Raw genomic sequence first — 233,983 nt, 5'->3', positions numbered from 1 at the left:
TTTCATAAGAAAAAAGTGATTACATTTTTTTTTCAGGATAATTTTTTCATGAGTGAAACTGAGTAAAAACTTGTTTTTTTATTTTCAGGAAAAAATATTTTTACCGGAGAATTTTTTTTTTCATGAGTGAAACCAACTTTTTTTTTTCCAGGAGTGAAAAATCTAAATGTTCGAGTCAACGTTCGTCGTTCATCTGTGAAACCCGAGTGATAAAAAAAAAATTCAAGAGAATTTTCAAGAGAGTGAATTTTTTTTCAGGTGAAATTTTTTTTTTTTTTTTTTCAGGTCAAAAAATAAAAGTCAAAAATTCATTTTTCAGGAGATTATTTTTTATGAGAGAAACTGACTTATTTTTCAGGAGAAAAAAGTGATTAAAAGAGATTTTTCAAGAGAATTTTTTGATGAATGAAACAGAGTCACTGACAGTGATAAAAAAAAAAAAATTTCAGGAGAATTTTGTGTAAAAATGAATAAAAGAAAAAATAATTGATTAAAACAAGTGATTAAAAATTTTAAAAATTCAGCCAAATTTTTTTTTTAAAAATTTCAGGATAAATTTTTTTCAAGACTGAAACCGAATCTCTTTTTTTTTTCAGGAGAAAACAAATGTTCATGTGTGAAACAGAGTGATTAAACATAACATTTTCAAGATAGTGAAACTTTTTCAGGCAAAAAAAAGTAAAAAATGTATTTTTTGTCCAGGTGAAATTGTTTTCATGAGTGGAACTGAGTAAAAACCTTTTTTATTTCAGCAGTGATAAAATTCATTTTCAGGAGAATTTCTTTTCCACGAGATGAATGAAACTGAGTAATCTTTTTTTTCAGGAGAAATCTGTGAATCCGTGTCATTAAAAACATTTTTGAAAGAGAATTTTTTTCTCCGACCGAAATCTTTTTTTTCCAGGCAGTTTGTGTGAAACCGAGCAAAGAGGAGAGTGAAAATAAATTATTTCAATTAAATTTTTTCTGCATGTTGCGTGTGTTTGTTTTTGTAATACTTATTTTGACCACAAGAGGCTGACGTGCACCACTACCTCATGTTCTAATGACTAAAAGCGTTCATGTTTTCTTCCAGGGGAGTTTAAATTTCTCTGTGCACACTAAACACAAGACACACCTATTGCTTATCACACATGCGAAAATATTTTTTTATTCAGTCAGTTTCACACATAAAAAAAAAAAAAAATTCCCCTGAATATTTTCTTTACGTTTTCACACATAGAAACAAAATAACTTCAGGATTGCTCTGGCAAAACCTTTTTTCCCTTCAGTTGGCAAGTCATAAAGAGTCACTTGCTCCTCAGGCATTTCAATAAAATGGTGCAATAAAACATTGCGTCAATTTGCTCTGCAGCTGCACGTCTCCCAATTTATATTAATATACTGTATCTGTCATATCTCCACGTCAGCTAATAAAATTTGCCTACCTATCTACCTTTAGTACAAAGTACAGAGTAATGCTTTGGCTGTTACTATGAGCCACTGACTGAGAATAGTAGATATTATTTCTGTGAGCATTGCCGAATCATCAATTTTTTTATTAAATGTGACAGAACTGGAAACAAATTACGTATTACATCCACTGACGAGAAGGTTAAAATCTCAGGATATCAGGGATCAGGATATGAAGTTAAACTTATTTGTATTTACAGTATATTTGTCCTCCTGATGACACCCACCTGTTGGAAGTGTCATGGTGGACTGTGTCTCAGCAGGAATGGTTTTCCCTGAAAGACATCACGTCCCCGTCCCAACCACCTCAGCTGAGACTTTGCTCTGCTGCACGCCTATTTACAGATTCTCCCCGCAAGACCTGCCAGTTATGACACGAGATGCACAAGAAAGAAAGACTGCAAGTGTGAATTTTTTTCCAACCAAGTAAAATTTAATGTTTACAGAGTCCTGAACACAACAGAAAACATGTGAGAGAAACTACGTTCAGTCTAGGAGACAAAAACACTCCATGGCAGCACATTTTGTCAGTAACAAGACTCCAATATTTGGCTTTGTACTGGAGATTATTTCATTTTTTTCTCTTTGTTGATCTTCATTTTCTAGCTAAAAAGCATCTCCACGCTTAATATAATACGAAATATTTAACAAATCACATATTTTTGCACATATTTCAGTGTGCGGATGCTTTTTGCTCATTCAGTTTGCTCGTTTATAGCTCCACAACCTCCTTTAAATCAGGTGAGCAGTGTTTTATTCTCTATTTTGTCTACCTGCAACAATTACAAAATCAGAAATCTGGAAAATAGAAATTCAAAAACTCATCTTTCTTTCCCCTGCAAAAAACTGAAACGATGCAATGAATAAATCAATATTTTTAAGTCTGCCTGCACTTTTCTTTTTTAGCCAGCAGGGGGCAGACGGTACATAATCCAGCCAGGCTGCCAAATCCATAATGTACAAACTACCTTCAACATTTCACCAGCAGAAGAAAAAAAACCTCAGAGTGATGCCGGTTATCTGCTAATGTGTCTCAAAAGGGACACAAACCATAAACCAATGTTTACCAACGTCTGGCAGCTACTTGGTGTGACCCTCCCTCCCCTTCCCCCTGCTTTACATGCATAATCTACATATATTACTACATCTTCAAGACCTTCAGAGCCACAATAGACACATCTATTCATATACACAGCCTCAGGAGGAATACAGATAATAGAGGCCGTTCTCCGTCACTCTGGGACTGTGAGTTACGCGGGGTTATTTTTGTTTCCATATGGTCAAAATAAATATTTCAGGGATTAAATCAAATTATGTTTGAATATCTTACAACTGTGACAAGTGGTTCACGTATGTTTTTTCTCCATGTCTCGAAGGCTAACAACTCATTTTAACTCTTTGTATGTAAACGTAGCACTTGTGAGCGCAAATCAGAGAGAACCAGTTGAAGTTCAGTTGTAAGATATCAAATATTTTAAAGTTTTATATTATTTATATGTTTTCTACAACAACAACAACAAAAAAAAAGTCCCATTTTCTCACTATACAATGTATGTGATTCTAACGGGTTTTTTTATGATACAGCTCTATGAATTTAATGGCCAATGATAAAAATGGATTTGAATACAAACTTCGGATGGTTTACAAAATTCATAGATTTCCAATATTGTTAGTTACCACTGAAGATTCTCAATGCCCTCTCTGCTAAAAAGATATCAGTATACGCTAATATAGTAACAAATGCTCCCAACAGATAAAAACTTAGTCGTTAGTGAAGCGTTCAGGATGACAAACTGCTGCTCACCGGGGAATGTTCAACAAAATGTGAGGAGTGCTTGCGGTGACTATCTATTGGGGTAAATTCAAAAAGCAAATAACGCGACTGTGCTGTTTTAATTGATTCATAACTCTATTAGGAAACTCAGAGTGGCCAAGGTTTGCTTTCTAGCGTTACTTAAGATCACAACTTGATTTTTGTGTCATTTTGTTTAAGAGCAACAATTTAATCATAATCACACGATACTTTTCCAGGATAAATGATACTGATCCGTTCGTCTTCAGGTTGAGAGGAATGACTTAATGAGTGCAGACACCCGTTATCCTGAGATGAATATCAAAAAAAAAAAAAAGTTTGATATCAAGAAACAATCTTCTAATTTAATCACTCTTGAAATAATGGGCTCACATTCTTGCTGCTACACTTGTGACTCATTATGCTTCAAACCAAGTGCTCGTCAGATCGTTTAACAGCGTCCGAAACACCGTTTTTAATTGATTGCGTCGGACATCTTTTGTAACATTCTGTAACAGACGCAGAGATAAGCCAGATGTTTTTAAGGCGTGCTGTGTTTGAACGTCTCCGTTTATGACCACGTTTGTTTGAAGCATACTTTGTCGTTAGGGAACTGAACATTCCTGAAATAGCAGGAAAAAAAGGGCAGAAATCGCTCAATAAAGGCAATTTAAAATAAACCCACCACTCGTTGTCTCAAAGTAACGACACAATCAAGTTGTGATCTGAAGAAATGGACCTAAAAAATGACAAGCAACCTCGGCCGAACTGAACAGTCACTCTGTCGCTGACCCATCCTGAAATGTAATCTTTTACAAAACATATTTCAAAAAGACAGAAAATCTGAAATACACCTGACACACTTTCTAAAAAAAACATCTAATGTTGAATAAAACAGAAAAAAAAAAGAAGACCATATTAGACAATACTTCTCTGGTATATTGTTACTGTGAAAGTTGTTATAATAAAGTCAAAAAGCTGCTATGATTGGTGCAAGTGCTAAGCATTACAACAGGAAATCTATTCATTGTGCAAAAACACCTGACATCGGACTAAAGTAACTGACTGACATGGTGTGCATCTGTGTGACCCGATAAAGGCAACAAACAAAAAAAAGAAAAAGAAAACAAGACGAATAAAAGAAAGCATGCAGCTGAAGGACTAGCGTCACACATTAAGGCCACTGAACATCTCGGTCGGCTTCCCTGCCTGAAAGCTCCGCAAAAATACTGCTAAACAAAGACGTTCATCACGGCGTGTGACAGAAATCTGTTAATGAGCTTTTGGTGTTTTGGCAGTTTCCTCTGCTTTTATCAGCAGCAGCTGATTTAGTGAAGGCTTTGTAGAATATTGATAAGGGTCGTCAAGGGTTGAGGTTTACAGCTCGAGACGCTGAAGCTTTCCCTCGCAGACCTTAGCTTTTAAAACAAACAACTGACGACGTACAGGAAGGGTCTGGCTATTCAAACTACGGTCGTATTGATCGTTATGAAACATGCGAGCAGCTTTGTGCACTTTGAGGAGATTTTGACAGGGTTGCTGGAGTGTCTCGGAAGTTTCATTTGAAACTTTTTATCTTCAAAATGTCTATTTTGAGGCTATGCGTCTAGTAACTTCAGAGTGAACTTCTTTAAAACTGAAGCTCTTTTTCCTTTCCTTCCTTCCACAGTAACATCAACGTCCACTTTCATGCACAGTTTGTCCCGATAACCTAAACATTCAAAAGTTCATACACCCCTTGAAACTTCCAGACGACATGTCACAGGGTAGAAAACACAAAGGAAAAACGACGGAAATCATCAACTTGAGAGCTAACATAGCTTATAATCAGTCTAAGGCAAAAACAAAAAAGGAACAAGTAGTGGGTTGGTGAATTTGGGAGCTTTCTGACAACATACTGTGTAGGCTATCATTTTGTGGACCAAAGTCCTGTAAGTCCATGCCAGCCTTCTTCCTGATGGGAAACCCTCTGTCCTCCTGCGTGGCCTGATTCCTGCGTTCGGATCTTCAAGGTTGACCATCGGGGAGCTTCACACTCTGAAGCTCTCTCCTTTGCCGTCGATGTGGCGCAGACGCAGGTAGACGTCTGTGCCGATGCCCTGCATAGACTGTATGGACAGAGAGCCGCCCAGGTACTCAGCGTAGGCCCTGGAGGTGGGCAAGCCGAAGCCAAACCTGCAGAACACAAAGACACAGTCAGCGAAAGTGACGCCTGGTTGAATGAAGTGACGATCTGTTGTCGGTACAACATGAACTTGAGTGGAAATGAAGTGTGAAATGCCACCTGCAGGTAAATACGGGACACCAGTGAACCGGATTGACCAGTGAACGGGATTGTTGATTTTTTCTCCTTCATGACTTTAAGATTAGGCCACGTAGCTCAAACTCCTGCGTCAACCGTCACTGCATGTCGGTCTCGAATGTTAGCTGATGTCACTCACGTTTCTCGGTCTACACTTCACTTCAGATTTATCCGTGTTAGTGTGGACAAAGTCGGAAACATCTGTAAATACTGAAGACGGATTTTAACTTCGTACCCATGCATCGGGCTGGAGTGGTTCCCACTGTTGGTAATGTTGTTGAAGAAGTTGCTCATGCGGGGGTCCTGTGCGCTCTCCTCAGCCGTGCTGAAGTGGTAGTCCATCACCTTGTCCACGATGTTGTGAGGGATGCCGCCGCCACGGTCTGAAATCCTTAAAAAAAGGAAAAAAACAAAAAAAAAAATTAAGCTCTGAGGAACAAAATACTTGACTACTGTAATGTATTTTCTTTAGCTTAAACACTCCAACTTGTTAAAAACAGCTGACAGGGCCTCAAAGTTGAAATTTGTACTTGAGATGAGCAGTCAACACTCGTTTCTCCAGAGCAAACCAAACACAACTGCGGAACTTCATTAAATATTGTTTTGAAAGCAGCAGCAAACTAAAAAACACATGTAGTCACTCACCTGATGACAAAATCAATGTCATTATTGGCGATGGTGACGACCACATCGGGCACATTGTAGGGGGTGTCCAGATGGCTTTCCATGGTGGCCCTGAAGGGACAAAACAGATGGATGTCATGGGGAGTTTTGTTGTTTTAGGTGCTGTTGTTTTTTGTTGTTTTTTTTGTGCTACACACACACAGAAGATTACAGACAATGTTGCTCTTAAAATCTGCTTTTTCTCAGTTACCAGCTGATAAATTAACCTTCAGTCAGGCTTTTCTAAATGTTGGCCGGACAGACTCGGTTTTAAAAAAGCTTGAAGGACCTGCGTGTACGCTGACATGAAGTCTACTCAAGCAACAACAGCTTTCTAAATCCCTCCCCTGCTTCTGTCCTCCTAACTAGTAATCAAGATCTATGAGTGGAATGTAGCCAGCAACACACAGCAGAGCCAGAAACTCCAGCCAGAAAATGTTCTTCCAGCTCTGACCACAGTAACTCCCAACAATACAGAATGAAGTCGTTATTGCTCGTCCTCTCTCACAGTCAAAAACAGAAAAAGATCATCTGTTGTTATTACACCGATGTTTACAATGAGGATAACACTTTACTATTGATGCTTCTAGAGGTGTTAGTGAGGGGCAGAAGAAGGAAAAAGAAAGTTTGTCGTAGTTGTTTTTTCTTTCTCCTTCTCCCACTCTGTTTATTGTTATGCACCAAAAGACAAAGACAAATTCCTTTTTTTGTGAAAACCTACTGATTTTTCTTATAATTTTGCATGTTTCTTAACTTGTAGGAGTGATGGTTAAAATATAGACCGCACAAGTTAATACACTTTCTCTGAATGCCAGAAAAAAAAGGCAAAATTAGAGCTACTTTCATAAATAATTCATTCACCAAAGGTTATAAATGGGCTTAAATTACGGCAAATTTTGTCAGTAAATGAAACAATGCACGTACTGAGACAAAATGAATGCATCTGAAATGAATATATATGTCTCAGTAAATGAATGAATGAATGAATGAAGGGACAAAATTTAGACTTACTGTCTTACTATCAAGCTCATTGTAAATTCAGCTGTTGCGTGTTAATATTTTTTTTAATTTGATTTAGCCAATACTGACCTAAACAAACCTGTGATTATAATAATCTGTTTATGCATGAGCTATACTTGATTGCGTCAATTCTTCATCCAGATTTTCACCGAACAAAGTTCCTCAAAGCACAGTCTGGAACGGACCGTCCGGACTGCGTGTTTTGTCTTTTATCTGGAGACTGTTCAGATCATAGGACATCGAGTGCCTCTCATCAGGATTCCAGCGAAGGTTATTTTAATTCAGCGCTCTCGATGGGAGCATGTAGTCAATGGCAGTGCAGTCCTGCATGTGCAGGAGCATCTGTTCTCAAGCTGAGTGCCTAATAAGGATCGATCAGGAGCACTGTGAGAGCTCTCATTTCCGTTTTCTCTCTTTCCTGTTTGGCTATTTGTTATTTTATTCTTAACTTAAACTCCTTTCTGTGTGAAGACGTTTGAATCGGGCTTTGTTGTCAGATGGAGAATGTTCTTCATCTTCATGTCGATGTTCTCATCAGGACACTTCTTTATTATTTTGCTATGTTTCATGCAGAAAAAAGTTGTCCTTTAAGAGATCCTATTATTAGAAACTGTCACTGAGACCTAAGACTAAAGCTTTTATTACATCAACGTTAGATACAGAGTTAGAGTTAGAAAAGTCACCTCATGGCATTCTTGAGGAGCTCGGGCAGGATGTAATCCAGAGGCAGCGGGATGAAGGGGAAGCGAGCTGCCACATGTCCATTGATCCTCACTCGGGGAGAGTTCCCGTACTGGTGCTCACACAGACGCCTGAGAACACACGAGGAGCATTTACAGCAACGTGTAGGATGTGATCTACCAGATACTCGGCGAGATAATGTAAAAGCTTTGCTTAACAGGGTTAGAGCAGTGCTCCTCAAACTTTCATATGCGTCATAAACAGTCTTTGCTGCCAAGATGGGGTTAATAACCAATTAACAATAAAGCAACTTATAAAATGAGCCAGAGTTTAATCATCTCTCAGGTAGTATATAGTGAATCCTTTTTTGCCCTCTTATTGTTGTATACTACCTCTGTTCATTTAACCATCTTTGCTATGTTTTCTTTTCGTTTTTAAATCAAGAGTCACACGTTTTCTTTGAAAAGCTACTTTTTATAAAGCACCGTACTGAGGTAACAATTTGAGTCTTTTCTTTTCATTCCTCTTTCTCCTCCACAACATTTCAGAGAGAAACACTGACCTTTCTTGGACACATTTTTGCAAGTACAGCTGAAACGTTCAGTTGATTAATCAATTTGCTATGTTAGGCTACTGTATTGACCGTTTCAGCAGGTGCCTGATTTCCAGCTTGGTCACAGCTTTTAAAAGTCAGCGTTGAGCCCTATTTTTCTCTTTAAGTCATGGTGTACATGGCTGTATACTGAGATCAATTTGTATTGATGAGCATGCAAACAGGACAGCCTTAGCGAATGACATTTCATGGAGCAAATTCTCTCTACAAACAAGATGTTGAAGGTTAAACACAACAAAAGCATGTTATTGTGTTGCAGTCTTACTGTGCGTGGCTAGACTGAAATGCAACTTTGGATTATTTTAGACTTTTAGGCTCTTGTTTTTTCCCCAATTGGTAATCTAGTTTAGTGTTTTGCACGATAACATAATTACCACTAAACCGCTGAGGCTAAAGGGAATGTTGTTGTACCAAACTGACCGACACTGTAATCCTTAAAGTCATGCTGCTAGTGTCGCCGAAATACAACTTTTGTTAAGCTTCCTTTGCTATTGTAACTATAATTAACATGTGCTGATTTCTCTGTGTTCACAAGCTGTTTACTGTCCCAACAAAAACACAACAAATAAACAGATCATTTACAATCAGATTTTACTAATTTACAGCCCACAATCTGTGTGAACTTTCCTTTGAACTCAGTGAAAGTGTCTGACTCCAAAAAGGTCATTCAATAAGATAACAAAAGGTAAACAGGAATGATAGCTCGTATCTCGTTCACAGCTGGAGGTGCTCAAACATGAACGGTTCTGAGGGTTTTATCAGCTGACCTCTGACTTCTCTCAGTCAACAGAGCGCTCAAACAGAAGCAGAAAGTCATCTAAAGGTGATAAATAAACAAGCAGTGTGGCTACGCAATTACCTGGCAAAGTCAACCCACTTCTCGATGATCTTTTTGGGAGAGAGACGTCTGCATATGATCCCGACAAAATCAGGCTGAAACAAGAACAGAAATAGTTAATTAATAAACTTTATTTAATTTAAATGTGACCTTTAAAAATGTGCGTACAATAAATATCAATGAAAAGGATTTTTCTTTCTCCTGCACACTGTGGATCCTACTATTGAATTAATGATTTCAGCTGCTGTTACACGTTAACGTATTCAAACTGCCAAAACAAACTTTGCAACTTATTTGATGCTCTCTTCCAGCTGAAAATATTCCCAAACAAAAGCACTCGTTCTTCTCGTTGGAGTAATGTTCACTTAAAACTTAAATGAGCATTTTTAAAGATGAAGACTTCAGTAGGAACTAATGTGCTTGCGGCTGAGAGCCACAGATCTGGTGGGAAAGTCAGAGACGCCCTGACAAATATTGTGAGCCGTCATAGATGTGTTAAGGAAATGTGATGTAGCAACCCTGACTCAGATATCCTAAAATTTATCCTGCTCGAAGAAAACAACACAGGCTTAAAAGTCATTTGAATCACAGCGATGGTCAGACGTACATTGTCTTCGTGGAGGGCGAGATGGTGCGTGGCCAACATTCGGATCCCCAGACGAGAGCACAGCGTCGTATCCAGGAAGCTGCGGAGGATTGTCTCATCCTGCAACGGTAGGAAAGGAAATGCTTTAAACTCTCTGAACATCTCCAACAGTGGCACCAAAAACAAACCGCTGATGAAACCTGATCAATCTTGGGATCTTAAAATCAGATTAGCAGAAAGAATGAGACATCCAGGAATTGGAGTTAGTTATTATTGAAACTCTCTCTCATTTTGGAGGTGCAGTTATTACCGGGATGTGTCTGCGACACTCCCTGAAGCCCTGTGCCAGCATGGTTACCACATCTTTATGGTCGTCCAGCAGCTGCTGCACCAGCTTACAGAAACGAGCCTCCACGTCCTGATCCTTGATCTGTCAACAGAAGAAAACACTTCATATTAACATTTAAAAAGCCATGTTGAAAAGACAGGCCTTTCGTTAACTTTTGAATGAAAGGCCTCCTTGTTTTCGATCGGTCGCAGCTCTAAATTGGGACAACAACAACAGAGGCATGTCATATTAACCACTGTTGGTCTGAGTCTTTCTTACTTGCTTTAACAGAAACGCTTTTCAATTATCCATCTTTTCCAGCCGTCTCTACTTTCAGTTTTTTTGTTCACTTTATTTCACTGTACCATCAGTAAGTTACCATCAGTGAAACTCTACACCTTCTGCAAAGATGTTTCCCAACAAAGGCATTCCAGTGGATTAAAGAGCATAATCCCTTTTGTGAATGTAAGAAGTCTGCAGAAAGTGTCAGATTTCACTGATGGACCCTTAACAGTGATAGTGAAGGATTAGGGCTGTGGAAATGTACAATATTAATACATTATCGTGTATCATGTGAACTACTATAGCACAGGTAACTGCAGCACATCTCATTATGGTTTAGTTTATCCTTTATTTGCAAGACAGAAAAGCTCAATGACATCCATCATGATCATGATGATTCAGTGCAGTGAAAGTCCTGCAGGGTGCATACCTGCACACACACCTTATGATTGTGTGATTGATAATGCTTCATTGTCAGATCAAATCTAAAATGTGTTTAGCATTTCAGCAGCTTAAATTGCAACATTTCAGAAAAGATGCGTACATTTTACATCACATTACAATCGCAGCAGACGGTATTCAAGGAACGTGCATTTGAGCTGGGATTAAGCTCCGTATTTAATTCTAGGATTAACTGATGTACAAAAGAGTGCTACAGTCTAAAGGTGCTAATTTGTGAAATCCTGTATCTCCAGTTTGATGATAGCAATTCGCATTCACTGTTCAGGACATGTCTGAGGTCAGAGGCAATGTTAGTGGCCAGCCATGGTAGACTGCTTCATGGAGTTTCTCAAGCGGTGGGCCTTCAACCTTCAGTTTTTACTTTACTTTAAAAAAACAGTTGTACCAGGTAGTACTACAATACTGAACATAAAACCTGTTCAGTGAGTCTGACGTCGCCTGCAGCCTCAAATGTACTGACGCAGGACTGAATCGGCACATTTGTCTTATTCGCCAAGAAGTTAAGGGCGGAAAAAGAGCTAAATAAAGAGTCACAGTCTGCTCCCCCTCACTGCTATTCAAGAAATATCTGAAGAGGACCGACCCACATTCCACACTGTGCATGTTTAAAAACAGAGTTAGAAGAACCCTGAATATACTGTCGGGTCATGTTTTATTCTGTATCAACAGAATCTAAGCAGTACAATAAATCATATCCTGTTCAGGTCTGTTCAAGCAGTTTGAATCATCTTTTCAGAAATGATTCCCCGCAGCTTAAATGTAAATATATTTGGGTTTCTTTACTCCTCTATGACAGTAGACAGTGTCTTTGGGTTGTGGACAAAACAAGACATTTGAGGAGGCACTGTTTTTTTTCCTATTTTCTGACATTTTATAGCCAAAAAAATGAATCTATTAATCAAGAAAAAAATCAATAATGAAAATAAATTTTAGTTGCAGACCTAAAGCAAAGACATGGTTCAGAATTGGTCATTAAAGTAACTTAAAAATAATGCAAAATATAAAGTGGTTTCAGCCCGTCAAACACGAGGGTTTGCATGTTTATTTGCACGTTTATTTAAAGCTGTAGAAAGTATTTGGTTTAATTACAAACCAAATATCCTTTGTGGGATTTGCGTCAGATACAGATTTTACGATGTGGCTTTTAACTCAATAAATTTAATGAAAAACATCTTTGACAGAAGCCGTAGGGGTTGTGGTTTAGGGTTACATGCGGATTGGCTGAGTTCTGAACAGATCGACCAATCCTGGAGCTGCTACATGCAGGCAGAACAAAAGCCTTGACACCAAGTGTTCACACTTCCTGTTTATGACCACAAGTGAAGCTGCTCCCTGAGACATGAAGAACTTGAACCTATGACCTTATGTGTGTGTGTGTGTGTGTGTCACTCACCAGGGGAAAGTCACTGAGCATGTGGTAGGCTCTGATGTATAGTTCATGCTGTAAGAAAAACGAGAGGCTGTAGTTAGACCAATTCTCTGGGATCGTCCACCCACCCAACCATAAAACATCCCACCACCAGCACCGGCCCCTGACCGGGCCCCACAACACTACTGACAAGTCCACATGTGGTTTACATTTCATGATGCCCTCTATGTGATGAATTCTCTGTGTTACCAACAATGTCCTCCCCAGAAAGCAAGCTTTGTTTAAATTCAACTTTAAATGATTTAACTGTGTATCTTCTTCAATCACTGTCTTCTTTTTGAAAGACGATCTGACAGACTGAGTGAAGCCACCCTGACCTACATTACAACTGGTGGCAGACAAAAGGAACTGCTCTTTATGTAATCGGCACAGAGGAGGGAATTTAGGTGAAAGTTCATCAGCATTGAGACGTGCAGAGCCGGTGAATCGGTTATGAAAAGGACTGCAGGGAACACAGAAAGTGGGAGAGCTCTGTTCCCACATGGAGGGCCAGGGAGCAAATTAAACTCAAAATGAAAAACATGATACTCTGATATCAATTAACTGCGTGGGCTAGTCTCTGCAAGAGGGGGTTTAGAGGAATCTTGTTTGTTCAAAATGGCATTTGAACAACTCAACAGCAATGTGTGTTTCCAGGAAGTGTCCCATGTTGCACATACTTCACACTGAAAGGACCACCCAGTGAAGAAACCGTCTATATACATGTTTCCTGGAAAAGTCACTGGGAAAATGTGAAATACAATTATGGGTGATACTTCCGGTGTTAGCGTAAATGTGTCTGGACGTGCCGGAAGTCACGCCCATAATACGCTCAAGGCATCATGAGGGCTTGGAATAAGGTGGATTAAAATACCAATTATGCCTTTAAATTTTTTTCTTGTCCCTCAGTGTGTCTTATAGGTTCTTCTACATGTAAAAAGACTTGAAAGTTAACAAGCCCAAAGTCTGTGCCAACGGGAGCTCCACTCTCCCACGGGAAACACTGCTCCTGAAGTACCTGGAAGGCCTCGTCAGTAGTCCCGCCTTTAATTCTGTCACTTCTTGACATCACATTTGTGTCATTTAAGATGAAAACATAACAGAGGCGACTGGAGATTCGGTGAGCGGTGCTGGCTCAGGCGTGTGTCAGATGACCAATCAGAGCAAACTAGGTATTCAGGAGGAAGGGGACCTTAAAGAGACAGGAGCTAAAACAGAGTGTCTCAGGGGAATACAGTGCTGTAAGTATCACTAGTTGATACAAGAGGACAGGACTCTGTTTCAGGCTAAGAGAAACTTCTGATTATAACAAAACTGGTGAATCCAACAAATTATCTCTACTTACTTGAACTTGCTATTTAGTACTCATCTGTTCATGAGATGTTCCATGGTGAACAAAATCAGGTTTTTGTGCATCTTGTGCATTGACACCACTGAGATTTACCAATAATGGCAAGTAAAACAAAAAGGAAAAGAAAGAAAAAGAAGCAAACAAGCTGACGGTGCACTTTCCGCTCCGACATTCCCTGCTGTTATAGAAACAAAGCTTCCGCTATCGCTAATGGGTCATGTCACGCTGACCTAAATACTGAATGCTGAAGGTTACGTCTGCTGCCAGATAAATTATACTGTATTATACAAGCAGAGTGGGAATTCCTGGCACAGGTTCAACTACTTCAAAGAAGGACAGGAAAAAATCTGAAGCCTCCAGCAACACTCGTAGTTTTTTGTACAGAACTAAACTGCCACACCAACATGTTTCTCCTTGTGGCCTTGATGAGCCTGTTGAAGGCCACAAGCCAAAACACGTTTTTCTGTATACGACACATGTTGCTGAAGTTTGACCTCTTAATACAGGATCATAGAAACGGGGCAGTAAAATATAAAATATGTATAATCTATGCAAATCAGACACTGAGCTGCTGTCACTGACGATGTTCTGTCAGCGACAAGACCAGTGTTTCTAAAGCTTTTCAAGCATTTTCAAGCAGGCGTGGGACAGTAGGGAAATTTCATGTCATGATTATCCTGTCCAACATAACTGTGATTCATCATATCATAATTGATAATCCTCAAAATATTCTTAAAACCAAAATTGCGCTAAAACATACTGGAATCACTTTAACCTTACATTTGGTTCAGAAACAAATATTTTTATTGCATTACAGGTACGACACATATCTTTTATTAATGAAAAACAAAACTTCAAAGAATCATAAATAAGTAGTCATAAATCATAAGGCCCTCCTGCACAAATAAAGGATAAATAATGGTGTTAATCTCATCACCCTGTCATTTCTAGTTTGAAATCCATAGCATTTACAGACATAGTATTAAACTTGTTTTTGTGGGTGCGCGTCTGCTAAATTTGACAGCAGGAGACAAACAAATATGATGACGGGATTGTTTCATTTCATATTTTGAAAGATTTTTGGTTTACATGAGTAACTGTGTCGACAAAACGCCAGATAATGTTGAAAATCAAGCATTTTTCAAGGAGCACATTAAGCATTTCCATGCAACTCTACCATTTATGGGGTCAACGCCTTGCCCAAGGACACGTCAACATGTGGAGCTGGGGATCGGGCCGCCAACCCTGTGATCAGTCGACAACCAGCTCTACCTTGTGAGCCACATCCACCCCTTCACACTGAGTTCAGCCACAGTGGCCCAGTTGTCACTTTCTTATTATAGAATCGGCTGAAGAGCCGCTGCCTCCACGCTTCATGTACGGCTCCATACTGTAGCTGAGGGCAGTGCTGTATGTGGTTTGCGGGCCGTGTTCTTACCACTTGCAGAATGGTGGGGTTGCAGCCAATGATGAAGGGCAAACTGCGGAAGCCCTTGATGCGATGGGCGATTCGTACAGGTAGCTCCTTGTGTAGATACTTGGCACTGCTCTGAGATCACACACACACACACAGAAAACAGTGGAAAGCAAGTGAGTGAAGAGCGACAGAGATTGAGGAGTTTCTCATTAAACATACACTCGACAGTTCTCTCAATGTGGCTGAAATATTTACCAAGATGTGGTGTCCATCAGGAGACTTCCCAGAATACAGCAGGGTCGCTAGGGTCAGTCGCACAGAGGCCTGGGGACACAGTAACACGTTTAATCATACACACGGTCCAATTCAGAACAGCAGGTCACACAATCATTCACCAGAACACAACTCAGCTGTATTCACTACACTTTTTCAGCTAGCTTGCCTTAATCCAGGTGGTGCTGGTAGTTGTGTCTGGTCATGTCCTGAATAACAACACACTCACCACAAAACTTTGACGTCTTTCTCTTTCAGAAATACTATTTACATAATCTCATTGTGGTTAGTTAAGTCCATCTACATCTGAATTTAACACATGTATTCAAGGACTACACTTTGTTCTGAAAAAAGTATCTTGTTAATAGAAATAAAATTAACAAATATAATGAATAAAAGTAATCCCGTAGACTCCACAGAAATGGTTTCAAGTCAAATACTTCCTTTAATCCTGTTGGGCTTCAGGTACCCAGTTTCTAAAGAGTTTCCTCTGGAGAAAAATCTCCAAATCTACCCTTCTCTTTGACAACGTATCTTCTCAATTCCCAGATATTTCCAAGTTTCAGTCCTGGTACCAGAAACATATTTTTTTTTATACTTTACTTTTAGGGTAGGGACACTTTTTTAAAAGAAATTTGGAATAGAAGATAAAGCCTTTAATGTAAATGTACAGAATACAACAAAATTAGGAATTAACAAAGAAGCCAAAGTTTCCAAATCTTATATGTAGTCCAAACACAAGCAGCTGTATAAAAATGTGTATAAAAATATATATTTGTGTGCAGGGAGTCGCCCAGGCTCTGTCAGAAACAGTCACTAATTCTCATGTATTATGGGAGTGTGTGGCAGGTAATGAATCACTGTGCACTGTACTGTGATTACATCACTGACTCAGTAAAGACTGCTGCGGCTATAAGACAACGAATACAAAGCAGCTCATGATAATCACATCGGCAAAATCTCCCCCGAGCTTAGATACTCAGTAGCAGGCCTGTTCAGGTACTTTTATTGAAGGGCCAGATTTGGAAAATAATCCGTGCTAGGTGTTAATGTGTAGCTGCTGCTTGTGTAGAAAGCCTTGAAAATCCAGCAACAGGTGATAACGTCAGGTAAACTAGCATTGGCGTCACTGTCGATACCTGCTAAGACCTCCATTTACACCTTGCATTAATGTGCAATCAGTAACTGGACATCTAATCTGGATAAGGACAAATTAATACAAGGGTGCTAATGCACTGTGATCAGATCTCATGTGTATACCAGGTGTAAATGGGCACTGGCGCACCTAAGTCAAACAGTTAACCCAGTTATGATGCGGAGAAAGGGTTTGCTCAAGTGCAGAGAGACAGGAATGCACTAGTTCACAATGTACAAATGTAAAATCTGACCTGAATGTGTCACCGGAGAAAATGTCAGAACGTCATAAAAAAGATTAAGATTCATTCTCCGTGTCCATCCACTGCAATTTTTTTTTTTTTTCCTCGCAAAATCAGTCACTTCTTAAAACACATTATAGACCTGCTTTCATATGAAGACGTCTCTCTTTACTCCTTTAAGTCTGTTCACTGTTCTTTTTTTATGCGTTTCTAATTCCTCTTACGTGATCTCATCTTTTTTATCGCCCTTTTAGTGCCTTTATTCTTTATATTTGTATTTATTCATAGTGACATTTCGTGTTTTGCATTTTGTCTTCTTGTTTTTAAAAAGGACCTATTTGTAAGATTTGTCTCATTCCCAACTTGTGAAAAACTGACGCCTTGCGAATGAGACTCAAAAATCTGCTTTTCTTACAAATAGGTTCTGTAACTTCTTCTTAGTCTTAGCTTCTTTGTGTTTGTCTCGACTGTTCAGCGTTTATAGTTACGTCGTCTGCCTGAGTTTCCTGCTTTTGCCTTGTCTGTCAAAACACTTTGCAGACACTGTTAAAGATTCTCGAAAAAAAATGTGATTATTTTTTCCTCCTCTAATTATCTTGAGAGTGACTCCCCCCTGGCCTGAGCCCCAGGTCGGGGACCACTGCGGCAGGCTAATGTGTGACTATAAGTCACGGGATATAAACTGCAGCTGACTGCCATCAGCCAGACTTGTGGTCTTTGTGATCGGAGGCTACGTGCTCTTTTAAGCAGTTTCACTCGGCAGCAGCTCGGTCTTTGTGAAATAAGTTCACTACTTTCCTGGTACTTTTTTGCCAACATTGTCATTTGTGGCTGACAAAGCTCTGGTGGGGTGGAGTTTTTCTCTCAGTGTCTGCAGCTAACGTGCAGCTGCAAATTCCTTCCTCATTTTGTTGTGAAGAAAAAAAAAAAAACTGATGGTTTGTTTTGCTGAGTGAGAAGTTGATGACAAACTACTGACGCATCCATTTTCTTTAAATGGTCTTTGGGAAAAGTTGGGAAGTATTTGTGACCAAAAGAGTCAGAGGGAGAGGAGTGTGTTGGGTAAAAATCTATATATGTTAGACAACAAATTACCTTGAATACAACACAAATACTGGTTCTTTTGTTTTGATTCGACCTTTGATTAATAATCCTACATATTTGCTTTACCCTTGTATGACAGTCAAACACAACTACAGTCAAAGTCACCCAAGCAAAAACTGACTGATGGATTCAAGAATCAACGCACATTTAGACTACATTTCCTAAAAATACATTAACGATGGATAAAATGTCATAAAAGCTGCCTCATCGCACGCTGGCTTCAAGTTCACAGGAATTGGGTCAACCGACCTCCATCGCTGAAACTTCACACCATCAACGCTCTTTATGTCAATCCTCAGATATACGTTGCGTACTTTAATCCTAATGACAGCTTTTAATGGGCAAGTTTTCTCAGTAGGTCAACCACAAAGACAACAAAGCGTTGGACTGGCAGTATAAGCGATATTACCGTGCTATTTTGCTCTAAATGAACGTATGTCAGCTAGCAAAACATAATGTTCCGATGAAAAACCGTGACGCTGCATTCACGCCCCCAGGAGAAAATCGGTCAAATAGCGGTCCGGGCTAACGGACATGCTGGGCTAGTAAATATATATTTCATAAATCGTACTCATCATCTTAAACACCGTTGATATCCTTAAAACAAATCAAAGGGTAGTTTATTGTGCTTTCACCTGATATACAAGTATCATCCATTTTATATTTTTTGACATGGCGATTACATAAAAGGCAATAACCACAGCTAATTCCTTCTTGGTGACAGCTTTATCCATGCTATCCGACTTATCTCGGGTCACGAGTAGTAACGTAATGTAGCTACCATTAGCTAGCTCACTTTAACCGTTAAGGTGAACCTGTCATCGAAGTGAGGGACACTCATATTTACGCTCTTCTGAGTGTCCGTGAACTCAGCACAAGCCCTGCTAACAGCTAGCGTTACTACCAAGCTAGAGCTAGCTTACGCCCTCGTTGCTCCGGTAGAAGGAGCACGATTTCCGAGGAGCGCACGGGCAGATCGTCACATTCTCACCTTTTCTGCAGAAACGTCAATAGCAGACTGGTTGTAAAACGACGTGACAGTCTTCGACCGCTCCCTTGCCAACTCCGAGTACCCCATCGAGGATGTGGACCGAAATCTGTTGCTCCCCGTGCTTGACATCGGTGGTACTGTTTTGGTGAGGGGGGCGAGCAAGAGGCTGCCGAGCCTCGGCCTGGCCCTGCAGGTAGCACCGCTCAGCATCTCCACGATACCCGCCAGTCCCGGACGCATTTGGAGACGAGCTGTGTGTGTGAACAGGGTGGCCCTGTTCCTGTACAAGCACTGAAATCTAGTGTCGCTACGAGGCCATTGGGGTCGCGTCGTAATGGTGCACAAAGGCACGTATCTCAATACAGTAGAGAAAGGGTACAGAAAGGGCTTTGTGCGCATTGGCCAGTAGGGGGGAAAGCTGGAGCGACGACATGACAGCTGAGCCAATCAGTCGGCCAGAGGCGGAGCGAAACCGCACCAACAGCGCCCCCTACACTACTGTACGGTACCGCAGGGAACAGGACCAGTCAGTAAACACTTTCTGAGTATTTTAGACTGGGGATTGCTCAAGGGGTCAGGGTCAACATGCTTCAAGATGTATGTTTTCAAGTCATGTATGTTTTCTGCCAGGCCAAATTCCTCTCTCTATCCCCCCCACACAAGAATAAATAAGTGCTGCAACTTTAACTTCATTTGGTCCGTACTTTCTCTGTAGTTACATTTCTGACAGGGCCAGATTAACCTGTGACAGGGCCCCAAGGGTAAGAATGTGTTGTTGGGCACCTGGGGAACCACCCCTTCCCTTTCCTCACTGTATGTTTACTGTTGCCATTAAGTTTCCACTAACTACACACTAAAAAAAATGTGTTTCAGGTAGTGCATTTCTAGTTATCACTCATCTGAAATAAAGTAAAACATCTTACTTGCACATTTTGTGAGCAAGTAAGAACATATGTGAAAGTAAAAGTATTTACCTTCACATAACAATAAGCTAAAACTGTAAAAAATCAAATGCAGACATGTTCAGAGTAATGAGCATCACACTTTTCACTTTTTTTTATGTCATTGTTAATTGAAGCTCTTTGGCTTTTAGTCTGTTGGTCAGATAAAACAAGATATTTGAATATGCTACCTTGAGCATTGGGAAGTTGTGATGGCCATTAATGATATTTATTGTACAGATTAATCAAAAAAAAAAAAAGGAAAAATATTTAGTGGTAGAAGGAAATAAATGCCATTAAAAGACAATTGTAAGTTGTATCAAGGGCTGAAACATATCAACTTCTTGGCTTCTGGTTCTGTCAGTGTTGTTTTTTATTCACACATTATGAAAATTATGAAAATTCATTTTTTAAATTGCTGTTATGAAAATTAATTCAAATAAAACAAAATAAAGTCATCTTGAAATATCACTTTATATGTTTTTATGTCACAAATTATGGATGAAGACAGATTCTGAGTTATACGTATGATTATTCATTTCTTAATATATTTATTGGTGTAGTTTTGGCCACAACAGCACTCTTAAGAATGAAATATGTTCACTACTGTACAGTTTATTTTCAGAGTCAGAAAAATTGATGGGAAGAATATAAAAATATTAGTTTGTAATAAAAAAAAAAAAAATCATACGCATTACCGGCATTAATCACTCATTGCCTCAATTAACAGGCAATGAAACTATTTCACAGGGTGCGTGTAATGACTCTGTGTTGGGTTATCCACGGTGAAACTGGTGCAGTGGAGCTGAAATCAACAGCCTCATCACACGCAGACATTTTATGTTTTATTAAAACAACATAAATAACTCCAAATACAGCTGAAAAAAAGGACATGGAGATGCAGATGTCAGCTCAGAGGAGAATGTCACTGTCACTCCATTATTTGGCTTTCTCATCCTGTAGAGAGAAACAAAAATCAGTGTGTTTGACAGCAAACAGTAATTCAAGTATTTTATTAATACATCACAGCTGTCAGGTGAAAGATGATTTTTTGGGTGTGGAATTTGGAGCACAAAAATGTCCAAAACTGGAGATATTTAACAGTTATTTAGTAAAGAGTTGGTTTCATTTAGTCATACTTTGAGTGATGCACAGAAAGCTGTACACACTGAGGTTAAACTGAGGTTATTGAGTATAGGTCAATATTTACTGAATGTGTTTGAGATTGTACCTTGATGACGTTAGCCAGCTCCTGCAGAGTTTGTTCGTATCGGGCCTCCATACCCTTCAGGTTCTCTGGTTTGACGATCTGCTTTTGAATCCCGGGGCTTCCTGCCTCCGCCACCATCTGGAGGAAGTTTTTCTCCTGAGGGTGAAAAAGCAACATTTTATACCGTCTTTACTTTACTGTTTATTCTGATCATATGACTGTCTGCCTCTCTCACCTACATGTTGTTATGTAGAAGTGTTTTACCTGAACTCCCAGCAAAAAGGTGAAGGCCAGGCCTGCTTTTCCTGCTCTTGCTGTTCTTCCAATCCTGAACAAACACAGAGAAGCCAGGACACGACGTAAATGAATGTAAATATCCGTTGTAAACCTTATATGGACAGCAGAACCTTTGACGGACAGCTCACCTGTGAATGTACGTCCTGATGTACTGCGGTGCATCATAATTCACAACACATTTGACCCCGTTGATGTCGATGCCTCGTGCAGCTGCGTCGGTGCTGATCAACCTTCAGGGTGACATGTTAGTTAAATGTATTGCTCATTAAGGCTCACTCTGCATAATCTGTGACTGACTCAGCAAATAAATAAATATACATTTTTAGATTGTTACAGACACAGATACACTCTCTCACACACTCTGCATTTGCTTTATTAGGTCCAGCAGAGTATGGATAAACTGCTCGACTCTCACATTACCTGTAGAGTTTATAGTAACAATCTCACCTGTATATACTGTAGTTGTCCAGCTCTTGTTTGTATATAATAGCTATAGTTGCTTTATGTTTTGACTCATCTTTGTTCAGCTTTCTGTCTGAATCTGTATTATCCTGTGACTTTGTTCTCTACACAATGCTGTGTAAGCACAATCAAAGTTACGGAGCCACATACTTTATATGCCAATTAAGTTGATTCTGATCACGTCACTGTTTTGCTGGTTATAGATTATATAGATCAGCATCAGAAGTGATCCTCATGCTGATACCAATATTGATATAAGGGAGTTGAACAAATCCAGTGGTTATATATCAGCTGATCAATCACAGTCGTCTATTGAACCTTCAAATATCTTGCAAATATATCAAAGTATATCTTTCTTAATGATACATGAGCAACATTATCACTCAGAGGAAGCAGCTGCACTGTGACAAACATTTTGGTAAAGAAACTTACATACTTTTTATTAACTACTTCTTTCCATTTATATATGTTTGGACACTGACACAATTTTTCTTATTTTATACATTATTTTGTTAAATCTCTTGATTTAAAGCCAAAAGTCTGCACACCTCACCCCCACTGTGGTGACGTACAGAGCCAAAATTCCGAAAATTGTCCATATATTTCTGGAAGTTGCAGTATGTACAGTATACAGGTGGACTCGGTGCACCTTGGTGCATGAAATTAAATGCCTGATCAAGTTTGCTGTACAGAAACTTCTACAGTGTGCAGAAGGAGCTTTTGTTACTTTGAGCTGCTTATTCTTCAACACTGTCCGTATGCAGGTATACATAGATCCCTTTTCTTTTACTGTACTGCTCACATGTGCACAGAGACACTCACAGTTGGATCTTTCCTTGTTCGAATTCCTTCAGCGTCCTCTTTCTCTCACCAGGAGAGAGTCTGGAGGAGAACTCAGCAGCCTGAACTCCACCGAAGAGCTTCACCAACAGGTACAGTCTGAGGAGGAAAACACAGTAAAACCAGACTGGACAGCTGAAAATGCGTGCAAGAAATTGGTGTAATGGATGTTGTGTTCTCCGACCTGTGTGCAGTCTCTCTGGAGTTGGTGAAGCAGAGGATGGGGCTGAGCTTCATTCGCAGGATGAAGTGGAGGATGAGGAGGGGCTTTTTACTTAACGTACAGGGCACATAATACTCCTAAAAACATAAAGATGGATTCATTAACAAAGTTACGCCAGACTGTGACAGTTTCTAATCATCACTGTCTGTGCTCCTTCATGAAGGTCAAAGGTCATCCCTTACCGTCAGACTTTGAGGGAAGTCAAAGCGGTCTTGTGTCTGGGAGGGAGCTGCTGTTGAGGTGCTATTGGCCTGACTGTGGATGGAGCTGAAGAGTCTGGGCTGGTGGAGGCCCAACTGCTGCAGCTTCTCTGGGTTCTGTGTAAGTGTGGCAGAAAACAGCAGCTTCTGCAGCGGCATCTGAGGCGGAGACAGACTGAGAGGACAAACAGGTGTCAAATTTAAAGCTCTATCCAGCTCATATTCTACTGCTACATGGATGTACAAGTAGTTTACACAGTTGTCATGTAAACTCACATATCCAGATCTAAGCTCATGGAGGTTTGTGTTTCATCTTTATCCATTAAAAAGTGACTTTGCAGCTTCAGGTGTAAACACAGACTCACCTGGCTGCTGTTACATGCGCTGGCTCAGTCCTCCTGAAGATGGACATGGCTTCTGGTCCACTTCCTGATCTGTACACCGCCTTCACCACCTGACTGAGCCAAGACTGGTGCATGCTGTCGATCATCCTGTCAGCCTCGTCAATTATCTGAGATGGATGACAGAATGGAAGCATCAATTTAAAAAAAAAATTATACAAATATATATAAATTGTTAGATGGCAGACATCAATGTAATTTATGGTTATTCAGCTTTTATGAACTCACAAGAAACCTGAGGTGCTCCAGACTAAAGCCTGAGTTCTTGTTGATGTGATCAACCAGTCGACCTGGAGTGGCCACGACAATGTCTGCTAAACTGCGTCTCATTCCCCCTCTGGAAGAAGAAAACAGAACAAATACCATGTATTGTAAATGCCAAGTCGTCATCTGATATTTGTATTTTATTCTCCTAAAAAAAGCTGCAACTGTAAAGCTCCTACTGTATGTGTATAATTTCATGATTTCTCATTGCCTATGGTGCCCCCTGGTGGTAGGATAGAAAAAGACACCCTCTGCAGTTAGGTTTAATTTGCCAAATCAAAAAAGGAAGCACAATCCAATAATATTTCGACAAAATTTTTCACATGTAACTGATAATAATTGATTAATGTTCTTTTCTGCTGCATTTAAAAAAACAATGCATGGCAATAAAAAATGTGCATCTTAAAAACGTGAAAATAAAAAAAATAAAATCATGTGCAATTGTCCTTGTGGTCATATATAGTCTGTATTATTAATATTTTCAACTTCAATTTATTTTATTATTCTATTATATCTTGTTTTCTGTCTTGTTTTCATTTCTATCTGTCACTGAATCACTGTTTTCCCTCCGGGTATAATTCTTGAGCTGCTGTAACAAGAGAATTCTGAGTCTCACCCAATTTTCTAATGAACAATCTCAAAACATCTTAACAATTTAACATAATTAACATGTACTTTTTCTCTTTCTTTTTTTACTGAAATGTGGTTGAGTTGAATTACAAAATTGCATAAAATGGAAAGTCCAGCAAAGAACAAATACCTCAAAATTGTGCAAAAGGTACAGTGCTTCAGTAGATGTACTTTGTGACATTTCAACACTGAAGCAAACACCTTATAAAGATGTACATTCAAACATCCAGACCCTGAAAGTAAAATGTCAAATGTCTCCTGAAGAGCTTCTGAAGCTCTCCCATTATTCCGACGCTGAACTCACCTGTGTTCTGAGAGTGACGCCTCCTCTGCAGCGAAGCTCTTCTGGCCAGCCATCATCACCACTTTCAGATTGGTTCCCTCAGCGTATGATGTGAACACTTTGCAAACCTGAACAGAAGAACATATCATCTGATCTCTGAAGTAAACATTACTGGATTATGTGATCCTGACTTTGTTTTTTAAGACTCTGACCTGCTGGGCGAGCTCTTTGGTGGGCAACACTGCCAAAGCCCGGACTTCACACACCACCCGCTCCATCAGCACCTGATAGTAGAGAGCATCTTTATTTCATCTTTTCATCATCTTTTTACATGTTCACCTTAACACAAACTGTAGAGCCTGTACATGTTGTATGCATGTCTTAAAAGAGATGGTGGGCAGCTCACCTGTATGACAGGTATGACAAATGCAAGAGTCTTGCCACTTCCTGTTGGTGCAGACACACAAATATCTCTGGGCTTGTAGCCACCTCGTCCAATCAGCAGCCCTTGCTGTGCGCTCTCCAGGATGGCTGGGATGACCTCTGCTTGTACTGTGAAGGGTCACAAAGGGTAACAATATCTCTTAAGTGTATATGTACCAATAGTTCCAAAACAGTTTGAGACACGTGCAAACAGCAGAACTAAAATAAATGTTAAGTTTAAAAAATGACTTAAATTTCTATTCTTGCACAAAACAAGGACCTGATTTCTTTGCCTTAAATTCAAAAACTTCCAATTAGTCAAGGAGCCATGGGAACCCTGCAGATTATGTTGAAAATTGTTATTTTTCAGGGAGTGTATTAGGAAGTATACTTCTAACATTGAAAACACAATGGTTAAAATTAAGCATTTTCCAGAACTCTTAAGACTTTGAACAAACACTGTAACTACATCCGGTGTCATTACCTGGAAAAAGATGCTGAATTCCATTATTTTGTAACTTCTTCACGAGCTGAGAGGAAAGTCCTGGCATATCAGAGAAGGGGACCAGGTTGCTTTTAATATCTCTGTGAATCATATCAGGCTGAGCGAGCCACTGAGGCAGGACTCTGTGGACCTGCGAACAGAAGAGTACACACACTGTGGATGAATACTAATGGTACTGGTGACCCCTGACCCTTCACCCTCCATCATTGACAAACCACTGTACCTTTTGGACTGGTTTGTTCTCAAATCCTCCTAGAACTGTGAATCCAGTTGGTGCAGGAGTTTTCTCTGTGGTTTGTGTTGGTGTGTCGTTTTCTGTTTCTGCCTTCTCTTCTTCTCCCCGTGTGTCCTCCTGTCCAACTCTTCCAGTCACAGGAGTTTCTGCAAGACCTTTAACTGAATTCCAAAGACAGACAAACGTTGTTTTGTTATGCAGGTAGGCATTACATTACTGAAGCTACATCACAGGTCGTTACCTCGAGCACATCTCTGGTTATTCTGTGCCACAATTTCTTGTTAATTATCAGCCGACATATATGCAGGTACCCAATTGGTCATGCCAGTGTGTATAGCCTGCCAGTTATATAATATGAATATAATGTCAACGTGTGTGTATACAGGAGAAGCACATACCTGACTGATCCTTCTTCTTCTTTTTCTCATTAGCACCTTTCTTGCCCTTCTTTTTCTCTTTGATGGGCTCATCATTGTTATCAGAGTCCGACGCAAATGAAGGCTCTACTTCTGATTTCCTCTTCTTATGTGGTTGAGGCTCTTGACTGGTTTCCTTCTCAGCTTTTCTTTTCTTTTTGACATCCTGCTGTTCCGTCTTTTCTTCTGGTGGGTGTTGTCTCTGTTCTGTCAAACTCTGTTTCTGCTTCTCCTTTGCCTTCTGCTGCAGTTTAGCCAGCAACGCCTCAGACCGAGACTTTTTCGAGGTGCTCCCATCTTCCTCCTCTCCAAGATATCTGTGAGAAACATTATAGAATGAACATTTTACAGTCCACTTCCTACATACAAGCACAGCACAGCAGCAAATAATTGTATGGTTATATCTACATTTTTGTCCAAAATGATAGTTAATAAACAAATATTTTGTATATAAGTATGTACATGAATGAATTGCCCTCATCTAATAAACCCCATTATAAAATGGAACAGCTTTTTTGTCCATATTAATCTCTGTTATTGCAAACAATTAAAGACAACAAGAGGAGACCAACTATGTAAGCAAGTAAGGAAAAATAAGCCTACCTGTTCACAAGAAACAGAGACATTTCAACTGAAAGCTTTCGTATACTGTTTAGCTATCCGTCATCAGAAAGATATTAACGCTGGGTTTCAATTCCTCCCGTCCAAATTGGAAAATAAACTATCATAAACGCTCAACTTCTACTTGTGGTGCAAAAACCACCACTATCTCATGTGTTTTCCATACCGTGTAAGACGCGGAGTGATGACGTCACTAAAGCCAGTCGCATTTTTTCCGTCACCAGTCGGGCGCGACCACATCAACTTGAATTTTCAGCGTTAAATTTAAGCAAAAACATACTCATTTTGTTTTCGGATGCATTTTTTTGTATAAAAAGTATTAAATATTTTGTTTGAATGTATTTTAAAAGCAAAATCGGAACTTAAACGGACTCAAACCGACGTTTTTCACCGTCGCCCCGAATGGATCTGCCCACCCGATGACGTTCACCAATCAAAACAAAGTGGAAGAAATTTGAAATTTACAAACGGAGTCGCTTGTAGGGCGCTCGCTGTGGATGTTTAGGCGTGATTATCGTTATCATTATCAAAAGATGTATTAATTTACGTTTTAATTTTAGGTGTGTTGGTTGACTGTCAAGGAGAAAAATGACAGAAGAGTCGGCTGTCAAGGTCTGCGTTCGTGTCCGTCCGCTCATAGAGAGGTAAGTTTTGAGACAACAGTTAACTTACGTTAACTAGCAAACCTGAGTTACAAGTTATGCGCTAGCTAGCTAACTCTTAACCGTTAGCGTTGACGTTACTGAAAGTTGTGTTGTTAATTTGTCATTAGCCAAATTTCTAAGCTTAAAGTCTTTGTTTCAGTAAGTATTAAACGTTTATGTGACGCTGATGGCTGATGCTCGACTTGTAAAAATGTACCTAACGCCATTGTTTTGGAGCCATTGACAATCAGTTAGTCCTGCATTTGAATGACTACATGGCTGCAAAAATAAGAATACTTTACACATAAAGTAATAGTTTACACTTTCTAACTAATCTTATATTATCGTATTGAAACAATACACTGCTTAGTTATGTCTCTACAAATCTAAACTCTCTAAGTAAACTTTGAGATGTAAATATTTATGTGTGTATTGTGCGATTGTTTTGTACTTGTTCTCTTGTTTTAACTATTCCAACAGCCCTGTCTAGAAGATTAAGTGAAACTTTAGCTTATCAATGGCTAAAAGTCAGGGGACCAACCATGTTATTACAGTTAGTCCCGAGGGGAATCGTCTGTACCAAATCTAACTTATAGTTGTCCAGACTTTACAGTCTGGACCAAAGTGGCGAGCAGTCTAACCAATAGATATTACCATCCCTCACTAATTTGACTCTTGAAGTTGTCTTTTGTCGTTAATAAGATGTGGTCCAATTACCACTGACTTTTCACAAAGTGTGTAAAGCAACATTATGTAGGAATTGGCATTTTGTCTCACTTGGCGCCCCCTACGGTTTCTGAGTGCAACACCACTGTCAAAAATACTAAAATGATCGGGCACTGATCATTATTGGCTGATATACATTATAAAAAGTTTAATCGGTGGTCTATATATAACCTGATCAGGAGAGCCGTTTGATGAACACAGGAGACAGTTTCTGTATTCGCGGCTTAAATGTCACAGCCACACATGCCACAGGGCTTTGCTTTTCACTCGCTGCTAACAGTAAAAAAAACTTTCCTTCTGCCAATATCAATACAGATTTTTTATTACAATGTTATGCATTGAACACTTGTATCTTGAAGTAAACATGTATGTAACGCTGTGATCCTACCCTCTCACTGAAGTTACACAGTGCAGAAACAAGTGATAGGGGCGCAGAGTAGCTGAGACTGAGACAGAGACACCATTCATTCTATTACAAGACACTGTACCATCAAAATGGGTTAGGTCAAAAAGTTACATAATGTTGCATTAAGAATCGAGACCTTCATCCCTGATATTGACTTTTCAGTACATGCTAATTGTGGATGTTTTTGCGAATGAAAGGGATTTTGAATTACTCCTCTAAATATTATATTTAGTTTTTGCTGATCCTCCTGAACATTGATTCATAAAGTCGTTAGAGACGTTTTTCAGCCACAAATTAATTCACATAGAGCAACACTAACCTTTGTCTCTTGAACATGTTTTTGTTGAGAAAGTCGTATATCTTGAATGTGTGTCCTTGTTACAGGGAAGAAAGTGAGGAGAGTACAGAGCCCGTCCAGCTGTTTTGGAAATCTGATTCAAAATCAATTCATCTGATCGATGATGGGAATTCCAACAGGAGCTTTAGTTTTGGTAGGTTTTGCAGCATGTCAAGGGTTAAAAAAATGTGTTTTCAATTTTCTTTGTGGTTCCTTTGAGACATTTACTTTCAAGTTTTATAGCAATATACATCTACTGTACATTAATTTTCCTCTTCTCCCGTTCACAGATCGAGTGTTTGCTGCTGAAGAAACAACCAATCAGCTGTACCAGGGCATTGCAAAGCCTCTGGTTGTTTCCTCTGTTGAAGGATACAATGGTATGTAATGGAAACTGAACGCAGTGAGACCTGTCTTGTTGTAAAGTTTTGTTTTATTATGTTTATATATCTATTCTGTGTTTGATCCACAGGAACCATATTTGCTTATGGTCAGACTTCCTCTGGAAAGACTTTCACCATGATGGGGAGTGATCGTATTCCTGGAGTGATTCCTCTGGCTGTGGAAGATGTCTTCCAAACCATTAAAAGTGTAAGGATGGTATCACATGTTTGAAACATGCTGTAGTTTGTTGTGAAATCACTGTTTATTTTAACCAAATTACTTCTCTTTTGCCTAAAGTGTCCAAAGAAGGAGTTCCTTCTCCGGGTTTCTTACATGGAAATCTACAATGAGACTGTGACTGATCTGCTTGTTGACAGCTGGAAGAGAAAACCACTTGAAGTCCGAGAGACAATCAATGTGAGTGGGCTATTTAGATGTTTTGGATTTGATGGTGTTTTTGCAAATCTTTTTAGGTTTGTACTGATGTACTTTCCTGCCTGTTTTGATTGTGTCTTGACAACAACTGTGTGCAGAAAAACATTTATGTGGCCGACCTGACTGAGGAACTGGTAACAAATCCTGCACAAGCCCTGGCCTGGATTCGGAAAGGAGAAAGTAAGATCTAATGTTATTACTGAACAGTCGTCCCGTTCACATTATGCGCTACTACTACAACCAATATGCTTTCTGCACTGTCTTCCTCTTTAGAGAACCGTCACTATGGAAAGACTAAAATGAACCAGCGGAGCAGCCGCTCACACACCATTTTCCGAATGGTAAGCAAGACCACAACATGCAGTAACGTGTAGGATTCTGGGGAAGTGTCGATTTTTCTCATGGTTTAATTTTACTTAGATCTTGGAAAGCAGAGAAAGGAGTGACCCAGCATCGGGTGAAAATGCTGATGGAGCCATTATTGTGTCTCATTTGGTAAGCTATCTTTTTTTTCCAGTAATTACTTGTTTTCAATCTTTCTATTAACTTTGCTTTCTGTCTGTATCATTGTTTGTGTTGTAATATTAATTTGGTCAATTTTGCTTTGTCCTCTAGAATTTAGTCGATCTAGCTGGATCTGAGAGAGCAAGTCAAACAGGAGCTGAAGGTAAGGTGGAGTTAAATGCATTGATGGAGTTAGTGTATAATATAGTATATGATTTTACGGTAATTTATTCCTTTTGATGTCGTAGGCGCACGCTTCAAAGAAGGTTGCAATATCAATCGCAGCCTGTTCACACTTGGACAAGTGATCAAGAAACTGACCGATGAAAGCCAAAAGTGAGTAAACAGTGAACACGCAGTGCACTTATTGCACCGTTTTCCACTTGTGTTAACACCACTCTGAATTATACAATTCATATGTCCTATAACTGTTTGGGTTGTACCTCTAGGATAATCCTTACTATCAGCCAGTGTTTCTTACTCTTACTGCTCCCTTAGCTTGAAGTAATAGTTCTCTCAAATGTTCTTATTTGCTTTCTTTCCAAGAGTGAAATGAGAAGCTGGAACTATTCCATGAAATACAACATTGCATCTATCCATCAAGTACCTCTGGTAGCTGCGGTAACAAACTCAATTCAAGAGATTCGTACAGTCAAAAGACCAATAAAACCCAGAACATGTGGCATTTACAATAATAACATTGGAAGTTATCATTTGAACACTACATTCAGATTCAGTGCAGAACTCACTTTGTTGAATTTCTGAAACTGTGTGCAAAGTATCTAATTAAAATGAGAATTAACAAGTTTATTTTACACATCTAACTCTCAGGGAAAATATCCTTCAGTTTACTCCTTTTGAGGTTAAAAGGATGAAGTTGAAGGAGTAGTCTTCTTCATTGATTTAAAATGGCTCCAGAGTTGTACAGGATCACAGACAGAGTATTTGGTTCTCCAGTTCCATCATTTAGGAGGAAACAGTCCATGTTTATATAAAGGTAAATGATGGAAAGGAAGAAGAAACAGATTTTAAAAATAGCTAATGAATAGGCCTGTTTGTATGTTTTGAACATTGGCTCAATGTCATTCTGTGTCTTCAGGGGTTTCACCAACTACAGAGACAGTAAGCTAACCCGCATCCTACAGAACTCATTGGGCGGGAATGCTAAAACTGTCATCATCTGTACCATCACTCCTGTCGCTCTGGATGAGACCCTCAGCACTCTGCAGGTTGGTGAAATATGCAGATTTAATACTCAGGACTGGGCAATATATTGATATTATACTGTTATTGTGATATGACACTAGATATCGTCTTAGATTGAGACTGAGACTGAGAACAACAGATGTTGTTTCATGAAAACTTTTTTTTTTCTTATAGTTTGCCAGCACAGCAAAGAAAATGAAGAACGACCCTCATGTGACAGAGGTGTCTGATGACGGGGCTCTGCTCAAAAGGTACCGAAATGAAATCGTCGACCTCAAGCGACGACTTCACGAGGCAAGTGTCATCTGTCTTTTTCTCTCTTCGTTCATGTTCTGTTTGGCCTGCAAGCTGCATGACTGCAGCACTTTCTACCCACTGACGTGTGGATGACCTCCCTACAGGTTTCTTCAGTCACACAGACGACAGCGACAGAGAAGGAGTTTCTCTCCCAGCTGCTCCAAGAAAAGGATCAGCTCCAGAGAGAACAAGAGGACAGGATCAAAAACCTTACAAAACTGATCATCACCAGCTCGACCCTGGTTCCTGTTCACAAGGTAAATAATGACACAAAGCTGGAGTTAGAGAGCAGCCTTGTCAACATTATCTTTGTATTTATGATGATGAATGTTTTGTCTTTAAGATGCCAAAACGCAGAGTTACATGGGGAGGAAAAATGATCAGACTGGCCCGCCCGTCTGTCTGTGGTGCTGGCTCATCTGACCTCAGCTTTGCAGACCCTGTAACTCGGAAGAGGAAAGCAGACCGCTCCTGTTTAATGGAGCTGGGTGAAGGTAAAGGAACACAGTGTATACTGCAAATCAAAATTCATCTAATATTTCCCATCAGACAATCACTTAATGCATACATGGTATACTTTAACAGAGGATGAGAGCTTTGACTCTCACTGGGAGATTCCTGATGAGCCGTCAGATGAAATGGAGATTAATCAGAGCTCTGTGACTGTTCGAAGCTTCGGAGACAGGTGAATGTCCTTTAATAATCTATGATATTATGAGCTTATTTTTCCTTCTTTGTTTTAGGTGAAACACATGGCATTTATATTTTATCTTTTTTTTTAGTCCCAAAGACTTTGTGTCTCCAGACCGGATGCATGACATTTCAGGGAAAGTGTCCGACCTTGAGGTGCAGCTGGAAATGGAGACCCAACACAAAAAGGAGGCCTTGGAAAAGGTACAAACATTAGATGGCAAAGTGGCAGAGCTGGAGCTGCAGCTTCAGACAGAGGCCCAGCAGAAACAAGAGTTCCTGGAGAAAATACAGACAGCAGAACAGAAGGCAGCCGAGCTGCAGCTGCAGCTGCAACTGCAAACGGAGGTGCTGGAGAAGCACGAAACCCTGGAGAAAATACCAATAGCAGAAGAGAGGATGGCTGAGCTGGAGCTGCAGCTGCAAACAGATGCCCAGCAGAAAAATGAGACTCTGGAGAAAATACAGCTAGCAGAAGAGAGGGTGGCAGAGCTGGAGCTGCAGCTGCAAGTGCAAACAGAAGCCCAGCAGAAACACGAGACCCTGGAGAAAATACAGATAGCAGAAGAGAGGGTGGCAGAGCTGGAGCTGCAGCTGCAAACAGAAGCCCAGCAGAAACATGAGGCTACAGAAAAGGTGGAGATGTTGGAATTCAGAGTGGCAGACCTGGAGAGACAGCTGGAAGAGCAGAGCCACATTCCGAGTGAAACTGAACAGGTGTGCTGGAGAAATCCTCAATTACTCAAATGACATGATTACATCTGATTACTCAATCTGACACTATCCTTAAAGGATGTTTGGAGGACTGACCTGCTTTCATCTAATTATCCCCCCTATAATAATAATACATGAGAACAGCGCTTTTTTAAGTAATTGTTTCGGTCTGGCTCGGTTGTGCTTGCTGATATTCGTACTAATCTTAATTGACTTGTGTTCCAGATGAGAAGAGAGTTTGCAGAGACCATCCAGCTGTGTGAAACTCTAGCTTCAGAAAAGGTACTCTCACAATTTGATAACTTGTTTGGGATCTATTTCAACAACAAAAGGGTTTATTCAAGTTACATAAGGGAAATGCTTACTTGCTTAAATTGATGAAACTGTTGAAATGTTTACAGGACATGTTGGTTGGTGAGCGAGACTACCTGAAAGAGGAGCTGGGGATGTTCATAGAGCAGATTCAGAGTCTGGAGAAAGCGAACGCTGCCATGTCACAGGAGCTGCAGGAGAAGAGAGAGACGGACGAGTTCGAGTCTCTGGAGGAAGAGTTCAGGAAGGAGCACGAGGTAAAGTTACTGATTTGTCTCCATTAGATTCCACTTAAAGTATTTCTATCAATGGATGGTAGAGAGATCGGTTTGGATTTGTTTGTTGTTGTTATTTATTAATTTTATTAATTTACACTGTTTATTTTGTTTTGATCTTCCAGAACAAGTTGAAAAATGAAATCTCTAGCTTGAAGACGGCAGTCGAGTCATCTGAACTCCAGTGCCTGGAGCTTCAGGTAAGATGACATGCTGAGGATTTCCTCCACGGGTTAATTAGAAAAAATAAATAAATAGATTTTTTTTTTTTTAAACAACAGATGTTCATTGATTCTGTGACTATTACAAACAGGACCATTGACGTGTGGCAGGTTCCTTGAATGTTCTTTATTTTTGTTTTCTCTAGAACAAACTTGAAACTCTGTCCGAGGAGCTAAAGAAGAAAAGTGACTTTGCAGAGGAACTTCAGTGTATGGTACGCATGTTTTTAACTGTTCATAGAAGGTACAACATGGAGCCAGTCAACAAAATGATTATTTAAGTAGAGATAGGCAGATTGTGTTTGTAATGGTTGTTATTAAGCGTGCTAATTCTGTCTTGTTGCCTCCACGCAGAGCGGTAAGGACTTGGTGCAGGAGGTGGCGAAGCTTCGCCGCTCTCTGGATGATGCTGAGGGGGTCAGCAGAGACACAAAGAAGGAATGGGCTTTCCTGCGCAGTGAAAACATCGCACTGGAGGAGAGAGCTGTAAGTGGGATTAACACACAGTCTGACCATAAACTCCAACTTCCTTGGTTCAGATCTCTCATCTAGTGAAAATTGAAAAGCCATAAAATACTTAAATGATAATTCGAGTACTTCTTCCAAAATAAAATGAACTAAAGCTATATAAAAAGTTATACCGCAAGAAAGATTTCAGTATGCAAAATTTTACTACCTGTACTGCTGGCATCAAGACCAATATCTTTGTGGTGTTTCTTGTCATGGTCTCCTTTGCAGGTCACTCTATCCGTCAACCATGATAAGCTGGACAATGAGGTGAACAGCCTGCGCTTTCAACTTGAGACGGAGAAGTCACGCTTCAGAAAGATGCAGACAGATCTCCAAAAAGAGCTGAACGTTGTGTTCGACGAGAACACCAAGCTCACCACTCTGCTGGATGGAAAAGTCCCAAAGAGTAGGTTTTAAATTGAAGTGTTTCTATAATGAACCTCTGTTTAATTACTCTATAATGCAATGTAACTTCTGCATACATTCATTGTGTAAAATCAGATGGGAGTGATGAGATGTTCTCTATCTCCAGATCTGATAGACAGCGTGGAACTTGAGAGAACAGTGTCTAATCTTAACAAAGAGCTGACGGCGTCTCGTGAAGCAGAGGGAGCCCTCAGAGCTCAGCTGGAGGAACTGTCTTCATTCCAGGCTCTCCCAGAGAAGGTGGACAGTTTGACAAAGCAGGTCAGTCCTCCAAAACTCCTCTTAAGGACTGTGTCATTTGAGATAGAGAGCACGTTGCAAGTAGTCATGTGATTTCATCCTGTGTTGCCTCAGGTGTGTGAGCTTACCGAGGAGCTGTGTGCTGTTCAAACTCAGAGAGACGGTCTGCTCTCAGCTCAAGCTCAGTGTCAGGAGGAGGCTCAGCAGCTCAGAGACTTCCTGCAGACATCCCAGGATGAGATTCTGAAAATCCAAGCAGACTTTAGTGCTGCTGCGCTGAGGGAGAAGGAGCTGAGTGAGCAGTGTGCTGATGTGACACAGCAGCTGGATTCACTTCGCTCAGACCTGGAGCGATCTGATGCTGAGAAGAGTCAGCTCATGGCTACTATGGAGGAGATGGTCTATAAAGTAAGTTATGGAACTTAAATATGGGTGCTGTTTGGTCATGATTTAACCTTTATCAGCTTTGAAGTCCTTAAATGTTTCAGGTTTTTATTGATAATCGTTTGTCGGTAGAAAAACCGAATCACTGCGAGGAAGCAAGCGTGCATCTACTCAGTGCTAGTGATTGAGGCCAAAAAACTTCTACCACAAAATCATGGTAATGTTATTTTCTTATTTCAGCTGCAGGAGAGTGAAGAACACAGAGCGTCACTGGAAGAAAAACTGAAAGAGACGCAGCAGCTGATGAAGGATTTGGAGGAGAAGCTTGCTGACAGTGAAAACTCCAGAAGCACAGAGGAGGAGATCAGTAAAGAACTTCAAGAACAAGTATGATACGACATTTCTTATCAAGTCAGAGCTTTACTGGATGTTAACGTTCCTCCAGTTAGTTTTTGGATTGAGAACTGTAGACCAGTTAAGTAGTAATACCATAAATGTAGCTCAGTGTTTTTATTTGGTTAATTGCAGGTGAATCAGCTGACTGAAGAGCTTCAGTCTGTGCGAGCTGAGAAGGAGGAGAATGCTGGCGCTCAGTCGTCTGCAGAGGAGCTGGAGAAGCTGCTCGCTACAGTTGCATCTGTCACTGCAGAGAGAGACCAGCTCAGGATGGACCTGCAGGAAAATGTGCAGATGGTGAGTGACCCGATTGCTTTTTTAAACCTTAAAATTACAAAACAAATCCGATTATATCTCTTTAACATTTCTCTCTCTCTCCTGTTCTCCTGACACTTTGTGTTTTTCTAGTTAAACCAGCTGTTTCCTGTCCCTGTTCTAAGTGAGCCCATGTGTTGTTTTTTGATTTACATTGCGCCGTCTGTATCTTATTTTTAGGCTGCAGAGACACAAGCTCTTCTACAATCTCTTCAAGACGACCTCCAAGAGCAGAAGCAGAAGATCTCTGACCTGATGAACCTCAATGAGCAGAAGGAATCTGATGTGAGTTTAAATTGTAGCGAGGCAGTTTTTTTCTTAACTAAGACTTCATTGTTGATGATCTGACTGATAGTTGGAAATCTGCCCAACAGACACTGAGTCTGACACAGGAGCTTCAGAGTATGCGAGATGAGAAAGCGAATCTCCTGACGGCCGGTGTTCAGAGCTCTGCAGAGGAGGTGGAGAAGCTCCAATCTACTGTGGCTTCTCTCACTGAAGAAAGAGACCAGCTCAAGATGGACATGCAGGAGAATGTGGAGATGGTGAGTTACCACGCGGCTACTTTGCCCGTCCAGATATTAAAAATGCATTCATTTCCATCAGCTCTGTTGGACCTATGCTGTTTGTTTTTGTCTCTACATGTCAAATGAAAGTATTTTTATTTTTACCAAACAGATGATCGAGAATCAGGAGGAGCTGAGGGCAGCCCTGGAGAGGAATCGTCAACAGAAGGAGCTGATCAAACAGCTGGAGACCGCACAAACATCTAAACACGATGGTCCTCCCAGTGAGATGAGTGCACAGCAAGAGGAGCTGCAAACACATGTAAGGGCTTCTTGATTCATCAGGAAAATTTTAAAATCTTACACTATACCATGACATTACTTACTTCAGCTTTAAAGGTATTCATTGTAAAATATGATTTTTTTCCCCCCCTATAATAGTTGACGACTCTGACTGCAGAGCTTGAGAGTGTGAGGGCAGAGAGAGACGGTCTGCTGTCTGAGAGGACGGTCGGGACTCAAAGTGCAGAAATGGAGGAGCTGCTGTGCAGAGTGACGTCTCTCAGTGAGGAGAGAGATCAGCTGCAAGAGACACTGGAGGGTCTGAGACAGGAGAAGCAGCAGCTCAAAGCAGAGCTGGAGGACAGGATGGAGATGGTATGTTGACACTATTTCTTCATAAGGGCAATTATTTCATTTTTATTTAATCCCAGTTGGCCCAGAGGAGACAATTAAAAGTGATGTGCTTTTTGTCGCAGGTTGCACTGGCCCATGGTGGGTTCAACCAGCCAGAAATGCTGTCGTCAGAGCTGCAAGCACAGGATGTGACAGTAACCCAACTTCAGCAAGAGGTAACTGCAGCTGTTATTGTCAAGAAATCCCATGAAAAGACCCAAATCCGCAATAAACATGTGTGTATTAGGGCTGCAACATATTGCGTATTGCATATTACCTTTTTTTTCTATAAAATGTCAAACAATTGCAAAAAAGTCCAAAGTGACGTCTCAAAAATAAAATAAAAAAACAGTTTAAAACCGCAAAGCTCTTCATTTACTGTCATAAATGACAAAGAAAGGCAGCAAATCCTGACACATAAGAAGCTGAAACCAGCAAATGTTCCACATTTTTGCCTTTTTGCCCTGCTGCCTCAAATACTCTTGACACTTGACAATGAGAAAAATATTATATTAACACTCACCTTATCCTTTAAAACTCTGGTGTTTAGTTTAAAATACTTAAACTATGGAATGTTGCTATTTTCCTCCTCAGATAGAACAACTACAGGCTGCTCTACAGGCCGTCACTGAGCAGAAGAGCCAGTTGGAAGGTGATCTGCAGCGAAATATGGAGATGGTGAGGGTGAAGTTGTTTTTGGTCAAACTGATGTCTTTGGGGTTTAAGTAAAATCTGAATGTCACTGATATTAAATGGCTAACACACATTTCTTCATATCTTCTAAATTTTTTCCCCAAAAACTTTAGGCTACAGAGACTCAAAGCCTTCTACATTCACTTCAGCAGCAGCTCCAGGAGCAGAATCAAAGAAACATTGACCTGGAAAGAGTAAACCAAGAGAGGCAAGCTCAGCTAGAACAACAGGTCTGTCCCTTGCAGCATATTTTACTAAAGCTGTATGTTGAGTTGTATTTTAGCCCTTTTGATGTTCTTTTGAATTATAAATTGTTTTCTTATTTTAGGTTGCAGAGACTCAGAGTGTCCTTCATTCTCTTCAAGAGGAGCTCGAAGAGCAGAAGCAAAGGAGCTCAGATCATATGAAACTCTGTGAGCAGAAGGAATCTGACTTAGAGCAGCAGGTGAGTTGAAATGCTACCGAAGGACAATCAGAAAGTCTGATCTTTATTGTCGGTGTTCTGACCCCTAGTTGGAAATATCCCCTCTTTAACAGATGAAGACTTTGACTGAGCAGCTTGAGAGTGCACGAGCAGAGAGGGACGCCCTGTTGTTTGAGAAGGAAGCCGGCTCTCAGACCTCCACAGAGGAGATGGAGAAGCTGCTGAGCAGAGTGACATCGCTCAGCGAGGAGCGAGATCAGCTGCAGGAGACACTGGAGGGACTGAGACAGGAGAAGCAGCAGCTCAAAGCAGAGCTGGAGGACAGGATGGAGATGGTATGTTGATACACTTTTTTTGTAGATTAACGTTTTGGTGTATCCGGTCCTTTTCACAAGAATCTGGTTGCGGTTTCCGGGAAAAATACCAATGATTGTTAGCATGTATGTCTATGTACATACAGAAGACTAGCATATATACTGAAACAAAAATGATTCCTCTTAACCACAATGCAACTGTTGTAGTTAAATACTGAAGCCCATCCTAGAAACTTCAGTTGTTATGATAATACGACTGGATTCTATTCAAATATGAAAGAAGTTGATATCACAACATTTGATGAAACACTTCTAAGATGAATTGTTTGCAGAAAATCGTTAGGGTGTGTGAAAGGTTTGAATGCCTTTAAACTTTGTGCAAACTGAGGTCACATTGTTCTCCCTCTGTGTTTCAGATGCAGTGTGAGTTTCAGCAGCAGCTCAGCTCTGAGCCACAGTCACTGAAAGAAGAACATGAGGAACAGCGACTTCTGCAGGTTAGATCATCGCGCTCACCTTCACCTCATCGTTGTGACATTTTACATTGTCGCATTTACATTTGACCTATACTGAAAAGCGTCCCTGTGTGGTGTTTCAGATCCAACAGCTGGAGGAACAACTGGAGAAAACAAAGGAAGAGACGACCCAGATGAAGTCTGACCTTCAGGAAAATGTAGAACTGGTGAGTTTTTATCTTTCTTCTTCTTCTTTATCACAATTACTAAACATTGGGCGCTTTTATTTAGAGATCAGAGAAAAACATTGAACGTCATTAATAGTTCAGATTTTAGATTTTTGTTGTATTACTCAGCATATCGTTGCAGCTGTAGTAACGAGGCGGCTGAAAAATTGTTGATGGTAGACTGTTGACCTTATGTTGTGCACTCATTTTTAGTGACTTTGTAAAGAAAAGATCTTTACTTGCATCCTTTTGTGGTGTTAATATCTTTCAGATGATCGAGAACCAGGAGGAGCTGAGGGTGTCCCAGGAGAAGATCAAAGTCCTACAAGATGAGATCAGCATGCTGAGGAGTCAGAAGGCAGAGCTGGAGAGCAATGGAGAGAGTGCCCTCCAGTCACAGGAGCTCCAAAACCAGGCAGGACTACATTTTTAGTAAAGAAGTAAAGAAGACACAGAAAGAACCTGCTGTCTAAAGCACTTGATTTTTAACAATTATTTCTCCACTCTGTCCTGACAGATCCAAATCCTGACTGAGCAGCTTGAGAGTGTGCGAGCAGAGAGAGACGGTCTGCTGTCTGAGAGGACAGCCGGCGCTCAGACTCACAGCGAGGAGATGGAGAAGCTGCTGAGCAGAGTGACGTCTCTCAGTGAGGAGAGAGATCAGCTGCAGGAGACACTGGAGGGACGGAGACAGGAGAAGAAGCAACTGGAAGCAGAGCTGGAGGGCAGGATGGAAACACTACAGTCTGAGGTTTGGAACAGTTTTGTCGTATGTAGCTCTGTGTACAGTAGCAAAGCTATCAAAAATGTCTTCTGTGTTTGGCGCATTTTGTTTGGAGAATACAAATGACTAAAGGGCCATTTTCTACTTCCACAGATTGCCCAGCTGAGTGTGTCTCTACAGACAATCACTGAGCAGAAGAAGCAGCTGGAAGATGATCTGCAGCACAACATGAATGAGGTGAGGCCACTGCTCATCACATGCTCCTACTTAGCTGTAATTAAACAGCTTTTTGCAGTTTTGTACTGTTTTTTTTTCCCACGCCTAATTACGTATTTATTTGTTTGACAAAAGGTTTCCACAACACAAGAGCTTCTGAAGTCAGTCCAAGAGGAGCTGTGTGAACAGAAGCAGATGAACTCTGATCTGGAGAAACTGAGTCAGGAGAAGGAATGCTCTTTAGATCAACAGGTTAGCGTCGAACACCTTGCTTTGTTATAATGAAACACTTTTTCATAGCAGGTTGATCCTTTTAACTATTCCCTTCTTCACAGATAAGGACTTTGACTGAGAAACTGGAGAGTGTTGAAGCCGAGAGAGACGGCCTGCTCTCTGAGAAGGAAGCCAGCTGTCAGACCTCCACAGAGGAGATGGAGAAGCTGCTGTGCAGAGTGACGTCTCTCAGTGAGGAGCGAGATCAGCTGCAGGAGACACTGGAGGGACTGAGACAGGAGAAGCAGCAGCTCAAAGCAGAGCTGGAGGACAGGATGGAAACACTGCAGTCTGAGGTTTGTGTCAGATAGAAAGAGGAACTTTATTGTCGCTTAAACGTCAGCTGCATAATAAACAGTTTGTAATCCAAATGTGTACAGCCCTACAATTAGACGTAAACCTAACTGCTCCTTACCTCACAGATTTGGACTCTATCTGAGAAACTTGTAAGCGTTGAAACCGAGAGAGACGGTCTGCTCACTGAGAAGGAAGGCGGCCGTCAGACGTCCACAGAGGAAATGGAGAAGCTGCTGAGCAGAGTGACGTCTCTCAGTGAGGAGAGAGATCAGCTGCAGGAGACACTGGAGTCACTGAGACAGGAGAAGAAGCAGGAGATAGCAGAGCTGGAGGACAGGATGGAAACACTGCAGACTGAGGTTGGTTCTGGTTTGTGTTTATCTTCATTACACAGCTGGAGCAGCAGTGAGGCATCATGTGTGTTGTGTGATGTGATGTGTTTTATCTCAACAATTATTATCAAGGAGACGCTTCTTGTATGGATGCCTCTTTTAACACCTGTCATCTGTGATGCCTGCTCTTAACGACCCATCACTGTCTCTGTTGTTACTGTCAGATGCAGCAGCTCAACCAGCAGCTTCAAATGTTCACAGAGAAGCAAACTCGTACTGAAGCTGAAGCCCATGACTCACAGCAGGTTTGTCAGCAGTCCTAAATACATATTTAGTTTTTTCCTGGTCTTTCTGTTTTAGTTTTTTTAACAACCCTTATGTAATCAGGCATCAGATGTCTCTGATGTCAGAAACGGTTATCCTCACATTATGTGCCAGTTGTTCCACATGAGGTTTAGTCCCAGATGTTTAGATGATTGAACAACCTCAATTTTAGTACTATCATGTGTATGGATGGCAGGATGATGAAAATGGGTTCTTGAGAATAAAACTCATCAGCATTTTCTATAAAGGGTCTGGTAAGCTGGAGAAGAACCATTAACACACTTGATTATTTAGGGATATTTTCAGTTGAGGATATTTTTTTTCCTTTCAGTTGCTCAGTGAAGCGAACTCGACCATCTCAGCACTCCAAGAACAGCTGAGCACCAGTGGAGTCAAGGAGACCATTTCATCACGGCTGCAGGAATCTACTGGGCAACTTCAGGTAGTTCCATTGATACATTTTTATTAATCAGCAACTGAATGGCAAAAATATTCAAACATTTTTAACAGTTCTGTAAAACGCTAACACCACTGAACTGTGATTGCAGGAGTCCTTTAGAAGATTCCAGCACTTCATAGACACTTGTTCAAAGTTGAACTCAGTTATGGACAAGACCCTGAGAGGAGAGAAGCACCCTTCTCTAATCCCTCTGCCAAAAGCCACCATGAACACCCACAGCGCTGTCTGTAATCTGGGACAGCAGAGTCTTCAAAGTCTGGGCCACATACTGGTAAATATTAACATTTTTTCCAACTGAAACTTCATCAATGTCTTTATTCTTTTAATCGTGTAATAACTTGAAAACTTGTGCTCTCTGCTTCCCCAGGCGCACCTACAGTCGCAGGCACAAATCTACAGGAATCTAATTGAGGAGCTGGTGAAGAAAGATTTGGCTGTTTTTGATGAGAGGCGTCAGCACGACGTGCTGCTGTGCAGAGTGCAGGCTACCAGCTGCTCTGTCAAAGACGAGGGCTTCAGTACACTGTTGGAACACAGACTGACTGAGCTGCTGGACAAGAGGCAGCGCTACCTGCAGGTGAGTTTATAGGTGATATGGATTTTTTTCAGCGGATACAGATAATGGTAATTTTAAATTTTTCAATTCAAGTTCCTATGCTGTTGTTTATGCGAACCTGAATGTATTTAACAGCTCTAATAAGATTTGTTGTGTTCAAATTGCAAATGCCTTGTCTTCCTCTGAAACTGTAAAAACAATCCAATCCCTCGTCTTCTACTTCTTCTCCTTCTTTAAAAGGTGCATACCATCACCTGCTGTTTTGGCTTCAGATTATCGACTCTATTTAATTTCAGCATCGATCAATATCTGAAAAAAGTCTTTGACCTGCGGAAACCCTTTGGAAAATAAAGATGTCCTCCTTCCTAATTGAACACATTGTTGCAGACAAATTTTCAACCATTGTGACATAACGATATGTTGTACTGGATGCGTGTCCTCTTCCTCAATATGTTTCCATTTCTACAACATAACTGTACTAAACCTTTATGGCCATTCTGTTGATTTTTGTAGAAAATATGCAGCATTTTGGAGAAGCTCCGGTCCAACATGGCTTGCCTCCCCAGTGAGCTGTCATCTGAGGCCCGAGAGAGGAAGGGGTTCAAGGAGCAGCTGCAGACTGCAATGGCCAAGGAGCCAAAAAACTACAGTGGACTCGACAGCATCCTGAGCTGCGAGCTGGAGCGCAGATCTGCAGTGGTGCGCAGCAGGAAGATGACTCTACAGGTAGAGTTTAGCTGCCTTAAAGGGGTCAAGTACGTATTGCAATGATATTTTCCTGTCTTCCTAATGTCATATCATTTGCCTTACTCCTGCAGAGCATCATCAATGACCACGATGGTCTGTGTAGGGAGCTGAAGTCACTGGAGGCTCAGGCTGATTCTGAACTCAGAGAGGAGAAAAGCAAGAGTTCGACTCTGCTGCAGGCGTCACAGGGAGCTCCTCTGAAGGACAACCAGCAACTTGTTCTTCAGCTCCAGCAAACTGAAGAAAAAGTCAAAGTATGTCTGCCACATTTTTTTCCTTATTGAACATACACTGTAGTATATATTAACTTAATCCCACATTAACTGTCCTGAAACATGTCAATCTGCAGATGGTAACATACATTTTTCTGATTCTCAGGCTCTGTCTGTACAAAACGATCAGCTGCGTGACGCTCAGATCAAAGCCAACAATAGGGTGTCAACCCACAAAGAGGCTACGCAGCTCCTGCAGACGGAGCTGCAGGACAGCCGTGCACAGGTGGAGGAGAAAGAGAACACAATCCAAACTCTCAGGAACAAACTGCGAGAGTCTGAGGTTCGTCTAAAGATCTCATTTTCAGGCCCATCGTAACAGACGATTCTGAGGCTTGTGACATACTAATTATACTCTGAGTTAGTACTACATTTTGCTTTGACTTACGCTGAGTGGCCTTTTTGAATATTTGTCTGGTTCAGAAAAATGCCCCACCCACTGCTGTTGAGATGGAAAAACTCCGGAAAAAAATGTTCAAAATGGAGGTGGAGCTGACTTCAGCTTCTGATAAACATCAACTAGAGTAAGAGTCCTTTTATGCATTTTGACCCTTTTTTGTTTTGTTTTATTTATTAACTATGCCTAACAGGAATTCTTTGGTTACCTTCTCTTGAGCTGTTATAATGTGTCTGCAGATGGTTAAAGAGACTTCTCCATCATGTTAGAAATCGTTGATTGAGGTCTTGTTGATCAGTTGATTGATATTTTGTTCCGCCTAACACGCTACAAGATTGGTAGCTGACTTTCTCACCTCTGCCTAAAATCCTAAAGGGTTTATTCTGTTTGTTTCATGTCTGACTGTTCTGACTAAGGTTTTTTTTCCCTTCTCAGGATCCAGAGGATGACAACACTACTGAATGAAAAGGAAGATTCACTGAGGAAGCTGAAGGAGGCCTTGAGGAAATCACAGCAGCAAGGCGAGGAGTCATGTAAGTCACCGGTCTTTGTTGTTTTTATTTTATGTAACGTGACACGTACATAATTTAAAACACCTGCCAGGCTGTTTAATGAAGCTGATGATAGGTTGTGACTTTCAGCTTGTTTTTCTTTATGGTCAGAAGTCAAGCTTGGAAGTTTGTTACCTACTTAAAGAGGAAAATAACAGTGTGGTCGTGCTGAATTCAGTCCTGCAGGGTGAAGACCTTCATGCCCGACTGACCAACCCCAGAGGTGTGGTGATCAAGAGCAGTGTCATGCTGGAGAAAACCAAACTGGAGGAGGAAATCAAACAGCTTCGTCTGAAAATAACCGAGTTGGAAAGGTAACCAGTTTGAAGATTAATTTTCATGTGATCTATTATATCCTCTAGTATCGCTCTGACATCTGTCCTCCTGTCCCATCAGCTTGGTGTCCACTCAGCATGCAGAGATCAGCAAGTGGAAGAGCAGAGCCATCAAGCTGAAGGTGAAGACCAAGGTGGACAAGCCTTCACCACCCTGCACTCCCACCAAGAGGGGCCTCCCCATGACCTCAGACTCCTCCAACTTCCTCAGCTCACCCAAGAAGTTTCTGGTTACTCCCAAGAAGGTCCTGGACTCTCCCAGGAGGGTTTTGGAGTCTCCCAGGAAGCTGCTGGACTCTCCAAAGGCCAGTCTGCTCGACTCGCCCAAAAGCAGATTCTTTGATGTGGGTGGAAGCTCGGAGCTGCTGTCCAGAACCTGTCCCAAGCAGTTCTTTGATAACTCCAGCCTGGGAACCATTCCAGGTAAGCTGCACGTAAACTTCACCGCGCCGTTCTGCTGCTTGTCTGGTCGCCTTAACGTCATAAAGACCTGAGCTGTTTGTTTTGCCAGAGGTTTCCGATGTTCCTGACACATCAGATGCAGAGACGGGTAACTGCTGTAATATCACTGTGTGTTTGGGTCACTGAGGGGTCACTAACTAAGCACGAGGTGTTGGGACTTCACATGTCTTCACTGAACCTTTTAAACCTGAATCAGGATTTGATGGATGAATTTACTTTTTCTTTTAACCTAAACAGGCAACAAGAAAACCCCCAACAGGGAAGCTCATTTACCACATTAGGTCATTAAAAAAACAGGATTCATAATGATTAAAAAATACACCTAGTGAGCCAGAGGAGATACCGAGTCATAATTACAAGATAAGCGAAACATTTTGAGATCCTACACACAAGTTTCAAGTACGACTGCTTATTAAAAACAGGGTTTCCAAATGTCCTTGAATCACCCAAGTTTATATTCGAGTATGTACAAGAAGGGTGGTACTTTATCATGTGATGGCGTGACATGGACTGATTTGATAACACTGATTTAACACAATTGTTTCTTATTAACTGAATGTCAAAAGTCACACAAAATGCCAATTTCTACATAATGTTGCTTTGAACAAAAATCATGGAAACCTAATTTGACTCACATGTTCAACATGGCTACTGACAGATGGAGACCAGTAAGATTATTCTATTATGTTGACATGTTATTTGACCCATGATCGTCTCGTGTGTTGCAGATGCAGCTGTGGGTGCAGACAGAAAGGAGGAGTGGTGGCCTCAGTCTCCAAAGCAAGAGGACATGTGTAAAACCCAGTAAAATGTCCCACATGTGCAATATTTGTATGTCTTAATGTGTTTCTTTTCAATGTTTTATGTCTAGTGCGTGACTAATAAAGCTCTCTTGAACAAGGAGATATCCCTTTTATAATTCAGTCCAGTGACTTTATTTCCATGAGGTGACATTTTAAACTAGAATCACTGCTGTATGCCTCCCTGCACCAGTCATGTTGCTGTTCCTGAGCTATGGCATTGAATAATGACCAGAACATTTTTTGCAGTGAAGTTTGTGGCGGTACTGGCCAGCCCAACCTACAGAAAAAATATAAACTAAAAACATGTAAATCTAGGGGGAATGCCCACTGTCAGCTACTTGGAAAATAAACAAATGCCTCTTCAGGGTATGATAAACAAATGTGCTCCTAAAAGCCCCAGGGAAATAAAATGTCAAACTGAAAGTGTATAGGGGCTTGGGTTTCAAGGGGAGCCAAAAAAAACAGTTTCCTCACTAGAATGATGTGGGCAGCCAAGAAAATGCAATAGGTCCTAAACAGACCAGAGTTTCTGTCTGGTAATCTAAAGGGAATGAGGCTCTCAGTGAGTCAGGGACTGATTCAGAATGAGGGTGGGAGCCACCTGGGTGCCGTTCCCCACCTCTTTAAGCCTTCACAAAAAGGGCGTCGTCACACTATGACTGGCTGGGAGGGAAATGCCCAAAGCTGCTTCCACTCCTCAATCAGGAGTCAGTCTCCCCACCCTGCGCACAGGTGATCTGAATCCCCTGCAATTAGTCCTTAGGGATTTGGGAAAATCAGGCCGAAACCAAGGACAGCAAGTCTCAAACAATAGGACTGCTACATATTTACCTTTTGGATATAAATTGTCATAACTTCATTATTTTATCCTATTAGACATTTGAAGACATACCGACAGCCTGAAAAAATAATGCCTCTAAACTAAGCGATTGATACCCGTTCTTTCACTCCACCACTGCAATCACACAAGAATAAATAAGTCAGAAAATGCTGTCATTTGTTTTATTTAAATCAAGATATTTGAGCAACTTCACAACATATGAAAACATGTTGGACTGCACACAGGAACATAGATCCAGTAAAAAATACTGTAAAGTTAGACAGTAAGGAGGAATCGACACACTACAGTACTGAAAATATTTTCTCAGCCTCAGTTACTAGGCTGCATTCTTACTTTTGCCTCTTCAGTCATCACAGCAGTATTGAGGAGCATTATCGGAGCATTAATAAGCAAGGTCCAAAAACTGGTCTTCACGTAACCAAAGGCTCTTTCACATAGTTATTCACATTTAATATGTACATTTGAAAGGACAAATACAGCACAAAAAACAGTCCTATTCATAGGGCCACTGGGTTAGTGACTGATTGAAAATGAAGAAGAAAAAAACTGACATGAAACTCTACTAAGGACAAAATTAAAACTGGACAACAGACTGTAAAATATCTAAAATGAACTACCTGAGTCCAAATACAGCATTACTGTAATTATGTTGCATAAACATAGGTTTTAAGGATGCGTTTTAAACATTCACACATTTCTTTTTTTAAGTCATTGACATCATGGTTTATGTTTGGACTGAACATATTTACGTGCTTTATCTTTTAAGATTCATGACTACAAACAAAAACATTGGTCACATAGTGACAACCTGCAGTTTTCTTCATCTGTCTATGCTGCTATTATCAACAGCAGCAACTTTAAGTTTATCAGTATATTTATATAAAAAGGTTTCGACTTCATGCCATACATTTTCATATAAAAATAAAGAATAGTGTGAATATATTCTTTGAATATGTCAGATCTTACTGCAGCATCAGCATAAACGTCACTTTCCTCAAATTATGAAGAAAACAAGTTTGAAAAAAAATCCCAGACTGGAGGAAATCTCCTTTGTTTGTCTGTTACCTCACAAATACCAACATTTGGTAAATCCTTATCAGTTTCCCCCCAGAACAAAATACGAATGATTTGTATCAGATACCAGATACAAATCACTGATTGACACTGACTTGCAGTCACACAGTTCGTGCTCCTCAGGACGACTCCTCTCTCTTCCACACTATCACCATATTCTTGTCACTAAGGGCCACCAGGAACTGGAGCTCGGGGTCCATTGCTACACTGTTGATGGATGGGCCCTCCAACTGGCCGAAGCCCTTCCTCACAGGAGTCGGCCACTCCAACACCTACCAAAACAAAGAAGACGTCAGCCGCTGAGTGACAGTGTGCTGCAGTTTTTCCATTTTATTGCCTAATGACAGAATCATTAAAAGTTAAAACTTCAGAATAAGCAGAAGAGCTCTGTACATGAAAGATATTATCACTTAGGTTTGTTACATAGCTGCCAACTCTCACGCTTTCGCCGTGTGAAAACAGGCAAAACCTTGTGTCACACAGCGAAAGTGTGAGAGTTGGCAGCTATGTTGTTATTGCTGCAACATCACTACAACATATTCTGACTAGACAGAAAGCAGAGTTGTGAAGTAGCAGGACATTTGGGACAGATTATTACCTCAGTGGGCTGTACGGGTTTCCCACTCTGGAAGCTGTTTTTCTGCAGGTTGCTGACGTGATATGTCCACAGTCTGCCTTTATCGTCACCGCACACTATGTAGGCTTGGCCTGAAAAGAGGAATTTTTGACAGAATTTTTCTCAGTTAAGCAAACACAAAGCTCAGGAAATAGTCTACGGAGTCCAGCCTCAAACTGAAACATTGGTTTGACGCTTGACTGAAGTCAAACATTAAAACAAAGGAGATAAACTGAAATGCAACTTAAGGAGCATTTGAGAAAACTGTTAAACCATCTGAATTAACAGAAAATGCAGCTCAATGACATTGCACTCTCCAGGTTTTCATTACATGACTTGTTCTTACCAGGACAGGTGTTGAGAGCCAGGTAAGGTATCTCAGTGTTAGTCCACTGCAGCTCAGCCAGAACCACAGCACACACTGCCCTGCTCTTCTTGTCAGGCCTCTGAGCTTTTGTCCGGCTCCAGCTCCACAAATAAATGCAACCATGCATGTAGTTCTTGGAGGCTGAGGGAGATGAAGACCCATACGTGAAAAACAGGAGGAAAAAAGAAGAATTTAGGACCATAAATGTAGTTTCATGGCAATCCATACAATAATCCCTGAGATTTTGGATACTGGAGCAAAGTGACTGAAGGGGCACAGTTTTATAAGCATATAGACTACTGTGGTTATGTGGTTTAGATACTGTTAGAGCTTCACTTACCTACGATGTCATCCGTAAGAAAACTCAGGCCATCGATGGTGTGATAGTCATGGTCTTTGTCTTCCTTCTTATATATGGGGAAAGTTATCTCCATGTCCTTCGACCTACTGAGAAAAAAAAACACTGTTACTGGTGTAAATGTTATCAGCCAAAGGGCTCTTCAAAGCAGACTGACACTCATGGATATAAGAATACAAATAAATACACACACACTGTGGATGTATTTACCTCTTTGCGGTGTTGTTGGTGCCGAGTTGTGTGTTGTAGAAGTGCAGGCCGTCTTCACAGGCCGTCAGCAGGTGTGAGCTGGGTGAAGTCGGTGGGAGGCAGATGTGCAGCGGGGTGGCACTGATCTCCAACACCAGCAGCTGACTGGAGGCACAAACATGGCAGGAAATACTGTCATCATTACAGCCCGAACCTCTACACTAACCTGCTGCACCTGTCACATCGCCATTAGTGAGGAAAATGTACAGCTCGAAGTTGTTCTCGATCTCTTTTAGGCCTTTGTTAGTGCTAAAGTGGTGTTCAGGCTAAAGTATGATTTGTCGTGAGGTATAAAAGCAGAAATACTCACATAACTTTGTAGTTGTACTGGATGTCCACTCCACCGATGTCCCACATCATTATCTTGTTATCATATGATCCCGCTGCAGGAGAAAAGAAACTGGTGAGACCTGATTTGAAGTTAACAGGATTTAAAAATATTCATTTAATTAAAGACCAAATGAGCACAGTGAAGTTACATTCAAGAAAACCCCAGATTTGAGATAGAGATTTGTGGGTTTGGTCCTACACTGACACCACCTACAATACAAAAATATGTATTTGCAAGTACAAGCTCAAGCTCGGATACCATGTAATTTATTAGCCCCTAAAAATCCTGCAGCATCCAGCAAACGTTTATGCAGCTTAGCAGATCTTTTAATGCACGGCAAGCAACTTGTGCAACTTCAAGCGCATTCATAACAGAACAGGTATTGGAATCAGTATCAGGAAGGAGAAAAAAAAGGTATGAGAACATCTTTAGAGATTTGTTTCCAACATCTCAACAATAACAGGTGAGGATGTGGTTATTGTACAGCAGTGGTTGGCAAACTGGATCAAAAAGGAGCTGTTTATCTGTTCCACGACTCACTGAAGAGGAAGTTCCCCTGCTGGTGGTTGAAGCGGAGGACAGACAGCGCCTTGCGGCTCGCTCTGAACTCCCCGTAGGCCACGTTGTTTCTGGGGTGGATCAGTTTGACCAGTCCTCTTTTCCCACCAGCTGCCAGAATACTGCAGTGCTGAGCCGAAGCTTTACCTCCTCTGGACATCAACACTGTGGACCAGGCCAACGAGAAGAACTCCTGTCGTGAAGAACAACAGACGAGCAACATTAAACACCTCAAACTTATATCATGATAGGAAATATTCAATTTAAACTGTGACTATTTTAAACATTAGGCACTTTTGTCCTGTCTGGTGTAAGGTGTTTCCATAGTGAGAACATGGAGTTTTTCTGTGCATGCAAATACAGAAGCCTACCCTTTAGAATTACTGTAGCCATAGAGAAAAAAAATAAGCAAACCTCTCCAGGAACTTTGTACTTCTTCATCACCATCCCTGTTTCACAGTCGATCACACACAGAGAGTCTCCACCACAGGTAGCAACCAAACGGCTTCCTCCACCTGCACCTGTTCACACATAGGAGACTCGATGAGCACAGTTAAATGAAGATTTTACATCTACATACAAATGTAAGGCCTTTTATTTTGATAATTTAAAAGCTTTGGGGGATGTTTTTCTAAATGTTGTTTCGTACCGGTGGAATCTGGCAGCGGCTGGAAGGCGCAGGCCCACAGCTGGGTGGAGAAGTCCTCCGAGCTGTCCTGTTTACTGTGGCACTGGAGGACGTGGAGAGGCTTCAGATGCACCGGCTGCAGGAGGAAGGACACGTGGACAAAGAAGAAAAAGAAATGGGGAGATGTCAGAGTGATGAAGAAGAAGGGATTTTATTGATAGGACTACTGACACCAAACATAGCCACAAACACTGAACAGCTGGGATCTTTCCATTTTTGCCATCTTAGTTTTAGCGTGTCATCATGCTAAAATGTCCCAATTAGAAGTAAACACAAGCACAGCCAAGGCTTAGAGAAAGTCATTAGTTTTACTGATATTTTGTAATGAACCCAAGTATCAGACAAATTGAAATTTTAGCCTGATGATAGCTGTAGATGAGAATTTAAGGGATCACAAAAGTTATCAGAATTCATCCTAATGAGGACGTGAATGTGTATCAAATTTCACTCAAAACCACAAATGTCAACCTAATGGTGACACTAGAGGAAAAGTCAGGGGATCACCAAAGTCATGAGATGTATAGAGGATATGGCTGTGAATTGCTGTACAAAAGGTTCATAGCAATGGATTCAGTAGATGTTGAGACATTCAGTCTGGCCCGAATGGTGCAATGACCGACTGATATTACCATCCATGGAGCCACAATCCTAGTATGACACTTATGAAAAGTGCCAATTTTGGATTTTTCACTAAAATCATTGGGATTTATCATCATGAGAATATGGCCAATAATTGTTGAGTTATCTTGGTTTGCTCTGAGCCGAAGTGATCAGACGATGTGTAACCAGTTCCAGATCCCTCACAGCCTGCAAACAATTATTTAGTTCTTGTATCTCCACAAACAGAAGAAAGAAGGAGTCTTACAATCTGTAATGGCATCACAAACAGCTGTTTTTACATTACCTGTGTCCTGCTACAGCTCTTTAGTGTGGCCAGCATGTCAGCATCTCTCTGCAGCTCCTTCTTGCCGACACTTTCTTTCTGTTTAATCTGAGCTCCATCTTCCTGTAACTGTCTCACTTTAGAGCCTCTCTTGGGTGTCTCTGCCCTCGTCTGTCCTCTGGTGGGGGTGGAAGGTGGCTGAACTGTCTTGCGGGGGCTCATCCTGACAGGGTCATCCTGGGTTGGCATCTGAGGTCTGAGGCGGAGACTGGTTTTGCGGGGACTGTCTTGAACTGGGGAGGCTGGGAGATCCGCACGTAATTTCTTGTGAGGTGTCAGGCTAATGCTGGAGTCCATTGCTGATGCAGTTTGTTTCCTCTTTGTAGGCGTTGAAACATCCTGAAAAAAGCAAAAACAAAGTATGAGCTTTAAACCAACTCCAGGACAAATCATTTACACAACATCCTGAATTTCTTTTGCCATCCTTAAGAATCTTACACAGTTCTCTTCAGTTTCATCAGCCTCCTTGCTCTCCGGTTCTTCCTTTGGTTCTGTCAGAGAGCGCAAAAACTCCTTAGCTAAAATCTCCACCTGAGAGCCAAAGGAGACAAAGAGACGGTTACTAAGAGTGACAAAAAGCAACACAAAAAAGCCAGAGCGCCTTGATCATCGTGAACTCACCCTCCATTTAGTGAAGTCACTGACTGAACTGGGTCCAAATTTAACCTGATTACGGGCAGTGTCGACAAAGCTCGTCTCCAAGGCAGACATTTTCTCTGTGGTGATGGGATCAGGGAGGGAGAAGCTCTTCTCCCAAACTGCAGTTATCTATATTCAACAAAGACAGTGTTACCAGAAACAGCAGAGTTTAAAACTGGATTACTGACACTCTTCATATCATGACATTAAGTGAAATAAGTGAACAGTTTCGTACCCTGATCATCAGGTTCTCAGTGTAGACGAAGCGTAAGTGGTTGGCACTCGTACTGATGTCTTTACCGTTGTACATCCTCAGTTTGGGCAACAGCACCATCAGCTTATGATTATCACTCACCTGAGGAAGAAAAGATACAATCAAGCCTAGGACTCATTGAGGTGTCATTTTATTTTGAAAGGACTCCTAACAAATACATACTAAAAAGGTAAGGCCAAGTTATATTTCCATCAAATTTCCTGGCACTTGACCCTGAAAGAAGACACGCTATTACATTTTTGATGCAGGTTACCGAGCAAATTGTTAGAGTTACATCATAGGACCTGCAGTATTCAGTGTTTTGAGAGCTTGACCCAAAATTTAGGGACTAAAACTCAGGTTTGTTTTTGATAGGACTGTCCTGAATACCATTTTTGGGTCTATACTTTATGGGAATATTCAAAGCTTTAACATTTCTGGCTTCTATCGGTCTTTCGCTTCCTTTTCAGTCAAACACTTAGTTGTAAGAGTACTCTTTAAATAATCAGATTACAGTAAAACTGGTGTGAATTTGGGGGGAAATTTGGGGATATAAGCTCATGATATGTGCTTACAGTGATATAAAGGTTGTCATCCATCTTGAGCTCTTCCAGACCGCTCAGAGACTCCAGAGTTGTAACGTCCTCCATCTCGTTGTTGCTGAGATCCAGGTAGCGAAGTGCAGGCAGCTCCAGGTTCTTGGGCATCTCCTGCAGTCTGTTTCCAGACAGATCCCAACGCTCCAGGGACTGGAGACGGGACAGCAGCTTGACAGGCAGGTCCTGGTGCTTCAGGCACAGTTTGGATAGACTGAAGAGCAGAGACATGTACGTCATTGTTTACACGAATAGGAAAACAAACTAAATGTGTGGATATTTAATGATCTCCCCAACAACTCTGCTTTCCGGCTCAGCAGTAATGTATTTTAAAAGAAATCACATACGCAAATAAAAACACACAAGAATGTATCAATATTCCCATGTATCTGTATCTCATTATCTTGACTCTTTAAAAGACAATAAGAGCATAGAGAAAATCTTTTAAAATGCACTGCACTGTGATTCAGAGGAACCACAATTGTATGTGGAATAAATCAAGTAACAAAACCATTCTTACTTCAGTGTCTTGATTTGCTCCAGTTTGTTGGTTTTTGGAGAGCCTTTCTCCAGTAAAAGCTTCTCAGTTATCTTCTCCATTGTTTATCTGTAAAAAGGAACAAAATTCAACGTATAACATTAACATCCGTGTCGCAAGGATGGAGTTATAAAGGAGTTCACAGTTTCAGTGCTGTCTCTGTTGAAAGATTCAAGCCTGTTACATCTCTAATCACACTCAGCATCTAAGATGGGTGTGTCCAGAGGTGTGCTCTCATGCACCTTTGTGTACTGGCCACACCCTAATTACTCAACTACATCTCTGCAGCAAGGTGAGAATCCTAGAAGTAACAAAAGCCACTATAGGAGGCATTTGACCAAAAGTGGCTCTCTGGAGCAAGGTTTTGATGTGTAGGTCCTGTTTTAACTGCTGTATCTTATGATCTACCAGTGCACATCTGAGAAACATGTGTAAGAACACAAGCAAACCGGTGAGGCAATACAAATTCTTGTCAGCAGTTATAAATCGTTTCAGCTGGTGGCTATAACATTATTTTAGGAACACACCAAAAAAAGGCATCGAAGATGAAGATTGTTAGCTTGCAAACATGGATGTAATTAGTGCAGATCTTCTTTGTGACCATTGAATAAAGACAGAAATGTTTATAACCAGATTGTTTAGGCTCAGAAATAATAATACTGGTGGTTTCCCTACCTTTTTTTATTTTCAAAATGTGCTCATGTTAATCAATTGATACTATACTATTCAATCGATGACATGGTGATCCTGGAATTGTGGATGATTAGGCTCTTTGTTTCAGTGGTTTCAGTTGAATTTGCATTCCTGATCTTTGACTGCTCTGTTCCAGCATACTCAATCACAGCATGTGGTGTTAAGGCACTGTATTCAGGCTCATAGGGTGTGTGTCTGGTGAAAAATGCTTATTGTGGGAGGTAGTTTTGAGGGTTTTGTGATGGTATAGAAATACTTCAGATCATTCTCACAACACATTGTTATCCTATCTGTGTGTCTACGAACTTAATAACTACAAACATGAGGATATACGCATAATTTCTACTTTTTCAAATTAGCTGAGCGTCTCTATTCGTGTTTTTATAAGTAAACCTTAGTTTTTCTTCTGTGTCAAAAGGTCTTTCTTCTTTGCAAAATCTCCTACACCTAAAACCATATCAGGGTTACCTGTGTTGTTGTTTCTGTTATGTTTACAAACTGAAAACAAATCACTTCTACAGAGGGCAATAAAGACTGAATCTGTATCAGACTCAATAGGATGTGTTTGTCCTCCTTTGTACTGGTGTGTGTGGTTCATTGTATGAGATCATCTGCTTTGTTGTTGAACCCCATTTCATTGTTTACCTAGAAAATAATTCAAGATAAAGAAACAAGCATTTCCTACTATTTTATGCTACTGAATGTATTCTGAAAACGAGGTTTCCTGCAGTAAAAACACACGTTCACTGTGTAAATCAGAAAGTTGGCACAAAGAAGAGGGTCGTTTACCTGAGAATGGGCAGAGACAACAACAACAACAACACAAAACTCACAAGTTTACAGCCACTAAAGAAGGGTGTACACCGAGAACATTCGCTTTTTAAATATGCCCTATTAGCTTTTACTGTTTTTAGGCTACATCACGACACATATGTCGAGGAAGTGTATCTTGCTCAAGAGATGTTTTATTTCTTAGCAACAACAGAGGTTAGCTAGCTAACCACGTTGGAACCATTATAGCGTTATTTCTTTGCTACGAAGTTACATTATAAACAATAAACCACTAATTCTTGAGTTTTACTGCACACAACTGTCGTTTAACTTCCAAAACAAAGTATTATAATCATGAATTTGTAAATAATCGTGGTTACTTACCGACACTTGAACAACTTCAGTGAACTCACGACCAACAAACCGAGCTTTCCCGGGGAAACTCTACGTACATCCGGTGGGCGTGGTTTAAATCGACAACGTTTAGAGGAGTTTGTTACCCCGAGTACAGCCTGCCAGGCAGTAATGTCCTGTCAGTCTGTCCAGCGGGGAAAATACACATGGTTGGCCACCAAAGATGTATTTTCTGATTTTCAAGATACTGATATAAAATCTGAAGATTCATGCAGATTAATTAACTAATTACATAGGCCGAATTGTAGGCAGTCAAAAGATACTTTGTTTAAGACCTCTACTAAAAATATAGTCTATATTTTGAAAGGCTTTTTAGGTGTATTTATTTGTTGTTGCTTTTTTCTTATGTGTTTTATAAATAACAGATGCTTGGATTATTTCCTATATATCTATACGGATTTTTTGCGTTGAAAAAATACTGCTAGTAGAGAAAAATGTTAAAGATCCCACCCACACATGTATTAATGCCTACATAAAAATATCTAATGTGTTTCTGACATGGTTTTTGCAGGTAAAAAAGTATAACCACCACATTAAAATCCTTAAAATGGCATGCATGAGAGAGTAACATAAATATGGAAAAAGCCTACTAGTGTTAAACTCTGCTAGAAAAATCATTAAATAATCCTATAAAACCTAAATATTATTCATACAGTGTGTGGTGGATGCATCAGTGAGAGGTGAATAGGACCAAACGGTTCAGTAGGTGGCGCTGTGTTTCTGTTTTAACAGCTTCGTCACCTACAACACACGAAGAAGAAGATGCAGGATGATGGCTCCTGACAGCAGTGACGGTGTCTCTTCTTGTGCTTGTAAAGGCATTCGGCGGTGTCTCGTATGTGAAAAGCTAAAGGGAGACGGACACTTGGAGGCACATGAACCAAAGGTAAACACGTCTGACTAAAATGTACATTTAATTAAGTTTAATCAGCCAGAAACGGACGTAACTGCTGTTGCTAGCGCCGCTCACACACAGCTACGGATGCCCTCACAGGACATTCCAACCTCTTTCAAAAAGTTATAACTGAACTAAAGTGTGTTATGTTGTCGACTTCTCGTCAGTGTTTTGACAGTACTACGACACAATAACATGATAATTACCTTTTTTCCGTTAAAACAAGATCCTTCGTCATTTCTTACTTAAAGGAAGACATTGCAGCCTGTGGTTAATTCGCCCATATGTGTACAGAGGCACCACATACCCTACAGTGGGCTTGATGAATCAATGTCCACTACATCCACTAGATATAATCTTTGTTTGTGTGTGTGTCTCTTCTGTACACTGATCTCTGCTTGACTGTTTGCACTTCCTGGGCTGGAGGTGACTAATGTAATGCACCTCTTAGGAGGACGTGAATGTCATACTGTCAAATGAAAACATCAGGAAAGCCATGTCTTACTAATGTACAATAGAGCCAACATTATTGTGTTGTTTTTTGCCTGTGAAGATTGCGCATCACTTCCTCTACGACCCCGAGAAAAGGCTTGCCATTTGTAAAGATGCCACAGCTGCATCCTTCCCCTTTCCCGGTGTCTTCCTGTGGGAGAACTTCATATCAGAGGAGGAGGAGGTGGAGCTGATAAGCACGATGGACGAGGATGCGTGGACCGAGTCCCAGTCTGGTCGAAGGAAACAGGTTATGTGGATCATGTGTTGTTTTGTTTGCTTTAGTTGAGTTTATATTTGGTTTTCCAGGGCCATGCTTTCTAATTATAAGAAAACATTTCAAGAGAGTAAGGGCGTAGGTCATTATTGGACACAGTGTTGCAAACCTGTCATACTGGCTTGAGACAGTCATGCCCATTATACCTGTAAATTTGTTCTTTACCCAGCTCACTACACACCAACTGAGGTCAAAACTCAAAAATAATATATTATTAAAGATAAATGTATAATATCTAAATTCTCTCCAAATTATTAGTAGTTTGTTACAAATTATTTGATCATTATTTGCGAGTGATAATAATTCAAGGTTGTTTGATTCGGTCAGAGACACTCCCTGCACACCCATGCATGTGTTTGTAAATATGGAGAGTAATCATAAAGGTGTAATTTGACACAGGTTTCATTAATGTTTGACACACCCGCACAGCCCAAACAAAGTATATGATTAGAACTATTAGAAGAAAAGTAAAATTGTAAAAAATGTGGAAATTAAACAATCAGCACTTCCCTGTGAATTTCTCATTAATGTGACATTATCATCATTGTTATTATCATTATATTCTGATGAAGTTAACAAATATCTTTCTCCATATTTTTTGCAGGACTTTGGCCCAAAAGTAAACTTCAAGAAAAGGAAAGTGCGTTTTGGTGGCTTCAGTGGACTCCCTCCTTTGAGCCAAAAACTAGTGCTCCGAATGCAACAAGAGCCAAGTCTAGCAGGCTTTCAACCAGTGGAGCAGTGCAATCTGGATTACCATCCTCAGCGAGGCTCTGCCATCGATCCACACCTGGATGACTCCTGGCTGTGGGGGGAGCGTCTTGTCACCATCAACATGTTATCAAACACCACACTCACTATGTCTCTTGAACAGGGTCTGCCAGAGCTGGGACTAGAAGAGGAAGTCCACGTAGCTGTGCATCTGCCTCGCAGGTCTTTAGTCGTGTTATACGGCGAGGCGCGGCATAGGTGGAAACATGCCATTCATAGGGAGGATGTTCAAGCACGCAGAGTGTGCAGCACCTACAGAGAGCTGTCTGCAGAGTTCCTACCTGGAGGGCAGCAGGTGGAGCTGGGAGCTCAGCTGTTGAACATTTCTTTGAGCTTCCAAGGAACTCCAATATAGACTAAACCAACGATGCAGAGGACGGCTGAGCGTCCAGACACCTTTGACATGTCTTGAGGTTTCCATTTGTGACATGTTTTGTCTTATTCATGGACTAAAAAAGACGTGGACTCTGAAAATGGAACTCACATTTGGGTTTTGTGGCTGTTTCACTCAGTTGGTCCCAGTACTGTCTTTCAAAAACGTGTTCGAGGTATTTTAAAGGACTACAAGCTTTACTGGTTGTTCTTCAGGGCTCCTGAGACTCGAAGCACTGATTATCTCTGCACCATGAATATTTGAATGTACCAGCGAGGAGAACTGTTGTCCAAAATTAGATATAGGTGATCAAGAAAAATAATGGGTGACAAATGAAAGAAAAAAGCAACATAAACTGTCTTCGTAAGGTGTTGTTCACCCACGATCCTTAAGATCACCTTCATTGCTCCTTCACAGTTTAGTTTTGTTTCTTCAAGTCTTTGGATCTCTCGAAGAGGGACGACAAATTTTTCCAAAACATATTCCCTCATTGGTGTTCTGATGATGGAGAGGATGGTCTAACACTTCAAAATCTCCTGATAGGTGTTCAATTAGGTTGAGAGAAGATGACTGTTATGGCCGTAACGTGTGATTCATATCTTTTTTATTCTCATCATTCAGTGAGCCTTATAGCAGTTATGCCATCAGACTTATTTGAAAGATGGGATGATTTCTTGAAACTTGTACTCACTGTGACTTGTGCTTTGCTGTCTCCCATTATGTCATTTCTGCTTTAATGACATGTTTTAATTAATTTGAGCAAGACTCTCTACATCCTTTATAAAAAGCTAATGTGATGACAATTCTAGGTGACTTGATGAATTCGAATTCAAACACAAATGTCTATAAAGTAGAGTTTGTATGAATGTATTTATTACATGATGTGTTTTTTGATTTCAGACCTACTGTCCTTCAGATATACAGTTGTTATTGTTGTAAATAGCATGAATGTGCAGTTGATACCACAGAATGATACAAAAATATTATTGGTTACATTAAAATGATGCCACCACATATATTGGTTACCGGTCATGTAAACGTACTATAATCCATAAGAGGGAAAATACAACAAACTGTCATTGCCACAAAAGTGAATCAGCAGATTTGTCACCTGAAACAATCCTGTATAGCAGTTGTCCTTGAGTATGTTAAACTAGTTTTATTTAATCATGGATGGTTGCTGGTCAGGGGTCTGGAGTTGTATTTGTCCAATTCCTCAGGTTGTTTTTTTTTACAGCTATGGGAAAGAAACTCAGCAGTGTCTTTTAATAAAAATTAAAAACATTGTCCTCCATGCAAACTTTGCCTCGACTTGTTTGTTTTTGGAGGTTTTTTTTAAATGTTTGATGTGTATTTACGTCCCCTGAGTTGTGTCTTCCACCAGCGAATCAAAGCCTGGCTGTACCTTTGGTGTGGCTGTTCAGCTGTAATGTGATGACACGGCCACACAGGAGCACTGCTGGCTGCAGCTGATCTGAGGTGGAGCTGCTCTGCTGCTGCAGTACTGAGAAGCATCAAGATAAAAGAAGTAGCTGTTGATGCGAGGTCGTCATTCCCCCGCTGTGCTGCAGCTCACATGTTGTCATATACACCTTTAAAGGACCATGTCGGTGTTTTGTTTTATGATTATCTCATTTACTACTAATAATGTATTTACTTTTCAGGTCATGTTGTGGTGTTTTAGATCTCTGAGTGTGTTTCCCAACCTTCAAGGCTGCCATTGCTCTTCATTGACCACATTGGTCGTAGACAACCATTTTCATACCCACAAGTAATTCGTAGTGCAAAAATAAATATGTGATCAAAGATGAACTAACAGGCTTCAGGATTTATTTTTGCAAGGATTTAATTTCTTGCAGGGTGGACAACGTAAACACCTTTTTTATTGATATTTTATATCCCTACTTTCTTACTCTTGGTGAAGTGAAGTTCTTATTTTATTTAGACCTTGATGTTTTGAAAAAATATCCAATATAATAGTCCACATAATAAACAATGAAAGAAAATTTTATTTAAGGAACGATTTGGAGAAACTTGTACTTCACTTGAGTATTTCCATTTTCTGCTCCTCAATACTTCCACTTCACTACATTATCGAGGAAAATATTGTACTTTTCACTCACTACTTTTCTTTGATAACTTAAGTTACTTTTAAGACAGCATGCTGCATCAGAGCCAGTAGCATTAGAGTAGCACATTTTTAAAGTTATTAATTGTATCCACAATTGGATAAAAAAAAACTGACATTTTCCTCTGAGAACAGTTTGTTTATTCAGTTATGGAAAACATTTTTATTTCTGAGTTTGTATTTTTTTCCTCCTTTAATATTGTAAATATTAAAATTCAGAGTTTGAATTTCTTCTACAAAACTACATAGTGCGCCTTTAGGTACATTTAATATCAGATACTTTAAGGTGCACTTAAAAGAAAAGAAAGATCTTAATTTACTGATTTCCTTATGCCTAAACAAACTAAATAAACAAACTTAATTTTCATGACTAAATAAATAAACTGAATAAACAAACTGACCTCAAAAGACAACTCAAATTCATAACGTTTTATTTTGTTTATATTTGGCGGACCCTGCCACCTTTCGAGCTTCAAACAGTTATTTTCCTCTGAGAACAGCTTGTTTATTCAGTTATGTAAAAAAATAAATATTTCTGAGTTTGTCTTGTTAAATGCAGAGTTTGAATCTCTTCTACAAACCTACATAACGCCCCTTTAAGTACATTTAATATCGACACTTATTTTGCCGCATTTTCCACGTTCCCCGACAATGCTTTTATTTTGAAGGTCGCAGCCGGACATCCTTGTTTACTCTAACTGCTGGCTCGTCGTTGGCTGGAGCTGCTTCACAACCTGTTTGTTGATCGCTCTATGTGGCTTATTAACACCCCGAGTTTATTATAAGCCGGGTTTATATCCCGGGGGGACTTAACTTGCCGTCGCTGGGAAGGGATAGCTAGTTCTCTGACGGCAGATATAACAACACAACGAGTATGTCCTGAGCTTTTTATTTGGCGACGGGATGAAACAGAGAGAGGCTTTTCAGATGTAGCTTGTTAGCTAGTTAGCTGCGTCGCGTACAGTGTACACACAGCTTTTTTTGTTCTGCCGTTGAACTGGCTCTGCATGACAAATCAGCACCAGTGTTAAGTAAAGACCGGGCGCTTAAAACAGCGGTTGTTTTGAGGGGGAAAAACGCGTCAAGAGTGATCCCTGGTTGTCGACCTCAGCCCCGGGGCTAACCCCCGGTCGCCGACCGAATTAATGGCCGGAAATCCGAGGAGGGGCGCCGGTCTCATCGGCTTGATGAAGGACGCCTTTCAGCCCCACCAGCAGCCTCCCCAGCCTCACCAACCTGCAGTGGTCGATAAGAAAATGGTGGAGAAATGCTGGAAACTCATGGATAAGGTATTGACAGTGTGTTTTAGGGTCACACAATCGCAAAAAAAGACGGAACTGAAAATGAGTCAGTTTTTTTTTTTTATTCCAAAAAGAAAAATATTAAGTTCCACTTCCCCCTTTTTTTTTGTCAGTATGTGCAAAAGAAATGTCTTGACATGACCTTCTTACACCTGAACATTTATGTTACATACACACACACATACTTTGCCACAGTGTGAAACAGGATTTCTCACATTGAATAGATATTAGTCCCACTTAACCCCACAGGATTAGATTTAATCTCAGAGATCCAAATGGGAAAAAGTTTTTAAACCTTGTGGCATTTCTTTCAGCATTGACTTGTGGAGCTGTCTACATAGTCTGTTTGACAAAAAATGTATAACTAAGCCTCCAAAATTGGAGTACAGTCCCTGGTGCATTATTTAATTAGGACAACTTGTACTAAATTGGGTCACAGTGAGGGTAATCTGTTGAACATTTTGCTGTGGACTGTTTGGAAACACCTCAGCAGCCCGTGGACGTCCTTATGGTTTATATTTGATCAAAATAGATACGTGTGTGTGTGTTGGTTTGGGTTTGTGTGTGCCTTGTTGACTGTCACTCCAGTCTATCTTAAGTGAACTAGACAGAAGAGAAGAAAGAAGAGAGGGACGAGGAGACAAGAATTCACAAGAGATCACTTCAGGAGGGCTGTTGTAAGAAGAGAGACAGATATCAGAGAAGACAGAAGACAACATAGCAATGTCTGTTTGTGCAGTGTGCCGTGCAAAGCGGTGGCTGTGCTGTCTCATTCACAGCTACAGCGTGAGGTGTCTTTATGTCAGAGGTCAGAGGTTTTAAAACGTTCACACCTGGTTCATAGGCTTCAACATGTCGAGATTATATATCCAGGGATGCACAATGATAGCGGCAGGTCATGAGGCCAATAAGATGAAGCTTTATTAATGCAAACTTTTGCCAGAGTAGTTGTCATATGTTTTGCTCAGTGTGTGTGTGTGTGTGTGTGTGTGTGTGTGTAAGTAGCAGGCATGTGACGATATGAACATTTCATGTCAAGATTATCCTGTCCAACGTAATTTACAATATTATCCCGTTAATCATCAAAATGCTCTCAAAACTTTAAGACAAAATTAAAATTGCACTGAAACATACTGAAATCACTTTAGTCACACATATTTTTATTCCACCTCAGACAGGATGCACATCTTTTCGGGTGAAAGAAACAGTAGTAACGCAGTAACAGTAAATGAGGTGGAAAATATATGTGTATTGGAAACAGCCCAATACCCTAATCCCTAAATGTATTTTTTTATATATATGTTTTAAAAAGTCAGGTTTTTTTGTGATTGAAAAATTGTTGATCATTATTGACAATGAATACCTGATGATTACCATCTTGATATTTCAACCTTGTCTCCCTCAGCTCTGAAGTTTCCAATCGTTTTCTTATTGTCATGTTGTAAAGCAACAAACCGACACAATGACAACGGTCTGTCGCTTTCACAGTTTACTTAACAACCTTTAGTACAGTTCTGTTCAACAACATCCGCCCTCATCCTTCCTATTTTTACTACCAAAACTCAAAGTAAAAAAAAAAATCCTCAAACAGCCACTCTTCATTTACTGAACTTAACACTGTAAGTGTGAAAGCTTTTGTTAAGTTGTTAATGTGATGTTTGCAGAATATTGACGTGTCCAAGACTGAAACCTCACTAACTTCACATAAACTAAATACATTCTTGTGCTGAAGACCTGTAGATTTTGTCCTTCATCAGTTACACTAGGTGCATGTTAGAAAGGGATCTCATACTAGCCAGTATTGGCAGCATGATTGATTCCAGCAAGCACAAAACTCTTACAGTCTTTGGGCGTTTGTGTGTCCGATCCAGGTTGTGCGTTTGTGCCAGAACCCCAAGGTGGCATTGAAGAACAGCCCGCCCTACATCCTAGACCTACTGCCGGATACCTACCAGCACCTGCGCACCATTCTGTCACGATATGAGGGCAAGATTGAGATCCTCGGGGAGAACGAGTATTTCCGCGTGGTCATGGAGAACCTGACCAACAAGACTAAGCAGACCATGAGCCTTTTTAAGGAGGCCAAGGAGAGGATGTATGAGGAGAACTCCCAGCCCAGGTAAGGCTTATATCCTGATGAAATGTCAGTCATCCTTGTGGGCAGATGCAGCAGGGGGAAAAAAAGAGTTGTGGATCAGGGAAAGTCATCAGGCTTATCATTGTTTGAGTTGGCTCCATATCCTTGAAATGAGCCCTTAAGATCATAATTGTATTAAACTGCCTAATTGGCAAGACTGCTGCTGAATAAAGCTGCCTTTGTGTTCTAACCCATGTGGTCTTAAGGTTAATTCACCACAGATTAAATGGCTTTACAGTACAGAATTACACTTAGTATCGGTTGATTTGGAATAGATGCTGTCATCTGAGGTGAAAACCTCTTTAGATGTCCAGGCTTTTATACTTGAAAGGAAGAAACAAACCTTTCCCAGGCTTAGAAAAAAGTCTTCTGTCCAATCAAGAAACGTATAAATGTAACTAATTTAAATTTCATTGGCCTCGTTTTTGAACGGAGCACGTCTGACTAACTAGGACAGTGTGCTCCAAATTATTCCGCACAAGTTGAATTAGTTTGTTTTCCCCAAACAGTGAAAACGTAAAAAGCAAAACTACTGAAAACAGAAATTTTGAATTTGTTGCACAACCAGATAATTTCTCTGTAGCAATAAATCGATTAGTTGTTGACTATTAAATTAATATCCAACTATTTTGATAAAGATGAATCCGTTTGAGTAAAGAAAAAAAAAGTACAAATTCTCCGATTACTTCTCTCCAGTTTTGATGCCAGTTATCTAAAAAAGATAAGACAGGTAAATAAAACAAGCAAAAACTTCAAAGATCATAAACTGAGCTGTAACCTGGAAAAGATTGCATATCTAAAGGAAATGACTGGTTCTTTTTTGGGGTTAAGAAAAACACCTTATAATGAAAATACGTATTTTCTACCACAATCTATTTTTAAACTTTCCATCACTGTGATCAAATGCAACCTCTGACATTTGACAAATTGACAGCCTTGTGATAGGAAGTAAAATCACTCAGATGAATCATTGATAAAGGCATGATAAACCTTGTCTGCCTGTCGTCGCAGCCACTTCCTCTGTCTCTTGAAAAGCTCTTAGTAAGCGAAAGTTCCTTCCTCTGACACTCTGATTTTTATCAAGCAGTTCCTCTTACTAACTTAGAGACTTTGCGTCAACAACTATTGTGATGGATAGCAAATCTATCAGTCAAGGAGGCTTTACTAAGTACAGTCCTGGTAACTGGAACTCCCTTTCAGACCTTCGGGTTACAGCTGTCATCATTTGTAAAGATTATGTTAACGACGTTAATGATAATTAAAATTGTCTTTGACTAGGTTTATGTAAGATAGACCATGTACCATACCAAACCAAAAGTCCAATGGTAAAGGATGTGGTGTGGTGTACAGTATGTGCTGTTATTCTCTCTGCTCAGCAGGTGTAATCCCTTAATGCGGCTCCATCCTGCCGATTTTATTTTCAGTCTAAAAAAAGAGTAGGCTCGCTTTAGCTAAATCAATTGTGGTTCAGCACATAAGAGAATGTAGCAGTCTCAAATCGGCCAGCTCCATATCAAAGGCCACAGATCTGGTAAAGGTCAGTAGGCAAATAGGCTGCGACTACCAATTACATTAATTTCTGATTCAATTTATTGATTCATCGTTTTTATGGCTGAACCAGTTATTTGCCTGGCTGATTATTGGGGCTGAAATTCAGTGATTTTTCTGAGTATCGGAGGGTCTGTGTTTTTTGTGTCCGATTGACAATAAAATACATTTATTTCAAAATACTTTGTCTCTGTCTGAATAGAGACGCTGTCTGATGACTATCTGATTGGTTACACGCCACAAGTAAAATAATAATGAAATATCTGAATCTGCAAACTAACTAGTAACTACAGTTATCAAATAAATGTAGTGGAGTGGAAGTTTAAAGTAGAAGAAAATGAAAATACTGCAGTAAAGTACCATAAAATTGTACTTAAAACAGGACTCGAGGAGACTGTACTAAGTTACATTGGTTATTCTACATTTTGACACAAAGATGTGAATTTATACTACAAACATACATCAGTTCCAAACATCAGTTATAGGTCTCCTTGATTACTAATTATTTTGTCTACAAACATTAGAAAATAGTGAAAAATATTGACCCAAGTCTCCCAGATACATCCAGATACATCCAGCAGAAAGTGCTCACAGTTAAGAAGGTGTTGAGAACTTGTTTAGCTTTTACTTGAAAAGTAACAAAAATGATTATTATGATCATCATATAATTGTGTCAGCCTTAAATAGCACATCTTTATGAATCCCAAAAACCATGCATGTTACTAAAAAACTGTAAGGAAGTCTGAAGTTTGATTCGGGTTGCAGAAAGGTTCAAGCATCAACTCCTTTTACTCCAATACTATTATTATTCATCGTTGTGTATAAAAGTTTTTAATCATGCATGCCCTTTTTACGTGGAAGTTCAGCATGACTGAAAAGGGTTCAGAAGAACTGGGAACTTGACAGAATAATAAAGATTTATTGATAGAGTGACTTGTTCCTTATATGTACCATAAAAGTATCAGTGAGAGTGCCATCTGTTTTTATAAACTGTGGAACTGCCACTGGGTTCAGAATGGAAAGCTCTCGCGATATCTTTCAAAAGATGTTAATTTTTTTTAATCTGGCTTTTAATTTTGAGGAATGTTGTCGCCTTAGTTTGTAGGTTTTAATAATTTTTCGTTAATTTAGTTTTATTGACTTCTTTTTTATTTATCTTTGACATTTTATTCTTTTATTGTCCTGAATAGTTTTATCTATTGTTGTTAATTTGGTCTGTGTTGTCACAACTTTGTTGTAGGTGCTGTACGAATAACGTTGAGTTGTTTAATAATGGAAAAACATACGTACATGTTTGTTTAATGGCTGTAATCTTTCTGGTCAAATATTAGAGTAGTCTGATTATATCCTTTACTAACCTGTATTTGTTTCTGTCGCTCTCTCTCTCTTCCTCTCCTCTTACTCAGGCGAAACCTTACCAAGCTGTCTCTGATCTTCAGTCACATGCTAGCAGAGCTAAAAGCCATCTTCCCCAATGGCTTATTTCAGGGCGACAACTTCAGGATCACCAAAGCGGATGCTGCCGAATTTTGGAGACGGTCATTTGGGGACAAGTGAGTTTTTTACTATCAAATATCAAATATAAAAAATGGCAAAAGAGGAACTTTAAACTATGTAAATTAAGGTGTTTTCTATATGTAATTTCATGACTAGAACTTTTATTGCAATTTTTTTATAAGCAATTTATTGAGTTAGATATTATGTTTCGTTGTTGTCTGAGTTTTATGTTTCAAGATTGTGAGCACAATGCATGGTGTTGAAAACTCTGTAACTTTGCACCCCCCTTCCTCCCATGTACTGTAGGACCATAGTGCCATGGAGGACATTTCGTCAGGCCCTCCACGAGTTTCATCCCATCAGCTTGGGCTTGGAGGCCATGGCTCTCAAGTCCACCATCGACCTCACCTGCAATGACTACATCTCTGTGTTTGAGTTCGACATCTTCACCAGGCTCTTCCAGGTGAGGCTCTTCACTACAGAGTGTACTAGGGATTGGAACATAATTGTCATGTTATCCTCGTAGAAATTCAATGATGCATTCAATAGTAATCTGAATTCTGAATCATATTTTAATGAAGGGCAATAACATTAAGATGCCTTCAGGCTAAGTCCACACATACACAGATATTTTTCGAAAAAGGGTTTTAAAAAAAAACCATACCAGCACTCAGAGTTCACACTTGCCAGTGATCTTAAAAACAACTGCGTCATCGTTTCCAAAAAGTCTCCAGTCTCTGCCCATCCAGCCAGTCAACCAAAATGTAGTTCCTGAGTATCTTCACCCTGGAAGGAGACTTTCAAAAGCCTTTTATGCATGTATGGAAGGCCAAAATGTATAGAAAAAGCTTTCTTAAGAAATACCTGTTCAGTGTGGACAAGGCCTCAGTCATGAATTAGTTCAGAAATAAAAAATGATGCTGTGTGGAGTGGGAAAGTATTTGTCATTTGAGTAGACTGCAAAGGTGGCACATTTCAGCATTAGTCACCAGTTTTTACGTAAGTCAAGCTGAAAACTCTGTTGTGTAGATGCAGAAGTAGACGAGACAAACGCCACAAACTGAACTGAAACTTCAGTCAAGAATATATCAACAGACATTATGCATCATTCGTGAAACAGTGTCCTGAATTCCCAGCTTTACATACAGTAAGCTTGTGATTCGGCTTTGATTTCACACAGAGTGAAGGAAGTTCATTTTGCCCGCAAGTCTGATCCAGCAGGCTCAGTTGTGGCTGTAAAGGTGTAATATGGAACATTTCCGCATTAAAAAATCAGATGAGGGTAATAAAGCTGAACAAAGTTTATAGTGTTTTTAACTCCATCATTTTTGTGTCTCTGTGCATGTGTGTTGTGTGTAGCCATGGTCGTCTCTTTTAAGAAACTGGAACAGTCTGGCAGTCACACATCCTGGTTACATGGCCTTCTTAACCTACGACGAGGTCAAGGCTCGACTGCACAGGTTCATCCACAAACCTGGCAGGTGAGAAACAGACGAGCTCTTACAATGACAGATTTCTAAACTATTTCATTATCATCCCGTTTGGACCAGAAATTCTAAATAAAAATGTTACTTCCTCATGGTGACCTATGTACGAGTCAGATTCCCAACTGCACTTCACATCATATTGTTGCAATCGAACGCTGCCAGTGTGTATTGTTTGGTTGACACTGTTGTCTTCCTTTCAGCTACATTTTCAGGCTGAGCTGCACTCGGCTGGGCCAGTGGGCGATCGGCTACGTGACAGCTGACGGGAACATCCTGCAGACCATCCCCCATAACAAACCACTCTTCCAAGCCCTCATTGATGGATACAGAGAGGGATTGTAAGTCCCACTACAACACAGTATCAATGCACCAATTTATACATTTAGACTATGTTATGTTATAGTTTATACGTGCCTTTAGGGATTGATTAAAAACAAAAGGATTAGTAAACCAAAGGCTTTTTTAAACAATATTTTCACTCAGCAAGTCAGCACATAGCACTTTCATGAGTTTTTTTCTTGTAGGCATGCATCTTGTTGCAGCATGCAAGGAATATCTTTAAAGTATTAAACACTCCCCCACTGAAAGGTGGCTGTAAAAAGTCTGCAGCTTCCTGCTTGGTGGAGATCAGCAGCTGAAGTAATTTTGGATTCAGTTAACTGTTAAAGTTATTTACAGTCACAAAATTTTTTTAAATGTGCACAAAAACATCTCAAACACCTCCTGCAGCATGATCGTCGTTTATGCTTTCATTCCACATCTTCAGTATGTTACAATACAACATCCCTTCAGCGATAAATAATTAAATATAAAGTATTGTGACACAGCATTTAAGCCATCATCCAGTGGACACAAAGCTTTAAGCTGCTGTAATATTTTTTTGTGTGTGTCTGTGTTTGTGTGTGTTTACGCATGTCCTGCTTCTCTAGCTATCTGTTCCCAGATGGTCGTGCACAGAATCCAGACCTAACAGGGCTGTGTGAACCTTCTCCACAGGACCACATCAAAGTGACTCAGGTATGGTCTTGTTTGTTTCTCATCTGCGAACCAGTCAACCTTATCTTTGTGCCTCAGGGAAAACGGTCACACTGCAAAAGATGCACATGCATAAACTAGACATGGATGCATATTAGACAAAATATTACGCTGATCTTGAATAAAAACAACCTGTCTCCTCTTCCTCCTTCCCCCCTGTAGGAGCAGTATGAGCTGTACTGTGAAATGGGCTCCACTTTCCAGCTTTGTAAGATCTGCGCAGAGAACGACAAGGATGTGAAGATCGAGCCCTGCAGGCACCTGATGTGCACCTCCTGTCTGACTGCCTGGCAGGTGAGGCTGCTTCCACACTATAAAGTTTAATTACATTGGTTTCTAGTAGCTCTTTAAATCCTGACGGTCAGAATTGAAGTTGAACTTTCATTCGCTTGCTGAGGTAAACATTTCTTAATCAAGCTATGTGTTTGATATAGTCCAACAGTAAAATTCAACAATAAAATACTCAACATTTGCCTGCCTTTTATGATGACCATTCAAATACGTCTTAAACTTATAGGTCTCCAGTGTTCGGCTGCTTTTAGTGAAAATTAAATGTTCTACACTGTTATTATTTGTTTTAATCATCACTTTTATTGCTTCATCATGTCTAACTGATGCTCATTGGTCATGTGTCAAGTGTCTCATTTTGCTCTCTGTATGTGGATCAGGAGTCGGAGGGTCAAGGCTGCCCGTTTTGCCGCTGTGAGATTAAAGGCACAGAGCCCATCGTAGTAGATCCCTTCCATCCGAAGGCCAGCGGGGCCTCCTTTGCTGGGTTCCAGGGGTCCAGCAGAGCAGAAGCCGCAGGCAATGACGAGGAAGAGGATGATCGGCTGGAGGAGCACCTTGTCATGAGCAGGCTGGCCTGCAGCAAGGTTAGAGGACCACACACAAACATCAGACTTAATCGGCCATTGTAGGACTTTATTGTATTTGTTTATTGTAGGGAAATTTAAATCTCAGTCCCTTGTGCCATGCATCATCTCTAAATGTATATCTGTTGTTTGTCTGTTTGCAGGTCGAGCGCCCTCCATCTCCAGTGTCTCAGCTGCCTCCAGTGCCCCCCCGACTGGACCTCCTACAGCAGAGACCCTCCAGCTCCCACAGTGCACAGGGTCAGGGAGCCACAGCTAAGGTGAGTGAGTGTAGATGAGGACTTGGAAGTTTGAATTTAGGAAGCGGTTCCCATTTTTTCAAGTCAGTCTTGACAATACTCCAACGCACGTACATGTAGGTACATTTCAAGAGTTATTGGTTGTTGTAAGTGCTCTCTCTTTTCATAATGGCTATAAAAAGATCCCTTTCTAACGAGATTCCAGTGGAAGAGATTGTGGACAAAATGTAGATTGCAAAACACGACTGAAGAGTATGGAACAGCAGGACATTGAGCGGCTTCAGGTGCTGTCAAATACGTAGATCCTGAGCTATACAACCTCCTCTCAACCGTGGAGAACTGGAAGAGGACAGGCTACGAAAACACAGAAGAGGCAGCACAGCATTCATAGGAGAGACAGAAAAAGAGAGAGGCATGATAATATGCAAAAGTAGGGAGAGAAGCGAAAAGAATATCCAAATATCCATTTTACTATCAAAACACTTGTACAAGCATGCATTAATGTGGAAGTCAAGTTCCTATAAACAATGTAAATAACTTAACTTTGGTATTAACGGTAGTTTATTGTGTGCGTGTAATGGGGAGCCCACTCAGCAAACCTAATCCACTACAGTACAAAGTACAAGGATGTGTGTGTATGTGTATGTGTGTCTTCTCATCTCTGCTGGTTACTAACACCACCATCCCCTCCTATCTTCACCCCAGATGGCAGCCACGCACAGAGACAAGCCTTTACCTCTGCCTCCAGCCCTGAGAGAGCTGCCCCCTCCTCCCCCTCCAGAGCGCCCCTCCCTGGTTGGCCAGGACTCCAGACTCCAGAGGAGACCCCTGCCCTCCACCCCTGACCAGTCCGCCTGGGCTTCCAACTACATGGTCCCACGCCCGGCAACCAAGGCCCTGTCAGCACTGTCCTCCAGCCCGCAGAGCAACGGAACAAGTGGAGAGGGAAGCAAACCCCAGGCAGCTACTAATGCTGTCTACTGCCTGGCCCAAAGGTACTGAGCTCTGCTTTAAAGCTTATGTCTTAGACTTTTACTGTGAAATATTTGAGGAATGTGTAACAAATATAGCGACTTGCGCTGGTTCATTATAGTATGTCAAATACTGCCATCTTGTGGCACTTGTATGTGACTACAAAATACAGTTTGGCCGAGACACACGCACACACGCACACACAGACACACAGACACACAGCAACTGAAGCATGACAATAATATTTAAGATTTGTAATCCATAACAACAAAGTGTTGAAAATAACATGACCTGAATGAACCTCTGTGATCAGATGTCTGTTTTCTATCTATGGTCAGATCTGTGGCAGCGGCAGCAGTTTCAAGCGGGGAGAAGCCGTCGTCTGACTGTGAGGAGAATGAGTACATGAGTCCCACCTCTCTGCCAGCTTCTGGTGCCCCCTGGGTCATAACAGGCTCCTTGGTGCCCCCGCCACCGAGCCAGGCAAACCACCATAATGACGTCAGGTAAACAGATTAACTCCAATCAATCAATTGACTTGATTTATTACGTCTCAGGAAAATGTTGATTTGGATAATATCAGGTTACCAGAATAAAAGAGCATCTTTAAATCAAAGGAAACTGAATACTCAAAAATAATTATAATTAGACTATGTATACAATTTTGAGGGATTCACTGAGCACTGATAAAAGTATCCCACATACAGCAATCCAGGAATAACTGCTGCAGTAATGTATCTGTAGATGTATTTTTATGTCCACCAGGGGGCTGTATAGCCCTAGTTTTGTTCCTTCACATCTACAATCGCTTCCCTTAACTTAACTTCTCTTTCTTGAGTAAAAGGTTCAAAGAAGATGAAGCAAATCCAATGTTTGACAAGAAGGCAACACAGTTTCTCAGCTTGTTGTTTTAATGAAATAATGTCAAAGTAATTAAATACAGGAATTCACTCACAATGGAAGAATGAATTCAATGATTGACACATTTCAGAAGTCTGGAACAATATTTTCACTTTTCTTTTTTAGAGGATTAGATGTCGTGTAAAGGCTGGATATAAAGAATTGCCAAATAAAAGCACTCCAAATAATTATTCTCTCTCTTTCTTTCCTTTTGTTAGCAATGAGGTGATTGACAGCGACTCTGAGGACCCTCAAGTCTACGAGTCCATGTGTAACATCCAGGCTCAGGCTGGTTCCTCTGAGACTGCACAGGCCTCCGACCACGGTAACATTCACACCTCAGTATTACTGTTCTAACAGACAATAAAGGGGAATATTTTTTTTTCTATTTTAGTCTTAAACTCAAGTCTTCTTATTCTTGTACCAGTATTACCCCGAATACAAGGACATCATGAGCTATATTTTGTATTATTGCGGTCACTAATTTCCTACGGTTTCTGTTTTCTTGATTTCTGCTCTCTTAGTGTGTAAACTGTGTGTTGTACATTGACCACAATACCAATGTGATGTTGTGATCTTTCAGACCTCCCTCAACATTCAGCTGTGGTTTCCCAGGACAAGAAGGAGGAGACTGTTGAGGAGGACATTTACGAGTACGACTGTCCCAGACCGGTGGTCCCTCCCGCCCCAACCAGAAGGACCCTGTCAGAAATCAGCGGCCCCTCAGCTGCCTTTAGCACCCTCAGCATAGACGGGGCTGTGGAAGCCAGTACGTATCTCTGCAAATTATTATGTATTTTAAGGTGAAATGCCACTGGGCCCAGATTTATAGATGAACTTTGCAGTGACTCAGACCCCTAACTTACGTTGTGTACCTAGTTGTAAACCTTTACAGGCCCACAGCATGTATGTGTGAAGTCTAGTATTAATACTAGTACATTTACTTATAACTGTGTTCAATTTTCTGAAAGCTAAATTGACAAACAACAATCAAAAACCTCTGTATTCCCTTCTGTATTTGAATGCAACGCGTTTCCCACGTTTACTGACTATAAACCTGTATGTTTCCAGGTATGTTTGCAGCAGGTGTCGACCCTGAACGTCCCCCCAAACCTCTCCCACGGCGAGCCAACTCCGACCGACGGCCTCGACCTGTAAACCGTGAATTTCACACTCCATTGCCTGATCTCCCCGGTCCTTCCACCTCCTCCGCTTCTGCCTCCCCTCCTCCTCCTCCTCATCATCCTCATCCTCATCCTCCTCCTCCTCCTGCAGGCCCAGGAAGCCTGGCCCTAAACGGGGAGATCGAATGCCTGATGTCCCAAGGCTACTCCATCCAGGACATCCAGAAAGCCCTGATGATCGCCCAGAACAACCTTGAGACGGCCAAGAACATCCTGCGGGAGTTCGTCTCCATCCCCTCTACGGCGCACATCGCAACATAGTCGCTCCAGGCACGCCCATCCTCTTTGTCTCGTCTCTGTCTCCACTCTGTGCCATTATCATGGATAGCATTTACCAAGCACTTTCCTGCAGGGCCACAAGTACTTGACGAAAGGCTTTACTCTGAGGAGTAATGCTGCGTTCACGTCATATCAGAAGTTGCAGATGAACAGGATGATTATCTGCAAGTTCTAGTCATTGAAATATCCTCCAAAGTCATTCGTAACAAACTGGAACATGTTTTAGTTTTTGTGAATACATATTATTTTGATTATGTTGGACTGCTGTTACGGGAATGCAGAGTGTTGAAAAGTGAAAATGCCTCAAAATGTCTTGTTTCTTGAGGCTTTTGTCCCAGAAGCAGTGTGAGGCTCCTAGGACAGGAAGCATCTGTTGGTCAGTTGGTTATTTTTTGGTCCAGTTGTGTTTAAGAGCAGCTCAGAAGAGGCAGGAAGTCCGATATGACTTGAACGCAGCATACGCGGAGCATGGAAGCCTTTTAAATGTGAGCTCTCTGTAGCCAAGCTTTGACCCTGTTGTACTTTGCTGAGGCTCACTCGTGCCGTGACAGTGTCCCCCCTCAGTCTGAGTATTTTTTCTCTCATTAAGCTAAATGTTGAAGCTACAGTGACTTTGATCAGTAGAGGGACCCAGCGGATCTTTGTTTTTGACTCCCCGCTGCTGGCAGATGTTCAGTTTGGTGCTTTACGGGCTTCTTGGCAAATTGTGGCGTACGAATATGTAGCGACACGAGTTCAGTCTGAACACTTAGTGATTAACTCTGTGGTGTGTGTGCTCATGCTGATGAATGTGAATGTTCAGTCGCAGTGCAGTATTGCAGGGCTTCACGTCGTACGCGTCACTGTGGCTCGCTCTGTTTTCGATGGTATTTGAAAATTCGACTCCGTATTTCCTCTCAGCTCCAAGTTCAATGATGGTTCTCTAATGAAATAACAAGTTTAATGTGTAAGTACACTCATAAGGTGTCTTGCTGTGTGTAGTACTAACAATGGCTGAATTTTCTGAAGTTTATTTTTGTCATTTAATTCCATGATTGCCTGCCGCCATTTCAGGTGGTCTGACACTGAAGGCTGGTTTATTTACTCAAAAGCTTCTTTCATAGTTTCTGACTAAACTAAAAAAAGGACTTTAACATGTGCTGTTAGATTTCTTCTCACATGTTGATGTGATTTCGCTCTGCATCACCGGAACAGCTTCGGGAGGTTCTGAGAAATCAGACTGAAGGGATTTAGATTGAGCTCTAAAGCAAAAAAACTGAAGGCTGTCATGTGGACTCAGGTACTCAGTAATAAGTCAGGGTAGAATGTAATAACTGAACAGATGCTAAAGGAAACATAAAGACGATGATGTAAAGTTGGAAACGTTTGTGGAAAAGCACAGACTCACTCCTCCAAGGACTGGATTTTCTTTCTTATTCTATTCTATTTAATTTACCATAAAACCACTATATATAATATTTTAAAATCAGGTTTTTAATGCCTTCCCAGGCCAAGTCACTTCCTATAGTTTCAAACCCCTGAGATGTTTAATTTGGTTACGATAATCCACCCATCGTACTACATATCACAGCCCTGGGTGGTTATCTCGCGGATGCAACTGACATATTTCAGTCACTCAGCAGCTCATAAAATCAGATGCGGGGTGAATGTCGAAAATACCAATTCACTACCAATCCAACCTTCTAAGCAACTTTAAAGATATTTGAGCTGAAAGTATTGATTGATTAGTCGATCGCCTCAAAAATTAATGTGCAGCTATTTTGATATTTGATTAATAGTTTAAACACAGTCTTTCAATCGAAACAAAACACAAGAACCGTGGGATTATTAGAGTTGCTGTTATTGTTAAACAGCCATTATTGCAAATGAAGATCGATCTGTGAGCCTCAGAAGAAATGTTCGTGAACGAGGTTACATATTACATCTTTGAGTCGGTTTCTTTCAAGCAACATCGACTTAGATTTTGTACTCCCAGCTTCTTGATTGTACAAAATGATCTTTTTGCAGACATCGACCTGGGCTTATAGGAATTGTAACGTCATTTTTCAAAACTTGTATTCCCGTAAATGATTTTATGAACTGAGTGACTGAAATGAGTTTGAGCTGTAACGTGTAATGAAAGCCTGTCCTGAATCAAGTCAGTTATAAGTCTTTGATACAAAGTCATCAGCTGGACTTCATTCACATTCATTCCCAAACAAAATATTCAAATTAACACATAACATTGAAACAGATTTAAGAAGATATTCCTCTAAAGTTGGGTATTTTACTCAGGTTTTTTAGATTTCTTTCCAGTGGACCAATAATAAGCAGCTTACACTCCCCTCTCTTTTTATATTATCTCCACCCATCAGTGGTGTTTTGAAGTGAGGGCCTGTATATTAACCCAACCACAGGATCATGGGCTCATTTAGAGCAAAGATGAAAAGATATCTGACTCATCAAAGCGGGGAGTCTGATCTAAGTCCAGCACAACATCAGTGCAGAATACAAATATGTTGTGAGAGAGGCTCCATCCTCGGTAAGATGGCTGTTCCATATTAATATGCATATTTGGGAACACTGCCAGAAGCAAGACGGGACTGGACTCAGCGTCTCATTTCCATTTTCACGTAAGAACACGTAAATATGTCTGAAGTATCCCCTTTAAGGAACAGTGCAATTTCTTCTTTTTTTCTTTCCAAAGTCGCTCCTCAATAGTCACTTTTGATTTCCACAGTAACATGTAAATGTGCCTTCTGTCCATCACAAGCTGCACATGACAGCAGACAAACCAAAACAAAACAGTTCCTCCACATGTACTGCTTAAATGAAATGGAAATCTGCACATTTAATCGGAGCCCATTCCTGACAGTGTTTGTCAGATATTCAACAGTTTATCAGGAGTTTGGAGTTGGTTCTCCACGTTGTTTTCTTCTAGGCAGAAACGGACAATTACAACCCAACCAATGTTAGATTTCTTTTTTGTCGGAAGCTGATTTTGACAATTAAAGCGCCCATAAGTTTAACTGATACATTTGTTACCAATATATGTCTAAACTGGACATTTTACAACTGGAAAAATAAACTTATTATTGCTTCCTGGTGGACAAAATATGTAATGACGACACGGTTTCTAAACAGAATATTCAAAAACCTAAAATAAAAGAAATGCTGTTCTTGCAGGTATTACTTGTAAGTATGAGACACTAGTTACTTATTTTTAATATAGTCCATTTCATTATAAAAGTTTTTTAAGAAAAATGTAAGTTTCCTGTTGCTTACTGGTCGACATATACGTTTATACAAGGGGTAGGCGGATTGATCCCTAAAGTATCGATACTATCAGTGCAAAGTCTTGTTTTGAGTGTCAATGCTGGTGTTAATAAGATTGATACAAAAACAAAATATGAATCCATAACGTCGGAGCACATCCTGAACACATGAACACTCCTGATGATGCAGTATTTGCATCTCTGCTGCTGTTATGTGCGTGTGAGAATTCACATAATGAACATTTGTTGTTTTATTTGTTGCGTGTGATTAAAGGTCCAGTGTGTAGAGTTTAGAAGGGTTTTTGGCAGAAATTAAATTGAATTTTCATAATTATGTTTTCCTTTACCTCTATCAAAATGATTGGGGAGAGAGACAGAACTTTTGATAGTCACCGAAACATAAATGTATAGAATCGCAAGTCAAACCCAAAATGAGGTTTAAAATGCCTTTTCCCCACAGGTTATACTTCTGAGCATACGGTATCATGACACCAAGTTCATTTACGGCTCAATACAGATCGCCGTGACGTGACACAGTCAGCTCTCCCACCAGGCGGCTGTGAATCACTTAACCTTACGTGGTAATTGGCGTGAAATCCTTCTCCTCCGTGCTTATTAGAAGTCCACCTGCAGCCGCACCGAATCGGTTGAAACTAACGTGCGTCTCCCACACTCTGGTGTTACGGACTTTTCTATTCAAAATGCTTTAAGTAGTCCGTCTCTCTCTATGATGTCTCTGGCTTTTTATATCTACAGAGGGAGCAGGTGTTTGTTTTTCTTTGCTAGCCCATAACGGACAAACCAAGAGAAGGCCTTTTTGTGTTTTTTGTAGGTTCTCCTACATGCTTGATAGGGGAGGGTGGGGTGAGGGATGTTCACTTGGTTGCAAACCTACAACCTCGCCACTAGATGCCACTAAATCCTACACACTGGACTTAAATAATAAACAGGAATAGTGAAATGAAACTCCTCATTTTTTGTGTGGTAACTAAAGTGTATTCAGAAGAAGCTTATTAATAATGCACCCACCTCATAGATCATGACACATTTCTCTCCTTACGTGAAAGCACATTAGCTGCTTTTTACTATAAAAAGTACGATAAAAGGGTTAGGGTTAGCGTATCGCCCACCCCTTCTTTGATGTGATATTACAGATTTTAATTTGATGTTTCTTTCCTAAAAAAAAAAAAAGGTTCGAAATATGTTAACATAGAATCTGCTCAGGAGTGTCTCCATGCTTTTAGAAATGGAAAACAAACAAACGTTTTGCCTGATGTGATCCAAGTAGTAAGGAAAACACACCGTAAAAGCTCAGACGATGCTGGATTTGTCCTCGGGTAGATGGCTGAGGTTGCTGAATCTGCTGTGGTTCTGCAGAAATCTTGCAGCTTTAACTCCCTCGAACCAAACTCCTTTTAAAGCAGCACGCCGCCACGTGTCGGCCCTTCAGCTCGTGTTGATTTCCAGAGAATGTGTCGTCAGTCCCTCGGCTTTGTGTTCACTCGCTGTAATAGGGACTAACTCCTGACCATGAAAGTGCCGCTGTGTGAGGATCCACTCGAGGCTGACAGTCACGTTGATTCACTGCCAGACGCTCCGCTCGCTGTCTCACACACACTTTCCCCTCAGAGTCACTGGTAAACTGGTGCGTTGGTTCAGATCCACTGGTTAATGATGATGTGTGGTGTAATCATGGTTACTAGCCTTTTCAACAAGAACTTGCCTACTAAAAAGTTGTCATTGCTTTGTTGTTGCTCGTGTAAATATGATTTTATTTATTGTCTTTTTAATATCCTCAGCATTCATTTTGTTGCCATGTTTTCATGCCTAAGCCATTAAGATTTTTAATTAAACAGTATTTTCTTTAACATCTGACCTGTGTGGTTTGTTTATAATGACTATACGCTGTTCTATAGTGACAGTGAAATGCTCTTAATTGTCTCAAAATGAAACAATACTGCAAGTCTGACTTTTTTTTTAACCTTTAAAGGTATTTCAGTATTAGCTTCATTTATATTGGTTATCAACATTAACATTAAAAAGTGTGAGTTAAGGCTGAGTTTTTCTGCTAAATCTTGATTTATGTAGATATAATGAAATATCTGAGCTTCATCAGTGTTTTATAAAAATACATTTTATGACAAAAATAAAAGATGCAGCTTCTAAAATCATGCACTACAATAAAAACAAACCAAAACTACTAATAAAGGTGCTCTAAGGCCATTCTGTGGCTTTCTACTACCTGCTAAAGCTTAAAATGAGGATAATTCTACAGATTTTACATGTTTAAACTAGAACAGCACTCAGTAGAGCGCATACCTCTGCCAACTCCTGACAGTCCCCTTTAGTACTCACTCAGATGTCAGTCACCTTAATACGCCTGATTCTCTTCATCGGGATCCATGCACTAGTCTGTGATAAATAAATGAAAATGCTTTTTCACAATGTTAAAGAAAGTGAGAAAAATAGTCCTGACTCGGTCGACGTTAATGGGGTCTATTCTGGGCCAAGTTTCGTGGAAATCAGTTCAGTAGCTCTTATGTAATCCTGCTGACAAACCAACCAACAAACAAATGGACACAGGTGAACAACAGCCTGCTTGGGGAAGGTAATAAGCTCACAGGTCTTTGGGAGCATTACTGCAAAAGTACTCTGAGTTTAACGGCCAGAGGCTACATTAGCATCTATAAGCATAACACACCTGGTTCTATGATTAAACTGTCAGCAGTTGAGTTGCATCCATGCAGGTAGTTTTGATTATATTTGTCCAGATTTTCAGGTATCTGTCTCTGAGATTTCTGGAGTCTAAACGGAAAAAATGTCTTCCCACAAACTGCTTCAGTCACTGTGGATAATGTACAGAACAGTTTTTGTTGTCATAAAAAAAAATTACTTCAGTAAGTCAAAGCCAACTTTAGCTCATTGAGTTTGAGTGGGGCGAATGCAAATGAAAAAAGGTGTGGAACATGCTTTTATCACTTTCACTTTGAAGTATTTTGAAGTATCTTTATCTCAGGGACAAACGTGTCGTCGTCACTAAATCCCAAGGGAATAACTGGTTTCTGTAGCAGCTATGAGCAGCTTGAATTCGTTGCAGATGTGAGCTGTTTTCTGTCCTTCCTCCTCCCAGACTCCAGCTAGAAATCTGAGCTACTGTTGGAGTCATTTCCAGCTCGCGCTGACAGCGGTTTGGAGGCAGCGCTCCTTCCTGTCTCCTCACTATGGGACTGCTAACAGAAAGCACACTGACCTCACCGCTGCTCTGGCTCATATTGAGCCCTCGAGCCAAAGAAAAGTCCACCAGTGATCCAACACTAAGTGCTCCTTCATACCTCTGCAAAAAATAAAGCATGAAAGAAAAAAAAAAAACAGCCTCTCTTTAAATGACACGTTTTTATTTGGCATTATTTTCTTGCAAAAAATATAAAAAAACGCAAGCATCAAAGAATCACATGTACAGTACTTTAATTTACACACATTTAGAAAAAAAGAACATAATTGCAATGTTTCAAACTTGTTTTCCCACTGGTGAAAAATCCAGAACTATAAACTGAAAAATGTCTTTTTAAAGTTGAACTGAAAAGACTTAGTGATCAAATCAGAAATCTGTCTGCACAACGGAGACGGTTGGGTGCTATGGCTTTGTGCAGCTTTTCTAAACCACAACGACGGCGTCACATCGCACACGAGGACACTTGTTGCCTGAGGACGTCCTGTACCTGGATATTTCTACAACTTCGACACTTCGACTCAGTGGAAAACAAAGGAAAACATGTCACTACGTTTGTTAATGATGCAAGTCATCTGGGCAATGTAGCGCTCGCAGCAACAACAACAACAAAAAAGGTCTCTTTTCACAATAACCTACACAGTGAGCAATCAGTACATAATATTCACAACACGGGCCTTAAGAAGGAGCGAACCAGTGTCGCTGCATGTTTTAGCGGATTTACGGTTTCTGTCTATTATCACTAGATCCAGATATAAAACCCAGGATGTAATTAAAAAACACTTGCTGCTAAGAATCTTTGAAGATTTTTTTTTTACTCTTCTGGATAAGAGAAAAGATTTTTAACCCTTTTTATCTAAGACAAAGCCCATTACTTAACAACTCTGTGGAAGTTAATTGAATCCAAATCAAGAATTTGGGTAAAACTTCTGGCAGGACGACAGATGATGTCATTTCCAGCTACCGTTACAGTTTCATCTTAAAAATACAGTGGAGTGAATATTTTGTTGATCATTAAAGATTTTTATAGATGGACATGGATTTCTTTTTTTTCAAAGAAAATGTCCAGACGCTTAGCGCCGCATGTGAATGTAGTGATAATACACAGAGACACAGCCATTGCTTTACATTAATTTCCCATATTTTAAAAGAATAATACCTTGAAGCTTGAGACTTGCTTTAGTTCAGTAATCCATCACAGAGACGAACATCCACGTCTGCTTTTATTGTTGTTGAAGATTCATGGTAATGCAGATCAAACCTGAATTATTCCTTCATTAATATTGTATCTTTAAACAGAAAGTTTTCCCTGTGATGGATTATCCAAGTAAAGCAAGTTTTAATGGTCTTGCCAGTTAATTCTCAAACTGTGCAGAAACATATGGCTGCTTAAAAGGTTAAAAATCAGTCAGTAAACACGCTAAACATGCAGGAACACTTGTTCAGGCCCGACTAGCTCTCAGTGGAAACAAAGAAAACACACAGAGCAAACCCAAGAATCAAACAAAATAAAACAAATTCAGTGTATGATGCATTCTCAAAAACAGGCACAGCAGATCACTAAACTTTGACCTTTTCCACCTTCAGTAACAGTCCAAGGCCACCACTAGCAGGTCTGTACACTACACGTATTTACAAACAGTACAAGGGCTTATCAGCAGTTTGCAGAAGAAGGCTGCCAGTGTGTGTGATTGATAGGAGATTATTATGATTATCCTGCGTTTGATCAGATCAAAGATTCTGGAGGAAACGCCTCGGTATTCATCGCTTCTTTTTTTTGGTAAATTTCAACATCAATTTCTACAAATATTGAATCAAAAGTCAAACAGAGGCAAACACACCGACGAGCCTTCTCTCAGTGTGACTGTAATGAGCTGCCACAAGACGAGCAGCAGCTAGCGTTTGGTCTCTGACATCATATCCTGTCCTGAAACTCACCCGGACCCATGAACACGGATCAACATGCACATGACCCAGACGCTACCATGAAATGAAAAATCTGAGTGCCAAAATATCTTAAATAACAAAATATATATAATATATACACTTTCATAAAAAAAAAGAAAAAAAAAGAAAGGTGATGATGCACGTGAGACACAATCGAACGCACACCGAACAACAGCCGAGAGCTGAACACAGTTTGAGGAAACGGTACAAAAACAAACCGAGAAAACTGAACGTCGAGGAAGCAAAAAAAACACTTGTTCAAAAAGGAAATACACATCTGTACACACATACCTGTGTGTGTGTGTGTGTGTGTGTGTGTGTGTGTTTGTGTGTGTGTGTGAGTAAATCTAGTGAATACTGCCAAAAATGAAGCATGATGGAGGAAAGTCCGGACTGTTAGGTGGTGTCACTCTGCAGGTCTCAGATCAGTGCTGCACAGACACACACATACACACACACACTGACTGCTGGCTTCATGTGTCCTCCTGCTGCAGGACGTCACTGCTGGACCATCAGGGGGACTTTACTGGAGAGACAGAGGAGGACATCAGTGTAAATACATCTACACACACACACTTTTCGGACACACACACTCATTATAAACAACTTGTGATTTTAGCTACACCTGACAAATGAGCTGCTGCTAAAGGGAAATTAATTTATAACCACTTTGGAATTATTGTTGAAGTTTTGGCCATCATGTCTGTTTTAAGTTGTCATGATTTAAAACCATCAACTTTTTCATTTTAATTCTCTAATTCTCTACTAATGGCAGCCATTTTAGCCAAATTTAACAGCCAAGAAAACTGCACTGAAAAACATGGGACTATCCCTTTAACTCACAAACATTTGGATTTGAATTCAGCTCCTGTCTGTGTCAAGTCCAGACATCCTCACATCATCAGAATTTTTTTTTTTTTCTGCACGCTGGCAGTTGGTGCAGATTTATTTATAACCATTAAATAATTTATAGAAAAGCTGCCGCTATCACCCTTAAATACATATCCACATATCCACGTTTAAAAACAGATCCTGTGTTGAAAATGTAAGTGCGACGTGACGTGACTGCGTCTGTGAATAAACACTTTATGGGTTTTTCTCCTGCAGCTCCCTCAGAACAAACTGCACAAGCCTAAGAAGAACAAACCTGTGTTGGTATGTAGTGAAAACTGCCCGTCTAAAAGGCTTTGAGTCCTTTTCTTATTATATTGTGAAATAATGACGTCCAGCACAATAGTTACCTGCTCACTGGGGCCCTTTTTGTCTCCGTTGACAGCCTTTAGGAGGACGGCTTCCTCATTCTTTGTGTTGGTTTTCATCTCCACGACGATGTCATCTTTGGTGGTCTTCTCTTTGGTGCTGCGGACAGAAATGAGCGTTGGCGAGCGTGGAAACTGACAAAAACTCAGGTGACTGCGGCGGGACTGAGTATCACCACAAACGACATCCTTCTTTTAAACTGAAGTTCAAGATCATTGTGCTTCTGTATTCAGAGTGAAGCTTTTCTTAAACACACATGTAATTTCTGCTCGAGGTCTCCCCATCAAAAGGAAACAAACAATGTGTGGCATCATGGGAGTTGTTGTCCTAATTGTTAAAACATTGCCAATGACTGTCTATCTGATGGTTGAAAATCTGTCAACTTTCAGAAAGGTGCTGGTGACGTCACCGTGGCTTTTTTCCTTTTTCCTGGCCTAGGCGATAATATTTACTGTATTTTTGTCTCCTACAGGTCATGCCATGCACCCTCATCCTCCTTGCTTTGATGTCACAATTTTAATTTTTAAAAAAAAAGTATAATAAACCACAGAGGGGCAGTGTCGGCCGTTGTAAAGATATCGTTAATATGCAGCATTTTTTCTCTCAGCGCACAACCGCTTCATCCCAGCCCTCCCGAGCGCACAGCCAGCGCTTTTCTGCCCGAAAAAAATGCTATGTGGCCCATTTCTGCATCAACATCCTGTGAGTACCAGAAATAATACAGTGAAATGTTACTTAAAGGGCAACTAAACCCCAGAGGTTTGGCTCAAGTGCCTCCTCTAAACTGCCTCAACAGTAGCAGGGTACTAGGTCATGCTGCCTCCTCATGCTGCCTCCTGCAGCTGCAGATGTCCCCCCCCCACAGCCCCTCACTACCACCACATGTACACAAACACACCAACAAACTATTAGCTAGCTTATAAGCAAGGGTTTGTCACCACAAAAGCTGGCTTCTGATACATTATTCATTTATTTCACATATTTTTCAACAACTCCCGCAAAAAGAACAAAACTTTCAATGTTTTAGTCAGTTTCTAATTACTTTCAATCTAACCCCAATCTGTCTGTTCTGCTCTGAAATCTTTAAAAACAAAACTTTAAACAGACTTTCCGTTTTTAAAAAGCTTAAGAGTTGTCGTTTCAGCAAACATTACTCGTGAATAATTAGTGTGTCGGGGACTATTTTCAGATGCAAGTGATTATATAAAGCAGCAGAACAGTGTATGTGGGAATGAGTCAAAATAAAAAACTAACAATAAACAAAATGTTGTTTAATAGTTTTTGGACAACAACAAGCTCTATGCTAGAGAAGAAGACGATGTCAGGCTTTGGATACACAGACAAACTCTTAATTACGATAAATGCATTATTGGTTTTGGTTCTTTTCATGGGATTTGTTGACAATAAGAAGAATATCCCTGGACATATCCTTTAAAAGAAATGTTGTTGCGTCCCTCTGTGGACTTCATTAAGCAGACGTGTACTCACATCTCCTGTTTCCCCGAGCGTCCACAGGGAATCTTCCCCTTCTTGTGCAGGAAGTAGAGAACGCTGCCGAGGATGGCGAGCAGCAGCAGACACAGTATGATCACCACGATGATCACCCCGCTGCCCTCAGCTGCACAAACACACAAACACACAGAGAAAACAATCACATGCTAGTGTCAGTCCTCTGCTTCTGTCGATCATCTTCCTGTACAAACTGATCCTCAGATATGGTGTCGTCTTTGCGTGTACAGATTTATAACAGGAACTGGGAATGTGATGTTTTGGGAGATTTTTCAGGTCGTGAACGTTTAATAATAAAGATGCTTGTTGTTGCATTATTGGAAGTTTTTTGTAATCCGTCTCTTGCAAACCCTTTAACTTTATGGTAGTTAAAAAATAAGGATAAGGAACAGCTGCTCTACAGGAGTGCATTATTTAAACTACTGTGTTTCTTAAGTGGCTTATTTCACAAAGTCCATTTCTTCATGCATACTAAATAATTAGCTGAGCGTGAAATTATGTCCATTATTTTCAAGTGTCATTAAAGAAAATAGCATCGACTTTGTGCAGCATCTGTGAACCACAACCTTAATAAATGACTTTATTCAGATAACGTCATCCATCAAGAATGAAAAGAGGCTTTAACTTTTCAGTCTCCTGGTTGAGTTTGTGTTAGAGACCAGCTAGTGAGAAACAATATTAACAAGTAACATTTGAAAAGAAAAACAGTACTAAACTACAGTTTGTGTGCTCAATAAATCATCTTTATCAGGACTGAGAATATATCTGGGTGACTTTGAAGCATCTTTAACTTAGTTTTAATTAATCTTTTCAGTTAATCATTCACTTTAATATTTTAATATATTCCTTCTCTTCTTTCCTCCTCATTTTTTAAATATATGGTAAATATCCAACTTTATCTTATTAAATGCATCGTATCACATGTCACAGAGTCACCATCACCAGAGGAACCTCACGTCATATCAATATAATTAAGACTATTAAACAAGAGGGTAGAATCAGTAGGATTTGTCCGAGATGTTCCTAAACGCACCACAAAAGATAGATGATTGACATTTTGGGCTGGTAAAGCGTCCCGAGCAGCAGCAAAGTGAGAGAATAAGAAGATCCAGGCAGAGTGCTGCAGGCTCTCTGCAGAGACGAGACACTAACACGCCTTTTCTCTCTCCAGTCGCCCTCTCTGTGTGTTTTCATCTCGTTACTTCATCTCACTGCGTCTGCCGTCAGTCTTGTGATGTTGGGAAGGCAGCGTGCAATGACGCAAAATAAAAAGACTCAATAATTCCCATCAAATGCGTTCAGACTAAAATAACAAAGCATAGTGAGTATTTGTACTTCGTTACCTCCCACCTCTGACGACCACTAACAATAAAACTCAAACACAGCTTTAGTTTTTAATTCTGCTGCATTGAATTATACACATCAGCCCTCTGAATGTGCTGAATCCATAAAAACACAGAAACAGACTGAGACGTCGTCATTCATTTTATGGTTCTGTGTTATAAAACAGTGATGCAATTCATTCTTAAAGCAGATCTTCCACTCCGTGTTAAGTGTGTGTAGGAAGCTTCTACTCTCAGAGGACTAAGTGTTTAAAACGGGCCCCTAATAACGGCAGTAAACAATCAGGAGAGCGGACAAATATTTACACACTCTACTCCAGATATTTTTGACAGTTTCTTTTCTGTTATTGTTGTTTTTTAATGGATGTAGCTGAGGTGAAATGCTCTTTATTTGCCCGTTGTACTCCCCACGGGCCAGTGAAGACTTAACGGTATGAAGTGACTGCTCAGTAATAATGCCCCTCTTCATACTTCACTGTGCAATTTCACCTGGTATTTAAAAAAACCACCATAAAAACACGAGACCGTCTGGAAAAGTCAATAAAAGTGAGACAGTTGTCTCACTTATTTATGTTTGTTTAAATAATTCTGGTATACAAATAATGTTTTTTACTCGTGCAAGGCGCTTTTGGGTCCGAGAATCATTATACTGTAACTGTGCTTGAATTTGCTGCTGTTATGATTTTTCTCTCTTTATCAAACAGAATATTTAATAAGCCCTCAGGCCATCCCAAAGATCTGCCGGCGAACCAGAGACACTCCTGGTATCGAGTCCTTGGATAAAAATCATAAATAATGTATACAGTCCTCCAACCCTTCATTGTCACAGACTGAACTTGGTGGTTAGCGTGAACACGGAGACAGAAAAGAGTTGGAAAAAAAACTGAGCGAGGAGGGAAAAAGAGGCGTTTTTTAACAAGGAGGGACTGATCTTACCAGGAGAGAAGGGAGCAGTTGAAGTGAGCCGGGGAACTGTGAAGAAGAAGAGCAACACTTAGGAGTGGGATCCCAACATACACACACACGCTGTGGCAGTACTGGCTGTAAATCCCTTACAGGCCAGCCCGACCTACATAAAAATATGAACAAAAAACATGCAAAACTAGGGGAATGCCCAATGTCCGCTACTTGGACCTCTTTTGGATATAATGAACAAATGCCTCTTCCCGCTATAATAAATAAATGTGCTCCTACAAGCCCCAGGGAAATAAAACGGTAAACTGAAGGTGTAAAGGGGCTTGGGTTTTAAGGGGTTCCCAAATAAACAAAGGTCCCTCAAGAAAGGTGTGGACAGCCAAGAAAACAAAATAGGGCCTAAATAGACCAGAGTGTCTGGCTGACAACCTAATGGGGAATGAGGTTCTCAGTAATTCAGGGAGCGATTCAGACTGGGTCCGGGGCAGATTCAGTATGAGGGTGAGAGCAACCGGTGTGCCATTTCCCACCTCTTTTAAGCCTTTCAAACAGGGTGTCGTCACACCCTGATTGGCTGGGAGGGAAATGCCCAAAGCTGCTTCCACTCCTCAAATCAGGAGTCAGTCTGCCCCACCTGTGCACAGGTGATCTGAATCCCCTGCGATTAGTCATGAGGAAAAATCAGCCCAAACAAAGAAAGATAGCAAGTCAAACAATTGGACTGCTACACGCTTCTCAGGTTTAATTTGGAGGGGGCGGGACCCTAAGAGGAGTCACAAGATTTGAGCTGCAATGATTAACTGATTAATCAACTATTCAATTATTTGTCAACTATTTTGATAATCAATCCGAGTTCATTTTAAAGAAACATTTTCTGGTTTCTTTCCTCCTCTATGACAGTAAACTGAATATCTTCCCAAAAAACATTTGAGGACGACGTTGAGTGTGGTCAAAACCTGTGATGAGTCACAAGTAGACACTGCTGCATTAAAGAGACGGCTTTTTGCCATTCAGACAGGCGTCTATGTCATGAGTTGTAAAGTGATGATCTGGCCTCTCACGGGCTGCATCGGTGATAGATTTCTTCAGCCGAAGCCTACGCTATGTGAGAAGCGGGGCAAGCAACGCTCATAATCATGATGGTCATTAATTAAGACTTCAAAAGCGAACTAATTTTAAAAGCTCCGGCACTGATGAAGCCTGTGAGAGAGAGGTAAACACTCTTCTTCCTTCGTATCATCACTTCTCAACTCACTGCAGCTCCTTCAATGAACCAGAAGTCAAATATTGTACTGGAATTGTGGATAAACAGTCGAGTAACGTTGGTATAAAGGCTGGAATTAAATGGGCTAAAATATGACAAGACCCTGGTGGGGCCCTTTAATATAATGGGAGAATATGTACAAACTAGCACTGTTTGAAAGCAAGTCTAACTCCATGTTTCTGAACACTAAATATTCTTCCTCCACCCTGTGAATGTCCAGCCATGATCCACTCATACACATGCTCCAGTGTGTGAGAGAGAGAGAGACTCTTACTGGCTTTGATGCTGAAGACCTTGACTTCGGTGCCCATGTCATTGGAAGCGTTGCACAGAGCGCTGACGTCCGAGTTGACTTTCACCGACACCACGCTGTGAGCCACCAGCTCGCTTGCTTTGCTCACCACCTCTTGCCAGTTCTGTGAGGAAAAACGCACAATGCACATCTTTACATCAGAAGAGTGGAAACTATTTCCAGAATGAAGCTCATGGAAAATAAAACTCACGAAATACAAACTGATCCTCACAACTACCAAACCTATAAAGGCTATAATCTCAGATGTAGCAGGTGAATGTGAACAAGCCGCCTCACCTTTCAAGCAGCATTTTACTTTTTAACTGAAATATATAATAATATAATAATAATATATATAATATCAATTAGTTTTCCACTTTTAAAGTAATCGCCAACTATTTGGATAATCAGTTAATGGGCTTGAGTCATTTTTAAAGCAGAAAAACTCCAAATCCTCTGATTCCAGCTTCTTAAATGTGAAGATTTTCTGGTTTCTCTACTTCTCTATGACTGTAAACCAAATATCTTTGGGGTTGTGGACAAAACAAGACATTTTAGGACGTCGTCTTGGGCACTGATCGTCATTTTTCTCAATTTTCTGACATTTTAAAGACCAAACAACCAATCGATTAATAGAGACAATATCAGAACGATTAAGCAACAATGTAAGTAATCGTTAGTTGCACCCCTAATACTTTTACAAAACGATGTAATTTATTTGACTACAATGCAAAAGATGCACGTTTGTTCATTTAAAATAATAACCCTCAACAGTCCAGGTTCATTTTGGTTATATTTACCATCTTTACACATACAAAGTATATTAGTGTATTTGTCGCACCACATTGGCACCGTCACATCTGTGATCCTAAATCCAAAATTGATTGAAATGAGCTTTTAATTTCGAACATCGAAATCAAACATTTCTCGACCTCCAAAGGAAACATTTCCAAAACGACACAACTAGCTCGCCGGCAGCCTGCAGCTGCTCTACCAGACACTTAAACTGTGAGCACGATCGACAGCGTCACAGATGTTGGATTTATCCTTTATTGATTTGTATGGGAGGAGGGTTTACTCAGGACGGATTTGAGAAGGCGAATTTTGTAACAAACTCTTTTTCTATCTTTTGTTGTTTATTGTTGAATCTCTGAAGGGTGAATATTATTTTATCTTGCCTAACCCTAACCTGCAAAAAGACACCAGGACAAAGTCAAGCTGTCATGATGTGGTAGCTAAACAATGGCACGGTCGTCAGCACTGGAAAAAAAGTTGAAACCCCTTTTTTTCAGCACAAACTCAGCCACAAATGTTGCTCTCATCAGTCACAGTAGCATCAAACTAAACCGGCCTCTGCTGTACGTGAACGCTGCATGAACACCGCTGTGAGTTAAGTTAGTGCTGTGGGTACCTGGCTGCCGATGACATTCCAGGTGATGCTGGGCAGTGGATGACCCCGAGCCTCGCAGCTCAGGTTCACCATCCTGCCGGCTGCCTCCTCCAGCTGCACCTCCTGCTCCACGCCCAGCAGCTGGGGACCACCTAGACACACACACACACGTTTATAAGAGTAGCGCATTATATTTTAGAGACGAGCCTGCTTTATGATTGGCTCCTGTTCTATTTCGCTTGCTGTCACATGTTGTCTTGATAAATTAGGAATAATGCACATTTCCACAGTGCAGAAATGCTGCCTTCATTCACCAATAATCCCCAGTCAGTCATACTTTTCGCTGGATGTTAAGCTATTGAACTTGATACTTCCTGTACAGACGTTTCACATTATAAGCCCTCCAGTGGCTCAGAAAAACACAATCCTCCTCGCTGCTGCAAGGTTTCAAAAGGGAACCGAAGCCACACGTTCATGACTCTGTAGCTCGAGTTCTGAAGAGCGACGTTTCGAGGTTGAGAGTTTGAAATCCAGACTTCGACTGAATGACAGTGCAGTGACAGAAGCAGGTGTTTCAAATCAAGAGCTCTCAGGCTAATCAGATTGGAGGACATAGAAATAGAGTCACTGGAGAGGCCTACAACAAAAACAAGGCCACATAGCTGAGAATCAGAAACCTCAGATAAAAGAACCAAAATCAACACGGGGAGACATTTGACATTCAAATGTTAAACATCTGCAGAACAGAGGAAGAAGAAGAAGAAGAAGAAGAAGAAGAAGAAGAAGAAGCAGGAACGATAACATCAAGATAGATTTGTTAACTTTTCAACACAGCCAAGCGTAGAAAACTTTCCCACTCACTCTTTATTTTTGTGCACAGACAAGTGGAAAAGTGCAGAGACGTTGATGGAAACTAAACTAATAACACAAATTTAATTTAGGCCTCAGCTGTGTGTTTAACGCTGAAGACTTTAAACAGTCCATTATCTGGAAGCAGCTCTTGGCCTCACAAGTAAAACAAAAGCTGCTGACGTGGTGTAGGGGATGACTGACCTTGGACGATGATGTGAACGGAGCCGCTGGTGTGCAGGGCGGGCAGGGAGGGAACGGTCACCTCACATACGTACTCTCCTGTTGTTTCATAGGTGGCGTCCCTCAGGTGTAATGTGTTTCCCTTACCCACCTGCTGCCCATCCTACGACAAACACACACGTTCTCATTTCAGAAAACATTGATCAGAAGCTCGACTCTGAGGCTGCTCTGTAAATAGCTTTTGAATAAATTGTGAATGTAGCAACTTCTGATGAACCCATACCAATTTCATTTTAATTAACAACTTCAGTTTAACTCCGCCCACTTCCTGTTTAATCACCGCCTGTCAATTTAAGCCCCATCCATTCCAAGTATGGATGTTGGTTGAACCTCGTTAGCATGCTACAGTGCTAAACTAACAAGGCAAAGACGGTAAACTTTACATCTGCTAAACATCAGCATGTTAGAGTTGTCATTGTGAACATGTTAGCATGCTGTAAACTTAGTCCTCCGCCTGCTGCTTGCAAGACTTTAAACCTAATCTAAAGTAAACTAATACGTACGTACCTTGTACCAGACGGTGGACGTCTTCAGGGAGGACAGAGCGTTGCAGGTCGCAGTCAGATCTTCTCCTTTGAGCATGACTTCTGACTCTTTAGGCACCACCACAGCTGGGTCCAAGTCTGAACACAATAAACACAGCAGGCAAAACAAGACACAGGAAACACAATGAGTCAGTGGTTGAAGGAATAGTTCTTGAGTCAGAGTGTGGTTAGCCTAGCTTAGCATAAAGACTGGAAGCGGGGGGAAACAGCTAGCCTGGCTCCATGTCATTTCGGTCAGTGTGTTTGCATCGTGTTTTTCTGTGTGTGTGTGTGATGGTTCCTCACAGTGCACAGTGAGCTGCATCTCTCCTTTGACCTCGGTGTAGCCGTCGGCGTCCAGGGGGCGACACTGGTAGATGCCGCTGTCTTTGCGTGACACTGGTGACAGGATCAACACGTCACCGCGGCTCTCCAAGTCCACATCCAGCTCCTGCAACAGATACTCTCATTTGTAATCTAAATCCATGTTGAGATCACGTGAAAGACATTTAGGCTGATATCATGGGGACACATCTACAAGTACAGCCACAATTTACACTAGAGTCCATTAGGACAACAAAACAAGCTGTGAGACGCAGAGAGAAGTTAAACAAATCCTGAATGTTTAACCGTGACGATCCAAACCCACTTACTTAAAAGTAAAAACATTTTTTCTGTGATTTTCTTCTCTGGGTACAGAGTGAAACATCTGGGCAACTACGGGATGGATTTCTATGAAACTGGCTCCAGTCATGCGTCATCTCCAGAGGATGAACGGCGGTAAGATATACAATATCTGAAAATATCATTTCACCATGTCAATAACACCCTCTTGGACCACCCTCGGGTCGAATGATAATGTAAAGTAAAGTAAAGTAGCTCTCCGAACTTCTTTCTCTTGACTCTGTCTTTACCCACATCCATTTCAACATGGCCTGCTAAGAAATTGTTCTCATTTTACAGCTAAACGCTAAGATATATTTCTGAAGGCATTTCAAGTGAAAAATAGGAATTAATACAATCTCGATCCATATTTATTCAGTTTGACAGTTTGATCTGAGTTTGTGTTTGTGTGTTGCATTTGTTTTGGTCTGAGATGCTGGTTCGATATCTCGTGGCGGTGAAGGTCGTATATTTAACCTTTAAATCAAAGAGGACGGTGCAACAGAGCTTCCTCCGCTTTAAACTCTTTGGCTTCATGTGCTCTCGAGGTCAGCACCGTCAACAGAGCAAATTCAAGTTGAACTTGAAGCAGTTTTTCAATCATCCAACACTTGTGTTTTCTCGCGTGCTTGTGTCTCTAAAACATAGAACGATGGCCAAAAGTAGACAAGTCATGGCTGCAACACCCACTACCCAGTCGTCCCTGACTGCCTAGTTAGTAAAAGTTAAAATGGCAGTCAGCTGAGTTTTTGTATTGTTGTCACACACAATGGTTGTGTGTCTGACATGTGAATGAGTCGAGCCAATGAGCCCTGTCAGCGTTGGCCTCCGGTCTGAGACCCCAGCGTGGATCTGCGGGGTCAGAGCTGACAGAGCCTTCACAGACCTTGCACACTCATGTCTACATGGGGCCCTGTCTGCGAGCTCTGCATATCAAAAACATTCCCTACATGTCTCCTGTGTGTCACCCATTCTCTCTTGGGGACTTTAAGGGTGAGAAAATGCCGTCCATTCTTACTTGTTCTCTGTTGAAAGTGAAGGGCGGCGGGGGGTTGCCATCGCCCTGGCAACGCAGCTCCACCATATCCCCCTCTTTGACCAAACCCTGGGGCGACTCCTTCCACAGCTCCACCATGGTGGTGGGGTCTGGACACACACACAGACACACACACACACACACACACACACACACATACAAAATCAAATTAAGCAGGCTTATTCCGCTATAGTCACTTTACAAGGCCATTTCCATACTGCTGACAGCACAGACTGTGTTTGGCTCGGCCTGCCACAGTAGCACCAACTGTTTCCAACAATGGACCAACAGACAAATAATGTGTCTGTTAAATTTGAAATAACATGGCGTTATTGACAACAACAAGGTTTAAAGGGGTGTTCAGGCAATTTAATATCGAGACAATTAAAGAAAGAGTCATCAAAATTAAAGCAGCCCTTCAGACTTTACCATCAATAAGCAGCTCACTTTGAAAAACTAGCGGCTTTTAAAAAAAGTAAACGGCTGACAAGATCAATAAAGAAGAAAGTAACATTCGTTTGTAACTAACACCAGAGTGGCAGCTGTAACTGTATGTGGTCCACTTGGCCTCACAGCAGGTTGATGTCATACAGTACAAACAGAGGTTGATTAGGTCTCTCCATCAGCCAGGCCTACATGACAGAAGCACAAAAAGGCTCAACTTACAGTGGACAGTGATGTTGACGCTGCTGGACTCGACTGTCCTGATGGCTGCTGGGACAAAGAAGCTGACCTCACAGGAGAACTGGGCATCCTTGTCCTCTTTCACCACCTTGTACTCCAGCGTGCTCTGGACAGAGTAGAAGCCGCTGGACTCCCGGGTCGACAGGATCAACACGTTGACGTCTGGAGACAAAACAATATAGATACTGTATGTGACAATGGACCACAGCCAATATCAGTGACTTATAATAAAGTGCTGTTTCTTGACAAAGTAAATGGTAAAATTGGTGGTTTTGCAGACATTTAGTCATTAACCAAAAGTCAAATTTTGTGGAGTGGTCACCAAGTTTTTACAGTTCCTCCTTTAGGAAACGTGACTGCCTTTACTGAATTTAATGGCAATCTATGCGATATTAGTCGAGATGTGAAGAGTCAACTGACTGACCAACTAACCGTAACAGTTAACGGATTAATCAATTTGTTGTAAACTGTGAAATTAATAGCCAACAATTTAAAACATCGATTAACTGGTCTGAGTAACTTTTAAGGAAAAAACTTCACAGCTCTCTGATTCGATTTCTCTTCTTTCTCATAATTATCTACGACAGTAAACTGAGTTTCTTTGGGTTGTGGACAAAACAAGACATTTGGGGACGTCATCTTGGGCACTGATAGACATTTGTCACCATTTTCTGACATGTTATAGACAAAACAACTATTCTAACTGATAAAATAACCAACAGATGAATCAGAAATGGAAATAATCTTTAGTTGCAGCCATAGAGCCGATCCTCTCAAGTATATCTCAGACTCTGTAGACAGGACAATTTCCTGCTCCTGTTTCAGAGATACTGTACAGTGTGATTGTTTGCTGATCAGAGAGATTTCCCTGTCTGAGCGCAGAAACAGTCGGGTTTTTAGTGGCAGACCGTCAGAGACAGACCCATCTACTGTTTTCACTTACATCCTGGTGTGGACATCAGTGGCATGCTGTTCCTGTACCAGGTGATGTTGGGTTTAGGGAAGCCGTTCCGAGCCTCACACGATGCAACCTGGATGAATCACATAACATTTTTATTATCTTAAGTTTGCCATTGTAGTAGTGAATGAGAATTGTTAAACTGGTTGATCTTAGTGTCTTAGATTAAGTGTTCCCACCTTAGACGGCACCTCGTTGGTCACAGATATTCCGGTCAGGACACCCTCGATCACTGGAGCCTCTGGAGGAGCTGAATTGAGAAAATAATCGCTTTTTAATAAACAACTACAAGATGAAATAAATATAAATCTCAAAGGTTGATTTAGTGTTTTGCGCGCGCCCTTACCAAACACTCTGAGGTGAGTCTTGCCCTCGGCGCTCCCGGCAGCCAGCCCGTTGACCTGGCAGAAGAATTCCCTCTCGTCGGAGAGCAGCACATCCTGGATGTTGAGTTTAGTTCCCAGCTGGTCTGAAGTCACCTCGATGCGACCGCTGTAGTCAGTGTTGTTGTCCACCATCTGCTGATTGTTGTTGTCGCCGTAGAAGATCCGTATCCGTGAGCTGCTACCGACGGCTCTCTGCAGGAGGACACACAGTCGGGAATCACATCTTAGATTTACAGTCACTTAGGAATCAGCGGGAATGTTTGGTTAAGGTTTGCTCGCAGTAATGAGGTTTAAAACATGAGTCCAGCAGGAAATGATCAAATGGGTAAAGCAGTGGTTAGATTTTCCTCTCATATGCCGCAAGACTAAGATTAATTGGGCAATTTATTTTCAATTTCTCCCAACTTTATTTTTTTTTTACAATCACTTCTGGTGTATTGAGATGGCTGGTATTAATGAGTGAGTACAATTTGATGCGGATCCAAATAAAAATCCACGTCTAGCAGATTTAAATATGTTTTATGTGATATTGGATTAGGCTTGATTGAATTTAAGGAGACTGTTGGGCCCTGGCAGAGGTATGCACTCTTTTCTATGGACAGTAAAGGCCTGTCCACACCAAGAATGATAACTATAACAACTTTCAGAGCGATTTGATGAGCCATAGAAACACTGACAGCCAATCAGAATACATCTGAATACTTAGCTACACTTAGCTTGACATCTTCCCACAACATAATGTCACAGGAGTGTTTATAATATTGGTTTCTAGCTGCAGCCAACCTTTTTGATGTAAGCTAATTAAAACACTTTTTAGATGTACTCTAATGACTCAATCTTGGATATTTATCCAACCTATTAAACGCTTATATAACATGATATTAGGCTGCAAATTACACATAAAAAAACATCATTTTACCTGAGACAAACTGAAGTCTGAGGTTTGTTTTGATGTATTTTAAATTGATTGCCAGGATAATTGATGTTGACTCAACCAAAAGTCTGAATAAATTGTGAGTATCTGTCTTCAAAAGATGACAACTCTCCAAACAGACTAAAATCATATCCTTCTGGTGGTTTCTTTTTTGTTTCTGTGTGTTTCTCTGTACAATAAACAGCAGTTACAGCTCATCAATATCCACTTTCCTAAGCAGCCGACGCAGCTGGAGCGCTCAGTGCGTGCTTGATGCTGCTGTTTACAGAAACGTTATCGTTTATCAGTGTGGATGCTCACATCGTTATCTTTATAGTTATGGCTATAGTTATAGATCTTGGTGTGGGCGGACCTTACGGCAGGAAACGAAAGAGACTGATGCCACGACTCTAAACTAAGCTCAGGGCTCCCTGGCTGCGATTCAAATGACTGTCTTTAAGAGGGCAGCCCTGCTCCGTCCGTGTTCGGTTGGATAGTCCCAGACAGGCGGTGTCAGTTTTCACAGCGGGTCCAGCAGTACTCACCACAAACCACTGGATCATGACAAAGCTGGGCTCGTTGTTGGCATCGGTGAAGCTGTACTGGCAGGGGATCTGAGCCGAGTCACCCAGGTACACCTCGACACTCTCATGCATAGTCAGCTCCACCTTGGCCCACGCTGTAAAACACACAGACATGCACATAAATCAACTCCATGCTCTCTGTAGGTCTCAGATAATTCACCAACTGTTCAGACATAAAACAGTATTAAAAGTCAGCATAAAAATGTTATTTCATGAGACCTGAATCTAATTCGAATGCTGACCCTCGACCATAATCTAATTCTAATTTAATTCTGAACGGCGTTGTGTTTGGCACATGACTGACTCGTCTAACCAGGCCAACCTGGAGCCAGTCTGTCATGTTCGGAGAACAAAGAAGAAAAGGCTTCTTGTCCACATGGCATAATTTTCATCTCCCTTCTGCCTGGCTGACTGTAACCACAAAACCACGTCTTGGCCAGAAAACCAGTTCCCTAGACATCATCGGGGGAATGCAGGCACGGGAAGGCTAGCCAGTTTGACACTGGGCTGTTGATTCAGAGAGCCAAGAGCTTTTTCAGCCATGTTGGACTTGGCTGCTGTAATAGAGGGGCCAGCTCACACAGTGACAAAGAACAACAAGATGGCACAAAAAGTCCATTTTCTCAGTTTAATCTGGTGTGGAGTTGTTATGCATGACAGTAAAGGATACTTCCCCTCCCCTCCTCTCCCCCGTCACTGTCAGGTGTCACTGTGTGATGATCAGTGGATTTACTCTGTCGTGTGTTGTCATCGACTATTTCTACCTGTACTAGTTGGCTCGTAATTTGTCTGCAGGACTTCAGCTGAGAAGAACAGACACTTTTGCCTCCTTTTTCATTAATATCCACAAGCCAAAAGGTCAATGTACTGTCCATTGATACAGGATTATCATCACCTGAGTCTGAAGAGAGAGAAGATACATTCAATACTGTTTTAATGAGTTTTGACATGCTAGAGGTGTTCGTGTATGTTCTGATATGCTTTGATGATATTATGGAGAAGTACATTACTAAAATGCTCGTACATGTGGTTGTTAATAATAATGACAAACATACTCGTCTATAATAATAAAATAATGAAAAAGGAGTGATTCTGCATAATGAGTACATTTACTGTTGATACTACAGTAGTAGTACATTTGTACAATATTACTTCTGTACTTTCTTCTGTAAGTAGCATTTTGAATTCAGGACTTTTACATGTAATTGAATACTTTTAGATTACATGGTGTTTACATGTCTTATGGAGTCCCACTGCATATGTGGAAAAAAGTAGTATGAAGCCTTTTGTGGCTCAAAATGCCACATCTACTGCCCTCCCCTCAGTCCGCACTATACAAAACATTACAAAATATTTTTTTAAAAAGCAAGCTTTATTGTCACAAGGCAAAACTAGTAGTATGACTGCTTCTGGGAGATACAAAAAAAACCAAAAACAAGCCTAAGGACATCCCAGTTATTGTTATTGACAATCAATGTTTTTTTTTAAAATAAAGGAAACACAATCAGACTGGTTGGATTTCAGTGTCCTCATGTGTGTTTTCAGCGTTGGTTGAAACAGACCAAGCATGAAAAGAGCTTTAAGAGTCCAGTTGCCACCCTGCTGCCCCCATTCAGCCGGCTGCCCCCCCCCCGTCACCACCCTGTCCCTGCCCCGCCGCAGCACCAATCATTTTCACAACTCATTTTTTTTTCCTTCTGTCCCTCCCTCCCTCCTCAGCCTGGGCCTACGCGCAGCCAACCATTTCTTTCAAGACAACGCTCACGCCATTGTTCCCCCACCTGGGTGGACCAGATCCCCTCCCTCTCTCTCTCTCTCTCACACACACACACACACACACACACACACACACACACACTGCACCCACCGGTGAACTAAAAGATGCTTTTCCGTCCCTGAACTAAAGGTTAAAAGCAGTTCATCGTGTACTGGAGTTGTTGTTTACTGTGACAAAGACGATGTGAGACAGCTTTGAGACAAGAAGCAGATTATAGAGGCTGGAGAGCAAAAATATGTCACAGAAGTCAGTGTAAAAAATGTTGTGTCTCTTTGGGGCCGTGCTGCTAACTTTTCAGCTAATCCGATTAGCACTGGGGGGCTGCTGGGGATTTGGCTCCCAAAGCCAACCTGGGACCGGTCTTATCTGTTCCTGTTGTGACTTTATGCTGCACGGACTAAAGCACATACACACATGACCCATGATCTGTGGACCCTGACAACCAGAACTGCTGCTTGTGTGTGTGCGTGCATGTATTTGTGGCTGTCTGCTGTCTGTGTCTGGATGATACAGAGCTAATTAATTCAGGGGGAAAAAATGCAGAATATTTGGACGTGTTGACAGGATCAGGCTTGTGACTGGACAACAAGACCCCAAATGACCCGGCTGACAGAGAGATGAACAACAGAGAGGGGGAGCAGGGAGGGAGGGAGGGAGACTTTCCAAGTTCAACAACAAACACAATTAGGTTTCAAATGGCTGATTAACTTCTACACTACACTGCAACGTTATCCTTTATTTAAATATCATTATGTCATTGTCAAAGGGGCGCTATGTGGCTTTGGAGAAGACGTTCACACTCAGAATTTTAATATTCAGAATATTAACGAGGTGATAACAGAAACCTTTTCCATAAGTGAATAAACAAGCTGTTCTCAGAGGGAAATAAGGTCCCCAGAACACTGTTTGAAGCTAGGAGGGTGGCAGGGTCCGCCAAATATAAACAAAGTAAAACAGTATGAAATTGAGTTGTCCTTTAAAGTCAGTTTGTTTATTCAGTTTATTCAGTCGTGAAAACAAAGAGTTTGTTTATTTAGTTTGTTTACGCGTAGAAAAATCAGTCAATGAAGATCTTTCTCTCCAAAATTAAAATGTCTCCCTGTTCTTGTCCTTCATTTCCTGGAAAATACTGCAGAATGTTTTAATGTCCACAATGTGATTTCTTGGTTATTGGTTTTGTATCGGTTTAGAATTTCTTGTTTTTATCTACTTCGGCTGCCTGTCTTGGCCAGGACTTCCTTGAAAAATCTCCATGGGACTTAACCTGGATAAATAAAGGTTGAACTAAAAATAAAATAAAGAAACATCCTTATCTGCTTTGTGATCCAGAGACTGATTTCAATGCTTCCATCTTGCCAGCAGGGCTGGCTATCCTTGGAAACGTTTTCAAAACTAGTGCCAATATAACACCGTCTGGTTCCAACACCAAAATGTCTCCCCGTACATCAAGGAAGATTTGAAGCCAAAACATCTCAAATGTTAAATATCTGAACAGAATCAGAAATACAAGAACTTCATGACAAAAATCATGAAACTGATTAAAAGCTCAGTCCACTGTTTTGCTCCATCCCAAATGTAAACCCACCAATGAAGTGACCCATGACTGTTTTGAAGCCTCAAGTTTGGCGTTACAGGTTGTGTGAAACCAGAAGTGCCCACGTCTGGACAAGAGGGTGGAGCTGGAGAGGATATCCTGATTGTATCCAACTGATAAGCCGAGGACATGCAGTGACACACCCTGCTCTATCGTCTATTTTACTCTAAATGGGATCATAATTTGCCAAATGAACTTCATGCTGTATTGAAGAATACTTGAAACTAAGAAACTGTTTACTGAGGTAATAAATCAAGTGAGGACGAGGTTAATTTTCCCATAAGCTTATATACAACCAGACTTCTTCTTGAAACTAGTGGAGTTGCAGGTATAAGACACTTCTTACTCAACTTTATACAACACTGCATTCTACACTATCTATCAGCAATCAGCAAATGTTAGCATGCTAACACAGTAAGTTAAGATGGTAAACATCACTAGCAAATCATCAGCATGTTAGCATTGTCATTTCTGTTCACCTTTGTCTCCTTCTCTTTCAGTTTCCTCTCTTCCTTTCCTTACATCCTACCGTTTCTGGGTAAGAGGGATGAAGGAAACAACCTTCCTCAAAATTAGGACCACATTCCCATTAAATCCCCGTGCTTCCACAGAGTTAGCACAGAGGATGTTGACACTTGCTCTACTTGCACAGAAAAGCGTGGCGACTCTACTTTTTGCATGCATTGCACGTTAGAGAGTAATTCTGCTAATACCTGGCGCCACAAATCCAGTCTTGGGAATGATCTCATTTGTTTAGAGTGGTTTCCTGTAAAGCCTTAAAACGAATTGTGTAATGATCTCGGGCTGTTATGTACTTTTAACCCCTGTAAAACATTTATAGAGGAGGCAGAGCATGTTGCAGGGGATACCGACAGAATTAAGAACAAAAAGAGAAAACAACAAACGAGGTTTCTGTCCCTCCATTCAAGCCAAACAGAGACAGACTCACACAATGCTCTCACAACACAAATGAGACAATAACAGACATAATGAGGGGCATGCTTCCAGGACGGCCTCCGCATACAGTCGCTCATTATGCGCCTAACACACAGACAATACCCCCAGACGCTAACTAAAGTGGTCACCATTATTGGCTTTCCCATTCGATTAAGGTTGTCAGCTTAGGCAGCTCCAGTAGATCTGCAGCTCCACCACTGATAAGAGTCCAAATCACCTCTGACATAACAAACCAACCTCATCTACTCACCCTAATCCCTCACGTGCCCGGCGAGCCATGAAATGGGACTGAAGGCCTCTGAGAACGTAAAAACGTCCCCCTAATAAATGATCTATTAACCCTGGACACGTAAGGCTGATTATTAGGGCAGATGAATATAAAATAATAGAAAGATCTTGGTGGTGTCTGGGGTTTGAATATTATAAATAAGAGGATTTTTGGATGCAGGTAGAGCATATTCTGCATATTTAATGTCATACATTTTCTCCCACATATACATTTTAGCAGAGAAAATCACCTTTTTTGAAGCTACAGATCAGCGTTTCAGACTTTCTCAGGACCTGGAGGCTCCCTGGATGAAAGTTATTTGTGGACACTGTGGGTCCCTCGGAGAGTGGAGGGTGTAAAAAGCTAGCATGTAAGTGTGGATGACAGGGAGGAGGATTTCTCAGAACGCAACCCTGGTGTGGTGTCGAACACCTGGGGGACACTGTGTACCGCCCTGACATCAAAGAGGCCTGACACACAGGCAGCCCTACAGTGGAGATGAGAGCTCCTTGTCCTATAGTGATGCGACTGCGCTTTCAGACGCAGCATCTGGCACAAATCTCCCAGCAGCCTGTTCCCTGGGTGACAGTCGGTGGCAGTGAAGGGTCCAGGCTTTATTCTTTCACATAGAGAGATAAGGAAGTGCTGCAAATCTCCTCAAAGGCACCTCTTTATGCTTCAATGATCCCCCCCTTTCATGCCGCAGAGCATATCACAGCTCCAGCTCGGGACCTCGCACATCACCTGCCATGATCGCTGTGCGGAGGTGGACTCACTCAAGTTAAGACCGTTGGAAATGTGTGAGGATGATACTGACTTTTGATTCAGGAGACTGTGCATTGTGCAAACTTAGTTGGCAAACCGAGCAAAGAAGTGAATTTCTTTATCGCTTGCTCCTGTTTTGTAATTTCCTGACTCCAAACAATCCCACATGCACCAAGTAGGGCTGCATTTTTTAAATGTTGATCAATCTGTTGGTTATTTCCTTGATTAATTGATTACTTGTTTGGTCTATAAAATCTCAGTTTATGGTGAGAAATGTCTTGATTTGTCCACAACCCAAAGATATTCATTTTCCTGTCATAGAGGAGTAAAGAAACCAGAGAATATTCCCATTTAAGAAGCTAAAATTAGAGAATTTTGACCTTTTTTTCCCAAATTATCAAATGGTTAGCAATGACTAATCACTCTAGCTCTGAGGTAGGTTGCATGGTGCAACTAATGTGTTTATGTAGATCAGGTTGCACAATGCAATGTCAGTACTTATTTGACAGGATTATACTTGAGTTTTCTGCCTACGCGGTACACCTCTTTTGGGAAATGAGATTGCAAAGTTTCTGTGGTTTTCACTGCAGAGCGTATGCACACGATAAGCTCTTTCCAGATGATTCAAATACATCTGGGGCTGAGCTAATTGATGCCTGTTTCTACTGAAGGAACAATTAACCAATAAAAGCTTTGTTGGCAGAACAAACTACAGAAAATCACAGTAAATATACGCTTTTCTGTGTTTGATGACAGCAACACATTTCTAGCAAGTTGGGACAGAAGCAACAAAAGACAGGGAAAGTTGTGGAACAGACCACAAGGAAACAGGTTAACGGTCATGATCGGGTATGAAAGGCGCATCCTCGAAAGGCTCAGTTGTTCACAAGCAAGGACGGGGCGAGGTTCACCACTTTGTGAAACACATGACTGTGTTAAGGATATTACTACAGGGGCTCAGGAACACTTGTTGAAAACACAGTTCGATCCTAAACGATTGCGTTCTGTTTTTATTTACTCAGGTCTCAACTCTTTTGGTCACCAGCTTGCTACCTCGCGAGCCAGTGACGAGAAGAAACGTATGAAGCGTTTCTGGCATTTTTTATAGTCCTTGTTGTGGCCTGGTGGTGGGGTAGACGACATTTTATAGTGTCTCTAAAAACATTACAAACAGTACAAAGCTGTCCGCGCACATCTAGAAACCATTTAAGGCAGGTGCTGGACCAATAGGAGATAAAAAAAAACACAAAGTCTACACTCTGTAGCTCCCTTAAGTGCAAGTTATTAGCACATCCACAAGTGGTCTTCGAGTCTGAAGAAGAGCATTCGCTTGTAACATCAGTTGTGGATGAGCTCAAACATTTTACTTCAGGGAGCTACAGTGTGCTGATGTATTTTAAAAAACATTATACACCAAAAAAGACAGAAATAATGCATTTTGTTCCCGTGTACTTAAAACATAGTTGCGGCTGCACGGACACTTCTTCGAATTAATGGACTTGGCTTGCTTACACAAACCTCAGCCCTCTTTTTCTCAGTGAAAAAATGGAATTTGTGTTTATTGATTAATGCTTATTTTTAAGAAATGAGTTGAGACGGTCCTGGCATCTTCCCGCTGCCTTCATCCCTGCACATGACTTTACAAACATGTAATCATTATGGTGTTTTGCTTCATCTTCCAGTCTCTTACAAACACTCCAGCAACACTGGCTTTTAAGGAATTGCTAATCATTCCCGCTGGTAAGCAACTTCTTCAGCAGCTGCATTAATTTTTCATCTTCACACCCGATGGGTGAGACTTCATTAAAGGAGTAACGCAAATGTTTTATTTATGCTTGTATCTGATGTTCAGTCGTGAATGTGGCTTGTTCCGCTGCATCCACTACCCCATCAGTGGACCCCCCTCGGAGCTGCTGGGCTCCGGCATGCAGGTTGCTCCACAGCCACAGGATGGATAATTAAAGGTCAACAGGCTAAACGCTGTATCTACAACGAGGGGGGTCTCCTGTGGCTGATCAGCAGAACAAAAACACATTTGGAGAATAAGCCTACGGAGAGTAATTTTCCTAAAAACTCATTTAGCAGTTTGTGTGTGCCTCATTGCTAGAAACTTGGAGATATCTAGAACCTGAATGCTGCTGCCTGAACACAGTAACACTATCACTGAAGCTAATGTTTGAACTGGTAAACAACTCCAGTTCCACAATCCAGAAATAGCTCTGACCACAATGCTGCATTTCTGCGAGGAACACTGAGTATAATTCTGTTTGGTTTCCATTTCAAACATGAATATCAATTTAAGCATCCGTCATGATTGGATTTACTTCCCCTAAATGGGTCGGTATGTTTGGACAAAACACAAACCACAAGTATGGAGCACGTCCTGACCCTTAAAGAAACGCAGGGCATTAAAGCAACCAAATATATGAAGCCTTGGAAGCATTTCCAATGATTAATCTAACATTCAGCAACATGTCGAGTGATCCCGCTTCGCCGTAGGGAGACAAAATGACATTTCAGGGGTAATCTAGAAACAGCAGTGATTCCTCCTTCGTCTCATATTAAAGTGTGTGAGAGACGAGACATTAAGGTAAGAGAGGCCAGGTATGAGTTGTTATTCTAACACTATAAATAGGAGACCTTTTTTCCAATCAAAGCTCAGACGACAGCACGCTGACTGACTGACTGACTGGCTGCCGTACTTTAACAAAGGCCTTCTTATCCCAGCCCCTGTGGTCATCATCACAGTGCTGCATATCCTTGAAAGCTACGAACTAGGTGCCAACTAAATCAGCTTTCCCTCCGCCATCCAGCAGAAATTGGCTGGGCTGGAGTAATCACTTCCATTTCATTTCTCCAGAAACCAAGAGCTTTTCTAACATTGTATAAAAAATGTCAGTGTTATAAGAGCATCAGACATTTTCAGTGCTGTTTCTTTGGCACGTTTGCTGCCTGAACTGGAGAGCTGACAGTTTAGATACAGACACAAAATATGCAGTCAGTCAGTAGTGTCTTTCACATAGCCATCAAATCACCGTGATGTACTGAACCTGCAGCGTTTTTGATCACGCAGAAGAATAAAATGATCACAGCTGAGTAAAATGCACTGAGGAGAGTTGAAGTGTTACAAAGAGAACTTGTTTAATGAAGGAGGAAGTCTCGCAGAGGTATGATCTGTTTCATTTGGCAGAAATGCCGAGGTCAATGTTCCTGACACAACAGACGCATTGTTAAAAGTGGGTCAAAAATCAGTGCTTTTATCGTTCAAGTCGTGCCGCTATTCCACCTTACAGCTCTGTAAATGAGGTACGAAGACAGAGTGGGAGGTCCTGTGTGCTTCAAGAAAACCAGCGCCGTGATTGTTTCATGCATTTTGTCTGTTTTTTGTATTTTGTGTTGGATTATCTGTGTCATGCCCTCATGTCTTCTGTCCTGGTCTTCTGTCTCCTGGTTTCATCTCCCTGTTGTGTCTTTCTGTCTTATATTCTCTGTGTCATTCCTGGTTTCTTACCCTTGCTACTTTGCTTTTCTTTGTTTAGCTTTTGTGGTTCTTCTTTGTATTTTGTATTATATTGTATAATATTTTTGGGTGTAAATTAGCATTCTTGCTAAATCCGGCATGTTTACATTGTGTACTTTATACTGATGTTTGCTCTCTCCCTGTCACATGAAAAAACTTTTGAATACATTTGACGATGTGTTATGTGTTCACCCACAACCAGGAGACATAAAAAGCAGCTAGCAGCTGTTAGCAGCTCACTCCAAAAAGAAGAACAGTGTCCGAAAAGTCTGGAAACCGGGGAGACGACACAAGGCCCTGAAGCACTTTACTGTCCAACCAGAGGAGATCAACCGCAATACAACATGTTTTCTCCATCACTTAAAAGTGCTGCCCCACTCGTATGTAGATAAGATATGCAAGACTTTACTGATCCATCACCGGGGGAATTCACTTCTCACAACAGCTGATGTGTTTCAAGTCACGACTGTCAAGCCTCTTTGACTTCCAGAATGCTGGCATGCTATCTAAAATCACAAAAACAAAGCCAGCTTCGGATTGCTCTTCGTTGTGGCAGTGCTGCATGATCTGTGTATAAAAAAGGCAACAGACAGCCGGGCTCCTGATCTCACGTCAGGGTTAACTTCTGTTGCACTAGCCTCTGCAGCTCGACACAATCTCTCTCTGAGGGTATCTTTCATCTGTATTTCTGAAAGAGGGAAAGGTGGTGTTTAACGGCTCAGAAACCCTTAACATTTAGTTCACACGCTGCCATGCTGGGAAAAAAATATTAAGAAGTGTATTTCTTTCAGAGAATAGAACAATTTCCTTTTCACATTTGGAGATTATTCCTCTTTCAGTCGATTCCTTACTGTATATTTCTTTCTCCTTCTCCGACACATCAACTTTTCCAAACTGGATAGCACTCCATACCTTGAGCCAATCAGTCCTCAGCTTCTGTTGTTTAAATATCATAGCAACTGTGTCATTTTGTCTGTCAGACCTACTGCTGCTGATCCACCATCATCACCATTACCTCCGGGATGTTCCAGGAGGTTTAACTGAGACTTTCCATCATTCAGCTGCTGGCTGTAGTCACTCTGAGGAATCCTGTGCCATCTCCGTTCTCCATATTGGCCTACACTTAACGAATATGCTTCACATCGATGGAGTTTAACCTTCAAAGTCTGTCTTTGTGCCTAACCTCAGTAAATGTTGTTTTCCCGAAAAAAATTGTTGCAAAAAAATATGGAGCTGTGGCAGAAAGGAAGCAAGCAAGTCTACAAAAAAACAATAGGATGGATGATTAATTCCTCTGGTCTTCATACACAACCACATAATTATAATTTATGCAAACGGGCTGAATCTATTTAGTGGGATGTTCTCTGATACAGCCTCACGTTGTGCTTGATGAGTTCGCTCGGTTTTTACATAAAAATCGTACACAATTAGCTTTAGCAGTGATTGCGAGCTACGCCTCTATGTCACACACACGCACGCACGCTCAGAGATATCGCTCCTATTGCTGTTGAACGTGTGTGTCAGTGTGCCTTCGCATTTGTTTGAACTTTGTTGCGTTGTTTTGTGTGTCTGTTTGTGTCTGACTGTATTAGCATTCGAGCTGCGCCTGTCCCACAACAAAGGGCCTGTTTGTGCACTCCCTCTGCTTTTATCCCGTCTACCAGACACGAGGCGAGCTGTCGGGCGAGCATGCCACACCTAATTCACCGGGATCAAAATGGCGAACCCCCGCTCCCCCCTCAGATCCCCCACTGAGAACCTTAATGCTCTCAAAGAGAATATCAGAGTGATCACAGGTGCACTGCTGTGTTAATGAGGAGGAGAGGCTACTCCCTGCGCCCAGGCCAGTCCGACTACACCTCCCCCTCCATCACACACACACACACACACACACACACACACACACACACACACACACACACACACACACACACACACACACACACACACACACACACGACCATGCACACACACTACGTGATGCAAAGCAGTGCTGTTTGGACGTAATTAAATAATAATCTCAATTCCAGAGTCCAGACGAGCGCCCATCCAAAACGTGCAGTCAGATAACCACACCTGGTTTCCACAGCGACCGGCCAGGTGTGAAAATAAGATCACAAACTGTTGTCTCCACATTCCTGAACGACAATGATCCGCATCATGTTGGCTGTGACAAGAGAAGAGTGTGACGGAGACCTCGATCAGATACAGCTGGATGTCGGATACTGGAGAATCAAATCTCAGGGGCTGTTTACACAACAAGGGTTTTTGCTTTCGTTTACCGTCGGGTGTAAACTGGCATTGCACAAAACCTTGACAACTCCGCCACGCTTCACACATGTGTGTTACATTTGTGGTGTGTGACATTGAGATGTAGGCATTTAGAAACATCTTCCCCAAACACTTGCGTCTTTCCAACGTAACTTCTGCAAGACGTATGTGAGCTTTTGGGGCAACTACTGGTTATTTTCATTTTTAGTTACTCTGCTGTTTATTTTCTTGTTTAATCGCTTAATCGTTTTTAATTCTTTTTTTTTTTTGCATTTTTGCTTGAAAAATTGCTTAAACCATCATCGATTATCAAAATAGTTGATCGATTTCTTGTTCGACTATTAACTGGACTGAGGACTAATCAGCACAAGACCCTAGCGGCAAATACGGACTTAACTTAAGTTTTAAGGAGTTGGAATACTGAGAGTAATTTGGATACTTGAATACATGTAAACACAATACATTTTACACTTGATTATACAGTAAAATGTCAACAACTATGAGTAAAATTGTACTATTACGCTTTTCGGCTACTGCCATTAATGCCAAAGTTCTGTCTAAAAAGACGGAGAGTGTTTTCCCGTCTCAATTGCTTTTTCATATTTGGAGCACAGACATGCACGCAGCTGCTCTGAGAGCAGAGAAAGATGTAAAGCGCTGATAAGATGTCTGCATATGTATGTGTGGGTCTGTGAATGTTGAATCTTATCAACCCAAGAATCACTCAAATTGAGCTCTCCAGCTGCTGGACTGCAGCGGGGCGGAAGATTTACAGAACACAAAAGAATAAGAAAAAAGATTTAAAGATCAGATGAGACTTTCTGATGTGAGTGTTTTGTCTACTTAATCAGTAAATCATTTGTTTAGGGGGCTTTGTAGATGTTCTGTAGCTGTGTGAAGGTGAATGACTCGCAGGTTGAGGAGAGTGCAGCCCAGACAGTGGCAGGCATCACAGGGTGGGGGGAGGGACGCTTGTGAAGGAGGGAGAGGACGGGGAGCAAACAAAGCACATGTGGGCTTTAGCTTGACGAGATTTTACTACTCTGGAAAGTTATCACAGCAGCAATCATTTCATCCTCTGTGTCCACGATCGCTACGATTACTCATACTGACACAGAGCGTACTGCTGGATGACTTTGCATTGCGATGGTTGGAAGTTTTTGCTGTAACGCTCTGGGGACGGCACCCCTGCTGGGTCAATCAGAGCTGCAACGATCAGTCGATAAATCAACAAGTCAATCTAAACAAAGTCTGTTAATTGTTTCAGTCACTATTCAAGAATAAAAGTCAAACATTTGCTGCTTCCGGTTTCTTAAATGTGAGGAGTTGCTTCTTTTCTGTGTCATTTGTGACAGTAAATAAAGAGTCTTTGGGTTTTTGGATGGTTGGTAGGACAATTTGAAGACGTCACTTTGCATTCTGGGAAAATAGGGTGAGCTTTTTAACAGTTAAAGTTTCAACGTTTTTTAGGGCCAAAGACCGCTTAGCTGCAAGATTAGATTATTTTCTTGATTAATCTGTTAGTTGTTTGGCCTATAAACTTCGTAAAATGGTGAAAACTGTTGATCAGTGTGTTTGAAAGCCCAAGATGACATTTATATAATATTCATATTTAAGAAGCTGGAATCAGAGAATTAAAAAACTCTTTAAAAACTACTCAAACTGGTTAATCGATCATCAAAATAGCTGAAGATTAATTTCAATAGCTGACTAACTAATTGATTGAGGGCAAAGGACAACATGTACAGTGCATCATGTCCCTCCAATAACCTGTGTGGTTGTGTTCATGTAAACATAGCCTGGGCGAGTCAAAGACGACGTGATCCTCTTCGCATGCAGCCATATTGACAGGTCTCACACATCTAAACCTCGTGTATTTTCACAACAAACTTGCCCTGTATTTCACTTCAAAACACAGCGCTCACCTCCAGGAAGTTGTAAACACTTTCTCCTTTTTACTCTAACCGGAGGCACATGCCTGCAGTCGGTCAGACACAATGTCAAACACAATGATATATCTGTGTTTAGAGCTCATAACCAGTGGCATTGTTTGATATGAGAGCAGTTCAACGCCTACTTTATCTTGATCTCTAGACTGGGAGACTCCAGTTCTCAGGGGACGGCAGACAATATCCACCGCTTGTTTCATTCACTCGGGCTGCGGCGTGCCAAGACCTTGAGCCAGGGCTGTGGTTATGACTGGATTCCCAGTCGTCGGGTGGCACTTTGTCCTGCTGGGCCGGGGAGCACGGAGAAGGAGGTGGGGTTCGCACAAGCAGCTGTGAACAATAGTAACGTCGCCCCCATTCCCATGCTGTGGAGGACAGGGGCAGCTGGGGAGGGGAGGGGAGTTCCTCCAACAACACCTGTGGGCAGCTCATCCGTCAAGTGATTTGTGGGAGTAGTGAGAAGAGAGGAAGGAGGGCGAATAGGGGTGTGTGTCTGTGTGTGTGTGGAGGAGGGTGGAGGGTATTATCACAGGACCACACACAAAGAAATGCCTGTTGACTTCCTTCTCTCTCACACCTGTGCATCTATAAAAAATCTTTCCCTTCCTCTAACCCTCTCTTAACTCATGCCATGTTCAAGGACTGTCAAAAAAAAAGAAGAAATGTCTGTATTTTTTAGGTTTACTTGTCAATGAAGTTATCTTTCACACTCACAACTGACCATAGAAGCTGCTTAAAGGAGGCTGAAGCTTCCAACAAATTGTTCCTTTCATACCGATCATACCTCCTCTATACGTACGTACACACTAATATAAACTCAATAACGTACAGCATTTGATTGCTTCTAGATTCCTTGATCTTTTTCCATTCAGTCAGAGTAAACTGTTCTCAAAGTTCAACATGAGTTTAATGGAAAATGCGGGTTATCACAAATTGGGTCTTGGATGTGCACTAATCAATATTTCTTTATTAACAATGGACCAAATGACTATGTGAAGTGTAAAAGGGGTCATTCGTTGAGATGAACCCACAGAGATTTATCACCTGACTCTGCAGCTCCTCTTTGCTCTACAGAGCGGTTTAGCGTCTTTCAGCTCATTATTTTGATTTACTGATACTGGCCGATGTGGATGTCGACCGATATGAAAACTTTTTGGTTTTAAAGAACACAGTGCAGAAAACGACGGTTGGGGTGATTCAGAATTATTAAATTTAGAGAGCGAACTTTACTGTTTCAGTTCACTGATGTCATTTGAGACAACAGCTGTAAACTGTGAAGCATCCTTCCTCCATTATATATTTTTGTCCGATGGCTGCATTTGAGGGATCACTGCAAAAAATCTGTTAATATTGGGCGATATATCCATATCAGAATTTTTTACACGTCTTCAAAAGATGATCAATGTCAGCATTGTATTTGCCATTAAGTGGTAATTTGTTGCTAATAATCCCCTATTGCAAAAGAAAACTGTGTGTGGAAGTTGATATGTAAACTATGATGGTTGACGATGACTGAATGCTTGTGTTATTTGCCCCGTCTGACTTCTTTCTGTCTAAGAATGTGCTCCCAGATTTTAAGAATGAACTTGTTGAGTACAATACCACCACTGAGAGGAATGATATAACACTACAAAAATGTGAAATGCAACGTGACCATTATAGAGTTGGAAAGTACTGATCAGAGGGACCGACCCTGAAGCCCCTGATGGAGTACTTGTAACAATACTACTCAAGTATTCTCATTAAACATCTACCGAACAGATTAACATGAATATTAGTCAACAACAGGAGACAAAGACAGCAGTGGTAAGGATCCATACGCAGAAGTGCTCAAGAGACAAAAGTTAGATATCCCAAATTTATGCTGAACCATGTATAAATTGACTTTCACAGGCAGGCACACGGGGAAAATCCTCCGCTCAGATCACTCCTCTTTGATTAGGCGGTTGATCTTTTAACAGCGTCCAATATCAGGGCTGAGGGAGTGGGGGAGGATTTGATATTTAAGCATCTCTTTATCCTCTCCCTTTTGAAATGTCAAGTTCAAAGATCCAGACCAGCAGCCTTGATCTGTGAGCTAAGACGACCTAGAGAATTACCCGACAACTCCTAACCGTCATCGCACGGCAGAGACGACCGCGGCTTAGAGTCGCAAGACGGTACACATGGAGTGTTATTAACTGTGATTATATTAAAGTCTGTAAACAGGCTTTTGATGTTTGCTCCTCGTGCTTACGATCCGACCTGCTAAATCGAATCAAAGCCGCGTTTTCTCTGCAGGGAAATGCTCATTGTGTGTTTGAGCCTTTTTGAATTGAATAAAAACTTATTCAATTAGGACACTTTCCCAAGCAGTCTCTCTGCTGAAACGCTCACATCGCACTGTGTGTCAAGTCCTTTAAAGTTTGTCTAATTTTTAAAAGACAAATATGAAAGGGGTTTTGGTGTCTATAATGAGGAGAAATGATGGATATGCAGCTCTACATTTTTGTGTCGGGTGCCAGTGTCAGTGAATGAAGCACTGCCAGTTCATTTAGAGCCAAACAGAGCCTGATGTCCCGTTGAACAGGAGCCAAGACAGGCAATGCACTGAAAATAACACTAATATGCCAAACATAGAGCGGGGCCAATATTACGTTTTTCACCTGTGAACCCCATCATAGTGATTTAGTCCTCTTTTTATCATTTGCAAGCAGTGTAGAAACTAAACAAATGAATAAAGTCGTTTCCAACATAATTATTCAGCACAAATCACAATAAAATATGTCTCTATCACATTAATTAACATACATTAATAAACATTTACCTTTAGATAGCTTAGTTGGTTATAAACTGTCTATGATATGTAGTTGTCCAGGGAACAATAGAAAATGTGTTGGGGATGAACAGAGATCTTTTGTTCAGTTACCTGCCTGTTTGTCTTGCGTTCGGGTCCACCTTGTCTAACACTAACAGCTGAGTGCAATGGAGTGCATCTTCTCATGCTGTTACTATAGAGAGGTGAAGACCCGCCCATTCCAGCGAGCCGCATGGTGTCTTGTTCCAGGAAAGATTTGCTCAGTAGTCAATGGCAAGATACATTTTTCTGATCCCGTCTCATATATTTGTCAATTTAAAAGATCATTTTGCCATGAAGATAGTAAAATACCATTTAGTTTTGTTTAAAACCGCTCTGTGAACTGCGTCACCAACACCAACACGGCCGTCACCTCGGCACAAACAAAATATTAAAAAAGGTGGAAAATCGCACTAAATCTCGTCATAAAGACAACTGCAGCTATGTGAAAGTAGAGTTAGATCTGCAAGCACCAAAAAGATTTTGGTGAGCTTTAATTAGTCTTTCTTATTACTTATTCTATTTATACGTCACTATCACTATTCACTGTCATACACATCTTTCCTGAAATAAGGTCCCATGGTGGTCAACTGGAAGGGACGTGATGTCGCCTCTATAGTTACTATCACTGGCAAAACAACTTAATGTTAACTTGTTTTGTATAAATTTAAGCTACTTCACTACTTCAGCTGAGTACAGTTTGGAGGTAAAAGTACTTTGAATACTTCTAATACTTTTACTGTAAGATGGTAAAGATGGTAATAACTCCAGGGGAATAAAGTTGAGAATGTGATGTGGTGAAAAAATTAGTCTGGAGCCCTGATATAGTGTTTAAAATCTTAAAGTGTTAAAATTGTTATAAAGGCATTTATTTTGTGTGTGGTATGTTGTACTGAAGTCATATTCAGTCTTTGGCTTTGACAATTCCTGAGTTGATACAAAACAACTTCCTGATTTTTACAGATTACATTTTATTTACCGAACACAGTTTGTATCAGCACAAGATGCTGCTGCTCTGCCCTCAACAGCCAGACAACTTACGTATGTAAGCCCAGTTTTGTTTTTTTTTTACAAGATTTCAGTCTTAAGCACTTGAGAATCGATTCTGCTCCGTCAAGCTAACATGTAGATGATAAGGTGATCAAATGCTTTGAGAAAATGCTTATGACAGATTGAGTTCACTGAAGCTCAGCAGCTGCCTGCATATGAAAACAGGAGAGCATGGAGGCGATACAACTCTGAAAAAATGCTGAATCAGAGCTGAATAAAGTTGAATTCAGTGAAGTTTATAAAGTTTAAAGTAGGTTAAAGTTAAATTACTTTATGTTCCGGCTCATTTCTGGTCACTTCAGAGTTTTCTGAGGACAAGCTACATCCATCACGACAAACACGTCAGCACCTTTGACAGCATGACTGCCTCTTATTAAAGGGGCACTCCACTGATTTTACACACGAGGATCAGTTTTCTCACTGTGGACAGAACTACTCAGCCTGTGGAAACACTTTTATAGCATTTTCTGAGGCTCTTGAGGAGCCGAGAAAACCACGGACAATGTCACCGGGGTTATCTCAGCTTTGGCTTGGAGACTCCAATTTGGGAATTGTGGGAAGTGTAGGATCCAGGGTTTTTGAAGCTTGACCGTCCTCTGCTGCTTCGACTTTTAGCATGCCTTTTTAATCTGTTTCTCGCAAGTCCCCGAACTTCGTGTTCAGTACAAGTTCAGCACTAAATCACTGCAGTGCCAGAAGAGACCAAATATACAAGAGAAAGATACAGACGAGCATTAAAGGATAAGTCTGGTGATATTCGATATTTTCCTTATTGTGAACTTGTCTCATTAACAGACCAAACTCAACAATGAAATGATGATACAAACAAGTACCGTCTGTGTATTATAGACTGATATATCTTATACCATTGTCTAAAAACTATTACAAACACGTCAGGGAGCCACACCCCTGCAACTAAGCACTGTGGTTTATCTTGTGAGCTTATCAGCCCTGAAAAAATATATTGGTCAATCCCGAGTCTACTCCGCTGATTCAGGAAATCCTCCTTTTTAAAAATAAAACTTTAAACATTTGACTCGTTTCTCATGTTTTACTTGTTCAGTAGGAACAAGTGAACTTGGAGCTGACTGCCACAGACAGGCTCAAGAAGTCTTTTCATGAGATTTACAGACAATAACAAAAATATATAGAGAGGATTTCCAGCCTTAACCTTTGAGTACTCAGGTCCTGAGAAATGTGAGGCGGTTTCTATGCAACTAATCTGTAGGATTAATGTAGGAGGCGACACACTGTAACGTGAAACCTGATTTTGTTCTTTTATCTGACTGCTGATCGCTCTCAGCTTGTGTCAGTCACTCTTCTACAGCTGCGGGTGAGAATCTATGACACCACACATACTCAACATCATTTATGTCATACATCATCTACCCAGACTGCGAGCAGAAGGGGGTGGAGAGGAGAGGTGAGGTGGGAGATTTATGCTGTTGTCATAATATCACTGCCGCAGGGTAACAAGCACTGTATGGTCGTTAGGAATCACTGATCTAAATGACACTCGCAGTGGGTGCTGAGATATGAAGAACTGATGGTTAGAAATGGCTCTAAACTCCAAGAATACGACAAGATCACAGTCTGAGTGAACTATCTACAGCCATCTCACAGTATTTCACATCTGAAGTGGCTCTCGCTTCTCCAATATTGTGTCCCGTGTGTTATGTAGCCTTTAACAAGCACAAGTGTGTTTTTTTCAGGGCCAGTCAATATCTGTGTTCCTGGTCTCTGCTGGGCAGCAGATGCCAAGCTAGCTGGAGGTGGAGGAAGCCCATGGTGTCATGACTTCTCCGGCCCTGCAGGGGACTTTGCAGAATAAGAGATCTCTTCACCAGGTTTGCTGCTCGTCAAACATACTTCAGTGTTTTTGGACAATAGTGTCCAAAAAAATAATCATAATTTAGTTTACTTCACTTTTTTTTTGGACTAAATATACGCAGCTAGCTGACAAACAGTTCAGTAGCTATACATTAAGGCATCTTATAGATTAGCTGTTGACTGTGCGGCACTTCAGGAGACATCACTTATTAAATGGGACTCTGGATGGGGTCTGTTATATCAATATGACTGCATATTAGATAAGTATGACATATGCTTCAACTTAAACAAGGGGCTAATCCCTCCTCTGCTGGGGTCTTAAAGGTGAACAAACACACTTTATGTTGAGTTACTTGCATCTTTGAGACGGCTTGCGTGTACTTTCTGGAAGAATAGGCTGAAAAGAAAGTAATATGGCAATGAATGCTATTTTATAATATCGCCAATAAAACCTCTAAAGGCACTTTGTGCAACCACGAGACCATATAACTAGGGTTCAGTGATATGATTTTAGCATCTAACTATGAAAAATGCTGTGGTGAAAGAACGATAAAGTGATAACAGATGTAGGACTAAGTATTTCAACAATAAAAAATAAGAAAAAAAATAGAAACTATCCCATTTTAAACAACCTCCGTGGCCATTCGCGAATAGATGTCTGAGTTAATGGGGTGCACATGAATGCATCATAAAGTCCCTGTGTCTCTCTGTGTCAAACTGACTCTCAGAATAACTTTTTATTACATGACTATTTTGGTAAAATATTTTACCAGCCCGAGATTTACTCGCCAAGCTCTCGCTCTCTCTCTCTCTCTTTATCTCTATATTATTAAAATACTCTCTCTCTCTCTCTGAGATGCTTTCCAAAATTGGATCCGACTGATTTAACTTAAATCATCAGCACCCAACCCTAACTAAATACAAAAAGGCAACAAAAGATGGGATAAAACAGAAAATAATGTGGCTTCCAGCAAAAATGTTGGTTTACAGCAAAACGTAATTTGTGAAACCACGCATTCTCAGACCACTGTCTTCAAAACTAACAATTCCTTTTGTGCTTTTTTCTTTTGTTTACGTTAGCGGACTCCATTTCTAAACTAACGTAAGCTACTGTTGCTCTCTGTCAGCGGGAGCAGAGAGTCACTGAGACACAGAGACAATGAGACACTCGAGCAGAAGAAGAGTACGTGCATAAAGTCACATCCTTTGGACTTTCATGTTATAGAAAACTGTCTATTCTGTCCTTTTTCAGTCACTTATCCAGGTCAGGGTCACTTTCACCACAGGGCAAGCAGTTCAGCCCAGACGTCTGGCAACCTCAACCAGGTCCTTCAGTCTCCGCGGGGGGTTTCCCTGCCAGATGCCCACACCACCTCGGATGACTCCTCTCAGTGTGGCGAGGCTGCAGTCAGTCTGGCGCAAGGGTCTGCTTCTGTCACCCACTGATGAAGTCAGAAGAACTACAGGGAGACGCTGGCTAAGATAAGATTCATGTTTTCGTCTCCACCTCGAGGGATGCTGAGAGGTTTTTATGCTTTTCTGCTGTCACAGCTGAGAAGTGCATTTAGGTTGTTCTGCTTCCCAGAACACAGCCAGGAGTCACAATGGGAAACCTGCAGAGAAAACCTCACTTTGACCATTAGGTTGTTGTATTCTTACAAAAAGGTCCTTTCACTTGCTTTGTGAGAGGCGTCATTCGATATTATGACATAAAAGTGGCACAAAAGGTATCCACAGCGAACTACAGGTTTATCTGTCAAGACCAAAGTGAGAAGAAGATTAAAATCATTGAAACTCATCACATATTTTGCACTCGGGGGCAAAAATGTTCACAGCATGGACAGACAAACAGACGGACTGAAAGCTTGTACTGATATGTCACTGCAGATATTTGAAGGAAATCAGCCAGCCTGCACAGACCGCACCGTCCAAACCCAAATGCGTTGGGGGTTTATTTTGGTCACGTACCATTCTGCCTGATATAACACACCAGTTTTAATTTGTTTGGAACATAATGCTGGCTGCCACAGAGCTAGTTAATCCACCACGGTATGCACGATGTCTTCATTTGGTTTTGATTCAAGTTTTTTATTATGTTGACCGTTTTCCAGCGACAAAATTTCTCATAAACGTGGTTTCGGTCCAGCTTTATCACATTTAAATTGCGGGCAGAGAACTTCCACACAGCTTTGACACTGTCTCTTTTTGTATTCTTGAAAGAATTACAGAAAAGAAGAACAGCTAAAAAAAAAAAACTAATTACATGCAGGAAAATACACTTTGATGCTCAACTCTGCATTTCACATCAACCATGAAGGTGTTTGCCAACAGCTAACCACAGCCTTTATCTTTGTCTTCCTCAACCAATCCCAGATGGCAATTCAGAGAGTCTTCAATCCAGCGCATGGGACAGTGTTTGTCTGGAGGCTTGACAAGTCTTTATTCTAAAATTGCAGTTGTAGAAGAAGCCCCACGGGGCAGATTCCAGACCCTAAACTTGAGCCGCCGAGGTAGATCACGTTACAGCTTTCATCAGACACATCTTCAAAAGACACAGGCAGTGTCTGGCAGCAACTAAACTGCCCCAAAAGTCAACTCTGCGCCAAGGCTCCTTAATAAATCCTGTCTGTGTGACTTCACTCTTCAGTGTCTGATTCTTATCTGTGAACAAAGCCTTTTGTCACATCTTATGTTGGTTGGCATTTCACAACAAAGCCCACCACAAGTCACCACATAAGCTCTAAACATCTACTACGAACGCTCGTGTTTTTCTGTCTACATGCGGTTGAATCCGTAATAGAGACTTTCACAGCTGGAAAAGGACGTGTGTTGGATCTTTCTCCATTCAAATTCAGCTCATCTTTTCAAACTGCTGGCATCTGTAGAAAGTTCCTCCCACGCGTCTGCTCTATGACTTCTGGAAGATGGGAGGAGAGCGACAAAATGCAAAAAGACTATGAAAATAAAAGGTTTACATTCTTATTTATCATATCAAACTCAATAAATTCATGTTTTGCTCAAACTCCAGATAATCTGTCACGAGTTTCATACACAGCACAGAAAAAAATGTGCTGAAAAAGCTGTCAGCTGCATCAGGTCAAGTCTGTGATCTTGTTTTTCTTGCATTTTGATTCGATTGATTCAAATGTAAGTCAAAATGTTGCCAGTTCGAGTATGTTTAATTTAGTAAAAGTTGGTGTATGCTGCACACATGTAGATATTTAACATTTGGCTTCTGGAATGAAAAAAGAGTGAGAGTAAAAGTTACTTCTTGACCTTGGAAACATTTTGATGAAAAATGATTGGATAAAGCTAGTAAGAAAAGAAAAGCATGTACAGTATATCTAATTTTTTTTAATCAGAAAAAAAGTATTGTACAAGAATTTAGACCAAAATCCAGTCATCATATTGCTATTTTTTCAGAAGAACTAAGTTAATTGGACAAAAGAGGTGACAATTACAAACTGCTGCAGGCTGCAGCGGGGCCAGCAGCAGGGTTGCAGCAAAGAGTAGCAGGAGAGACACTACAGATTTAAATCATTGATACTTGTGTTTGGCGCTGAAAGTATTAGAAAATTAACCAGTTTATTGATGGACAACAATTTAGATTACAGTTTCATCTCTTTAAGATTAAGTCATTTTTAAGGAGAAATGCATAAAAGTCACTGTTTTTAGGTTCTGAAATGTGAGTATTTCCTGGTTACCTCCGCCAAGGAAGTTGTGTTTTCACCTGTGTCTGTTTGTTTGTTGGTTGGTTGGTTAGTGTGTTTGTTTGGTTGTTGGATGGTTGGTTGGTCATTTGGTTGGTTGGTTTGTCAGCAGGATTACACAAAAACTACAGAACGGATTTTGACTTGGATGGAGGATTATTATGGAGGATTGGATGAGTCCCAGTCCCAGAGGATTGTCGGGCCTGGGAAGAGGTATGTGCTTTACTGAGTGCCATTCTTGTTTTGTCTTATATGATAATTTTCTTTTCATATATCTTTGGGTTTAGAACTGCTCGGTAAAATTGGGATGGATATTTGGAAACAATAAACAGCAACCGATCCTAGTCTGAGAGAAACTGAGACGCTGGAAATATTCTACACAAATTCCTCTGTCCGATCAACAGTTGCTGCTGCTTCTCCTCCATCAGCTCATTTTCTGCCTCTCTTGGTTCTCCTGAGGGACACTTGAACAAAGAGATGAGCCCTCTGGGGAATCTGCCAAACAAATGCCCCACAACCACAGAACAGAAAAAGAAAAAAATAATTACGCCTGCACTATGAATCAGCTGTGGGCAAGCGTCCCACACAAAGCATGAAATGTGAGTTAATTCTTTTAACTCTTACTCCTTTACCACTGCACTCACCACTGAGCCTCAGGGGTGGGGATAACATTTACAGCACTGACACAAGACTCTGTAATCCTGCTCTGTGCATAATACCAAACACAGCCTCCCTCGTCCAAACTTAAATTTAAAAAGCACATAATGTTGAGGGTGTTTTCTTAACTCTGCTGGTTTCAAATCTATAGCCGGTAGTTTATAGTAATGAACAGACTAATCAGAAAAAAGAAAAAAAACGATGCCAGATGTATGCCAGATTCATGGCATGGCACAGCCCATTAGCGCAAGAGGCAAACACTATGAAAGACGCTCTCGTTAGCCCCGAGGTCCTCATGAATATTCACACACACATGTACACGGCGAACACAGAGATGTCTTCACCATCAAAGTCAGCCTGGATTTAAAAGTGACTTCATTTTAATTTGACAACAGATGTGAATGCAAGCTGATGTGACAGGAAACTGACTGGCAAGGTGCCAGACATCATGAGCTCCAACGTTCAAGCTGGACTGACTTGAAAAAATAATATAATAATATATTTCCATAATGTGATGTGACGTGTTTGTTTTTAGTAGACAAGTTAGCAGGTCCAGACTGAAATAACTCAACAACTATTGGATGGATTGCCATGAAATTGATATCCACGGTTCCCAGATGACGTACTTTACTAACTCCAGTTTCTCGACTGTTATTAGATGGATTAAGAGGACATTTGGGTTAGGGGTTCGATTTATGACAAAATGAAAAAAAAATGAATATTTCATTAGCACTAATTAGGATATGTTAGCATGCCAACATGCTAAACTAAGATGGTGAACATGGTAAACATTATATCAGGTAAACATCAGCATGTTATTGGACAATAAGACAAGTACAGAATATTGCCAATTTTATCATTTAATGGAGGTTAATGAATTATGAATATATATTTAAATGTATATTTTGTTTGGTCTTGTCTAAATGTTCATCTTTAATTGGTCAAAAGATTAAATAAGTGGACTATCCACCCATTTATTTGGCTGTTGACCCCAAAACTGGTCTTTGGTTGACAATAATATAAACATTTAGAAACTATTTTTGGTGGCTGTCACAATAATTAACTTCACCCTCAGGTGTCAACGAAGCTGACCCTTAAATGTCTGGAAAAAAACTGACACTACCTGTTGTATTTACTATTTTGTTACTTTCGTCATATGCGCTCATGTTATCACTTTGCAACTTAATCCGGGTGATGAGCCGAGTGCTGCTCTAAATATATCTCTGCAGGCTCCAGGTGACACTGACACACTGGTTGGTTTGGCAGCTTGACATAAACCCACAGAGCAAAAGAAATCAGAGGACCTGACATTCCTCAGGACAATGATACGGTCTTATGGGGAAGCCTCGAGCAAATGCTGAAAACAAGTCGGTGGCACCTGCATTGTTGCAAAAAGAAACATCGCTCATATCCATTACAACACAACTGACATGAAGTAACAAGTGAAACGTATAACCAATGACATACTGCTGTGGTCACATTTCATACACACCTAAACCCCTCAAGATTTAAAGGGGAATCTGTGCTTTACACCCACCAAGAGAAGTATAAGTTCACTATGGACCCTTTTAATTTTGGACAGTCTCCCTGATTAACTTTGCTCTCATGATGCTGCAGAGTTACACCACCTTGGAGCTTGACATTTTTAATGATGTCTGGTTGACAACAATAGAAAACTAATTTCCAAAAAGCTTGATAATTACTTCAATTTCTATATAATCCAGCTTCAGTTAGAAAGTTAGAAATTCAAGTATTGTGACAACTGTGGTATCGATCTTCTCATGTAGCTCTCAGCAGAGTATTTCCCTGAATAATGAACTATTCCCTTCAAAACAAAATCAAGGAGATCATGATCAAAAACCAGCCTCCAACATCCAGTCTCTTAATTAATGCACCATCTTTTCAAACATTCAATTTCAGTTTCCGATTTAAAAATGTGTTGCTCTCTGCAGTGATCCGGGTTGCATCAGCTTTTATAATGCCAGGTCGAAGAAAAACACCTTTAGAGCCAAAATTCAACTGATCTGAAATCAAAATGGTTTTGTCTGGCACCAGGACCTCCAGTCATTGCTGGTTTGGGCATTTTGGAAGTCCAGTTGTCCAGTTTCTAAGAAATGGTCTGGCTCTCCTTGCAGGTTGTATGTTATGTCGTGCCAGCTTTATGTGCAACGCGTCAAAGCTTGATCAAGCTAACATGACTTTACGTACATTTTACACAAAGATTCTTACTCTTAATATCAAACAGATTAAGGATGCTGAGCTCTTTTCACTCGAGCATCATAACACACATTTATCAAGTAAATCCCACGCTTTAATTGCATACAACTCTTTCATGTGTGTTCCTGCTGTTTCAGTCAGAACTTGTTGACAACAACAAGAGCAAAGTAAATATTCCCAGGCTCCGTCCGCTGCACTCAAAAGGAAAAAAAAAAAGGCAAAGGAGGGGGCATGAGAGAGGTGTGTGAGGAGACACAGGATGGGGGGGACACGGCTCAGAAAAGGCGGGAATGAGGCGAAGACCATTGTGGTGTACGATTTCTCTGTAACGTGAGCCCCGGCTTGTTGCCCCCACAGCAGAATGTGCCTTGTCCGATGGATTGGGCGTCAGGTGTGTGCAGCTGCTGCTTAAGCTCTGTTTGCACACCAAAGAGGGAGAGAAGTGGGAAAAGAAGGAAGGAAAAGCTCCTCAATGGAGGCGACACTGGAGGTTTTTTTGTCTCTCCCTCTGGCACTGATGGGACCGCAGCCAAGACTTGGATCATGGCCCAAGAGAGTGCCATGTGTCCCACAGATGGGCCTTCTAAATATGAAGAAACGTCATGTACAGATGGCCAATTTTGCCTGTGCAGAGTTTAGAGACAAATGGCCGAATCTGCCAAAGACTGAAATGCTCCTAATGAATGTCTTATTTTGAAAGAAAACAGGTCTGTCTTCAATATACATGCACATATGTATGCATGTGGTATTTTTAGCCTAAATAATGAGTGACAATATAGAAAGCATGTTCACGTGGTGATACTGCAACAACAATGGAAACAAACTAAATATGAAAAGACTGAAATGCATGATCACTTGGCCTCCAGATTGCTTTTTTCTTTCCCTTTTTTCATTGTATTGCTTTCATTTGAAGCAGCATGATGTGCAAATGTGTCATATCATATCACTGACAATATTGTGACACACTGACTGATATATTTAATGACTAAATACAGCAGGAACACACATGGCTGAAAGCAAAAGTATGTCCGTAGCAGAGGAAAAGAACAGAGGAGCTTCATCGCACAACAAAGACCACATACATGCGCTGACGTCTCATCACTAAATTGACCAGGAGACGACACACACATCATGATCCGTCTGATTCTGCTGAGGTGACAGTGACTGATTGATCACATCGTACACTCGCCTTCTGGTAATTAATTAGTTGCATGCTTTTAGTGTAGATAACGTTAACTCAAACTGCCGTGTGTGTTTCTGTGTGTCTGTTCCCGTCTTTGGCTGATTTAGATTCCACATGGTGACTGTGGCAAAACTCCAGATGCACTGCCTGGTGATGCAAAGTAACAAAGTACAATTACTTAAGTACTTAACCAGCTTTTTTTAACCAGATTTGTGTCACTACAATTTTGGTAGTGTGTGCAAATCAACAATGTTAAAACTTCTTGCCATTTTGCCTGTAACTCAGAGCTCTCCTAAAATCTGCCAGAACGTGTCATCTAGCAGCTGTAAGGCTTTTGGGTTAGGGTCCAGCGAACAGCTGTAGTTACGAAACTGAGGAATTCCTGCGATAATTACATAATCACGCACGACCGTAGTTATATGTATGTGTTATAAACACAACAACACGAAGTGTTCCCGACCGAAGGATTAGAAGAAGAGCACGTATTTGTCTCTTTTTTTGAGGTTTTTGTGCTGGTATCAACACAGAGTGTTTTATTTTGAAAATTAACCGGATGTCATGTTGTTGTTTCGTGTCTGACTTCCTGTCTGCTCCAGCATCCGCCAGATATAGAAGTCCAGTCGTATAATCAATGATGTTGTACTGTTACACTGACTGAGCACATTTAGCCCCTGAAGGAATAACCCACTGATATATTAAGCTAAAGTTCGTTCTACATTTTGCCGATAACATTCACATACTTTTACTTCAATAAAATGTTAAATCTTGGACTTCTACTTGAAATCAGAGCATTTTCAAATTGCATTGCTACTTTTACTGAAGCTAACGCCTATCAAATGCTGGGCAACATAACATCTGGGTAAATCCACTGTGCATACTGGTACATGTAAACACTGATGGAGTGGCCATCTGCACAGGAAATCACTGATTTCCCCGTCAGAATTAAGTTTAAGGGACGACTGGTTGACCACATTACAAGCTGTGAAATGCCCATTTAAGTATAGACAGATGTTACAGGTGCACTCTCGAGGTAAATAATCATGTAGATGACTGTGTTGGCTGTGTAGCAAAAATGCACTATCCAACTGCTAAAAACACACGTCTACATTCATCACACTGCTCTTACAATACTGTATACAAATAATCAATCCGGTGCAAGCAGTGCAGCCAAATCCAATACGTGGGATTCAAAGAGGCTTTCAAGAAATGACCCTCTCAGCACTCTCCCAGCACGACGGGGAAAAAACTCAGATGTGGAACCCTGCAGCCCTTTTTTACACGTTTTTAAAAATAAATACAAAAAAAAACCCCTCAGTGTGGTGCTGGAGAAATTGTTCCTGTTTCTGATCCAGTGTGTGATGAAAGTTAGCGCTCTTCTTCATCCCCTGAGTGCACACGGATGTTCCCCCCCTCTCATGAGTAATTTCCTACATTCCTCTTCTTGATTGAGTTTGCTTAAACAACCGTCACAAGCTCCGAAACAGCTACTGTCTTCTCCAGGGTGGATTGTTCACCGTATAGATTTTTCACTGTTGAATGACGGGCTTTGAATAACACACAAGTCAGGGATGTTTTGCAGAGCTCTTCAGCACCAGAAAGGTAGTCAATACAGGAGAAATTCCCTCCCAGAAGGCCAGGGATCAAACTACAGAGGCAGCTGTTGGATATGAAATCCCACTCAGACATCCAGCATCCACTGACTGCAGAGACACACCAGGCGTGCAAGACAAGGCTCCTGAAAAAACCCCTTCAGTTTAGGCTTAAGGCTGGATGTCAGCTCGGCTCCTGCTAGCTGAACAGCTCCAGCTTTGATTTTCTAAAACACGCCCTGGATCTTCAAAGCATGCAGAGGCTTTAAACTGAAGACTGAGACAACAAACGCCAAAAAACAAGACTAAACTCAAACAAAATGAGTTTCAGTCAATTTGCAGCAGCTCGGCAGACAAGTTTGAACAGATTTAAGGACGTAATCTTCAGTTTTTTCTTAGAAATCAATTTTTGATGTTTTATAACAAAAGCAATCAGGCCTGTTGTGTTGTTGCACCCTTCAATCTACCCTCTCTCTGTCTGCCTGCTATGAAGGAAATACAATGTCACCTAATTTACTTTTTTCAACAAAGTGGGAAACATTCATCCTGAACAAATCTGCTTCAATATCCGCTCCTGGTACCCCGAGCACGAACATTTTACAGTTATTTTAAGGGAAAGCAAGCGAGTAAGAAGGAAGATGGTCGTCTTATAGTGCAACTCATTTACCTCAGAACGACCTTAGTTGACTGTACAACAAGTGCTCTAGTGAGTTTGTCAGCTATTGTTTACAATACCAGTTGCTTAATGATGCATAACAGGGTATTTTGTGCATAAAAACACTGAAGCAACATGACCACTGACAGAAGTTGGACAGAACTGTTTGTACGACTGATTTAATGAGACATAAATAAGACAGACGCGCTAATAAACTGTATATTCTGCAGCTTTCATAGCTGTTGATTTGTGAAGCAGACATCTTCATCTGGATTTTGAGTTTGAAGTGTCGACCTGAAATTTCGCCTTCCGACTTCAACTGGATCACATCATTATTCAACAGAAAATTTAAAGCTAGGGTTGCAACTAACGTTTATTTTCATTGTGGATTATTCGCAATTACTGTACTAATCATTTAATCAATTAGCAGTTTTTTCTACTGTATAAAATGTCAGAAAATGGTAAAACATGTTGATCAGTGTTTTCCAAAGCCCAAGATGGCGTCATCAAATGTCGATATTTGCTCACAACCCAAAAACATCCAGTTTAATGTCATAGAGGAGTAAAGAGACCAGAAAATATTCACATTAAAGAAGTTACAACCAAAGAATTTTGACTTTTTTCTCTTAAAAAATTACTCAAACTGATTAATGGACAATAAAAACAGTTGACAATACATTTTAGTTGGCCACTAATTGAATAGTTGCAGTACATACTTTTAATAACCACATATTTCCTTTAAATTAACTAAGTGTCAACATCCATATATTGTTCAATGACTGTACAGAAAAGCTCACAACCTTAAATAATCAGTGAAAGAGTTAACTCAACGGGACGTGAGGTATTTGATTGTTCACCAAGCTGACATTCATGTTAGCTGAATTAACTTACATATGCTTAAAACCATACAGCCACGCACTATTATAATACCACGGGGATCAAACAGCGCACTCTCTTTAATGAAAACAATGAGCCGATACATTAGATTATATGGCTGTCATGCCTGGCTATCACTCAGGCAAATGCACTAATCCCACATGAACAACTGCAGCCAACAGCTGCACACTTCCTGCTGCATTCAGACAAGCCCAGCAGCAGCAGCAGCAGCAGCAGCGGACTGGAGGCATTCTCAGGCACTCAGCCACAGAGACGGATCAAGAAGAGGTCAGGGAGACCAGCCATTATTTACACGAGGAGACTGACTCACCGGGATACCTTATGAGTTGGTTTTTGGTGCTTCTTTACTCGCTACTGACTCACATTTTCTTATTTGGCTGGTAATGAATGATTAATGAAGGCTCATAAATCGTCCAGACAAGAAGTAAGATAATCTGACAAATAATCAGACCAAACATTGATAGATTGACAGGTTTTAGATGGTGTTAACAACTGTGTACAACAACGTATTGTTGCGGTTTCATATCCAGCACTATTTACATTGAAATGAGATGGTTTTCTTCTTTATGCAGTCTGACCTTGTGGTCAAAAACAATTTGAATATCCCAATTATAAGAGTGGCTGTTTGAGTAATTTAATTTAATTTAATTTAATGTATCATTCTTAATTGTATTTGAGAATGTCAATAAATCTATATAAATCACAATAAATAATAATAAACTGAATTGCTTCCAATAACATTTAGGTTGAATATTAACCACACAGCCATAGCACACTGTAAGACTTCAAATATGACATTTAAAAAGAGTTATCTGTCGCAGAAGTAACAAAAGTTTTCCTTAACAATAAATAATTTACATTTAAGACACATATATAAACACTGTGTTAGCTGATAAACCATATTTTATCGCCATCGCAATATGAACATGTGCAATAAACAAATAAACGCAATCAAGAAAAGCAAATAATTTCATTTACACGTGATTAATTGGTATCAATTTGGGGGAGACTGTGAGGTTAGCTAGCATGATGGAGCTCGGAGCTTTCCCAAAACCAGGTCGTTCAGACGGAGCATTGGTGCCAGTCAGGAGGACAACACTGTGTCATCTGCGTACTTTTAACATGTCGTTCCTTTACTGCTGCAGGAGATGTTGTCGTGTAAACAGAGAAGACAATAGGGGATAAGACAGTCTGTGTTTAAAATCAACTCACTGGGTTTAAAACCATTTACAAGCACCTGTTGTGGCCTCGCCTGTGAAAAGCTCTTGATCCATTGAACCAGTTTCGGGTTCACCTGAAGCTCCACTTGGCAGCGTGGTCACGTGTTTATGTGACTCCTGCATCCAAAGTTTATTCTCTTAGTTGATTAATTTGATCATTATTTCCACTAATCAAATACTCGAATGTCAAAAAAACAGCAAAAGATGTCTCTAAAATTCAATCCAGAGTCCAAGCACACATCTTCAAATTGCTTGCTTTATTTCACTAGCCGTGCAAAGATTCTCAACTGATGATGTTATATGATGAAATAAATCAGAAAAACAGGAAATTCTCACATCTGAGAGGCTGAAACAAGAGGTGATTTGGTCTTATTAGTCCTCATTTTCTGTCTATCAATCATTAAATAACTTGACTAATCACCTTCAATACATTCTGCAGTAATTAACAATGTCATAGGACAACTTCCAGGCCAGGACAACTCAAAGTTAAAGCCCTCCGACTGTGTTTTACTTCTATGAAAAGGAAGACTTCCTGCACAGCCCTGACAAGATTACCCTAAAATGACTTTAGAAAGCTCTCCATCAAGGAAGAACTGAGTTGTTTCTTTGTAGCTTCACTGAACAAAGTGGTAAAAACATCCCTTCACTCAAAAGTCAGAAAGCTTACTTTGATTCATGAACGAGTTAGGTTTGAACCGCAGTGTTTCCTGCCATTTCAAATTTATCTGTATCCTTCTCGTATCGGATCGCGACTGATGTATCCAGATATTAACTGAATCATTCGTGTGAGTTATGTCAACTGTCATCCTATACATCTAATTAAAGAAGGGGAGCCTGTCTTCCATCTTCAGTTGCTTTTACACAACAAAAAGCCTGGCTTCCCTCAGAGCCTCCAAATTCACTGAAGGATAAAACCTTGTTTGGTTAAAAATAACACATAATAGCATGAAAGAAAGTAAGCATGGTTCTCGTCTCTACTTTCTCTTCTCTAAATGTCATCGTAAAAGCCCCGCCGCTGCTCTGATTTACTGCCCGGACCACTTGCTCATTCTTGTAACACAACATGACCATCATACTGATGAACACTGGTCTGTGAAATCAATAGAGGTCCCATCAACTGAGCTACATGTTTGGATTTCTTTTCTCATAGTCAGGATGGCTTTATTTCCATGCAGGAGAAATGCTTTTAGCCACAAATTGTATTTGAGTAAGTGCTCTTCAGGGCCCATTAGGGAGAAGGTCAGTTTTGACAGAAACTTGGTTTAGAGGCTCTTTAGAGGGACGGGGTCTCTATCGCTAACCAACGACCTAATCCAAAAACAGACAGCTTTACTCCCGTCTCCAGAGGAGGTAAGGGGAGATGAGGATTAAATAGAGGTAACCCAATTAAGACAAGGCTGATGGACTAAAAAAACAGGGATTTAAGGGAAAAAGAGGTTTAAGGTCAAGACGGAGTGAGTGTTGTCCTGTTGTGAGATGCAACATGGAGAAGGAGGAAGGTTTAAGTCTGTACAGTAAGGCTCGAGTTAGGTAATCCACCAGGGAACATGACGGCCGCCTTTTGGGAGGGGTGGGGCAACGAAAAGATTCACATTGGAAGCGCCATTCTCATCTTTTACTCTTCTTGATCAACTAGTTGAATTGAATCAAGAGTAGGGTTGGGTACTGAATCGGCGACTGAATTAAGTTACTACTACCAGGTATTTCGGTACCTGTGAACTGAAATTACATTTTTGGTTTTAAAGAGAGAGTAAAGTATTGGAAAAGGTACTTTTGGGTACCCCTACCGGCATCTGTGTCAGTTCAAATGTGAAATGTACACAACCCTAATCATGAGGTGTCTGGAGATTCCCAACCCTATACTTAAGTGTTGCAGCAGAGGGAGTACAAAGCTGTACAGTCAATTTATCTGCCTAATATCGGCCATACGGTGTATCAGTTGGACTCTTCTTCCGATTTTGGTCGATTAATTCCATCAAACTGTTGCAAGGAAGCTGAGACAAGGTCAGCACCGTCTGAAAGGCAGTTTTTTCTCACCCCTTATCAAACATTAACTGTGGGGCAGAAACTTACAATTATACGCATGAATTGTTGGCCACATAAAAAGGTCAGAAAAAAGAGAAATTTGCTCGTTACAAGTTCCTGTAGTCCAGGGTGAATTCCTCAAATGTTTTTGTTTGCCCAACCAAGAGTCAAGAACCCAAAGGTATTCAGTTTAATAGGATATAACAAAATAGCAATTATTCACAACTGCTTGTCTGGAGCCAATGAATGTTACCTCAACCATTTAAACTACTGTTTATATCAAAGTAATTGCAACTGACTCTGTTATTTGACTATTAGTTGGCTGTCAGTGTTACATGGTAGCCTGAACTTCTAATCTTACAGTCCTGCACCTGCTTTTTAGGGCTAATACTAAATATAGAGCTGATAAATGATGGTAAACGAACTGTATTTACTGTGTATCGCACTTAAAGTCTTAGCAACCACTTAAAGCACTTAACAGCACGGGTGAGCATTCACCCATTGACAGACGCTGGCGGCCACCTGCACATCAGGAGCGACAACCACTCATGAAAGAGCCACCGGGAGCAGAATCGGGTTCAGTTGGGGTATCTTGCCCGAGGACACGTCACAACATGTAGACTGTAGGAGCTGGGAACAGAACCACTGACCCGTCCATTTGGGGACGACCGCTCTACCTCCTGAGCCACAGCCACCACAGTTAGCACACTAACAGGAAATCAATCAAGATGTACAGTTTTTCTCTGTTTTAGGTCATTGAAAACAGAGAAACTTAACTGCTATCTTGCCAGAGGACACTGCATGACATGTAGACTGCAGGGACTGGGAATTGAACCACCGACCCCTCCGATTGGTCATCAACCGCTCATCCTTATGAACCACAGCCGGCCCAATTAGTTCACCAACAGCAGATCAATCATGATTTACAGTTTTTCTTCGTTTTAAAGTCATTGAAAACAGACAATCATAACTGCTGCCCAAGAAGACGTCACAGCATGTCTACTGCAGGAGCTGGGAATCAAACCACCGTCCCTCCCATTCCTGGATGACCGCTCTACCGCCTCAATTAGTTCACCAACAGGAAATCAATCGAGATTTACAGCTTTTCTCTGTTTTACATCACCGTAAAGTGAATACCTTTGGATTTTGGGCTCTAGATCTGACAAAACAAGACATTTGAGGATGTGACCTCGCACTCTGGGAAACTAAACTGGACATATTTCATAATTAACAAGTTAAAAAAAGGAATTTATCGTAGCTGCAGCCTCTTAAGATGAACTCTGGTAGTCATAATGATAAAGAAGAGAAAGGGACACACACACACACACATTGGTCATGCAGTATCCCACAGCTCTGCCCTGCCTCCTCCATCACACTGCTTTAACAGTCTGCTTTTAAAACAACATAACCTAAACTCACACACTAACCATGTCCTGCTCTGGGACTGCCTCTAACCACTGTGGTTCTTTAGATGTTCACCCTTAAAACCTTTTAATAACTTACCCAGACTGTGTCACACAACAGTTTATGACACAAGCCTGTAAAACGAAACACACAAAAAAAAAACACCCTTACACGCCATGTGTGTGTCCGTGCTTTTACGCGCTGCACTGCTGCGTGTTGGTGGGTTTAATTGCTCCGTTAATTACGCGGTAATTAATTACAGCTTTAAATAATTTAACGACGACGCCACCGAAAAAAAAAAGATGCTGAAAATGTGCGACCCATTCAACATGTGCTCATCACAGCGACCAAAAAACACACTTTTATTCGAGAAAAACTGTATTTAAGTGAACTAAGGAATAAAAAAAAAACCTTGCTCATGTCAGAGAGGTTTGGTTGGAGCATCCGACAGACGCACACACGTTGTGTTCTCGGTCTCCTCTTTCTCCTTAAACTTGGAAACAAAAAGGCACAAAAGAAGCGGATTAAACATTTTTAGTTTTACTCACCGCTCCAGTTGAGGAGACACGCGTAAAGAAAGAGCGGTAGAAATGCTCTGTGCAGGAAAGCCATGTCTTTCTGGGCTGCTTGTCGTATCCAGTCCAAAATAATGTGACTTGAAGTGGTGTGTCGACGAGAAGTTGTCCAGGAGGAGACTGAGGAGAGGAGAGGGGAGGAGAGGAGAGGGGAGGAGGAGAGGGGAGGGAGCTCAATTAACGTCTCAGGCTGGCGGGGTCCTCCTCCTCCTATTGTGGGGCTTTATGTGTGTGTGTGTGTGTGTGTGTGTGTGTGTGTGCGGTAGAAGCAGCTTATCAGTGTTTTCTGCTGCTACAAACTGCGTCTCCTCATTCACACGCAGGGTAGAAAAAAGTCCTCAAGGTCACAATAATAAGCCCACCTTATCACGCCTGCACACCTTTTAGCCTGAGTCACACGGCCTGTCGGCTGGATTTGAGCTTAACTGCAACACTTTATTTGCATTAAGTCTAATAAATGCATCCACACACACACAAAAAAAAATGCATGAGCTTGAAATTTAATTTGGAAGCACTGAAACTTGAGTTTATCTGCTTTGCGGTGTCGAGGAGCAATGTTAGAAGGAATGGATCGCTCCCTCTGCTGCCCCCGAGTTAAAAAAACAGCCGCAAAACTGCCTCTTGGGTACGTAAAGCTTGATAAAATGATGTCTATGGTGGCCCAATGTACAAGAAAAATGTGAGTAAGTGCCCTTCAAGTGAAGAAAATGTGATAACGTGCCCTTTCCAGTGCATCTCTGCTGGAGATTATACCACAAAGTGACCTCTAGGGTGACTTTCCAGCAGAGAAAACATGGTAAAGTATCCCGTAACGTGCCCTTCCAGTGCTGACAACATGATACAGTGCCCTCTGGGGTGCCCTTCTAGTGGAGAAAACGTTATAAAGTGTCCGCTAGGGCAACTTTCCAGCAGAGAAAACATGATAAAGTGGAGAAAACATGATGTTAAGGTACCTTTTTAGTGGAGAAATCGTAATAAACTGACCTCAAGGGGGACTTTCCAGCAGAGAAAACACGGTAAAGTGGAGAAAACATGGCAAAGTGTCCTCTAACGTGCCCTTCCAGTGCTGACAACATGTTACAGTGCCCTCTAGGGTGCCCTTCCAGCGGAGAAAATATGATGCAGTGCCTTCTAGGTTGACTCTCCAGTGGAGAAAACATGGTGTTATGCCCTCTAAGGTGCCTTTCCAGTGGAGAAAATGTGTGATACGTGTTGCAGTGGCTTCTGGGGTTCCCTTTCAGTGCAGAAAACATGATAAATTACCTGCTAAGCTGTCCTTTGTGAAGAAAATGTGACTTTTTTGCACCAGAGGTGACAATACTTGGACTAGATGGCGGAGCTCGAGAGGATATCCTCACACGCTATGGTAGCTACTTGTCAGTCACAATGCAGCCTCGCCCTAACACCCTGCTTTATTATCTATTTGACTCTAAATGGGACCATAATGTACAAAATGAACATCAAGAACACTAGTGATTGAGACTACAAGCTCATCAGGAAACTCTTTACCGAGTAGTATAGTCTTTTTCTCATAGGCTTCCATACAACTGGACTCCTCTTTGAAACCAGGGGAGTCGCCCCCTGCTGGCCGTTAAAAGGATGCAGGTTTAAGGCATTTCCGCATCGGCTTCACACAAATCAAGTCTTGCAATCTTCGCTTCATTGCAGCATAAATTAATAACAATTTTAATTATATTCTTGGAACGACATGAGGATCATCTACACACGTTCTGATGGCTTTTTGACTGACTTTATGAGCTCTGGATGGTTTGTCAGGCACCTGCTCGGGGAGCTACTGCAGCACTACATCACCAGTCAGCCTCTAATCTTCAACCGAGGGATTTTTGGTTGTTCCTCCCCCCGGCTTAAAACTAAAGGAGACTGTGCCTTTGAAGTTGTGGCCTCTGCTCTGTGGAGCTATCTCCCTTTGGACCTGAGATCTGTGGACATGGCAGGCAAGTAAAAAGCAGCTCAAGACTCACTGGTAAATAAACTTTACTTAAAGTTCACCATTCAAACATACCATAGCAACCAATTTTGATCATCTAGCAGTGATAAACACCTTCCAGCTGTTTCTAGCTCGCCCCCGCAATTTCTCCAGTAATTATGTGTTTTAACTAATATTCTCCTTTTTTAAAAGCTAACCAGGTCAATAGTTATATTAGCATATCTTTCAAGACAAGAATACTTTAGGACTAAAATAGATTGAAATAAACACCCATGATGCGCGCGATGCAGCTTTCAGGACAAGGATTAAGCAGAGGTTACTTACACTGGACTTCCTCCGGTAAAGTGAGCCGACTTCTGGTGTTTCCATCACCGACTCTACAATCACCTTGTCTGACAGCTGCAGCAGAAAAGCTTCCTGAAGTCGGTCACCCAGCTGTCCATCCCCCGTCATACACGAGCCCCACAGCTGTGTGGACACAGCACAGGTATTAGACATGGAGACGGAAACCTCGTGGTTACAGAACATTTTAACCTACGATAGGTTTACCAGAGAGAGCTATCAAACATGCTCATCTTTAACAAAAGATGAGCTGGATTTACCTTCAGATAAGCGTAATTTAATGTTAAGTTACACTGAAGACAGCAGCGATTGATGAGTTTAAAAACATTCCTATGTTGAATGTAATAGACTTGATGTGGATTTATACAGTATATCAGATCAGAGTCACTGGAAAATGCTCAGTGAAGAAGTTTTTTCGCCAGGTGTGGTCGTGTTGGAGTAGCGTAGGGATAAAGAAGCTCTCTCGGATTTATTTAAACCCGGTGGTTTCTCACGTTTGTGGCTTGTGACCCTGTAAAATGAAGCAATCTCTACTTGTGATCCCTAATCACAGGTAAACATGGCCTTAAAGGAACCGTTCATCCAGAAATAAGAATTAAATCATTAACTACTCAACTTCATGCCAACGAAAAAAGCCTGGTGAAGTTTCAGAGTGTACTTATCATTTCTGAAGCTTCACAGCATTCCCCTAAAGAGCTGAAGTAAATTTGGACTTGTTTTTAAAATGTTATGAAAAGAAAAACCAAAAACCAAAAATTGGTTCCATACAGCTCCTGTGGCGTATTCCACGTCTCCAGAAGCCCCAGAGAGTCCAAACTGGTTTGAGAAGACGTCTTTTTTAGCCTCAATCCACAGTTTCAGACGGGGTGTGCACTTACAAGAGGGTGTAAATGAGGTCAGGTACATTTTGGATCTCAGGGTCTCCAGAGCCTTGGATTAGATATCCCCAACTACTTCAGATGTTTAGGAGAATGCTGTGACTCTGTTTTGCTGTGAAGCTCCAGAAAATGAATGAATAATTTTTTAGTATCTGGGTGATTTGTTCCTTTATTCCTTTAAAACCTTGGCCTTCTCAAATGTTTTTCATTTGAAGGATTTTTTTTGCAGCCTGAAGTGCAGAAGGCTTCTGTTATTTCACAATGAAACGGCAAGTACTCAGAGAAAGGTTTAAAAACATCGTCGGTCCCTTATGAGAACTTCAGGGTGTTGAGAGCTTCGCAAAACCACCTGTATGAATCACACCTCAACGAGCCATTCTGGACTCAAGATCAACCTGAGCTTCATACTGAGCAGAGGACAGCAGCAGCTGCACACATGTGTAAAAGTGTATCTCGCACCTCGTATCAGGGAGTATTTGCTTTGGATTTGAGCCAACTTCTCTCTCAACTCTGAAGGAAACCATCTCTCACATGAAATCTATCTGCCCCTTTTCTCATGAGACCTGATTCTATCCAGGCTTCTTCTAAAACCGGGTTTTTCCAACTTTTCGCCCACACATTGTCTCCTTTGTTAATACCAGTAGCTCTCTATCCACTGGCTTTTTCCATGTCAGCCGGAAGTATTCTCTGCAGCTGGTAATATCTGATGAGCAAAACCTGGCACAGATTAAATTTTTTTATTTTAACAGTCTGTTGAGCAGATTTTGTTTAGTTCGTTTTAAAATAAACTTCATTATTTTAGGGAACTTTGGTCAAAAAAGGAACCACTTGGTAAAAGCTTGGGAACACTTTTGGTCAGCGGTCTCCTCCCTCTGCCGTACCGCTGCCGCACTAAAGCTGTCTTTACATCAACATCTCTCTGAAGGAGGATTTGCTGCTCCTAAATCTTGGCTCATTGCTCAGCTTCTGTTTTGTTTCTTTTGCTTCTCCCTGCACTCAGAGGCCTTCCCAGTTATTCCTCTGCTAACTCTGCTGTTGTCCCGGGTGTAGGGTGTGGACAGGCATGTGCAACATCCGTGACAGATGGCACGGTCAGCCACTTCTCTTCTTCTTCACCTGCCATTAGCGAGGAGCTTCAAGAGCGTAGCATGCCGGAGGTTCATGCTACACCCTCGAGATCACACCCCCGCTCTGTGCAGACGCCCTGACAAACCATGCGATCTCATACCTCAACTTTGACCGCACTTTTTCAGTCGGATAAAAAAACATTTTTCATGCTCTTTAGAATAATTTGGCAAGGACGGTAAATAGTGTTCATTCCATACTCGGTAATGGAAGTAAATACTCCTCACACAGGGTTTTGAAAACGCTACATGTAGCACTAAAGTTAGAAACATTATTGGAGTTAAAGTGTCCGGGGGTGCTGCGATATTGCAGTAAAAATCTATATTTGTCTCTTTAATTCTTGGCTCGCAGACATGAAGGGGCCACACAAATATCACCGGCCTCTGGAAACGAGCTCTGTTTTCTGCCAGAGTGGAAATAAAAGTCAGAAGCTCGTGTGAAAAAGTCTTTGAAGTGGGCAGCAATCCCAAACCCCATCTGAAATCCTTCTTTTCCCCCGTAATGGAGAGGAGGAGAGGAAGAAATAAAAGATGATTCCCCTCTGACAAATCCTACTGTATTTTTAATTCAGCTGTGCCTCTTTGTCAAAACCCCACACACCCCTCTTGCTTCTTCTTTCTCTTTATTCCAGCCATCTCTGGTGCTGTCATGGCTTGAAAGCAAAAAGGCGTCACAGTGAAGATTTAATGGTCAGACTGAATTAAAACACGCACATGTAATCAGACATGAGAGGAGACGGGTCAGTGGAGATGATGTTCACTTTCCTCACAGTTTACTTGAAGGAAAATTTCCCAAAACAAGATGAAATCTACATTTGAAGTTATTTAAATATATTTTTACTTTATATAACTCTCAGGGATGGTAGAGTGTGCCCTCCATGTACAGAGGCTGTATGACCTGTGGTCCTTTACTGCATGTCACCTCATTCCTTCATGCTTCAAGCTGTCCTATCCAATAAAGCCATGAAAAGGCCAAAAAAAGAAGAAGAAAGAAATGCAGAGATTCAGCTGTATTCACCTGTTAGGGGGGATTTTCCAAAATGCAGTTACAGTATATAAAGTGCAGTAATTGTAAGTTAAAAGTGTAGAAGTCAATCAATCAAAGGCGCAGGAGAAGAAGCGGCTGTGGTTCAAGTATTTGAGATCATCAGGACGGTGTTTCCATCAGTGCACAGCATCGTATGTAGATTCATTATGACTCCATTTGTTCTTCCAGCCGACTGCCTCCTTAAAATCTGCGGGCCCCTTAATTCTTCAATAAGATCATCAAAAAAAAAGTTTGGCCCAAGAATGTTGAATGATTTATGAAGCAGCTGAAGCGTTTTAATTTTTAAAAGGCAACTGGTTCTCGTAAGATCTCTGGCAGCAGCTTTCTGAATGAGCAGAAGTTGTCTGACAGTCTTTTTGTTGTACATCAGAACAATATTACCACCGTGTTGGAGACGAAGGCTCGAATGAGTTTCTCCAAATCCTCCTTGAACACGAGCGCTCTCATTCTTGCTATTTGTTCGAGATGATAAAATGTAGTTGCATGAGACACAAACAAGATGAGCGTCGGCCTCATGTCACTGTGATGTAATGTGACTCTCCTGACCACATGTCATGTACATGTACGAGCCACGGTCCGCTAATCAGCTTTGAAGTCCATTACATTCTTGTTATAACTGCATCATCTCATCACTGAAAGAAAAGCAAATGGTGCTTATATTCATTTTGCTTCCAGCTCGTACACACAAGGTAAGAACTGAATCACGTCATTAGGAATCTTTTAAAACAAGAAGAACTTGAAAGACTTTTATTATTCAATTATTATTTAGATTAAAATCAAACTGTCATTGACACTAATCACAGTAAAAGTATTTCCATTCAGTGATTACCTCACTGTAAAGTCGTTTTCATTGTTGTTTTTATGTTTCATTGTGTCCTGGAACCTCAATGAATTTGCCACCAACCTCAGAGCTGACAGCGATCGTTCATCAAAAAAATCCATCTACAAAGCAAGACGAGCTCGTTTCCGGCATTTCCTGACAGCAGATCAGTTAAAAAGTCCTGCAGGGAGTAATGGAGCAAGACGGCACAGTGAGCTGCTCACTGATGAGCTGCAGGCGACGCACACCTCTACACTTCAAACTCCCCAGCGAGGAAATCAACTCCTTTTTACTGCCGGTGAATGATAGAAAAAGGCCAGATACTGACACATTTTATTAAGATACTTTGAGTTTGTTTGGCTGACTAGTTGCGATTTCTGACAAAGCAGCTGCTCAAGGAGTGTTTGTATTATTGTAACTTTAAATATTGCATACCAAGATAACAAGTTTAGTATTTAATCACTGAAATGCTTTAAGAAAAGGCCTCAGTGTACTTTTTTCATATTTCCAGTTTTACTAATATATTGGTAAGACATGAAAGATTCTGTAGTATACTTTTTTTATTTGCAAAATTGTACTTCTGTGAGTGTATTTTAACACTAGTGTGCTATTTTTGTGCTAAAGTACCCAAAGATACGGATAAAATATGCTTTTAAAGTGTACTTACCTTAACTTAAGTGTATTTACTATAACTTATAACTGTCAGATGTTTTCAGATAGAGAAATTTAAAATGTTTGTGTTAATGTTTATGCTGTTTTATTTTTTGTGAGGTTAAATTGCAATTATTCAGTTATTTTGGTCTTAATATGAGCACGGCAGGAGTGACAGTTGAAGTGCAGGGAGTCTGTAAAACTTGAGAATTTGTGATCCAGGTACCATTTTTGCATCTTAACCATAAAACAGTACAATATGTATTTGCCTTTGGCTCGTGGCTCACCATTAAGTTTTCTAGTGTTTGGCCGTGCGAGGGTAAAAGTAGGGACACCCCTGGTTTAACAGATCGAGCTGTAAAACCAGTGGATCCTGCATTTGCCATTACACGGTTTGGTAGTGTGTATTTATTACACTCTTCCTGCCTGACCATTATGTGTAGAATTGAGTGCGTCTTTAACATTATTACCATCATTTCATATCTTGAAACAATGCCGAGGTCAAAATGGCTTTTGTTCTCTCTCTTACGACCACTGCTGCGGTGTAAATCAGAGTAACATCTAGCCAGCCTCTCTGTGCGCTCTTCAGAGCAGTGCAGCATGTTGGATGAATACTACACAGTTTGATTTTAGTGTCTTTGAACAGTTCAAAGTAGAAATGAAATCAAAGTTGTGCTCTTGTGAAGGCCGACATAGTGGTAATCATCCACTGGCATAAAGGAATCTTTGAAGTAGTCAGGATATTGGGCCCAAGTTCTTCATCATCACCATCATCATCCCTGTCTCTGCAGCCCGGAGTGAGCCCACACACTGGCTGCTCTGCTCACACAGATTGGGGGCAGAGTGTTTCACCACAGGGGTGCCAGACGAAGTCAAGGACCGATGGTTTGAACAGACTCTGTCAGAGGAAGAAGGGGTGGGAATGCAAGAAAGGACGCCATTCACCGAGAAGTGCCGGGGGGCTTCAAGGGCACGCTCCCCAATTTAAGAAAGGGATTTTAATAACTTGTTTACTCTGACCAAGGAAAAAGGGATTCGTGTCTGTAACGTCTTTAAGAAAATTGCAGCAATCACACTAACAAGCCCGCTAATGGGAACAGGAGGATCGCTCTGCCAGAAACGACATCACTGCACAGATTCTTGTGTGTTTCTGTAATTATTTTTATGGCATAAGCGGGAATTCTGCCTGAAAATAGCAGTGGACATAAAAACGATGCATTGTTCCAGACTGAGGTCGGAGCTCCTTGACTTTCAGACTGCTGCCAGTTTGTCCCAGTGGCCAACTGTAGTACTGCAACTAAAACAATCCCCGCCCCAAAAGTTAACCGGATGCACCCAACCCAATTGCCAGAATCAGGGTTGGGAGGGTTACTATATGAATTTGATCTGATACAGTTACTGATTACTATGCTAAGGTTGCCACAAACAAGGCTGGAAATTGTCCTGAGGTCTCCTTAAAGATATCCAGTCGTGTCAAACTTACAAATGTTGAAACGCTGTGGTCTCTCAATTGTTTTCACACTTTATAATGTTGAAACACAGTCTTGAACAGTGGTCACTGGCTTGGCAGCCTTCTCTCCTGTAACTCCACCACCAGATATAACAATCAAGTGACAAACATGTAATGAATGGTGTATGAGACCTTTCATGACACGTACAAATGGTAATTTGCAGAAATGTTAACTGCTAAGATTTTAGAGCAGAACCATCTGGAAAGGCGTTGTTAGAAACTGTTTGGAAAAGGGAAGGCTCATTTAAAAAGTACTTGGCAGCTGTTTGGATAAAACATATGTCGATTAATGTCTATCATGGGCTAATTTCAACCAGTCAGATCAACAGTAGGAGACTCGTGCCAGCGGAGCCCGTCCGTAAATCAAATTCTTACCAAAGCCAGTCCTGAGAAGAGAGAAACATCTTTTTTACCAAGAAAAAACTTCAGTGACGCTTCTATCAAGATATACTCACCAGCTCTGAGAAAAACTGATGCTATCTTGTAATCTACACTAACTTCTTGAGGAGCCACCATTGTTTTCAAACTAACAGGCGCTTCTCTTGCTTGTTGTCACACTTAAACCCCGTCTGTAAGTACACTGACTGGTCCGTACCAAGCTGGATTAGTGAGATCCCATGATCATGTGATCTTGTGAATCGAGCTGCCTCTCCAGGTAAACCAGAAGAATATTATTAGAGACTATCATTACAAAAGAGATGTCCTCCATGCCCTGCAGGAGTACAAGGACATTTTACAAAGCAGTTACTGGGCCAGTTTTACATTCATACACTTGACACAAACTGCAGTCCAAAGAGTGTAAAAGTGTTCCTGCTGCATCCTTATCGCTCTGACGGCAGCATGAAGAGGGCAAATGAGACGTTTTGATTAAACTCAGCTCCTAAATATTTTTGCTGAGGCCACATTTCCAAATTGTGCAAGCAAAGCTCATCTCGCATTAACACATTGAATCACCCTGGAGGACTTTAAAAGTTTGGCCCGAGACAGTAGAAGAGAACAGCGATAAAAATCTGCCAGTCTCGTCCTTTAATTATACAGCATATTGCCATGTTGTTTATGTTTACTGCAGCGGTGGTTGTAGCTGAGAGAAAAGACTCACTCAAGATGTGATGGTTCATCGTTGTTCTGACTTAACCCTCATGTGTTGAAGGCTGCTGGTTTCACTTGTGACTAGATTACATCTGCTTCTTCTTGTCAGGTCACGTTAATTCTATTTTCCATTTGGAGAACGTATTTCTAAAGTAATTTTATTTTCACTGCTGGAAAATTGATGTGGCACAAGAGGGAAATGTATTTTAACCCCACTGAAGCTGTACATTATTTTGCAGTGACTGCATACCATGAGTTAGACTTCAAAAAGGCTGTGATGGTATTTGTATTTCTTTGCATATTCGCTGTTTATTTGTACTGCATTATATATGTGTGTACATAAGAGCTGAAGCAATGACAACAGCAACAATCAGTGTCAAAGGAGTAAAGGCAATCATTTGGCAACATTTCTTGGCATTCAATCAAATCAGTTTGAAGTAAATGATTAACTTGTAACAAACCATCATAAAAGACATTCACCCCAAAATATTTGCCAGGCTCCATATTTGTTTTATTTTGTTTCAGGTTTGCATCCTCTTCATAGTTTCTCTTGATAGAGCGTTTGTGCTTCATTTGCTCCATTATCATCACACTTAATTTCTTAAATCCAGTGTTTCATATTCACACATGAGTCTCTCCCAGCATGAACGGGTTAAATGCCACCAAGTCTTGGTACTCAGCCAGGGGTTAATTTATTGGTAAGAATACTTATAAATAAATTAATCTTCATGATAATAGTGGGACATGTCTTTGTTGCATCAACACTCTAACCGCTTAACCATAAGTTAAGCTCGTCAGATCTGTTACAGTGAACCTGCAGGACAACAAAACAATGATGATGGATCATTAACTCCATTGTGTTGTGGAAGAGTAATAGACTTTTTGTAGGATCCACACCCAATTCTACTTACTAATAGACACCAGCCACCTTAATATGCCTTTTTTTCCATCAAGATCTATGCATTATTCCCTAAAAATTACAAAAATGTAGTGCTCCGTCTCGCAATGTTAAAGAAAGAGAGAAAAAACTCCTGGATCCATCTCTTTATCCGAATCCAAGTTTTGTGGAAATCAGTTAAGTATCTTTTGTTACAAAACAACTGACCAACACATACACGGACATGAGCGAAAAATAACCTCTTTGGTGGAGATACTAAAATGAGCATAGGCAAAGGATTTACTGAAACTATATTTGGGCTTTACTCATCGGTTTTTCACTTCAGCTAACATATTAGAGTCCTTTTACAGCACCCACCCACAGTGAATAAACAGAATAAATAATAAACTGAGCGTACAGTCAGAATCTATCACGGAGAGTACAAAAAAGAAAAACCATGCGCCTTCACCTCCCGTCAGCAGTTGTGAAATTTTCTGTCCTGGAGGCTTACTGGAACAAGAATCATTAGATATACTACCCAGAATTTCTGATTAGATTATAGCTGGAGCGATGTGTGTTGCTGAGGTGTGTGTATGTGCACATTAGTGTGTGTTTTTGTAAGGCAGAGGGCATAAATGGGTTATGGGACCTCTGGATGTTTTGGGGGAGGGTTAACTGATTGTACCTCCTGCGATTGCTCAGATCCTGTGACAGGGTTTTTTGCCCTGAAGGGGACTGTCACGTTACCATTGACCCCATGGAAAGATTGTTACCATGGCCACAAGACGCCTTAATGAACTAATGAATCACTCTGGCACACCTCAGCTCAGACACATCAGTGTCTCGTTGAGGGCACAGAGGGAGGGAGGGACGGGGCGGAGCCAGGCCTCCATATAGACACAATACTGAAGCAGTCCGAGGGACCCAGGTGGCCAATTGTTCCCAAATGTAGCGAATCAAAATTTGGTCGGTGCAGCTCTTAATCACCAGCAGACAGCGAGCTTCACATTCGTTCTTCTCTGATTACATTAACAAGACGTCTAAGACTGCGCCATCTATTTCATACTCACATAATGGAGAGACTGTAACCACTTTTGTGTGTACTGTGCTGCAGCATGTTGGAGATCTTCTTTAGCCTGTATCTCATCTATAATATAAATTATTCAGTCCTGCATTAATATTTACACTCCATGTTTGAGGAATAGCTCAACATTTTGGAAAATAAATATATTTGCTCTCTTATCAAGAGAGAGATGAGATAATGGTAGGCTATCACTCTCTTCTCTGGAGTCAGGATGTGGTTAGCCTAGTTTAGCATAAAGTACTGGAAGCAGAGGGAAAAAACCAGCAAGATTTTGTTCAAAATGCTGTAACACATTTGTTTGATCTGTGCGCAAACATGCATGTAAAAATGATGATTTGTGATGTGTGCAATTATTTTCTTGGCGATCATCAGCCAGGTGCAGTGACTGTGAGTCCTGGAGTTTGTCACTATGGTGAGGTTGCTAGGTTTGATGCCATCATGCCTCTAGGCATAAACCGAAACCATAGAAGGCAAAAACATGGACATGGACAGTTTTTGTGACGACTCCATGACTTTGACCATAGGTTTCTGAAGAGACATCACAAAGCTCAGTGTAGTGGCTCCAGCTGCCTCTGCCTAACTCCCGACTAATACAAAAATGTGCACAGATACAGTCCCCATACAGTTATTAGCAGGGAAGTAAACTATAGAAACCCAAACAGTTTTTTGGATGGTTACATTTGTCTATTTCTGCTGTAACGTTGGCCATTTTTATATGGAGGTCTATGAGGATTGACTCACTTTAAAAGCCTGAAGTGGCCATTTGAGGAACTGCTGAAGTTGAACGAAAATGCACGAGACGGCAGGCAGAAGTATTAATGGATGAAGTTCATTCAGGATCAACAGCAGGAATAGGAAAACATAGCAGGAACAGGGAAACACAACAGATGACCCAACCAAGACTGAACAACAGACACGACTTAAATACAAAATAAACTAATGAGGGGATGAGGTGCAGGTGGAGTGAGGCGGAGAAACACAGGTAAGGGTAATGAGTGGAAAACACTAGAAACAGGGAAGGGCTAATGAAAACAGATGCAGGACAGGTGTGGATGGAAAAGCAGGCTGGTGGGGAGCATAAGAACACAGCAGGGAAATCACTAACACCCAGCAAACACTTAAAACACAAATAAAATGCCATTTGACGTACAAGAGGAGGTTCATACGACCAAGTTAGCATTAAAGCTCGCAAGCTTCTCCACTTATTGCCTTTATTATAGTACAACTGGCCTAGACTTGGTGTGTCCACTAGCCTCGCCTACCCAATTAACATACTGAGATCCAATCGCAATGCAGGCAGACTTGAGATAACAAGCAATCTAAATTAATACAAAGTGAAAATCCAAAGGCCGGTGAAATATGTCATTTTCCAGATAAGATAAATACCAATTAATACCCAGATGGAAATGGTGGTTCCTAAAGTGTAACCTCAAGAGAGCGCTGGCTCCATCGTACAGTCTATAGCAGGAGGAAATATACAAAATTATGAGCCAAAAGAGACAAAAAATTGCTCAGGTTACAGATTTGGAAGTTGATTTACAGTGAGATCATAATTCAACATCATTTAATGCAGGTTTAACATTTGAAAAACATGTAAACCCCAGAGGACTTTTTCTCAGATTCATAAATGTGAAGGGTGTGTCGCACCATCAGCCAACTCCTCCTCTAACACATATAGCTCAAACCCTTTTATGAACGTTCCTCTCCAACAATAAACAGGGCAGCTTTAATGATGCAGCTCTTGACGGTTTACATGTGTTCAGTAATCCTTGTGAAATTTAATTCAAAAGAAGACGAAGAAAAAAAAAAAAAAAACAGGGATTGAATTGAAGAGCTGGAGCCTTCAGGCAGCTCTGATAAGGCAGCTTTAACCTCCCCCTCCTCTGCCACATTAACACAGCAGCCCTTTCAGCTGTTTACAGCTCCGCAGACGAGAAATAAGAGCCTAACTGCACTTTTCTGAGAGGTTCTCACGAGCTGAAAAACCTGCACTTAAAATTAGAATTTACAAAATGTAAGCAACGTCTTCAACGGGCCTGGTGACAGACCTTTTAACTCCTCACATACTAATGCGAGATACTGTTTCTTGTTTATGCATTTGAAGGTATGTTACAGAGGGTCAAGATTTGGCCCCTTGAAACTGGCCCCCTGCCACTTGACTGACAACTCCAAGTGCAGGCGCTAACACTATTAACCTTAACGCATTCAATCATCCAATCACATAAAAAAGTCGAGCGTGTAGTTGCTCCCAAAGGTGTTAACTGTTCGCTGTGTTCACGGCTGCAGCGTTTTAAAAATCAAGGGGTCGGCCTCAGGGTACAAGGTTTCCTCTTTGAGTGCTGATCAAAACTGTGTGTTTATAGCTTTTTATCCTCATCGATCATCTGACAGATAATAGTGGGCTTGATTTGTTTTTCTCAGTAAGTCAGCCACTTTATTCTGTATATTCTTCGCTGAAAGAAGTTGTTACGCTTGACATTTATTACAACTGAACCCCCTTTGTTTCAGCTCGGTTTATTGTTATGCTGCTGAGCTATTGGTCCAGTGGTGCAGCACTGTTTTGTGACCCCGCCTGTGCACCGCAGACAGCCGTGACACAGCAGTGGCCCCGATGGTTGCATTGTCCACTGTGGTTTTATAGTGTGTTGCAGCTGCCAGCTTTATGTTTGTACGGTTTTGTTGGATTTAGTGTCTGTTGGTGTTTTAGTTATGGGGGACATTTGGTGCTGTAGCTGTAGCTGTAGCTATAATTTTGTAATTTAACAGACTTTTAGTTTAGTCAGACTAGTTTTTTGCTTATGTTTTTTAATTTGCTGCTGAATGTGTCATCGTTAGCAGTTAGCCTTAAAAGATAACGACAGGTGAACCCAGGAAACCCTGTGAATTACATCCTTGTTGAACAAATCTGCATCCCATCATTTACATCCAGTACCAACATTCAGTGCAATGCAGGAAGTTTCCTTTGGGTAGCGAGGCTGAAAATAATGGTGTGGAGGTCGTCTAACTTTCACACAGGAGAGACCAGAGTTTGCTTATCGTCACAAACCTGCATTTAATGTTTGCTTTTTTATTGATCACTGAACATGAACCTCAACCAAGTCAACAACCATTCTGTATTTTAAAAACGTTGGCACTGGATATAAAGTGAAATTGTCTCTGAATGTGATTTAGGGTTTTGCAGGATTGTCCAACACTGACGTTCGTGGGCAGACAGCTGGCCGATCTGTCGGTCCGGTACCTTAGTCCAGAGCGAGATAATTCAGCAAATACTGCCAACACTGCCATTAAATTTGCTTTGGTAAAGCATAAATCATGAGGTTTCTGGAGACCCGCTGACCTTTCCTGACCTGTCCTCAGGACAAAGAATCCACTTGTGCAAGAAATATCACATCCTAATGGGCAGATTGTCGTGAGATTCACTGACCACATTTATGTTTCCCCCGAGGATGAATCCTTTCAAATTCGGAGACTCTATGAGCTTTCCAACAATTTCACCCTCAAGACAAAATCACAACTGTCCAAACAAGATATCTCATGGTGTAAAAAGGTAGATTGCCATTAAATTTGCTGAGCATATTCACCTTTTAGTGGACTTTTTATTTTACAGGTCTGTGATTTCCTCATAATTTCCAAGAATGTTTCCTGGAAAGAATAATTTGGTACTAATTAATGGGGAAAAAAACGATTAATTTAAACTTTAAATATGAAATATTAACTTTTTTAAGATGTATTATGTCCCTGTATTTTGGATTGTGTGGTTACATCATGCTTGTGGCTTGTGGCTTGTGTGTGAAGGAGAAAAACTGTTCTGTGAATAAAAATCAAGCCCTAGCCCCGGGGCCATGAAACTTTTGCTGCTGGAAATCCTGATTCAGCAAAAAAAAAAAAAAAAAAAGCTGGATAAAAGTTATGTAACTTTATAGCTTATGGAAGTCTATTTTTGTGTTAATTACTTTGAACTGTACTGTTTTTCTCTCCCAAAAAAACCCCCACTGAAGTAGGCCATCAATATTAATGATAATCTGTCAATCAACACCAACTTTCAGCAGTCTGAGTGCTGTGAGAGGTCGTATGTGTTCCTGTTCTCTCTCTTTTATTGCAGATTAATTGCAGAATGAACTTGTTTCAGTTTTGTTTAATTGTCACGCTCTTGTGCTCTCTGTTTTCTTTCTGTCCTGATTGTGTACTCTGTGCCTCATCTGCAGGGTGAACACAGGTATAAGCCCCGTAATGGTGGAGAGACCGTGAAGCATAATTTGTATTTATTTAAAGCCTTTGTTACAAATGTGTGTATACAAACTGCAGCTTTGTTTTATTTGCTTGTTTACGCCTCAGCTCAGTGTGGGGGCGCAGGATGATTTCAAAGGGAAATGGTTACCAGGGGAAACTGGAAATAGCAGTGACCAGCGCTCACCAACAATGGCTGCAGTGAAAGTAACAATGGCAGCTGAGGAAAATGGAGGCTTTAGAAGCCTTTTTTACTCTGTGTCGTGCTGAAAAGATGGAAACAAAGGCAATAAACCGGACGTTGGAAAGAAAAGCTTTTCCACGAGACAACACAAGCAGCGATGTGATATTTTAAACCTGTCACAGTGGGGGCCTTTCTGTGTGAACAATGTGAGTATTTTCCAGCTTTTGTTATCCCCCTGCAGCTCCTTGTTCTCCAACTCTTCAGTGTCGTACCTGCTCAAAAGTGCATCTGCAGCAAATACAGGACCAACTTCTTTTTCTTCGCAGCTTCGGTGCATTAGAAAGCAAACAATCCATCCTCGTCACAGATTTTTAAACACGTGACAGGCTCCAGCTCCGCTATAACTGTGCAGGGTCATGTCCTTTGTATTATTACTGGGAATCTGGGGGTTTAATCATCACGGCATGACTATAAAGATTTTTCTGGCTGTGATTTCTTTTAGACTTCAAATCTTTAAATTTCACTTTCTTGAGGCGAAGACCGTTAAATTTAATTATATTTTAATCAAGTGATCCAGTCACTCATCACCTCAATTATATTCTTGGCAGTGTGGAGACGGCTTTGAACGAGCATTTACACCATCATGAGAAAAACAAAATGTACAGAATACATAATTGAACAGATAAAAGAACAAATATAATGAAATAAACACTAAAGCACAACTACCAACCCAATCAGCAGGACAAATGTTGGCAAAAGATACATTTCTGCAAACCACAGATACATGTTTTCAGTTTTATATTGTGACAAGGCTGTGCTAATGGTCTGGTTAGGCTTAAGATCAAAAAACATTTGGTTAGGGTTAGGAAAAGATTGCGTTTTGGGTTTAAATACCAGGTTCTGTCAGCACTAACATGCTGGAAATTGTCCTGACATGTTGTTCAAAACATCCAGTCAGGCTGCAAATTATCATTACATCTTGTCAAAAAATACCTGGAAAATGTCTCCACATGTTGTTTGACATACCCAGTGGTGCAGCGCTTGTTGAAACACCGTCTCGAACGGTGAAGCGAAAACAGACATCTCACCTCGATGTCACGACCACCACCATCCCATCCTCCTGCCGACATGAGTGTCAACTCATTTACATCTGAATGCGATATGACATGTATCGTGTAAATGTTATGATACGTATCAAAAGCACAAACGTAACATATCCGTGGTTTGCAGAACAAACATACGAAGCCAGCATTTTATTCTGGCGACTAGCTGTGGGTCATGGTGGGTTAACGCCTCACCAACATACTGAATGTTGGTTTGTGCCCTTCATCTGCCACCCATCTGTGTGAATGACTCATTATTAATTGTGCTAGTTAAAGTCATTTTCAATTTTGTATTTAGTGCTACAGCTAATTCTTTCTGTGTTTGGATAGAAAAGTCTTTGATTGTCGCAACAAATTCAGGCAAAAGACACTTTTGGAAATTGATCACTGGCTACATTAAGTAAAGTTATACAAGACATGAAGAAAAGTGGGTACCCACAAAATAATGTATATTACACAATGACAGCTGTAGTGCTACTCTGACAAAAGTGTTTCCTCCCACGATTCACTGTGAACCATGTGCATGTGGGTTACATGTTCAATCAAAGTGCTGCTCATGATGCTGACTGTGCACCGCAGGAGGCCGCAGGGTGTTTATTCTGCACATCGCAGTGTGATTGTATTCAATCAGATGGGGGACAAAATGTGTCGTGCTTAATTTTCCTTTGGCTCACACCAAATTGGCCATCTGGTTTACAAGAACACACAATGTGTGTGGGAGTGAGCCTATTGACCTACTTCATTGTTCATTCTTTGGCCCCTCAGGGTCAAAAATGTCCTATATGTGGGTCAAGGACACACATATTGGGTATGATTGAGTATGCAAATATGGATTATGCTAACATATATTTTATGGAGTGTAGGAGTGTAGTGTTTTAAGTTTTTCTGTATTTGCTGTGGAATACTAATACTTTGTCTTTTCTCACTTAAATCTGTCCATTTCAGAACTATTTGGAAAATGTGCTGTGATTTTGACAGGATGATGGATGGTAACACCAAAGAGGACAAACAAAGGTGCGTAATGATGTATTTTATCAAGGTCATGTGAAAAACGTATCCATAACTTTAATGATTTTCGGTCAAGTAATTTATTGTGTTTTGACAATTTTGTAAACCCAAGACCCACATGCACTGTGATCCAGGTACTTTAAAGCTTTATCATTTTTCTCCTGTGAGGAATTGTTCATCAGTCAGCATTGTTTCACAGAGAAACATCCAGCCTGGCTGTGTCCTAACTTTATTTAGCCTGCACACAAATTGACATGTGAAAATGTTGAGTTGAGTTTAGCGTTGTTACTATTTCTCAGCATCTCACTTTTTCTTTTTTCATAATGAGGTCGCCGTTAGGTAACTTGTGCCTATACAGAAACCACAACTAAAACCTGTCTTCGCCAACTGAAGCTTAAAAAGCGTTACGCAGTTTGAATTCAGTGGGTGGTATGGTACTTTGGTTTACACTTGGATCAACAAGTGTGTTCTTTGATTCAAATCTCAACTTTTAGAAAAGGTTTGAGAGGAAAGTCACGCTTTCCTCAGCTGAAATCTCCAAAATCAGATCGTTTTTGCCCTTCAGTGATGTTGAAAAGGTTGTGGCGGTGTGTGGTCTCAGGAGGACTAATATCTATCTGCAGGCATCAGGTACTTGCTTCCAACTTACCTTTTAAAGGTAGTCTTCAATTTGAAATTCATAAAGTTGTAGTAGTTGTCCAAAGTCTACCACTTTGCTACTGATTAAATTGTCTCATCAACCTTTCACGTTCATATTCCCCAGAGGATGAATCCTACAGACTTTGGTGATCCTCTAACTCTTCATCTTGCACCAGCATCAGGTTAAATATTTGACTGGTTTATAACAACATACCTGCAACACTAATGGCGTTCCCATCAGCCTCAGCTGTACTTTGTGTTCAGTGCTAAATAGTAAATGTAAGCAAGCTAACACACACTGCAAACTTCATACAAGCTACAAGATGACTTAAATTGCAAAACTAACGTAACCTTGCGTTATTAATTACAACAAAATAGTACTCTGACACATTACAGTACCTCCGATTGATACACATCAAGTGAAATGATAACATCATCGGATGAAATATAAAAACCTATAAACATAAAGCCTATAAACTGTGTGTGTGTGTATTTGTTTATAGTTCATATATCTTTGCACATTTTATAACCTATTTACAAAATGTCTGTGACTTGTCATCATAGTAATCTACTGGACTGTATATGTACATGAGAAGTATAACAGGAATTGGAAACAAGACATAGGCCTACAGTATATATGTCTTGAGGATAAAATAACTTGGTTGCACTTTATTTTACAGTACACTAGTATACAGTATATACACATGATACACTGTAAAAGTCATGATTTTCCAGCACCGTGCTGGTTGGATTTTACTTTTTTTCCCCCAATCTGACAAAGAAATATGAGCAGCAGAAGATACTTGGCAGCCTGTTCCAAAATGCTGTTTGATGGTTCAAGAGGTAAAAATGTTAAGACGCATGGCAAAGCAAGTCTACTCCTTACAGTCTGTTTCTCGTGGTTGCTATAGGAACCCGCAGTCCAAACCCCCAGAAAGCCAGAATGTGTGCAATCAGCTCTACAGAGTGGGGGGAAGTCCTGCTAGGGTTACTCCCACAGAGCCGTGTTAAAATAAAGATGAATTCTCTTTTTTCTTTCACGCTCTGCAGGCCATGAAGATCTCTCACTCTGTCTCTCGCTCTCTCTGTGAGATTTCCTCAATTCCTCATGCTCTCATTTAACAAGTGGATGTAATCATGTCCCCCTCTTATTAAATATGCATATTTAATCTGGCACTCAGTTCATATTTCAAGAGGTGAAGGAGTTGCTGTCGTGGGAGTTAATTTACTAATGAGGACGGGGAAAGATCTGATTTTCATAGCTGCGAGAGCAAAGAGCTGTGTTTTTCTATGCGACCCTTATTTTGTTGAAACATTTACTTTAATTTTATGCATGTGTTTCACTTCTTCTCTGCTGATTTGATTATATATAATGCTGGCTGTTGTTGGTGGGGATCGCTACTCCCACTCTCCTCCACAGAGAGACAGCAGCACATGTGCCAAAAGCTAATGGACCAGATTAAAACGCATATTGTTTCAGTTACATGGTGAAGGCTTTAGGACGTACTCACACCTGCTTGGATTCATCCAAACCTGTTAAGGTTGTACTCCTTAAGTTTTTATGATTTGGGCAGATGGTGACGCAGTAAATTAAAGTGAAGTACACAGCATAATGGCTAATAGCTTTGAAATACAGTACCTGCAGTATGGACTGATGCTAAAATCTTGAACCTTTACTTGGTGAGGAATAAACTCAGTTACTAAACTGAACCCAGTGAGTTCTTATGTCTTTATTTTAAAGCTGACAATAAACAACCATGGTGTAAATTAATATATACAAACTCATTTTCACCCTTTAAGATCTAGTTTTCCCTTTTATTTCCCCTTAAACCTGCATAAACAGCTTTTTTTGGCCACTTGGGGGCACTGCAAACAGAACAAAGACATATTATCACTTATATTATCAAGCGTAAACCCACTGATGTCACCCACTGGGTAGTCAGCTACCATTTTGAAGCCTCCAGTTTGGCATTATGGCCATTTTGGAACCAGAAGTGACCATATTTGGACGCCGGGGCGGAGCTGGGGAGGATATTGTGATGGATTTGACTGAAAACACACGACAAGGTAACACTTGTCAGTTACAAGGTACTATTCTTTGGCAGCATATCACCGGAGTAACCCACAACTGCTGCTCTTTGCCATCCATGGCTCGAGCTAGCTACCTTTAGCCAGTTAGCTCATGGCCCAGTTAGCCGTGGAGTTCAGATCACAGGGCAAGTCAACACAGGTGATGGGGGTCAGCTCAACTGGAGTTGGCAGCCTGAGAATGAACATGTGTGGACACTGAACACAGTATAATTGACAGACGAAGGTCAGTTTGAAGATCTGATACAGTACAGAGGTGATTTACCGCGGCTCTTATACGACTCCAGGGACGTGAAGACACGGCAGAAAGAGACAAAAGAGGAATGAAGCAGCAGAAGAGGGAAAGAAATATTCACACCTTACTCTGTGACTTTAGGTTTTACTTCAGCAAAACCAGAGGTGACTGTGGAAAGGCAGGTGTGAATTTGTTTTGTTTACTTATTAGAAAAGACAGCAAAGCTCCTATTACATCTTCCAGCTGAAACTACTGGAACTATCAGATCATCGCCTCGAGCCAAGTGGTGTTACAAGACGGGACGGGCCATGGCTAGCTGGTTAGCATGCTAACTTAATGTTAACGTTAGTTCCTTTTTTAATGTCTTAAACTAAAACTCTGGCCACATCTCACAAATTGGCCATTTAAAACTTTGTTCATGCATCAAGTGTTTTTTCCAGCTTCAGACACCTCGATGGGGCAAAAAACAAATTCAAACAGTTTTAGATTTCTCGAGGAAAATACCATCGGCTCTCTCGAAGCAAACTTTCAAGATCCTGGACAATAAACCAAAATGTTAGAACAATACAAATAAACAAACAAACAAACAAACAGAAAATACAGACGTCCACCCACACAAATAAAGATTTCAGTCTAACTGTAGGCTTTCCAATCACAGACGCCTGAGTTTCCACTCCTGGAAACAGCCTCAGCCTCTTTCTTCACAATCACCTCCTCTGTCATGAGCTTCCTCTCCTTGCCTCTCTTTTAATCAGTATGTCCCAGATGGAAACTCATCAGCGCAGCCCGCCTCTTTCATACACCCTTGCTGAGTGAAAGCTTGTGTATTTTGGACCTACTCAACCAGAGACTCCCCCCACATCGGCCTTCCTGCTGCTGCTAGTCGTTCCCAGGCCGGGAGAGAAGGTGAGCACAGATAAGAGGTCTTTATCTGGGTCCCAGAGGAAGGTGGGTTAAGTTCGAGGTGAGGGTTTGACATGGCGGCCCGTCTGCTCACTCTGGCTGTTCCCTACCTCCTCCTCCACCTCCTGATGCGAGGCTCAGGCTCAGTCCCCGATCTCCATGTCCTTGGGCTCATTCTTGACGGCCCCCACTGCTCCGGCTTTAATGAGAAAGATGAAAGAGGTGCAGGCTGGGAGAATACCCAGCCCTCCTTCCCTTCTACCTCCCCATTCACTTTGCTCCTCGTCCCGTTTGTTCAGCCCAGCCTCGCTCTCCCTGGCCCTCCAGCAACTAACTCATCCAAGACTTTTCGCTGCAGTGGGGGAAGTTGTACTGTAATAAATTGGGAGTGAGGCTGGTTTCCATTTTAAATTTTTCAGGTATTATTCCCTCTGATCTTATGTGCAAATTTCTTCCCATCCTTTTATTTCTTTGTGTTCTGGCACTGCGGCTCCACTATAGTTATGTTTAAATTATAAAGCCCGAGAGACGCAGCTTCATGAGAAGCTTTTCAGTCTTCTTTTCTTTTAGAATGATACGTTGAAAGTCACAGTTTTTTTACCGATGGTGGTAAGGATGACAAATTAAACAGATCACCTGGCACTCTTTCTCAGACTATTAAGACATAGTAATAAATTAAAGCCAAACAGCCATTTCAATCTATATTTTAGGATTCTCTAATGGCTGTTTAATTACTTTTATATAGTATGATCCATTGTATTCTGGATTTCGGGTCATAAAGATTAATAAAAAGCATGTTTAAGTTTTCATTTCTGCACAAAATGACATTAGAAAATAGCCACTGTCCGCTGTCTGGTTACTAATTCCTCTTTTATTTTGCATGCATTGGTCTTCTTCAGGTAAAGATGATGGTGTGAGTACACCTCTACATATACAGTTGCTGTGAAGAAAGTTAACCAATAATATCCTATATTATATACAAAATTCGCTATAGGCAATGTGATCAAATATACTGTGAGACGATGTATATTTTTCATATGCATGACCTCATACTGATTGAGCAGGGCTGATTTATGGTCATATTGGATGTGATGAGGGGCTTTGATATTTAAGCAGTTTATAATTGACTTAATAAGACCAAAACAGACATTCTTGTGTCATTATTTTATCGATCATCCATTTTATTTATTAAACTTCTTACTTGTGGGTAACTTGGCTCACTTGGTGGATCGTGCATCCCCATGTGCAGAGGCCCACGTGTCCCAGTCCTGACTCTAGATGTGGCCCCTGAGTTCTGAGTCGACCTCCCACTGAGACCTGATTATTGTCTTGTTCAAACGACAACAATGATTCTGTACCATTCTCTGATTAGTAACATTTACTCAGTGAAATTAAGGATCAACCTTGATGGCATGTGAACAATAAACACCATAGTTAAACACCTCCTCATCACTCTCGGTTCTGTTCAGCTCAGTTCAGCAGTAGCAGACGGTGGACTGTGATCACCCTCCAGAGATGTGATCCATCTGGAAAAATGAGCTCCAAAATCCCTTTAAGACGAGACTTCAAGTTAAGTGTGATGATGTTTGCTCAAAAAATAAAGAAGATATGTTTGACAGATTAAATGTACTCAAGTGTATTTACACACACACAGCAGGACTCAGGTTGTGTTTACTGTCAGTAATTACAATTCAACGTCTCCACCTTGTGGTCATTGTGATGTAATGCAGCAATGCACTAAGCAGATACTCACAGATACTGGAAGCATGTTTAGGACAGGATCCTATGCACATTAGATGATTACAGCAAGACATTTTGTTTTAATGTTCATATGAACACCTGACTGTTGTTTTAGGACAAATGCCGGAAAAATAGGCTACAGAAATATTTTATACTTGTGGTCGAAGATGTACTTTCATCCTTTGCTCTAGTAAAAGTACCAACACCACAATGTTTAAGTTCTCCATTAAGGTCATTGACTCACCAAACTACAGAAGTATTAGCATCAAAACATAAAAGCATAAAAAGTTAGTACTTAAAAGACTCATTTCATCATATTATTAGATTAATACTGATGAATTACAACACATGTAGCGTTAAGTGAAACGAGTTTAAAGTAGCTTACTCATTCTGCAACACAAATGTGGATTCATATTTTGGGCTTTTCTCTAAGCTTTCTTTTTCTTTGTAAAATATTAGATAATATTGCGTCTTTGGGCCTCAAATAAATATTGAAATGAAATCCTCTGAGAAGTTTGGAAGGGAAAGTGAAAACAAGAACAAGTAGTAGTTTGCTGAAGTGTTTTATTGAGCACTTTCTGTAAGGCTACAGCACAAAGCAGCTGCTGAGTAACAAACTATAGATCCGCCTAAATAAATATGATTCAAATAACATGGTTATTTCTTTATTCAGTAACATTTACTTTTTGGAGTTGTACATTTTTGACCAAGACATTAAATCCTGTGGTACTAAGCAAAACCTGATTGATACCTGGTAGTGTTTTTTGATATGCTGGAGTGATTGTCGGAGTGATAATATCTTTGACCTACCTGTACAACATTTTGCTTTGACCCTCAGTAACACAAATAAGAAATCAAAAGGACATTTATACTCATAGCAGTACATGTAAATGGTCCACAAGGACAACAATCATAACATTGGTAAAAGCTCTAAAGAGAATATTAGAGCATTTTCTGTTCCATCAAGGGTTTTTGGTGATTCTGCATGCTTCATTATTCCAGTTTTATAAACTCTTGGGCTTGTCCTGGTTGTTCATGTATTTTTGGTAAACCACTCCCAGGGTGGTCAAGAAGTTTCCCATGAAGAGGACCATGTAAGAGCAGCCGCACATCACAACCTAGACCCCGACAAAACATAAACAATGATAAAAAATGAGAGATTCATTCAAGAACTTTAAATGCAGAAATTATGCTGTTACACCAGCTACTACCTATATCTGTTTACTAAACCAAAGGATCAGTGCAGTAAACACATCTAACACATTAATGATTAATTTCAAAAAGTCTCAACTGAGTGTAAATAATGATGTAAAGTAAGAGTTGCACTGCTCCAAATTTAAAAATGGAGGCTGTGTTCAGTTATTAGGCTGGTCTTGTGTCTATGGTGAAATATAGCTGCTGGAGGTGGTGTAGGTGGGGGTTGACTGTAATATAGTATAATAATAAAAGTATATGACAACATGATAGTGCCATATTTTTTAAAGGAGGTTGTGAATGAAATCGGATGTGAAAATAATAATGACGAAAACAAAACAAAAAGCTAGAGACATAAAATCTAAAAGGCTCTCTGCCCTTTTTAAAGCACTTTTAAGACGGTTCCTAACTTCCTTATTTGTCGACAGTCAAGTCATGCAAGATTTTGGGTTTCAACAGTGTATAATGAGATGTTTTTTTAAGCCTGTACCTTTATTTGTTGACATTTTGACTCTGGCTACTTACAGTCCCTGCATTTGCACTGCACAGACAATCATTGGTTTATTTTCTGAGGATGTTTATTCTCATAGACATCAGGCATCCCGGACTGAGTTTGCTGCTGTTTGTTGCAGTGTGTGTACAATGTCTATGTGTTTAAAGACCTGTTGGGTATTTTAAAGTTATGATGAGGGAACATCGAAACTCTTCAGCGAACCAACCTGCCACTCTTTACACTCCGGGAGCTGAAACATCTTGAAGAGTGTTATGCTGTTGTAGAGCTGCCAGAACTGTAAAGAAGAGAAAGAGTTAAGAGTAACGAAAGCTATAAAAAGAAAATTAAGAAAAAAGTTGATTCTTTAAAAATTAGCATTTTTAAGATGAGACTTTAATCGTTACTTTTTATTTTGGTTTTGTTTTTTTTTAAATAACAGTTCCCGTGTATTTTAAAAAAGAATAAACCTTACATTAATAAGCCCTAGATGTCAGTTAGCAGTGAGCACGATTAAGAGAGCAGCTACTCACATGACCAAAGAACAAGAAAGGAAGGAGGAAGGTCAAGCCTCTCCACATCCAGGACTGGAAACCCTCTGAGCATCAGGAGAGGAGAGAGGAGAGTCACTGAGTTGAGATTAACTTAATCTCTACCGGTGTATTACATCATTGATATACCTCCTGCATTGTTAGAGTGCATTCAAGAGGTTTACATTTGACATGAAGGTGAGCATATTGTCAACGCAAGAAAAGAAGCGAACATGGCCCATATGTAAAATGAGAAAAATAACTTGTTTTTCTTAAGCAACCCTCAAAATGAATAAAAATGGTGACACAAACAAGCGAATCATTGTACAGCTGACCGAGGGGGCTGTTTCCTTCATTACTGTACTTTTAAAGTCGTTCTGTAATGCATAATATACGCTGTCATGTGTGGTTCACTTGTATCATTTGTCCTTGTATTATTTCAAAGTCATTCAACTACAAATAGAAACCGACAAACTCGAGACGGACACTACTCACCGACTGTTAGGTCCATGGTGTGTCTTTCTCCCAGCGCTCTGAGTCTGTACAAACAGCCGCTCTGGTAGTAGTACTGGAGGAACTGGACGAAGCCTACTTTGCAAACAGAACAGAGAACAAAATCAAGAAGAATTATTGGCCTTAAATCAGTGATTGTGATTATGTTACCGTTGTTAGTATATATTGTTATATGCGTTTTCATGCTGAGGACTGCTGACAATTAAAATGTGTTCACAGCTAAAACTACACAGTAAGTTAACCAGGACTTAAGGAGGTGCTGCAACACACTGGGACTGAAGCGCTTACTTTGGTAAAGACAGTATGTCAGGAACTGGTTCCTAAACATCTGGTAGAGAGGTCCTTCAGGCCTGTGAACAGACACAACATTTGGTTAAAATGGAGAACAAACCCAAATCTGATGACACTTGAGAGGACAGGAGAGATGGATTTTGATGGTAAGGTTTCAACGACCAGCAGAGGATATATTAGAACGAGATTTTGTACAGTTACGGTGACAATGTAGAGTAAAGAGAGAGTGAATAACATCACTCACCACGTAAGCATGACTCCAGACAGGAAGGTTGACACATAGTGATGGAAAACCCACCAACCTTTGATCCTGAAACAACATGGAGGACTGACACTGAAGGACACAGTAGTACTAACAGACAAGGTTATGATGTTATTCTAGGTTTATTAAAAAGAAAAGTCTGTGTGACATCTGACAAAAATCTTTCAAACGAATCAACTCCTGACTTTGAAAAAAGTATTTGGCTCAAGATTAAAGAGCCTGACGAGGTTTTTAATGTGACCAGTTATCATTATAATAAAAAGAGTTGAGACAGTCGCAGACCTTGAGCCGTTGCTGATGAGGATACTCTCCCGGATGGTGAGAGTGCAGTAATACCAAACCAGCAGGAAGTTAAACAGGGCATCTAGAGCTCTGACGCAAAAAGAAAAAGGAAAATAAAGAAGTAGACCACAACCAAATTAACACACATGTCATGGAAATAATTAAACAAACTCATTCATTCATTCATGCTGTCAATGGATCTCATCGGTCACAATAACCAAATATAACACAAGGGTTCATTATCAGTATTTGCTTATGTAATGTTCTATTATAAAAAAATAAAAAAAAAGAAGACATTTGTGGATTTTTAACGCTAAAATTTGGATCAGCCTTAAAAAATCCTGCATCAGTCAGCCATGAATTATTATGTCTGTTTGTGTAAATCTCCACTAGAGCATCAAATGTATGTTAATCCAGGAAAACAGGTTAATTGGCTGCAAAAATAAACAAGGTGCTGTGAAATCTTACCTGTAGCTGAATAAAAAGCGACATGTGAAGGAGAACACGAAGAGGATGACCGTGAGGACCAGCTTGAACTTCTCGTATTCATCTTTGTAGGCAAATCTGTTTGGTGAAGCGAACAGAAATGTTATTGTACATGTACTTTGAAAGGTACTTCTGTGAGTGTAAGAAAAATTGAATGCGACTTACTTTGACTGTTTGTTGAGGAGTGTTACATTGACGTTTCCCAAAACAAGAGTGAGGTATAACCTAAACAGGAAGGGAAGTCAGTCAGACACAATGCTAACATCTTAAACATTTTGACAGTTTTCTTGTTTCAAAATGTATCTGATTTTTTTTTTTTACATGAAGACAAGCTGTTAGTAAAATGGTAAATATGCTGACAACCTTTTATGAAACTTCAGTGTTGCTCAAATACACAAAAGAAATCAAAATAAGAGAATCAAACCCGTTTTTCTTTGGCAGAAAAGCTTCCATCTCAGAGAAAGCATTTGCTCTGTCTTTCATGGAGTCCTCGATTTCGCCGATGGCATCCACGTCCTCTGGACTTAATTTGGGTGTTGGATGATTTTCTTTGCATCTAACAGAAGAAAAAAACATTCTGGCAAATTTTAAACGCTCTTGATAATGCCTGTGAAGGACATAATCCCTCACTGGCTTCCCACCTGCACACAGGAAACGTTTCTGATATCTGGGTCAATTTTTGACGGAGTTCACAGTCAACAAAGTACCCAGATTCATTAAGCTCTGATGCTAATGTGGCTTTTAACAAACCTTTTTATACCTTACCTTACCTTTTTACTTATTTTCCACATTTCATCACCTTTTCATCTTTTTTACTTTCAACACAAACACATTTTACATATTTTTTGTTGTGAATTTCTTATTTTTATTAATGATTTTTTACTTTTGCAGTACTTGTTTATTACTTTTCTCTTGTTCGTTGTGACCATTACACTCCAAAATACCACGGCCGAATCCTTGCAGGCGAAAATTTTAAACCTGTTTCTGATTCTGATGAAAATTTGGGCTGTTCTCTCATTCGTGAGCTGGCGTTGTCACATTGTCACTAAGCGAAGTGAAGTGAACTTGTGAAGGCTATATCTGTTATTTCAATGTGTCTTTTTTATTATTTCAAAAAGTAAAATTAATATTTCATAGATTATGCCACTCATCTCATTTTAGGATTGTAGGTACAGGTTGTTATAACTTTTATGTTTTTCCATCTCAGTCAACGAAAGGTGATGAGACGTCCTTAAGTTGTTGCATTTCAGTTTAATTTAAGTTTTAATTACTTGTAAATGTTGAAAAATAAACCTTATAAAATCTACTAAGGGGTTCAAAAAGATGTGAATTTAATAAATGGATTCAATACTGGATTTAAATTCAATGAAATGCTTTTGTAATCCAGATATATACAGAAGCCTGTGAGATATACTATCGAGCACCAGACAATTGAGAAGTTTAAAGACCAGCACCAGAACCAACTACCCAGTGGCGATGTTTGAGAATCAGAGTAATGTGACAGAATTTAAGGCCAAGCTTGACCCCTATTAGCTCTCACAAAGAGACCATTAATGGGAGCATTCGAGTTATCTAGTACGTGACCTGGTTTTGCACAAAAAACGCCAGTGTATTCTCAATGAAATTGCTGATCAATACTTACTCTTTCAGTGACACAGTGAGCTCTTTCAGTCGCTTCCTCTGACGTGCTATAGCACCGGAGCAGCTGTCCTGCAGTTTGGTCACTTCCTCAAGTTTCTGTTTGTATAGACGATGGGTGTCCTGAAAAGGAAATAGAAGAAGAAAAAAAATCATCTTTACTCTTTAACAAATCGGCAAGGTAGAGAGGACACAAGGAAGATGCCATGAAACCTTTCACAATAAAGCTTGACAAGTGCAGAGCACATATATCTTTAAAGGTTTAGTTTGTAAAAGGGTTGTTATGTAAATAATCCAGGATTTATTGTAAAGCGGCTAAAACATGCAAAAAATGCCAGAATGACTGTTTACTGCGGAAGTAACCTGATCTTGTGTTTTGTCAAAAGGTTTGAATTTCGTTGATACTTTCCATGATAACAACCTACCTGTTGCTCCCACAGACTTAATTGTGTCACTGCATGTTAGTTATAGGTATATGTGTGAGATGTGCCTGCTCTGGTATGCTCAGACACAGGCTCATTGTTTGCCAATAAAACATGTGACCTACGATGACAGTTGCTCAACAGCTGCTGCACAATTAGCTGCTGTGTTGTAATTGTGATCATGTTTTGAAATCCACAGTCAGCGACGTGCTCTGGTGCATTAAATCAACATTTTCTATTCATAATTCAACAGGCTGACCAGTCACTTGAGTTCAAGTAACCATTGTGGAACATAACTAAGTACATTTACTCAAGTACTATGCTTTTGTTCAAGATACATTTCAGGGAAAATATTAGATTTTTTACAACAGCTATCCATACTAGTTACTTACTAGAATAAGAGTTTAAATAGAAAGCATACAGTATGATTAGATTTAAAAATGATGCACTGATGTACACTACAGAATGTAAATGAACTGAAATGAGGTCAACTTCAACCAGCGTTCAACAACATTAGAGTATGACTTACACAGTGATGTTTCAGTGGTGAAAGAAGTATTTTGTGTCCTTAAGTACATGTAATAATACAACAATGCAGAAATACTCTGGTAGTCATGGTCCAACATTCAAAATCAAACTTAAGTGTAAAAGTATGAGCACAAAAATGAAAGTTTCAAAAGTAAAAGTAGTTGTTCAGCATAAAAATGTCCTCTGTAGCTGATATAATATGTATGACCTGATTAGATTGTAAATCCTGACGTTTTACTGTTGCTAGTTTTAAGTACTTTACTCTTAGGTAGTTTCATTTAGTGGTTCCCAGCTGAGGGTCAGGCCCTTTCAATGTGTCACAACATAAATCTGAAGATATCTTGTATTTCTTGTATTAATCTTTAATGACCTCTCTGATCCTCAAACAGCTTTTTAAATGAAACATTCTAATAAATCTAAGAGTTTCTTTGGTCGAGCTGCTCAAGATCCAACTTCTCTGAAGGCCCCACTAAGATGCTGCTTTTTCATAAGGGGTCAACGGAAAAAAGATTATAAACCAGTATTTACAGTATTTATAATATTCTATATTATGGTATTCTATAAATTACCTTTAAGAGGGGAATATTGTGCACTTACCCCACTTCATTAATCGTAAGTAATTACGGTAATTACTTTACAATTACCATAAGAAGAGCTTATAAAATATTATGTTTTGTTATAAATTAAATGCTAACACATTATAACAACCATCATTAATAAATGGTAAATTAAAAGTTGATACAGCCATTTTAAAAGCTTATAAACATCAGTTGCAACTTTAATAGCCATCCAAATAATGTTTAAAGATGAACTACACAGTATTTATTAACCGCTTACCACTAAGTCTCATAAACATCAGTTGCAACTTTATAATAAACAATTGCTTAATAAGTGCCGTATAGGGCATTTTATTGTTTGTTGAATAACTTTAAATTAAAGTTTAATTAACTATAAATTTACCATCTATTAATGATGTTTATTGTGAAGTGTCACCAATTAAACTACCAATCGGTAAATACATGAACAGAGTATTTTCTAGAGATGTAACAGAGTATTTCTACAGCTGTGACAGAGTATTTCTAGTGTCAAATTAGTAAGCCTACTTTTACTTTGGAAAGGATCTGACTGCTTCATAAGTTATACACAGATTCCCTGTCAGATCAATAGTACAATGTGTACATTGTAGCAGATTACATCAAACTGACTTGGTGTCGTGGTGCTTCCACAAAACAGTGCCGTGCTGGGACAACGTGACAATAGTTCCGCCGGCAGTTTGTCCACACTCTAACCTCCAACAACTTTTTCTATATTTTTGTCTCCTCTTAGTTTGTCACAGTGAAATTATCTTTAGCTGCTGAGGGCGGACACCGAGCAGTGTCGCCCGTGGTGCCCACCCACTCCGGCTGTTAGCTAACCCGGGGCAGGGCACACTTCCATAGGTACCGTTACAGCCGAGGACAGGTTCAACTTACCTGAATTTGTTGGTAGTTCTTCTCTAAATCCTCCCATTCCCGTAAACATTCACTAAAACCCGTTGGACTGAACAACATTTTCTACTGTGACATCAGGAAGCCTCCTGGAGTTGGGAAATAATCACGCTTCGCTGTGCAACAGTTGGACTGCTGTCACAACTAAACAAAGGGACGAGTGCGACTTCCGGCCACAGCCTTCATAATAAAAGCAGGAGTAGCTAAGCATTTTAGTGTCTACAGTTCTGGATAAAGGGTCAGTAACTAATAATGACTATACATTTGTTACAGATTTTGAGGAAAATAAAGAGCAAAATCTGATACTGTCATTTTAGTTAATTAAGCTGGTTTTGGAGACCGAACAAAGGAGTTTTATGCATTTTCTTCAACATAAAACATGTGCAAACCAGATTACAAAAAATCAAATCAAATAAATTCATGCATTGGTTGCATCTATGTTTTTTAGCTAAATGTCTGTTTTTGGCTCATTGTTACATTAATTAGCACATAACTGCAACCAATAGCCTAAAATCATGCCACCATGTGCTTGAAACAAACACAACAGGGACTTTCTGTTAAAAACATTGCTCTATGTCAGTGATACTATTGGACAAAAAACTCCACATTGGCACATTTTAAGGTAGTTTCCTTGATATAACTTCTCTATCTTAATCCCAGTAAAAATGCAGTCTTCGTTCATGTATTACTGTCAACTATATTCTTCAAACATGTTGAATTATCTGAACACCTGAAAGCTGATTTTTGTAAATTCAGCCTACCCAATGCTGGAAGTGCACCAACTGAAATTTGTTTCTGTTTTAAACATCTTCTTTTTTGTTGTTGTTTTTTTCAGAAATCTCACTTGGATATTTTAAGGAAATTACGTTTGACTGAATAATAGATTATCCTGGGTGCAAGTCATTTCAGAGGGTCAGCAGAGGCCAAAACACTGATGTCAAAATTGCTAAAAGCAACCTGGTATTTCTTTAATCTGTATCTAACCTGACAATCATGTGAATGTGTGTTAAGGTTCTGAGTGTAAGTGTATGTGCACTATGTATGTTACATATGAGGAAATGTATGTGTACATGCAGAAATTATTTATTTATTTTGTCCCTTCTTTGTCCGAGTTAATCAACTGTCTTCTTAGTGTCCAATCTAAAATTTCACCATTTACACTTGCGTGCTTTTATTGTGAAAGCCAAGTAGAATGTCCGGTTGTATCTCAGCTGACGGTGGCACACTTTACTCCGTCGCGTTCGTTGAACGTGCTAATTGACAACTGGTTGGTCCAATCAGACGTGCTGTTGATGTCGTATTCGTGTTTGGTTCCTCCTATCAGCCAATCAGCAGCAGGATCTTTAGGCAACTACTTGACGTCCATATGTCCTGCCCTGAGTTCAGCCTGTCAGGCAAATTACACGTCATTAGCAGAATTTGACCTTATAACCCCAAAGTATGGTCCTGACTTTTATAACAGACACACAGATATTTTATTAACATAGCTTTTTTGGTCAGTTATCTGCATTTAAATTGCTGTGACGCCTTCAAGGTAAATTTCAGGGCAAACACTTTGCCACTACCTGGCATGTGGCCTGTAATTTTAGTACTGATATTATGTAACTCTGAAGACAGGGGAAGTTGTCATCTTCAATACTGTTAGCACCTCTGGCAGAGCCATGTATGGACTGAAATACAGCTAATGATATTGATTCATAAATTACTGTGCCCATGAATACAAAACACGAGAAAAAGTGCACAAAAGTTGTACAATAATATACGTTTCATACAAAAAACACAGTATTTGTTTTCTCAAATTTGATGACTACGTCCATTTGCAGCACATCCTTGATGAGTCATTTTGAAATAAAGGAAGAGTTTGAAAAGATATATTTAATTGTCTTGTAGGAACTATAATGTCGCTGACCTCCAGAGAGTTTCACCACATCACATGAGTTTTATCAAACCTACACTGCAAACAATAACATACAAAACATATCATCAAACTTTTACTGCTGCTTTTATTGCATGAAGTGAATAGCAGTTAGCCACATCGTTGTCATAGCTGTCGGGTCCATTTTAAAAATGAGACTCAGAGATATCAGTCGCTTTTGTTCCTGTGGTGTGAAGCTCCCAGTCAGACAGCTGCTGCATAAACCCCGAGTTTGGCCTCATGCTTGCTTTACATTTGAGCATGTACCTCCAGGCCTGCTGGAAGAAAGTAAAAGTAGTAGCATTAGCTCATGTCTGTTTGCCAAATATGTAGCTTGGGCCAACAGTGAAACCATCACTTGTTGCGTTTACAATTGACCCATAGAAGTGCTGGTAGGCAGATTTCGCTACCTTGGATAGAGCCAGGCTAGCTGTTTCAAATTATTTCCAGTCTTTATGCTAAGCTAGGCTAATTGGCTGCTTGCTCCAGCAACAAATATTATAATATAATATATTCACATTCCTGTAAATACAGAGTTGTAGTCAGGACGAGGTTAGCCTAGCTTAGCATAAGGACTGGAAGCAATGGGTAACACCTAGCCTAACACCTCTAAAGCTTATTATTAACATAAGTTTGTCATGTTTACATTCAAGACCACTTCATCTTTGATTCTGCACCCACTGAAGCCAAACAGTATGAACTCCACCTACCTCTAGTGTGTATTTAAGGTGGTGCATGAGAAATGCGATGGTTACAGCACTGCAGCGGCTCCTGCCCTGCCTCGAAACTATCAGGACTTTAGAGCCCATGTTGATGTGTGTATCTGAAAATAGAAGACGGACAATTCGTTGGTTCCCTGCTTCTATAAATGAGACTAGAAAATATTTGTAATTTAAAAAAGTATAGTATGGGGCACGACTTGCCAATAAAACTACAAATTCTTTCAAAACTTGAATATAAATCAGACGCCACAGAGTCGGCCACAGGGATGTTGAGGATGGCCTGGTTCCCCTTCATGGATTGAGATCTAGAAGTATCAAAAACAAAAGCAACAATCTTGACACGTCATTCAGACTTTTCTCCAATAATGTTTCAAATATCCAGTCCTGCCTTACTCCTGAGTGTCACTCTGTGAGATGCTGATGAAAGCGCTGATTTTCAGGTCTTTGAGGATACTGGAGTCCGTGCCCTGTTTCTGGTCACCCATATACAGCAGTCCTGCTAAAACCTCCACAGGATAAATCTTCAGGCTTTCCAGCTCCTGAATGAATCCAGAAATGACTGACTTTACAAACCTTCACAGTCTTCGCGTCTATGAATCCCCAGGTTGGGTGTGTTTGTATTACCATGATGGTGTAGATGATTTTCTCAGTCCTTAAAAAATGGTACAGAGCTGAGAACCTCTGAAAGCCTCCTCTCACTATGAGGACTGGGCGGATGCTTGCTTTAGCGAGGGCCTGGGCACATTCAACTGCTCTGCCTGCAACCAGTCAGAAACCAATGCATTATACATGACTTAAAACTGTGACTGAAATGTGGAGTTCAAAATATAATTAGAAAAAATAGTCTACATTTGAACTTGGAATAAAAAAACATTTTCCCCTTAATTATATACTATTATTTAGTCTTGTTGTCCAGTCATGTGTTGAGTGGACTGGTGAAGGATCCAGTGACCTTGTTCTTGTAAACAGCTTGTGTTGCTGTCGTAGACCACCACGTGCTGCATACTGTCCACCTCCACAGCTTCTGGCAGGAGGAACGTGCCCTCTGAATTCTGGAAAGAGTCACCCAGAAAGTTTGGATACTTGACACACAAAATAATCCTAGAAAGTAGAAAACTAAGAAACAAAGGTATTTGTCTTTGGCTTTTGTAACTGCAATGACTAATGTCGTTACAATGGCTAATGTGGACGATCTTAAGAAAAAGTAGTCTGTAGTCTAAAATCTGAGTAATAAATTTCATTCCTCATTGCTTCATAATTAGTTGTACTGTTTTTGTGTTATATAGCTGGTAGTGAAGTGCCACACAAACCACTTTCTTTAATTTATTCAAATTACTTGCTTGTACAGTGTAAACCATTGGCTAAGCATGGATTTTACAAGAGCCAGACTTCTATCCATGTTCATCTAATTGTAGGAATCGATTATATATGTACCATTTTGACATTTTTAGCTGTTATGATGTGACTCATTCTGTAATCTTGGGTTTCACGAGCATCTAGGAAAAGATACATAAAACACACAATTAAGTTACAACTTGAAATTAAGGCACAGTGTGCAAGCAAATCAACCAACTGCTTGGAATAACCAGCTTAGCTGAGCTAAATCTCTTACCAATTAAACAGAGGTAGTTTATCTCCGCCAGCCTCGACACACAGCTGTGCTGGTTGAGCAGATTGTAGAGCTCAGATGACTCGCACATCATGATTTGAGCCATCACAGAAAAAAATAACAAGAAAACGACAAATGTCAAAAGTACATTGACTGTATGATCAGAGAAACCTGCAGGAGACAATATGACATCTACAAATGAGCACCTTGTTTAACTGAGGTGTTTTCAAAGAGGACAGTTGTTGTTTGTGTGGGTTCTGTTTCTAAGCAACTCATCGTCTTCCTTCATTGGTGGATGGTGATGATGTAGATCCTTAAAGTCGCAGCCACACATTTCTGGACCATGTAGATTCAATGTTTATTCACACAAAAGTAATGTGATTCATGTTGACTTTAATGCTTATTTAGTAGTTAAATAGTTTTTTATATTATTTTTAATTGATTATTTATATTTTATTTTGTTTTATTTCAGCAGTTATTCATTTTCTTGACTGGCTGCTCAGAAAAGTGAACAACTTCATCTTATTTATAACACGAGTTGTCTTTTTCCTTCAATCAAGCAGAAGACAGCAGGCTAGCAACAAAACATTATTTCTTCTGTTTGACACACTGACAAATAGAAAAAATGTCTGTCACTTTTTTTTTTTTTTTAAAGATACTCTTTTTTTGGAGGAAACCCACTTGATTTGTCAAACTCACTGACTGCTAAAAAGCTATTCTGTATTTTGCACAGACCAAAGACTAGGATTTTGTTTCCACCACATTGGCAGCGTGATCTCTTAATAGCCAGTAACAGGAAGAAATAACATGGGAAGTTGATATCTGTTTTAAGACAGATGAAACATTTTGAAAATATCCTTTAGGACAAAAATCTTCAAACTGTCTCACACCTTAAAGTGGCACCACCTACTCTCTCTGGCCGACCAACCACTGCTGGATGAACATGTCACTAACTTTGCACTGCTTGTGATATTTTCCAGGTTTGTTGCCACTGACACCCAGTGCACATCTTTGGTATGGCAGCAAATCCAGGGGCTTTCATCAGTGGGCCAGTATGTTACCTCATTCTGTGACAGTGACTTAACAGATATTTATTAACAAGAAAATCTTCGAGATTATTATTTTAAGCCTGTATAAAATGCAGCTGGATAGATTATATCACCTCTTTTTTTAGTCTCTTTTGATTGGTGACCATTCAGCTTTAGTAAGTAAATTTTTCTTTAAGTGTTCTGATTATGTTTGAAATACTTCATGGGAATTGCTGCATTTTAAATCACCTAAAACCTCTTAAAACACATTTTAATTGAGTAATCCCTTTGTTTTATTTTGTCTTGTTATACAGTGTCTTATATATTTGATTTATGCCTTTAATTACATGACTTGATTTCAAAATGTAGTCCTAGAATGTTTTAATCTTCATTTTTGTATATAAGCACTTTTACCAGTGCTTTGAAAGGTGCTGTGTAAACACAGTTTCTTCATATTATAATAACTATTATCAAAAGGTAAGTGGTATTTTCTTAATGAAAGAGGAAATGAGCAAACATTTTAATCAGGCCAAAAATGTTGAATGAAAAGTAGGCAACTCAACACTCCACGTGACATTTATTTACACACTGACCGTCTTCATTATTCAATACCATTGCTGTCAGCAGTTATTCTGCATGTCTTTCACTGTAATGGAAACAAAAGCCTGGGGGTAGGTAAAAACCCTTTTATTGACAACTCAGCAAATGCAATGAGAAAAAGATTGTGAAGAGTTCTCAAAGATCAATGAATGAATAAGATGAACACATCGGCAGCGGCTCCTGACCCAGCCCAAGCTCTCTATGAAGACGAGGAAAAACTCCCAGAAAGGAAGAAACCTCGGGAAAGGCAATTCAAAGAGAGATCCCCTCTCCTCGGACGGCTGGGTGTTGTAAGGGACCTGCAGGTGGGAAAAAAATGGCAAATTATCTATAACTGTTTACCCAAAGACTCCACTGGATGGCACTCTCTCTCTCTCTTCTGTTTCTCTCATCCTGTTTCCTGTCATCTCTCAAGTTTGCCCTGTCAATAATGCCAAATAAAAAGCTCTGCTGCCGTGGCGGAGCCATAACGCAGCGGACACGTATCTGGTGGAATTGTGGGGTTATCCTTGAGAGGGAAGCAGGGAGACTACAGGCAGTTTAGAGTCCACAGTTAACCTAGCATGCATATCTTTGAAATGTGGGAGGAAACCGGAGCACCCGGTGTAAACCCACGCGTGCACGGGGAGAATATGCAAACTCCACACAGGAAGGCCCTGAACAGATGCCCGCCAAACCCTTCTTGCTGTGGCTCAACAGTGCTAAACACTGTGCCACCGTGCTGCCCTCAATATGTATAAATACATTTTTTTTCTGAAAAAAAAAAAAAGGCCTTGAAAAAGTCTGATCTAGTTAGCCCAGTTAGATGAGTGATGTTAGTACGTGTGTGTGTGTGTGTGTGTGTGTGTGTGTGTGTGTGTGTGGTTTATCTGAGCCATGGGTGAAGCCGGAGCTGCTCCAGGGTTGGACGCTGCTCGGGGGCCTTGCTCAAACAACTTTGCAAGAAGTCCTGGCAGTCTGGAGAGGAAGCAGTACAAGAAAGGTAAATCTGACGACTACAGAGATACATCAGAACGTGAACTGACATCAACAGATTGTGTCTGCTGATAAGTTTGCATACGGGCATGTTTTTCTTACCTTTGGACAGATTATTTTTGATTCTCAGCTCCTTTGTTAGGAATTTGGTCGTCTCAAAATGTATTTGTCCGTGTAATGAGTCAAACAGGACCACTCCCATCTGCCACACTGTGGAGGCGCTGGCCCTGTAGGTACAATGACTGTTCCACTCCGGTGGGACATGAGCAAGGGTGCCTAAAGTACACACACATAATAAAAAACATAAGGATGAGGAAATGCTCTGTTTAAAGTCACAGCTAGGTAAATTAGTGAAGAACAGAAGTAGGAGCTCGTAATCTTACCGTAGAAGACGCTGTAAAGGGATCTTTTCTTGACAAAGCAGCCAAGTCCAAAGTCAATGAGGCGAACACGCGGGACATCCAAGCCAGTCTCAATCAGGATATTTTCCACCTTGATGTCCCGGTGAAAGATGTGTTTATCCTCAAGTTCTTTTGCTGCATCAACCAACTGTTTCAGTATGATCTGAGAGACAGACAGGAAAAGAGAGGTTAGGATCTCTGAGATGGTGTTTTGACATTTGTCTTGGCTGTGACTGAAAGCATACAAAAACAAGAAGTGCAGTTTTTAACTCTTAACTGCACACTAAACTCTTATCCACTACAGGAATTTAAGCCATAATCTGGAGCTTTCCATAACTTAAAGTTTTAAGAAACCAAAAGGCTTTAGATTCAGGTTCTGCCTTCTGTTTCCACTATGCATTTATACGTAATTAAAAAAAGATAGCACTGCTTTGGATACTAGAACAAATTTTGAGTTCATGACAGTTGAACAGACAACAATAGATTTGCAATAAAGTTCCTATAGTGGCCTATAGTACCTTGGCCTTCTCCTCTGACAGGGAGCCTCCATTGACCTCGATGTACTCAGCGAGATCTACGGCAGGGACTGGTCTCTCCATCACCACGATCAGCTCAAGGTCAAGATCATACCAGTCGAGTAGTGACACTGGTGCTGACGTCCCAGCGAGTTTCAACATAATGGCCACTTCCACCGAGAGCTGCCTCCCGTTCTTGTCCTGAAACAACACAACAAAATGGAGGATGACAAATTGAAGCTCCACAGATTCATAGATAACCATAATTCATCCATAAAACATTCAGTAAATGAGTCGGCATGGTACTCACCACATGTTTGCACAGCACCTTGTCTTTTGCAATGTATTTAATGGCAACCTGCAAGACACAAACAAGACTTTGGTTAGCACTTCCTGACCATACAGTATGTGTGTTTCAATGTGTGTGTGTGGGGGTGTGCATATGTTTGAGAATGTGTGTGTGTGTGTGTGTGTGTGTGTGTGTGTGTGTGTGTGTGTGTACACACTCACAGGTAATTTATCTGCTCTGCGATAGCCGGCAAACACAGATCCACAGCCTCCTGCTCCAAGCAGATTCTGCTGTTGGTATTTGGCCTGAAATCCAGCTACAAAGACACACGCATATATTGTTTAACAACACTTGTGAGGAACATAAATTGCATATTAACAAAGCTCCAATAATGCCAAAAGTCGACATAAATTACTACCAACTCACCTCTCAGTGCATCTACTCTCAAATCCTGTTTGCTCTCCTTTTTGGTCTCCTCTTTGGTCTCCTTTATGGTCACCTTTTTGACCCCCTTTTTGATCACCTTCAGGTACAAGCTCCTCTTTCGCTTACTGCTTGGACCTGCTCCAGTGACAGCAGTAGCCTTCCTCTTACCTCTCCTCTCGCTCACATCCTCCTGAGATGTGTTGCAGCTATCGGACAGGTTGCTACTGCTCTCTACAGATGAGAAAAACCCAGAGGAACATCAGCTTACTCTCTTCAAAAACTCGGCAACTCATACCAAAACAATCTAAATGGATAAACACAACCGAAGGTGGGAGGAAAAATATGTATTTTTGATTTTTGGTTGGACTGTCCCTTTAAAGGGTTTTAAAGAATTTAATTATCAAAGAATTTAGATGATCACATGATACCTTATCAGAGGTCTATCTTGAGATAATAACTCTAAATTAGTGCCCACTGTTCCTGATAAGTCACTGAATAATTAACACAAGTGACTACAAGGTTTTTTCTGGTTTTCTCACTTACCGCTATCTTTCCTAACAGTCAGAGAACGATGTGTCTTCATCTTCTGTAGAGATTCTTTGCTAATGATGATGTTAAAGTAGTTTTTAGATACGATAACTTCAGAAAAACAAGTGATTATAAAAACAAGTCTTGATGCAACAGGTGTCTCTCTGACTAAGTGTCCCTAGTGTGTGTGTTCTTAAGGTATGGAGAATGGAACAAGGTTGTAGGGGAGTCACATAGCAACGGCTGCTTTCATTAAAAAATGAAAGCCTTTTAAAGCCAATTTTAAACCCATTTAGAGTTGTGAGATATTTGTTTATTTTTAAATTCTGTTTTTAATTGACTCATGCCAAGGTCTATACAAACAATATTATCATTCACAGGGCTTAATATCCCCATCTGTAAGTGCCTTCTGTAAATAACATTTAAACAGAGGTAAATACAACCAAGTTTAAATGGATAATACAGAAGCAGATAAGGACCAATAAAGTGCATACCTCTGCCACGGCCCAACAGTCCCCTTTAATTCAATCAAGCCTAATCCAACATCTAACTTGAAAGTGCAGTATCACTCTCAGTTTTTAACCACCCATAATTAAGACTCACCAGATACGTAAGAGCCACTAGTACAACAAAACAATGCAGATTAAATCAAAATCTCCACTGCATTGTGTAAGAATAACTGGTTCATTAAATAGTACGAATGTTTAAGTCAATGTTAAAGTCGAGCTGAAATGAAAAAATGCCTTTGCAACCATTTTAGATGACATCCATGGTTACCCATTTAACGTTATATGCCAAATTGTATTTGTATATCAAAATCCAGTCATGTCTTCATCCTGTAAAATAAAATGCCAAGTGTGCTTGTGAAGGTGAAGCAAACAATTCAACAAATAACATCATGTCATCCACCCGTCTATCAATCCTTCAGCAGTGAGTGAGTGAGGTCAGAAAGAAGCAACTGGAGGGAAGTGTTTAACTTATTACTGTACAAAAACATACATTTACATCTTGATTCACTGATTTGCTTGATACTGGACTCATATTTCATGGAGACAATGTAACTCACTATCTGTGTTAAGATCAACTATAGGATCAATCAGAAAAAAATCCTGGATCATCCCTTTATCCAGATCTGCACCGAAGGTTGATCCACGCTCCATCGAAGTTGAGTGGAAATCAATTCAGTAGTTTTTGTGTTATCCTGCCTACATATGTCCTCTACCTTCCTTGTGGCACCAACACTGGAACAAAATGTTTGCACTGGAAATATAAAAGTCTAATGGGACGTATCTATGATTTTTACTGATTACATTCATTATTTCTAAGTTTAGCTCCAGGACTGGAAGGCCCTCAGACAAGCAACAACATGTTTTGTTAAACTACACTGACACATTCATATTGTGTGGTGATGAACACTGACATCTTTTCATGAACATATCACACAGTATAATAATAGTTATTTAAACTAAGCTAACCAAACATACAAAGTGGACATCCAGACACACACACACACACAACACACACACACACACACACACACACTTTTGTCCTGCTTCTACATTGGCTTTTGAGAACAACATGTACTCAGTCCCAGCAGAGGCTGAATGAACGACTGTGTTCTCCGTCCTGCCCAGTGTCACAAATCATGCTGGTTGTCTGGGACGAAAACAAAGCTTGAGACCCAAGATGAAGGCAGAGAAGGAGACTCCTTCAAAAGCCAAAATATTCTCCCAGATTTTATTGCTTGCGTGTCTTGGTTCCTTCAATTCAGGTAAGTCACATTTTCTACTAAAGAATTGTCTTTAAAACTGAATAGATCACTTTTGCATAACAATGGTCTGATGTTTCACTTGCATATTTATGCACTGTGTCGGAAAGATATGGCAAAGATTGCGTTAATACAAAGTTGCAAGTAATCAACAGGTTAACAGATTAAGTATTTCTATTACAAATGTTGTTGTTTTGTTGGTTGTTTTGTTTCAGTATAAAAGAATCAAAGAAGTTACAAATTGCAGATTGATGATGATTTTGGTTGTTGTCTTTGCTCCTTACAAATGCAGCAACTTGTTGGAGTGAACCAGAGGGTCTTCCTGGTAGATTATTGCAATAAACACTAAAATTCTCAGTAGAATTAGTTAATTATAGACATAACTTGGCTTTCTCAATGCTAGCTGGGAGTCAGAGGGACATACCAACAACATGGGGTAACTGGATGGTGGTTTTAGAGTTGCATAATTAATATCAATACAAATGCAACAGCTACATTTGACACAACGTGATATGAGGTCAATGATAACACACTTTATTTCTATATCACTTTTTAAAAGAGCTACAAAGTGCTATACAATAACAAAATAAAAAACAACCCCAAAAAAGATTTAAAAAATTAGAAATAACGTATACTATAAGACATTAAAATAATAAACCAATAGGACTGATTATTAGACATACAGAACAAATAATTAAATTAAGTGAAAGTGGGTGTGTTTATTGTTATTCCTGCAGTGTTATGCATAATATTGTAACACGTTCAAAATTACCACAAATTATGACATCCGCACTTAACAGACATAACAAAGGTGCCATTTGTTGTTGGGGAATTGGATTGCATCAGACTGTGTGGGTGCTCCTAGTCTTGTGCCCACCCTTTGTAAGTAATACAGTAATTGTGCCTACAGGCTGTACCAGAACCAGTGTTTTCAGATGTTCAGTTATTTTCAGCTGCATCTCATCACTGTCCTGCTATTGTTGCGGCTAGCAGCAGAGTCACTGAGCTGCTCTGTTTCTGCAAAGCTAGCATTGGCATCTGGATTGCCCCCAGTGCTCTTTTCATGAACTGCCAAGAAGGAAATTTGAACAAACAATCCCCACTTTTGTTGGCTCATGCTGGCCCATCCCAAGGACTGACAGCTGTTACCATGGTGATGTGGATCTACCATGCAAACTGGCTCCAGTATACAACAGTGATGGGGCGTGGTGCCCACACTGGCCTTCAGCTAACTACTGTGACACTCACTGTAGTTGAAAAAACATGGAACAAATATGGACAGTGATCGATGAAGACCATCTGCAATTTGCTTTTTGCAAGAACTGTTCATTATTTTTCCTAAACCTATGATTCTTCAGTGCACAATGTACTTATGTCTCATGCCAACGCTCAGTGCCAGTGCAGGAAGTGGTGTGTCCTTTATGTAGCAAGGCAGAATGTAAGAGTGAGGAGTTTGCATCCTTCTGAGGACATACAATTATTATTGTTTTTCTCCCCACGCAGAAATTATAGAAATAAATCATTGAAAAAAACTGAATGTAAAAAATGTGCAGGCTTGCAGAATTGTCCAATATCAACATTGTGTCTGGGGTTGCAACAGGTTGAAATAACGGTGGCTGTAAAACTGGACAATGCCACAGACAAAGTTCTGCAGATTTATGATTCTCAGCCACTAATAGTTAAGAGTTGACTGTGAAACTATAAAAATGTGTAATATAATAACTTTTAATATCTTAGACCACCATAGATAGTGGATATACTTCCTTGGTTTCTTTTTTTTAATCAAACTCATTGCCGAGCTGGTAAAATGTCAATAAAATTACAATATCCTTATATTTCAAAGCATCGCTGTGTTAGCTTGGCCACTAATAAGGGCATGGCAGCAAACTCACAACTTTTGTAATTGACTGCATTCGTTTTAGGTGTGGCTAATAAACTGCAAACTGAGTCTTTAGTATGTCACACAATGTAAAACCCTTTAACTCAACTTCACCGCCTTTGTAATTTACTGCTCTGCCTTAAAAGGTAAAGGTTTAGAAGAGATGCAGCTCGAGTGATTTGTGGATATTTGCAGTCACCAAAACAACCAAGAGCCAATCAAAACACAAGGTTAAAACTGACTAAGGTGTGTGCGATGTTGGAATGGTGTGGACATCTGATGCAGTAACCTCTCTTGTGTGTTTCTGTGCAGGTGGGGTGCTGGCGGTGAATATGACCATCCCCAACACCCTCATCAGAGGTACACTAGGAGGGGAGGCCCTTCTGTCTGTCCGCTACAGCAGTTTCAGCCTCGACCTGCCGGTCATCAAGTGGCAGCTGCAGAGAGAAAAGTCCGTCACTCTTGTCCAGTCGATTGGAACTGACATCATCGGCACTTTGAGGCCTGAGTATCGAGACCGCATCCTGGTATTTGAGAACGGGACTCTGCTTCTCCACAACCTCAGACTCTCTGACGATGGAATTTATGACGTGGAGATCTCCATCACAGATGATACCTTTACAGGAGAGGGCAGCATCACACTCACAGTGGACGGTAGGAGGACAGCTTCCCTGTATGACTCTAAAATTATTGTAAGGGTTCATTCACACCACTGACAGTCAGGTCCAACATAAGTCCCAAGTTTGATGATTGATGACTAGACTTTTGTCTAATGGACTGCTAAAATAACAAAAATAACTCCTCGAGCAGTAGAATTTCTAACTGTCGCACCTCTCAGTTATCACCAACAATACACTGCCATCAGCTTTTTGCTTTTTGGCAGTGATGTCTTCATGGTGACTCAATGAGCACCAATGTGGTGCAGCAATTTCATATATTTTTGAGGTGGAAATTTCATCTCATGTTTAGAGACAAACCTGAAAATCCTGGTATATGAGATCCTGCAGACCTGCAATCCCCTGCTCGATGTTCAGGACAGCAGCCTCTAGAGATATTTGTTAGTCAGACTGTGCGTTCATGCGCTGTCGAAATAACTGAAAAATGCACATGGAGAAAGAGTTAGCACCACTTTTTTCTACCTTCTAGTCTACTTCCAGTGATCAGCACCTCATCACAGGTCTTGGTGTGTGTTACCTTTCTGAGATTAAAGGCCCTACATACCCACACAGATGTTTTCACTTTGGCTGATTGGGCCTCTGGTCAGGATGTAGGTGGAAGGGGGCTACACTGGGAATAACATGAAAGGACTCCATTTGGCCATGCCTGAATGCTGCTTGTTATGTGTCATCAAGGGTAAGGAAATCCGGTTAAATGGAGTGCAGGAAGGCGGAAGGTATGACAAGGATCAGCTGATAATCAAAGCGCAGCAGGTGCTTGCAGGCCTGTCCCAACCAATGAAGGCTGGAGGTGCAGAGGGACTTTAACTTTTTTAATTGTGTGTGGGTGTACTGATAAGATACATGTAGTGAATCCATCCTCTTGGTATTTAAATCACTTACAATGTTTTTATATTGCCCTCAATATTTTATATTACTGAAAACACCGCCCATGTTAACCCTCCGTGTATTAGGACCTAATGTGGCCCATGTTCACCTCTAACCTCTTAAAAAGGGACAGATCTCCAATTACTGGCTTTTACAGGTGACACTGATTGTCGAAACTACCTCCAAACATGTTAGAGCTCCGTTGTGAACGTGACAAATGATGGAATGACATAAATCCTGCCTTCACAGGAGGCAGTGTGAAGGTCACCTGTATCCTGAAGTGGAGTAGGAGGGAGGAACGTCTGTGTCAGGGAAAAGAATGCAGTCCCCTGCCAACTGATGCCCTCAAACATCAGCCAAATGTCATGGACTTTGTTACCTTAACAACATTATAATTGTCCCCAATTTCCACAAAACTGGCCTAAGATGGCACCTAAGTTTTGGATGACTCCAAGTGTAGGTCTAAATAAGTAAGTGAAGGTAGAGACAGACTGCAACATGTGGAACCAGAATAGCCATAATCATCATCCAGTCGGAATTAAGAATTAAAAATAAGTACATAGACCTTATGGTCGCCATACATCAAACATTGAGGACAGCATGTTTATTGTCCTTACAGTCTATTTACATGTTAAAAACTATTGTATCCACTGTCTTTTCAACCAGAGTCTATATCCAGGCCCTATATCGACATGGAGTCTTCATCGGTGCTGGAGCTCAGCGAAAACGTCATCCTCAACTGCTCCCATGACAATGGAACCAGGACTACATACAGGTGGTTCAAAGGTGGAAAGCCACTGACCAATGTGACGAGGTTTATGCTGTCACCTGATCAGAAGCTGTTGACCATCACACGCGTGCTGATGGCAGATGATGACATATACAGCTGTGCAGTGGAGAATCCTGTGGGCAACATGACAAGCCTGCCCATCAGACTGACTGTCTACAGTAAGTGATACTGTCTTACTGACTGGCTGCAGTTTTAATAAGAGTTGAACAAGACAGTGAAAGCTAGAAGCGTCAGCTAAGTGGGCTAAGCAATAATAATAGTGTTAGCAGTACTCACTCTATTAAGTAGCTAACCTTGATTCTCATGAATGAAGCGGGCTCTGGATAAGTGACAGGACGCAGTAGATGGGCTAACCAGTGAGAAAAACCTAACCTCCCAGAGGACAATAGCCATGTTCTCATGTAATTGACCAGCAAATTTGAAGTGAACTTTTTAAATGTTGCAAAATGTTTTGTTTTTGGTGGTAAGGGCTACGTTACGCTGTTTGTAGGAGTAGAAAAGAGGAGGTTGCAAACCAATAACAAAGCTGGTTGTTTGCCAGCCACCAACAAACCGACGAAGAAGCAACAAAACCAGTCCAATTGGACATGAACGTTCACGTTCACGCGCATAAAGTCCTGCACAAAAAGCATTATTCCCATAGCGCACCATTATTAACAATACATGTTGTGAGCCTCAGTGCTCACTGGGGAGGGCAGGAAGGAGGAGACAGAGGCCGACGGTGCAAGTGTACCGGCTTTTATTGCCCAGGAGGTCAAACAAAAACAATTAACAACAAACAAACAGCCGTCTCTCTCGGCCGAGGGCTTCCGCGTCTTGTCGGCGCTGTGCGGCTCTGCTTCGGTCCTCCCACAGGACCCAGCCTACTGCAAGAGACCAGAACCAGGTTACAAGCATGCTTATATAGCTGACTGATTACCTGATTCTGTCCAGCTGTCTGAGCACCGGCTGAGCCACTCCTCCCTCTCCTCCAGCAGCCGGCGCCTCAACCACACCCCACTGCCACATACCCCCACCGCCCGACTTAGGCCGGGATCCCGCCGGCCGCAAGCCCACTCCCCCCCCCCTCCGCCGAGCGGGAGAGGAAGTCAGCCACAACCATGCGGTTACCCGGCCTATGGATCACCTTGAACCTGAAAGGCTGCAAAGCCAGATACCAGCGAGTGATCCGCGCGTTGGCATCTTTCATGCGGTGGAGCCACTGGAGCGGGGCATGGTCCGACCAGAGGGTGAATGGGCGCCCCAGGAGGTAGTAGCGGAGGGCACCGACCGCCCACCGTATGGCGAGGCACTCCTTTTCCACCGTACTGTAGTTCACCTCCCGCTGAGCCAGCTTCCGGCTAATGTACAGTACGGGGCGGTCGACCCCCTCCACCTCCTGGGACAAAACGGCCCCCAGCCCACTGTTCGAGGCGTCGGTCTGCAGGATGAAAGGGAGAGAAAAGTTAGGAGTGTACAAGAGTGGCTCCCCACAGAGGGCTTGTTTTACCCTCTCAAACGCCAGCTGGCACGGCTCCGTCCACTGGACCGGATCCGAGGCACTCTTACGGGTCAGGTCGGTTAGGGGGCTGGTCAGCTCCGAGAAGGCCGGAATAAACCTCCTATAGTAACCAGCCAGCCCCAGAAACCTCCTGACCTCTTTTTTCGTCCTGGGTAGTGGGCAGGCCGCAATCGCTGCGGTCTTTTGTACCTGTGGCCGCACCTGCCCGCCGCCCAGGTGGTACCCCAAATACCGTACCTCCCTCCGTCCCACCGCACACTTCTTCGGATTGGCCGTGAGCCCCGCCTGCCTCAGAGAGTCGAGCACTGCCCCCACCTGCTGCACATGCTGCCCCCAGGTCTCACTATGAATGATCACATCATCCAAGTAGGCAGCAGCATATGCAGAGTGAGGCCGCAGCACCCGGTCCATGAGGCGCTGGAAAGTGGCTGGGGCCCCGAACAATCCGAACGGAAGTGTGACGAACTGGTACAAACCGTACGGAGTGGAGAAGGCCGTTTTTTCCTTGGACTCTAGCGACAGGGGAATCTGCCAGTAGCCCTTGGTCAAATCCAATGTCGTATAAAAGCGAGCCGTGCCCAGCCGATCCAGGAGTTCGTCGACCCGGGGCATTGGATAGGCATCGAATTTGGACACCTCGTTGACCCTGCGATAGTCCACACAGAACCGTACTGACCCATCGGACTTGCGAACCAGCACGATGGGGCAACACCAGTCACTGTTGGACTCTTCTATTACTCCCATCTCCAACATGGCCTGAAGCTCCGCCTGAACAATTTTCCTCTTGTGTTCGGGCAGCCGATAGGGTCGTGACCGGACTGTCACACCCAGGGGTGTTTCTATGTGGTGGTGTATGAGGCAGGTGCGTCCTGGCAGGGGAGAGAACACGTCAGCAAAACGCTGCTGCAACGAGGCCACATCTGCTCTCTGGCTCGGTGAGAGATGGTCACCAAAGGGGACCGGCACTGGCTGGTTTGAATTAGCCACCTCCGGTCCCAACTCATCTCTCTCGATCACCGTGGTTGCCAGAGAAACAGGCGTCACCTCCCTCCAGGCTTTAAGGAGGTTGAGGTGGTAAATTTGTGTGGCCCCACCCCTGTCAGAACGCACCACCTCATAGTCAACATCCCCCACTCGCCGTGTGACCACAAAGGGCCCTTGCCACTTGGCGAGTAATTTGGAGCTCGAGGAGGGGAGTAATACAAGCACTTTATCTCCCGGTGCAAACTGTCTGAGTTTAGCCCCTCTGTTGTACAGCCGTTGTTGACGCTCCTGGGCCTGGAGCAAATGCTCACGTGACAACTTACCCAGTGCATGGAGCTTTGCTCGCAGGTCCAGGACGTGCTGTACCTCGTTTTTGCTGGTGCTCGGACCCGTCTCCCAGCTTTCCTTAACCAGGTCCAAGACACCCCGGGGTCTTCTGCCGAACAGGAGTTCAAAGGGGGAAAATCCCGTGGAGGCCTGGGGAACCTCCCGCACTGCAAACAACAGAGGGTCCAACCATTTATCCCAATTACGGCTATCCTCGTGCACGAACTTACGAATCATGTTCTTTAGTGTCTTGTTGAACCGCTCCACCAGGCCGTCGGTCTGGGGGTGGTATACACTAGTCCGGATTGAATGGACGCCCAATAACTCGTACAGTTCGCGTAGTGTCCGTGACATAAATGACGTGCCCTGATCAGTCAGGATCTCTTTCGGGATCCCGACTCGGGAGATTACCTGAAACAGTGCCTGTGCCACGCTCCTTGCGGAGATGGTGCGCAGGGGCACTGCCTCGGGATAGCGCGTTGCATAGTCCACTAGGACTAACACAAAGCGATATCCCCGTGCGCTCCGGTCTAATGGCCCGACGAGGTCCATGGCGATTCTATCAAACGGGACCTCAATCAGTGGTAAGGGGCGCAGCGGCGCTTTTGGGGTGGCCGGCGGGTTGACCAGCTGACATTCGCGGCAGGACGCACACCACCGACTTACATCCGCCCGAATGCCCGGCCAGTAAAATCGGGCCATGATCCGGCTCAGTGTTTTATCATAGCCGAGGTGACCTGCCATGGGGTTGTGATGAGCCGCCTGGAAAATTGTTTCCCGACGGCTTTGGGGCACCAACAACTGGGTGAGCTCTTCTCCGGTCCGAGCGTCACGCGTCGCTCTGTATAACCTGTCCCTAATGACGACAAAATAGGGGTGAGTGGGTGCTGTGCCAGGGTGCACCTGGCAACCATCAATTCTCATCACTTGGTCAAAGGCGTGACGGAGGGTCTCATCCCGAGACTGCTCGAGTGGAAAATCTTCCATGGAGGCGATCTGGGGGGCCCCCCCCGGCAGCGTCAGGACGAGGCACCCCCGTCTCACCACTGAGCACAGCACACCACTCACATTTCCCTGACATACGTGACTGCACCCTCATAGTTTCCCCCGCTAAGCTAGCGAACCCCGGCCAATTCGTGCCCAAGATTAGAGGGTGCAGGAGGCGAGTGCTAACTCCAGCCCTGACCTTATGCTTTTTCCCTCTAAAACAAATTTCCAGAGTCACCACCGGATAATCGTGAATATCCCCATGCACACACCTCACCTTCACCCACGATGCCTCTAGCAACGCCCCTGGTCGAACCAAGCGCTGGTGGATCATGGTCTGTTCACAACCAGAGTCCAGCAGAGCTTGGTGTGTACCCCCCTGCATACATACCGGTATACGATACGTCCCTTCCGGACCGGGGGAGGGGGCCGGCGGTCCCGCAACCCGAACCACTTGCCCCACCTCCATGAGCGGGCACTCCGCCCGGAGATGGCCGGGCTGCCCGCACCGCCAGCACCCCTGCCCTGGCATCTGAGGAGCCCCCCGGGGCGCCGGTCGCTCAGACGCGTAGGCCGGGCCCTGCGGAACAGGAGACAGAGAGCGGTTAGAGTCCCGGAGCGGAGCATGCTCCGGGGAGGTGTGTGTGTATGTGTGCGCGTGTGGGGCGGCTGCCGCCGGGAATCTCCTCCTCGGGGCCGGGGTGGGACGGCCCGCCGGGATCGTCGCTGGCCTCGCCTCCTCCTTCATGCTCCGCCGGGGCAGGGAGAGGTGGTCCTCCGCGAGGACGATCGCGGCCGCGATGTCGGGGGGTCGGTGGCACTGGACCCAGTTGGAGGTGGAGGAGGGCAGCCCGGCGACGAACTGCTCCAGTGCCACCTGGCCGACGATGTCCTCCGCGGAGTTCGTCGCCGGCTGGAGCCAGCGTGTCGCGGTGTCGAGGAGCCGCTGCGCGTAGGCAAAGGGGCGGCCGGCCTCCTCAAAAGAGAGCCCCCTGAACCGCCGCCGGTGTCCCTCGGGTGTACTGCCTAGACGGTCCAGGATGGCCCTCTTCAGCAGCGCGAAGTTAACCCGGGAGGCCGCCGGCAGGCTGTGCGCGGCCAGCTGCGCTACCCCGGTGAGTAGAGGAAGAAGCCGGACCGCCCACTCCCCCTCCGGCCACCCACACGCCTCCGCCGTGCCCTCGAAGATGTCCAGGTACGCCTCCGAATCATCTTCAGCGGTCATCCGTTGGAGGGCAAACGGCGGAGGCCGGCCCCGGCCGGGCTCCGTAGCCGCGTCCGGAGGGCCCAGGGTGACCGGGCGCTGCAGCAGCTCCCGCAGGAGAGCACGATCGTCCCGCTGGGCCGCCGCAATATCCACGAGGGCCTGAGATTGCTGCTGCTGAAGCGCGGTGGTGCTCTCCTGCATCGTGGCGAGGTGCTGGAGAGCCAGCGACAACGGCGTCTGTGCCTCCATGTCAGGTCCCTGTTCAGGCGCCAGATGTGAGCCTCAGTGCTCACTGGGGAGGGCAGGAAGGAGGAGACAGAGGCCGACGGTGCAAGTGTACCGGCTTTTATTGCCCAGGAGGTCAAACAAAAACAATTAACAACAAACAAACAGCCGTCTCTCTCGGCCGAGGGCTTCCGCGTCTTGTCGGCGCTGTGCGGCTCTGCTTCGGTCCTCCCACAGGACCCAGCCTACTGCAAGAGACCAGAACCAGGTTACAAGCATGCTTATATAGCTGACTGATTACCTGATTCTGTCCAGCTGTCTGAGCACCGGCTGAGCCACTCCTCCCTCTCCTCCAGCAGCCGGCGCCTCAACCACACCCCACTGCCACACATGTGTATAACTGTTGCAAGTAAGGCGCCATCTTTGCATTTGGTATGCAGTTGTATATTGCATCTGTGTTCTTGGCCATCTACAAGAGAAAAATGGAGAAGGAAGGAGGAATATGAGAAGACACCAACTGCAGAAACAGCCTCTTCTTCTTCTCTCTTAATGTGGAAACAAATGATCAGTCATGCAAATTCTCCTAATAATTGCATTAACTCTTTTACGAAAAAGGCAAAAGCCACCTAATGCAAGTAACTTCTCACTTTGTGAGATTTTTTTAAAAGTTTTCCTTGTCCATCAACCTTTTTGAATGCAATACTTCAAAATAAGCATTAAAAAATAAGACTAATGTTAACATCCTGATGCTTATCAGGTATGTTAGCCATATTTATTTTTTTTTTGCATTTTAGCATGGTAGCATTTGCTTATTATACAAAACACAAAGACACACTTAGGCTAATGAATCTCATTGGTTTGACAGTTATTTCTTCATAGACTTCAGTATTAGACAACATTTTTATCTGATCACGGCACTGAACAAAAAGTGGAGGCATCAACACTGATTACTATTCATTCTGAGGGGAACATTGGGAACCCACTTTTTATGGCAATCCACCCCACAGTTGTTGAGATCTTTGACTCAAAATTAAAAAATGTCAACCTCATGGTGGTGCTGGGAGAGAAGTCTTGGGATCATCAAAGTCACAACAGATTGTCTGTGGTCCATGAGTCATTAGGATTTATTGTCTGGGCACCATGGATATCTACCAAATTTCATTGCAATCCATCCAAAATGTGTTGATATTTCAGTCTGGATGAAAGAGGTGGATCAACTCACAGATATTGCCATCTCTAGATCCAAGTTACTTACATAGCTAAAAGTATTTTCCTCCCAGATTTTTTCAACATATATTCAACAATGATAAACTGTAAAATCCTGTCTTGTATGTTCCTGTGTTGTTCTGTTAACTGCTCAGTGTTCATGTGAACTGTAATTCTGCATATCCAACCAGGAAGAAGTTCCCTCTATATCATCCTGTCCACTGGAGGCATCTTCCTCCTCATCACCTTGGTAACAGTGTGTGCCTGCTGGACGCCTTCCAAAAAGTAAGACTTGCTAAAAGGTTTTAAAATCAACCCTTCATAGTGCAGGACTGATTCTTGATTTTATAAAGGCAGGTCAGGAGTGCAGATAAACATTACATCACATTAATGCATTCACACCATTTCGTCTTTGTTAGGCCTAATCAACCCGTTCGAAAGCCTCTCTCAAGGTTCAGTGACCACTCTCATCGCTCACCAATCAGTCACACAGGTATGGCATAATTATTCTGAATAAATACGCCACTATGACAAAAACAAAAAGTGATCAGATAATTTACAATGAGACAAGAGTACTCTTTATAGAGGAATGTATATGAAATCCAATGTTTTGTGTGTCTCTTTACAACAGATGATGTGCTTCCAAAAATGACCGAGCACAACGGAATAAATGCAGTAACTTCACTGTACGTCTTGCAGCAAAAGGTATCCATCTCATTACTACTATGATTTTACCCCATTCTGTGATACTCAAAAGGCAGCAAGACTAAAAGTCTGACGCAATGCTAGCGCCCCCTGGGGGATCTTTGTTTTACTAGTGAGTGCTCAGAGCAATGAGTGTACAGAGCAGCAGGCTAGTTTTGTTCCCTGGACTTCCCCTCTCAGGCTACATATACAGGCTGCCTTACCCCTAGATTCCACCTGACTCGTCTGTTACCTGGCTTGTGCGCCGTTGTTTTGTTTTGTTTCATCTTCACACAGCTTCATATTCATGTCGCCCTTTTTGCAGGAGCCCTCTATGGATGACTCATCCAGCAACAGTATTGGATCTCCTTCTGAATATGACCACCCACCCTGCTACACCAGTTTCCCCAACTACAATGGGTCTCTTACACAGTCTAATGGGTCTCCTGCCCACTCCTCTCACAGATATACCTGAAAGCCCATCAGGATAAACTAATGTGGGAGTGGGAGGTCAGACCGTCCTACAGTTCACTGCTCCTGACTCTGCAACTTCCTGCACATCCGCAGAGTTTGGGAAAAGATCTCAACGCCGTTTTCTGGGGTTTTACAGTGATACCATTACTGCCTGTTGATTTGTTTTTATTAAAGTGAACTGTAACTTGAATATAAGTTGATTGAATATTTGTGAAATGGTATAGAGTCTGCATGAACCTGAGGTGGAGTCAGTAAGATGCAATTATCATCATTATTAACTGTAGCACGATAAAGATACTTCTCTTTACGTTTCGTCAGTTGAAAATCAAACAAGATGGGGTTTCTTATTTGTTAATGATGTTGAAAACAATATATAGTTTGTAAAAAAAAATCACACTAAGAAATGCTTTTCTGTTACAGTGTTGTACAGTGTGTGATTTTTGTGAAGTGGTGTTGTATTGTTAAATGAAGTCCAGCAGTTACTTTGTAATATTTTGTTATTTTAGTTCTTCTAGATGATTTAATAGCATTTTCAATGTGAAGAGAGACAAAGCTATGTTGGTGGAAGGGCCATGGTATTTAAATTTTATACAACCTTTAATAAAATGTGAAATTCTCAAAGCTCAGGTGAATGTTTCGAAGTTTCTTACAATATTACACTTTTAGTCTTGAAATTGGTATATATAAGTTAATTTTGTGTCATGGGATTGATTAAATTTTGTTGAAGGTAGTTGAGTAATTGATGCATTCATTCATGATAGAATTTCTGCTTCCAGGGAAGCAATTAAAGTTGTTTGAGTTGCTAAATAAGTGCATATCAGTTTAATTCTCTAGTTACAGAGATTATTTAGTCAACTAAGGCTTATCTCAGTCCTCTGCTAAATCCTAGAAGTCATTTAAAGCTCTGGTCTACGATTTGAAAGGTTTGAAAAAAGCATCCCCTCCCCTGTGCTCCTTAATCTCCTCCCCTCCGACGTCGTATCGCCCTCCCCTTGGAGCCTCCCACGACACACACACCCCCTCCAGGAACAACAAACCGGGTAACGAGTAACGATGTCGGATTCACAGGTAAAGTTATTACAATGCACGTTGAAACTAACGTAAATCTTGTAAGTCATTACAATGTCCACAGCTAAGCTCCACAGCCAAGTTAGCATAACGTCATTAGCATGTTAAAGTTACGTTACAGCTATGTAATGAGTTACTATTTATCAACAGCTAAGTTAGCTCTTGTACTGGGATAACAAGGAGAAAGCTAACAAGAGACCAAGAGACTAACAGATGCTGCCATTAGCTTTAATCATAACGATCGCTTTCACATTGTGGCTGAAGACTAAACCTGCAAGAGCCTCAGACAAGCTGTGTCCCAGCTGTTGTCTGAGTAGCACTGCGACACAAACGTGCCCGTAAACCGTAATCTCTTGTTTATGATCGATAAGACATACAAATACACACATCATAACGCGTATATGATAATCCATCATATTGATTTAGCAAAGGCTTCGTTGAAAACAAATGGACAAGACCGGGAGGAGGGTTAGCAAAACAGTTGAGTAATGACCGGGCGAGAGGTTTTTATGGAGAAATAAATCCAGACAGGATGATTGAAACCCCAACACGAAGCGGAGGGTTTCATTTACTTTTCACTTGCTGCTTCATTTAGCTGCCACGAGCAAATAAATAGGCAATGTTAGCTTGTTGTTAGCTTACAATGCTAACATAGAGGCTAATGTCTCTGTCGAACAAATAAACAAGTGTTGACAATACTGCAGAGACAGAAATTGTCTCGACACCGTCTAATAACAGAAAAGAACTAACGGCAAATTTCACAGTCATAAGCCAGCATCGGCATGAAAGTTATCTGTGTTACAACATCCACAATAAAGACAAAAGATTACCTGTTCAACAGAAACTCCGCTGTATGAACATCGGGTCCATATCTTCACGGACCTTTCACCACCATTCAAATGATGACCCAATGTTTATTCGGGTTTGAGCCCTCTTTATTTCACATCTCAGCTTTGTGTCTTTTCAGTGACAGGCTTTCGCTTTCTTTGACTCTTTGTCGATGGGGCAAGCAGAGGCAGCTGAACTTCTCAGGGCAAAACAAACCTCTTGTCCACTTGTAGTTTCAAATGCGGAAGTGGGTCGGGACCAGACGTGAGCAGGAGCAGGAGAGTGAGCAAGGGGATTGGATGGGAAAATTGATCCAATAGGAACCATGCGCATGGCTCCTACGGCGTGGACGTCAGTTAAGGTGTGGTAGTTGGCTGACAGGTGAAGATGGCGGATCAAAGGTACCTGAAGGGCACCTTATACTGGCCAACGCTGACGTCGGTCACTCAGTGAAGAGCCGGATGTGGACAAGCCTCTTGCGCCCCATTAAATCAAGTGACCAAATCCACAGGCGTCAGATCAGGTGCTTTCTGATTGCAAAAACTCTACACAGAGGCCAAGGAAAAGCTCCTCCTTCGAGCCGGATTTGAACCAGCGACCTAAGGATGACTGTGTCTAAACACCTACAGTCCTCCGCTCTACCAACTGAGCTATCGAAGGAAGCACTCAGAGAGGAATCATAGAGAGCTACATGGCCTGTAACATGGCAACGAGCCAGCTGTGTTATTTTACGTACCTGCTGGCCTAACACTGGGACTTTAGTGAAAAACTTGGTGAAGATTGACGTCGTCTACTATGTTCACCGGCGGACGTGGAACAGCTTTGACTTTTTTCGCCCGAACAAATCAAGCAATGAAACACACAGCTCTGAAAAAGATTGCCTTCAACTCTTTCTACTGTGAGCAGACGAGGACGACAGGCAGGGCCCTCTAGCCGGACGCGCCTGAACGATAAACGTAGCGAGCATCTGCTTTAAGTCAGGTGAGAAACACAGTTTGAACGCAAGTTAAGGTCTGGTAGTTTACTGACGTGAAGACGGCAGATTAGAGCTGAGTGGTTACAGTAATCTATAAGTATATACGTATATCTATGGGTTACAGTCACATGATCTCATGAGAAAGCAGTAGCCAGTGTAAATAACAGATCCCATTAAATCATGTTCTGAATGACACACGTACTCGCGTTGTTGCCAAAGACGGTTTGTTGTCGCTCTCAGCTGAGATTGTTTGTCCGTTGCCATGAGAACGTTTCCCCCTGGTGGTCTCGCGAAATCACGGTACCAGATGTTTTCCCGAGGTATTACTCCCAATTTAAAATCCATAGCAATTTGATGTTATTGTATTCATTAATACTTCTTAATTTGTATTTATTATGAAGACCATTGCCTTGGCTTTAAAGGAGCAATAAGCGGAAATGCATTATTTAAGACTGAAGGAATTAAAAAATCGCTACATGGAGAACGAGAGGTGTAATTTCATCTGGAGTATAGGATGACGTCACACACCCGCTCTCTGTGTTGATCTCCAGCCTCATGTTTACAAGCCGGTCCGGCCGCGCGTTCATGTGCGTTCATGTGAAACTCCGCCTCCTCCCTCCCTGTAAAACGCGACAGCCAGTGAGTAGTGACAGCGGCAGCATTTTCGAACTGCAATGGCAGACAGCGGAACAAAACCTTCCAATGAAGACGAGCAGGAGCAGACTAAAAAAAAAAAACGGTCATTGGCAAAGAAATTGTCAGATAAAGAAAGGGATAAAACCAGAATTAACATTGGCCTGGCGTTTCCGAGGTGGAGGGAGCTACGAGAGCTAAAGGGGCTACAGTCGGACTCGGAGCTGGCTCTTCTTCTTCTTGACAGGCAAGTAACACCATAAAGTCAAATGTCTGTTTTATTGTCTGTGTTACAGTAACCTTACACACTTGCCGCTATATTGCATGAGTATGTAGCATGGGTTAATGTCCGGAGCTGGAGTTGTTACCAGCTCGGTCCTCAGCAATGGGTCAGGCGTTACGGTTGTGTTTGGTGAGTAGCCCGACAGGCAGCTAACATTTCAATTAGCATTGTAAAATTTTGCCTGGCGGACAACCTGGGGGGCTCACGGGCTGTCACACCAGGCTGAAACATCGGTCTCACTCACGGAGAAGAGTAGGAACGTTAGCATTAGCTCCCGGTGCTAGCACTAGCCAGGATCCGGCCATGGCTCTAGCCCAATCAGCCGATAGCAGTCAGCTGCGATCGGCAACTGGAGCAACTCACAGCTATGCAGTGCTTCTACCAGCTCTAACAACTTGATCACTGAACCTCCAATCCAGCTGGGGGTTTGCTAAAAAGTCGTTGCTAAGAAGGAAATATTGTCATTGTCATTTGTCATTGTCGAGCAGAGGCAGAGGGAGGTGTGGCTAATGGCACACTTTGTTTTGGTCTACAGGCAGTGCTCAACAGCAAACCTAGCGGTGAAATGATTTCGCTTTTTGCTCCTTTAAGATATACCCCCCAATGACTAGTAATGTTTATTTCTGTTTCTATTAATATAATGATAACATTAAAATGTGCTACTATGGGAAAATATAGATGATGGACACACTGAGTCATAAATGTTGGTACAATAAGATTTATTGAACACAAGATATAACATAAATAAATATTGAAAAGAACACACACACACACACACACACTATATATATATATATATATATATATATATATATATAGGGTGCTTCCCTTTTATTACATCTTTTCAGGGGACAACACTATAGAAATGACACTAGGGTTGTCACGATACCAGAATTTCAGTAGTCGATACCAATACCTGTGAATTTCCACGATTCTGGATACTAATTCGATACCACAATTTTAAAAAAAACAACAGAACCCATGTACTTTTAAATTCACTAATTTATTGAAAACTGCTTCAAACTGTCAAGTATTTAACACCACTGTGCTTCAACATCTTTTTGCACAGAATTTAAATTGCAGTACCAGCTGCCAACTGCCAAAAGGTACTTTTAGTTTAAATAACATAAGGTAAGAGACTGTCAGACAGTATCTCATCATGTCACCTTACGTATAATGACGCAGACCGTACCGTTACATTACGTTAAACATCTACATGAGTGAGCGACTGAGCGAGAGAGTAGAAGCCTGCGCCCCAGCTGACTCTCATGCCCAAATGACGGAACGTAGGCATATTCGGGTTAACGTATGACGTGACACAACAGTGATAGTAAACGGAAACTCACTCGAAACTCACTTGAATTCTCTAAACAAGTCAGGGTGCCTGTCTTTGAGGTGTTTGGCCATGTTTGACGTGCTTCCTCCTTTCGTTTGAAAACTTCTGAGGCACTGTTTGCATGTCGGCTTGTTTGAGTCTAGAATTGCTCCGTATTCATCTGCCTCGAATGCAAAATATTTCCACACGCGACTCTTAGTACCTGTCTTGTCGACGAGTCGACGTGTTGTGCTTTCACTCTCACTTGCTGAAGCCATTTTTTCTAAGACGGCAGGTTCCCTTCTTCAGCGCCGCTGACTGCTCTGTGCTGCTCACACGCGTATACTGCCCCCGTCAGTTCTGCCAAGAATCGACACGGCTCGCCAAGTGAAAAGTTGTATATTCGGTTCTGACGTTACCAGAAAAAAGCAAGTATCGTATTATTTTTTTCGTGTCGGCATCGAATTGGTACCGAAGTATCGGTTCTTGTGACAACCCTAAATGACACTGTGATATAACTTAAAGTAGTTAGTGTACAGCTAGTGTAACTGTATAGATTTACTGTCCTTTGAAAATAACTCTAGACACAGCCATTAATGTCTAAACAGTTGGCAACAAAAGTGAGTACACCTCCTCACAATGAACATGTCTAAATTGTGCCAGTGAACATGTCTAAATTGTGCCCAAAGTGTCAATATTTAGTGTGACCACCATTATTAACTAGCGCTGCTTTTCACCCTCCAGGACATGGACTTCACTGGAGCTGCACAGGTTGCTACTGGGGTCCTCTCTCTCCCTCTCTCTCCTCCATGATGACGTCACAGAGCAGGTGGACGTTGGACACCTTGCTCTCCTCCACCTTCTGCTGCAGGATGCCTCACAGGTGCTCCACTGGGTCTAGGTCTGGAGAGTCACCATCACCCTTACCTTCAGCTTCCCCTGCAAGGTAGTTGTCATCTTGGAGGTGTGTTTGGGGTTGTCATCGTGCCCTGCGGCCCGGTTTCCAAAGGTGTGGGGTGGGGGTAATGCTCTGTTTCAGAATGTCCAATCACTGCTCCCTAATAAATTAATTGATTAATAGTAATATACTGTATGTGAAATAAAGTGTCATTGAGATTGGATTGAAATAGTTCTTAAAGTGTCTTACCTGAGCCTCGTCTGACATACTGCTGGACGGCACATCAGCAGGTGATGCAGGGGTCTGAGGAAGAGAGGGCGGAGGTGGAGGAGGAGGGTGTGAAGGAGGCAGAGAAGAAGAAGGCTGAGGTGGAGACGGGCGGAGGAGGAGAGGACTGAGGTGGAGACGGCGGAGGAGGCGAGGCCTGAGGACTCGTTAACGATGAGGGCCTGCTCTGCAGAGCACGGGAGGGGTCACTCTCATACAATACAGGAACTGTGATGTCCTCCATGTGCTCTTCAACAAAGCCTCATCTTGGATGTCCTCATCATTCACTTCCTCCACCAGCCTGTCCTCCTCCTCTGGGTTCTGGAGCACTGGAGTCAGTTCCTTGCCGGTCTGGCTGTACAAGTACTCCATTCCCAGCAATTCACCCAGGGAAAAAAAAAAGAGAAAAAAAGAGAAAAAAGGAAAGTATTATTAATATTACATCCAATACATTAAAGGTTACATTGATAAATACATAGTGTTATTAAAGAAATAATTAATTAAGGTGTTTTTTTTCATGTTGAATGGGGGATAATTTCTTACGTACGCCAGGGGTGCAATAGCGCTCATCCCAGCATCTCCCTAGCACCTTTTGACTGAGCTGGTCCACCGCCTCTCTCAGAGCACTGCCGTAGGAGTGGATGGAAGGTGCTCCCTTTACGGCGTCCTCCATCCGGTCATCATCAAAGCTGGAAACTTGTACTTGTACTTGTACTCCAGGTACTCAGTGGCAAGGTCATACCACCCGTCGATGTCCAGCACCTTCCGCACTGTTCTGTACATTCCTGCAGCTGTTAGTCTGTACTTGTCACAGGCTGGACGAACACAGACCAGAGGAAACAGCCACATCTTCTGGGGCATCCACAAAAACAACGGTCGGCAGAAGAAGTGGTCAGGCGAGGCGGGAGGCTGGGTGTGAATGAGGGCGGGCTGAGGAGGATACCACTAAAGCTTCAGCTGTGACACTAGCTCTGGCTTGCCGGTACGTGGGTTGGCCTTGAACAGAGTGTGCCGTATCCACTCCTGCTGGTAAGGTGGAAGCTGATCCTTCCAGTGACTGGGAAGCTCAGCTGGCGGTTGATGAAGGAGAGGTGCTGGTTGATGAAGGAGAGCTGCTGGTGGAGGATCAGCACAGGCCTCGCGAGGGACCGTGGCTGCAAGAGCTAATGAAGGAGAAATTAATTAGGCTGAATGTTGGTTTTGATAGTAATATGCCATAAATGCAACTCACAAAGTGCCACAGTGCAGAAATACTACAGAAAGAAACTGAATAAATAGTACAATGTTAATAATACTAGTGTTAAAATACAATGTCAATAATACTAATGATGAAATACTACAATGTTAAGATTAGTAGTAGATAGTGTAGTACATTAAGTAATATTAAGAAGCAAAGAACCCAGTGTAAGCACATGGAAAATTATGCAAAATTAATTCACAAGTATTAAGGATGCCCACAGATATGAAACATGCACACAGACACAGTAACAACTACTATTGTAATAATTAGAACAACGACTGTCCACCATCCCAGCGGTTCAGAGGGAGCTTAAGTGTGAATGAGCGGAGCATGCAGTGTAATTGTGAAAAAGGGTGTGGAAAAAAAGGCGTTAAAATTCAGGTTATGGATTTAGAGCACATGGGTGAGTCGAGTTAAGCAAATAACACAAAAAAACAGCGACACCTTTGTACATCTTTAAGGTTTGCATCCTGGTTGATGTGGTTTTATGCTGTATTGGGAATAAAAATATATTAAAAACGTAGAAATGTTCCACAAAATAATATTCTTAGTGTTGTCGCTAAACATTCACATCATATTTGCATTTGTGTCATATGGCACACCTGTATTAAGCTGTGCCTCACATTGCGCTGCAGCAGAAACCATTTCCTCATCATCAATCTCAGCAGGGTCTGGAGAGGAAATGTTGAAAGTATTAGGCCTACTGTTAACAATACACAGAGACAAATGTCTGTAAGATGGTGCATACTTACCAGAAGGGAAAAGCTGCCGGGGTTTTGAAGGTGGAGGTGAGGTGAGGTGCGGTGCTGGAGCTGGAAAAAAGTGGACAAGTTTGTATAATCTGTTAAAACGCTACAAGCTATACATGTAGGACTGCTGTAGGGGAAATTCAAAATTAACACTCCTACTCACAGAGTTTAACTGGTGACAATAACTTTTTCACCAGCTGTGAAGGGGACAGATTTTTCCCACGCGCCAGCAGAGATTTCACAGTGGCGGGCTTCCATGCGCCACTTTGGAATCCTGCTGGAGGTGCAGAGGAAGTGGAGGCTGAAGACGGGAGGGCGGAGGCTGCAGGTGGAAGTGCAGCGGAGGCTGAAGACGGGAGGGCGGAGGCTGCAAGTGCAGGTGGACGTGCAGCGGGGGCTGAAGACGGGAGGGCGGAGGCTGCAGGTGGACGTGCAGCGGAGGCTGAAGACGGGAGGGCGGAGGCTGCAGGTGGACGTGCAGCGGAAGTGGAGGCGGAAGAGGAGAGGGTGGAAGCTGCAGTGCGTCTCTTCAAGACATATGTCTTGAAAAGGGCCATGTTGGTGTTGGGCCGGGCATCAGCAGTCTTCAGGTAATTGATGAGGGCCTGGGCCTTCTGGCTCTGGTCCTCATAAACTTCCTTCATGGAGCGACCCTTAAAATCTCCAAACTCCACCATCAAGCAGCCCTGGTCTCCAGTGTCCTTTGCTTTCCTCTGCATCTCCTGTGAGGGCACTCTCTTGCTCTGTGAGTGGTGAATCAGCTCACTGCAATCAGGTGTGTGTGTGTGTGTGGCACTGATTGGCGGTGATTAAGCCCAGGTGTGGGGAGCCTTTTTATACCCTGAGTCCCCAGCACTCTGTGCTGACTCATTATCTCACCATCAGAGATAGTGAGAGGTTCTCTCTGTGGCGTTTCCCATTGTCAGTGTTCTGATCACACCAACCTCAGACCTCGCGCTATGACGGGCATCCAGGGAGGTGTAAGGGATTTATCACCCAGTGTAGTCTAGTGTTTGAGTTACAACCCTCTATGTTTAGCACAGACCGAGCTCGGGTGGCATATATAATATCCCTTCTCTCAGACAAAGCCCTTTCATGGGCTACAGCCTTGTGGGATAGGCAGACTCCCGTCTGCGCTGACTCTGACCTCTTCATGGCGGAGATGAGAAGGGTGTTCGACCACGATGTTAGTGGCCAGGAAGCAGCCAAACGCCTTCTTAGGTTACGTCAGGGCTCTTCAAGCGTAGCAGAATTTTCAATTCAATTCCGAACTTTAGCTACGGAATCAGGTTGGAACAGGGAGGCTCTGGTAAGCACTTTTAGCCATGCTTTGTCTGAGAAGGTTAAGGATGAGCTCACTTCCCGTGATATTCTGGATTCACTTGAGGATTTAATTTCATTGGCAATTAGGATTGACAACAGAATCCGTGAGCGCAACAGAGAGAGGAAACAGATGTACACCCGCCCAATGTCAGAGGAGCTTAACATCCCTCACGAAAGACCTAACCCACCTAAGGAACCCCTTAATAATGATGATCAGGAACCCATGCAAATAGGACGCACACGGCTTACTCCAGCGGAGAGACAGAGGCGTATGAGCAGTGGAGCTTGTCTATACTGTGGGAAGGTGGGGCACTTCATTCGCCAGTGCCCTTCAATCCAAAGACACGATACACAGGGAAACGAGTAGACTCGTCAGACCATGGGGAGGTTGTGCCGAGTCTTAATAAATCCCCGCCTGTGGCCAATAATCACACCTTTTTATCCTTTGAGTTGCTATGGGATGGACACTGGGGCACCTTTTCTGCATTTGTCGATTCAGGAGCAGCAGGTAGTTTTATGGAGTCAACCCTGGCCCAAAATCTAAAATTACCCACTTTTGATCTTCCTTGTCCACTCGCAATCACCGCAGTGGATGGGCAACCTTTGGGTATGGGTAGGGTTGAGAGGGTCACCTGCCCAATCTTCGTTCGCATTGGCAATCACATGGAAGAGATTAAGTTTTTTCTTATTAATGCACCACAGTTACCCCTCATTCTGGGACACCCATGGCTCAAGGAACATAACCCTCACATCAATTGGAGGACTGGGAAGGTGCTGAGCTGGGGCCCAGACTGTGCATCTCACATGATGGAATCAGATTCTGTTCAACCCCAACCGTTGGATCTGGAGCTCCCCACAGCCATCAACGCCTCTGCCTCAAAATCTCCCAGTTCAGTAGATCTCACCCGTTCTACCCCCAGTGATCCCCTGACTCTCGGGGCTCTTGAGTCCTTGACTCTTTCCAATTCGTCGTCCTCTGGGTCTCTCCTTCCAAATGGGGTTCCTGCAGAGTATGCTGAACTTAGCGAAGTCTTCAGTAAACAGAAGGCCTCCATCCTTCCTCCCCATAGGCCCTATGATTGTGCCATCAATCTCCTTCCTGGCACTACACCCCCAAGGGGCCGCCTATATTCATTATCACGACCTGAAACATCAGCTATGACAAGCTATATTGATGAAGCTTTAGCTGCAGGTTTCATTCGCCCCTCTACATCTCCCGCTGGGGCCATTTTTCTTTGTAGGGAAGAAAGATGGGGGGGGCTTAGACCCTGTATTGATTACAGGGGTCTAAATAACATCACGGTTAAAAACCGCTACCCGCTCCCCCTCATGTCAACGGCGTTTGAGCGGCTACAGGGGGCGTCTTTCTTTACTAAGTTGGACCTTAGGAACGCCTACAATCTTGTGCGCATACGAGAGGGGGACGAGTGGAAACTGCTTTCAACACTCCACGGGGGCACTACGAATATTTGGTCATGCCCTTCGGACTTTCAAATGCCCCTGCAGTTTTCCAAGCATTTGTGAATGATGTTCTCAGGGAGATGCTGGAACATTTTGTATACGTGTACTTGGATGACCACTCTTGCTTACGGCTAAACTTCTCCAGTTCCACCGTCATCTCTCTGATCTGAGAGGCATACTCCTGGAACAGCTGTTTGTTCTCAGACAGAGGGTTTGCCTGCATGGTTTCCTTGGAAATGCTGTGCAGTAAATACAATGCATATCCAAGGCTGTTCTCCAGGAGCCATCTAAACCTCTGGCACTGGAACATGCCAAACTGCAGCTGGCAGTGAGCCAGTACCAGAAGCCTGTCAGCTGGGTCCCCACCATGGCCAGTGACAAATGTAGTGGCCTCTGCCAGCTCCTCCTGTTTGGGTTTGGCCCTTCCAGACCCGGTGTTTGTGAGGGTCTTTGCCTCCTCCGAGGGCGCCATCAGCAGCCTGGTTGAGGTGGCTGACTGGCGACGAAAAACTGGGTATGTATACATTATCTGAATGAAAAAAGAAAGAAAGCTCTAGTTATCTGAAAGATGCCTGTATATGGGTCAAGGATGAGGCACAACCTTTTAGTGTCCCCACTTGATAAATCACATAAAATTATAATATGTGAATACTGTATATTATTCGGTACAACACTGAAAATGTGACATTGCAGTAATTTTTGCAAACAAACAAGATTAGCAATTAATTGTGATTTAGTGTACATATTTTCTTAATCTGAGTTTTTTACTCAGTGAAGCGCCGGACGTGGACAAGCCTCTTGCGCCCCATTAAATCAAGTGACCAAATCCACAGGCGTCAGATCAGGTGCTTTCCGATTGCAAAAAATCTACACAGAGGCCAAGGAAAAGCTCCTCCTTCGAGCCGGATTTGAACCAGCGACCTAAGGATAACTGTCTCTAAACACCTACAGTCCTCCGCTCTACCAACTGAGCTATCGAAGGAAGCGCTCAGAGAGGAATCACAGAGAGCTGCATGGCTTGTAACATGGCAACGAGCCAGCTGTGTTATTTTACGTACCTGCTGGCCTAACACTGGGACTTTAGTGAAAAACTTGGTGAAGATTGACGTCGTCCACTATGACGCCATGGCAGCTGGCCTGGTGAAGCGGTACAGTGAGGCGGGTGAGGCGCCACCCAAGGTGATGTATGTGGACAGAGACTGCTGCACGACACGGTACTGCTGCGGTACTGCAGGACACGCTCCATCCACGCCTCGCTGTGTTGTTCCTGCAGCTTTTTGTAGAGCTGGGTCACACTGTTGCCCATTGTCCTCTCCCTCATCATCCTCAGCACACGGATGCCACACGAGTATCTAATGAAAGGAAGGAGTGTAATGTCAAAAAAAAAAAACACATATAAAAGCACCTAAAAATGGTTGACATTAATTATGAATTACCTGTAAGTGAGCAAAGCTGGAAACTTGCTGCGGTGGCCCATATCCAGCTGGCCTAAGATGTCTTCAGACCAAGCAGGATACTTTTTGGAGCAGCGTTTGCACTCCAGGTACTTAGTGGCAAGGTCATACCACCAGTCGATGTCCAGCACCTTCCGCACTGTTCTGTACATTCCTGCAGCTGTTAGTCTGTGCTTGCTGCAAGCTGGACGAACACAGACCAGAGGAAACAGCCACATCTTCTTGGGCATCCACAAAAACAACGGCCGGCAGAAGAAGTGGTCAGCGAGGCGGGAGGCTGGGTGTGAATGAGGGCAGGCTGAGGAGGATACCACCAAAGCTTCAGCTGTGACACTAGCTCTGGCTTGCCGGTACGTGGGTTGGCCTTGAACAGAGTGTGCCGTATCCACTCCTGCTGGTAAGGTGGAAGCTGATCCTTCCAGTGACTGGGAAGCTCAGCTGGCGGTTGATGAAGGAGAGCTGCTGGTGGAGGATCAGCACAGGCCTCGCGAGGGACCGTGGCTGCAAGAGCTAATGACACCTTTGTACGTCTTTAAGGTTTGCATCCTGGTTGATGTGGTTTTATGCTGTATTGGGAATAAAAATATATTTAAAACGTAGAAATGTTCCACAAAATAATATTCTTAGTGTTGTCGCTAAACATTCACATCATATTTGCATTTGTGTCATATGCCACACCTGTATTAAGCTGTGCCTCACATTGCGCTGCAGCAGATACCATTTCCTCATCATCAATCTCAGCAGGGTCTGGAGAGGAAATGTTGAAAGTATTAGGCCTACTGTTAACAATACACAGAGACAAATGTCTGTAAGATGGTGCATACTTACCAGAAGGGAAAAGCTGCCAGGATTTTGAAGGTGGAGGTGAGGTGAGGTGCGGTGCTGGAGCTGGAGCTGGAGCTGGAAGACAGTGGACAAGTTTGTATAATCTGTTAAAACGCTACAAGCTATACATGTAGGACTGCTGTAGGGGAAATTCAAAATTAACACTCCTACTCACAGAGTTTAACTGGTGACAATAACTTTTTCACCAGCTGTGAAGGGGACAGATTTTTCCCACGCGCCAGCAGAGATTTCACAGTGGCGGGCTTCCATGCGCCACTTTGGAATCCTGCTGGAGGTGCAGAGGAAGTGGAGGCTGAAGACGGGAGGGCGGAGGCTGCAGGTGGACGTGCAGCGGAGGCTGAAGACGGGAGGGCGGAGGCTGCAGGTGCAGGTGGACGTGCAGCGGGGGCTGAAGACGCGAGGGCGGAGGCTGCAGGTGGACGTGCAGCGGAGGCTGAAGACGGGAGGGCGGAGGCTGCAGGTGCAGGTGGACGTGCAGCGGGGGCTGAAGACGCGAGGGCGGAGGCTGAAGACGGGAGGGCGGAGGCTGCAGGTGGACGTGCAGCGGAAGGGGAGGCGGAAGAGGAGAGGGTGGAAGCTGCAGTGCGTCTCTTCAAGACATATGTCTTGAAAAGGGCCATGTTGGTGTTGGGCCGGGCATCAGCAGTCTTCAGGTAATTGATGAGGGCCTGGGCCTTCTGGCTCTGGTCCTCATACACTTCCTTCATGGAGTGACCCTTAAAATGTCCAAACTCCACCATCAAGCAGCCCTGGTCTCCAGTGTCCTTTGCTTTCCTCTGCATCTCCTGCTTACGGCTAAACTTCTCCAGTTCCACCGTCATCTCTCTGATCTGAGAGGCATATTCCTGGAACAGCTGTTTGTTCTCAGACAGAGGGTTTGCCTGCATGGTTTCCTTGGAAATGCTGTGCAGTAAATACAGTGCATATCCAAGGCTGTTCTCCAGGAGCCATCTAAACCTCTGGCCCTGGAACAGGCCAAACTGCAGCTGGCAGTGAGCCAGTAACAGAAGCCTGTCAGCTGGGTCTCCACCATGGCCAGTGACAAATGATGTGGCCTCTGCCAGCACCTCCTGTTTGGGTTTGGCCCTTCCAGACCCGGCGATTGTGAGGGTCTTTGCCTCCTCCGAGGGCGCCATCAGCAGCCTGGTTGAGGTGGCTGACTGGCGACGAAAGACTGGGTATTTATACATTATCTGAATGAAAAAAGAAAAGACTGTTAGCTCTAGTTATCTGAAAGATACCTGTATATGGGTCAAAGATGAGGCACATTTTAGTGTCCCCACTTGATAAATCACATAAAATTATAATATGTGAATACTGTATATCATTCGGTACAACACTGAAAATGTGACATTGCAGTAATTTTTGCAAACAAACAAGATTAGCAATTAATTGCGATTTAGTGTACATATTTTCTTAATCTGAGTTTATTGGTATACATCACATAAATTATGGTAAAATCTCTTGTCCTACATAACGTTACATACAGTTTATCGTTCATATGGACGGGAATACAGTTTATTGTCCATTCGGGCGTATTGTACCGTCCATATTGATTAATGAACTATTAATAAATCATTGCTCTTAACACACCTGTGCCTACAACCGACTCAGTTAATCGCTGTGATTATGGTGAAGTTACCTGTCCCGTTACCGGCCATTTTGTACCGCTATTCAAACACTGACGTTACTCAGCGGCTGACATTACTCAACTTTACTTTTTAATATCTGATTCTACATTTGATATTAACTTAAGTGACACATTTTTCTGTTTATTTACTGTCTAAAACCGTAAAAGTTTACGTTTAACAACAGAGTAATTCACTACTTGCCAAATCACTATCACAGACGAATTGTCAGAGAGGGAATGATCGCGAGATCGGCGGCAGAACTAGGAGGGACGTGATTGGTTAAAAGTAAGCCCACAGGACGAACGTGATTGGCTGATTTGGGCTTACTTTGAGCTTACTTTGGGCTTACTTTGGCGGACAAGGCAGGATGCAGTAAGCGCAAGCGAGAGGTAGCGGGATCGATGCTCGCATTCTCCAAGAGACTTTAGTTTCCTCTCTTCTGGTGCGGAGGTAATGAGTGAAAAAGCATGACATATTAGACATTAGTTGGATGTACAGGCTAAACACGCTGTGAATCAGCTCAGGCGGTCCTGTTAGTGTTTTGGCTGACTAAGGATAACTGTCTCTAAACACCTACAGTCCTCCGCTCTACCAACTGAGCTATCGAAGGAAGCACTCAGAGAGGAATCACAGAGAGCTACATGGCCTGTAACATGGCAACGAGCCAGCTGTGTTATTTTACGTACCTGCTGGCCTAACACTGGGACTTTAGTGAAAAACTTGGTGAAGATTGACGTCGTCCACTATGTTCACCGGCGGACGTGGAACAGCTTTGACTTTCCCCCCCCCCCAACAAATCAAGCAATGAAACGCACGGCTCTGAAAAAGATTGCCTTCAACTCTTTCTACTGTGAGCAGACGAGGACGACAGGCAGGGCCCTCTAGCCGGACGTGCCTGAACCATAAACGTAGCGAGCATCTGCTTTAAGTCAGGTGAGAAACACAGTTTGAACGTGAGTTAAGGTCTGGTAGTTTGCTGACATGTGAAGACGGCAGATTAAAGGTACCTCAAGTGCGATGAGGATGGGATTCGAACCCACGCGTGCAGAGCACAATGGATTAGCAGTCCATCGCCTTAACCACTCGGCCACCTCGTCTGGGAGCCCACGGACTGTTCGGGTGACCACGCGGTGTGTGATCATAAACAAGCAAAGAAAGCTGCACCCAACTCAGGTCTGATAGCAGTGCCTTGCAGGAGCCTGCAAGGGGAATTAGCTCAAATGGTAGAGCGCTCGCTTAGCATGCGAGAGGTAGCGGGATCGATGCCCGCATTCTCCAAGAGACTTTAGTTTCCTCTCTTCTGGTGCGGAGGTAATGAGTGAAAAAGCGTGAGATATTAGACATTAGTTGGATGGACAGGCTTAACACGCTGTGAATCAGCTCAGGCGGTCCTGTTAGTGTTTTGGCTGACGGCATGACCTTCGCAACCTCTCCACGGCGTGGACGTCAGTTGAGGTGGGGTAGTTGGCTGACAGGTGAAGATGGCGGATCAAAGGTACCTGAAGGGCACCGTCTACTGGCCAACGCTGACGTCGGTCACTCAGTGAAGCGCCGGACGTGGACAAGCCTCTTGCGCCCCATTAAATCAAGTGACCAAATCCACAGGCGTCAGATCAGGTGCTTTCCGATTGCAAAAGATCTACACAGAGGCCAAGGAAAAGCTCCTCCTTCGAGCCGGATTTGAACCAGCGACCTAAGGATAACTGTCTCTAAACACCTACAGTCCTCCGCTCTACCAACTGAGCTATCGAAGGAAGCACTCAGAGAGGAATCACAGAGAGCTACATGGCCTGTAACATGGCAACGAGCCAGCTGTGTTATTTTACGTACCTGCTGGCCTAACACTGGGACTTTAGTGAAAAACTTGGTGAAGATTGACGTCGTCCACTATGTTCACCGGCGGACGTGGAACAGCTTTGACTTCCCCCCCCCCCAACAAATCAAGCAATGAAACGCACGGCTCTGAAAAAGATTGCCTTCAACTCTTTCTACTGTGAGCAGACGAGGACGACAGGCAGGGCCCTCTAGCCGGACGTGCCTGAACCATAAACGTAGCGAGCATCTGCTTTAAGTCAGGTGAGAAACACAGTTTGAACGCGAGTTAAGGTCTGGTAGTTTGCTGACATGTGAAGACGGCAGATTAAAGGTACCTCAAGTGCGACGAGGATGGGATTCGAACCCACGCGTGCAGAGCACAATGGATTAGCAGTCCACCGCCTTAACCACTCGGCCACCTCATCTGGGAGCCCACGGACTGTTCGGGTGACCACGCGGTGTGTGATCATAAACAAGCAAAGAAAGCTGCACCCAACTCAGGTCTGATAGCAGTGCCTTGCAGGAGCCTGCAAGGGGAATTAGCTCAAATGGTAGAGCGCTCGCTTAGCATGCGAGAGGTAGCGGGATCGATGCCCGCATTCTCCAAGAGACTTTAGTTTCCTCTCTTCTGGTGCGGAGGTAATGAGTGAAAAAGCGTGAGATATTAGACATTAGTTGGATGGACAGGCTTAACACGCTGTGAATCAGCTCAGGCGGTCCTGTTAGTGTTTTGGCTGACGGCATGACCTTCGCAACCTCTCCACGGCGTGGACGTCAGTTGAGGTGGGGTAGTTGGCTGACAGGTGAAGATGGCGGATCAAAGGTACCTGAAGGGCACCGTCTACTGGCCAACGCTGACGTCGGTCACTCAGTGAAGCGCCGGACGTGGACAAGCCTCTTGCGCCCCATTAAATCAAGTGACCAAATCCACAGGCGTCAGATCAGGTGCTTTCCGATTGCAAAAGATCTACACAGAGGCCAAGGAAAAGCTCCTCCTTCGAGCCGGATTTGAACCAGCGACCTAAGGATAACTGTCTCTAAACACCTACAGTCCTCCGCTCTACCAACTGAGCTATCGAAGGAAGCACTCAGGGAGGAATCACAGAGAGCTACATGGCCTGTAACATGGCAACGAGCCAGCTGTGTTATTTTACGTACCTGCTGGCCTAACACTGGGACTTTAGTGAAAAACTTGGTGAAGATTGACGTCGTCCACTATGTTCACCGGCGGACGTGGAACAGCTTTGACTTCCCCCCCCCCCCAACAAATCAAGCAATGAAACGCACGGCTCTGAAAAAGATTGCCTTCAACTCTTTCTACTGTGAGCAGACGAGGACGACAGGCAGGGCCCTCTAGCCGGACGTGCCTGAACCATAAACGTAGCGAGCATCTGCTTTAAGTCAGGTGAGAAACACAGTTTGAACGCGAGTTAAGGTCTGGTAGTTTGCTGACATGTGAAGACGGCAGATTAAAGGTACCTCAAGTGCGACGAGGATGGGATTCGAACCCACGCGTGCAGAGCACAATGGATTAGCAGTCCATCGCCTTAACCACTCGGCCACCTCGTCTGGGAGCCCACGGACTGTTCGGGTGACCACGCGGTGTGTGATCATAAACAAGCAAAGAAAGCTGCACCCAACTCAGGTCTGATAGCAGTGCCTTGCAGGAGCCTGCAAGGGGAATTAGCTCAAATGGTAGAGCGCTCGCTTAGCATGCGAGAGGTAGCGGGATCGATGCCCGCATTCTCCAAGAGACTTTAGTTTCCTCTCTTCTGGTGCGGAGGTAATGAGTGAAAAAGCGTGAGATATTAGACATTAGTTGGATGGACAGGCTTAACACGCTGTGAATCAGCTCAGGCGGTCCTGTTAGTGTTTTGGCTGACGGCATGACCTTCGCAACCTCTCCACGGCGTGGACGTCAGTTGAGGTGGGGTAGTTGGCTGACAGGTGAAGATGGCGGATCAAAGGTACCTGAAGGGCACCGTCTACTGGCCAACGCTGACGTCGGTCACTCAGTGAAGCGCCGGACGTGGACAAGCCTCTTGCGCCCCATTAAATCAAGTGACCAAATCCACAGGCGTCAGATCAGGTGCTTTCCGATTGCAAAAAATCTACACAGAGGCCAAGGAAAAGCTCCTCCTTCGAGCCGGATTTGAACCAGCGACCTAAGGATAACTGTCTCTAAACACCTACAGTCCTCCGCTCTACCAACTGAGCTATCGAAGGAAGCACTCAGAGAGGAATCACAGAGAGCTACATGGCCTGTAACATGGCAACGAGCCAGCTGTGTTATTTTACGTACCTGCTGGCCTAACACTGGGACTTTAGTGAAAAACTTGGTGAAGATTGACGTCGTCCACTATGTTCACCGGCGGACGTGGAACAGCTTTGACTTTCCCCCCCCCCAACAAATCAAGCAATGAAACGCACGGCTCTGAAAAAGATTGCCTTCAACTCTTTCTACTGTGAGCAGACGAGGACGACAGGCAGGGCCCTCTAGCCGGACGTGCCTGAACCATAAACGTAGCGAGCATCTGCTTTAAGTCAGGTGAGAAACACAGTTTGAACGCGAGTTAAGGTCTGGTAGTTTGCTGACATGTGAAGACGGCAGATTAAAGGTACCTCAAGTGCGACGAGGATGGGATTCGAACCCACGCGTGCAGAGCACAATGGATTAGCAGTCCATCGCCTTAACCACTCGGCCACCTCGTCTGGGAGCCCACGGACTGTTCGGGTGACCACGCGGTGTGTGATCATAAACAAGCAAAGAAAGCTGCACCCAACTCAGGTCTGATAGCAGTGCCTTGCAGGAGCCTGCAAGGGGAATTAGCTCAAATGGTAGAGCGCTCGCTTAGCATGCGAGAGGTAGCGGGATCGATGCCCGCATTCTCCAAGAGACTTTAGTTTCCTCTCTTCTGGTGCGGAGGTAATGAGTGAAAAAGCGTGAGATATTAGACATTAGTTGGATGGACAGGCTTAACACGCTGTGAATCAGCTCAGGCGGTCCTGTTAGTGTTTTGGCTGACGGCATGACCTTCGCAACCTCTCCACGGCGTGGACGTCAGTTGAGGTGGGGTAGTTGGCTGACAGGTGAAGATGGCGGATCAAAGGTACCTGAAGGGCACCGTCTACTGGCCAACGCTGACGTCGGTCACTCAGTGAAGCGCCGGACGTGGACAAGCCTCTTGCGCCCCATTAAATCAAGTGACCAAATCCACAGGCGTCAGATCAGGTGCTTTCCGATTGCAAAAAATCTACACAGAGGCCAAGGAAAAGCTCCTCCTTCGAGCCGGATTTGAACCAGCGACCTAAGGATAACTGTCTCTAAACACCTACAGTCCTCCGCTCTACCAACTGAGCTATCGAAGGAAGCACTCAGAGAGGAATCACAGAGAGCTACATGGCCTGTAACATGGCAACGAGCCAGCTGTGTTATTTTACGTACCTGCTGGCCTAACACTGGGACTTTAGTGAAAAACTTGGTGAAGATTGACGTCGTCCACTATGTTCACCGGCGGACGTGGAACAGCTTTGACTTTCCCCCCCCCCCAACAAATCAAGCAATGAAACGCACGGCTCTGAAAAAGATTGCCTTCAACTCTTTCTACTGTGAGCAGACGAGGACGACAGGCAGGGCCCTCTAGCCGGACGTGCCTGAACCATAAACGTAGCGAGCATCTGCTTTAAGTCAGGTGAGAAACACAGTTTGAACGCGAGTTAAGGTCTGGTAGTTTGCTGACATGTGAAGACGGCAGATTAAAGGTACCTCAAGTGCGACGAGGATGGGATTCGAACCCACGCGTGCAGAGCACAATGGATTAGCAGTCCATCGCCTTAACCACTCAGCCACCTCGTCTGGGAGCCCTCGGACTGTTCGGGTGACCACGCGGTGTGTGATCATAAACAAGCAAAGAAAGCTGCACCCAACTCAGGTCTGATAGCAGTGCCTTGCAGGAGCCTGCAAGGGGAATTAGCTCAAATGGTAGAGCGCTCGCTTAGCATGCGAGAGGTAGCGGGATCGATGCCCGCATTCTCCAAGAGACTTTAGTTTCCTCTCTTCTGGTGCGGAGGTAATGAGTGAAAAAGCGTGAGATATTAGACATTAGTTGGATGGACAGGCTTAACACGCTGTGAATCAGCTCAGGCGGTCCTGTTAGTGTTTTGGCTGACGGCATGACCTTCGCAACCTCTCCACGGCGTGGACGTCAGTTGAGGTGGGGTAGTTGGCTGACAGGTGAAGATGGCGGATCAAAGGTACCTGAAGGGCACCGTCTACTGGCCAACGCTGACGTCGGTCACTCAGTGAAGCGCCGGACGTGGACAAGCCTCTTGCGCCCCATTAAATCAAGTGACCAAATCCACAGGCGTCAGATCAGGTGCTTTCCGATTGCAAAAGATCTACACAGAGGCCAAGGAAAAGCTCCTCCTTCGAGCCGGATTTGAACCAGCGACCTAAGGATAACTGTCTCTAAACACCTACAGTCCTCCGCTCTACCAACTGAGCTATCGAAGGAAGCACTCAGGGAGGAATCACAGAGAGCTACATGGCCTGTAACATGGCAACGAGCCAGCTGTGTTATTTTACGTACCTGCTGGCCTAACACTGGGACTTTAGTGAAAAACTTGGTGAAGATTGACGTCGTCCACTATGTTCACCGGCGGACGTGGAACAGCTTTGACTTTCCCCCCCCCCAACAAATCAAGCAATGAAACGCACGGCTCTGAAAAAGATTGCCTTCAACTCTTTCTACTGTGAGCAGACGAGGACGACAGGCAGGGCCCTCTAGCCGGACGTGCCTGAACCATAAACGTAGCGAGCATCTGCTTTAAGTCAGGTGAGAAACACAGTTTGAACGCGAGTTAAGGTCTGGTAGTTTGCTGACATGTGAAGACGGCAGATTAAAGGTACCTCAAGTGCGACGAGGATGGGATTCGAACCCACGCGTGCAGAGCACAATGGATTAGCAGTCCATCGCCTTAACCACTCGGCCACCTCGTCTGGGAGCCCACGGACTGTTCGGGTGACCACGCGGTGTGTGATCATAAACAAGCAAAGAAAGCTGCACCCAACTCAGGTCTGATAGCAGTGCCTTGCAGGAGCCTGCAAGGGGAATTAGCTCAAATGGTAGAGCGCTCGCTTAGCATGCGAGAGGTAGCGGGATCGATGCCCGCATTCTCCAAGAGACTTTAGTTTCCTCTCTTCTGGTGCGGAGGTAATGAGTGAAAAAGCGTGAGATATTAGACATTAGTTGGATGGACAGGCTTAACACGCTGTGAATCAGCTCAGGCGGTCCTGTTAGTGTTTTGGCTGACGGCATGACCTTCGCAACCTCTCCACGGCGTGGACGTCAGTTGAGGTGGGGTAGTTGGCTGACAGGTGAAGATGGCGGATCAAAGGTACCTGAAGGGCACCGTCTACTGGCCAACGCTGACGTCGGTCACTCAGTGAAGCGCCGGACGTGGACAAGCCTCTTGCGCCCCATTAAATCAAGTGACCAAATCCACAGGCGTCAGATCAGGTGCTTTCCGATTGCAAAAAATCTACACAGAGGCCAAGGAAAAGCTCCTCCTTCGAGCCGGATTTGAACCAGCGACCTAAGGATAACTGTCTCTAAACACCTACAGTCCTCCGCTCTACCAACTGAGCTATCGAAGGAAGCACTCAGAGAGGAATCACAGAGAGCTACATGGCCTGTAACATGGCAACGAGCCAGCTGTGTTATTTTACGTACCTGCTGGCCTAACACTGGGACTTTAGTGAAAAACTTGGTGAAGATTGACGTCGTCCACTATGTTCACCGGCGGACGTGGAACAGCTTTGACTTTCCCCCCCCCCCAACAAATCAAGCAATGAAACGCACGGCTCTGAAAAAGATTGCCTTCAACTCTTTCTACTGTGAGCAGACGAGGACGACAGGCAGGGCCCTCTAGCCGGACGTGCCTGAACCATAAACGTAGCGAGCATCTGCTTTAAGTCAGGTGAGAAACACAGTTTGAACGCGAGTTAAGGTCTGGTAGTTTGCTGACATGTGAAGACGGCAGATTAAAGGTACCTCAAGTGCGACGAGGATGGGATTCGAACCCACGCGTGCAGAGCACAATGGATTAGCAGTCCATCGCCTTAACCACTCGGCCACCTCGTCTGGGAGCCCATGGACTGTTCGGGTGACCACGCGGTGTGTGATCATAAACAAGCAAAGAAAGCTGCACCCAACTCAGGTCTGATAGCAGTGCCTTGCAGGAGCCTGCAAGGGGAATTAGCTCAAATGGTAGAGCGCTCGCTTAGCATGCGAGAGGTAGCGGGATCGATGCCCGCATTCTCCAAGAGACTTTAGTTTCCTCTCTTCTGGTGCGGAGGTAATGAGTGAAAAAGCGTGAGATATTAGACATTAGTTGGATGGACAGGCTTAACACGCTGTGAATCAGCTCAGGCGGTCCTGTTAGTGTTTTGGCTGACGGCATGACCTTCGCAACCTCTCCACGGCGTGGACGTCAGTTGAGGTGGGGTAGTTGGCTGACAGGTGAAGATGGCGGATCAAAGGTACCTGAAGGGCACCGTCTACTGGCCAACGCTGACGTCGGTCACTCAGTGAAGCGCCGGACGTGGACAAGCCTCTTGCGCCCCATTAAATCAAGTGACCAAATCCACAGGCGTCAGATCAGGTGCTTTCCGATTGCAAAAGATCTACACAGAGGCCAAGGAAAAGCTCCTCCTTCGAGCCGGATTTGAACCAGCGACCTAAGGATAACTGTCTCTAAACACCTACAGTCCTCCGCTCTACCAACTGAGCTATCGAAGGAAGCACTCAGGGAGGAATCACAGAGAGCTACATGGCCTGTAACATGGCAACGAGCCAGCTGTGTTATTTTACGTACCTGCTGGCCTAACACTGGGACTTTAGTGAAAAACTTGGTGAAGATTGACGTCGTCCACTATGTTCACCGGCGGACGTGGAACAGCTTTGACTTTCCCCCCCCCCAACAAATCAAGCAATGAAACGCACGGCTCTGAAAAAGATTGCCTTCAACTCTTTCTACTGTGAGCAGACGAGGACGACAGGCAGGGCCCTCTAGCCGGACGTGCCTGAACCATAAACGTAGCGAGCATCTGCTTTAAGTCAGGTGAGAAACACAGTTTGAACGCGAGTTAAGGTCTGGTAGTTTGCTGACATGTGAAGACGGCAGATTAAAGGTACCTCAAGTGCGACGAGGATGGGATTCGAACCCACGCGTGCAGAGCACAATGGATTAGCAGTCCATCGCCTTAACCACTCGGCCACCTCGTCTGGGAGCCCACGGACTGTTCGGGTGACCACGCGGTGTGTGATCATAAACAAGCAAAGAAAGCTGCACCCAACTCAGGTCTGATAGCAGTGCCTTGCAGGAGCCTGCAAGGGGAATTAGCTCAAATGGTAGAGCGCTCGCTTAGCATGCGAGAGGTAGCGGGATCGATGCCCGCATTCTCCAAGAGACTTTAGTTTCCTCTCTTCTGGTGCGGAGGTAATGAGTGAAAAAGCGTGAGATATTAGACATTAGTTGGATGGACAGGCTTAACACGCTGTGAATCAGCTCAGGCGGTCCTGTTAGTGTTTTGGCTGACGGCATGACCTTCGCAACCTCTCCACGGCGTGGACGTCAGTTGAGGTGGGGTAGTTGGCTGACAGGTGAAGATGGCGGATCAAAGGTACCTGAAGGGCACCGTCTACTGGCCAACGCTGACGTCGGTCACTCAGTGAAGCGCCGGACGTGGACAAGCCTCTTGCGCCCCATTAAATCAAGTGACCAAATCCACAGGCGTCAGATCAGGTGCTTTCCGATTGCAAAAGATCTACACAGAGGCCAAGGAAAAGCTCCTCCTTCGAGCCGGATTTGAACCAGCGACCTAAGGATAACTGTCTCTAAACACCTACAGTCCTCCGCTCTACCAACTGAGCTATCGAAGGAAGCACTCAGGGAGGAATCACAGAGAGCTACATGGCCTGTAACATGGCAACGAGCCAGCTGTGTTATTTTACGTACCTGCTGGCCTAACACTGGGACTTTAGTGAAAAACTTGGTGAAGATTGACGTCGTCCACTATGTTCACCGGCGGACGTGGAACAGCTTTGACTTTCCCCCCCCCCAACAAATCAAGCAATGAAACGCACGGCTCTGAAAAAGATTGCCTTCAACTCTTTCTACTGTGAGCAGACGAGGACGACAGGCAGGGCCCTCTAGCCGGACGTGCCTGAACCATAAACGTAGCGAGCATCTGCTTTAAGTCAGGTGAGAAACACAGTTTGAACGCGAGTTAAGGTCTGGTAGTTTGCTGACATGTGAAGACGGCAGATTAAAGGTACCTCAAGTGCGACGAGGATGGGATTCGAACCCACGCGTGCAGAGCACAATGGATTAGCAGTCCATCGCCTTAACCACTCGGCCACCTCGTCTGGGAGCCCACGGACTGTTCGGGTGACCACGCGGTGTGTGATCATAAACAAGCAAAGAAAGCTGCACCCAACTCAGGTCTGATAGCAGTGCCTTGCAGGAGCCTGCAAGGGGAATTAGCTCAAATGGTAGAGCGCTCGCTTAGCATGCGAGAGGTAGCGGGATCGATGCCCGCATTCTCCAAGAGACTTTAGTTTCCTCTCTTCTGGTGCGGAGGTAATGAGTGAAAAAGCGTGAGATATTAGACATTAGTTGGATGGACAGGCTTAACACGCTGTGAATCAGCTCAGGCGGTCCTGTTAGTGTTTTGGCTGACGGCATGACCTTCGCAACCTCTCCACGGCGTGGACGTCAGTTGAGGTGGGGTAGTTGGCTGACAGGTGAAGATGGCGGATCAAAGGTACCTGAAGGGCACCGTCTACTGGCCAACGCTGACGTCGGTCACTCAGTGAAGCGCCGGACGTGGACAAGCCTCTTGCGCCCCATTAAATCAAGTGACCAAATCCACAGGCGTCAGATCAGGTGCTTTCCGATTGCAAAAAATCTACACAGAGGCCAAGGAAAAGCTCCTCCTTCGAGCCGGATTTGAACCAGCGACCTAAGGATAACTGTCTCTAAACACCTACAGTCCTCCGCTCTACCAACTGAGCTATCGAAGGAAGCACTCAGAGAGGAATCACAGAGAGCTACATGGCCTGTAACATGGCAACGAGCCAGCTGTGTTATTTTACGTACCTGCTGGCCTAACACTGGGACTTTAGTGAAAAACTTGGTGAAGATTGACGTCGTCCACTATGTTCACCGGCGGACGTGGAACAGCTTTGACTTTCCCCCCCCCCCAACAAATCAAGCAATGAAACGCACGGCTCTGAAAAAGATTGCCTTCAACTCTTTCTACTGTGAGCAGACGAGGACGACAGGCAGGGCCCTCTAGCCGGACGTGCCTGAACCATAAACGTAGCGAGCATCTGCTTTAAGTCAGGTGAGAAACAGTTTGAACGCGAGTTAAGGTCTGGTAGTTTGCTGACATGTGAAGACGGCAGATTAAAGGTACCTCAAGTGCGACGAGGATGGGATTCGAACCCACGCGTGCAGAGCACAATGGATTAGCAGTCCATCGCCTTAACCACTCGGCCACCTCGTCTGGGAGCCCACGGACTGTTCGGGTGACCACGCGGTGTGTGATCATAAACAAGCAAAGAAAGCTGCACCCAACTCAGGTCTGATAGCAGTGCCTTGCAGGAGCCTGCAAGGGGAATTAGCTCAAATGGTAGAGCGCTCGCTTAGCATGCGAGAGGTAGCGGGATCGATGCCCGCATTCTCCAAGAGACTTTAGTTTCCTCTCTTCTGGTGCGGAGGTAATGAGTGAAAAAGCGTGAGATATTAGACATTAGTTGGATGGACAGGCTTAACACGCTGTGAATCAGCTCAGGCGGTCCTGTTAGTGTTTTGGCTGACGGCATGACCTTCGCAACCTCTCCACGGCGTGGACGTCAGTTGAGGTGGGGTAGTTGGCTGACAGGTGAAGATGGCGGATCAAAGGTACCTGAAGGGCACCGTCTACTGGCCAACGCTGACGTCGGTCACTCAGTGAAGCGCCGGACGTGGACAAGCCTCTTGCGCCCCATTAAATCAAGTGACCAAATCCACAGGCGTCAGATCAGGTGCTTTCCGATTGCAAAAAATCTACACAGAGGCCAAGGAAAAGCTCCTCCTTCGAGCCGGATTTGAACCAGCGACCTAAGGATAACTGTCTCTAAACACCTACAGTCCTCCGCTCTACCAACTGAGCTATCGAAGGAAGCACTCAGAGAGGAATCACAGAGAGCTACATGGCCTGTAACATGGCAACGAGCCAGCTGTGTTATTTTACGTACCTGCTGGCCTAACACTGGGACTTTAGTGAAAAACTTGGTGAAGATTGACGTCGTCCACTATGTTCACCGGCGGACGTGGAACAGCTTTGACTTTCCCCCCCCCCCAACAAATCAAGCAATGAAACGCACGGCTCTGAAAAAGATTGCCTTCAACTCTTTCTACTGTGAGCAGACGAGGACGACAGGCAGGGCCCTCTAGCCGGACGTGCCTGAACCATAAACGTAGCGAGCATCTGCTTTAAGTCAGGTGAGAAACAGTTTGAACGCGAGTTAAGGTCTGGTAGTTTGCTGACATGTGAAGACGGCAGATTAAAGGTACCTCAAGTGCGACGAGGATGGGATTCGAACCCACGCGTGCAGAGCACAATGGATTAGCAGTCCATCGCCTTAACCACTCGGCCACCTCGTCTGGGAGCCCACGGACTGTTCGGGTGACCACGCGGTGTGTGATCATAAACAAGCAAAGAAAGCTGCACCCAACTCAGGTCTGATAGCAGTGCCTTGCAGGAGCCTGCAAGGGGAATTAGCTCAAATGGTAGAGCGCTCGCTTAGCATGCGAGAGGTAGCGGGATCGATGCCCGCATTCTCCAAGAGACTTTAGTTTCCTCTCTTCTGGTGCGGAGGTAATGAGTGAAAAAGCGTGAGATATTAGACATTAGTTGGATGGACAGGCTTAACACGCTGTGAATCAGCTCAGGCGGTCCTGTTAGTGTTTTGGCTGACGGCATGACCTTCGCAACCTCTCCACGGCGTGGACGTCAGTTGAGGTGGGGTAGTTGGCTGACAGGTGAAGATGGCGGATCAAAGGTACCTGAAGGGCACCGTCTACTGGCCAACGCTGACGTCGGTCACTCAGTGAAGCGCCGGACGTGGACAAGCCTCTTGCGCCCCATTAAATCAAGTGACCAAATCCACAGGCGTCAGATCAGGTGCTTTCCGATTGCAAAAGATCTACACAGAGGCCAAGGAAAAGCTCCTCCTTCGAGCCGGATTTGAACCAGCGACCTAAGGATAACTGTCTCTAAACACCTACAGTCCTCCGCTCTACCAACTGAGCTATCGAAGGAAGCACTCAGGGAGGAATCACAGAGAGCTACATGGCCTGTAACATGGCAACGAGCCAGCTGTGTTATTTTACGTACCTGCTGGCCTAACACTGGGACTTTAGTGAAAAACTTGGTGAAGATTGACGTCGTCCACTATGTTCACCGGCGGACGTGGAACAGCTTTGACTTTCCCCCCCCCCAACAAATCAAGCAATGAAACGCACGGCTCTGAAAAAGATTGCCTTCAACTCTTTCTACTGTGAGCAGACGAGGACGACAGGCAGGGCCCTCTAGCCGGACGTGCCTGAACCATAAACGTAGCGAGCATCTGCTTTAAGTCAGGTGAGAAACACAGTTTGAACGCGAGTTAAGGTCTGGTAGTTTGCTGACATGTGAAGACGGCAGATTAAAGGTACCTCAAGTGCGACGAGGATGGGATTCGAACCCACGCGTGCAGAGCACAATGGATTAGCAGTCCATCGCCTTAACCACTCGGCCACCTCGTCTGGGAGCCCACGGACTGTTCGGGTGACCACGCGGTGTGTGATCATAAACAAGCAAAGAAAGCTGCACCCAACTCAGGTCTGATAGCAGTGCCTTGCAGGAGCCTGCAAGGGGAATTAGCTCAAATGGTAGAGCGCTCGCTTAGCATGCGAGAGGTAGCGGGATCGATGCCCGCATTCTCCAAGAGACTTTAGTTTCCTCTCTTCTGGTGCGGAGGTAATGAGTGAAAAAGCGTGAGATATTAGACATTAGTTGGATGGACAGGCTTAACACGCTGTGAATCAGCTCAGGCGGTCCTGTTAGTGTTTTGGCTGACGGCATGACCTTCGCAACCTCTCCACGGCGTGGACGTCAGTTGAGGTGGGGTAGTTGGCTGACAGGTGAAGATGGCGGATCAAAGGTACCTGAAGGGCACCGTCTACTGGCCAACGCTGACGTCGGTCACTCAGTGAAGCGCCGGACGTGGACAAGCCTCTTGCGCCCCATTAAATCAAGTGACCAAATCCACAGGCGTCAGATCAGGTGCTTTCCGATTGCAAAAAATCTACACAGAGGCCAAGGAAAAGCTCCTCCTTCGAGCCGGATTTGAACCAGCGACCTAAGGTTAACTGTCTCTAAACACCTACAGTCCTCCGCTCTACCAACTGAGCTATCGAAGGAAGCACTCAGAGAGGAATCACAGAGAGCTACATGGCCTGTAACATGGCAACGAGCCAGCTGTGTTATTTTACGTACCTGCTGGCCTAACACTGGGACTTTAGTGAAAAACTTGGTGAAGATTGACGTCGTCCACTATGTTCACCGGCGGACGTGGAACAGCTTTGACTTTCCCCCCCCCCAACAAATCAAGCAATGAAACGCACGGCTCTGAAAAAGATTGCCTTCAACTCTTTCTACTGTGAGCAGACGAGGACGACAGGCAGGGCCCTCTAGCCGGACGTGCCTGAACCATAAACGTAGCGAGCATCTGCTTTAAGTCAGGTGAGAAACACAGTTTGAACGCGAGTTAAGGTCTGGTAGTTTGCTGACATGTGAAGACGGCAGATTAAAGGTACCTCAAGTGCGACGAGGATGGGATTCGAACCCACGCGTGCAGAGCACAATGGATTAGCAGTCCATCGCCTTAACCACTCGGCCACCTCGTCTGGGAGCCCTCGGACTGTTCGGGTGACCACGCGGTGTGTGATCATAAACAAGCAAAGAAAGCTGCACCCAACTCAGGTCTGATAGCAGTGCCTTGCAGGAGCCTGCAAGGGGAATTAGCTCAAATGGTAGAGCGCTCGCTTAGCATGCGAGAGGTAGCGGGATCGATGCCCGCATTCTCCAAGAGACTTTAGTTTCCTCTCTTCTGGTGCGGAGGTAATGAGTGAAAAAGCGTGAGATATTAGACATTAGTTGGATGGACAGGCTTAACACGCTGTGAATCAGCTCAGGCGGTCCTGTTAGTGTTTTGGCTGACGGCATGACCTTCGCAACCTCTCCACGGCGTGGACGTCAGTTGAGGTGGGGTAGTTGGCTGACAGGTGAAGATGGCGGATCAAAGGTACCTGAAGGGCACCGTCTACTGGCCAACGCTGACGTCGGTCACTCAGTGAAGCGCCGGACGTGGACAAGCCTCTTGCGCCCCATTAAATCAAGTGACCAAATCCACAGGCGTCAGATCAGGTGCTTTCCGATTGCAAAAAATCTACACAGAGGCCAAGGAAAAGCTCCTCCTTCGAGCCGGATTTGAACCAGCGACCTAAGGATAACTGTCTCTAAACACCTACAGTCCTCCGCTCTACCAACTGAGCTATCGAAGGAAGCACTCAGAGAGGAATCACAGAGAGCTACATGGCCTGTAACATGGCAACGAGCCAGCTGTGTTATTTTACGTACCTGCTGGCCTAACACTGGGACTTTAGTGAAAAACTTGGTGAAGATTGACGTCGTCCACTATGTTCACCGGCGGACGTGGAACAGCTTTGACTTTCCCCCCCCCCCAACAAATCAAGCAATGAAACGCACGGCTCTGAAAAAGATTGCCTTCAACTCTTTCTACTGTGAGCAGACGAGGACGACAGGCAGGGCCCTCTAGCCGGACGTGCCTGAACCATAAACGTAGCGAGCATCTGCTTTAAGTCAGGTGAGAAACACAGTTTGAACGCGAGTTAAGGTCTGGTAGTTTGCTGACATGTGAAGACGGCAGATTAAAGGTACCTCAAGTGCGACGAGGATGGGATTCGAACCCACGCGTGCAGAGCACAATGGATTAGCAGTCCATCGCCTTAACCACTCGGCCACCTCGTCTGGGAGCCCACGGACTGTTCGGGTGACCACGCGGTGTGTGATCATAAACAAGCAAAGAAAGCTGCACCCAACTCAGGTCTGATAGCAGTGCCTTGCAGGAGCCTGCAAGGGGAATTAGCTCAAATGGTAGAGCGCTCGCTTAGCATGCGAGAGGTAGCGGGATCGATGCCCGCATTCTCCAAGAGACTTTAGTTTCCTCTCTTCTGGTGCGGAGGTAATGAGTGAAAAAGCGTGAGATATTAGACATTAGTTGGATGGACAGGCTTAACACGCTGTGAATCAGCTCAGGCGGTCCTGTTAGTGTTTTGGCTGACGGCATGACCTTCGCAACCTCTCCACGGCGTGGACGTCAGTTGAGGTGGGGTAGTTGGCTGACAGGTGAAGATGGCGGATCAAAGGTACCTGAAGGGCACCGTCTACTGGCCAACGCTGACGTCGGTCACTCAGTGAAGCGCCGGACGTGGACAAGCCTCTTGCGCCCCATTAAATCAAGTGACCAAATCCACAGGCGTCAGATCAGGTGCTTTCCGATTGCAAAAGATCTACACAGAGGCCAAGGAAAAGCTCCTCCTTCGAGCCGGATTTGAACCAGCGACCTAAGGATAACTGTCTCTAAACACCTACAGTCCTCCGCTCTACCAACTGAGCTATCGAAGGAAGCACTCAGGGAGGAATCACAGAGAGCTACATGGCCTGTAACATGGCAACGAGCCAGCTGTGTTATTTTACGTACCTGCTGGCCTAACACTGGGACTTTAGTGAAAAACTTGGTGAAGATTGACGTCGTCCACTATGTTCACCGGCGGACGTGGAACAGCTTTGACTTTCCCCCCCCCAACAAATCAAGCAATGAAACGCACGGCTCTGAAAAAGATTGCCTTCAACTCTTTCTACTGTGAGCAGACGAGGATGACAGGCAGGGCCCTCTAGCCGGACGTGCCTGAACCATAAACGTAGCGAGCATCTGCTTTAAGTCAGGTGAGAAACACAGTTTGAACGCGAGTTAAGGTCTGGTAGTTTGCTGACATGTGAAGACGGCAGATTAAAGGTACCTCAAGTGCGACGAGGATGGGATTCGAACCCACGCGTGCAGAGCACAATGGATTAGCAGTCCATCGCCTTAACCACTCGGCCACCTCGTCTGGGAGCCCACGGACTGTTCGGGTGACCACGCGGTGTGTGATCATAAACAAGCAAAGAAAGCTGCACCCAACTCAGGTCTGATAGCAGTGCCTTGCAGGAGCCTGCAAGGGGAATTAGCTCAAATGGTAGAGCGCTCGCTTAGCATGCGAGAGGTAGCGGGATCGATGCCCGCATTCTCCAAGAGACTTTAGTTTCCTCTCTTCTGGTGCGGAGGTAATGAGTGAAAAAGCGTGAGATATTAGACATTAGTTGGATGGACAGGCTTAACACGCTGTGAATCAGCTCAGGCGGTCCTGTTAGTGTTTTGGCTGACGGCATGACCTTCGCAACCTCTCCACGGCGTGGACGTCAGTTGAGGTGGGGTAGTTGGCTGACAGGTGAAGATGGCGGATCAAAGGTACCTGAAGGGCACCGTCTACTGGCCAACGCTGACGTCGGTCACTCAGTGAAGCGCCGGACGTGGACAAGCCTCTTGCGCCCCATTAAATCAAGTGACCAAATCCACAGGCGTCAGATCAGGTGCTTTCCGATTGCAAAAAATCTACACAGAGGCCAAGGAAAAGCTCCTCCTTCGAGCCGGATTTGAACCAGCGACCTAAGGATAACTGTCTCTAAACACCTACAGTCCTCCGCTCTACCAACTGAGCTATCGAAGGAAGCACTCAGAGAGGAATCACAGAGAGCTACATGGCCTGTAACATGGCAACGAGCCAGCTGTGTTATTTTACGTACCTGCTGGCCTAACACTGGGACTTTAGTGAAAAACTTGGTGAAGATTGACGTCGTCCACTATGTTCACCGGCGGACGTGGAACAGCTTTGACTTTCCCCCCCCCCAACAAATCAAGCAATGAAACGCACGGCTCTGAAAAAGATTGCCTTCAACTCTTTCTACTGTGAGCAGACGAGGACGACAGGCAGGGCCCTCTAGCCGGACGTGCCTGAACCATAAACGTAGCGAGCATCTGCTTTAAGTCAGGTGAGAAACACAGTTTGAACGCGAGTTAAGGTCTGGTAGTTTGCTGACATGTGAAGACGGCAGATTAAAGGCACCTCAAGTGCGACGAGGATGGGATTCGAACCCACGCGTGCAGAGCACAATGGATTAGCAGTCCATCGCCTTAACCACTCGGCCACCTCGTCTGGGAGCCCTCGGACTGTTCGGGTGACCACGCGGTGTGTGATCATAAACAAGCAAAGAAAGCTGCACCCAACTCAGGTCTGATAGCAGTGCCTTGCAGGAGCCTGCAAGGGGAATTAGCTCAAATGGTAGAGCGCTCGCTTAGCATGCGAGAGGTAGCGGGATCGATGCCCGCATTCTCCAAGAGACTTTAGTTTCCTCTCTTCTGGTGCGGAGGTAATGAGTGAAAAAGCGTGAGATATTAGACATTAGTTGGATGGACAGGCTTAACACGCTGTGAATCAGCTCAGGCGGTCCTGTTAGTGTTTTGGCTGACGGCATGACCTTCGCAACCTCTCCACGGCGTGGACGTCAGTTGAGGTGGGGTAGTTGGCTGACAGGTGAAGATGGCGGATCAAAGGTACCTGAAGGGCACCGTCTACTGGCCAACGCTGACGTCGGTCACTCAGTGAAGCGCCGGACGTGGACAAGCCTCTTGCGCCCCATTAAATCAAGTGACCAAATCCACAGGCGTCAGATCAGGTGCTTTCCGATTGCAAAAGATCTACACAGAGGCCAAGGAAAAGCTCCTCCTTCGAGCCGGATTTGAACCAGCGACCTAAGGATAACTGTCTCTAAACACCTACAGTCCTCCGCTCTACCAACTGAGCTATCGAAGGAAGCACTCAGGGAGGAATCACAGAGAGCTACATGGCCTGTAACATGGCAACGAGCCAGCTGTGTTATTTTACGTACCTGCTGGCCTAACACTGGGACTTTAGTGAAAAACTTGGTGAAGATTGACGTCGTCCACTATGTTCACCGGCGGACGTGGAACAGCTTTGACTTTCCCCCCCCCCAACAAATCAAGCAATGAAACGCACGGCTCTGAAAAAGATTGCCTTCAACTCTTTCTACTGTGAGCAGACGAGGACGACAGGCAGGGCCCTCTAGCCGGACGTGCCTGAACCATAAACGTAGCGAGCATCTGCTTTAAGTCAGGTGAGAAACACAGTTTGAACGCGAGTTAAGGTCTGGTAGTTTGCTGACATGTGAAGACGGCAGATTAAAGGTACCTCAAGTGCGACGAGGATGGGATTCGAACCCACGCGTGCAGAGCACAATGGATTAGCAGTCCATCGCCTTAACCACTCGGCCACCTCGTCTGGGAGCCCACGGACTGTTCGGGTGACCACGCGGTGTGTGATCATAAACAAGCAAAGAAAGCTGCACCCAACTCAGGTCTGATAGCAGTGCCTTGCAGGAGCCTGCAAGGGGAATTAGCTCAAATGGTAGAGCGCTCGCTTAGCATGCGAGAGGTAGCGGGATCGATGCCCGCATTCTCCAAGAGACTTTAGTTTCCTCTCTTCTGGTGCGGAGGTAATGAGTGAAAAAGCGTGAGATATTAGACATTAGTTGGATGGACAGGCTTAACACGCTGTGAATCAGCTCAGGCGGTCCTGTTAGTGTTTTGGCTGACGGCATGACCTTCGCAACCTCTCCACGGCGTGGACGTCAGTTGAGGTGGGGTAGTTGGCTGACAGGTGAAGATGGCGGATCAAAGGTACCTGAAGGGCACCGTCTACTGGCCAACGCTGACGTCGGTCACTCAGTGAAGCGCCGGACGTGGACAAGCCTCTTGCGCCCCATTAAATCAAGTGACCAAATCCACAGGCGTCAGATCAGGTGCTTTCCGATTGCAAAAGATCTACACAGAGGCCAAGGAAAAGCTCCTCCTTCGAGCCGGATTTGAACCAGCGACCTAAGGATAACTGTCTCTAAACACCTACAGTCCTCCGCTCTACCAACTGAGCTATCGAAGGAAGCACTCAGGGAGGAATCACAGAGAGCTACATGGCCTGTAACATGGCAACGAGCCAGCTGTGTTATTTTACGTACCTGCTGGCCTAACACTGGGACTTTAGTGAAAAACTTGGTGAAGATTGACGTCGTCCACTATGTTCACCGGCGGACGTGGAACAGCTTTGACTTTCCCCCCCCCCAACAAATCAAGCAATGAAACGCACGGCTCTGAAAAAGATTGCCTTCAACTCTTTCTACTGTGAGCAGACGAGGACGACAGGCAGGGCCCTCTAGCCGGACGTGCCTGAACCATAAACGTAGCGAGCATCTGCTTTAAGTCAGGTGAGAAACACAGTTTGAACGCGAGTTAAGGTCTGGTAGTTTGCTGACATGTGAAGACGGCAGATTAAAGGTACCTCAAGTGCGACGAGGATGGGATTCGAACCCACGCGTGCAGAGCACAATGGATTAGCAGTCCATCGCCTTAACCACTCGGCCACCTCGTCTGGGAGCCCACGGACTGTTCGGGTGACCACGCGGTGTGTGATCATAAACAAGCAAAGAAAGCTGCACCCAACTCAGGTCTGATAGCAGTGCCTTGCAGGAGCCTGCAAGGGGAATTAGCTCAAATGGTAGAGCGCTCGCTTAGCATGCGAGAGGTAGCGGGATCGATGCCCGCATTCTCCAAGAGACTTTAGTTTCCTCTCTTCTGGTGCGGAGGTAATGAGTGAAAAAGCGTGAGATATTAGACATTAGTTGGATGGACAGGCTTAACACGCTGTGAATCAGCTCAGGCGGTCCTGTTAGTGTTTTGGCTGACGGCATGACCTTCGCAACCTCTCCACGGCGTGGACGTCAGTTGAGGTGGGGTAGTTGGCTGACAGGTGAAGATGGCGGATCAAAGGTACCTGAAGGGCACCGTCTACTGGCCAACGCTGACGTCGGTCACTCAGTGAAGCGCCGGACGTGGACAAGCCTCTTGCGCCCCATTAAATCAAGTGACCAAATCCACAGGCGTCAGATCAGGTGCTTTCCGATTGCAAAAAATCTACACAGAGGCCAAGGAAAAGCTCCTCCTTCGAGCCGGATTTGAACCAGCGACCTAAGGATAACTGTCTCTAAACACCTACAGTCCTCCGCTCTACCAACTGAGCTATCGAAGGAAGCACTCAGAGAGGAATCACAGAGAGCTACATGGCCTGTAACATGGCAACGAGCCAGCTGTGTTATTTTACGTACCTGCTGGCCTAACACTGGGACTTTAGTGAAAAACTTGGTGAAGATTGACGTCGTCCACTATGTTCACCGGCGGACGTGGAACAGCTTTGACTTTCCCCCCCCCCAACAAATCAAGCAATGAAACGCACGGCTCTGAAAAAGATTGCCTTCAACTCTTTCTACTGTGAGCAGACGAGGACGACAGGCAGGGCCCTCTAGCCGGACGTGCCTGAACCATAAACGTAGCGAGCATCTGCTTTAAGTCAGGTGAGAAACACAGTTTGAACGCGAGTTAAGGTCTGGTAGTTTGCTGACATGTGAAGACGGCAGATTAAAGGTACCTCAAGTGCGACGAGGATGGGATTCGAACCCACGCGTGCAGAGCACAATGGATTAGCAGTCCATCGCCTTAACCACTCGGCCACCTCGTCTGGGAGCCAACGGACTGTTCGGGTGACCACGCGGTGTGTGATCATAAACAAGCAAAGAAAGCTGCACCCAACTCAGGTCTGATAGCAGTGCCTTGCAGGAGCCTGCAAGGGGAATTAGCTCAAATGGTAGAGCGCTCGCTTAGCATGCGAGAGGTAGCGGGATCGATGCCCGCATTCTCCAAGAGACTTTAGTTTCCTCTCTTCTGGTGCGGAGGTAATGAGTGAAAAAGCGTGAGATATTAGACATTAGTTGGATGGACAGGCTTAACACGCTGTGAATCAGCTCAGGCGGTCCTGTTAGTGTTTTGGCTGACGGCATGACCTTCGCAACCTCTCCACGGCGTGGACGTCAGTTGAGGTGGGGTAGTTGGCTGACAGGTGAAGATGGCGGATCAAAGGTACCTGAAGGGCACCGTCTACTGGCCAACGCTGACGTCGGTCACTCAGTGAAGCGCCGGACGTGGACAAGCCTCTTGCGCCCCATTAAATCAAGTGACCAAATCCACAGGCGTCAGATCAGGTGCTTTCCGATTGCAAAAGATCTACACAGAGGCCAAGGAAAAGCTCCTCCTTCGAGCCGGATTTGAACCAGCGACCTAAGGATAACTGTCTCTAAACACCTACAGTCCTCCGCTCTACCAACTGAGCTATCGAAGGAAGCACTCAGGGAGGAATCACAGAGAGCTACATGGCCTGTAACATGGCAACGAGCCAGCTGTGTTATTTTACGTACCTGCTGGCCTAACACTGGGACTTTAGTGAAAAACTTGGTGAAGATTGACGTCGTCCACTATGTTCACCGGCGGACGTGGAACAGCTTTGACTTTCCCCCCCCCCAACAAATCAAGCAATGAAACGCACGGCTCTGAAAAAGATTGCCTTCAACTCTTTCTACTGTGAGCAGACGAGGACGACAGGCAGGGCCCTCTAGCCGGACGTGCCTGAACCATAAACGTAGCGAGCATCTGCTTTAAGTCAGGTGAGAAACACAGTTTGAACGCGAGTTAAGGTCTGGTAGTTTGCTGACATGTGAAGACGGCAGATTAAAGGTACCTCAAGTGCGACGAGGATGGGATTCGAACCCACGCGTGCAGAGCACAATGGATTAGCAGTCCATCGCCTTAACCACTCGGCCACCTCGTCTGGGAGCCCACGGACTGTTCGGGTGACCACGCGGTGTGTGATCATAAACAAGCAAAGAAAGCTGCACCCAACTCAGGTCTGATAGCAGTGCCTTGCAGGAGCCTGCAAGGGGAATTAGCTCAAATGGTAGAGCGCTCGCTTAGCATGCGAGAGGTAGCGGGATCGATGCCCGCATTCTCCAAGAGACTTTAGTTTCCTCTCTTCTGGTGCGGAGGTAATGAGTGAAAAAGCGTGAGATATTAGACATTAGTTGGATGGACAGGCTTAACACGCTGTGAATCAGCTCAGGCGGTCCTGTTAGTGTTTTGGCTGACGGCATGACCTTCGCAACCTCTCCACGGCGTGGACGTCAGTTGAGGTGGGGTAGTTGGCTGACAGGTGAAGATGGCGGATCAAAGGTACCTGAAGGGCACCGTCTACTGGCCAACGCTGACGTCGGTCACTCAGTGAAGCGCCGGACGTGGACAAGCCTCTTGCGCCCCATTAAATCAAGTGACCAAATCCACAGGCGTCAGATCAGGTGCTTTCCGATTGCAAAAAATCTACACAGAGGCCAAGGAAAAGCTCCTCCTTCGAGCCGGATTTGAACCAGCGACCTAAGGATAACTGTCTCTAAACACCTACAGTCCTCCGCTCTACCAACTGAGCTATCGAAGGAAGCACTCAGAGAGGAATCACAGAGAGCTACATGGCCTGTAACATGGCAACGAGCCAGCTGTGTTATTTTACGTACCTGCTGGCCTAACACTGGGACTTTAGTGAAAAACTTGGTGAAGATTGACGTCGTCCACTATGTTCACCGGCGGACGTGGAACAGCTTTGACTTTCCCCCCCCCCAACAAATCAAGCAATGAAACGCACGGCTCTGAAAAAGATTGCCTTCAACTCTTTCTACTGTGAGCAGACGAGGACGACAGGCAGGGCCCTCTAGCCGGACGTGCCTGAACCATAAACGTAGCGAGCATCTGCTTTAAGTCAGGTGAGAAACACAGTTTGAACGCGAGTTAAGGTCTGGTAGTTTGCTGACATGTGAAGACGGCAGATTAAAGGTACCTCAAGTGCGACGAGGATGGGATTCGAACCCACGCGTGCAGAGCACAATGGATTAGCAGTCCATCGCCTTAACCACTCGGCCACCTCGTCTGGGAGCCCACGGACTGTTCGGGTGACCACGCGGTGTGTGATCATAAACAAGCAAAGAAAGCTGCACCCAACTCAGGTCTGATAGCAGTGCCTTGCAGGAGCCTGCAAGGGGAATTAGCTCAAATGGTAGAGCGCTCGCTTAGCATGCGAGAGGTAGCGGGATCGATGCCCGCATTCTCCAAGAGACTTTAGTTTCCTCTCTTCTGGTGCGGAGGTAATGAGTGAAAAAGCGTGAGATATTAGACATTAGTTGGATGGACAGGCTTAACACGCTGTGAATCAGCTCAGGCGGTCCTGTTAGTGTTTTGGCTGACGGCATGACCTTCGCAACCTCTCCACGGCGTGGACGTCAGTTGAGGTGGGGTAGTTGGCTGACAGGTGAAGATGGCGGATCAAAGGTACCTGAAGGGCACCGTCTACTGGCCAACGCTGACGTCGGTCACTCAGTGAAGCGCCGGACGTGGACAAGCCTCTTGCGCCCCATTAAATCAAGTGACCAAATCCACAGGCGTCAGATCAGGTGCTTTCCGATTGCAAAAAATCTACACAGAGGCCAAGGAAAAGCTCCTCCTTCGAGCCGGATTTGAACCAGCGACCTAAGGATAACTGTCTCTAAACAACTACAGTCCTCCGCTCTACCAACTGAGCTATCAAAGGAAGCACTCAGAGAGGAATCACAGAGAGCTACATGGCCTGTAACATGGCAACGAGCCAGCTGTGTTATTTTACGTACCTGCTGGCCTAACACTGGGACTTTAGTGAAAAACTTGGTGAAGATTGACGTCGTCCACTATGTTCACCGGCGGACGTGGAACAGCTTTGACTTTCCCCCCCCCCAACAAATCAAGCAATGAAACGCACGGCTCTGAAAAAGATTGCCTTCAACTCTTTCTACTGTGAGCAGACGAGGACGACAGGCAGGGCCCTCTAGCCGGACGTGCCTGAACCATAAACGTAGCGAGCATCTGCTTTAAGTCAGGTGAGAAACACAGTTTGAACGCGAGTTAAGGTCTGGTAGTTTGCTGACATGTGAAGACGGCAGATTAAAGGTACCTCAAGTGCGACGAGGATGGGATTCGAACCCACGCGTGCAGAGCACAATGGATTAGCAGTCCATCGCCTTAACCACTCGGCCACCTCGTCTGGGAGCCCTCGGACTGTTCGGGTGACCACGCGGTGTGTGATCATAAACAAGCAAAGAAAGCTGCACCCAACTCAGGTCTGATAGCAGTGCCTTGCAGGAGCCTGCAAGGGGAATTAGCTCAAATGGTAGAGCGCTCGCTTAGCATGCGAGAGGTAGCGGGATCGATGCCCGCATTCTCCAAGAGACTTTAGTTTCCTCTCTTCTGGTGCGGAGGTAATGAGTGAAAAAGCGTGAGATATTAGACATTAGTTGGATGGACAGGCTTAACACGCTGTGAATCAGCTCAGGCGGTCCTGTTAGTGTTTTGGCTGACGGCATGACCTTCGCAACCTCTCCACGGCGTGGACGTCAGTTGAGGTGGGGTAGTTGGCTGACAGGTGAAGATGGCGGATCAAAGGTACCTGAAGGGCACCGTCTACTGGCCAACGCTGACGTCGGTCACTCAGTGAAGCGCCGGACGTGGACAAGCCTCTTGCGCCCCATTAAATCAAGTGACCAAATCCACAGGCGTCAGATCAGGTGCTTTCCGATTGCAAAAAATCTACACAGAGGCCAAGGAAAAGCTCCTCCTTCGAGCCGGATTTGAACCAGCAACCTAAGGATAACTGTCTCTAAACACCTACAGTCCTCCGCTCTACCAACTGAGCTATCGAAGGAAGCACTCAGAGAGGAATCACAGAGAGCTACATGGCCTGTAACATGGCAACGAGCCAGCTGTGTTATTTTACGTACCTGCTGGCCTAACACTGGGACTTTAGTGAAAAACTTGGTGAAGATTGACGTCGTCCACTATGTTCACCGGCGGACGTGGAACAGCTTTGACTTCCCCCCCCCCCCAACAAATCAAGCAATGAAACGCACGGCTCTGAAAAAGATTGCCTTCAACTCTTTCTACTGTGAGCAGACGAGGACGACAGGCAGGGCCCTCTAGCCGGACGTGCCTGAACCATAAACGTAGCGAGCATCTGCTTTAAGTCAGGTGAGAAACACAGTTTGAACGCGAGTTAAGGTCTGGTAGTTTGCTGACATGTGAAGACGGCAGATTAAAGGTACCTCAAGTGCGACGAGGATGGGATTCGAACCCACGCGTGCAGAGCACAATGGATTAGCAGTCCATCGCCTTAACCACTCGGCCACCTCGTCTGGGAGCCCACGGACTGTTCGGGTGACCACGCGGTGTGTGATCATAAACAAGCAAAGAAAGCTGCACCCAACTCAGGTCTGATAGCAGTGCCTTGCAGGAGCCTGCAAGGGGAATTAGCTCAAATGGTAGAGCGCTCGCTTAGCATGCGAGAGGTAGCGGGATCGATGCCCGCATTCTCCAAGAGACTTTAGTTTCCTCTCTTCTGGTGCGGAGGTAATGAGTGAAAAAGCGTGAGATATTAGACATTAGTTGGATGGACAGGCTTAACACGCTGTGAATCAGCTCAGGCGGTCCTGTTAGTGTTTTGGCTGACGGCATGACCTTCGCAACCTCTCCACGGCGTGGACGTCAGTTGAGGTGGGGTAGTTGGCTGACAGGTGAAGATGGCGGATCAAAGGTACCTGAAGGGCACCGTCTACTGGCCAACGCTGACGTCGGTCACTCAGTGAAGCGCCGGACGTGGACAAGCCTCTTGCGCCCCATTAAATCAAGTGACCAAATCCACAGGCGTCAGATCAGGTGCTTTCCGATTGCAAAAGATCTACACAGAGGCCAAGGAAAAGCTCCTCCTTCGAGCCGGATTTGAACCAGCGACCTAAGGATAACTGTCTCTAAACACCTACAGTCCTCCGCTCTACCAACTGAGCTATCGAAGGAAGCACTCAGGGAGGAATCACAGAGAGCTAAATGGCCTGTAACATGGCAACGAGCCAGCTGTGTTATTTTACGTACCTGCTGGCCTAACACTGGGACTTTAGTGAAAAACTTGGTGAAGATTGACGTCGTCCACTATGTTCACCGGCGGACGTGGAACAGCTTTGACTTTCCCCCCCCCCAACAAATCAAGCAATGAAACGCACGGCTCTGAAAAAGATTGCCTTCAACTCTTTCTACTGTGAGCAGACGAGGACGACAGGCAGGGCCCTCTAGCCGGACGTGCCTGAACCATAAACGTAGCGAGCATCTGCTTTAAGTCAGGTGAGAAACACAGTTTGAACGCGAGTTAAGGTCTGGTAGTTTGCTGACATGTGAAGACGGCAGATTAAAGGTACCTCAAGTGCGACGAGGATGGGATTCGAACCCACGCGTGCAGAGCACAATGGATTAGCAGTCCATCGCCTTAACCACTCGGCCACCTCGTCTGGGAGCCCACGGACTGTTCGGTTGACCACGCGGTGTGTGATCATAAACAAGCAAAGAAAGCTGCACCCAACTCAGGTCTGATAGCAGTGCCTTGCAGGAGCCTGCAAGGGGAATTAGCTCAAATGGTAGAGCGCTCGCTTAGCATGCGAGAGGTAGCGGGATCGATGCCCGCATTCTCCAAGAGACTTTAGTTTCCTCTCTTCTGGTGCGGAGGTAATGAGTGAAAAAGCGTGAGATATTAGACATTAGTTGGATGGACAGGCTTAACACGCTGTGAATCAGCTCAGGCGGTCCTGTTAGTGTTTTGGCTGACGGCATGACCTTCGCAACCTCTCCACGGCGTGGACGTCAGTTGAGGTGGGGTAGTTGGCTGACAGGTGAAGATGGCGGATCAAAGGTACCTGAAGGGCACCGTCTACTGGCCAACGCTGACGTCGGTCACTCAGTGAAGCGCCGGACGTGGACAAGCCTCTTGCGCCCCATTAAATCAAGTGACCAAATCCACAGGCGTCAGATCAGGTGCTTTCCGATTGCAAAAGATCTACACAGAGGCCAAGGAAAAGCTCCTCCTTCGAGCCGGATTTGAACCAGCGACCTAAGGATAACTGTCTCTAAACACCTACAGTCCTCCGCTCTACCAACTGAGCTATCGAAGGAAGCACTCAGGGAGGAATCACAGAGAGCTAAATGGCCTGTAACATGGCAACGAGCCAGCTGTGTTATTTTACGTACCTGCTGGCCTAACACTGGGACTTTAGTGAAAAACTTGGTGAAGATTGACGTCGTCCACTATGTTCACCGGCGGACGTGGAACAGCTTTGACTTTCCCCCCCCCCAACAAATCAAGCAATGAAACGCACGGCTCTGAAAAAGATTGCCTTCAACTCTTTCTACTGTGAGCAGACGAGGACGACAGGCAGGGCCCTCTAGCCGGACGTGCCTGAACCATAAACGTAGCGAGCATCTGCTTTAAGTCAGGTGAGAAACACAGTTTGAACGCGAGTTAAGGTCTGGTAGTTTGCTGACATGTGAAGACGGCAGATTAAAGGTACCTCAAGTGCGACGAGGATGGGATTCGAACCCACGCGTGCAGAGCACAATGGATTAGCAGTCCATCGCCTTAACCACTCGGCCACCTCGTCTGGGAGCCCACGGACTGTTCGGGTGACCACGCGGTGTGTGATCATAAACAAGCAAAGAAAGCTGCACCCAACTCAGGTCTGATAGCAGTGCCTTGCAGGAGCCTGCAAGGGGAATTAGCTCAAATGGTAGAGCGCTCGCTTAGCATGCGAGAGGTAGCGGGATCGATGCCCGCATTCTCCAAGAGACTTTAGTTTCCTCTCTTCTGGTGCGGAGGTAATGAGTGAAAAAGCGTGAGATATTAGACATTAGTTGGATGGACAGGCTTAACACGCTGTGAATCAGCTCAGGCGGTCCTGTTAGTGTTTTGGCTGACGGCATGACCTTCGCAACCTCTCCACGGCGTGGACGTCAGTTGAGGTGGGGTAGTTGGCTGACAGGTGAAGATGGCGGATCAAAGGTACCTGAAGGGCACCGTCTACTGGCCAACGCTGACGTCGGTCACTCAGTGAAGCGCCGGACGTGGACAAGCCTCTTGCGCCCCATTAAATCAAGTGACCAAATCCACAGGCGTCAGATCAGGTGCTTTCCGATTGCAAAAAATCTACACAGAGGCCAAGGAAAAGCTCCTCCTTCGAGCCGGATTTGAACCAGCGACCTAAGGATAACTGTCTCTAAACACCTACAGTCCTCCGCTCTACCAACTGAGCTATCGAAGGAAGCACTCAGAGAGGAATCACAGAGAGCTACATGGCCTGTAACATGGCAACGAGCCAGCTGTGTTATTTTACGTACCTGCTGGCCTAACACTGGGACTTTAGTGAAAAACTTGGTGAAGATTGACGTCGTCCACTATGTTCACCGGCGGACGTGGAACAGCTTTGACTTTCCCCCCCCCCAACAAATCAAGCAATGAAACGCACGGCTCTGAAAAAGATTGCCTTCAACTCTTTCTACTGTGAGCAGACGAGGACGACAGGCAGGGCCCTCTAGCCGGACGTGCCTGAACCATAAACGTAGCGAGCATCTGCTTTAAGTCAGGTGAGAAACACAGTTTGAACGCGAGTTAAGGTCTGGTAGTTTGCTGACATGTGAAGACGGCAGATTAAAGGTACCTCAAGTGCGTCGAGGATGGGATTCGAACCCACGCGTGCAGAGCACAATGGATTAGCAGTCCATCGCCTTAACCACTCGGCCACCTCGTCTGGGAGCCTACGGACTGTTCGGGTGACCACGCGGTGTGTGATCATAAACAAGCAAAGAAAGCTGCACCCAACTCAGGTCTGATAGCAGTGCCTTGCAGGAGCCTGCAAGGGGAATTAGCTCAAATGGTAGAGCGCTCGCTTAGCATGCGAGAGGTAGCGGGATCGATGCCCGCATTCTCCAAGAGACTTTAGTTTCCTCTCTTCTGGTGCGGAGGTAATGAGTGAAAAAGCGTGAGATATTAGACATTAGTTGGATGGACAGGCTTAACACGCTGTGAATCAGCTCAGGCGGTCCTGTTAGTGTTTTGGCTGACGGCATGACCTTCGCAACCTCTCCACGGCGTGGACGTCAGTTGAGGTGGGGTAGTTGGCTGACAGGTGAAGATGGCGGATCAAAGGTACCTGAAGGGCACCGTCTACTGGCCAACGCTGACGTCGGTCACTCAGTGAAGCGCCGGACGTGGACAAGCCTCTTGCGCCCCATTAAATCAAGTGACCAAATCCACAGGCGTCAGATCAGGTGCTTTCCGATTGCAAAAAATCTACACAGAGGCCAAGGAAAAGCTCCTCCTTCGAGCCGGATTTGAACCAGCGACCTAAGGATAACTGTCTCTAAACACCTACAGTCCTCCGCTCTACCAACTGAGCTATCGAAGGAAGCACTCAGAGAGGAATCACAGAGAGCTACATGGCCTGTAACATGGCAACGAGCCAGCTGTGTTATTTTACGTACCTGCTGGCCTAACACTGGGACTTTAGTGAAAAACTTGGTGAAGATTGACGTCGTCCACTATGTTCACCGGCGGACGTGGAACAGCTTTGACTTTCCCCCCCCCCAACAAATCAAGCAATGAAACGCACGGCTCTGAAAAAGATTGCCTTCAACTCTTTCTACTGTGAGCAGACGAGGACGACAGGCAGGGCCCTCTAGCCGGACGTGCCTGAACCATAAACGTAGCGAGCATCTGCTTTAAGTCAGGTGAGAAACACAGTTTGAACGCGAGTTAAGGTCTGGTAGTTTGCTGACATGTGAAGACGGCAGATTAAAGGTACCTCAAGTGCGACGAGGATGGGATTCGAACCCACGCGTGCAGAGCACAATGGATTAGCAGTCCATCGCCTTAACCACTCGGCCACCTCGTCTGGGAGCCTACGGACTGTTCGGGTGACCACGCGGTGTGTGATCATAAACAAGCAAAGAAAGCTGCACCCAACTCAGGTCTGATAGCAGTGCCTTGCAGGAGCCTGCAAGGGGAATTAGCTCAAATGGTAGAGCTCTCGCTTAGCATGCGAGAGGTAGCGGGATCGATGCCCGCATTCTCCAAGAGACTTTAGTTTCCTCTCTTCTGGTGCGGAGGTAATGAGTGAAAAAGCGTGAGATATTAGACATTAGTTGGATGGACAGGCTTAACACGCTGTGAATCAGCTCAGGCGGTCCTGTTAGTGTTTTGGCTGACGGCATGACCTTCGCAACCTCTCCACGGCGTGGACGTCAGTTGAGGTGGGGTAGTTGGCTGACAGGTGAAGATGGCGGATCAAAGGTACCTGAAGGGCACCGTCTACTGGCCAACGCTGACGTCGGTCACTCAGTGAAGCGCCGGACGTGGACAAGCCTCTTGCGCCCCATTAAATCAAGTGACCAAATCCACAGGCGTCAGATCAGGTGCTTTCCGATTGCAAAAGATCTACACAGAGGCCAAGGAAAAGCTCCTCCTTCGAGCCGGATTTGAACCAGCGACCTAAGGATAACTGTCTCTAAACACCTACAGTCCTCCGCTCTACCAACTGAGCTATCGAAGGAAGCACTCAGGGAGGAATCACAGAGAGCTACATGGCCTGTAACATGGCAACGAGCCAGCTGTGTTATTTTACGTACCTGCTGGCCTAACACTGGGACTTTAGTGAAAAACTTGGTGAAGATTGACGTCGTCCACTATGTTCACCGGCGGACGTGGAACAGCTTTGACTTTCCCCCCCCCCAACAAATCAAGCAATGAAACGCACGGCTCTGAAAAAGATTGCCTTCAACTCTTTCTACTGTGAGCAGACGAGGACGACAGGCAGGGCCCTCTAGCCGGACGTGCCTGAACCATAAACGTAGCGAGCATCTGCTTTAAGTCAGGTGAGAAACACAGTTTGAACGCGAGTTAAGGTCTGGTAGTTTGCTGACATGTGAAGACGGCAGATTAAAGGTACCTCAAGTGCGACGAGGATGGGATTCGAACCCACGCGTGCAGAGCACAATGGATTAGCAGTCCATCGCCTT

The 233,983-nt window shown here is 43.0% G+C and overlaps 13 protein-coding genes and 2 long non-coding RNA genes across 19 annotated transcripts; 5 read left to right on the top strand and 10 right to left on the bottom strand.

The window, feature by feature from the left end:
- Positions 1-1,859: 1,859 nt before the first annotated feature.
- Positions 1,860-19,599, bottom strand: bckdk (branched chain ketoacid dehydrogenase kinase). The gene is made up of 11 exons (XM_084374554.1): positions 18,940-19,599; positions 15,451-15,519; positions 15,217-15,327; positions 12,413-12,460; positions 10,258-10,377; positions 9,969-10,067; positions 9,383-9,456; positions 7,913-8,041; positions 6,192-6,281; positions 5,782-5,937; positions 1,860-5,419 (listed from the first exon to the last, which is right to left on the bottom strand). The coding sequence occupies exons 1-11, from the start codon at positions 19,336-19,338 to the stop codon at positions 5,275-5,277; spliced, it is 1,440 nt and encodes a 479-aa protein (XP_084230680.1). The 5' UTR covers positions 19,339-19,599; the 3' UTR covers positions 1,860-5,274.
- A 1,113-nt stretch (positions 19,600-20,712) lies between these two features.
- On the bottom strand, positions 20,713-27,057 carry ddx51 (DEAD (Asp-Glu-Ala-Asp) box polypeptide 51). The gene is made up of 16 exons (XM_084373999.1): positions 26,873-27,057; positions 26,252-26,586; positions 25,842-26,014; positions 25,598-25,748; positions 25,097-25,242; positions 24,903-24,974; positions 24,712-24,818; positions 23,742-23,850; positions 23,478-23,623; positions 23,095-23,287; positions 22,874-22,989; positions 22,672-22,788; positions 21,516-21,617; positions 21,355-21,418; positions 21,112-21,246; positions 20,713-20,837 (listed from the first exon to the last, which is right to left on the bottom strand). The coding sequence occupies exons 1-16, from the start codon at positions 26,893-26,895 to the stop codon at positions 20,820-20,822; spliced, it is 2,007 nt and encodes a 668-aa protein (XP_084230125.1). The 5' UTR covers positions 26,896-27,057; the 3' UTR covers positions 20,713-20,819.
- Positions 27,058-27,337: 280 nt separating this feature from the next.
- cenpe (centromere protein E) lies at positions 27,338-46,455 on the top strand. Of its 2 annotated transcripts, XM_084373388.1 has the most exons (56): positions 27,338-27,534; positions 29,051-29,157; positions 29,294-29,383; positions 29,476-29,594; positions 29,685-29,804; positions 29,921-30,002; positions 30,096-30,163; positions 30,243-30,317; positions 30,438-30,489; positions 30,575-30,662; positions 31,426-31,555; positions 31,707-31,826; positions 31,934-32,086; positions 32,173-32,323; positions 32,415-32,514; positions 32,612-33,236; positions 33,459-33,515; positions 33,635-33,802; positions 33,946-34,020; positions 34,188-34,256; positions 34,396-34,527; positions 34,780-34,957; positions 35,084-35,238; positions 35,332-35,625; positions 35,842-35,988; positions 36,130-36,294; positions 36,493-36,597; positions 36,687-36,857; positions 36,991-37,140; positions 37,260-37,475; positions 37,577-37,669; positions 38,088-38,171; positions 38,300-38,416; positions 38,515-38,631; positions 38,724-38,945; positions 39,341-39,421; positions 39,523-39,606; positions 39,878-40,021; positions 40,124-40,357; positions 40,484-40,567; positions 40,682-40,798; positions 40,882-41,115; positions 41,242-41,475; positions 41,673-41,753; positions 42,104-42,214; positions 42,321-42,503; positions 42,600-42,809; positions 43,302-43,514; positions 43,607-43,789; positions 43,914-44,090; positions 44,231-44,331; positions 44,640-44,737; positions 44,934-45,069; positions 45,152-45,513; positions 45,602-45,640; positions 46,281-46,455. In XM_084373388.1, the coding sequence occupies exons 1-56, from the start codon at positions 27,479-27,481 to the stop codon at positions 46,358-46,360; spliced, it is 8,037 nt and encodes a 2,678-aa protein (XP_084229514.1). In that variant the 5' UTR covers positions 27,338-27,478; the 3' UTR covers positions 46,361-46,455. The 2 variants fall into 2 exon arrangements, with proteins under 2 accessions (XP_084229514.1, XP_084229515.1); XM_084373389.1 differs by lacking the exon at positions 45,602-45,640.
- A 1,895-nt stretch (positions 46,456-48,350) lies between these two features.
- lrwd1 (leucine-rich repeats and WD repeat domain containing 1) lies at positions 48,351-56,328 on the bottom strand. Of its 2 annotated transcripts, none has more exons than XM_084373072.1 (16): positions 56,255-56,328; positions 54,389-54,475; positions 53,848-54,082; positions 53,255-53,374; positions 53,002-53,148; positions 52,819-52,911; positions 52,342-52,719; positions 51,399-51,513; positions 51,164-51,270; positions 50,732-50,942; positions 50,171-50,243; positions 49,822-49,965; positions 49,594-49,700; positions 49,233-49,394; positions 48,869-48,978; positions 48,351-48,542 (listed from the first exon to the last, which is right to left on the bottom strand). In XM_084373072.1, the coding sequence occupies exons 2-16, from the start codon at positions 54,466-54,468 to the stop codon at positions 48,390-48,392; spliced, it is 2,235 nt and encodes a 744-aa protein (XP_084229198.1). In that variant the 5' UTR covers positions 54,469-54,475; positions 56,255-56,328; the 3' UTR covers positions 48,351-48,389. The 2 variants fall into 2 exon arrangements, with proteins under 2 accessions (XP_084229198.1, XP_084229199.1); XM_084373073.1 differs by having other exon boundaries at positions 49,594-49,697.
- Positions 56,329-57,047: 719 nt separating this feature from the next.
- Positions 57,048-60,386, top strand: alkbh4 (alkB homolog 4, lysine demthylase). Its single transcript, XM_084373558.1, has 3 exons — positions 57,048-57,170; positions 57,733-57,921; positions 58,553-60,386. The coding sequence occupies exons 1-3, from the start codon at positions 57,054-57,056 to the stop codon at positions 59,072-59,074; spliced, it is 828 nt and encodes a 275-aa protein (XP_084229684.1). The 5' UTR covers positions 57,048-57,053; the 3' UTR covers positions 59,075-60,386.
- Positions 60,387-61,944: 1,558 nt separating this feature from the next.
- Positions 61,945-79,796, top strand: LOC311269634 (E3 ubiquitin-protein ligase CBL-like). The gene is made up of 15 exons (XM_084373938.1): positions 61,945-62,509; positions 64,393-64,640; positions 67,613-67,759; positions 68,010-68,166; positions 69,063-69,184; positions 69,391-69,528; positions 70,120-70,207; positions 70,388-70,519; positions 70,894-71,100; positions 71,244-71,360; positions 72,045-72,334; positions 72,650-72,817; positions 73,430-73,536; positions 73,795-73,980; positions 74,283-79,796. Exons 1-15 carry the CDS (start codon positions 62,366-62,368, stop codon positions 74,654-74,656), a joined length of 2,625 nt encoding a protein of 874 aa, XP_084230064.1. The 5' UTR covers positions 61,945-62,365; the 3' UTR covers positions 74,657-79,796.
- Positions 79,797-81,302: 1,506 nt separating this feature from the next.
- mcama (melanoma cell adhesion molecule a) lies at positions 81,303-133,025 on the bottom strand. Its single transcript, XM_084373146.1, has 16 exons — positions 132,840-133,025; positions 97,879-98,012; positions 96,381-96,612; positions 96,214-96,284; positions 96,020-96,107; positions 95,059-95,238; positions 94,375-94,502; positions 93,000-93,144; positions 92,677-92,792; positions 92,131-92,272; positions 91,099-91,229; positions 89,670-89,811; positions 88,153-88,188; positions 85,853-85,982; positions 84,346-84,463; positions 81,303-83,630 (listed from the first exon to the last, which is right to left on the bottom strand). The coding sequence occupies exons 1-16, from the start codon at positions 132,901-132,903 to the stop codon at positions 83,628-83,630; spliced, it is 1,860 nt and encodes a 619-aa protein (XP_084229272.1). The 5' UTR covers positions 132,904-133,025; the 3' UTR covers positions 81,303-83,627.
- Positions 92,500-95,111, top strand: LOC311269132. Its single transcript, XR_014624045.1, has 3 exons — positions 92,500-92,541; positions 93,393-93,473; positions 95,023-95,111. It is a non-coding gene; the product is annotated as an uncharacterized lncRNA (long non-coding RNA).
- Positions 133,026-156,911: 23,886 nt separating the features above from the next.
- LOC311269145 (transmembrane protein 120A-A-like) lies at positions 156,912-164,623 on the bottom strand. 2 transcript variants are annotated; one of them, XM_084373168.1, is made up of 12 exons: positions 164,473-164,623; positions 162,055-162,173; positions 160,837-160,968; positions 160,578-160,637; positions 160,395-160,490; positions 159,927-160,016; positions 159,627-159,692; positions 159,380-159,441; positions 159,074-159,169; positions 158,582-158,646; positions 158,278-158,346; positions 156,912-157,482 (listed from the first exon to the last, which is right to left on the bottom strand). In XM_084373168.1, exons 1-12 carry the CDS (start codon positions 164,548-164,550, stop codon positions 157,369-157,371), a joined length of 1,047 nt encoding a protein of 348 aa, XP_084229294.1. In that variant the 5' UTR covers positions 164,551-164,623; the 3' UTR covers positions 156,912-157,368. The 2 variants fall into 2 exon arrangements, with proteins under 2 accessions (XP_084229294.1, XP_084229295.1); XM_084373169.1 differs by having other exon boundaries at positions 159,074-159,166.
- A 1,849-nt stretch (positions 164,624-166,472) lies between these two features.
- Positions 166,473-168,969, bottom strand: styxl1 (serine/threonine/tyrosine interacting-like 1). Of its 2 annotated transcripts, none has more exons than XM_084372848.1 (8): positions 168,737-168,969; positions 168,559-168,620; positions 168,077-168,176; positions 167,749-167,882; positions 167,518-167,663; positions 167,326-167,429; positions 167,113-167,225; positions 166,473-166,680 (listed from the first exon to the last, which is right to left on the bottom strand). In XM_084372848.1, exons 1-8 carry the CDS (start codon positions 168,837-168,839, stop codon positions 166,549-166,551), a joined length of 894 nt encoding a protein of 297 aa, XP_084228974.1. In that variant the 5' UTR covers positions 168,840-168,969; the 3' UTR covers positions 166,473-166,548. The 2 variants fall into 2 exon arrangements, with proteins under 2 accessions (XP_084228974.1, XP_084228975.1); XM_084372849.1 differs by having other exon boundaries at positions 166,473-166,677.
- Positions 168,970-170,432: 1,463 nt separating this feature from the next.
- On the bottom strand, positions 170,433-173,688 carry LOC311268867 (serine/threonine-protein kinase pim-1-like). Its single transcript, XM_084372796.1, has 8 exons — positions 173,511-173,688; positions 172,968-173,198; positions 172,763-172,857; positions 172,563-172,610; positions 172,256-172,453; positions 171,720-171,900; positions 171,439-171,612; positions 170,433-171,318 (listed from the first exon to the last, which is right to left on the bottom strand). The coding sequence occupies exons 1-8, from the start codon at positions 173,548-173,550 to the stop codon at positions 171,227-171,229; spliced, it is 1,059 nt and encodes a 352-aa protein (XP_084228922.1). The 5' UTR covers positions 173,551-173,688; the 3' UTR covers positions 170,433-171,226.
- A 1,413-nt stretch (positions 173,689-175,101) lies between these two features.
- On the top strand, positions 175,102-187,692 carry LOC311269878 (hepatic and glial cell adhesion molecule-like). The gene is made up of 7 exons (XM_084374378.1): positions 175,102-175,266; positions 177,455-177,796; positions 179,353-179,634; positions 186,105-186,198; positions 186,333-186,406; positions 186,545-186,618; positions 186,923-187,692. Exons 1-7 carry the CDS (start codon positions 175,182-175,184, stop codon positions 187,070-187,072), a joined length of 1,101 nt encoding a protein of 366 aa, XP_084230504.1. The 5' UTR covers positions 175,102-175,181; the 3' UTR covers positions 187,073-187,692.
- LOC311269879 lies at positions 177,749-178,489 on the bottom strand. Its single transcript, XR_014624165.1, has 3 exons — positions 178,282-178,489; positions 178,120-178,187; positions 177,749-177,823 (listed from the first exon to the last, which is right to left on the bottom strand). It is a non-coding gene; the product is annotated as an uncharacterized lncRNA (long non-coding RNA).
- On the bottom strand, positions 180,211-184,731 carry LOC311268983 (uncharacterized protein; the record flags this gene model as incomplete). The annotated part of the gene is made up of 2 exons (XM_084372971.1): positions 180,211-180,342; positions 183,667-184,731. 2 exons carry the CDS (start codon positions 184,729-184,731, stop codon positions 180,340-180,342), a joined length of 1,068 nt encoding a protein of 355 aa, XP_084229097.1. The 3' UTR covers positions 180,211-180,339.
- Positions 187,693-194,173: 6,481 nt separating the features above from the next.
- LOC311269034 (uncharacterized protein) lies at positions 194,174-196,047 on the bottom strand (the record flags this gene model as incomplete). Its single annotated transcript, XM_084373015.1, has 4 exons — positions 194,174-194,502; positions 195,182-195,250; positions 195,332-195,391; positions 195,492-196,047. 4 exons carry the CDS (start codon positions 196,045-196,047, stop codon positions 194,285-194,287), a joined length of 903 nt encoding a protein of 300 aa, XP_084229141.1. The 3' UTR covers positions 194,174-194,284.
- Between the last annotated feature and the right edge of the window lie 37,936 nt (positions 196,048-233,983).

Source organism: Pagrus pagrus (genome assembly GCF_965226575.1).
Source record: "Pagrus pagrus genome assembly, chromosome: 14".
Lineage (NCBI taxonomy): Eukaryota > Metazoa > Chordata > Actinopteri > Spariformes > Sparidae > Pagrus > Pagrus pagrus.
Note: the sequence above shows the minus strand (reverse complement) of the source record. Positions and strands in the feature narration are given on the sequence as shown.

What these genes read in the sequence shown, in the direction of transcription:
- LOC311269634 (XM_084373938.1), top strand. Translation starts at nt 62,366, where the DNA reads ATGGCCGGAAATCCGAGGAGGGGCGCCGGTCTCATCGGCTTGATGAAG. An exon ending in GCTGGAAACTCATGGATAAG is followed by an intron (nt 62,510 to 64,392) that starts GTATTGACAGTG and finishes TGTCCGATCCAG; the next exon opens with GTTGTGCGTTTGTGCCAGAA. An exon ending in GCAGGCTGGCCTGCAGCAAG is followed by an intron (nt 71,101 to 71,243) that starts GTTAGAGGACCA and finishes GTCTGTTTGCAG; the next exon opens with GTCGAGCGCCCTCCATCTCC.
- lrwd1 (XM_084373072.1), bottom strand. Translation starts at nt 54,468, where the DNA reads ATGGAGAAGATAACTGAGAAGCTTTTACTGGAGAAAGGCTCTCCAAAA. An exon ending in AGTACAAAGTTCCTGGAGAG is followed by an intron (nt 50,943 to 51,163) that starts GTTTGCTTATTT and finishes TCTTCACGACAG; the next exon opens with GAGTTCTTCTCGTTGGCCTG. An exon ending in CAGTACAACTACAAAGTTAT is followed by an intron (nt 49,966 to 50,170) that starts GTGAGTATTTCT and finishes TTGTGCCTCCAG; the next exon opens with TCAGCTGCTGGTGTTGGAGA.
- mcama (XM_084373146.1), bottom strand. Translation starts at nt 132,903, where the DNA reads ATGGCTTTCCTGCACAGAGCATTTCTACCGCTCTTTCTTTACGCGTGT. An exon ending in TCACTTTCAACAGAGAACAA is followed by an intron (nt 93,145 to 94,374) that starts GTAAGAATGGAC and finishes TATCTGTTGCAG; the next exon opens with GAGCTGGATGTGGACTTGGA. An exon ending in GATGCAGCTCACTGTGCACT is followed by an intron (nt 92,793 to 92,999) that starts GTGAGGAACCAT and finishes TATTGTGTTCAG; the next exon opens with ACTTGGACCCAGCTGTGGTG.
- LOC311268867 (XM_084372796.1), bottom strand. Translation starts at nt 173,550, where the DNA reads ATGAAGACACATCGTTCTCTGACTGTTAGGAAAGATAGCG. An exon ending in AGGTGCTGTGCAAACATGTG is followed by an intron (nt 172,454 to 172,562) that starts GTGAGTACCATG and finishes GTGTTGTTTCAG; the next exon opens with GACAAGAACGGGAGGCAGCT. An exon ending in CCTTTACAGCGTCTTCTACG is followed by an intron (nt 171,613 to 171,719) that starts GTAAGATTACGA and finishes TGTGTACTTTAG; the next exon opens with GCACCCTTGCTCATGTCCCA.
- ddx51 (XM_084373999.1), bottom strand. Translation starts at nt 26,895, where the DNA reads ATGTCTCTGTTTCTTGTGAACAG. An exon ending in GAAGAAGAAGGATCAGTCAG is followed by an intron (nt 26,015 to 26,251) that starts GTATGTGCTTCT and finishes TTTGGAATTCAG; the next exon opens with TTAAAGGTCTTGCAGAAACT. An exon ending in ACTTCCCTCAAAGTCTGACG is followed by an intron (nt 22,990 to 23,094) that starts GTAAGGGATGAC and finishes TTATGTTTTTAG; the next exon opens with GAGTATTATGTGCCCTGTAC.
- bckdk (XM_084374554.1), bottom strand. Translation starts at nt 19,338, where the DNA reads ATGCGCACAAAGCCCTTTCTGTACCCTTTCTCTACTGTATTGAGATAC. An exon ending in TCGCCCTCCACGAAGACAAT is followed by an intron (nt 9,457 to 9,968) that starts GTACGTCTGACC and finishes TTCTTGTTTCAG; the next exon opens with CCTGATTTTGTCGGGATCAT. An exon ending in GACATTGATTTTGTCATCAG is followed by an intron (nt 5,938 to 6,191) that starts GTGAGTGACTAC and finishes CCTTTTTTTAAG; the next exon opens with GATTTCAGACCGTGGCGGCG.
- LOC311269878 (XM_084374378.1), top strand. Translation starts at nt 175,182, where the DNA reads ATGAAGGCAGAGAAGGAGACTCCTTCAAAAGCCAAAATATTCTCCCAG. An exon ending in TCTTGGTTCCTTCAATTCAG is followed by an intron (nt 175,267 to 177,454) that starts GTAAGTCACATT and finishes GTTTCTGTGCAG; the next exon opens with GTGGGGTGCTGGCGGTGAAT. An exon ending in CATCAGACTGACTGTCTACA is followed by an intron (nt 179,635 to 186,104) that starts GTAAGTGATACT and finishes ATATCCAACCAG; the next exon opens with GAAGAAGTTCCCTCTATATC.
- styxl1 (XM_084372848.1), bottom strand. Translation starts at nt 168,839, where the DNA reads ATGGCTCAAATCATGATGTGCGAGTCATCTGAGCTCTACAATCTGCTC. An exon ending in AAACTACCTCTGTTTAATTG is followed by an intron (nt 168,621 to 168,736) that starts GTAAGAGATTTA and finishes ATCTTTTCCTAG; the next exon opens with ATGCTCGTGAAACCCAAGAT. An exon ending in AAGCTGTTTACAAGAACAAG is followed by an intron (nt 167,883 to 168,076) that starts GTCACTGGATCC and finishes GACTGGTTGCAG; the next exon opens with GCAGAGCAGTTGAATGTGCC.
- alkbh4 (XM_084373558.1), top strand. Translation starts at nt 57,054, where the DNA reads ATGATGGCTCCTGACAGCAGTGACGGTGTCTCTTCTTGTGCTTGTAAA. An exon ending in TGGAGGCACATGAACCAAAG is followed by an intron (nt 57,171 to 57,732) that starts GTAAACACGTCT and finishes TTGCCTGTGAAG; the next exon opens with ATTGCGCATCACTTCCTCTA. An exon ending in AGTCTGGTCGAAGGAAACAG is followed by an intron (nt 57,922 to 58,552) that starts GTTATGTGGATC and finishes TATTTTTTGCAG; the next exon opens with GACTTTGGCCCAAAAGTAAA.
- cenpe (XM_084373388.1), top strand. Translation starts at nt 27,479, where the DNA reads ATGACAGAAGAGTCGGCTGTCAAGGTCTGCGTTCGTGTCCGTCCGCTC. An exon ending in TCAAGCGACGACTTCACGAG is followed by an intron (nt 31,827 to 31,933) that starts GCAAGTGTCATC and finishes ACCTCCCTACAG; the next exon opens with GTTTCTTCAGTCACACAGAC. An exon ending in TGGAAACACTACAGTCTGAG is followed by an intron (nt 40,358 to 40,483) that starts GTTTGGAACAGT and finishes CTACTTCCACAG; the next exon opens with ATTGCCCAGCTGAGTGTGTC.
- LOC311269145 (XM_084373168.1), bottom strand. Translation starts at nt 164,550, where the DNA reads ATGTTGTTCAGTCCAACGGGTTTTAGTGAATGTTTACGGGAATGGGAG. An exon ending in CTCCTCAACAAACAGTCAAA is followed by an intron (nt 160,491 to 160,577) that starts GTAAGTCGCATT and finishes TTCACCAAACAG; the next exon opens with ATTTGCCTACAAAGATGAAT. An exon ending in CGGAGTGTAAAGAGTGGCAG is followed by an intron (nt 157,483 to 158,277) that starts GTTGGTTCGCTG and finishes GTCGGGGTCTAG; the next exon opens with GTTGTGATGTGCGGCTGCTC.